This window comes from Trichosurus vulpecula, chromosome 3 (genome assembly GCF_011100635.1).
Source record: "Trichosurus vulpecula isolate mTriVul1 chromosome 3, mTriVul1.pri, whole genome shotgun sequence".
NCBI lineage: Eukaryota > Metazoa > Chordata > Mammalia > Diprotodontia > Phalangeridae > Trichosurus > Trichosurus vulpecula.
The window spans coordinates 109,619,396-109,837,161 of record NC_050575.1 but is presented as its reverse complement, the minus strand read 5'-3'; the positions used below and the strand labels follow the sequence as shown (position 1 = coordinate 109,837,161).

General features: G+C 41.7%; 1 protein-coding gene across 1 annotated transcript; it reads left to right on the top strand.

Annotated features, from left to right (window-relative positions):
* Window positions 1–39,612: 39,612 nt before the first annotated feature.
* On the top strand, window positions 39,613–153,219 carry ARHGAP40 (Rho GTPase activating protein 40). The gene is made up of 16 exons (XM_036748254.1): window positions 39,613–39,708; window positions 106,426–106,631; window positions 118,836–119,056; window positions 123,784–123,859; window positions 125,366–125,529; window positions 126,967–127,132; window positions 129,204–129,295; window positions 129,493–129,570; window positions 132,021–132,180; window positions 135,156–135,238; window positions 137,133–137,339; window positions 138,318–138,458; window positions 143,330–143,490; window positions 145,998–146,053; window positions 150,156–150,275; window positions 151,494–153,219. Exons 2-15 carry the CDS (start codon window positions 106,448–106,450, stop codon window positions 150,260–150,262), a joined length of 1,896 nt encoding a protein of 631 aa, XP_036604149.1. The 5' UTR covers window positions 39,613–39,708; window positions 106,426–106,447; the 3' UTR covers window positions 150,263–150,275; window positions 151,494–153,219.
* The last annotated feature ends 64,547 nt before the right edge of the window (window positions 153,220–217,766 follow it).

Genomic DNA, 217,766 nt, shown 5'->3' with positions numbered 1-217,766 from the left:
GGGAGACAGAAAATGCATTGCAGAGTTAAAGATGGAGTGACTTGGTCATGTTTTATAGGTAACTTTGTTTTTACATTGTATTTGTTTCTCAATATATCTAGTGAGCTGTCTTGTAACATTCTTTAAAAAAAAATTCAGCAAAACCAACTTATCCACTACCAGTTGTCCCCTAACTCTAAGGAAAAGAGAGAGGTGCATTTTTTCATTTCCTTTTTTAGTCATTATAATTGTTTTAATGTTCTTTGTGACTATACATTCATGTTTCATTGTGAGTGTTGTTTTTCTTGGTTTTGTTAACTTAACTTTGCATCAGTTAATTTAAATCTTCTCATGTTTCCTTCAGTCAGTCAATAAATATTTATTAAGTGCCTAAAGCATTCCAATCTTTCAGCTAAACCCTGGAGATACAAGGAAAGCCAAAAGATAGCCCCTGTTCTCCAGGAGCTCACAGCCTAGTGCAAACAGCTACGAATTCATGTTTGTTATTTTGGAGGGCATGATAATATTCCATCATAATAGTATACCACAATTTGTTTAGTTCCCCCACCCCTCACAGTAAATGAACAACCCTTATATTTCCTGTTCTTTGATACCACAAAAAGGCATTCCTTTTCTTATATTTGCCTAGCTTCTTCAGTAGGGTCATTTCAGGCCAGGGGATAACTTAGCTAGCTCTAGAGAAGGTTTTGGTATTGGACATATGCTTTGCTTACTTTTGGTTTTGCCTCAGCCAGGGATTATTAATCCTGGATTTTAGTTTGATAATTTTATTTTAACATAATTCATTTCCTTTGTAATTTTACACATTTAAGAACACTATTTGAGAAGGGATTCATGATACGAACCCTTGTCCTAATACCAACCCAGCCCTCTTAACCTTTCTCTTTCTTTAATAGTTTTGAGAATATTAAATAAACCAATCAACAAACAATTCCAGGCTCTGTGTTTAGGAACTGGGGATGCAAAGACAAAAGGGTAGAATTCCACTGTGTTTTTTGCTCTCACTTTACTTGGACTCACCACATTGTGCTCCTGCAGAATGGTATAACTAGTTCCACAGTCACTAGCAACCCTCAGCAAACAATTTCCACTTAGTAGGGAAAGAATGACTCCATAGCTCCAGTGGTAAAGACTAGTTGTTAAGCTCCCTTGTGTTAATGCAGTCAATCAAAAAACTTTTATTAAGTTCCTACTCTGTTCCAGGTACTGTGCTACTTCTTGGGGTAGGGTGACAATACATTTGCTGTTTTGACATGACTCCATTTTTCTGAAGCCACCATCTTGTGGCTAGGTAGTTGTTATACGGGAGGCAGCTAAGTGGCTCAGTGGATAGAACCTGAAGCTTGGCTCTGGCTCAGCCTGGAGTCAGGAAGACTTGAGTTCAAATCTAGTTTCAGACACTTATTAGCTGTGTGACCCTGGGCAAGTTATTTAATCTCTGTTTGCCTTAATCTACTGGAGAAGGAAATGGCAAACCACTCCAGTATCTTTGCCAAGAAAACCTCCTGGACAGTATAGTCCACAGGGTCACAAAGAGTTGGACATGATTAAACAACAAAGTTGTTATGAAAATTGTTTTTTTGTAATAATGACTTGAATGGTTTGGTTTGGAAATGCTAAGTACCCCCCACACTTGGTAAACATCTCCTAATGAAGTATGTTCCCCAGATTTGGCCAACAACTTCTAATGACAAGTGTTATCCAAATCTGGTTAACAACTAATAAACACTTGATAATAACATTTGTTTTATAAATAGTTCCTTTCATCATAATCTTAGGTAATCAATTACTAATCAGAACTTGGATGTAACCAGCTAAGGCCTATAGCTATAACTACAAGAAATCCATCTGGAACCCCACCCCAACTCCCACCCCAGTCTTCCAAATGATCTTAGGTCTCAACTGAGGGTAATGTCTGTGCCTGCCCGCCAACACACACACACACACACACACACACACACACACACACACACAAGCTACCCAAACTTGAGATTCAAGCATCCCCATGTTCACTTGAGGGCAATGCTAATTGACTGACTTGTAAGGCCATCTGCTTAGAGGGAGATACATGGCCTCTCACTTGGAAGAGAGGGATCCTTGTCACTAAATTCCAATGTGACAGGCTTATTGGGAAGCCTGGGAAATCAGGTGGGTTAATTTTTGTATTGTCTAATAGATAATATAAACTAATGCTTGCATGCATTTGATTAATAAAGTTTGATTACTAGAATTGAATAATGTAAGTCTAATTAATGTTTCTTTCATACTAGTTAGCATAAATAACGCTAAGTTGATTTTGCAAGTGCTTTACAGGAAGATACAAAGGCAAAAAAAAAAAAAACACAAAACCTAGTCCCTATTCTCAAGGAATTCATAGTCATATGGGGAAGACAATATGTGAACAATTTTATAAAACAAGATTTACACACAATAAATTGGAGATAATCCACAGAAATAAGGCACTAGCTTTAAGGGTTATTGTTGTAGAAGGTAGGAGGTGAAGATGAGGAGATACAGAATTATAGGTATAGGGTGGAAACTAGTGAAAATGCATGTAGAGTTTAAGATAGAATGACTAGTTAGAGATATAGCAGGGAGGCCAGTTTTGCTGAATAGCAGAGTATGTCAGAGGGAGTAAAGTATAAGACCAGAAAGATAGGAAGCAGCCAGCTTTTGAAAGTCATTGAATGCCAAAGGATTTTACATTTGTCCCTATAGGACAGATGATAGAAAGCCACGAGAGTTTGTTAAGTAGGAGGTGAAATGGTCAGACCTCAGCACTAAAAGGATCACTCTTATAGCTGAGGTTAGGATAGAGTAGGGAAAGACTTGTGGTGGGCAGAACAACCCAGCAGGTTATTGCAGTAATCCAGGTGTGAGATTATGAGGACCTACATCAGGGTGATGGCAGTGTCAGAGAAGAAAAAGTAAGCACTGTTGCTTGAAGATAGGATTGACAGGATTTGGCAACAGATTGGATTTGGGAGGATGAAAAAAAGTAAGAAGATGAGGGTGTAAGTCAGGGTGTCTGGGAGGATAATGATGCCTCTGACTGTAGTGGGAAGGTTAGGAAGAAGGAAGGGATTGGGGAAAAGATAATGAGTTCAGTTTTGGACATGTTGAGTTTAAGATGCCTCTGGGACATACAGTTGGAGAAGTCAAATAGCCAATTGAAGATTTGAGTCTGGAGGTTAAGTGAGAGGTTAGGGCAGGATAAGTAGATCTGAGAATCATCAACATTGAGATGATAATTGAATTTATTCAAACTGATGAGATGACCAAGTGAAAAAAGATAGAGGGAAAAGAGAAGAGGGCCCAGGAGAGAGCCTTAAGTATGGGGGACACCCACACTTAATGGTGTGACTCGGAAGAAGATTCAGCAAAGGAGATTGAGGAGTGGTCAGATAGGTAGGAGAAGATAGTGTCATGAAAATCTAGAATGAAGAGAATAGGAAACAGAAGAGGGTGATCAGCAGTGTCAGAGGCTGCAGAAAGGACGAAAAGGATAAAGACTGAGAAAAGGTTTTGGCAATTAAGTGATCATTGGTAACTCTGGAGAGAACAATTTCAGTTGAATTGATGAGGTGGGAAACTGGACTAGAGAAAGTTAAGTAGAGAGTAAGAGAAAACTAAGTGGAAGCTACAATAGTAGACTTTTTTTGGTCCCTTCCAGCTTTAAACCTATAAGTCTATGAAATGGAACCTGCCTTCTAAGTGCTTTTACTCTGTTTGGAGAGATTTAGTGTCCTATATCAACTATAGCTACCAGGTATCCCACAATACAATTCTCACATATTAGTACTTCATACTGATTCTATCTGGGTAAGTCTAACCAACATTTTCTTGCTGCATATTTTTTCCCAGTTTCCTACTTCACCGCATTGGTTTTATTTATACAAAAACTTTTTAATTTTATGTAATCAAAATTATCCACTTTACTTTCTATGAACCTCTCTATCTCTTGTTTGGTCATGAACTCACCCTCCTATCCAAAGATCTGACAGGTAATTTCTCCCATGCTCCATTAAATCTGCATATGATATCACCTTTAATGTCTAAATCTTGTATCCATTTTGAACTTATCTTGATATACAGCATGAGATGTTGGTCTAAGCCAAGTTTCTGCCAAACTACTTTCCATTCTTCCCAAAAATTTTGGTCAAATAGTTAATTCTTGCCTCAATAATTGAGATCTTTATTTAGTTTTATCAAACACTAGGATATTGTGCTCATTTGCTTCTGCATATTGTGTGCCTAATCTGTTCTGCTGATCAACCTCTCTATTTCTTACTCAGTACCAAATTGTTTTGATGATTATAGCTTTATAATAAAGTTTGAGATTTGATACTATTAGTTCCCCTTCCTTCCTGGTTGTTTTTTTTCCATTGATTTCCTTTATATTCTTGACCTTTTGTCCTGACAGATGAATTTTGTTATGATTTTTATAGCTTTATAAAATAATTCTTTGGTAATTTAATTGGAATGGCAATGAATAAGTAAATTAATTTAGGTAGTATTGCCATTTCTATTATATTGGCTTAGCTTATCCATGAGCAATTAATATTTCTCCAGTTATTTAAATCTGACTTTATTTGTGTGAAGGAATTGTGTCCATATAGTTCCTATGTGTCTTGACTGACAAGCAGACTCCCAAGAATTTTATACTATCTGTAGTTACTTTAAATGGAATTTCTTTCTGTCTCTTCCTGCTGGGTTTTGTTCATAATATTCAGAAATACTGTTGATTTCTGTGGGCTTATTTTGTATACTGCAATTCTGCTGAAATTGTTAATTGTTTTGATTAGTTTTTGAGTTGACTCTCTAGTGTTCTCTAAACCGTCTTATCATCTTCAAAGAGTGGTTATTTTGTTTCCTCATTGCCTATGCTTTTCCTTCAATATCTTTTTCTTATCTTATTGCCATAGTTAGCATTTCTAGTACAATATTGAATATGGAATCTAACTCTGTTATAGGAAATTCTTGTTCTTGATTTTAGATAGATACTACTTATCATTTTAAGGAAAGCTCCATTTTTTCTTATGCTTTCTAGTGTTTTTAATAGGAATGGGTGTCATATTTTGTCAAAAGCTTTTTTCTGAACCTATTGAAATAATCATAAGATTTTTCTTATTTTTTTTGCTAATATTATCAATTGTAATTATAGTTTTCTGAATACTGAACCAGCCCTACGTTCTGATCTTTGTGATATATTCCTGTAATCTCCTTGCTAGTATTTTATTCAATTTGTTTTGCATCAATATTTATTTTTATATTTATTTATATTTAATATTTTTAGTTTTCAACATTGATTTCCACAAGATTTTGAGTTACAAATTTTCTCCCCATTTATCCCCTCCCCCCACCCTAAAATGGCATAAATTCTGATTGCCCCTTTCCCTAGATTTCCTTTCCTTCTATCACCTCCCCCCCCATCCCCTTACCCCTTATTTTCTTGTAGGGCAAGATAGATTTCTATACCTCATTGCCTGTATGTCTTATTTCCCAGTTGCATGTAAAAACAACTTTAAAAAAATATTTTAGATTTTTTATTTTTAGTTTACAACACTCAGTTCCACAAGTTTTTGAGTTCCAAATTTTCTTCCCCTTCCTCCCCTCCTCCCGCCCCCCAAGATAGCATGGAATCTGATATGTGTTCTACGTATATCTTCACATTAAAATTATTTACACAATAGTCAAGTTGTAAAGAAGAATTATGACCAATGGAATGAATCATGAGAAAGAAGAAATAAAACCAAAAAAGAAGAGAAAAAAAAAGAGAGAGCAAACAGTTTGCCTCAATCTGCATTCAGACTCCGTAATTCTTTCTCTGGATGTAGAGGGCTCTATCCATCATGAGTCCTTTGGAGCTGTCTTTGAACCTTGTACTGCTGAAAAGAACCAAGTCTTTAAAGTTAGTCATCACAGAGGCAGTATGTCTGTGGTTGTGTACAGTGTTCTCCTGGTTCTGCTCCCCTCACTCAGCATCATATAATGTAGGTGTTTCTAGGTTATTATGAAGTACAAATGTTCCCCATTTCTTATAGCAACAACTTTTTTGTAAACATTTGGTTTTAGAACTTTGAGTTTCAAATTCTCTCCCTTCTTCCCTCCCCACTCACCCTCCTTGAGAAGGCAAACAATTCAACATAGGCCACACATGTATCATTATGCAAAACACTTCCATAATAATCATGTTGTGAAAGACTAGCTATATTTCCCTCCATCCTATCCTGTCCCCTTTTATTCACTTTTCTCCCTTGACCTTGTCCCTTTTCAAAAGTGTTTGCTTTTGACTCCCTCCTCCCCCAATCTGTCCTCCCTTATATCATTCCCCGCCCTTATCCCCTTCCCCCCTACTTTCCTGTAGAGTAAGATACCCAATTGAGTGTGTATGTTGGGTTTTTTTTTTGAATGAGGGAAGGCAGGGCAATTGGGGTTAAGTGACTTGCCCAAGGTCACACAGCTAGTAAATGTGTCAAGTGTCTGAGGCCTGATTTGAATTCAGGTACTCCTGACTCCAGGGCAGTGTTCTACTCACTGCACCACCTAGTTGCCCTCTTGAGTGTGTATGTTACTCCCTCCTTAAGCTAAATCTGATGAGAGCAATATTCACTCATTCCTTTCACCTACCCCCTCTTCCCTTCCATTACAACAGCTTTTTCCTGACACTTTTGTGTGAGATAATTTATCCCATTCTATCTCTCCCTTTCTCCTTCCCTCAATAAATTCCTCTCTCACCCCTTAATTTTATTTTTTAGATATCATCCTTTCATATTCAACTCACCCTGTGCCCTCTGTCTATATATACCTATATTCCCTTCAACTATCCCAATATTGAGAAAGGTCTCATGACTTACAAATATCATCTTTCCATGTAGGAATGTAAACAAAACAGCTCAACTTAATAAGTCCCTTATGATTTCTCTTTCCTGTTTAACTTTTTATGCTTCTCTTGATTCTTGTATTTGAAAGTCAAATTTTTTATTCAGCTCTGGTCTTTTCACTGAGAGAGCTTGAAAGTCCTCTATTTTATTGAAAATCCATATTTTACCCTGGAGTACTATACTCAGTTTTGTTGAGTAGGTAATTCTTGATTTTAATCCAAGCTCCTTTGACCTCCAAATATTATATTCCAAGCCCTTCAATCTCTTAACGTAGAAGCTGCCAGATCTTGTATTATCCTGATTGTGTTTCTACAATACTCAAATTGTTTCTTTCTGGCTGCTTGCAATATTTTCTCCTTGACCTGAGAACTCTAGAAATTGGCTATAATATTCCTAGGAGTTTTCTTTTTAGGATCTTTTTCAAGAAGCAATTGGTGGATTCTTTCTATTTCTATTTTACCCTCAGGTTCTAGAATATGAGGGCAGTTTTCCTTAATAATTTCTTGAAAGATGATGTCTAGGCTCTTTTTTTGATCATGGCTTTCAGGTAGTCCAATAATTTTCAGATTATCTCTCCTGGATCTATTCTCCAGGTCAGTGGTTTTTCCAGTGAGATATTTCACATTGTCTTCCATTTTTTCATTCTGTCTTACAATTTCTTGATTTCTCATAAAGTCACTAGCTTCTACTTGTTCTAAACTAATTTTTAAGGCAATATTTTCTTCAGTGATCTTTTGGACCTCCTTTTCCAGTTGGCTAATTCTGCCTTTTAAGGCATTCTTCTCCTCATTGGCTTTTTGGAGCTCTTTTGCCATTTGGGTTAGTCTATTTTTTAAGGTGTTATTTTCCTCAGTATTTTTTGAGTCTCCTTTAGCAAGTTGTTGACTTGCTTTTCATGATTTACTTGCATCACTCTAATTTCTCTTCCCAGTTTTTCCTCTACTTCTCTTGATTTTCCCAGTCCTTTTTGAGCTCTTCCATGGCCTGAGATCAATTCATATTTTTCTTGGAGGCTTTTGATGTAGGATCTTTGATTTTGTTGACTTCTTCTGGCTGTAGGTTTTTTTTCCCCCCCACTGGCCTAATTTCTTTTTTTTTCTTTTTTTTATTAATTATTTATTTTTTCTTTTTAACTTACAACACTCGGTTCTACATAATTTTGAGTCCCAGATTTTCTTCCCTCCCTTCCCCCCTCCCTCCCCAAGATGGCATGGAATCCCATATAACTTCCATGTATAACTTCGCATTGAATTAATTTACACACTAGTCAAATTGTGGAGAAGAATTATGACCAATAGAATGAATCATGAGAAAGAAGAAACGGAACCAAAAAAAAACAAAACCCCAAAAACAAAAACACAAGAGAGGAAAAAAGGGTGGGGGGAAGGTGAGCATGAAGTGTACCTCAATCTGCATTCATACTTCATAGTTCTTTCTCTGGATGTAGATAGCATTCTCCATCGTGAGTGTTTTGGAGTTGTCTTTGCACCTTGTGTTGCTGAGAAGAACAAAGTCTATCAGGGTTAGTCCTCACAGGATCCATATATCTGTGGTTGTGTATAATGTTCTCCTGGCTCTGCTCCACTCACTCTGGCTGTATGTTTTGATCTTCTTTGTCACCAAAGAAAGATTTTATAGTCTGAGTCCTTTTACGCTGCTTGTTTATTTTACCAGCCGATTACTTGACTTTTGAGCTTTTGGTCAGGGTATGACTGCTTTCAGAGTGGAAAGTGCTCAGTGGTTTTGTGCTGCTGTTTTCAAGCTACTTCTATTCTGAGGTGGTATGATGCTCTGCTCTTGGCCTGTGCTCTGATCTGTGAATGGAAGCACTCCTTTCTGCCATGTAACTACCAGGAGGACTCCCTCTCCACAGCCACCATGAAGCTCTGCCACACCAGTCCTCCTCCTCCCCCAAGAACTGCCAACCAGGACCATGACCCAGATCCAAGCAGGGCAAAACACAGGATCCTTGCCACAGCACCAGCAAAGCAATCTCTGCTCTTCTGCTCTGATCATCCACTTGATTCTTCCCATGTGAACCAGGAGCTGGAAGCAGCCACTGCTGCTGCTACTGTTGCTGCTGCTGCTGCCCCAGGGCTGTGGGCCAGACTGTGCACTTCCCTCACCCAGATCCAGCAGTTTTCCCACTGACCTGCTCCATTGTCTTTGGTGTTTGTGGGTTGAGAAGTCTGGAAACTGCCACAACTCAGTGATTCAGGGCCCTGAGGCCTGCTCCCCCCAGTCTATTCTGGTCTGGTCTGTCCTTGTGAGGCCCCTGTTGGGCTGCCCTCTGCTCACAGCATGACGCGATAGACCCTTCCAGTGACCATCCAGGCTGTCTTGGGCTGGAGACTTGTTTCCCTCTGTTTTTTTTGTGGGTTCTGTATCTCTGGAATTGGTTGAGTCATTTTTTACAGGTGTTTGGAGAGATTTGTGGAAGAGCTTAAGTGAGTCCCTGTTTTTAGGCTGCCATATTGGCTCCACCCCCTTGCATCAATATTTATTAGGGAAATTGGCCTAGAACTTTCTTTTTCTGTTTTAACTCTCTCTGGTGTAGGTAACAAGACCATATTTGTGCCATAGAAGGGATTTAACAGGATTTTTTATTTACCCACTTTTTCCAAATAGTTTATGTAGTTTTGGAATTAATTGTTCTTTAAATTTTTGGTAGAATTCACTTGTAAATTTATCTAGTCCTGGGGTTTTTTCCCTTGAGTAGTTCATTTATGGTTTCCTCAATTTCTTTTTCAAAGCTAGGGTTATTCTAAAGTTCCGAGAGATTATCTTCTCACATAATAATACATATATCTCCATATATAATAATGTAAACAGTTTAATCTTTTTTAGTCTCTTATGATTTCTCATTCATAGTTATCTTTTTTTCCTACCATGTTTCTCTTGAATTCTGCATTCGAATATCAAATTTCCATTCAACTCTGGCCTTTTTTCATCAGGAATGCTCAAAAGTCTTCTATTTCATTATTCTTGGTTGTAATCCTAGACCTTTTGCGATCCAAAATATCATATTCTAAGCCCTCCATTCCTTTATAATGGTAGCTGCTAAATCTTGTGTGATCCTGACTGTGGCTCCATGGTACTTGAATTCTTTCTTTTTGGCTGCTTGCAGTATTTTCTCTTGGACCTGGGAGTTCTGGATTTAGGTTACAATATTCCTGAGAGTTTTCATCTTTGGTTTTCTTTCAGGAGGTGACCAGTGGATTCTTTCAATTTCTACTTTGCCCTCTGTTTCTAAGATATCTGGGAAGTTTTCTTTTATATTTTCTTAAAATATGATATCTAAGCTCTTTTTTTTTTCATGGCTGACAGGTAGACCAATGATTTTTAAATTATCTCCTTTGGTTTATTTTCCACTTTAAGCTGTACTTTTAGTAAAATCAACATTACCTTATTTGTGTTGTCTCCTCCATTACAATGTAGGATCCTAGAAGGTATAGACTTTGTTCTTATATTTTTATCCCTAGTACTTAGCACAGTTCTTGGCACATAGTAAGCACTTAAAAATGCTTTTTTAATCCATTCATTCTTTCTTCATTCATTCATTCTGCCACCTGTACTATCTTAAACAAGTCACTTAACTTCTTGGGGTCACAGTTATAGAAGAAAGAGGTTTGGACTAAATGATCTACATGGTCCCTTATAGCCTAAAATCTGTAATTCTATTATCTACAATAGTTTCAACAGTCAAATTAACATGTGAATTAGTTGTCATGGTTTACTCTAAGAAATAACTTTTGTAAAGGTTTACCCCACCCCCACCCCCAGCCCAATTAATCAAGCAACGGTTAAGTTAAGCTTGGGGCTGGGAAGATCATTTCATTCATAGAAAAGGTAAGGGCTAAAAATAAGTATAATATATAGCTTGTTGTTTGTCCTTCATTTATGAAAAGGACCAATGACCTCACACAGTGATGTCTTGATTAGAGTATGAATTGGATTTAAGTGAGGCGGAATTGCACAAAGTTGTCAACCTCACCCTTCCAGAGTCATCGAATTCCAGTGGCCATACAAATCATCAAGATGACCGTCAATAGCCAGGGTATAGTGGATGACTTTAGTGTGTTTGATGTCTGACCAAGCTCTAAGCCCTCCACATCTTTAGCTGCCTTCACGGCTGTTGGAACAAATTGTTCTCATCTGTCCATTCTTCATATGCTTGGTATCAACATCCTCCTAATTCACGGATGGATTTAAGGCCTGTCAATTATCCTCAACCTAGTTTAGTCCATCTGCCAAGATGGTTTTACAAGAGTGTGGCTGCTTTGCATGCTACAGGTGAGAGTTGAGTATCATGAGAACGCCAGCACTGGATGAGCAGCCCTGGAAAGGGCTTGGCAAACCCTCACATTCGAGTGCTAGTCCTCCCTGAACACTTAGTAGCAAATTCTACTGCTACTCTGCAGAATTGAAGGGTAGTTCAGCTTCTTAAAACTAATTCACCTGGGCTAATTCTCTTAAGTCAAGTCAACATGCATTTGTTAAATACTTACTATGTGTTAAGTTCTAGGGAAACAAAGAAGGCAAAAGTAATCCCTTTCCTCAGAGAGCTCACAATCTAGCAAGTCAGTTCAATTCACTTAAAGGCAATTTGCTTGGATTAAAGCTAGAATTACATTCATTCCTCAGTTATATTGACATATTCAATTCAACAAACATTTATTAAGCCCCACGATGTACAAGACGTTGTGCTAATTCTGGGCATATAAAGACAGAAAATGATCTAATTTGTGCCTTTAAGGAGCTTGAGGCAGCTAGATAGAGCAGTGCCTGGTGTCAGGAAGACCTGAATTCAAACTCGACCTCAGACGTTCACTAGCTGTGTAACCCTGGGCACTTAAATTATTTAATCTCTGCTTGCCTCAGTTTCCTCAACTGTAAAATGGGGATAATAATAGTACCAACCTCCTAAGGTTGTTGTGATAATCAAATGAGATAATATTTGTAAAAGCTTTAGAAAAGGGCCTAGCAGAAAGTAGGTGCTTAATAAATGTATGTTCCCTTTCCTTTCCCTTATATTCCATTCAGAGGATACAACATGCAAAAGCAGGGTGATTTAAAAAGCAAAGGAACTCCAGTAAAAGCGGTTCTCAGAGACATAAGAACTGACCTGAACCTGGAAGGAAGGTGAGGATTCTGAAAGGCAGAAACAAAGAGGGAGTACTTTAGGGCATGGGGTATCGCTTGTGCGAATGCAGAGTGGGGATATTAAGCTTAAGGAGTAGCTCGCAGTCCAGTTTGGCTGGAACCCAGATTACTTAAGGGAATAATATAAGATTGGAAAGATAGACAGGATCCTGATTGTGGAGGGCTAAGGTGTGTGTATTTTATCCTAGAAGCAACCAGGGAGCCACTGAAAAGTTTTTGAGGAAGGGAGGGACATAATCAGACGTGTCTGTACTTTAGAAGATGTATGCACCTTGTTAACTAGGGGAGGTAAGAAGGTAAGTGGTAAGGAGGACCTCATGGTGGCCATGTAAGTAAAGAAGGAAAGAGCCATAGACAAAATATTTTGTAGAGGTAGAATTGATAGGATTTGAACATTGATTGGGTATGGGAGACGAGAGAGAAGGAAGAATGAAAGATAATCTTGAGGTTACGTACCTGGGTGACCCACCAGGAGGGATGGTGGTGCCCAGAACAGAAACAAGGAAGTTTGGAAGAAAGATAATAGTATAGTGCAGTGGAAGAGCACTGGTCCTAGAGTGAAGGGATCTGAGTTCAGACCTTCATACATAATACCTGTGTGATCTATGGCAAGTTATTTAATCTCCTTGGGTTTCAGTTTCTTCATTCATAAAATAGAGGTGTTTGTACTAGATGATCTCTGTCATTCTGTCCAGATCTAGATTAATAGTTGGTTCTGTTTTGGACATTTTAAGTCCAAGATACTAATGGGAGCTCGAGGTAGAAACGTCCAACAGGCAGTTGGCGATATAGGACTAGAGTTCAGAAAATGGTGGCTGGCTATATAGATGTGGGCATCATCTCCATCTCTCAGAGGTTCCCAAACTTATTTGATCTATCATCCCCTTTAAAAAAATTACTCAGTGCCATCCTGGAAATCTACTTTCTTTAACCCTTTAATTTTTTTTGAAGCTTGCATCTTTTCAAAAATATATACAATTTTTTAAAAAGATGCATCTCAAATTTAATAATTTATTAATAATTAATAATTAATAATAATATAGCAATAATAATATAGCAAATATATATAATAAAATAAAAATAATATAGCAATAATAATATAGCAAAAATAATAATTAAAAATTAATAATAAATTATAAATTTATTATAAATTTTTTCCTGCATTGAAATTTTGATGACACAAGATTATGTCATGTAACCATGTAGTATGGTATTGTAAACATGTCATTACATATACATACTCCTGCTGATGCATGCTGGACTTCCCAACAACGCATGATATGCTTGCCTGCCAACACTTGCTTGTTAAGACCTGCTGGCAGACTTGACCACTGATCAGTTACAGCTTGTATTTGTGTGTTTACTTGGAAAATTCACTATGACTTTGACTCTGTTACAAAACAGTTGAAACTTGTACAATTTTTCAAAATTCTCTTCTTTCCTTATGCTTATACTGCCCCTTTATTTTCATTCAGTGCCTGCCCCAACTGCACCCAAGGCTGCTACTGTCCCCCTAGATTGTTCCAGTGCCCCCCAGGGGATAATATTGTCCACTTTAGGAACCTATGAAAGATGATTACTGGACCCATCTAGCAAATGAAGCCGCCAAGGGGGAGAGTTTAGAGAGAGAAGATGGCTGGGGATGCAGGCTTCTGAGCTAACTTCCAGGTTGATTTTGTAAGATCAGCCTTGCTCTTAGCCCCTGAGTAGAGAATTCATGGAGACCTAAGAGAAAGGGGAAAATTGAGAAGAGCCAATAGAGCATTTGGGAATGATTTGAACCCTCAGAAGGAGCAAAATGAAGTTAAAGCCCCCAATAGGAAACTGACCCTTCAGGTTGGTTCCTAATGTAGCTCCTTCAAAGCCTGATTATTAGGGAATGCATATGAGTCTTCCTGACTCCTATTCACTGTGCCACCTAGTTGCCCTTCCTAATAATTAGAGCTGTCCAAAATTAGTGAAAATGTCAACATAGGAACAAGGAGAATCAGTCCTCAGAGTCTCAGATTTCTCTCTCTGATCCATTTCCTTAATTCCTTGCTATTCCCTATATCCAAATTGTTCCCTAGGTTGTAATCCCTGGCAGCCCAAGGCTTCCATGACCCTTTGTTACATCACCACTTGAATCACAAGAGCCAGCTAGAGAGAAAAGCCACGTTTCAGTTTCACTGACCCAGCCAGGACCCATCTCCTGCTGGACATAAGAAATGAAGTACCCCCTGGTGCCACTGGTGAATGATCTCACATTTTCCTTCCTCTTTTTTTGGCTCTGCCTGCCGTTCGGTCTGCTGCTGTTGTTAATGATCGTCTGGTTTGGTTTCCTCCTCAGGAAAGGTAAGGGTGATCTCACCTGTCCTGAATGGGTGAGGGTGGGGAGTTACAAAGCATTAGGGCAAGAGGAAGAATGAGTTTCTTGAACATGCTGCTGAGAAAGTTAAGTTCATATATACATGCATAGATATGTGTGTGTGTGTGTGTGTGTGTGTGTGTGTGTGTGTATATATATATATATGTATACATATATTTTGCTGAATCGGCTGAAAAAGAAGTTTTTTTCAATAGAAGAAATGAAGCAGTCCGATTTTGATGTCTACAGAACTTTCTTACTCAAATGGACTTCCCGCCCCCCCTCAGGGAATGGGAGCACTCAGGCTTAATAAATAGGCAAACAATAGTAGCTTGTATTTTCATAGCCCTTTACAAAGTGCTTTTGTTACAAAAACCTGCGAGAGACAGGTAGTTTAAGTATTATAATCTCCATTTTACTCAGGTGGGTGAAATGATTTGGCTCAGGATCAACCCAGCTTAATAAGCGGCTGAATTGGGATCTGAACTCAGCTGGGCTGTAAGTGCTAGGCTTTTCCCACTTGCTGCTTCGCCCATAGATTGTTGTCAATGGTATATTGTTATTTTGAGGAAGAGAGGAAAAGAAGGTCATCTCTATGGGGAACTCTCTGTTTCCTCAATATGAAACTGCCTCAGATGTCATCTGAAAGAGGTTCTAGGTCTCAGGTTCTCAGAGCTTTAGGATGAGTTAGCATAGAATTCAGACTGGAAGGTACCTACCTGAGAGATCAATTCAATGCCTTCATCTTACAGATGAGGAAATTCATGTCTAAAGGAGTGACGTGATGTACCCAAGTAGTGAGAGCTAGGATTGGAACCCAGATTTTCTCACTTGAAATCTAGTCTTCTTTCACCAATAGCTAGGGGTGAGATGAAGGGATCCAGGGGGTAGGACAGTGATTAAAAAAAATATCCAGGAATTTCTGAGGCAATTCAATAGGCCTGAGAAAAAGGGAAATGACATGGGTATGTAACCCTCAAAGAGCCTGAACAGACAGAAGTTTGTACAATCCTTGCTTCCGTAGCTCTGATACTAGGAAAAAGCTTTCCTTGAAGCCTGAAATTTGCCTTGGGGTTCTCACATTCCTTTTTTCCCGGGACACTCCTCCCTCCTCCTGGCCCTTGCTCTACTTACACTCTGGCTATTAAACTTACCCTCTGGCCTAATGGGCAGCCATTTCCCCTGGGTTTACCAGTTTTCCCTGACCCTTCCATCCACACAGAGTAAAAGTCACTCAGGGAGGGGTTCTTGTGCTAAAAGACAGCAATGTATCAACAAGAACAATCAAATTAAATAATAATAATTTCCCGTGGACCTAGCGCCCCCTGTTTCTCTTTCACTTCAATGGGTATTCGAATGAAAATATCTTGTTCTGCTTTGTCTTGGAGGAAAGAACTAGAACATATTTCATCTAGGGAGAAAGAAAGCCTTCCCAACAATTTGTTGTCGTTCAGTTGTTTCAGTTGTGTTCGACTCTTCGGGACCCCGTTTGGGGTTTTCTTGGCAGAGATCCTGAAGTGCTTTGCCGTTTCCTTCTCCAGCTCATTTTACAGGTGAAGAAACTGCAGCAAACAGGGTTGAGTGACTTGCCCAGAGTCACACAGCTAGTGGAAATTTGAGGCCAGATTTGAACTCAGAAAAATGAGTGTTCCTGACTCCTGGTGTGGTACACTATTCACTGTGCCATCTAGCTGCCCTTCCTAACAATTAGAGCTGTCCAAAAGTAAAGTGAGCTGTCTCAGAAGGTAGTGGATTAATGTCCTCTCATTGGAGATCTTCAAGGGGAGGATAAAAGATCATCTATTGAGGATATTACAAGTGGAATGTCTGGTCAGAGAGGTGGGAGGGAATAAGCTTTTATATAGCATCTGCTATGTGCCAGATACTGTGCTTTATATTTGCTTCACACATATTTATCTCATTTGATCCTCACCTTCCCTGCAAAGTAGATGGTGTTATTATACCCCCATTTTTCAGATGATAAAACAGAGTCAAAGAGAGGTTAAATGACTGTGTTGGTAAGCAAAATGGGCTCTTAGCACTCAGTTCAACCAAGTGCCTTTGAAGAGTTTGGCTTTTGTTTCCTTTGACTAATTCAGTGTATTTCATTGAGACTTACTAGGTACTAAGTCCCAGGCCCAAACCCCTATTAGGTGCTAAGCCCATTTGGGTGTGAAGCTCCCAGGGTACTAAGGGGAGGTACTAACTCAAGAGCCAATCATAGGAGCCTAAGTTCTGGTCATTCAGGCAACAGTTGATGATGCCTGAAATGGTATAAGAAGAGAAGACAGAGCTATTTGCACAGGGCTCTCACTCTTGGTGGCGTGGAGACTCTAGGCAGCTGTAGCTAAGAGCCCTCCAGCTCATAAACCCAGATGCTGGGACTTTATTAAACTCTGGTAACTATGTATTGGGATTTGAATCAGACAAGGTCTGTCTGTCGATGTTTGTAAATTGTTTGTATTTGCTCCGAAGTTCAGGGTGCTAGCTTTTTCCCCTGAACTAAGTGAATGGTATTTGTATGCTGAATTAAAGTAAGCTTGTCAACCCCTTAACGTTGCTTTCCTTAGTAAAGCAGATCAAAAGAACCTGGGCTTTGGCAGCATGCTGGTAGCATTCTTGTTTTTGGGCTTGTGTTGGTTTTTCACCCTCACAACAGCTGCTAGCCGGATTGTTGAAACAATGACTTGACCAAGTTTTCACAGTTAGCAAGTGTCTAAAGTTAAATTTGGACTCAGGTCTTTCTAACTCCAGGCCTAGCACTTTCTTTACTGTGCCACGCAACTGCTTCATAGGATAGATAGGAGTGAGACTACTGGTCTCTTCCAACTCCAAGATTCTTGTTTTTATCACAATCATTTTGGTTTTCCTCAGCTCTGTCCCTTGTCCCATCTGTGAACTAAACTTGTCTTCCAGTGTGAGTCTGAATCTCTTCTGTTTTAGGCCTCAGGTTTCCCTTCTTCCAGAAATCTTGGACCTTTTTTCTAAAAGGGCCTTGGATCTGTATACCCATTACCTCTTTCTTAGCAGACAGTATCAGGCTACTCCTGCCTTATGACAGGACATTAGTGAAGGTTTTTTTTTTGTCAAGTCAAAAAGCAAATAATTTTTTCCACACTAAGTCCCAGGCATTATGCTAAGTGCAGAGGTTACAAAGGCAGGCAAAAACAGTCCCTGCTTTCAAGTGGTTCATATTCTAATGGGAGAGATAACATTGTAAACAACTATATGTATATGTGTGTACACACACACACACACACACACACACACACGTGTGTGTGTGTGTAAGATGTTTCCAGGGTAAATGGGAAGTAATCTCAGAGGGAAGGCATTGGCAGTGAGGTGGGACTGGTAAAAGCCTTTTGCAAAAGATTTGAAATAAGTCTTTAAGAAAGCCAGGGAGTAAAGATGAGGAAAGGGTACATTCAAGATATGGGGGACAGCCAGTGAAAAAGTGGAGTCAGGAGATATGGAAGGTCTTGTGCGAAGAACAGCAATGAGTCCACCAGTACCATTGGATTAAAGAATACATGTCACAGGAGTAAGGTCAAAGAATACTGGAAAGGGAAGAAGGGACTTTAAAAGCCAAAGGACTGGGAACCATATGATGGAGTAAAGGCAGAGACTTGCCTGAGTTTTCCTAAATTCCCCTCAAAACAACTTTAAAATAATTCCTGAAAATGAATTTTGGAGCAGTAGAACCAACAAAAAGACAGGGTGAAATAAATTTCCAGTTCAAGGCAACTTAGAAGGTCTGTCTCATTGGGGTGAGAGTGGAGTGCAGTCCATGTAGGTCTGGCCAGCACAGGGCACATCCTAGCAGCAGACCTTGGAGGCAACTGATTCCGGCAGGAGTAAATGAATCAGCAGCAGTGACTTCTGGAGTTCTCAGCCCACAGATGGTAAGGGGGTCAGACAACTGGTCAGAAAGAGATTACAAGGGACCCTTCTCTGGCACTAGGTACTACTAGTATTCTGTTGCGCTGCCCATATGTGGTTCTGGGTCACAGTCCCAGGGTGAGGAAGAGAAGGAGCACTAGCATACCAGAGCATGTAGCTGCAGGGGTACCAGGGCCCTGGTCACAGTTACAGGGCAGAAAAGAGTGCTTGCCATCACTCACAGACCAGAATACAGATGACTACAGACAGAATGCAGTGACTACACCTCTCCTTAGATCATACCACCTCAGAAGAACCAAAAACCTACAGCTCCCCAGAACCAACTCTGAAAAAAGCAACATGAAAATCCTGAAGTTTGTGACAGTTTCCTCTCCCCCAAACCCAGGAGCAGAACTCAACTTTAACATAAAGTTAAAAATCAAGAAATAGGCTGGAAAAATAAGCAAACAACAACAACAAAAAACCCCAACCATAGAAAGTTACTGTGGTGACAGGGAAGATCAAGACACAAAGTCAGAAATAAACAACCAAGTCAAAAATGCTATATTCCAAAGTCTCAAAGAAAAATGTGAATTGGTCTCAGGCTCCAAAAGAATTCCTGGAAGAGCTCAAAAACAACTTTAAAAATCAAATAAAAGAGGTAGAGGAAAAATTGGGAAAAGAAATTAGAATAGTGCAGGAAAACCATGAAAAAAAGAATCAACAGCTTAGTAAAAGAGACACAAAAAATACTGAAGAGAAGGACTCCTTGAAAAGCAGAATTGGCCAAATGGAATAAGAGGCACAAAAATCCATTGAAGAGAAAAACATTAAAAAGCAGAATTGGCCAAAAGGGAAAAAGATATACAAAATTCATTGAAGAAGTCTCTTTAAAAAATAGAATTGGCCAAATGTTAAAGGAGATACAAAAGCTCACTGAAGAAAATAATTTTTTAAAATTTAGAACTGGAAAGAGAGGTTTCTGGAAAGATGGCAGAGTAGAACCTGACCTGACCTCTGGGGATAGAGGTTAGGCCTGAGTAAAGTGCGAACATCTCCAGGCCAACTGGAGTCAACAAAGCACAAGCTCTGTGGGACAGCTGGGGTTGGGAGGCAGCCTCAGCTTTAGAAATTCTCATCTCATGAACAGTGTGGAGGTTATGATGGGTGAGCAGGAGAAGACTGAAGGAACTTCCACGGCTGAGGGATGCCACGCACAGCTGTGCTGACCAGATGCGGTCCTGAACTACCACTGTTGGGGAGAAGGATCTAGCACACACCTGGTGAGTGTGCAAAGTAGGAGAGGGGTGGGGACGCTGCTTGCTGTAGGCACTTGCAGGAGAGCAGAGTCCCTGGTTTCAGTTCCAGGGCAGAGAAGACAGGTATAGTTTGCAGCCACCAGAGGAACCACAGAGAGCAAGATCATTTGCAGGACAGTGTGACTGGGGGCCCTAGCCATGGCTTAGGAGTGGAGAGAGGAGAACCCAAGTTTGAGCACCAATAAAATAACAGTAAGAAGGACCTGAGGCTTGGAACATCATTCCCCATACATTGGGACAAGAACTTGATTACAGTAATAGCTGCTAAAAACAAAATAAAAGAAACAAAAAAAGAGTAAGCAAAGGCGAAAAAACCCAACCATAGATAGCTACTATGGAGATAGAGAAGATCAGGGTTTATATTCAGAGGAATATAGTGGAGCTAAAAAAAAAGCCACTCCTTTTTCAATGAGTAATGTCAAATGGACCCAAGCAGAAAAAGAGTTTTTGGAAGAACTTAAAAAGGACTTTAAAGATTAAATAAGAGAGGCCAAGGAAAGATTAGAAAAAAAAATAAGAGCAATCCAAAAAAATCAAGAAAATTATGAAAAGAAAGTCGAACAACTTGAAATAGAAAATTAAAAACAATAATTGCTTGAAAACTATATTTGGGCAAAGGGAAGCTAATGACATTCTAAGATACCAAGAAATAACAAAACAAAATCAAAAGAATGAAAAACTAGAGGAGAATGTAAAACATCAGAAAAACAACTGATCTGGAGAACAGATTGGGGAGAAATAATGTAAGAATAGTTGGACTACCTGAAAATTACTATGAAAAAAGAATCTCGACATAATATTACAAGAAATTATCAAAGAAAATTGACCTGAAGTTATAGAACAGGCCTGCATGACATACAGTCTGAGGGCCACTTGCAGCTCACCAAAGGATTTCAGGCAACTATCACGTGACCCAAGGCAACCAAACATTGTCTGTCGGTGTCTAGTCTAACCTATCTGTGGCCCGAAGAAATTTACAAGTTGTGCAGGTCTGCTTTATAACAAGAAGGCAAAGCAGAAATATAAAAAATCCACCAAGCACCACCCAAAAGAGATCCTAGGAGGAAAACTTATAGAAATATCATAGCTACGTTTCAAAGATCCCAGGTTAAGCAGAAAATATTGGAAGCAAAATGAAAAAAAAACAATTTAAATATCATGGAGCTATGATAAGGATTACACAAGATTTAGTAGCTACTACATTGAAAGACCGTAAGACTTAGAATACTATATTTCGTAGAGCAAAAGAGCTAGGTTTACAACCAAGGGTAACTTACCCAGCAAAGTTATGTATAATTCTGAACGAAAAAAAAGGATATTTAATGAACTGAAAGACTTTCATGTATTTGTGACAAAAACAGCAGAACTTAAGGGAAAATTCAAAATATCCAGGAAAAATGTAAACATTAAGAATTAATTATGAGGGACTCAACAAGGCTAAATTTTTTACTTCTTGTACATGAAAATATCATCAGTTCTTTTGTGACTATCATTTTTATTTGGGTAGTTTGAAAAAAAAGGCTTGAGCTGAGCTGTGTACAATGGGGTAATTCTAAAAAAAATGTGTAGGGAGAGATAAAAAGGAGGAATTATACAAATGAGGCATAAAAGGAAAAATTGATACAGAAGAAGCTAGTAAAGAGGAGGGCAGATAGTGCTGAAACCTTACTCTGATCAAAGAGGGAACAACACATATATTTAAAAAGGTATAAAAGTCTTCTAAATTCAGAAAGAAATAAGAGGACAAGGGGATAGGGTAGGGGAGAGGATAACAGGGGGCTCTTGGAAGGGTAAGTTAAAGAATAGGAGGGCAAGGTAGCAGGTAGAAGAAAAGCAGAGGAGTGAGGAGGGATAGGAATAGGGTGAGAAGGATAGTGAGGAAAAATAGGAAGGAGGAAAATATACAACAAGTAATCATAGCTTAGAATGTGAATGGAATGAATTTACCCATAAAATGGAAATTGATAGCAGATTAAAAATTTGAATTCAACAATATGTTGCTTTTAGGAAATGCTATAAAAATGAGAGATACACATAAACATAAAATAAAGGTCAGGAGTAGAATTTATTAAGTAAAAAAAAGCAGGGGGAGTAATCATGATCTCAGACAAAGTTAAAGTTAAAATAGATTTAATCAAAAGAGAAAAATAGGGAAACTATACTATGTTTCAGCCATATTATTCAATATTGCTTTAGACCATTTAAAATAACTAGACAGCATCAAATACCTGAGAGTATACATGCCAAAACAAACACAGGAACTATATAAACATAAACATAAAACACTTTTTATACAAATAAAGTCAGATCTAAATAATTGAAGCAATATCTGTTGTTCATGATTGGGCAAAGCCAATATAATAAAAAATTGACAGTTTTACCCAACTAATCTATTTATGTTATTATTATATGTTATTATATATATATAATATGTTATTATGTTATATTAAATTTCTAAAAAAACTTACTGATTTAGAAAAAATCATAACAAAGTTCATTTGGAAGAACAAAAGGTTAAGAACTTCAAAGAAACCAGGGGAAAAAAGATTTAAAGGAAGCAGATTCAGTAGTATCAGACCTTAAACTATGTTATAAGGTGAGAGCATTTTTGAAGTGTAAAATGGATAATTTTGATTATTTTAAATTAAAAATTTATTTTATAAATAAAACCTATGCAACGAAGAATAGATGAATAGACAGTCTCTCGGATAGGACGGGTTTGGGTTGGAATGTTGCTGTGGTGTAGGAGATGATGGGCTGGTTGATTTAGAAAAACATGGAAGGACTTGGACTTATGAAAGAAGATGCTTATCTACCTTCAGAGAAACAGATGATAAGTGGAAATGAGCATAGTATGGTCTTACATATATATGTATGAGTGTATATGTGTATGTATGTGAATGGACAACTTTATTCTCCTTGGAACTGGCTCAAAGATGGAATAGCATACACACTCAGTTGGGAGTTATGATAAAAAATTATATCCACTTCCAGAGAAAGAACTAAAGGACTCTGAATGCACATCGAAGCAAACTTTTTTCACTTTACTTTTCTTGTTTTTTTTTGTTTGTGTTTTCTTTCACAACCTGACTAATATGGAAATATGTTTTGCATGACTGTACATATATAATCTATATCAAACTGCCTGTCTTCTAAATAAAAGGGGAGAGGAGGGAGAGAATTTGGAACTCAAAATTTTAAAAAATGAATGTTAAAAATTATTTTTACGTGTAATTGGGAAAAAAATAAAATACTATAAAAACTTTTTTTAAAAGCCAAAAGATTTTATCCTGGCAGTAACAAGAGAGCCATTGGAGTTTATTGAGTAGGTTAGTAACACGATCAGCCTTGCACTTGAAGAAGATCACTTTGGCAGCTGAATTGATTGACCAGAGTGCAGAGAGACTTGAGGCAGGGAGAACAGAAAGCTATTGCACTAGTACATATGATGAGCCTGCACTAGGTGACAGCTATTTCAAAGGGGAGAATGGGTTGTATAGGAGCGATATTGCAAAAGTAGAAATGACAAGACTTAGTAACAGATCAGAGAGAGGTGAATAGAGCACAAAGTAGGTGTTCAATCACTCCTCGTTGGATAGTTAATTGCTAGAATCCAGTAGGAGCTGTGGATATTGGAGGATGGAGGTGTGCCATGAGTGCCCTCAGGGATGGGATTAGGAGGGAGAAGGAATGAGTGGTGGTATCATCAGGAACTTCAGAGATCAGTGTTACAGATTAGACCTCCTATCCTCCCTCCATGGGGCTTATAGTCTGATTGAGTTGATACTCATCATAGTGAAACTGTATGTGGCTTCTTAGCAATACTTTCCACAAGGTTGGTGTGAAAATGGCATGAGAAAGCTTTTGGGAAACTGTAAATTGAGAACATGACATGTTGATAATGTTGATGGTGGTAGAAGCTGTTAACATTTCCTGAAACAGGAAAGGATCACATTTGTGTAGGGAAACAGGAGCTGGACTTGGAGTTGGGAGAGACCTAAGTCCACATTTTGCCTCTAGCATTTACTATCTGTGTGATCCTGGGCAAGTCACTTCCACACTCAGACTGTTTCCTTCTGTGTAAAATAAAGATGATGCCTATCCCCCCCCCCCACCAAGGTTGTGAGGAGGATACAATTAAATATTGGATGTAATAAAAAACACTTTACAAATTTGAAAGTTCTCTATAAACATCAGTGACTTATTTTGTGTATCTGTGGCCATGAGTGATACTCCTGAAAAAAATATTACCCACTCAAGTTACTCTTCTTTACATGAATAGAGCGATGAAGAGGGAATATTGTGGTTACCATGGCTTCCAAAATGTAACATTCCTGCTTTTGTTGACCAGAGGGAAATGAGTCTGATGTGTCCTGTGATTGGGAAGCCTGGGGCAAGGAACAAAGCCCACCACATTGGGACTGTTTCATCCAAAGCAGGACAGTTGAACCACTCATCAGACGATCAGATTTTACCATGTAAGTAAAAACTAAGAAGGGTTCCTGAAAGGGGGTGTTATGGGATCTGATCTCTGAGGCTAAGAGTGAGAGTGAGGCCAAGGCCTATTGTCAGCGTGAGAAGAGTAGAGAAAAACCGAAGGAAGAGCTGGGGCAGAGCTATTGTGTAGGTATGAAAACAGGGCAAATGACCTGTTTCTTCTGTATTTCAGTTGTTATGGTAGGTAGCTTAGCATATCTCCCAGCTTTGACTTTTGAGAGTGCGGAGGTAGTGACAGAAAAAAAAGCATTGGATTGATTTAAGATCTCAGGGTTGCTACCTATTAACCATGTGACACTGAGATGTTACCTAAGTCTCAATTTTTCCTTTTTTGCAGAAATGGGAATGGGACAAAAATGGTTGGACTAAATAATCTCAAAGGTTTTCCTTCCAATGTGGCTCTCCCAGTCTCCAGATCATAGTCAGTGATGAGAGAGAACACTGATAAGGCTAATAATGATCAGCATTAGCTCAATCTTCTTGTGGACCAATTCCCTTTTTTTTGTCCCGTTTCATGGCCATATAGAGTACACTCCATGTCCCTACCATTGATTAAGTACTATGCCAGCAGACTGGAAAACAAAATTTTGAAATAACATTGTTTCAGCCCTTGTGGAGCTTGTCATATCATGCTGAGATATACACATTAATAATTATACTACAAGACAGAGACAACAGGACTAGGGCAAGTCACAGTGGCTGGAAAGATTCAAGGAGGGAACCATCTTGCAAACAAGAGCTGATAAGTCAGAACCAGGTATATCTCCCTTAATATCTGTGTGCTCCACATTTAGTATGTACGTAATAAGTGTTTGTTGAATGAACCAAGTGAGAGATCGTAGAGAGTTCAGTGTGGATCCATCTCAATGAGAAGTATCCCCGTGGCCCTCTCCATCAGGTTAGTGCATTGTCTTCATAATAGTGTGGGTTACTAGTAGACCAGGATCCCATTTTTCCCCCTAGGCTTAAAAGAAACCACCCAACTTCTTGCAGTGCTTTAATTCTTTAACATAAAAGAAGCTGAAGGAACTAACCTTCTGGTTTTTTTTAGCTTCGTTACCCAGCGTGACTTCTATATAGGTAGTCCTCAGAAATGGAATAGAATCAGAAGTGAGAGGCAGCCAAAGGAAGAAATTGGGCATGACACTGACAGGGAAGATAACAGTAGCGAGTACTCTTACCATAGCCAGGCTTGTGCCCATTCCTCTGATCCAGAGACTGAGGGCACAGAACTGTTTTTTTCCCCATTATTGCAGGTGACCTACCATGGAACGCTGGGAAGAAACCGAGTCTTAACCAGAAGAATGCCTTGTGGGATGCAGAAATGGCAAGTGGCATGGCCACTCAAGCTTCCTGGCTCATCAGGAGAAGTCACTCAGCGTGTATTTATTAAGTGCCCCCAGGATTCATGACTGTGTACTCAGAGAACTTGGTGGTACATATTAAAAAACTAAGGTGGTCCCTGGCATCAAAATGTTTGTAATTCAATATGGTCCTCACAAATAAGTCAAACACGAAATAATCTCATTCATTTGACAAATACTTATTAATGATTTCCTATGTGCTTGGGGAAGAGGGCATGATATGGTTCCTTCTCTTAAGGAGCTCACAATCCATGTACCTGCTAAGTGTACTGAGGTGAAAAGAGGGGACGAAAATTGTGTTGGAAAGTGGGGTGAGTTACTCTCACTCTGATAAGACTTCCTAGAAGAGATGGACTAGAGAGGAGAAGGGAAAGTAAGCAGTGTGGTGGGTAGGAGACTGTTCCATGAACAGAAAGTATGCCTTGGGAGAATACTCAGTGGTGGAAGAAGGCATTGTCAGAAAGCTGTTGTAGCTGGAAGAAGGGCTCCAGGTACAGAGGTACAGGGACAGAGAATAACGATCAGGGTTAAAGGAAGGAAATTGAAAACTCAATAGCCTGATATGGTATCCAAAAAGAGTATTTGATCTTAGGCTACATTAATCCTAGGGACAAAGTGTATAGGACTAGGGACACAATAGTCCGGATACCCTGTTTGTCAGATCATGTATCATTATTGTGCTCAGTTTTTGGTGCCACATTTTAAAAAAGATGTTAAGCTGAAGAGCATCCAGAAAAGAGCAACCTACACAGCAAAGAGACTCAAGATTGTGCCAGATGTGAATCACTTGAAGGGACTGCAGAACTTTACCCTGGAAAGTGAAAGGTTAAGAGACTGGACATGACAGCTGCCTTCAAGCATTTAAAGGGCCATCAGGGCAGGATTCGATTTGTTGTGTTTGGGCCTGGATGGCATGACCAGGAACAAAGGGTGAGAGCGGCAAAGAAGCAAAGCTGGCTTAATGAAATGAAAAAAAAGAGAGAGAAAAGAACTCTAGTGAGAAGAAAAACACTATGTCCTCAGACAGTCCAATACACTTTTGGTTTCAGTCTTCAAGTGATTTTTTTTACATTGATTTAAATTCTACCTCTGCAAATTCTGCCCATTCGTCCTGGTTCTGGAGCCAAACAGAATGAGTCTAATCCTGCCTTCAATTAAAAGTCTTTAAAATACTTGAAGGCAGCTGTCATGTGTCACTCTAAATTTTCTGTTCTCTTCCCTCTTCAAGTGATCCTCATATGACATCATCTCAAAGTGCTTTGCTGTCCTAATTACCCTTTTTGGGACATTCTCCAGCATTTTTGATATCCTCCCTTAAATGTGATGCTTGGAGCCAAACAGAGGACTTCAGAAGGCATTGTGATGCAATGCAAAGAGTGAGGAATTTGGAGTCATAGGATCTGAGTTTGAATTCCACATCTGCCACCTATTATTTGTGTGGCCTTGGACAAGACACACTAAACCTCCATTGGCCTCACCATCCTCATCTGTAAAATGAAAGGGTTGGATTTGATGGCCTCTAAGGTCCCTTCTAGGTCCAAGTCTATTATCAATCCTTTGAGGGATGACCTGACCAAAGTAGAGTACTGAGGAACCATCACCTCCCTTTTTCTGGACAATATGCCAATTTCTCTTCATGCAGCTTAAGATCCTGTTAGTTTTTCAGGTTTTGATTTATAATGAACATGTAGTCCACTAAGACCCCTAGATCTTTTTTTTTCGTATAAACTATTATCTAGCCATTTCTCACATGTCTTCTACATGGGAAATTTATTTTTTTTCTAACTGAAGTATAGTACCTTATGCACTAATCCCTATTAAATGTCATCTTATTCAAAAAAGTTAAGACTCAATGTACTACCATATTATTGGGATATTTTCGGATCCTGGCTCTGAAATTCAACATGTTAGCTATCCCTACTAACCTTATGTCCTCTAAAAATCTGAAAAGTACTTGAATCTATTCTTCAATCCAAATTGATGAAAATATCAAACAGTAGCACAGGGCCAAGAATAGATCCTAGAGGCACTCCATTGGAGACCTCTCTTCAAGCTGGCATTTAAATACTAAGGGTTACTTTTTGGGTCCAGTAATTTAGCCAGTTTTGAATCTAATCTAACCATACAATCATCTAACTCAAATTCTGTCCATACACACAGCATGAAATAATTGTACTGTAAATTGTGTGTTGACCAAATTAGATTTGTATTCTGTATGTGTTGTTCAAATGTGACTCAGAAGAAGCACTGATAGAAGTCCCTGGAATATTTCTCACTTGTCACCAAGGAACATTGATTCCTTCCTTCAGGGAACAGAAGAAGGGGGTTATGAGTCTGGCTGCTCTGCCTCTGAGGTGGTGGGGCACTGGACTAGAATTATATCTGTTTGCCTTCCTAGGTTCAAGCTACTTTCTTTCTTGGTCAAATTATCCCATGAAGGTAAAGGTTTAAATATCATGTTTATACCTGGAGGCTTGATTCACTCCCATCAAATGTACAAAAGGCCATCACAAAGGGTGGATAGTGAGTAAACCCATTTATCCAAGCAAACACTCAACATTCAACAGTTTGAGAATAGCATTAGAGAAGGCAGATGGCAGGGGTGGCCAGGGTTGAGGATTGATATGCCACTAACGTTGGCAGAACAAAAGGGCAAAAAATTCAAGGATGGAAGACAGGATGTTATAAAGTGGATTAGTTATAGGCTAACAAAGGTCAAGAAGATGAGTACAAAAGAGGGATGACGGACTGGGAGAACAGGCAGGATCAGTAAGATTAAAGGTTGTATTTGGGTTGAAGCCTAAGTTTGGGAGGAGTGAGCAAGTGCCAAATGGAAAGACAGGATATTATTGTTAATTTTCAGAAGATGAAATTGTGGGAAGTAGGATAGTTTTGGGTGATGGCATGATCTAAGGTGTGGTGTGTCTGTGTGGCTGAAGTAGGTCATGGGACGCAGAGCCATAACTAATAATTTTTGTACCTAGGATAAGCAATGAAAACTGGCCAGAAAGTAGTACCAGAGGTGGTTGTTGTTGTCTTTTGTTCTTGAAGAGGACCATGGCATCAGGAAGGTGATGCCATGACTTGCAAGTGAGTACTAGAGGCACTCACAGCTGGAAGAAGGGATATATATATCTATATATATCTATATCTATATCCATATAGATATAGATACACACACACACACACACACACACACACACCTTTTGTGAGGAGACGGAGAGATCTCATGATATCCAGAGGTCACTACTAGAGCTGCTGCCCAATCCCTAAGTCGTTAGAATAATTGAGCCATTTGGCAGCTTTGTGGAACACAGATCATATATTCATAACTGGAAGGGAACTTAGGGTTCATCTAGTCAACTCACTCATTTTACAGACGAGGAAACTAGAGAGAGAGGCCTAGAGAGATTAAGTGGTTTGTACAAAGTGACTTTAAGTGATAGAACCAAAAGTTGAACCCAGGTCTTCTCACAGGAATCCCAACCTTTTGTGGGTATTAATGAAAACAAACATCTTCGAGTGGAGTAGAGCTTAGAAGACAAGTGGAGCTAAACCAGGCAGGAGACACTGGACAAAACCCAGGATTATTGATTGTTCAGTCATTTTTCAGTCATGTCTAACTCTTCATGACCCCCATTTGGGGTTTTCTTGGCAAGAAGATACTGGAGTGGTTTGCCCTTTTCCTTCTCCAGCTTATTTTACAGATGAGGAAATTGAGGCAAACAGGGTTAAGTGACTTATCCAGGGTCTGGCCTCAGAGGCCAGATTTGAACTCAGGAAGATGAGTCTTCTTGACTCTAGGCCTGGTACTCTAGCAACCTAGCCGCCTGGACCAGCATTATGAGTAGGCAAGCGAAACAGCTGCCTAAGGTGCTGCCTACAGAGGTACTCAATGAAAGGCACAAATAGATTTTCAAATGTATGTAGTCTGAATGACAGAAAGGACTTGCAGGAATGTTTTCCAGCTCCTTGAATGCATAAGGTAAGTCCAGGAAGCATTTTCCAGTGTAGGACTGAAGGAACCTTAGCAATCATTTCTTTCTATTCCATGTTATCAATGCAGGTGAGAGAGGTTATATAACTTGCCCAAAGTCACAAAGTACCAGATCTAGGATTAAAACTCAATGTCTTCTAAATTCTATGTTCATTTCATTACATGGTGCTACCCATGTGTTCTCAGCTTGTTATAAAGGGGAGCAACTCCAACCCACCCCATAGAGAAGGCAAGTCATGCCAACAGGAATTGAGGTAGTGAATTTCCCATCTCTGAAGGTGTTTAAATGGAAGCTGAGTGAGGTGGGATAGAATACTGTACATGGAATCAGAAAATGAGTTCAAATTCTGCCTCAGATACTTATAAGCTTTGTGACCCTGGGCAAATCACTTAACCTTTGTTTGCCTCTGTTTACTCATCTGTAAAATGAGCTGGAGAAGGAAATGGCAAACCACTCTACTACCTCTGACAAGAAAACCCCAAATGGGGGTCACAAAGAGTTGGACAGGATTGAAAATGAATGAACAACAACAAGGGACCACTATATGCAGTGCACCATACTAAGCATTGAAGAAAATACAAATGTAGCCCTTTATAAACTCTTGAGTATTCTTATCCCAGTTCCCATTCTCACAGATAAGTCTCAGGTGCTTTAACAAGACTACGTCTCCTCAGTGTTCCAGGTGTATACTTGATATTTTTCCTCTCTCTCTCCTTCCCTTCCCCTCCCTTCCCCTCCCTTCCCCTCCCTTCCCCTCCCTTCCCCTCCCTTCCCCTCCCTTCCCCTCCCTTCCCCTCCCTTCCCCTCCCTTCCCCTCCCTTCCCTTCCCTTCCCCTCCCTTCCCCTCCCTTCCCCTCCCCTCCCTTCCCCTCCCTTCCCCTCCCTTCCCCTCCCTTCCCTTCCCTTCCCCTCCCTTCCCTTCCCCTCCCTTCCCTTCCCCTCCCTTCCCCTCCCTTCCCTTCCCTTCCCTTCCCTTCCCTTCCCTTCCCTTCCCTTCCCTTCCCTTCCCTTCCCTTCCCTTCCCTTCCCTTCCCTTCCCTTCCCTTCCCTTCCCTTCCCTTCCCTTCCCTTCCCTTCCCTTCCCTTCCCTTCCCTTCCTTCTTTCCTCTTCCTTCCTCCCTTCTTCCCCTCTTCCCCTCTTTCCTCCCTTCCCTCTCTTCCTTTCTTCCTCCCTCCCTGCCTCTTTCCATTCCTTCCTTCCTTCCATCCATCCTTCTCATTATTGTATGCATTGTTTTCTTCTCTCGTTTGGTTCACTCTGCATCCATTCATGTAGCTCTTTCCATGCTTCTCTGAATTCATCGTATTCTTCATTTCTCATGGCACAGTAAGGAAGTTTGTTTAGTTATTCCTCAACTGAATGACATCTACTTTGTTTCCAATTCTTTGCTATTACAGAAAGAGCTATAAATATTTTGATGTATATGGAGATTTTCTTATTATTAATGGTCTCTTTGAAGTATAAGCCTAGTAATGGATCTTTGAGTCAAAGTGTATGGACATTATCTGCTTCTTTGAAACTTCCATTGGTGTGACTACTCTCATATGGTCTGATCACTGAAATGCTTTTTCGTTTTTTCCGGTCTTCTCACCGCTCTCCATTGGCACCATCTATCCTACATGATCTGCCTTCCACTGGTACAGTCACTCCTACTGAGTCTGCTTTCTGTCCTTCAGGAGTGTGGTCTCCTCTTCTTGGTCTTCTTACCATTCTATTATGTTTACCTGTGTATAGTCACCAGTGTATAGCTTCCTGTTTCTCAAAATGAGACAGTGCACTAGAGTGGAAAAAGCACCAAACTTGGTATCTTAAGACTAGAGTTTGAATCCTAGATCTGCCACTCACTCACTACCTGTATATGACCATGGGCAAATTGTTTCACCTTGGGTCCCTCCTCTCTGGACCTCAATTTCCTCGTCTGTAAAATGAGCAAGTTGGACTAGATCATCTCTAAAGGCCTTTCTAATTCTAGCTCTATGATCTTATAAGCTTGGTTTGTTTTCATCAAGCTTTCCCTGAACACTCAATGTGTAAACAGAGTGTATTAGAAGGGACAGATGAGGGGGTTTCTTCTCGGGTTATAGCTCTCAACCATCTCTATGTGTCCACAGAGAAACTCCTAATATCTCCTCATGGAGGGTCATTCCCTCGCCTTTCCTCTACAGCTTTCCAGCTCCATAGGATGGGGCTGGATATCCTTTTCTCTAGGACATTATCATACATCCAAACTTTTCAGGAATTATCTGGCTAGCCAGCTTTCCCAGTTAATCCCCGTTAGGCACTGAAGCTCAATAAGAAAACTCCCTTGATCTATCATGGTATTTATACCTTTCCTCATGTTCAGGGAGATCTGCTTCTGAAGAAAATGATAGAGAAAATGTTAATAATGAAGATTGAAATTCAAAGTGTGTCCTGCGTGCATTTTTTCCCCTGGAGAACCAGTTGTCAAACATTTACCAGCATGCCACTGTATGATTTATGATCTAATATCTTATGGTGTTTCCTAGAGAAGTTTTAAAGTGGCTCTTTTGCTCCTATGGGAAAGAGGCCAGGCAAGAGGGACCCAGCCTTGTTCTCTGAGGCTGATGCTCTCTTTCTGACCTGCCTCTGACAGTGTCATGAGATATATGAATCCAATTATTCTAGGCTACTGGCAAAGGTTATTTTATCTCAAAGTTTGACTTAAAACTGAGATTTTAAATATAAAATGGGGTGGTAATTCTTAGTGGCTTTGCCAACAGCTTTGACTCACTTCTTAGGTAAAGTGTGACATACTTGGAACTCACGTAAAGGCCTGGATCTGAAAAGAGGAGAAAAGCCTGGATTTCCAAAGGAAGGAACATGTTAATATTTATCAGCCACTGTGAATAACTCCTGGAGATTGCTGGCCCTTTTCAACAATACAGAATGCACTGCATGTATTGTATTTTGACTTGCAAGGTCACCTAGGGTGAGGGATCCTCTAATACCCAGAATCCCCTGAGCTGGAGGGAGATGTGTCCTCTGTTGCTAGGATTCCCCAGTACTTGACCATGCATCCCCAAAAAACTGTCCCTCTGCGCAGACAACACAGGAACCGAACTTGCCTCTCTGCTGCCTCTTAGTGGCCACAACTAGCAGCAGCACCTCAACCATGCTGGAGAGGGTTGCTTGTGATATGTCGTATTAGGAATAGATCTGGAAACGGAGAAGACCTTTGATCATCGAATTTAGAGAGGGAAACACTTTGACAAATCATCTAGCTCAATCCTTTAATTTTATAGATGGAGAAACTGAGGCCTAGACAGGTAAAGTAACTTACCAAAGTCACACAGGTAATGGTAAGCTCTCTGCCTCTAAGTCTAGGACTCTTCACTACTCCACACCGCCTCCTTTTTGCTCCATGTATATATTTCATTTTGAAACATACTCTTCAGACTGTGCATCATCCCACTCTTGCTCTAATTTCAGCCAACTGAGTTCCTAACCAGCCCTAATGCAGACATCTCCAATAAACTACCCCTTGAATTCTCTCGAGTAGAAGTGATCTCTCCCTACTCTCTGCTCACAGAACCTTGATGTCCCTTATCACACTCTGCTTTGCATCTGCATTGTATCTCTCTAGATGGTGAGATTATTGAGGGCAGGGGCCAGTTTTGCTTTATTTTTATATTTCCCTCAGAGATCAACACTGAGCCTTAAACACTTTTTTTCCCCTTGTTACTTGTTTTCGGTTGTGTCTGACTCTTTGTAACTCCATTTGGCAAAGATACTGGAGTGGTTTGCCCTTTTCCTCTCCAGCTCATTTTACAGATGAGGAAACTGAGGCAAACAGGGTGAAGTAACTTGCCCAGGGTGGCACAGTAAGTTTCTGAGGATGGGTTTAAACTCAGGAAGACAACTCCAGGCCTTGCACTCTATCCACTGTGCTACCTAGCTGCCCCTTCCTTTGTTACACTTTCAATTTTATTGATACGTTTTTAACATTACAAACATTTATAGCTTATTCTAATTTTGTGAGAGGCTTCTTATAACAATGCAAAATGGTTATGTAAAACCAACAACACAGTGACTTCATCTGAAAGTTCATGCAACACTTCACATCTGTAACATCCTTGACTCTAATTTTTTTTTTTAATGAACAGAATCTATTTTCCCTCTCTCTCCTACCATTACTCCATTTTTAAAAAGAGAAAGAAAAGCAAATTTCTTATAATAAAAATGCAGTCAAGCAAAATAAATTCCCTTAACGGTTGCATACAAATATCTATTTCTATACATCTCATTCTGCTCCCCAAATCCTTCACTTTCCATAATGGATGGATGGCATTCTTGGTCACTGGGCCTTTGGAATCATGAATCGTCATGGCACAGATCGTAGTTCTTACCGTTTTCAAAGTTACTTGTTTTTAGAGTGTTGTTGTTACATAAATCAGGCCTGTACAACATATGGCCTGCCAGCCACTGGTGGCCCACAGGCCCATACAGGCCTGTTTTACATCCCCTATCTTTTCCAGGGCTGCCTGAAATCCTTTGGCAGGCTGTATGGCACGCAAGCCTGATGTAAATTGTTCTATTGGTTCCACTCATTTCATTCTTCACTAGTTTATAAGAGTCCTCAAAATGATTAATTTTTATAATATTGATATTATAATATAAATCATTATTATTTCTGCTTAGTCTACTTGGCTTAGGTTCATCTAAGCAGAAATGTCAAACTACCCTGCCCGGCCTCCCAGATTCCTAAGTGTGAACTGAATTAGTTTATCAAAATAAATAAAAATACAATACTACATAGACAATGTTAAAACATCATTTTCTAGGTTGATGAGGTCTGTAGGGATACTTATGAACAATTTGGGGCATCCTTCCTCAGTACTCCATTCCCACTTTTATTTGAGTTTGACTCCAACTGCTGTCTTAGAGCACAACAGTACTCCACATGAGTACTTACATTACAGACCATTACCCTTCATGGGTGTTTTGTGAATCCTAAGATGAAGTGACCTTAGAGATCCCTGAATTGGGTCCTCTCATTTCACAGATGAGGACATTAAGTCCCAGACAAAAGAAATGATTTATCCAAGGTCACAAAGAAAGTAAATAACAAGAATTAAAATCTACATCCTTAGATGACAATTCCATTGTCTTACACTATACTGGTGAATGAAACTTTCCTCAAGCAACTTTCCTCAAGAAACTTTCTTCAAGAAGCTAGGTGGTGCAGTGAGTAGAGCACCGGCCCTGACTACAAGTCAGGAGGACCTGAGTTCAAATCTGGCCTCAGACACTTGACACATGTTCTAGCTGTGTGACCTTGGGCAAGTCACTTAACCCCAATTGCCTTGCCCAAAAAAAAACAAAACAAAAAAAGTATTAAAAAATAAGAAACTTTCCTCAAACTACACAGAAGTGTAGTGTGCGCTCAGACCTCCTCCACATAAAGAAAGTTCTTAGGGACCCAGGAATTTGCAAAATGCATGCAATTTTTCCCACTTCCCCATACATAATCCATAATTGGAACCATAGCTTTGGACTATGTCAAGATCCGGGTTGGATCTTGAGTGATTCTCAAAATAACTCAATATGGCTCATTTTACCTTCAACTAGAGAGTCTCCTGGGAGGATCAGAATTTGGCTTATATCTTTCTTTTCTTTTCTTTTTTCTTTTTTTGGGGCTTATATCTTTCTAAGGTTCTCATCTCCTGTGCAGTCCTTCAGGCTGACAAAATGCCAATTACAGTACAACTTTAATTTCACCTAGCTGATAATACAAAGGACTAACACTGGAGTTCACAGTCAAGATAAATCTTTCATCTGGTGTACTCTGTCTTCCTCATGAACCTATACAATTGCTCTGACATATAGTACTACTCTGGGGGAGGGATGGGACTTAAGGAAGGAATCCAGAGTTGGAATGCTGGTCAATCTTCTAGACCAGCCCCCTTTAAAAAATTATTCAGTGCCCCTCTGGAAATCTACTCTCTTTAACCCTTTAACAGTGTTTTTTTTTCTAAATTTGCATCATTTAAAAAATAAAATGATGCATCTTTAATAACTTACTGTAAATTTGTGGGTTTTTTCCTGCATTGAAATTTTGATGATGCTATATTATGTCATGTAACTGTATAGTACTGTAGTGTAAATAAATCATTATACATAAAAATTCCTGCTGATGCATGCTGAACTTCCCAACAATGCAGGATGCGCTCTCCTGCCAACACTTGCTTGTTAAGACCTGTTGGCAGACTTTGACCACTGATCAGTTATAACTTGCATTTTCTGTGTTTATTTGGAAAATAATGTAATCACTATGATTTTAACTCTGTTATACAACAGATGAAATATATATGAACAGTTTTTCGAAATTTTCTTCTCTTCTTTCCTTATGCTTTTACCATTTATTCAATGCTCCCCCACCCCGAAATTGTGCCCAGGCTACTACTGCTTCTCACCTCCCCCCCTCCCATTGTTACACCACTCCCCAGGATTTGTATCTCTCACTTTGGAAACCTATGTTCTAGGCCAGGGGTAGGGAACCTGTGGCCTCGAGGTCATGTGTGGCCCTCTAGGCCCTTGAGTGCAGCCCTTTGACTTCACAGAACAAATCCCCTTAATAAAAGGATTTGTTTTATAAAACTTGGACTCAGTCAAAAGGTCAAACCCAGGCTGCAGGTCCTCTACCTCTGTTCTAGACTAATAGTACTTTCTTGGCGTTGAGCACTTTCTCCCCTGCTGTGCAGGGGAAGAACCCAAGAAGTGTGCCAGTATCTGGCCTAGAAAGGCTATAGAGCATACAGTAATTCGATGATTATGAGTGCCTTGAGAGGCTGGGATCAAGGCAATGTAGTCTATGGTATAGAGAATAAAAGGGAGACAAGCAGCTCTCCCCTGTGACAGGTCTCATCTTTCCTTGGAACCTATAGCATCCACATGTCAGATAATGGATAGGGTTAGGTTCCTTCCTTTTCCCCTCATGTCTCTGTCAGAGTCCTTTCTCTCTGCCCCATCTCTGGTAACTATTTCTTTTTGTTAGTTAATTTGTTAAAAAATTAACAAGGATTTATTTTTTCTGGTGACTCTTTTTTTTAGATTGATTAGTTTATTTGTTTTCAACATTCACTTTTATAAGATTTTGAGTTCTAAATTTTTCCCCTTCCTTCTCCTCTCCCCTTCTCAAGATGGCATGCAATCTGATATAGGCTATACATGTATAATCGTATTTTAAACATATTTCCACCTTAGTTATGTTGTGAAAGAAGAATCAGAGCGAAAAACCACGAGAAAGAAAAAAACAAAACCAAAAAAGAGAAAATAGTTTGCTTCAATCTGCACTCAGACTCCATAGCTCTTTCTCTGGATGTGGATAGCATTTTCCATCATGAGTCTTTTGGAATAGTCTTAGATCACTGCATTGCTAAGAAGAGCTAAGTCTATCAAAGGTGGTCATTATACAATGTTGCTGTTACTGTATATAATGTTCTCCTGGTTCTGCTCACTTCACTCAGCATCAGTTCATATAAATCTTTCCAGGTTTTTCTGACATGTGCCTGCTTATCATTTCTTATGGAACAATAGCATTCTATTACATTCATATACCAAAACTTGTTCAGCCATTCCCTAAATGATGGGCATCCCCTCAACTTCCAATTCTTTGCCACCACAAAAAGAGCTTCTATAAATACTTTTGTAAATGTGGGTCCTTTTCCCTTCTTTATGATCTCTTTGGGATACAGGCCTAGTAGTGGTGGGTATACACAGTTTTATAGCCCTTTGGGCATAGTTCCAAATTGCTCTCCAGAATGGTTGGATCAGTTCCTGGTGACTATTTCTTGATTATTTCTTGCATACTCTGCATGGGCTGTTCTAAGCTGCCTCAGTTGAACCTCTTCCTCCATCTGTCCCTCCCTCTGTGGTAGTTCCCTTTAAAAGTCCAAATTTTCAGGTATAGTTCAGGTGTGTGAGTTAGTTGTAACAGTGGTACAGAACAAAAGTAACAGGTGGAGCCATGAAGACTGACTCAAGACAAGGAAATTCAGGGGATACAAGGGATAAGAGGTTAGCCTTTCAGGAGAGCCTGGGCATACTCACTATATGTTTCCATCAAAACTTTGGCTCTAAAGTAGATCCATCAAACTTTTACCAAAGGCTTTTTCCATCTAAATATTGAGCAACAGAGCGGTCTCCTGCTGATTGATTGCTATATTTATTTGTTTCTTGGAAGTATGGAGGGGAGGCCTGGAAACCTGGAGATTATTTTGGACTCTTCTTTTTCTTTCATATTCTATATCCAATCAGTTGTCTAGTGCCATCACTTCCTCCCCTTCTGTCTCTAAAATTCATTGCTTTTTATTCCCACTGCTAACTCCCTAATACAGCCTCTCATTACCATCCATCTGAACTATTACAATAGCCTCCTAATAGGTTTTCCTGCCTCTCCAATCCAATCCATCCTTCACACAGCTACCAGTATAAATTTTCTATGCAATGATCTGATCATAAGATCATGGATAGATCTGGAAGGAACCTCAGAGGTCATCTAGTCCAACCACTTCATTTTACATTTGAGGAGACTGAGGCTGAGGGAGGTTAAGTGACTTGCCCAAGGTCATACTGGTAGTCTCAGAGGTGAGAACTCAGGTTCTTTCACTTCCTGTCCAGTTCTTCTCAATGTACCATGCTTACCTCCCTTGAGGCTCCTGACTCCTTTATGCTAAGAAATCTCCCTGTTGCCTATTGATTGGTGTTCAAAGAGCTTTTGTATATGAGAACTTCTGTGTTAGAGGCAGAATTTGAACTCAGGTCACCCTAACTCTAAGCTAGTCTTCTATTTGCAATGTCAAACTGCCTCTCAGTAACTTACTTTTTTTTTAAGTTTACAAAATGCTTTCCATACTTTATCTCCCATTTTACAGATGAGGAAACTGAAGTGTTAAGTAAAGTGACCAAGGTCATACAATTAATGGCAAAGCCTGGGAATAAAACCAGACTGTGAACTTCATGAGAGCAAGGAATCTTTTTTGTCTCCTGGACCCCCAACCCCTTAAAGCACTGGACTCTGCGCACAATAAGTTCTATTTAAACTATTCCTTTTAAGGTTTTGTTAACATTGTTTGCATCTTTTAAGTCTCCTAATATATTCCTCTCTCACCCTCTCCCACAAAGCTATCACTTGTAATAAAAAATAGCAATAAGAAAAAAGATTCAGCAACAGAGTCAGCAAAGGAGGGAGATACATTCCTTTATGTTTAATGTCCTACTCCTGGTGAGTGCCTTTCTTGGCAAAGATGCTGAAGTAGTTTGCCATTTTCTTCTCCAAGTCATTGTACAGATAAGGAAACTGAGGCAAACAAGGTTAAGTGACTTTCGAAAGGGTCGCATAGCTAGTAAGTGTCGGAGGCCAGATTTAAAACTCGGAAGATGAGTCTTCCTGATTCCAGGCCTAGTGCTCTATCCACTGCGCCGCCTAGTCGCCCAACGTACTTTTCTGTTTCCCATTTGGAGCCTACCTTGGGCATAATTCCACAGAATTCAGTATCTGTTGCTTTGTTGTTTTTTCCCCTTATGCTGTTGTAGTCATCATTCATAGCGTTTTCCTAGTTCTGTTTTTATCACTTGGCATCTGTTCCCACCCCGCCTCCCCGTGGTCTTCATATCCGTTGCTCCTTATGGAACACTCAAATACTACATGCTGTTTTAGCCAGTTCTAATCATTGGGCGACTGTTTCCAGTTCTCTGTTAACACAAGTGTTGCTATGAATATTTTGATGCACATAGCATCTTCTATCTTTGACCTCATTGGGGAATATTGCTCAGCTCTGGGTCAAAGGGTATGAGCATTTAAGTATCTTCTTTTTTTTAAAGGAAAATTCCAAAACACAATAGATTTTAGCTAATAATCTGTTGAATCGGGGGACATCGAACTGAGAGAGAGGCCCGCGGCTGGCCAGTGAGCAGAGAGCAGCTCATGGATTTGCTGATCCCAGGGATCTTTAGAGCTGTCCATCTTGGCTCGGGTCCAAGCAGCGCCTCCCCCGGCCCGCGGACCGCCCCGCCCTTCTGCTCCACGCCCCCGCTCCTAGCTCCAGCTTCATTGGGGAGACCGATTCCAGACCCCAGAGCCCAGCTCCTTAGGAACCTGCCGCTCTGTTTCTGCAGCTGGGCTCTGCTCTCTAGTTTCATCGCCCGTTTCGCGGGTAACGAGTGGAACCAGGACCAGAATTGCCCCAATCCCTACCCAGTCGTGCCTAGTCCATCCCTGTTTTAGCGCAGAGCAGGTAGGGCGCGTGGAAGGGTGTGTGGGCTCCGAGCTGACGGGGGAGTTATGGGAGGCATTACAGGAATTTCTGTGGGGAGGAGAAGGTCCGGTTCGGGGGCATCAGTGGCTCTTGGAGAAGGCGAGGGATCTAGGGGTTCTGGCAGGAGGGGAATTGGAGAACTCGATGAGAGGAAGGGACCTTTGGGGGCTCTGATGGGGTAGTAGTTGAGGGGTCTAGGGATTCTAGGGGAGAGTGGGCACTGAAAATAGTAACGATATCATTGGGGTCTCTAATGAGGGAGGGCAAAGGGCACTAATTGGAAAGGGGGTCCTGGCCAACTTGGGAGGCTCTATTGAGGGAGGGGGTCAAGGAGTACTCTGCCCGAGAGGGAAGCTTAGTTAAGTGGGGGGAAGTGTAGCTGCGGGCGGGGTGCCTTTGGCGACCTAAAAGGTAAGAGAAGGAAAAAAGCCCAATGAGCAGTCCTAAGGGAGAGGGCGAGAGGGGCGGAGTCCGTTGCCAGGGCACTTCGGCTTCTTCAGGCCAAGCGAGGTGAGGGCCGGCCCGGGCCTGCCGGGGATATTTAAAGGTACAAATGTTTAACTTCTTATTTTAACCTTCAAAGAGCGATTGTTGCAAACCTCTGGTTCTCTTTGCTCCGACGACTGTTTGCACATCTGTGGGGAGCCAAGCAGAGATGGGCAGAGAAGTCTCTGGTGGAGCCAAGGTGGGCAAGTTGCCCCGGGCTGGAGATCCCCTTTCCAGCCCGGAGTGGTTCTCAGAGAGGGTGTGTCTCTGTGAAGGCAGCACCCTGCTCCGAGCTTCCGGGGCTCTGTCTGGCCTTCGGCTGGCGCTCCCTGTGACCCTCGACTCGCCCAGATCAGACCTGGAGCTAATTATATTATTCACTGAGACGCTTGACTTAACTTTGAATATTTTTCTCTTTTGCTTAACCAGATTGTATCCGATAAATTGCTTTCCAGGCAGGGTTTTGAATTTACAACGTTAGTGTTAATTGTCACAATGCATTACCTTTGGTAAACTGGATACCTGAAAAGTGCAGGAGTTGGGTTTTCTGTTCTGGGTGTGAGGAACTGAGTGTGTTTGGAAGAGAAGGAGGTGTCTCTTTTCCCGCCCACTCATTTATGATACCCCTTTCACTCTGTCTCTTAGTCTCACTCTTATCTAATTTTTCATCCTCTTTACCTTTCTCTTTTTTTCTTTTACTCTTTCTTTCCATTCTCTCTTCTTCTTTTTAAATTCTTTTCCCTACTCTTAGACTTCCTCTTCCTCTCCCATAACATTTATTACAAACAGTAACTATTTCAGCAAAAACTAATAAATAATATTATACTTACAAACACAAATTCTAAACTAGTTTGATACATGTAAAACAATACTAGCATAGTATTTGCTCTGTGTTCATTTCAGGTCTCTTATGTCTATCATATTTTTCTTCTTACAGTCATAGATGTCATTCTGATCCTACTTTCTCTATTTGGCATCACTTTGAGTAAATCTTTGCATGTTTCTTTGTTTTCTTATTTGTTACTAGGTGCACAATAATCTGTTAAAAATGTCTCAGTGTTGTTGAGGTTCAGGAATGCTATGCAGTCTGAGCACAAGCTTTGGCAGGTACCATCAAGCTGGAAAAGCTTCAAGTAAGGGCTGGACTGAGGACGTTGTGTCCCTTTTCGAATGACCAGCCTAGCTAATTGCAGAGGAAGGCTCTTCACCAGAAAGGGGGACAGCCTGAGGCCATTTTCTTTACCCTACTTAGAGCTCTTGAAACTGCTTTTTCGGGCCGTGGTGTCAAACTCAGAAAGAAATGGGAGCCGCTGAGGGCTGCATAAGAAGAATACATATTAACATTATCTGTGTTTTATTGTATTTTTATTTTGTTCATTATTTTTGTCCCTCATATACCTTTTTGTTTTTCATATTTAAATGTTTCCCTTGGTTTCTGGTTTCATTTAATGTTATTTCTGCAGAATGTGGTATTTGCTACCTCTGTTCTAAGTCATCTGCTTCTCTAGGAGTACTTGAAGCTAGGTGACAGACACAGTGAGTGCATACAGTGATGGAAATCTGGAAGATCTTGGAGAGATATGTGACCCAGGGGAAGTCACTTTAATTTCTTGCAGCCTCACTTTTCCCATCTGTATAATGAGGACGGGCAGCTAGGCGGCAAAGTGAATAGAGTACCAGCCCTGGACTCAGGATAGAGCTGAGTTCAAAATCTGGTCTCAGACACTTAGCTGTATGACCTTGGCCAAGTCACTTAACCCTGTTTGCTTCAGCTTCCTCATCTGTAAAATGAGCTGGAGAAGGAAACCGCTTTAGTATCTTTGCACAGAAAACCCCAAGGGGGTTACCAAGAGTCAGACGTAACTGAAATGACTGAACCACAACGAAATAAAGATCATAATTATTATGAGGATCAAATGAGGTAACTCATGTAAAATGCTTTCCAAACTTACTATTATGTCATGGATCCTGGAAATATTATAGATTATAACAAATACACCATATTGAAATACCCCAATTTGTTCAACAATTGCTCCATTTTTGGTTTCAATATAGGTGACTTCCAGCTTTTTTCCTATTACAAAAAAGGCACCATGACTATTTTTAATACAAATACACTTCCTCCCCCCCCAACCTTTTTGAGAATATATTTAGGATATAGTACTAGAAGTGGGGTCATTGGGTCAACTTCTATATATCTGTATCTATATCTGTATCTGTATATATCATATATATAAAACATTGCCAAATTGCTCTGCAAAAATGTTGTGTCATTCATAACTCTACCAATAAATAACAGCTAGAATTTATATAGCCCTTGAAGGTTTGCAAAATACAAATATGATTACAAATATATAATCACTCTGGAAGGTGGGTGTTATTATTAGCCCTATTCTATAGATGAGTAAGCTGAGGCACAGAAAGGTTAAATGACTTGTCCAGGGTCAAACAGTTAGCAAGCCTCTGAAGCTATATTTGAACTCAGCATTTCCTGAGGTCAAGTCCAACAGAATACAAGCTATCTAACACCTTGCTACTCACCAATAGGTCTTAACAGTGTACATTTTCTCCCGTAGTCCAACTATCAGTGAATTTTATCTTTCTTTCATGATCTCTAGTTTAATGTAATCGATACCTCAAAATTGTTTTGATATGCATTTGTCTTGGGAGCTTAAAACAATTTTTCAAGTGATCATTAACCACTGATTGCCTCCTTACCCAATTAAATGTGGATATCCTTTGACTTTCAGAGTCTCGCATGTAGCAGGTTTTTATATAAATGTTGCTTGACTTGAATTGGACTATACATTGGGAAACATGTATTCCTCTTATAAATTTATATCAGTTTTAGGGACTTCTATTCATTGCAGTAATTCTTCTGAAGCCGAGCACTTTTTCATTTGCTTCTTTGATGTGGTGTAGAGGAAAGAACACTGGATTTGGGGTCAGAGGACCTTGCTTTTACCTTTCTTTTTTCGGAGGCAATCAGGGTTAAGTGACTTGCTCAGGGTCACACAGCTAGTTAGTGTCTGAGGACCTCACTTTTAAATTCATGTCTTTGACTTTCTATCTGTGTGACCGTGAGCAGGTAACTTCATTACTCCTGGGCCTTAGTTCTCTCATCTATGGAATGAGGGGATTGTACTAGATGTCCCCTAAGGTTCCTTCCAGCCCCAAATCAATGTTCTTAAAATGTGTAATCTTTAAAAAAAAAAAACCTCCTCACAAAATTGTCCTTTTCTCCTAGATGACTGGTTCTTTCCTTATCCGGTCACATGGAGGGTTTCTTCTGTGGATTCTCACCTGTGGGACGGTTATTGAACCCTGACCTTTCTGAAAATAAATGAATGATGAGTTCAGTTTGAGAGCTATCAGCCTAGGTAGCCAGGCTTTACTTACGGCATCAACTCAGCAGATTTGACCTTTGTTGTTTTTCAGTCATATCCAGTTCTTTGTGACCCTTTTTGGGGTTTTCTTGGCAAAGATACTGCTGTGGTTTGCTATTTCCTTCTGCTCATTTTACAGATGAGGAAACCAAAGCAAACAGGGTTGAGTGACTTGTCCATGGTCACATAGCTAGTAAGTGTCTTTGGCTGGATTGGAACTCAGGAAGATGAGTCTTCTTGACTGCAGGCCATGCACCCTATCCACTACACTACCTACCTGCCCATATTTGGGCTTAGTTCTCTTGAAAATAACTCTCCACTGTTTGGGCCATCAGTCTCTGATTTGGGATCCTAAATCTCTCTCTTCTAGTTCATTGGTGTCCATTAGCCTCAGGATACATCTGAGCATTTGTGGGCTATGGTGAGGTCTTGAAAATAGTAGCCCCATTTTTGATTGTCTACCTAAGCTTTTATTGTCCTGATTTTATAGTAATAGCTGGCATTTATATAACACCTGAAGGTTTACAAAGAGCTTTGCGTGTATTATCTCATTTGGCCCTGGGAGGTGGCTGCTGTTATCATCCCCATTTTACAGATGAGGAAACTGAGGCAGACAGGTTTAGTGACTTGCCTGGGGTAAGTAAGTGAGGCAAGATGTAAATTCGGATCTTCCTGCTGGACTCTGGGGAGCAGGATTTTCTAGCCTTAGAAATTTTGATCATTAAAATTGATGTTTATTTAGCACTTCAGAGTTTGTAAAGTACTTTACAAACATTTCAATGGATTCTGGCAACAGCCCTCTGAGGTGGGTATTTTAGATGTTATCTCCATTTTACAGTTGAGGAGACTGAGGCTCAGAAAGGTTTGGTCACTAGACCATGGTCAGTCGGCTAAATGGTAAAGTAAAGGGAGCGCTGGATGTGGAATCAAAGAATTGGAGTTCAAATTCCAGCTCTGCCAATTATGATGGATGACCTTAGGTGGGTTAACAAAGATGTGCTGGCAAATGTTTAACAACAGGCTCTTCAGAAAAATGCATACACGATATACTTTTAATCTGCATTATTCACATTTTCTCTACCACTGCCTGGACGATCAACAAAATAACATACCCGCTCTGATACATAACTTTTGCCAATTTCTGAGGTGTAGATGCTCACACTGAAAATTTAACATTCAGCTCTCTGATGCAAGCTGACTCCAGTAGATCCCTGAGTTAGATATGGTTCTTTCAGCTTTAATTGTAAACGTAAGTGCCAAAGGTGAGAAATTAATGCATTTATGTAAAGCATATATATTTAAAAGGTGGGTACATGCCACACCTCTCCATTTTTTTTCACTTACCTGCTAAGACAAGTAGGTGAAAGGAAGGGTGTGACTGACCCATTGCCTAGAGAGGTCCATTAGTGCAATGGGGCAAGTGGAAGGTCTGATTGTGGTGGTACACCTGTCAAACCATAAGGCAAGAATAAAGAGGATTTGGGAAGGACATAGTACAGAAGGGAAGAAGCTTTCTTGATCTAAATTTTCAGTAGGCAGACAGACTGTAAAAGTGGGGCTTCGGTGTTTTGATCAGGAGCCACTAGAAAAGTTGGCACAAGAATTCTGCCTGTTTCACCTTTACATCAGTTCTGCCTGAAAGTCACGTTGGAGGTTCCTGACAAATAGTTCAGGTTACAGCTTTGGACTGTGGGTCCAAGGGGAGGGCAGAGGGATGAATTGAGAAGGGGTGGTTAAGATGAAGAGATCTTGGATTGTTTTGCTGGGAGAGAGTTGTAAAAGGAGAGGATCATAAGAAAGCGTGGAGAGGATTCATGCCCAGGTACATACAGGTTGGTTGACTCTGTAGGATTTGGAATCAGAGGCCTTAAATGTAAATCTTAGATCTGTGACATAAATAAAGGTGGGGAATCTCTGTGATCTCAGGCTTCCTTAACCTCTCTGGGCTTTTGTTTCCTCCTCTGTTTTTAGTAAAATGAGGGCTTTAGGCTAGCTGACCTCTGAGGCCCCTTCCCACTCAGTGAATTTGCTAGCACGAATTTGGGAAGAGGGAGGGAGGGAGAAAGAGAGAGAGAAGGAAAAGAAGAGAGATAGAAAGAAAAAGGGGGAGAGAGAAATTTGGCTCCCCTGCATGTCTTTCTACAATTCTGATTATTGAGAATTGATGGACATGTTCTTTTGAGGCTCTTTAGGGCAGTTAGGTGTTGCAGAGTGCCCAGCCTGGAGTTAGGAGGACCTGAGTTCAAATCTAGCCTCAGACACTTAACTCTTACTAGCTGTGTGACCCTGGGCAAGTCACTTAACCACAACTGCCTTACCAAAAAAAATTTATAGTTTAATAGTGATTTGTCAGTCAGGGAAGAGGTTCTAATGAGAAGTTTTGGAGCAGATGCTAAGATTTCTTACATGATGTGGGACTGTGGCCAAGAAATGAGGGAAGAAGAAAACTGAGACCTATATTCATTGAGAGTACAACAAACTTGGTTACCATGACTTGTCTACTCTTACTCAGAACCAAAGGATTCAAATTCATCCTTTCCAGTTTTAGGGAGTCTTAGTGAAAAAAAAATAAAGCCCTTTTTTGATCACACGACAGATTCAGGTCTCTCAGCCACAAGTGCACAACCACACAACACAAACTATTTTTGACCAGTAAAAATGAAGTTAACAGGACATTACAACCAGAATGTCAACATCGGTCTGCTAAAGATGCATAGTGGTTGAGAACTATGTTTACCTGTCTAATAGCAGCATACTTTGTAGTCACAGTATGGACATAGCTTGTTTTATGCAAAAAGTATGTTCCTGAAAAGCTGTGTGTGCAAATCAGCTTGGGGGGCAAATTGACCCTGTTTTCAACATTCTATGTAAATCGGCAATGCTCTTTTAAAATGATAAATCACATTGTGGTTCAGGGGAATGGGTACTAAATTTGGAGTCAGAGAATCTGGGTTTGAATCTAAGGTCTGTCACTTGTCTAGCTCAGATGTAGGTCAAATACTTACTAGCAGGGCAACCTCAGGAAAGTCACTTAACCTCTGTTTGCCTCATTTTCCTCTTCTATACCATGGAGATAATAAAGCACCTGCTATTGCTGTGAGGCTCTAATGGGATAATAATTGTAAAGTGCTTAGTACAGTGCTAGGCTTATAATAAGCACTATGTAAATGTTATTACCACCTGTATGACTTTAGGCAATTTACTTTAATCTCTCTGTGGTCTCAGTTTCTTTCCCATTAAATGGTCAAGGTAGCCTAGATATCCCTGAAGTTCTTGCCCTCTGTTTTATTCTATATCATTTGCATATTTAGTTGTCTCCCCCTGTGTTAGGGCATTGACTGTGTTAGGACTGCTAGGTGGTGCAGTGGATAGAGTGCCAGGCCTGAAGTCAGGAAGACTCATCTTACTGAGCTCGAATCTGTCCTTAGTCGCTTGTTAACTGACCTTGGGCAAGTCACTTCACCCTGTTTGCCTCAGTTTCCTCATCTGTAAAATAAGCTGGAGAAGGAAACGGCAAACCACTCCAGCATCTTTGCCAAGAAAACCCCAAATGGGGTTAGAAAGAGTCAGACACAACTGAAACAACTCAGTAAAAATTGGATTGTGGACTCCTTGAGAGTAGGCCTTTTTTTTGGCCTTTTTTCATATCCCCAGCACTCAGCACAGTGTCTGACACATATTAGTCATTTAATAAATGCTTGTTGGTCATTGATTAAATCTATCTGATTGATTAAATCTATTCTGTCAATAATTGCACATAACTAATCTTTTAAGTTTGCATTTTCACATTAAAAAAGTGTTCCAAAAGTTTTAGTGCATTTCTAAATTATAAAAACTTTTCCCCCCCATAACTTAAAACTGCATCAAGATGTATGGGACACCCAATATTTTTGAAGTGTGGCCTACTTCTACCATATTGTACTTTATATCTCATGGGGTTATTGGGAAAGAAAACATTTTGCAAACCTTAGTATCATAGTTCTAGAAGGGACCTTGGAGATCGTTTAGTCTAGTCTCCTCAATTTAGAAATGAGGAACTGAGACCCCAAGAAGCTGTGCCTTGCCCAGGGCCACACAACTAGTGGGAGTCTGAAGTGGGATTGTCATTGTTATCATACTTCTGTCCTCCAATAGGAATTGTCGTTTAAACGGCTACTTTGTGGGTTGGGAGACAGAGAGGTCAAACCTATTTTCCTTATTTAGTTGCCAAGAGTTGTCTGAAGGACATCAGCTTATAGGATCATAAGATTTCAGAGCTGGAAGGGACTTTAGAGACGAATGCTTTCATTTTACAAATGGAGAAACTGAGGTATAGAGGAGAGGAAGTGATTTGCCCAAGGTCACACAGCCAGCAAGTGGTACAAGAGGCATCTTAACTCAGGTTTTATGACAGGGATCTTCACAGCTCCTTTCACTATATGTGCTGGTGTTAACATTGGTCCCCCACCTCTAAGACTGTCAGCTCTTTGAGAAAAGGAGCCTTGTCTTGCACATTTTCTCCCTTCTCATCACTTTCTATCACACATGCGCGCACACACACACACTCTCACAAAACTTTCTCATCTCCTTTCTATCACTTAGCAAGGAACTTTTGTTGTTCAGTCTTTTTCAGTCATATCTGACTCTTCGTGACCCCTTTGGGGGTTTTCTTGGCAAAGATATCCGAGCGGTTTGCCATTTCCTTCTCCAGTTCATTTTACCCATGAGAAAATTGAGGCAAACGTGGTTAAGTGATTTGCCCAGGGTCATACAGATACCAAAGAGCTAAGCTGGTAATATATACATAAACAGTCCTTTACAACATCTACATAGGATTATAGTGTTGCAAGATGCCTTCACATGCCCTCATAATTGGTGGCGGGGGGGGGGGGGGGGGAAGGGGTAGGCAAAGGCACAGACTAGTGTCTCTATCTTAGAGAAAAGGAAAGAGGGGCTTGGATACAATGGAGTGGGGTCATACAATTTAGAGCTGGAGGGGACTCCAAACCCAGCGTTCTTTCTACTACATGATAGTGCAGCTGGCACACATATGTAACCTTGGCTTGCAGCTCTTCCAGAAGACAGTGCTGGGCTCACCCCTTCTTGCTCCTGTTGCAGATTGCTGTCTAGTTGTATGCTAGTTGTTAAGCTCTGTACCCTCAGAGAGCCTTGTGGATTCTGTAGCTTTTTGGGGGACGGGGATAATGGCCTTCATCTCTCTGTTCTGCTTCTTATTTTTTGTGGGGAAGTTGATCTCATCAAGGTCTCCAGGCAGTGCAGCATATGGTAGTAAGGGCTGAGCTGTTGGCTCAGCAGCAGCTGCTGGGCAGCCAGTGGCATGAGGGCATATCCTTTGGAGGCTGCCTGAAGGATGTTCCAAGTTGTTTTCTCCAGCCAAGGTAAAGCTGGGACAATACTGGAGGACAAAACCCCCAAGGCTTAAAGGCGGGGAAAGGAAATGCTCAATGGACTTGCCTATGCAGGAAACCAGCTGCCCTCCATCCTCCCCCTCCCAAGCCTCCCACTTGGCAGATGATAGGAGTTACAGCTGCACGGCCTACACGTGTGGGAATCTCTGCTATGTAGTCAAGTGAGTTCTAAGGATGGGATGGTTCCATTCCCAGGCACAGTTGATTCTTCGTGAAGAAAGAAAGCAGAGACACCACATGTCTTTTCACGCTAAAGCTCTCGCTCCATTCTGCTCTCTGCTGGGGCCACTGTCCTCTCTGACAGGGTACTTCCCAGTCTTATTTAGCAGTGGTTCTGTCTGGTACTTTCAGCAGGTTCTGTCCTTTATCCACTAGGAGGAGGGTTTTATATGGCAGCCAAGTCTGTTCCATGTTCTATGCATCATATCATAGATTTAGAACTGAAAGAAACTCTAGAGATTCCAGAATCCTATCTCCTCAATCAATCAACATTTATTAAGCTTCTACTACGTGCCAGGAACTGTGCTAAACATTGACATCCCAATGCTGCACATTGGAACTGCTAAACATTGACGATGCAAAAAGAGGCACCAGGGTCTCTGTTCTGAACGATTCAGATCTAACCTTTTTAAAATCTAATCTTTTAAAAATGTATTTTGAACATTCATTTCTTTTATTTTGAGTTCCAAATTCTCTTCCTCCCTACAGCCCCTCCCCCCCCACTTTGAGAAGGCAAGTAATATGATAAAATGTGAAATCACATAAAATGTATTTCCATATCCACCAAGTTGCAGAAAAAAATAAGAACAAAGACAAAAAGCAAGAAAAATAAACCAAAAAAGTGTGCTTCAATCTGTGCTCAGAATCCCTTGATTGTTTCTCTGGAGGTAGATGGCAGTTTTCATCACGGGTCCTTTGGCTTCATAATCTCATCTTCCTTCTTTTTCTGGATGCGGAAACTGAGCCCCAGAGGGGGGATATGATTTTCCCAAAGCTATTAAGTAGCAGAGTTGGGGTGAGGGAATTTGGGGTGATTATATATGTAGCCTAACAGAAAGTTGGGAAGCGGTGTGCTGTGATGGAAAGAGCAGTGGCTTTGGCCCAAAGGGTGCCTGGGTCTCAGGGCAAAGTGAGTGAGCAGCTGGGTGAGGGGAAGAGCCTGGGTCTTCTGATCGGATGTTGTGCTCTTCACAGGCACCATGACTTGCCCATGGTAACAGGATAGTGAGTCCCAAGGACAAGATTTCAATCCAGACCAAGATGAGCATATTTTCCCACTGTACCACATCATCTCTGGTGTCCTATGTTCATTTGGACAGCTTGCAAAAAAATCGCCCACCATGAGCTGCATTCCATACAAAGCTGAAACAATGTGCAGCATCTGGATGGCCTCTGACCAATTTTCCTGACTGGTTTTAAAAGTGTTTTGTATTCAGAAATTTTTTGGCTCCTCTTCAGCTTTGCTCATTGGATAGAAAAGGGTCAAGGCTGGAGATATTCTAATGTTAACTTACTGTAGATCCTGTGTCCTGAGACATCCTTTTAAAACAATGAGTTTGTTCATAGTTATTTCTGTAGCTTATCTTTTGTACTGAAGGCCTCAAAACACTTGCTTTTGGATAGAAGAGCTCAGGAGAATATTAACTTCTCGAGGACTGAGATCCTTCTCTTTCCTCCCCCTCAGGGTGCCTGATTTCTTGCTTCCTAGAATAGCTCCTTGTGAAGAACAGAATTTGCTTTCTGCATTGTTGACTTTCTGCATGCTTGTTGGTAGGTTTATAATCTTTGCTAAATCTGGGCCAGTTTAGGAAAATAAAATAAAACATGAAGGTAATGTTTAAAATGGAATGAATTGTTGATGCTAAGCCTCATAAGCTCCTTAGTCACTAACTCACTCATGAATGACTGTTCCTGCTGATACTGTACTGAATTCTTCCCACCACATGCATAAATTTCAGTCTATCCACACATCATCAAGTACCATTTGGATCTTGCCAACTTGGACTGGAAAACTTCCTTTGTCTTTTATTTCATGGATGCCAGGTCAGTGCTTGGTACATTTCTCTTGCCATGTGACCAATTCACCTTTCCAATCCTTCATATGAGTCTTTGAAGATGTCTTCTGAGTTGCTGTCTTGTAGAGGCTGTTGTAGTGGTGAGAAGAGATTAGACTTCTGCTTGGCACTAGCAAGCAGATGTAGGATCAATAGGTAAGTTACAGAAAGACAGATTTCAGTGGAATATAAGGAAAAACTTATTAATGAATGAAAAAAATTTAATAAGCACTTACTATATGCCAAGTACTGAGCTAATGGCAGATGCAAACAGAAGAGCAAAACTGTCCTTGCTCTCAAGGGGCTCACATTATAATAGGGAGAGACAACACACATAGGAGAGTTTAGCTGCAAGTTAGATGAGAAACAACCTATGGACTTTAAGGTGCAGTAGCAAAGTGGATGGTAATTATATTTCCTTGGTGACGCTTCTGTTGAGGTCAGATCTGGGAGAGTGGTTCGGGTGTGAAAGAATTCACTTAGACTTCTCTTTTAGCCATTGGGAGCTTTATTAAAGTGAAAGCACATGGACCTTTACATTAGCAATGTGGCTGAGTAAAAAGTAAAGGTATTTAGGGGAGGATTTAGGTTTATATGGAGGTGTTCAGGATGATGATGTAGCTTTAGAGTTTTATGGTGGTTAAAGATTAAGGACAGGATGGGGGGGACAAGGGAAATTTTATGACACAGGATGAGGGAGACAAGGAATTTTATGGTACAGCATAGGGAGAGGGGGGACACAGGTTAAGGATTAAGGACAGGACAGGGGGGGGACACAGGTCAAAGATTAAGGACAAGGGGAACCCAGGATAAGGAAGACAAAGGCAATTCTCTTGGTACAAGTTAAGGAAAAGTTTTATGGTATTTTAAGATAAGGGAAAAGAACTCTAGGATGCTCTTAAGTTACAGAATGAGCTATAGAATGAGCCCGGCCTCAGGAGGGAACTCACAAAGTACTGGATAAGCAACCCTCAATAGTCTTCTTAATCCCTAGGGTCCTGTTTCTCACATCACATCCATTGATAAAATCATTTTTGTTTCTGATGTTGAACCATCTGGAAATGCCAAGGATTTTAGTGTCAAGAACTTTCTCTTCCAGATCTCCAGTAGTTAGCATTTCTGTGGCAGGCGCTGTAGCTACTGCAGAAGCAGTTGCTAGTCCCAGTTCTACAAGGTTTGCTTTCCTAATTGATGACTGTGGGGGCTGAGCTGGAAGGTGAGCTGGGCAGGGGCGTGTGATGCTATTCTTCAGCAGAAATCCTGAATTACTAGTACCAGGGCCCGAGGGGAGGGAATGGTCAAGGTGGTGGTAGTGGTGGTTTCACCTACCTGGCATATTCATGGCACTTCCTACTTTATTTAGCATCAGGGCCCCTTGCTGCTATAGCTGGGCTAGTTTGTCTGCCTATGCAGTGGCAGTTGGTGGTGGTGGTGCTGGGTCCCTTTTCCCACAGTGCCATTTGTTCCCCCAAGATGATATTTGCAGGGCTGGTGGTCTGTAGAACACTATTTATTCCTGGGGTTCTCAGGCTCACCTATCCTTCTGTGGCACTTGGTCATTAGTTGGTGTTGATAGTGACCAGAACGGCCCCTTCTCCATAAAGATTTCTTTTCTTAATGATCGCTTTGGGGGATGGGCTACAGATAGGCTAGTGGTCTGGGATATGTTGCTATCCCTGAGACTCTTGGGCTTACCTGCCTCTCAGTGGTAATTGGTGTTGGGTGCCTGAAAGTAGAATTGGCTGCTTCTGAAGGCTGTGAGCTTCCTGTTACTTGAGGAGGTTAGATGACCAATATGGACATGTTGTCAAGGAGATTTTGTCAAGTAGTTTGCCAGTCAGTAAACATTTATTGTCTGTTATATCCCAGGCATTGTTCCAAGTGCTGGGAATCCTAATGTAAAAAAGAAAGGCAGTCTGCTCTCAAAGAATTTACGGTCTAATGAGGGAAGGCTACTAAGGAAGCTGAAAAGGTGGGAGCGGGGGATAGGGAGAGGAAAGGTATCAGCCCTAGGGCATGATGGAGTAGTTCCCAGGTCTCTGCTGTGTGGGAAATTAAGCGGTGGCTGCCCTGGGGTCTTCCTTAAATGGAGGCTTCGGGAGGAGACTCTTCTGCCCTCCTGTCAGAGGGACTGGGGGGTCAAATGAGGTACCTGAAAAATATTTGCATTGAAATGACTATTGCTACTACCACCACCTATAGTAGCTGTCACCTGTATGTCAGCATACATTTTTACATAATTTTTACAGAACATTTTTCTTCAAATCAACCCTGTGAAGTAGTTAATGCAAATATCATCCTTCCCATTTTACAGTTTAGGAAAGAAGATCTTAGTAGCAATGCAACTTGCATGAGGTCAAATAGCCACTAGGCAGTGCATCCAAAATCCCTATCTCTGGACTCCAAAGTTAAGATTTTGGCCCACTACACTTCTCTCAGAAAAAAGGACGGGATTTTCCAGGGGAGAAGAGGTAGTGTTTTTTTTCCCCTGACATTTGTGGACTGTGACTTTACTTTAGCTTTCTACAGTGAAAGATGACTGCCAGTGTGATATATTTCTTGGGATCAAGAGCTGGAAGGGAGCTTAGACACCATTTGGTCCAATCCCCTCATTTTACAGGGAACACTGAGGTGCAGAGAGGTTGAGGGGCTTTGTTGAAGGTTGTAACAGCTAGTGATTTTGCTGGTACTAATTGTGTAAAGGCTAGAGACATGCTTTAAATAGAGTCATTTGTAGTTATTTTGGGAACTTAACTTTTAGATGAAAATCTGGGATCCAAACTGAGATCTTCTAATTCATTGCTCTCCCTGCTACTCAGCAGCTAGACAGTATGCTTCATCTAATGTCTGCCATGGGAGAAAATCATTAAAATGTTTTTTGTTCTAAGAAAGTAGGCTAAAGCATCCGTCCCTCTGGCCCATTCATCCTGCTATTAGGCATAAACACTGAGAAGGTCACAAAGCAGAAAGGTCCTATATATACAAAAAATATTTCTAGTATCACTTTTTGTAGGTGAAAAAACTTGACCCGAAGTAGATACTTATCAATTAGGGAGTGGATAATCAAATTGTGGTACATGAATGTAGTGGGATGTTAGTAAGAAAAGATACATATGAAGAATACAGAGAAGCAGGTAAAGATGGATGAATTGGTACAAAGTGAAGAAAGCAGAACCAGGAAGACAACAACAATATAAATGGAAAAAGCAACAACCACAAAATGTTATACACGATACTGTAATAATAATGACCAGTCTTGGACCTGAAAAAGAAAGGAGGAAATGTACTTCTCTTTTGTATAAGTTAATCAGTAAGCATTTATTAAGTGCCTACTATGGCCAGGCACTATGCTAAGCACTGTGGATACAGAGGGAGCTTACAATCTAGAAAGGGAAACAACATGCAAACAAATATATACAAAACAAGCTATATAGAGGATAAATAAGAGAAAATTAACAGAGGTGGAAGACTACGGATGCAGTTCACGGCCTATACTGTCAGACTCTGGTGATGTGTAGATTAGTTTGCCGAAGTGTTTTTTCCCCATCCTCTTTCCTTCCTTCCTTCCTTCTCTCCCTCTCTCCCTCCCTCCCTCCTTCCTTCCTTCCTTCCTTTCTTTTTATTATTATTTGTTATAAAGGATGACTCAGGAAGGAGGGGGAAGAAATATATCTGAAATAGAGGTGATATAATATTAATAGCTAGGATTTATATCGAGGTTTACAATGTGCTTTACCTATGTTATCTTATTTGATCCTCACAATAGTTTAGGGAGATAGGTGCCATTACTATTCCTTTTTTTAATACAGATCCCAAACTGAGGCTGAGAGAAGTTAAATGACTTGCTCAGGGTCACTGTTAATAGGTGTCTGAGTTAGGATTTGACCTCTGGTCTTCCTGTCTCTTAAGTCCAACACTTATCTGCCATACTACCCGGATAATGATTTTTTTAAAAAGGAAAGAACATTCATAAATTGTACTCCTACTTAAGCTCAAGAACTGTTGAAGGGAATTTGCTGGAGCCAATGAAAATGATTGTGCATTTTATTAGTATATTTTGAATTTCACATCAGGAAGCAGCTTAGCCAATACTCTACGTTTAAGCCTAAGGAAGAATTGCTTACTTAAACAACTGGCCTTGGGAGTAGGAGGCAATGAGGGAAATGGGATAATTTGGAACCATTATTTGGCTCTGAGACATTGATATCTATATTTATATTTATATTTACCTATATCTGCATTTGAATGTGATATCTTTGGTGTCCTGGAAACTCAGTGTAAAGGATACAAGGAGTTGTCAATATGTTATTCTCCCACCCCACCCCCCTCCATATGAGCTCTTTGGATCTTCAGGTATAATATACTTTTTTTGGTACTGAACTGCTATTTCATTTATGCTGGCGTAGAAGAGAAACCACTAGTACTCTATACATTTGTCAAGAGTCTGTCAGAAAGATTTATTAATTAAATCCTAAGCATTTCTCCTTAAAGAAGACAGTCCAAAGAAATAGAGATCCATCTTAACTTTTGAAAATTTCTCTGGTCCAAATTACTTAAAATTTTACAGAATTCAAGATCAAAGACAAAATTCCATAGCCAAGATTAAGAAAGAGTAGAAAGTTTAAGTAATAGCTTTTGATCTTTGATTTTTGTCAAACAGAATGAGAGCAACAATTTTTTGGTGCACCCTGGAGAATCATTTGCCTAAAACCACTCCATACTTCTTTAAAGATTCTCCTTTCAACCTAGTCAAAGGTAAACCCGAGATACTTCTATTATATTAATCAAAAGACATTCTTGCCCTTAGTTTGATAATTGTTGTTTCTGTTCAGTCCTGTCCTACTCTTCGTGACCCCATTTGGGGTTTTCTTGGCAAAGATACTGGACTGCTTTGCCATGTCTTCCTCCAGCTCATTTTATAGAGGAGGAACTGAGGCAAACAGGGTTAAGTGACTGGCTCAGGGTCACACAGCTAGTAAGTTCTGAGGCCAGACTTGAACTCAGGTTTTCCTGACTCCAGGCCCAGCTCTCTATCCACTGAACCATCTAACTGCCCCAGTTTGATAGGAACCCTAATCAATTTCAGAGATGATTCCTTCTTTAACTGATCAGGCCTCTTCCTTGTTAGGCATTCAATAAGAATGATATAAAAAGATTTTAGTGCAGGCCATGGATTGTTAAAAAAAGACTAATAAGGTTTTTCAGTCAGATTATACCAAGTAGTTCAGACTAAAGTACTGTCCTAATATTTTTTCTTAATATGTAGCCTAAAGAGAGAGGATAGGGGTAGGGCTTAGTATGTTTCCATAATGGGTGAGGAACTCCCTCTACCTGTGTAATATACAATCTTAGAGAGCTGCCTAGTGGTGTCAAGAGATATGGTGATTCCCCGGAGTCACGCCACGAGTATTCATGAGAGTCAAGACTTGAATCCAGGTCTTCTCAACTGAGGCAAACTCTATCTACTGCACTATGATGCTTCTCGTGGTAGTTTGATAATATAGTGGGCACTGAATGATCTCTGAATGAAAGAACATGGAACCCTGTTGCCCAAACTGCTTAATTATGTTAATAATTTGAGCAGATTTACCATCTGCAAATGTAGATACTTGAAATTTTATTCCATATGTGTACATACAATATGTATATGTACATGAAGGCGTTTGTTGGTCAATGTTTAACAGCTGGCTCCCCCCGCCCCCGCCCACCCATGTTCCCACTATAAGCTTTTAAATTTAATCTGTTATTAACATCACTTAAGTCTAGACTATCAACAGAATAATAAACCAAGTCCTGTTTTATAGTGTTTGCCAATTTTCAAGGTGTAATTGCTCATGCTGAAAATTTAACAATCAGCTGCCAGTTTGAGCTGGCTCCAGCACTCTTGTAATACAGATATACACATGCACATTCTTTCTCCTTGGAAGGCAGTAGTGGAAGTAATGAAAAAAATTTGGAGTGAGAGGACCTGAGTTTATATCCTGACTTTGCCTTTTATTACCTGTGTGACCTTAGGCAAATCATTTCACCTCTTTTGGACTCAGTTTCCTCATCTGTAAGGTGAGAGACTCGGAGTAGATGATCTCTCAGGTCCCTTCCATCTCTACATCCTATGAACCTAATATTTTTCAAAGTCTGTTGTTGTTTTTTCAAGTTGACCAAGAAACCATGTCATAATAACATTCTGTTGTAAAAATAGATACCGAAGTGGAAACTTCCTTCCATTGTCATGGCTCTTCCTCTGCTTAATCTTCAGAAGTTGCTTAATTACTGTACTTAACTTGACCAGACTTTAACCGCAGCATCTTATTGCTGTGAAGGCTGAAGTCCTTCTCTAGTGTCTCCGATAGAGTTCTCCTTTGATGGCTCATCCTGGCATGGAGAATACTCTGGGTTCTGGAAGGCTACATCTACACAGATAAGACTCTGATTGGACCTTTCAAGTTGGAAAGGCTTCAAGTACAAGTCTAGTGATACATGTCTGTCATCCAAGGAAATGACTCTAGGATGATGATGTTTTTGACCAAGGCAACTCTGGAAGACCATCTACCTAGTCACAGAAGGGGCTGTGATCCCATCATTAACAGATGGGAGTACCCACACCTACAAAGTCACAGATCCCCAAGTTGTTTGAACAAAGAAAACAAAATCCACTTGAGATCTCTAACCACTGACCAGTATGGATTGCAGCTTGTAATGGACTCAGGCTGATACAAAATGCTATGGGAAATACCGAAAATGTCACCCTCCCTTCAGAAAGCTCACAGTCTGGTTGAGGGTGACAAGACTACCTACCACATGTGAAACAACTGGAAGTAATATGAGATGGTGTCAGGTTGTAGCCAAATTTTGGTAGGCAGCATGGAATAATGCAAAGAGCGCTGAACTTGGAATCTGTAAAATCAGTGTTCAGCTCCTGGCTTCTCCACTTGCTAGCTGTGTCACCCTGCGCTTGGCCCTTTCCTTTTTAGGCTTTGGGTTCCTCATTTGAAAAGGGGTCTTTCCCAATATTCCACCCTCCAATCAAACTAGAATATTTCCTTTCCCTCACATGTAAGCTGCATTCTAATACTTCTTGGACTTTGCTGACATCTGGAATGAGCGCCCTTCCCTTCTTTACTTGACAAATTTCTATTCATCCTTTGTTGTTTTTGTTGTTTGTCTTCCATTCCTGAAGAGGACCATGACATCAGGAAGATGAGGCCATGACTTGCCAATGAATTGATTTAAGTGAGGGTGGGTCATGCCCAAACTCAAATGCCACCTTCTCCAGTAAGCCTCTTTGGCCCCCAGGGTTAGTAATGCTCTCTTTGTAGTCTCTTTGTACCTCTCTAATGGATTTATTGAGTATCTGGTGGTGAAGTAGATAGAGTATTGGGCCTGGAGTCAGGAAGACTCATCTTCCTGAGTCCAAATCTGGCCCCAGACACTTGCTATTTGTGTGACCCTGGGCAGAACTGTGCATGCCTCAGTTTCCTCATCTGTAAAATGAGCTGGAGGAAGACATGGCAAACCACTCTAGCACCTTTGCCAAGAAAACCCCAAATGAGGTTATGAAGAGTTAGACGCACTGAAAACTTAACAACAGCGACATTGGATATACTAGTAAGCTGTGTTTGTGTCTCATCTCACTGTTAGTCTGTAAGCTCCACATGAGGGCAGAGACATATCATGTTTATCTAAAAATCTTGTACCTCGCATGGGGCTCTGCATATGATGGGTGATTAATACATATCTGTTGTTGTTATTGCTAAGAAGTGCCAGGAAAGGGGAGCTTGGGGAAGTCAGGCCGGAGCCACCAATGGTGAGACATGGAAATAGGGAGAAAGACTCGGCTGTGTTCGGGCAATTCTGTGCAAGAACAGCAGGATTTAATGAACAGGTTTAAGGGAGTAATGGTTAGGCCCTACATCCTGCTGGGTCCTTTGGTTTCCTATTTTCTACCAGTGGCCAGAGTTTGTGTAGTAATAAATAGTGTTGCCTGGGCAACACATTTCATATTTGTGTCTGTATTCTTTCCCTGATGAATCTCTCCTCTGCCCTCCAGGGTCCTCTCCACAGTTCCCAAATACTGTGGTTTAAAGGGGGAAATGGTTTTTCTTTTAGTTTTTTCAATTGTCAACTGACTCAGGAGCCTCATTCATGACTTAAAGCAAATGAAGAGGTAAGAATGGTGCTGAGCGAAAGGGTGCTTATCCACACCTTTCTAGCCTTTCCTAAGCTTTAGAAAAGTAATGATAGTTACAGAAACACAATAGCTTGTGTTTCTGTAACCGTAAAAAGTGTGGTGTGCCGAGCACTTTAGATATGTTATCTCATTCCATCCTCACTACCACCCCACGAAATAAATAAGTGCCTTTATCATCCCCATTTTATAGAAGAGGAAAATGAGACAAGGGCGTCCAGTAGAGAGCACACTGGCTCCAGTCAGAAGACCTGGGTTCAAATCTGAATTCTGATGCTTACAGCCTGTGCTATGTTAGCCAGTTTGCTTAACTTTCCTGGGCCTCAATTTCTGCGTATGTAAAATGAGAGCGGTTGAACTAGATGGTCCACAGAGGTCCCTTCCTACTCTCAATGTGTGTTCCTATGAAGTGATTTGTCCAGGCTAACATTAATAGTGAATATCAGAGGCTGAATTTTAAACCAGGTTTTCTGACTCCAAGTCTAGTGCTCTTAGGTGTGTGGGTGTAGGATATTGGGATTTATTTAAGATCTGGATTCAAGACCTAGCTCTCCCACTGATCCACTGTGACTTTGGGCTTTGTACTAAAATTAAGATCACTTAATTTGATCTAAAAGTAAGAGGTCATATTTATATAATGCTTTAAGGCTTGCAAAGTGCTTTGTAAGTGAATTGCTCATCACTACACACAGTCGGTAAGTATCTGAGGCAAGATTTGAACTCAGGTCTTTCCAACTCCAGCACCTTATTCACTGTAGCACATCACTGCCTCTAACTTTTGTTTTTTTTTTTTATGTAAAATGAGGTGTTTAGGTTAGGTAATCTCTAGTACCCTTTCCAGAATGAATAATTTATGAATCAGTGAACACGCACAAATCTGAATCTGCCCCTGTCCACAGCATCACCCACAGAATGCCCTCTACCCCATTTTAGTGGCAAAATACCTATTCAAAAGGGTGGAAATGATTCCAGGAAGTATTTCCTAGTGGCTGTTGTAGTAAGGACTCTGGCAGGGAGAGAGGAAGGAAGACCTTGGGGTGCTGGAGAAGTGCCAGTCAATCCTCCCCTGGATTGAGTTCTGCCTGAAGCAGACCATGCAAATCTGCAGCTTCCAAGAGGTCAACCAGGATGTGTGTCTGTCAGTCTGCCAGGGGATGTTTTTGGTTCATTTGCTAGAGACCCACTTCCTGTTTCTGGCTGTTCTTTGATGCTGATTTGAGGAGGGTGCAGGTGAATCCTGTGTTTCATTCTGGACTCCAGAAGAGGAGGAAATGGTCTGTCTCTTAATGAGCAACTTCCCTTGCCATCCCTTGGTAAGGAACCAAAGAGGACAGGAGGCTGCCTTTATCAGGTCATGTGCTGCCTATAGGTAAATTTGAGAAGGGAGAAGACCCTTTCTGCTGGAGAAATCAGAGAGGGTTTGTGGTGAAGGTGTAGGAAGACAAAGATTTCTGCAGGCACAAGCGAAGAAGGAATGAATACATTCCAGGCATGGGTCTTCTGATAGTGAGCGTGTCTATACTGCAGGGAGAGAGGGGTAGTGTGGCCCAGTGGAGTGTTGAGCTTGGGAATCAGGGTCCTCGGGTTTCAATCTCAGGTCTGGTCCTTGTTAGCTGTGGGGCACTGGGTAAGTGACTTAACCCCTGTGAGCTTCAGCTCCTCATCTGCAGTATAGGGATAATAACAACACTTGCCTCCCAGAGTTGAGGAGGAATGAGATGAGGAAACTCAGTCCAAGAGAGATTAAGTGACTTGCTCAGGACGGGCCAACAATTCAAGTGGACTCTCTGGTGATGTTTCCTATCACTGGGAAGTTTTTGAGCAGAGGCTAAATGATCTTCCCAGGGTGAGGTGTTTGATTAGATAATCTCCAAAATCCAGTCTATTAAAGACAGAAACAAAGGCCCAAATATAACAAAAATGAGAATAAAATGAGAAAGTATTTGTGAAATGCTTTGCAAACCTTGAAGTGTTGTATAAAATAATAGCTATTATTATTATTGTTAATTAACCCAGGACATTGGATTCCCAAGTCCATCACTAATTTTTAAAAATAAGATTGATTTTTTTCCAAATAAAAATATTTTCTCTCCCTCTTACATCTCATCACTCTATAGGAGAGAAAAAGGAAATAAAGAAAAAACAAAACCATTATAAGAAATATGCATAGCAAAACAAATTCCCATACCAGACATGTCCAAAAATATGCATGTCTCCCCCTGTACCCTGGAGTCCATGGCTTCTATTTCAGGAGGTTGGGAGAATGTTCAGCATTATGTCCACTCCAACTCACCTCCTCACCTCCTCCCTTTGTGGGCCCAGAGGTGAAAGCTCATAGCAGACCAGGATGGCAAGAACTCTGGAAACCAGAGTAATTCAGCAAACATTGACTACGTTTCTACTTTGTCTAGCGCATTATGATTGACATTGGGGTGGGGGTGGAGGGAGAGGGGACAGGGAAAGAGGAACACAGAGATAAGACTTGGTCCCTGCCCTCAGGGAATTTATGATCTACTAGGGGAATATGGCACATGCAGAAATCTAATAATAAGTGGCATATGTTAAGTACATCAGGGAGATACAAAATACTTTTTGAGGTCTAAAGAGGGAAAGAAATGGGGCATATGAAGTTCAGTTGAAGGAATTGGGGTTGCTTAAAGCTGAGAAGAAAAGACAAGGTGGAGCGGGAAAGAGGGAAGAGAGATGGTAATTATCTTCAGACATCAAAACTCACTGGGTTATGAAGAACTTTTTAGAGATCATCTAATATGGAAAGCTGACATAGAAGAGGAAGGGGATTTATTCTCTGTGATTGAAAAGGGCAAAACAAGGAACAATGGGTGGAAGTTACAAGGTGGCTACATTTCTCACATGTTTTGTTTGGGGGAAGAGTGCTGGGCCTGAAGTCAGGAAGACCTGAAAGCTGTGTGGCCCTGGGCAAGTCATTTAACTCCATTTGCCTCAGTTTCCTCATCTGTAAAATGAGGCAGAAAAGGAAATGGCAAACAACCCCTGTATCTCTGCCAAGAAAATGCCAAATATGGTCACAATGAGTTGGACACGACCAAAATGCCTGAACAATCACAATGCTATAGGCGTTTCAGTTCCTGAGGCTGTAGAGGTATTTTTTGTTGATTGGCTGGGACTGACTGTGAATGACTGCTCTGAGCCTGTGCTCAAGACTTAATAAAGCTAGAACCCTGATGTGAGCCCAGAGGAGATTGGAGTGAAAACCTAAATGCCATGGGGGAAAAGAGTAGAAGGTGGCAGCTTGTAGGATAACAATAATAATGATAATAACAAGAATAAGTAGCCCTTCTATAGCACTCTAAGATTTCCAAAGGGCTGTCTACGTGTTCTACCATTTGATCTCCACAACAACCTTGGGAGGGATCATAACATAAGTGATATGATCCCCATTTTACACATGAGAAAACGGAGGCTGAGAGAGATTAAATGACTTGCCCAGTGCTGTCCAACAATTCCAGTAGATTCTAATGATAGCGAGTTCTCCATCACTGGAAGTATTTGAGCAGAGGCTAGCTTACTAATTGTCAGGAACCTTATCTCCGGGCAAGGTTCTGGTTAGATGATCTTCAAAATCCAGTCTATCGAAGATAGAAATAATATACAGAATATAGAATAATAGACAGAAATCTATACCAAAATATCTGTTGCAGTCCTCTTTGTGCTAGAAATAAAGGGGATGCCCATCGATCGGGGCATGGCTGAACAAATTTTACTACATGAATGCGGTGGAACCCTATTGCATGGTAAGAAATGATGGTTATGAGAAATTTAGAGAAATGTGAGAAGATTTGTATGAGGCAAGAGTATAAAATATGACAACGATGTAAGTGAGCGTGAAATTAACTAAAAGAAAATTGAACTCTCTATAATGGAAAAAAACACTGAAAGTTCTAGATGAGAGACAGAGAAACGTAACTCCTTCACAGTCAGGAGGCAGACGTCTACCTGACCAGAATATCATATACATTTTTAGATGATGTTCCTGTATTAAATATTTTTGCTGAATTGTTTTCTTTGTCACAAGGGAGGAATCAATCTGGAGGAGGTGGAAAATAGCTAATAGAATTACTGAGTTAGAATAAACCCTTTTCCCCCTTTTGGCTATCAATATCATTTTTAAATGAAAAGAAAAAAAAATTGTAGCAACAATTCTACCTAGGAGGCCAAAGAAAAAAAAGTTTATTCTAACTCAGTAATTCTCTGAGCTGAAAGTACATTCCTTTCTTTTATATTTGTTCCTCATCTTCCTCCTTTTCTGAAGCATGATACAGTAGAACACTGACTAGAGTAAGAGGATGTGGGTTCAAATGCTACTTCTGACTTTTAGTAGCAATGTGGCCTTGGGTTAGTCACTTCCCTCTGCCACTCAGTTTCCTCTTTAAAATGAGGGGGTTAGATTAGATGGACTTCAGAGGGAAGTCCAATTCCACACCTATGATCCCTAAATGGAAGTATTTCCTTTACCTTGTCCTCCACCCATTTATCTCCACAGTCTGTCCCTTAGTGATCTCATCCACACCCACAGCTGCCATAATTACCTCTGTTCAGATGACTTCTTAGTCTGCATCGCCGTTCCCCAACTGTTCTGAGCCTTAGTCCTGCATTCCCCCATTGCCTGTGGGACATCTCCATCTGGATGCCAACCTGGGCTAAGCCCCAAACCTGGTGTGTCTGAAGCCCTGCCTGTCTTGGTTACCTCAGCTGTAAATCTTGGGATCGTGTGTGGAGGAAGATTCCTTCTCTGACCTTTCCTAGCTCTGGGACCTACAAGAGGCTGGGTGGTGTAATGGAAAGAGAGCTAGATTTGGAATCCTTGAGAATCATTGCTTAAATCCCACATCTTCTGTCTGATGCATGGGTGTCCTTGGACAAGTCTCCTCTCCAGGCCTCAGTGTCCTGCTATGTGGCCCTCTAGGCCCTCAAGTGAGGCCCGTTGCCCGAATCTAAACTTCACAGAACAAATCCCCTTAATAAAAGGATTTGTTCTGTAAAGCCTGGACTTGGTCAAAAGGCCACACCCAAGGACCTAGAAGGCTACATGTGGCCCTCTAGGTCCTTAAGTGCAGCCCTTTGACCAAATCCAAACTTCACAGAACAAATCCCCTTAATGAAAGGATTTGTTCTGTAAAGCTTGAATTCGGTCAAAAGGCTGCACCCAAGGACCTAGAGCACTGCATGTGGCCTCAAGGATGTAGGTTCCCCCTCGCCACTAGATTATCTCTAGGGTTCCTTTCAGCTCTATAGGCAATGACTCTAAGTCACTTTCTTTGAGTTTCAACTTCTCTGTAAAATCGTGATGCCTATACTTCAGTTATCTACCTGACAGGGCTATTGTAAGGAAATCACTTAGTAAGCTGCAAAGCTATCATCATCATCATCATCATCATCATCACCATAAATTGTTATCTGCATGCCTGAGTGTTTAGTGGGGCAGCCTCAAGAGTACCCCACAGGAAGGCTCAGAGATGCAGTGATGATTTGCCATGGGGCAATCCTAGAGTGTGTCATCAATGCCCATGGAGCCATAGAGCCCTTGGCCCCCACCTTTCTGGTCCACTCCTGCCGTGGTTCTGGTAGCTCCAGTACTGCCCCAGATAGTGAGTCAGGCTTCTCTGAGGTTGGTCCAGGTCCCCTTGATCAGACTTTGCCCCACCCGTAGGGATGTAATGGAGGATTATCCAGTGATGAATGGTACCCTCATCAGGCGACACTTAATGGGTCAGAAGACCAATGAGGCTGAAGATGTACAATTTGGGGGATTATGGGGAAGAAGATGGCAGAAGATGAAGTTAGGAGTGAATGGGTGTAAAGGTCAAGTAGTGACCTTGGGTGCTCAGTGGTAGTTAAAGCATGATGACGTAAGAGTCAGACCCACATTTTAGTTTCACTTGAGTGATTTATGGTGTCAGAAGGAATGTATGTTGACAGAAAGGAGATGCTTCGATTTCAGGACTGCATGACGTGGCCTTGGAGCCGTGCCAGGCTGTTGAGCAAAATCTCTAGCTATTTCTAAACCTGTAGGACAGATACTAGGAGGCCTTGGGGTTGAGTTAGGTGGCATATTTGTGTGTTTGGAATTGTTGCTTGGTGCAAGTGGATTTCTTTAGGACAGCTACAAGCAGTTCTCTGGGGGAGTGGCTCATCTCAGAGATGCAGGTGACTTAGGGACACACAAGCATAGATTTAGGGCTGGAAACTACCTTAGATGCCATGCAGTCTATTTGTTTCCCCTCCCCCATCACCATTTTACAAATGAGGAAATTTAGCCCAGGAGAAATTAGGCGACTTGCTCAAGATCACACAACTAGTAAGGAATTGAGCCCAGGGTCTCTGTTTTTACATCCAATATCCGTACTTAAAGAAGCTGAAAAAGTAATTCACCATATATTCAGTATCTCATTGTGTATCTTGTCTTTTTTTTTTTTGCTTTGTTTAGAGCAGGGACTATTAACCTGGGGTCTATGAACTTGTTTTAAAAATATTTCAATAACTGTATTTTCAAAATAATTTATTTCATTTGTAAATCTATGTATTTTGTTTTATGCGTTTAAAAATGATGTTGAGAAAGAGTCCATAGGCTTCATCAGGCCACAAAAGGGCTCCAGAACACAGGGAGGGTTAAGAAACTCTGGTTGAGCGGGTGTCCCTGTGCTTCTGAAAGGTGTAGGGGTTCTATTTGGAGGAGAAGCTGCATTCAGTTTTTCAACCAGCATTTACTAAACATCTTCTTAAATGTAAGGCCCTATGTTGAGCCACCAGAGTTCTGTAGAAATGAGCAAGACATGTTCCCCGCCCTCATGGATCTTACAGCAAGCCTAAGAGGGATAAGACAAGAGTGACAGAAGCTTCAGGATCAGGCAGAGTGTGACGAGGGTGCAGTCCAAGCATTGTAGGCATTCTGGGGCATAGCCAAGTCAGCATTCTCCTATTGGCTGAGCTATGAAAACTTCCAGGAACTCTCTCTATATTGCTGATCTGCGCATCAGAGGACAACACAACTCATAGTTTGCGTGAGTGCATGATTAAAAGGCAAAATGAAGTTATAATTCACATTTATCTAGAAGGTTTATCAAATACAAATATTATTATCCCCATTTTATGGATGGAAATTGAGGCTCTGAGATTAAGTGACTTGCCCATGGTCACACAGCTAGTAAATCAGTCAGTCAACTAGCATTTATTAAGTGCCTACTATGACCCAGGAGCTGGAGATATAATAAAAGGCAATTAAAATAGTCCCTGCTCTCGAGAAGATCACAGTCTAATGGAGACAACATACAAATAACTGCGCAAGCAAAGCTGTGTACCGGATAAATTAAGGCTAATCTCTAAGGCACCAGCATTGGGAAAGTTTTCTTGCAGAAGGTGGGATTTTAGCTCAGACTTGAAGGAAATAAAGGAAGCCAGGAGATAGATGAGGAGAATCTTCCAGGCATGGGAGACAGACAGTAAAAATGCCTGGAGCTGGGAGGTGGTACATTGGGTGTAAGGCATAGCAAGGACGCCAGTATCCCTAAATTACAGAGTATATGGAGGAGGGAGTAAGTTGTAAGGAGACTAGAAAGGGAAGAAGGGGTCAGGTTATGAAAGGCTTTGAAAGCCAAACAGAAGATTTTACATTTGGTCTTGGAGTATATTGAATAAAGGGGCGATATGGATAGCCTTGTGCCTTAGGCGTGTCAACTTGACAGCTAAGTGGAAGGTAGACTGGTGTGGGGAGAGAATTGGGGCAGGAAGACTGACTAGTAGGCTATTGCGATAGTGCCAGAATGAAGTGATAAGGACCTTCACCAATCCAAGTATACTAATTCCACATCTGTCCACCATTTCTCTTGGAATCCTAACAGCTGCCCACTGTCCACCCAAGTTCAAGACCCTCCTGCTTCCACACAGATTGGCTGCTCTATTCCATGACAGGATGAGGCAGCCGCAGCTGTCCTAAAGAAAACACAATCCCCTAACAGCTCAGCTGTGGGGAAGACAAACCCAGCTGGAGCAGATGTGAAAGGTCCCATTGCTCAGACCCTGTGAGGCAAACACTTCCCCAGGGTGGTGGCAACATCAGAAGAGAGAAAGGTGGGGGGGGGGGAGCAGTGTAGGTATACTAAAAATGTTGACAAGATAGAATCAGTAAAACGATAACCGATCGGATTGGGATAGGAATGAGAGCATTATCAGTGGAGTTGCAAGCCTAGGTGAATGGGAAGGTGGAGGTGCCCTTTACAGTAATAGGGAAGTTAGAAAGGAGAGGGTTTTTTGAGGAAAGGTAATGAGTTCAGTTTTGGACATGAGTTTAGAAATCTCTACATGACATCTGGTTTGAATTGTATAAAAGGCATTTGGGCTGTGAGACAAGAGGTCAGCAGAGAGGTTTGGTCTTGATAAGTAGATCTGAAAGTCATCTGCGTGGAGATGATAATCGAAACCATGGGAGCTGATGAGATCACCAGGCGAAATAGCGTAGAGAGAGAGGTGTCCACGACAAAGCCTCGGAGGACACCACGGTTAGCAATTTTGATGGGAAGAGCCAGCAAAAGAGAAAAAGAAGGAGTAGTCAAGACAGATAGAAGGAGAATCTGGAGAGAACATTGTCAGAAAGCAGTTTAAGAGGCTGGATTCAGATCCAGGTGCCCTAACTGTGAGTCTGTCTCCTACTGTTTCTCCATATGGTCCCACATTAAAGCTACAACCACCCTGTGGAGGAGAAAAGGGCTTTTTGAATGGAAAAACAACAAGAGGCTGGAGAAGGGCCAGATGATAACTCTGTGGGAATTAGAAAGAGATGCTGCTTAAAATAAAGCTCAGAGAAGGGCACTGTGGAACCCTATTCATTTAGGTTCTAATTTATTTAGTTCCCAGCTAGTAGATTGAGATCTATGAAGAGATCTCAAAGCTTTGCTTAGTTGGCCTCCAAACCTATTATTTCTACCAGATGCTCTCAGAAGCCCCTGTAGTAATCGGTGCAAGTATTATTAATTTCCATTTTACAAACGAGGAAACTGAGACTCACAAAGGAGGAGGAGTTATTTGTCTAAGATTACTCTCATAGTATCAAAAGCCAGATTTCAATCCAAGTATCCTAATTCCACATCCGTCCATCATTTCTCTTGGAATCCTAACAGCTGCCCACTGTCCACCCAAGTTGAAGACCCTCCTGCTTCCACACAGATTGGCTGCTCCATTCCATGACAGGATGAGGCAGCCGCAGCTGTCCTAAAGAAAACACAATCCCCTAACAGCTCAGCTGTGGGGAAGACAAACCCAGCTGGAGCAGATGTGAAAGGTCCCATTGCTCAGACCCTGTGAGGCAAACACTCTGAAATCCATTAATGCCAGTGAGAGGCTCCCATGTCTTGGAAGTGAATGCCAAAAACACCCTAGCAACCTACTCTTACTTTAGGAGAAAGAGAAGAGTCAATCCAAGTCAACAAACATCTATTAAACACCAACCATGTGCCAAGCACTGTGTTAGGCACTAGAAACAAAGACAAAAATGAGATAATTCTGTTGTGATTGAAAGAGAAAGCATTTCTTCCCAAACATTTTTCCCCCGCTAGATTGCAAGAATATCATTAAAAACATCTTTGAATTGATAAAGAATATGTCCAGAAGGCTTTTTTAAGAATACAAATAATTACCTGGGAGGGTAATACAATAGGATTCATTTGTACCATCATCCTTTTATCAAACACCTATTATATATAAGACACTGTTGCATTAATTTCTCAAATTCAATGTTAGTAGACAGTAAAGCCCTGAGAGAATGAGCTGTAGGACACACATCCTTTTGGGGGATTGGGTAGGTGGTGAGAAGGCACAGACCCCTGAGGCAGACTGGGATGAAGTCCTTCCTGCAAAAATAATAATGGTGAGGATGGTGATGATAATGACTTACATTTCCATAATGCTTTAGGGTGTACATAGCATTTCCTTCTGGTCTTGTGAGGCATGCATTATTACATAGGTTTTATAGTTGAGGAAATTGCGTCTCATAAAGGGGAAGAAACTTGCCTAGGCTCCCATACCTAGTAAATAGTTTAGCCTGGATTCGAACCCACAGCTTACCTGACTCCAAACCCAATTGCAGTGGGGGTCCTGAGCAGCTGGAGGGTATTGGGCCAGAAACAGGCTTCTAAAAGAGGGAAATGGACCCATATGTACAAAAATATTTATAGCAGCTCTTTTTTGTGGTGGCAAAGAATTGGAAATCAAGGGGATGCCCATCAATTGGGGAATGGCTAAACAAATTGTGGTATATGAATGTAATGGAATACTATTGTGCAATAAGAAATGAGGAGCAGACGGACTTCATAAGAACCTGGAGAAACTTATATGATCTGATGACAAGTGAAGGGAGCAGAACCAGGAGAACATTGTACACAACCACAGACTTATTGCTTCTCTGATGACTAACTTTGATAGACTTGGCTCTTCTCAGCAATACAAGGTTCTAAGGCAGCTTCAAAAGACTCATGATGGAAAAGGCTATCCACATCCAGAGAAAGAATTACAGAGTCTGAATGCAGATTGAAGCAAACTATTTACTCTCTCTTTTTATTTTATTTTATTTTGGGTTTTGTTTCACCTTTCTCATGGTTCATTTCATGGGTTATAATTCTTCTTTACAACTTGATTATTGGGAAAATAAGTTTGATGCGAAGGTATATGTAGAACCTATATCAGATCACATGATGTCTTGGGGGGAGGAGGGGAGAGGAGATAGATAGAGGGAAGAAAATTTGGAACTCAAAAACTTGTGGAACTGAACGTTGTAAACTAAAAAAAAAATTAAGTAATTTAAAAAAATAAAAGGGGGAAATGAGTAGGCTCCCAAGGTCAGATACACCTATTGTCTAGAATTGACTGGGCCAGCTGAGGGGAGAAAAATGTATCACTTGGGTTGTCTTGGACATTTCTTGATTGTTATCAGGGCTCTCCAATGTGTAACATGAAATGTAACTTGGTGGGGAGTGGAGGTGAGGAAACATTTCTTCAGACGTTTAAGGTCTCCTGTAAGTTTTTACTACCCGAGAAGCATTGACAAGTTTTCTTCTTTAGAATGATGATCACACATTCCCAAGATGTCATAAACATATGATTGATCTAGCATCCATACACATCATCATGCTAGCTATTACATAATGAAACAAATTATCACACATCAAGATGTTAAGTTGCAGAGCTCAAAAGGTATGCAAAATATACAGTGACCTATTCAAATCACAGCAGAACACAAATTTTTAGGGAAGCTGAGACAAGGAAAGAATTTTTCCTTTTTCTCCATCTCCCCTTCCCTAAAATATTCTCTCTCTAATGAAAGCAATAGTTAGTTGTGAAAAAATCCACATTAAATAAAGACTGTCAAATATTTCAGTAATGTTGGAAGGATCTATGATTTTGGTTAGCCTGGTTTGGTTAGCCTTTAATTCCCAGTATGGGAACTCCTTGTACTTATATAGAGTTGGGAATTTGCTGAATTATAGAGAGAGATAGAGGTTCTTAACCTGAAGTCTAAGAACTTATTTTAAAAAAAATTTTGATCTTTCTGTTTGGATACAAGGTGTCCCAAAAGTTTTAGTGCAGTTGTATGCTAGTAAAGCTTTAAAGCTCTTTAATCTCTTTAAAACTTAAAACTGTAGTAAGGCTTTGAGATGCTCTGTATAATTGATTTTTTTACAATCCTATGTTTTTTATTTTATTCATTTAAGAGCATTTTTCTGAGAAGGCATAGGTTTCACCACATTTCCAGAGGGATCCATGACCAAGAAAAAAGGCTCAGAACCTTTGAAGAAAGGTTAAGAGACTTGCACAGGGTGATGGTATTTGAGGTGGAATTGGAACCCAGGCCTTCTTGGTTCCAAGCATGGCACGCTCTCCACTGTCTTGTGATAGCTCTCAAGTCAAGGAAAGTATAGGCTCTTCAGAAACTTGGTGAGCGAGAATCACTTTAGCTACAATAACAAAGTGTTTTTACCCTTTAAAAAAATTTACTAGGAAAGCCACTTTTATATGTAGAGACATTTACATGAGACAGACGAAACAAGAAATATGTGATTGTCCCTCCCATTCTTTGTTGGTTCCCTCCTTGCCAAGCTTAATTGTAAAGGTTTACTGTGTGTGTGTGTGTGTAGTCTGGCTATGCCTGCATTGAGTCGGCTACACCCAGGCGAGGACAAGGAGGAGGAGGAGGAGAACGAGGTGGAGGTGGAGGTAGAGGTAAGAGAGACTGACACCCAGTCAGTGTGCGTGTATGTGTGCATGTGTGTGTCACTCTCGGTCTCTCAATCTCCTGTTCAACCTCTCAATCTCTTGTTCTCTCTCTCCCTCTCTCTCCCTCCCTCCCTCTCTCTCTCTCTCTCTCTCTCTCTCTCTCTCTCTCTCTCTCTCGTTCTGTGTCTGTCTCTCTGTCTCTCTGTCTCTGTCTGTCTCTGTCTGTCTCTGTCTGTCTCTCTCTGTCTCTCTCTCTCTCTCTCTCTCTCTCTCTCTCTCTCTCTCTCTCTCTCCCTGCCTCTCTAACAGAGATGAAGCAGGATCAGGGCAGCAGCTCTCCTGCTCTGGGACTTTCCAGGGGGAGAAGTTTAAGTGATTTGGAAAAAAGGCAACTCCTGTTCCGTCTCAGAACTGAGAAGATGGAAGAGGTGGGGCAGCCATGGCCCGGCTTCACCCACACCCGGATCCCCAGGCCCCAGCTTGTGTGGCAGCCAGTTCAGTACCGCAGGCACTGGCCGGGCTCGAGCCTGGTATTCAGGTACCAAGGGCTGTTTCTCTGTGTTGCGTTCCTTGGGTGACAGTGGTAGGGACCTGGGGAGAGGGCGAGGAATAGTCTAGGTCTCATTCCTGCAGCAGACCTTTAGAAGAAAGGTCATCTCACCAATGGGCACAAGAGCCTGAGGAACACATTTGCGTGGTTTCTCAAGGATGGACAAGAGCACCTAAAGAAAGCAATAGAGAAATATTTTTCTAGGTATTTTTTGATGTGCCTTTTATGTACAGTGTAAAAAGTATTTTTTCCCTGCCAGTCATTTGTTGCACCTTTGAGTCCTTATCTATTTTATTTAGGATTTAGAGCTGAAAAGATCTTAACCTAGGGTCAACAAACTTTTTTTAAAAAAATTGATAACTATACTTCAGTATAATTAGTTTCCTTTGTCATCCTATACATTTTATTCTTATACACTTAAAATCATTATTCTGAGAATGGGGTCCAAGAGCTTCACCTCATTGCTGAAGGAATCCATGGTACAAAAATGGTTAAGAACACCTGACCTCATCCAGCTCTCTCATTTTATAGTGGGAAAACTGAGGACCCGCAAGGGAATGTGACTTGTCCAAGGACATACCGCTAGTAAATAACATATGTGGATTTGAAATACGGAGGACAGAATATATAATCCCTGTGTGTGGATGGGGCCCAGCTGAAGGAACTAGGGATGTTTGATTCAGGGAATAGTATTACTATGTTCAAGTATGTTTACTCTGCTTAGCCCCAGAGGGCAGAACTCAGCATTTGGGGAAACTTGTAGAGAAATAGGTATTGAAGAATCCTTGCTCTCTAAAAATGGAACGGGCTGATTTGGAATGAATTCCTCATTGCTAATGTTCCCCCAGAAGTGATTGAATGGCTGATTATCAGGGATCTAGAGGCAACTCCTGGCCAGCTAAGGGTAGGCTTGAACAAAAGACCCCCAAGGTCCTCAGAAGTGGACATCCTGTGATTGTTATAAGCCTTCTATGAGAACTTGTCCAGGATCTGGGCAGGGGGTGTTGACTCTGAAGAGTGCACCCAAGTGCATTGATTTCTGTGATGCTGGTTGGGTGGTTTTAGGAATAGAGTGATGAAAGTCTGGGTAAAGACAGAAATGTCCATGTGGCCTGCTCAGAGCTTAGCTGAAAGGTAATACAAGTAGAAAGAACTTGAGAACTAGAGGAGCTGAATTCGAATCTAGCTTCTGTAATTTACAACTCTGAGCTGGGCCAAGTCACTTGACCACCATGGGTTTCCGTTTCTTCCACTGTAAAATAAGGATGTTGAACTATTCAAGTCTGTGGTTTAATTCTACTCCCTCCCACTCCCTTTTATCTTTTTTTAAGCAATTGGTTTGCTATTTAGGAGCTGAAGTTTTAGTAGCTGAAGTTATTTTGTTCCTGCTAAGTTGTCCAGAGCAGCACCAGGTGATCGTGTTAGGCTTCCGTTTATTTGGTGGATCTTCCACGAGTTTCCCTCTCCAGACAAGAGATCTCGTTGTCCCCTCTAAGTCTGTGCTTCCAGCTCCGACAGTTCAAAAAAAGACAGATGGTGTGGGCCCAGGCTCTGCACATCGGGGCATGTGCAGAAGCTCTCTCCCAAACCCCAGAACCTGTTGAGTAACATTCCATGAAACAGCAACAGTACCGACTGTAGCTGTCTGACGATCATAGACAGGCCTGAGGGGGACCCACCCTTCCTCCCCGGTGGGCTAGCGTGGAGGACTCCGAGGGAGCATGCCGCTTTCCTGCACCAGGTGTGCCCTCATCCTATCTCTCTCCTGTTCCCTTTCTGCGCTCTCTCTTGGGGACTAATGTCCGTATGATTGATATCCCGGAATGGTTCTTTGCACCAAACCTTGTCTCTGAGAGGAGGGTTCTTAGCGGCAGGTAGAACAAGAGTATGGGAGCCGCTGGACTGGTCTGTGGGGGCAGCCGTCCTTAGTATCTGCTATGTGTTTGCCCCCTGGGCAGTAGATTATCTGGCTTTCAATGTTCCTTGTCATCACACTGGTCACTGTGGTCATCTGTGGCTCATTTTGTTGCAGGTGCATCTGAAATGTTCCTCAAATGTCATTCTGCTTCGCCCACTTAATAACAGGGTTACCGTGTGCAGACCATTTAACTTTCCAGCCTCAGTTTCCTTATCGGTAAGACGGGTATTATAATAGCATCTGCCTCGCAATGTTGTGATGACAGTCCTATGTGAAGTGTTTTGCAAAGCTTAAAGAGCTCTCTGAAGGCTGGCTATTTTTTAGTTAATCGCACAAACATTTAAGTAGCAGTGTCCGTGTGCTAGGCACTAAGGATGTAAAGCTGAAAGATACAGCAAAGGATGGTAAACATTTATTAAGCACCTACTCTGTGCCAGTCACTATACTAAAAATGACAGTACTGAGAAGTGGGGGAATAAGAAGAGACAATGATGCTCAGGTCCCTGGGAGAAGACAAAAAGCCTGGCTATTCTGAGGTTGCCTTTGGGGAGGAGAACAGCCTCAGGGAGAGGAGACACCATCTGGAACAGCTGCAGATTTAAGGCCCTCCCCTCTCTACTGGCAACACCAGGGCAGGGAGGAGCTTGCATCCTTCCTGACAGAGCTCCCTTAAATTTTTCAACATTGTGACATCTGACAGCAACCCACAGAGACTGATCCAACCTGAATAGAGATTACTGTTGTAGTCAAATAAGATTTATCCTCCCCCCCACTCCCAAGTTAATCTGACGCACAAGATATCCACGATTGTGTTGAGTGGGTTTACCAGTCTCTGCCTCTGGGCTCAGGCCCAGCTGCTTCTAGGCCCTAACTCCAATCAGCCATCTCCAAGGAATGTGCCTACTGGCCAGGTGTCTATGTATAATTAACTAAAAAATAGCCAGCCTTCAGAGAGCTCTTTAAGCTTTGTAAAACACTTCACAGACGATTGTCACCAAAATGTTGTGAGGGAGGTGCTATATTATAACCATCTTACAGATAAGAAAACTGAGGCTGAAAAGTGAAATGGTTTGCCCACAGTCACATAGCATTGGATTCTTATGTCTTTCCCAGAGTTCTAAGTTTGATATCCCTCACCAGACTTCCCAGGGCAAAGATCCTGGCTCTTTGTTTACTTGGTATAGGTAGGTTCTCTGCCTTGATTAGTGAGGGAGGAGCTTTCATCGAAATTATGAACTGAACGCAACATGATTTGAGAAGTTGTTTGTTTATTGTTATATTAATAATATATTATAAACATTACATATTCTATAATATGTGATATAAAATTAATTACATCAATTACTAAAACTAATTGTTAATTAAATAATTGTTATTGTTGGTAAGGAAACAATTATTTGTTACTACTACTACTACTTCTAATGTTAGAGATAGGACCTATGGATTTCATTGATATAGGGACTTCCCAGATGAGGAAATTTCCTTTACCAAAGCTGGTTGTCAATTTCCCTACAACTTGGATGCCTGGGGCACTCAGAGGTTAAATGACTTTACTAGAATCACCCCATCAGTATGTATTAGAGTTAATACTTAAACCCAGGTCTTCCTCATTCTTAGGCTAGCTCTCTGTCTGCTATACCATATTGCCTCTGTCTTACTATTATTATAGTTTCAAGGGTCTGTAATTTCTTTGGTGTGGATACTCCTTATACCAATCACCTTCAGCTTGCTACATGCCATAATGGGTGTTAGTCAGGAGTTTTTGTGGTCAAAAAGTCATCACCTGGTAAACAACTTTAGGGACCAGCCTTTCCAACCTTAGCTAAGTTGTTCCTTGGATAATAGACTCATAGTAGTGTTCAAAGCCTTTCCAGCCTGATAGGGCCTGCTAGAGCTTGGGTGCCACTGCGTTGACATTTAAGGACCCTAGGGTCAACTTCCTATCACTACCATATCTGAGGGAGACTTTTTGGAAGATCGCTATTGGTAAGCATTATCATAATACTTTAGGGTTATAAAGCACTTGTTTTCATTTTCATTGTTTTATAGAATGGGAGGGAAAGGTCATTAGTTCTGTAATTCAAAGAATGGATACCCTAAAGCAGACCTGTACAACTTTTGGCCAAGCCATTTGCACGCCAGAGGATTTCCTCTACATACAAAGGATGTTTTCCTCTACATTTTTCTGGGCCACCCAAAATCCTTTGGCCTGCTGCAAGTGTAAGCAGTTCGGGCTGCAGCTCATGAAGGCCTGCCCAGAAAGCATTTCACCAGTCTCCTTTTCCTTAGGGAAGATGAGCCATTTGGGAAAAGGTCTTTCCTCGAGAGAGATTTCTAGAATCAAGTTGAGAAAATGCAGTTACGCCTTCCACATCGTGGGGGTAAGGGTGCCCTGCAATCTGGAAAATTCACATAAAATTTTTTGACCCTCCCTTCATACCAGAGAAGAAGTCTGAATTGTTGTGGTTTTAAAAGATAAAATGTGTTGATATTATGCAATACTATGCATATATTTTATGCATTTCTGATTTTCTAAACCTTTTCTGTGTCATCTGCTGGCCTTTGCGTATCATCCGCAGCTTCTGCAAAAGCCCCCCAAAATTTTCATTTAATTTCTTATGTTGACCTGTGATATATTGAAATTGTGATGGGGAAAGTTGCGATGTGGAAGGGATAATTGCACTCAGCTAGAAACATGGTATTTGCCTTATATGTAGAGCATAGGTTCTTAACATTTTTGGTGTTATAAATTCCTTTGGCAATCTACTGAAGCCAATGGACCCCTTCTCAGAATAATGCTTTTTTTTTAACTAAAGAGCATTTATTGTATTCTCTACTAAGCCTTTGAATTTTGAGGACCTAACTAAATTCTGGAAAATCCTCACACAGAAGAGTACAATGAACGTTATAAGCAGATATGAACAGCTGGAAGAACTGTAACCAAGTGCTAACTGACCAAAGAGAAATTTTCAGCTACTTCTTAGTTAAAAAAGAAAAAGAAAGTAGGGAGGGACAGGGGCTTCAGATTGAACGAGACAAAAATCTTCTAATACATTTGACCTTGGCTAGATTGTAACAAAATGGAAACAGGACTTCTATAATACAAAGCTCCCACTACAGCACGCTGTACACACCTGTTTTCCAAGCCCTCCCTCCGTTCCCACAAGGCTGCCACTTGAATTATTTGCTGGCTTGTTGGGTCTGCCAGGGAGAAGCACATAGATCTTCTCTTTGATCCAATCTTTGTTGTAGGGCTGGTATGTCTGAGTGTCTGCTCGGTACGCAAGGCAGCTAAGATCTGCCAGATCATCAATGAAATCAAACAACTGAATGATGTCATATGTGATGGAGAGACTGTTGGGATTCATTCTCTTCAGATGCTCTTCATACATTTTACAAACTCCTTCCATGCATTCATTCACTGATTCATAATCAGCATAAGCTTGGCCTTCTGGTCTCTTGGCAGGTTGTACCAACAAAGTGGTATGAGACTTCATTTCCAAATGTAAATCGCTCCCTCCATTACTCAACAAGTCATCCCTTGTAACATCGTGCTGAGCTCTGCCGCTGCCGTCGCCACAGCCTCAGAATAATGTTTTAAAATGCATAAAGTATAGAGGATTATGAAGAAAACCAGTTATATTGAAATACAGTTTTTGTATATATATGTACATGCATACATATATGTATATTTTTAAGTTCATGGACCATAGGTTAAGAACCTTGGAATACCAATAGTCCCTGACATGGAGATTCTTAAATATATTTGGCTGGAAGGGTCAGCTCAAATGTTGACCTATTTCAGCCAGAGCACCATTCCTCTAAGGCTCTGGAAATGCTCCACAGATGAGACTATGCAACTCATTCCTTGCTGTCAGTGTTGCTAAAATGTTTTTGTCAATGATTAAAGACCAAGGCTCCCTTTTTTTTTGAACAAGAGAGAGATGGAAATACATTTAATATACTGGGTACAGAAAATGGAGCTTCAGGCATCAGGTAAAGCTCAGACCTCGGCAGTCCTAAGAAGGCCTGTTTGGATTCGAACCAGTATAGGTCCCTTGAGCAAAGTTAAAGGGTGTGTCTTTGACTCTTAAACTTCTAATGACCTTTCCAGCCGTAAGTTTCACATTTACCAAGTTAGGAACTATTGGTCCTCTTGGCACTGTTACTTCCTGACAATGCAGGTGAGGGAACTCAATCTTTCTGGAAGGAAGGTGACCCTTGGAGAAAATCCTGAAATTGGAGATAGAAAGGAAGAACTATCACTATTTCTCTAAATGCACTCTGCACTTCAGCCAGCCCAATGTGCTTGCTAAGCTGCAGATGCACCTGGCTCATTCCTACTTCCATGCTCATGTCTTTCTCCTACTTGTCTGGAATACCTTTCCTTGTCCCCACTCCCTGCCTTTAGACCATCCACATCCTACCATCCTTCTAGGCCCAGTTCTATTCCCATCTCTCTGGAGCCTTTCCTAACCACCCCACAGCATAGTAACCTTTCCTTCCTCCCAGATCCTCCAGCACTTTTTTTGGTGGGGGGAGGGGGGAGGCAATGGGGTTAAGTCACTTGCCCAGCATCACACAATTAGTAAGTGTCTGAGGCCAGATTTGAACTCAGGTCCCCCTGACTCCAAGGCTGGTTCTCTACCCACCGCCTCACCTAGCTGGCCCCCACCCCAGCACTTGTTTTATGTAGCAATCACTGGGAATTGATAACGTGCTTATAATGGGGTGGGTAGATACATAGCTATATAGATAGGCAGGTAGGTAGATATGTAGATAGATAGATAGATAGATGCATTTATTATGTACCTGTGAGGAGGAGGGGAATTAGGAGTGTTAACTGTTTTATGTTCATTCATTCAATTAAATTACAAGTGTTTTATTGAGTACCTGTGATGTATAGGATGCTACGGGAGATACAAAGAATCTCTCTTTGGAGAATGTAGGCAGTCTCAAGATTTTTGGGTAGAAGATGCTTGGGATATAGTAGGGAAAATACTTGGTGATGACAACCAGTGGTGTCAAACTCAAATAGAAATGGAAGCCACTAAACTGTATGTAAGGATTCCTTACATATTGCCTTATTTTATTTATCTTGTTAGATATTTCCCAATTACATTTTAACCTAGTTAGAGCTATATACCTGGGACTGTTGTGGGTCCCATGCACACCTTTGATGTGGAAGATGGATGGAGAGGTAACAGACTGGAAGAAAGGGAGATTAATGTATTCCACCTTTCTTTTTATAATAAGGTAGCATATATGTGTAACAAGGATCTGCACTAAAGTCCATTGAGTGAGTGGGCTACTCTTACTGGCCCAATACTGGTCTTTTTTGATGTATCCCTCAGTTATTGGAACACATAGGGACAACCAGGAGCATCGATCATATCTGTTCTTTAATAGGGGGCTAGCCCCATAGAACCAGAGCATATATCCCATGGGTTTGTCCTGGTTGTGTAATTACCATCATATGAGTGATAGAAACAAAATGACACAGCAAGTCCTAGGATTTAGAGTTCCAGAAGGGAATATGAGGGTCATTATATAGATGATGAAACTGAGTCAGGCCCACAGAAGAAATGGGACTTATCCAAGGTAAGAGGCAGAGGTGGAATGTGAACCCAGGTTTTGACTACAAGTCGGGTGTTCTTGTCACTATGGCATGTAACTATGTGGTGATGACAGTGCTGCTGGTTTTTGGATGACTAAGGACACAGGGTGATTCAGTGGTTAGAGCACTGGACTGGGAATCAGAAGGCCCCAGTTTGGAATCCTGTCTCAGACACAAAGAGCTGGATATGGCTGCTATCTTTCCAGGAGTGTTTAGTTTTATGCGCCACATTTTAAGAATCAATCTATGAGCATTTATCAAGTGCTTCCTATGTGCCAGGACTTTATGTCGGGGATAGAAAGCCAAAAAGGGAGCTTCTCTTCCATCTCAAGAGTTGGGTGGCACAGTAGATAGAGCACCGGGTCTGAAATTAAGGAAGACTCATCTTTCTGCATTCAAATTTGGCCTCAGACTTTTACTAGCTATGTGACCCTGGGCAAGTCACTTCACCCTGTTTGCTTCAGTTCCTTTAAAATGAGAAGGCTGGACTCAGTAGCCTCTAATGTCTCTTTCACAACCATAAATCTATGATCCACAGTCATCATCCTTAGGATAATACTGGGAATGTACCTACAACCTTGGGGAAAACAAAATGTTGCCCGGGGGTGGAATCAGAAATTGAGCAGCATTGAGGTCTGGAGTAGAGAACACTCTGGAATCAGAGGACCTGAATTCCAATCCCGTCTCTGTCACTGCCTATGTGACCTTGGGCAACTCTGGGCCTCTTTCCTCATCAGTAAAATGAAGGAGTTGGTGGAGATGAACTCTGAGGTATCTTCTAGCTCTCTGTCTATGGGTGATCCTGTGAGTGCAGTTGGGGGTTTGGGCATGCCCTTCCCTCCAGCTCACCTGAGTGAGTCCTTTGGCTCACAGCCTCTGCCTTTTCTTGTTTCTCATCTCCTTTTAGGATCCTTGGCTCTTTCTAGGATTTGGGTAGGATGCTGAAATGCTTTGCTTTTGGTGACCCTCTCTGCATCACTGTCATGCTGAGAGTAGCAAACTCTGAACTTTTTAAGGGACCCTTACACAGCCATCAGGATGGCTGGCAGGGGAGGAGAATAAGGAATGAGATGTTCTACCCAATGCATGCTGTTTTCTGGGCCCCTACTCTGCCTGTGTCTTACTTTCCCTACAAGGATCCCAGAATCTCAAGAGATTCTAGGATCCTAGACCTAGACCTAAAAAGGGACTTCAGAGGCCAACCCCTTCACTTTTACAGATGAAGAAATCACCAAGATTGTGACTTGCCTAAGGTCACAGAAGGAATGAATTTCTGAGGCAGGATTTGAACTTGGGTCTTCTGGCTCCAGACTTTACACTTCAGAAACACCACTGAGACCGTATAGTCTGATGCATCCCTCAGCACGAATCATTTTCCCGTATAAAGTGACCTCCTGGCCTTTGCTTAAGGACCTTCTGGTGAAGGAGAAGCCACTACATCCTGAGGCTGCTGTTTCCACTTTTGGAGAGGGATGATGCTTGAGGGGCCATGAAGAAATAGTGCTGGAGGTGGAGTCAGGAGAGACTGGAGCGGATTCCATTGCATGATAGATACCTGTAGCCCCAGCTCCTTTGGGCGGCGGCGGGGGGCGGTTTATTGTAAAAATCAAATGAGAAGAAGTTATGGTGCTTTGCAAACCTTAAAATGCTGTAAGAATGTCAGCTGTTATCCTTAGGAAGGTTTCCCTTATGCCAAGCGAAGCTCTGCTGTCTTTCTTTGTAACATTTCCCTCCTCCCCCTCTTATTTCTGTCCTCTGGGGCCAAGCAGAACAAATCTAATTCCTCTTCCACAGGACAATCCTAGAGATACCTGAAGACGGCTAACATCCCCTGACCCACCCACTGATTTTCTCTTTCGAAGGCACCTAGGAGACTCAGTGGATAGAGCTCTGGGCCTGGAGTCAGGAAGACCTGAGTTCATATCCATCCTCAGACACTTAACTAGCTGTATGACCGTGGGCAAGTCATTTCACCCCTGTCTGCCTTGGAGGCAGCTCAGTGGCTCAGTGGGGTCTGGAATCAAGAACTCAGCCCTTTACCATCCTCCTTGTTCTCCTCCAGTACCGTCAAATGTTTACTAGCTATGGGACCCTGGATAAGTCACGTTAAAACAAAACTCTTGTTGCCTCAGTTTCCTTATCTGTAAAGAAACAGAGAGAGAGAGAGAGAGAGAGAGAGAGAGAGAGAGAGAGAGAGTGAGTGTGTTGGACTTAATGGTCTCTAAGGTCCTTCCAACTCTAGATCAATCAATGATCTTGGCAATGTCCTTCCTCCCTCCACCCTGAAAAATTACCTTGTTTTTATTTTTATATATAGAGTGTCCCAAAAGTCTTCATGCAGCTTTAGGCTGTAACCGCTCAAAGCTGCACTAAGATGTCCCCAAAGTCTTAGCTATTACAGCTTAAAGCTGCACAAAGACTTTTGGCACAGCCTTTATTTTGCATATGCTTATATACGGCCATGTTGTCTCCTTTTCCAGTCACATCTGACTCTTTGTGACCCCATTTGGGGTTTTCTTGGCAAAGATACCAGAGCCTTCTCCAGTTCATTTTACAGATGAGGAAACTGAGTCAAACAGGGTTAAGTGACTTGCCCAGGGTCAAATAGCTAGTAAATGTCTGAGGCCGGATTTGAACTCAGGAAGATGAGCCTTCCTTGACTTCAGAGCTGGCACTCTGTCCACTGAGCTGCTCCTGGAAAGGTAGCACCTATATCTAACTCTTTGTGTCCGACACAGAGAGAGCTCAAAACAGCTCAGTAAATTCTCGTGGATTGGGTGGGTACAATCACATAGTGGATAGAATTTTGGACTTGAGTCAGGAAAACGTGGGTTCAAATTCCACCACTAATATTTACTAGCTGTAAGTTATAATTTATTTCATCTTCCTCATACGTAAAGGTAGGATAAACAGAGCTTCTAGTATCTGCCTCACAGGATAGCTGAGGCTCAAATTAGGTCACGGATGTCAAGTGATTTGCAAGCCTTAAAATGTTGGTGTAAACGTCAATATTATTATTAGGTGGTTTTTGACTTAGGGAATGGTATTTCTAACTGGATCTCAGTAGGGCCTTTTTGTTTTTCCTTCTCTCCCAGATATGGACAAAAGATAAACAAATCCAAAGTCTCTGAATTTTCTGTTCTAATGATGATGATAAATAGTTGAAAAATACTGTAGCTTTTTACTGTTTACAAAGTGCTTTGCGTATGTTTATGTCCATGACGTCGCTGTAAGGAAGGCAAGGGAATTACTGTTTCCATTTTTCATATGAGAGCATTTAGTTTCAGAGAGCATTATATAGTGACTTAGGAGGCAGCTAGGGGACTCAGTGGATAGAGCACTGGGCCTGGGGTCAGGACGACCTGAGTTCAAATCCAGCTTCAGCACTTACTAGCTGGGTGACCCTGGGCAAGTCACTTAGCCTGTGTTTGCCTTGGAGGCAGCCAAGTGGCTCAGTGGATGGCACTGGGCCTGGAATCAGGAAGACCTAAATTCATATTTAGCCTCAGACACTTATTAGCTGTATGACCCTGAGCAAGTCACTTAACCTCTGTTTGCCTTAATCCGCTGGAGAAGGAAATGGCAAACCACTCCAGTATCTTTGCCAAGAAAACCCTATGAACAGTATGGACCAAGGGGTCACAAAGAGTGGGACACAAGTGAACAAATATAGTTACTTGTCCAAGGTCACACAAGTAGCAATGGCCAGAGCTGAGACTGGGACTTAGGGCTTCTGACTTGACGTCCACTGCTCTTCCCATGGCCTCGTAGCTGCCCACATCAAATCAAAGGCAACAAGCAGGGAACTTTCATGAAGGTTTACCTGGGCCAGGTGTGTTGGTGGCCTCCTGTAATCCCTGCTGCTGGATAGGTTGAGCCTAGTGGATCACTTGAGCTACAGAGTTCTGAGCTGTGGTAGGGCTTAAGGTGTCCGGGCTAAGGCCTGAACCAACATGGCGGGTCTTTAGGAGGGGGGGAGAGAGAGAGAGACAGAGAGAGACAGAGAGAGAGAGAGAGAGAGAGAGAGAGAGAGAGAGAGAGAGACAGAGACAGAGACAGAGAGAGACAGAGAGAGAGACAGAGAGAGAGAGACAGAGAGAGAGAGAGAGAGAGAGAGAGAGAGAGAGAGAGAGAGAGAAGAGAGAGAGAAAGAGAGAGAGAGAGAGAGGTGTAGGAGCACCAAATTGCCTAAGAAGGAGCAAAAGCCTCCCTGTTGATCAGCAGTGGGATTGGGCGCTTCTATTCTTCATGAGATAAGGAAACCCGGTTGAAAGAAAGTTAATTTATTTGGGTCTGTGAAGAATGTGGACATTCTTGGTTGTATTTGTCTAGTCAGAAAATGTTTATTGAGCATGTTGCTGGGAAGGAGAAGACAAAGGAAGAAGCAAAGTCCCTGACCCCTGGGACCTCACAATCTAGTGATGGGAACAACAAAGCTGTAACTAAGAATCCTGGAGAAGTGCCATAAACATGCCTGTGTAACCTTAGTGGTGGGGGAGCAGGGCAGGGCAGAAGTTTACCACAGCCTGCCATCTGGTAGCTTCCTATTTTTAATTAATTAGTCTTGCTAACTAGGTGCTAACCAATGGCATTTTTACACAGCTTTAGGATTCCAAGTGCTGAAGATCTCTAAAGTTGGCACCTTGATGCAAACCTAGTTTTGACTCTAGGAAACAAGATTCACTTGATGTAATTACAGAGTGACAGTGTAGACTAGGGGTGGGGAACCTGTGGCCCTGAGGCCACATGTGGCCTTCTAGGTCCTTAAGTGTGGCCCTTTGATGGAATCCATTCAGTCAAAGGGCGACATATGGTCTCAAGGCTGCAGGTTCCCCGCCCCTGGTGTAGACCAAAGGGCTAAATTGTGTGCTTCTGACTCTAGATACAGAAGGGGTTCAGAGAAAAGAGAAATCGATGTGGGCTCAAGTGTGAGGGAAGATTTCATGGAAGAAGTCAGCCTTTATCTGAGCCTTGAAGGGAACAAAGGAATGAGCGCTTATTAAGGGCCTACTGTGTGTCAAGCACTTTAATATCTTATTGAATTCTCACAACAACCATGGGAGGTAGGTGATGTTGTTATCCCCATCATACATTTGAGGAAATTGAAGCAGGAAGAGGTTAAACGACAGCTAATAAGTGTCTAAGGCCAGATGTAAAGTCAGGTCTTTCTTGCTCCAGGCCCAGTACTCTGGGTTCTGTGTTGCCTAGCTGAGGGGTGGGGAACCTGGGGCCTTGAGGTCATATGTGGCCCTCTAGGTCCTTGAGTGAGGCCCTTAGGACCTAGAGGGTCTTGTGTGGCCTCAAGGCACTAGGTTCCCCACCCATGATCCTAGCCCCTTAGAGAATAGGTAAGATTAAGGGAAATGGTGAAGATGGGTGAGGGTGTCCTAGGTGGGAGGAAGGGCATGGACAAAGCTAAGGTGGTCAGAATGCATCTGGCATGTTGGAGGAGACAGACCGCCTGCAGTGTTTGTGTTGGGAAAGAGCAGGAGATAAGGAAGGTTATATACACTGCCTATTTATAGACAACCTTGCCTCTTGCCTCTAATCTCTCTCTTCTCCATAGGGATAGAATCTGTGATTCACTGATACAGGCAGCTCCCTCTATCAATGCAGGTCAACAACATAGTCTTTGAGCTGACTAGAGCATTGACAGGTTAAGAGAAATATTGAGTATATGTCGGAGATGGAACCTGAACCCATGTCATCCCTGCTCTGAGGCCCACGATTTAGTCACTTTATCACACTCCTCTGCTCTTTTCTATAGCTACTCAAAAAATCTTCCTGAGGCACAGACTCAACTATCCCACTCCCCTCTCAGAAATCCTTCATGGCTCCCACTTGGCTATAAGATAAAAAAACCAGCTATATAGCCTGATGATGATGGTTTTCCTCCGTCTGGCACCAAGCTACCTTTCTTCCCTTCTTATACATTATTCCCCATTTAGAGCTCTCTGTTCCAGTCAGACCTGACTACTTATTGCTCCTGGAACTCTACATTCCAGCTCCTGCCCCTGTGAATTTGCTCAAGCTACCCCCAGATCAGGAATTCTTCTTTAGCCTCTGCCTTCCTTCCAGGCTTAGCTCAGATGCTGCCTTTTGCTATTTGACCCTTGATCTATCCTTCCCAGTCATAAGTAGTCTCTCCCTCCTCAAATAATCTTGGGTTTATTTATCTTGTGTGTATTCTATAGCCCTTCAGGAGAATTAAACTCCTTGGGGTCAGGGACTGTTCTAGCTTGGTGTTTCATACATAGTCGATTCTCAGTATAAATGTTGAGATGAATTAATTTATCTTGAATGCCAGTTTAAACAGAGTTGTAATCTGATAAGCAGTGGGGAGAGATTGCAGGTTTTTAGCCTTTAATATAATATATAAAAGAATAGGAGTAGCTAGGTGGTGAAGTGGATAGAGCCCCCAGCTTGGAATCAGGAAGACTCATCTTCCTCAGTTCAAATCTGGCCTCAGACACTTCCTAGCTGTGTGACTCTAGGCAAGTCACTTAACCCTGTTTGCTTCAGTTTCCCCATCTGTAAAATGAGCTGGAGAAGGAAATGCCAAACCACTCCTGTGTCTTGAACAAGAAAACTCCAAATGGAATCACGGAGAATTAGACATGACTGAACAATATAATATATATTATATAAGAAGTGAAAATACAAAAGAATATAAATATATACATAAAATAAAAAGAAATATAAAAATATGGGCTTTTATTATTGTAGGCAATAGTGGTGGTGGGAGGAGGCATTGCAGGTTTAAAGGCTCCAATAATTGTAATTGTATCTTACTTTTATATAAGGTGAGCTGTAAGTTCCTTGAGGTCAGCCCCACCCCCCACCCCCCACCTTGTCTTTGTATCGCCAGTACCTACCACAGTGCTTTGCATGGAACTGGCACTTGGTGAATGCCGGTTGAATTGGATTGAAATAGATTTCATTACTCTCTGTCAAGGAGGAAGGCAGTGTCTTTTTTTTTTTGCTTCCGTTTTATTTAATCCCTGTTTTCTGGGGTGGGGTGGGTGGGTCAAGGAATTTAACAGGTAATCAATACTTTTAAAAAACAGCTGACATTTATATAGTGCTTACTGCGTGCTTGGCACTATGGTAAGTGCTTTACAATTCTCTCATTTAGTCTTCACAACAACCTGGAAGGTAGGTAATATTATTATCCCCAATTTTACAGATGAAGAAATTGAGGCAGACAGAGGCTAAATGACTTGGTCAGGGTCACACAGCTAGTCAGTATCTGAGGCTGAATTTGAATTCAGGCCTTCAACCCCCACATTTCGAAGATGAAGAACCAGAGAGGTCCTGGCCAGATGCTGTCTGGAGCATTGTTTATTTCTGGGTGCCACATTTTAAGAAGAACATCAACAAAGTTGTAGCATCCAGAATAAGGCACACAGGATGGTGAGAGGACTAGAAAAATGTGTGAGGATAGAATGGGAGAAAGGGAGGATTTTAGGAAGGAGAAGGAAAGACTTAGTGAGGGCATGATTGCTGCTTTCAAGTATTTGAAGGAGCTATTGCATGGAAGGCAGAGGCAGCGTGGTTTAGTGGCCAAAGAGCCAGCCAGGAAGGAAGGAGGGAAGAAAGAAAAGACAGACAGGAAGGAGAAAGGGAGGAAGGAAGGAAGGAGAGAGGGAGGAGGGAAGGAAAGAGGGGAAGAGAGAAGGCAGGAAGGAGGAAAAGAAGGAAGGAGGGGAAGAAGAAGGAAGGAAGGAGCAGAGGAAGAAAGGAAGGGAAGAGAGAGTGAGGAAGGAAGGAAAGAAAAAAGAAAGCAGGCAGGAGGGAAGGGAGAAAAGGAGGAAGGATGGCAGGGAGGAAGAAAAGAAGGAATGCAAGAAGGAGGGGAGGAAAGAAGGAAGGAAGGAAGGATTGATTTATTAAAGTGCTTGCTATGAGCCAGGAACTAGAAGATGTTGGTTTAAATCCAGCCTCTCCTGCCTACTAACTGTTTGACCCTGGGCAGGTCACTTAATGTTGTGGAGAAGGTGGAGACAAGCCACTGTAGAGGGAATTTCCTCATGGTGGAGCACCCTATGACAGTGAAATCATAGATTGAGTCCCTATCCCTACCACATGAAAGAATGGACAGAGAACTGGGCTTCATGTTGGGAGGACCTGGACTCAAAGCCCTGCTCTGGCATATACCATGGGAAAATTGGGAAAATCATTTAACCTGGATCTGTGTTGGTTAAAGGTGTTTCCTCACTAGAAGTTTCCGACACCAATGAAATCACCAGTCAAGACCCTTCCCTTCCAAAATAGAAGAGAGAAAAGGCTTGTTTTGATTGACCCCAAAGAGCAAAACTTGAAGAAGGGGTGGGGGGAAATTGTAAATAATTGGATTTTAGTTCAATATAAGAACAAATCTGCCAATGGTAAGAGCTGCCACAAAATGGAATGGATTACTTTGGTAGGTGATGAGTTCCCTATTACTGGAGCTGTTCAAGCAGAAGTTGACATGTCACAGCCATTGTAGAGGGTGTGCTCAGGTGCTGCTCGGCCCAAAAGCTATCTGAGGTTCCTTTCAACTCCAAGATTGTGTGCAGCGGCTTGTCTAAGACCACACAAGCTGTTAGTGGCAGAAGGAGCCCTTCTGGCCCTTTCTCCTAACCCGCACTGCTATTCCCTTTCACGTATATCCAGATCAACAGTTGATGGTCTCTCTCATTTGTGACCTTAGGCCATGTCCACTCTCTGCACCCATGGAAACTAGGAACTGACCTGTGGACCAAAGGCTCAGACTTGAGGTGGTCTCTGATGGACACCTTCAGGAGTCCTCCAAAGGGAATGGGGGTGTTTGAGTCTTTCAAGGCCAGTATCATGCTGGTGTGCTAGGCATCAGTGGGCATTGGAACTAACTGCAATGGCTGTAGTAGAGACATCAGCTCTTCATAGCTCAAGATGACTTTGGAACAACTGTGTATTTAAAATGTTATTGGTTCCCCTCCTTCCCCCCTACCTTCTTATCTTTTCTGTTGGGCCTTCATTTTCCTTAAAAACTTCACACAAAGTAGTCATTGTTTACCTTCCAGTCAAAATGGTGGCACAGCTGAGGTTTTTTATTTTTGGTTTAGTCATGCACATGGTCAAATGTTTGTTTGTTTATTTTCAAACAAATGATGATCATTTTGATGAAGCAGCTCATGCCTTTTTTGCCAGCATGTGGTGCAATCTCAGTCTGTAGGTGGCTCAGGGACTGGCTGTTTTCTGGGAGAGGGCCAAGAGAGGGAAAGGCAAACCCTACAATTTATGCAGAATTGGTATCTGCTTGAAGCTTCTTATCTCAAAATGGCCACTGAACCACCTAGAAAGGATCCTTCAAAGACTGAATGAAAGCCATTTGCTCTAACAACTCCTTTTTAAAAAAAATTTATTACAAAAGGATAGATTTCATCCTATCATGAATTTTCTCAATTAAATATTTCATATTTTTTATTTTTCTTTTTAAAAAATTATTTTATAATTTTCAACATTCAGTTTTATAAGATTTTGAGTTATAAATTTTCCATCTTCCCTCCACCCTCCCCTCCCCGAGACAGCATGCAATCTGATAGAGGCTATCCATGTATGATCATATTAGACATATTTCCAAATTAGTCATGTTGTGAAAAAAGAATCAGAAAAAAGGAAAAAAACCACGAGGAAGAAAAAACAAAAAATAACACCAACAAAAAAGAAAACAGTCTGCTTCGATCTGTATTCAGACTCCATAGTTCTTTCTCTGGATGTGAATAGCATTTTCCATCATAAGTCTTTTTGACTCAAGCATTTCCATATACAAATAAGATCAGAAAAGATTGTATATGAAACTAACAAAACTGACCTGAGTGTCTGTGTCCCAATCTGAACTCCTTCTGTTCTCTTCTCTGTATTTTTAAATGTTTCATTGATACTTTTTTCTTTCTTTCATTTTTTTGCTTCTCTACATCACTGCCTACCAACTGCCTCCTTCAAAAGAAGCCTTTCCTTTTATTTAAAACTTTTCTTTAATTGATCTATTCCTCCCACTATCTTCCTACCCCATTGAGCAAATTAAACCACAAAACCCCTAAAAATAAAGCCTTTAATGTAGACATGCATAATTCAGCAAAACAATCAAACAGAAAACCAAGTCATCTGGTTCAACCTCATCCTTTTAGATGAGAAAAACCAAGGCTTGGGGAGGGGAAATGACTTGGTGAGCATCAGGTGGGGAGTAACAGTCAGGAGTAAATCCAAGGGCACCCAGCTCTAGAGCTGGTGTTCCTGCCACTGTACCCTACTGCCTCTCAGATCTACAGTATTTGTTTTCCAGTACAAAGAAACACACACACATATAATATACACACAAATATAATTTATATTTTTATTCATTCTCTTCAGTTGTTTCCAACTCTCTATGACCCCATAAGGGGTTTTCTTGGCAAAGATACTGGAGTGGTTTGCCATTTCCTTTTCCAGCTCATTTTACAGATGAGGAAACTGAGGCAAACAGAGTGAAATGACTTGCCCAGGGTCACGCAGCTAGTAAGTATCTGAGGTCAGATTTGAACTCAGGGCTTTCTGACATGAGTCCCAGCACTCTATCCTTTGAGCCACTTGATAGGCACAGGCATATACACTTACATATACAGACACACATACATATATATATATATACATATATATATATATACACACACACATACATATATGTATAATAAATATAGCCGTGAAGTAATAATAAGTTTTCCTTACACTCTATCTCTTCTGTCTTCTTATGCATTAGGTTAGTATCACATTGTGTCTTTACTGTTGTAGTCAGTATATGTGATCTGATCCTGTTTTCTTGGCTCAGCATCACTTTATAGGTCTTCCCAGGTTTATTTCCATTCCATTTCTATCAGTTTCTGTGGCACAGCATTTTTTGTGGCCTCTGGCTCAGCTCATTGGGTAAATCTCTTACAGAGGAGGTAAGGGAGGACATAGACGAAAGTCAAGTCCAGACATTAACAAGCGTTTATTAAGCTCCTACTATGTGCCATGCACGGTGCTAGGAGCTGCAGCTATGAAGAAAGACAAAAAAAAAACTATTCCTTTTAAGGAGCTCATATTCTAATGGGTGCAAGAGTATGCCCAGTGATACGTACATACAAGATGTATGCAGGGTAAATTGGAGGTAAGCTTAGAGGAAAGTACCAGCAGTAAGGGGGACCAAGAAAGGCCTCTTGCAGATGGTGGGATTTTATCTGTGACTTGAAGGAAGCCAGGAGAGGTGGAGATGAGGAGGGAGAGCGATCCAGGAGTGAGGGACAGCCAGTGAAAAGTCATGTGTATGAGATAGTGTCTTGTGTGAAGAACAGTGAGAAAACCAGTATGACTGGATTGTAGTGTATGCAGAGAGGAATAAAATGTAAGAAGACTGGAAAGGTAGGAAGGGGCCAGGTTGTAAAAGAGCTTTTAAAGCCAAACAGGATTTTATATTTGATTGTGGAAGTAATAGGAAGTCAGTAGAGTTTATTTGATAGGGAGGTGATATGGTAGGACTTGAGCTTTATAAAGATCACTTTGGCAGTTGAGTTTGGGGAGACACTTGAGGCAAGGACATCAACCATCAAGCTACTACAATAGTCCAGGGGTAAGATGATGAGGGCCTGCTATCAGAGGAGAGAAGAAGGCATTTATGAGAGATGCTACTTGAAGGTAGAATCAACAGACCTTGGCTACCGTGTGAAGAAGGGAAGATAATACCTGAATTGCAAGCCCATGGAATTGGAAGAATGGTCTACACTTGACAATAATAGGGAAGTTTGGAAGAGAGGAATCCTTGGTAGGCAGAGATAGTGAGCTCAGTTTTAGACATGTTGCATTTAAAATATCTACAGGGCATCCAGTTTGAGATATCCGGTGGGCAACTGGAAATAGGAAACTGGAGGTGGGTAGAGGGTTGTAGGGCTGGGTAAATAGATTTGAGAATCATCAACAGATGCAGGAGCTGATGAAATCATAAAGTGAGATAGTATAGAGGGAGAAGAGAAGAGGGTCCAGGACAGAGTCCTGAGATATATCCCATAGTATGCCATAGTCATCAGGCATGGCCAGGTAGGAAGAGAAGCAGGAGAGTAGTGTCACAAAAACCTAGAGAGAAGAGAGTATTAAAGAAAAGAGGTTGATTAACAGTGTCAAAGGTCAAAGAGAAGTCAAGAAAAGTCAAGATTGAGAAAAATTCATTAGCTTTGGCAATTAAGAGATCACTGGTAACTTTGGAAAAAGTGGTTTCAGTTAAATGATGAGGTCAGGAGCCAGACTATAGAGAAATAAGAAGAAAGTGAGAGGAAAGGAATTGGCGGCACAGATCATAGAAGGGCTTCTTAAGGAGTTTAGGCACTAAAAGGAGGAGAGACACAGGACAGTAGCTAGTTGGGATGGATGGAGCAGACTTTTTTAAGGATAGAAGTGACATGGGAGTATTTGTAGACAGCACGGAAGCAGCTAGTAGACAGAAACAGAAGATCAATGAGAGAGCAGGGATGATAGGGCATTCTGCTGGAGAAGGTGGAATACAATGGGTGCGCTTGTGCATGGGGAGGACTTTGCCTTGGCAAGAAGGGCCACCTCATCATGTGATACAGGGGTGAAGGCTGACATAGTGACAGAGGCATCTGGGTGATAGGAGATGAGGAGGAGGGGAGAAGAGGGACCTCTTGACCAATGGCTTCATTTTTTTAGTGAAATATGAACCAAGGTTCTCAGCTGAGGGGGTGCTGGGAGGGCAAGTTATGCAGGTTTGAGGAGAGATGAAAAGGTTTGGAAAAGCCTGTGGTGAGTGGCATACTTAGGCATTGAGGGAGGTGTGAAAGGATTGCCTCACTGCAGAATGTACTTCGTGAAGAAGTATGAATGAGCTGTGAACTGCACAAGAATACTCTACCCTCAGACCCACCAATGACATCACAGAATAATCAAATCAATCAAATATTTGTACATATGGTTCAATAATAGTCCAAATAGAGCAGGGATTACTGCTGGAGGCAAGCTCTTCCTGATGTTCCATTTTGCAAGGACATTGTAATCACAAAATTTGAGGGTTAGCTGTATGGAACCTTAAAGGCCATCTAGTCCAATCCATACCCAACAAGAATCCCTGTCATAACATGAAAGACCAACGGGAATCAATTTTCTTCTTGAAGACTTCTAAGATGTTCACCACCTCTTGAACCATCTCATTCGACTTTTGGACAGCTCTCATCAGTGGTAAATTTTTCCTCATGTAAAGTCTAAATTTATCTCTTAGCAATTTCTACCCATTCTTCCTGGTTCTGCCCTTTTGAGACAAACAGAACAATAATAGCTACCATTTACATACACTTTGAGGCTTGCAACACTTTGCATATGTTATCTCATTAACAAGTCTCTGCCACGTTGGAACCCTTCTGATCCTTGAATATGGCTCTCATGTTCTGTGTCCCTCCCCCGCCCCCACACCATGCTGTCTCCTCTCAGCTAAACATTCCCAGCTCCCTCATCTGATCCTCATTATGATATGAACTCAAGACCCTTCATCATCACTGTTGCCCTCTGGACATTGTCTATCTTCTTAAACAGTGATGTTTGCATCAAGCCCCCAAACACCACAAGGCCTTCTCAATAAGGTCGTAGACTCATGATCTCAGAAGCTATCCACTTGTCCAGTCCTTGATTTTTTTGTGCCCCTCCCCCTTTGGCTCCCTTTTTTTGGGGGAGGGGGGATTATTTCTATTGATGTTTTTAGAATTTAATTCTTTAGAATACCCTCTTCCTCCTACACTGATTTTGCTTATAAAATTGTAGGCCACTGACTCCCATTTATCCTTCCTTTAAGGTTGATTTTGCCTCTACTTCTGAATCATAAACCAAGGCAATGTGGCGCAGTGGAAGAATAACTAGATTTGAGTCAGAGGACCTGGTCCAGATCCCATCTCTGCCACTAATGAGTGGCAGGTTTGTATGTCCTTGGCCACATCATTTCACCTCTTGGGGCCTAAGTTTCCTCTCTTGTAAAATGAAGGGGTCAGAGCAGATAACCCCTAAGTTCTCTTCCAGGTCTAAATCTAGGATCCTATTCATTCTGAGATGGAGTGGTTGATTGATCCCAAGGTTCTCACCACAGTTCTATTTCTATACCTAGTTTCTCCTTGTTGGTCAGAGTCAGATCTAGAATAGGAATTTTCCTGTCACTTCCTCTTCTTTTAAAAAATTATTACTAATGGCTGTCAGGGATGAATCAGCTGCTTTGCTTTTGGCAAAGAGGGAAGGAGCAATCAGATAGCTTCAGCTCCCTGTCCCTACAACCTCCCTATCATGTTTGTAGTCTCTTTCCTGAACTCCTTATCTAAATCTTCCTTCAGTCCTGGTGGTCTATAGTGGACTTCATCAACAATGGGGGAAGGCTAAATGTCCCAGTTTTTAAAAAAAGGATAAAGCCTGTATTAGACTGTCTAGGCTAATCTTTTCCTGGAAAAATTCTATTAAAGGGTTGGTTCTTGAGTGTTTAGAAAAGAAAACAGTGATTGCTAACAAGCGTGACTTTATCAAGGAGGGTTTGTATCAAACTAACCTCTTTTCTTTTTCAAATGGGGCTACAACTAGACTGGTAGCTCAAAAGTGCTATGGACATAATATGCTTGAAGTTCAGCAAAACATTTGAAACTCATTCTCTTCTTGTGGAAAAGATGGAGAGACATGTACTAGCTGGTTGTACGTTTTGGTGGATTAAGAATTGATTGAATGAATGTCCTAAAGAGTAGTTATTAATATTTTGATAGCAATTTGGAGGGAGTTCTTCAGTGGAGTACCTCAGGGATCTCTTCTTGACCTTGTACTGTTTAACATTTTTTATCAGTAAAATGGATGAAGTCATAGATTGCATGCTTATCAAATTTTCATATGGAAGAAAACTAGAAAGGGTCTCTAATATGTTGGATGACAAATACAAAGAGATCTTGACAAGTTGAACCACCAGACTATAACTAATTAGATTTAAGTTTAATAGTAATACATGTAAAGTCCTAGCTTGGGTGCAAAAATTTAACTTTGTAAATAAAAGATGAGGAAATTGTGGCTATACAACAGTTAACTATGAAAAAGCTTGGACAATTTTAGTGAACTATGTGCTTAATATATATTAATCCATGTGATATGGATTAAAGAAAAATAACAAAAACCAACCCAATGCTGCTATCTAAGACTGCAGTGAGTGAGGCCTGGCATCCAGAAAGAATTCTGTTTTGTTCTTTCTACACTGTCCGGGCCATATCTGCAGTATTGTATTCAGCTCTAGATGTCACATTTTAGGAATGATCTTGACAAATTGAAGTAGGTCTAGATGAAGATGACTGTGGTGGTGAGGGAACTTGGAATAAAAGCATGTGACATAATTACCATATTTGCAGATGGAACAAAGCTGGGAGGATAATCAATGTGTCCGATGGTAGTCAAAATCCAAAATTATCTTCATAGGCTACAATAGTAGTTTGTGTGCTTGTGTGTATGTGTTGTCTAGACTTGTGACTTCATTGGTACACTCCAAGTCAGGAAATCTCCTCTACCAATGTAGATTGGTAGCTGTTCAGTAACTCACAGTGTTAGAGGATTATTTTGAGGCACTAAGAAGTTAAGTGACTTGCCCAGGGTCACAGGGAGAGTATGTCAGAGTCAGGACTTGAATTTATTTAGGTATTCCAGATTCTCTAGCCATCATGCTAAACTGCTACTTTTAATGAATTAATACACTTTTATTAAGTACCCATTGTATGCTAGACACTGTGCTAAGCACTGGAATTTAATGAAATGAAATTAATTATTAATGAAATATAGTGGATAAATGTAAAGTCTTATACTTGGGTTCAAAAAATCAACTTCATAAAATATAAGATATGTGTGTATGTGGCCAGACAGCAGTTTGTCTAAAATGATGTGTGGGTTTTGGTGTATTGTAAGTTTGATATAAATGTGATGTGACCACCAAAAAAAAGTTAATGCAATCTTAGGCAACATTTAAAAAGACAGTGACCAGACCAGGTTGTTGATTGTTCTGCTATATACTTTCTTGGTCAGATGACATCTGGTGCATTGTATTCAGGTCTGGGTGATACATTTTAGGATGGACATTGATAAATTGGAGAGTGTCCAGTGAAAGATTACCGTGATGTGAAAGGACCTCACAATCATGCCATATATATGAGTACTAGTTGAAGGAACTGGATTTGTTCATCATGGAGAAAAGAAGACTTTCTGGGGTGGGTTATGGCAGCAAAGTGATATGAGCTGTCTTCAAGTATTTAAAGGGTTGTGTTTCCATGTGATAACTTTGTTCTGCTTGGTCCCAGGAGAAAGAGAAGGTGCAAAGAAGAAAGTTTAGGTTTGAAGCAAGAAAAAATATCCTTATAATTTGTTGTTTGTTTCCTTATCAGGATAATGTGTTTATGTATGTGAGGGGGTGGCGGAAAGGTGAGGGAACAAGGAGAGGTTGTTGAACTAAATGATCTCTAGGATTCCTTCCTGCTCTTAATTCCTTCAGTCCTTTGAACAATGTATATGATAAGGGGGGAAAGGGAAGAGAATAAGCATTTGTTGTTGTTCTGTCATGTTTCAGTCATGTTGGACTCAACCACCATTTGGGGTTTTCTTGCTAGAGATACTAGAGTGGTTTGCCATTGACTTCTCCACTTCATTTTACAGATGAGGCTTCCTACCACTTTTCTTCTTGTCTAGTTCACTTTGGATGTGAGATTTGAAGGTAAAATTAATACAATCAGTCCTGGCCACCAAAGTTGGATTCACCACATGGGGAGGTGTGAACCTAGATATTGTCAATTTTAGGCTGAGGGCTGTGAGCCTCATGTAGTTGGTCACTCCCCATTCTGTATAGGCAGTTTGAGGCTTGAGCACTGTCCTATCCCCAAGAAATGGGTGGAAGCTCTTTAGATTAAATAATTCTGCTCTCTGTTCTCAGAGCTAGATTTTTTTTTTAAAAAAAGAGGCAAGGCATCAATCTAATGCTTACTAAATGCCAACCACTGTCCTAGGCACTAGGAATAAAAATAGAACAAGCAAGAGAGACCCTGCCTTCAAGGAATTTACATTCTAACTGGGAGAAGAAAACACAGAGAGGGAGGGTAGACTCATGGAGTGGCATGGAACTGTTTGGGGTCAAGATAAGGGAAAAGGTTGACTCTCAGAGCTAGGCATCTCCGGGATAGATTCCAAAGTTGTGCTGTAGAGGGAGAAGGAAAAAGAAGATGAAGACGATAACTGGAGTACAGTCAGCATGATGGGGAGATGGAAGGGAAGAGGGTTAATGAGGCTCTTGGCAACATTTATTTGACTCTGACATTGGGATTGGAAAAGGGAAATAGGAATCTTTATGGGGAGAGGACTCAAAGTCATGTGGGAACAGGATCAGTTAAAGGAACTGGGGATGTTTCACCTGAAGAAATGATGTACCTTTGGAGGGAAATGATTCCAGCCTCCTAGTATTTGATGAACTGTCAGGTGGAAGAGGGATTGACTGCTTAGCTCCTTCCCAAACATAGAACTGTGGACACCGGATGGGAGTGACCAAGAGGCAGATTGCAGTTTAATGTTTTAAAAAAGGCAAACAATGCTTCCTAATAATCAAAGCATTCTAAAAGTCAAATGGGCTTCATTAGGAGGTTCTTTAGGAGTTCTGCCTCCCTGGAGGAAGCAGAGATCCCCTTGTTGGCCTCCCCTCAGACACCTCATGTAGGATATCAGGAACTTGAGGGCAGGGACTACTTTTCATTTAGTCTTTGTCATCCTAGCATCAAATACAATGCCTGACACATAATATATATTTTAAGAAATGCTTGTTGGATTTTATTGAGTGCTGTAATGGGTAGGTCTAGGCTGAATGCAGCCATGACCTTTAATTTCACACTAGGGCTGGAAGTATGGCTAGATTCTTGCATGGACAGAAAGCATAAAGTTTTGTGATTCTATTATATGAAAGTAAATTGGAAATCTTATTCTTGTTGTATCTTGTTATATGTCTTTTGTAGTCTTAGTTTCATATCTTATTCAATTTCTTTTATAAAAGAGTTGTTTCCTAGTGAAGGTATGAGATTGATTATTAACCCGGAGACAGGGCTAGCAACAAACACCCAATGCCTGCTTATGAATTATTCCTTGGGCACACAAGGAGGGTTTCTGAATGGGGAAAGATGCCTTGTTGCTGATCCTTCCTTCTCTCTCCCTCCTGCTATTTTTGCTTCCTCCTCTCACACACCCACTTGCTCAATCCAGTGCCACAGAGCTTCATGTTCTCAAAGGGACACTCTAGAAGTCATGCACTTCAGCTCAACAAAAAATCTATTGGGTTCCTACTGTGTGCAAAGCACTGATGTGTGACTCCATGGCTCACAGAGCCCCTGAAGCTAAACCGGGCCTTCTGAAGGCTAGAAAATAGACTTGGCCAGGACACACTGCGCCGGTGCTTGGCTCATTGATTTTCATGTGTACTGATTCTTCTTTAGGCATGACGTGATAAATCAAAGGAAAACAGCATAGGTTGGGAGAGGGCCAGGGCAGAGACACAAGTATAGAAATGCCAAAGCTTATGGACCACATTGGATTTGAAGAGGGGATTTGAGTTGGTTACCTATCTGTGGCTTATTTTTTTAAAAAAGGCCATAGTCTCCCACTGTATCTGGGGCCATCTCCAGTCGTCCTGATCTACATCTCGCCGCTGGACCCAGATGGCTCTGGAAGAGAAAGTGAGGTTGGTGACTTTGCACAGCACTCCCTCACTTAAATCCAATTCACTTGCATGGCATGGCATCATCTCTCTGATTTTATAGTCCTCTTCAAGGACAAAGGACAAACAACAACCTGTTAGGCATTATAATCTCAAGCTAGGTGGCACAGTGAATGTAGCACTGGACTAGGAGTCAGGAAGACCTGAGTTCAAATCCAGTCTCAGACACTTACTAGTTGTGTGACCTTGGATAAGTCATTTAACCTCTGCCTACCTAGGTTTCCTCTACTATAAAATGGGGATAATAATAGCACTTCACAGGGTTGTTGTGAGGATCAAATGAGACAATATTTATAAAGCACTTAGCACAGAGCCTGACACATAGCAGGTACTTAATAAATGCTTGTTTCCTTCTTTCCTTCCTCTTCCAGATGTGTATGTGGTGGTACACCCATTATGTGTCCATGTACTTGCACCCTTCTAGACTTAACAAAAATTCAAATCTTCTACCTTGAGACACAGTTGAATATAATTTTGCACCTCCATTACACAGGAGTCAGGAATCTGATATAAAGCCAGTGGAACCTCAGTTATGGAAATGCTATTGTAATGATACTTTGATTAGTAAATCTACTGGGACCAAGGCTCTTGTAAAAACTCCCATTTCTACAGAATTTTATAGTTTACAAAAGTACTTTCCTCATAACAATCCTGAGAGGGTAGAATATTTGTCTCCCCATTTTAACCAACAAATGAATGAAAAGCTTTTATTGATCAACACCCCCTTTCCAGGAGCAGTGTTATTATTGATACCTATGGATGAGGAGGGAGGGTGTTAGCTCACTGGCCAAGAGGTAGGAGAGACACTGGGATGGTCCAAGGGGAATGTTGGATGGAATTTGAATCAGTCTGGAGTATGGGGGTCACAAAATACAGGGATTGTGTGTTAGTATTGACTGGCTCACTAAGTAGGTCAGTACTTCCTCAGGGTGGTGGCTCCCAATCTGAGTGAATTAAATCACTAAGATGAGGAAACTGAGTCTCAGGGAGATCAAGTGACTTCTTTAAGGTCACATAATTAATAAACCAAACTTAGGTCTTAAGATTCTAATCCCTGTTGCCTCTGAAATAACTCAACTTATTTCATATACCTGGGTAAGTCACAGACAAAATATATTATTGTGGGTCAGTTTTGTGATCAGAAAGTGGCGCTGTGGAATGTAGATTATGGACTTAAGACAAAATGGCAGCCATCAAGAATTTGCAAATTGTTATTTACACTTCATGCTTTGATGGATCCATACTCTCAATGGCATGGATATTCCATTCAGCAGTATAGGTCAGATCCCTTCCAAATTCTCTCATCTTGTTATGTTTTCATTCATGTTATTTTATAAAATCTTTCATAGAAGAGCCAAGCACTTATTACAGCAGACAACCTCCAATTTTTTTATGTGATCCAGTTCTCCCAGTAGTGTATCAACTTGGTTATGATTAAATGTTGGAAGTACCAGTGGTTAAATTCATGTGTGTGGATGGTCTAAGAACTGGAATTCCTAGAACCCTCTGTTCCATTTCCTCCCATTCCTCTGCCATCACTGTGGAAATGAAAGAGGACTACACAGGACTGAAGGTCATCTTGTATTTTCTGTTTCATGGGTCATTATGGCCAAAGAATTCATCACTTGGTAACTAAACTTATATTGATTTGCCTCTTGAGAGAAATTGTTATGTTAATAACTAATTATTAATTTGTGATTCATCCTTTTCCTCCTATTTCTTTAAGACCCAACTTCTGAAAAGGTCAGATAGTTTTAGAAGGGTGTAACAGTAAGGTAAACTCCCAGCCCTGCCCAGGTAGGTGCCTTAGTTATTAATATAATACTTACTAATATATTAATGTAATACTATGTATTAATATGATAATTTCTCTCATTCTCTATACTTACCTAGTCTGGTCTTCAGACAGCAGTCACATTATCTGTCCTCAAAATCATTTCCTAACTAGAGTTGGGAAAGGGGATGGTCCTGTGGTTTCATTGGTCTAGAGCAGGGGTGGGGAACCTGCATCCTTGAGGCCACATGTGGCCCTCTAGGGTCCTCAAGTGTGGCTCTTTGATGGAATCCAAACTTCACATTCTGTCAAAGAGCTGCACTTGAGGACCTAGAAGGCCACATGTGGCCTCGAAGCCACAGGTTCCCCATCCCTAGAGGATTATCAGGTAAGGAAACACCCTCTACCCATGCCGGTGGGTGCACTCTCTGCAACTTATAGATTTAAAGAGATGCCAAGAATGTGAAGAGGTTGAGTGATTTGCCAAGAGTCACAAAGTGGGACCTGAACAAAGTCTGCCTGGATTTGGGTCTGACTTGCTATCTACTTCACCACTTTGCTTCTTTATAAGTGTGTCTCTGGAACTTAAGAGTCCAGTCACAGAATTCAAGTGCATAAGGGTTAAAGGAACCTTAGAGGCTATCTAGTCCAGCTTTTCTCTGGTTAAATATTCCAATTGTAACATACAACAAATTGTCATTCAGCCTTTGCTTAAAGACCTCTAGTGAGAGGGAACTTACTACTTCTGGGGCAGCTCACTTGACTTGAATTTTGTTGTTTAGTTGTTTTCAGTCATGTGTAAGTCTTCTTGACCCCATTTGGGGTTTTCTTGGCAGAGATACTGATTTGCCATTTCCTTCTCCAGCTCATTTTATAGATGAGTAAACTGAGGCAGACAGGGTTAAGTGACTTACTCAGGGTCACCCAGCTAGTAAGTGTCTGGGGTAAGATTTGAACTTGAGTTTTCCTGATTCCAGGCTCAGCACTTTATCCCCTGCACCACTAGCTGACCTCTTACCTTGAATAGCACTAATCATTTCAGAAAGTTTTTCTTGCCTCAAGCACAAGTCTGTCTCTGTGCAACTTCTCCCTATTGCTTCTTATTCTAGGAGGTAGCAAAACAATTATGATCCCTCTCTTATGTTGTTAGCCTCTTAGATATCTGAAGAAAACTGCCCTGTCCTCCTATGGCTTCTTTTCTCCAAGTTAAAAATCCCTTGTTTCCTTAACTGAAGAGGCTGCTGAAGTAGTTGTCTACACAAGAGCTGGCCTCAGAACGATGAAGACCTGAGTTCAACACATTATGGCTGTGTGACCATGATCAAATCACTTGACCTCTTAGTGCCTAGACCAGTGGTCTCCAAAATAGGGGTTGTAGCCCTATTTCTTTAACTTCTCAATTTCTCATCACACATGGCCAATCAAGTCCCAAATCTTGTTTCTACCTATACAACCTTACTATTCCAAGCATATTGGCCTAATTGGTCTCCCTGAATCAAGTATCCTCTCCCCACTGAAATCTATCCTCTGCTCAGCTGTGATTTTCCTCCCCCAAAATGATTTTCCTAAACCTCAGATCTGGCCGTGTCACTTCTCTACTCAGTAAACTCCAGTAGCTCCCTATTGACTCTGGTCTAGGATCAAATCTTATTTAAAATATTTATCTTATCCCCTTTTAATTTCTATTTTGTTTCATAATGTATATCATTATTTATACTTTAGCCATGTACATAATTTATGGAAAGGCGAACATACACCTATTAGGGATAGGGCTCAAACATTTTTTACTAAGAAAGGTGTATGATCAATAAAGCTCAGTGCTCCTCTAGACAACTCTGTAAGACTGTAAGCTGCAAAGAAGTGGTGAGCTGCATTGGTAGAGGGAGCTTCCTAACCTGGGAGCTCCCTTTGCCAATGATACCAGAGGTCCAGGCCCTAACCTGACCTTGATCCTTCAACCACGCCTTGAATGTTATGGTTTCTGTTTACTCAACATTCTTTTTAGTACCTTGCCCCAAAATGTTGCTGCTTGACTTTTATAAAAAGCAGCAATAACAAATATGCAGAAGTCAAATGACAAATATGAGAACTTCAGAGAATCATGGCATTATTTGTATGAACTGACACAGTATGAGGGAAGCAGAATCAAGAAAACAACATAAAAAAGATTATAGCAATGTAAATGTTAAAAATCACTAAAAGAAGATGAAATCTGAGAAGCTTAAAAACCAATGAAAGTTTTAGAGATGAAAAAAATGAAGCATATCTCCTTGCTCATGGCAGAAAGGGCAGGAACTACTGAGACAGAACAATGTATATGTTGTCAGCTATGGGTTTTGTTCTGGGGTGGAGGGTTCAATCTGGAGAGAGGTGGGAAATGACTTTCATGCAAAGACAAAAAAAGGTAGAATTTATTAAGATAATATGGGATAGAAATGAAAATGAAATAAAATGTGAATAGAACTTAGTTAAATTATCCTGATGTGATCAGTCCTCTGACCGTGGCTTAATGCTATGGGACTGTTACCTCCCTTATTCTGGATATTATACCTTTCAATGTAGCCTGAGAGCATATTAGCACCTTTGGCTACTGTTACATTATTCATTGATATTGACCTGGAAATCTAAAAATCCCAAACCTTGTCCCATATGAACCCTGTTTCACCATGCCTCCATCATCTTGTATTATGGTACAGTCTTTTGTTCCATTGGGTCAAGATCTTTTTATACTCCAACCCCTTTCATCCACCATATCCCTCCCAGCTTCATGTCATCAGAAACTTTGATAAACATACCATCTATGCCTTTATCTAAATCAGTGGTGAAAAAAGTGGTCAACAGGGTCAAATACTGATCCCTGAAGCAGTCCACTAAAGACCTCTCTCCAAATTGACATCAAGCTTTTTTATTAATGATGGCTCTTTGGGTTTAGTTCTGAATTCACCTAGGTATACTGTTGTTTAGCCCATGCTACTCCATCTTGTCCACAAAGATAGCATGAGAAACTCTGTGTAGTGCTTGACTGAAATCTTAGTAAACTATGTCTATGGCAGTATCCTGATTTACCAGTCTTGTAATCCTGTCAAAAAAGGAATTGAGGTTAGTCTGGCACAACCTGTTTTTGGAAGTCATGTTGGCTTTCAATGATCAGAGTTTCTCTTTCTAGATGTTCACAAGGCATACCTTAATTATATGCTACAGAATCACGCCAGGAATTGAAGTCAAGTTCACTGACCTGTCTATAACCAGCAGACTCAGTTTTCTTTTTCGAAAATCAGCACAGCATTTGACTTTTTCCAATCCCATGGAACAATTATTCCTATTCGTGATGATCTCTCAGAAGTGACGAACAGTAGCTCAATCTGAATCACATGCTCTGGTTCTTTCATTACCCTAGGATATAGTTTATCCTGCCCTGGGGATTGGAATTCATAAAAGGCAGCTAGATGCTTTCTTACTATCTACTTGCTTATCTTGAGTTTCAAATCTTGCTTACTATTTTTTTTTCCTCAGCCTTCCAATTGTAATGGCAAGTAAAGTGGGACTTTTTGTTGTCTTTTGTTTTGGAGTGCTTCTCAGCACTAAGGCAGTCAAGTACCTTTGAGTCTTGCCTTTGTTTGTAGGACGGCTCACACCCTTTTGCTAATTAGGTCATGAGAGGTGTGAAGCCCTCAAGAAGTATGAAACCCTTGGGCTCTGAAAAAGGGCACATATGCCCAGAGTATCCCAGTGAACTCAGAAGAGAATTGAAAATTGAGAACCCTCAGAATTGTAGGAGGAGAGATTTTGTTTGAGGGCTCACTCTTTGGAAGAGTGTTGGTGTAGAGACTCTGGGTAGCTGTTAAGGAGCCCCCCAACTTTGAAAACCCAGATGTTGGTGCCTCTCTGGTAACTATGTATGTATAGCTTTGGTCAGACAGCTAGAAGCCTGTCTGTTGATTTGTGTTATTTGCCCTGTTTATATTTTCTCTGTTTGTAATTTCTGTTTGTATTTTATCTGAAATTCAGGATGCTGACTTTTCCCCCCGATCTAAGTGAATGATATATGTATATTTAATTAAAGTGAGATTGTTAATCCCTTAAAGTTGCTTTCCTTAGAAAGGCAGATCAAAGAACCTGTGCTAGCAGCCCTCCTGTGTGCTGGTGTTATTGATCTTATGCTGCCATGGTAGCAGCAAGTAGCATTGTTATTACACCAATTCAAAGATTATTCACTTTGACAGAAAGAGAAAAAACAATGAGAATTGAGAAGGTCCCCAAAGTAGTCCTATCCTTGCTCTGATGCTCCCCTTTCCCACAACATAGCTAAAAATGTTCTTTCTGGTTGTCCTCAGTCATTGAGCTCCTGACACTATTCTTTAATGGCCATTGTGCTTAAGTATTCATCTTCCGTTCCCTGACCTTGAGTCCACCTTCTATGCACTTCCTTTTAAAATCTCCAATGGTCAGTGAGCTCTCTTTGCATCATCTTTTGTCATTGTTTAGTTGATTAGTCACGTCTGACTCTTTGTAACCCCATTTAGCGTTTTCTTGGCAAAGATACTGAATGGTTTGCCATTTCCTTCTCCAGCTCATTTTACAGAGGAAGAAACCAAGGCAAACAGAATTAAGTGACTTGCCCATAGTCACACATCTAGTGTGTATCTGAGGTCAGATTTGAACTCAGGAAGATGAGTCTTCTTGACTCCAGGCCCAAGCACTCTATCCGCTGTACCCCCTAGTTGTACCTAGATACCCCTTGCGTCATTCTCCCTTTCTCCTCCTCACTGGAATTGTTTCTCTTTGGGTTTTCAAAATTTTCATTCTTGAGAGCTTCCTGTTTTTCTTGTGCTGATTTCCCTGTAGAATTTGAATTCATGGGATCCTATATGTTCTTTTTCTGAAGGTTTTGAAATCTGCATTCTCAAAACCCAGGGTGCATGTCAGGCAGTGTTCAGCTTTCCTCTCCTCCATCCTGAACTCTTAAGTTGAGCAGCAAAGTCAATAAACATGAGCAATGCTCAGGGTAAAAAGGGAATCATAAGAGGTTGCAGTGGAGGGAAGGGAGGCATAAAAAAAGAAGATAGTATTGGTGTTACAAATTTTTTTAAAATTAAAATTCTTCATATTGTTTAGTTTGACACCCTGGCAAGTCTTGATTTCTCTCAAATCTTGGACTTTTAAAATAACACTTCATTTTTTCTTCATTTTTTGGAGGGGGGAAGGCAGGGCATTTGGGGTTAAGTGACTTGCCCAAGGTCGTATAACTAGTAAGTGTGTCAAGTGTCTGAGGCTGGATTTGAACTCAGGTCCTCCTGACTCCAGGGACTGTGCTCTACTCACTGCGCCACCTAGCTGCCCCAAAATAATACTTTATTATAGTTGACAAAAGTGGTTGTTCAGTTGTTTCAGTTGTGTCTGACTCTTCGTGACCCCATTTGGGGTTTTCTTGGCAAAGATACTCGAGTGGTTTGTCATTTCCTCATCCAGCTCCTTTTGCAGATGAGGAACTGAAGCAAACAGAGTTTAGTGAGTTGCCCAGGGTCGCACAGCTACACAGTGTCTGAGGTCAGATTTGCATTTGGGTCTTCCTGACTCCAGATGCGGTACTCTATCCACTCTGCCACCTAACTGCCCTTAGGTTATTATTATTATTAATTATACCACATTTTAAAGATGAGGAAACTGCGGCTGAGGGAGATTAAGTCACTTGTCCAGGGTCACACAGCTAGTGAATGTCAGAGGTAGATTTAACTGAGATCTTTAAGTCCAACATTATCCATTGTGCCACCTAGCTAGTCCTTCTCTTCACTTGGTGGCCGTGGAAGGCAGTGTTCTGGCAAATGGATACATCGTTGGTGATCTTGCTTTTTTCCCCTCGGTTTACTTTGGAGGTATCAGAGTTGGATAGGCAGGAGAGAATTAAACTTGGAGTCAGATCCTGCCTATGATACATTCTGTGTGACCCTGGGTAAGTCACTTCTCCCCTTGGAGCTACACTGTCTTCATTTATTTAAAAAAATGCCTGAAGTACCTACCTCATAGGGTTGATGTAAGGCTTAAATAAGAAAATGTATGTAAAGCATTTTACAAATTTAACAGCAATTTATATGCGGTAGTTATTGTTGTGATCTGATAAAACAGAATCTTTAACATTTAAAAATTTTTGAATGCTAAATGTAAACAAAAATTTAAAAAAGAACAATAATGCCCTGTTTGTATTAGTGTACCTTTCTGATTGATCTTCTCAGCATTAAAAACATTTTTTGTTGTAAAACTGTATCTTTCTTGACTGGTTTTTACTTTTCTTTGCAGAAATCCCACTTTCCCATGCAGCATGAACCAGTTTCCAGTAAAGAGTTCTTCCAGGTGTCAGCCCCTGGAAGAGTCAAACTCCTCCTGGCTCCCCTCCATAGAGAGCCTCTCATTGGATGACTTCTGGATGGAGGTGGAGAGCATGAAGCAGAGCGGTGAGCTGAAGCAGGAGGATGGTAGTGCCACTGAAGCCCAGATCCCAGAGGGTGAGTAACTCTGCTGCTGCTAAGCACGGGAGGGGAAAACCGAAAGGAGGGTGGTGTGGTGGCAGGTTCCACAGAGAAAACATTTCATTTTGAAATATTAAATGTGAAAGAATGAGTGCATTGGCTCAGGGCAGACAGCTAGGGTGGCACAGTGAATAGAGCTCTAGGCTTGGATTCAGGAAGACCTGAGTTCAAATGTGACCTCAGACTTGTACTAGCTGTGTAACCCCAGACTCGTACTAGCTGTGTGACCGTGGGCAAGTCACTCCCCCCTGTTTCCCTCAGTTTCCTCATCTGTAAAATGAGTTGGAGAAGGGAATGGCAAACCACACCAGGATCTTTGCCAAGAAAAACCCAAATGGGGTCATGAAGAGTCAGACAGACACACTGAAATGACTGAACAACACCAATGAGGTTTTGATTGAGTTGTATGGCAGAGAGAGAGGGGCAGGGGGAGAGAGAGGGAGAGAGACAGAGAGAAAGAGAGACTGATTCAGTTCAGCTAACATTTGTTAGCATCTATTTAGTGTAGAGCAATGGAGGAGGTACAAAGCACAGATAATTGTTTCCTAGCCTCTGGGAGCTTGCAGTCTAATAAGTTAAGATTCAAACACAGACAACTTACACCAAATAGGAGATGAGTATAGACATGAGGTGAAGAGCCAAGTACATTACGGGGTCCTGGAAGGAAAAGGTCCTTACCAACACAGTGCTTCTTGTAGGAGCTGGCATCTGAGCTCTAATTGCATTATATTTATCTCTGTAAATCAGGTGTCCAATAACTCGTTTTTAAAAGATTTTTTTGGTAGCTGTATTTCAGCGTAGTTTTCCTCCATAATCCTGTGTATTGGTTTATTATGCCTTTAAAAACTTTCTGCAAAGGGGTCCATAGACTTTACCAGACTGCAAAAGAAGTCTATGACACCCAAGAGTTTAGGAACTGCTGGTGTGAATGTTTATTCCCTCCTTACCCCACTCCCCAACCCCCTCAGAATAATGAAGACTCCCTGAGGACACTGTGCCCCTCTCAGAGCTCTAGAGGACCCAGAGGAGATAAGGGAGTAGTTTTCTAGTTCATGAACCCCCTCACCAGTGTGCTTCCTCCTGTGACTATCGGTTGATATCTATTAGTCTGACAGACAATAAGCTTTTAGAAGGGGGTATTTACTAATGTGCTATATAGGACAGTTGGTATAAAATTCCTCCCCCCCCCAAAAAAAAGAGTCTGTAACACACTTTCTCACAAGTACATACTGAGTCCAAGGGAAAGAGGGCTTGAGATTAGAGCGTATGTGGCAAAGGGCAGTAGGGAGTAACTCAGCTTGCTGGAGTACTCATGGTGTTCTCTTATGGTAAGCTGTAGCTGTCTTCTGGGTTCTTTGCAGGTTCCTGAAGCTATCTTTCTTCAGGTTATCTAGCTTGTCCTCACATCCTGATAATGGTGCTGCCATCAGTCATTGCTATCTCTGCCACCATTCACTGCTGTCCCAGGAGATGCTGCTGGGATGCCAATGAGCAGTCCCAATTCCCAGAACCCTCTGAAGTTCGCAAGGTCATGCTTTGGTGAAGGGGGAAGGAGGAAAGACAAAGGTGCTCTTCCCCAAATGATTTCCTTACAGAGGCTTGACTATGACTGCTTCCACCGCTTGAGAGCCAGACCCTAGCATGGGAATCCAGAGTGACCAGCTATTTTATGCAAAACCTATAGATCTGTGACTTTTTTTTTTCTGTCAATCCTAATACACTTCTTGCTGTATCTAATTGAAAAACCTTTAGTTGGTTGATCGGCTTGATTGATTCAGTGGAGATGGCTAGGCTTGATTTACACCTGGTTCACACCTCTGATTGATTAAAATTCTGTTGAGAGCTCTGGATGACTTCAATCCTTATGTAAGGAAGAGCCTGCCACAACTGCTGTCTAGCATTAGAATAATTGAGGGAACGGGATGCTCATCACTAGGCAGCTGGTGGTGCAGTGGACAGAGTGATGGTCCAGGCTTCAGGAAGGCCCGAATTCTAGTCCTACTTCAGACATTTAGTTACCGTGTGACCCTGGACGAGTCATTTAACCTCAGTTTCCTCACCTGTGAAATGAGAATAATGATAGCGCCTACTTCACAGCATTGCTGTGAGGGTTTAATGAGCTAATGTTTATTTGTTTTTAAAAGGGAGGTGTGTGTCTAAGCACAAAAAGTACCCAGCATATATATTTATATATAGGCACTATATAAATGTTTATTCTCTCCTTCCCTAGTCTATGGGGAATGTTGTAAAAAAACTAATCTTGCATTGTCTGGGAGGTCTTCCAAGTCCCTTCCAACTCAGAGCCTATTATTCTGTGACTCTATCAGCTTAATACTAATAATGTCCCATTTTTTAAAAGTTTTACAATTTACCAAGCTTTTTTATATACATTCTGATTTGGCCTTCACAATATCCTTCAAGGTGCACAGGGTAGGAAACTCCACTAATGTTCTTTCTTTTAGGGAGGCCGTGTGGTTCAGTGGAAGGAGCAGTGGCTTTGGTGTTAGAAGACTTGGGTTCAAAACTTGGCCCCTATAGTTATTACTTGGGCAAATATCTTAGCCTCTGGGGCTGTTTCCTAAAGGATGAAAAGAACGGCTTGGCCCGTTAGGCCTCTGAGGTCTCTTCAAAACGACAGCGTGCAAGGCTCTGGGGGACACAGATATAAAAATGAATTTTTCTTTCCCTCAGAGAGCTTATCTCCTTGGCTTGTTTGTGTGTAGTGTATGTATTTGTGTGTGGAGTGTATGTGTTTATGTGTATGGTAGGTATGGCATTTGTATGTGTGGTATGTGTATAGTATGTATATGTGGTATGTGTGTAGTATGTATATGTGTGGTATATACTGTGTGTGTAGTGTGTATGTGTGTTGTGTTGTGGTATATATATGTGTATGGTCTATGTGTTTATGTGTGGTAGGTGTGAGGTCTGTATCTGTGTGTGTAGTGTAGTATGTGTATTTAATGTCTGTGGTTTTTGTATGTGTGGTGTGTGCATGCCTCCTATTTACCTAAGATAGAAAGCGTACGCAAATGAGAGAGAGACACAGAGACAGAGACAGAGAGAGAGAGACTGAGAGATCCACCATAGTTGATAGGAAGGGCATCATTGAAGGTCTTGTATAAGAGGTAGCACCTGGACTATGCTTTGAAGGAAGCAAGGAAGACATTTTTGCAGGGCAGATTCTGCCTGGCTATGGGCCATTTGCAAATTTCAGAAGTACATCTCCTTTCCTTCAGGTCATTAATAAAAGTGTTGAACGAAACAGGTAGGGTCAATGGTAGAACTCAGAGGCACTTCATTGGAGACATCACTCCTGGTACATACAATCATTCATCAACCAGCTGTGAATCCACTTAATCATACAATCATCTAGCTTGTATTTCTCCATCTTGCCTATAAGGATATTATGAGAGACTTTATAGGATCCTAAGGTTTGGAGCTAGAAGAAACTTTCAAGGATAAAGACCATGTCAGAGAGAGTTGTCTCCCAAGGCATCAACTCCTCAAAGAATAAACTCATCATGAGATTCCCATCTCCCATCCCTGGCATGTGTGTTATAGATGTATATATACACTCCATGGGGATATTGTCATTTGGACCCCCTCTATTCTATTGGGTTGAGATCCCCCTTTCATTCCTCTGGGTTTAATCCCTCATTTTACAGATGTGGAAACCAAGGCCCAGAGCGATGTAGCAAGGAGCAGAACCAGGATTCAAGCTCCGGTCTCTGACTCCAAAGCCAGTACCCTTGCCAGTATACTATGGTGAACTTGACAGGTATTTAATTGACATCAAGATCCAGTGTGTCTGATATTCTTCTGATTAGCCAGCCTGATAAGAGATAGCATTCTTACTTATGTGGTATAACAAGTCCTTGTCTAAAAGATTTCTCTATTTGTCAATCCTTGTCAATATAATTCTTTAAATATGTCAAATAACTGCAGATATTCTTCTCACCCTGTTCTCCAAATAGTCCCCAAACAATACCCAGACCCAAAGGAGTAGATGCTCTTCTGGCTCTTTTGCCTTTTTGTCTTATCTCTACCCCTCCCCCCATCTCCTCCTCCCCAAATCCAAAGTAGATGAAACATTCCCTTCCAGGTCTTGCTGGTTGTAACCAGCAGAGACCGGCATGGTGAGATGGGGATGTGAACTTCCATAATGAGTGGAACTGTGCTTTCGGCTTTTTTTACCCTGCCCTTGTGATTGTTTATGTCCTTTCTCCCTCCCCTGCCCCAAGTAAATTTGTGTCTGACACCCACAGACTACACTTTTGGTAGTCTTAGCTTTAGAGACAATCTTTGCAGAGTAGAACTTAAGAGGAGCTCAACATTCTTTCTAGTTTCCTTTATCTGGGACTTTCAGGAACATTAGTACATAATCCATTCCCTTGCTTATGTAACAGGTAAAATTAAGGTAGACTGAGGCACAAAGTTCTAAGCACAATCAATTTATTAATAAAGGGCAAATTTACCAATAAATAAGACTTCAGCTTCCCTAGCAAAGCTAAGACCCCACATGAGGGGGACAGCTCTCTTTTATAGTTTTTAGGAGTATGGAAAATAGGAAGGCTGGCATCATAGATGGAAGAAAATATGATTGGATGGAAATTAGGAATGAAGGCTAGCGACAACTCTCTTTTTTCCCTCCTGTGACTAAGAAATGTTTATTGTTTGAGTCCACCTGCATCTGCAAGGGCAGAGATAGCAAATAAGACATTCATGAAGGATAATTTGTTGGTGTAAAGATACTAGACCAGACTCCTTGGTGCCTGCTTGCATCCTTTAAAGGTAACAGATTTCCTTTGCACAAGAATAGAAGAATGATTAACAGAACTGGATTTCTAAACCTAACTCATTACAGGCCTGTTAAATTTCTTAATTAAGTTCAGAGACAAAGAATCATGACTTAGGCAGTTACAGGACAGAAATCAATTAACTGTAAATAGGATCAATTAAAAAAAGACATAGAATCAATCTGATTATTTCACTCAAGAAGATTCAGTGGCTCCCTATGGCCTTTAGGATAAAATACATACTCCTCTGTCTGGCATATAAAGCTATAAAAGCCACCATTTTGGGGTGGGAGAATTTTCTTACACCAGAGCTCTCAGATCGTTCAGGCCAGGTTCAGACCTGAAGGAGACTAACACCAAAGAGAGAGAATCAAGCTTTTTTTCATACTCTTTGGCTCATTATACCCCATCCTGGAGCCCTAGGAAAAATCTCTAAAAGCTTAGGAATGGCTCGTGGCTAGCGTCTCCTCCAAAGGAATTAACAGGATTGTTTACACATAGGTACAAAGAAGACGAGGTATAGGACAACTTTTTCTTTCTTCCACTAAAGAAGAAATGCTTAAAACACAAAAGGACCCATAACAGTATGTTGACATTTAAAGTATGTAACAGTAAGCTATACCCCCCCCCCATCATACTCTCATGAATATGATAATTCCTGACCTATTGAACTCACAAAGTTGTTATCAAGGTTGGAACCACCCATCTCAGGATTGCTGTTTGGTCACCTGTGCTCAGGGAAAGAAACAGAAGAGACAGCCAGAGACTTGAGGTCCAGTCTCAGGTTTATCCAGGCTGTCCGGTGTTCACTGTCACGTGCCATGGACCTTCCATAACTTCGAGGGATGGAAGAGGTGGAAGATTCTCCTTCCCACTCCCCTTGCTGGAAATCTGGGGAGGGCTTGAAGAGTCCTGACATGTTTGACAAACGGGAAGAGAGAATGCTCACTGAAGTTGTCTTTCCTTTTAACGTCTATTGAGTTAGGCAGCTTTTCCTGCTTAGCGGCCAGTCCTGTTAGGTTTGGCTCCTTTCCTCCCCCCGCCGCCATCCCAACTTCCCTATCACAGGGACCAAGAGACCAACCACAAGTTTCTGTTTACACTTTTGCTTTAGCAAATATCCAGGGCAAATGTGTTCATCAGAAACAGTCCAGTGACGGGGCCACTGGAAGGGACGAGGGTGTGGGCTGAGCTCCACAGGAAGGGCTCCAGACAAAATAGATAAAGGGGTTTTCCCCTTTACAAAGTCTCTTACAATCTGGCTCCAGTCCCCCCTCCCCCAGTTCCCTTCCAGGCTTATTACGTATTATTCCCCTTCATAGACTTTATTTCAGCCAAACTCTCCTACTTGCTGTTGCCTATACAAGGCCTTCTGTCTCCTGTCTTCATTCCTCTGCTCTAAGCTCTACTGCCTAGAATGCATTCCCACCTCTTAGAATCTGTAGCTTCTTTCAAAGCTCAACTCATGTTGACTTTGACTCATGTACGACTGTTCCTGATTCCCCCATCTATTTCTTTCCCCATCCAGTATTAGTTTTTATTTTCTTTGTATGTAATTTGGATTTTCTTATCTGTGTACTCATTGTTTTGAGCTCCTTGAGGGCAGGGGCTTTAAAAAAATTTTTGTCTTTGTATTCCCAGCACCTAGGACCCCAAAGCACATAGTAGGTGCTTTACAAATGCTTGCTAATTAAGGGAAATAACGAGTAATGTACAGTCCCAATCCACTGGATCATAGGATTAGAGATTTTTATCTGGAAGGGATCTGAAAAGCCATGTAATTCAACCTCTTTATTTTTAAACACATGAGAAAACTGAGGTCTAGAGAAATTAAGTAATTGGTTTCAGGTCACACAGGAAGTGGCAGAGCTAAACTTGGAACACAAGGTCTCCAATTCCACATCCAGGTTTCTTTTTGCCGCATTAGACTGTCTCTAGGTCATTTAGTTCCTGGGTGAAACTGGAAGATCAGAGGGCAAAGCAATTTGCATTTACTATATGAATGTCAGTGATTCTGTAGTAGAGCTGTTACCAACTGCCTTCTGGATAAATGGTAGAGGACACTGGTGGGCATGCCTGTATCTCCTCATTCTTTGTTTTCTAGTGGCCAGTATGCCTTATAATGCTGGGGAGTCTCTGGAGGAACCCCGTGGGCTCCAATTTACACTTCCATGTTTTGCCAGGTTTTAAAATGGCTCCTAAGTATGTGGAGAGGAGGAAATTTTATCCACAACATAGGGAGTCCATGAAGGGACAGATGACTTTTTAGATAATTGAGCTCAGATGGATGTGGCCTCTATCACAGAAGAGCTGCTCTTACTAAAGGACCAAGTATATGGGATATTTTTCCCATTTTAGTTTGCCATTTAGCTCTTTCTTTCTTTCCTTCTTTCTTTCTTTCCTTCCTTCTTTCTTTCGTTCTTTCTATGGTGACAATGGATCTTCTAACTTGTAAAAACTGTTTTTAGTGAGAAGAAATTGAACATTTTGGGGCTAAAAGGAGTTTTGCGATTGGACAGATAAAGCTTCAGGTAGAAAATGATAATGATGATAAACATTTGTATAGTGCTTAGTGGTTTATAAATGAATATGGCAGCTGTAAAGGACCAGGCTTCCTCTGAGCTTAGACCCGGCCCTTCAGTTTATCACTAGGTTCTGTTTATTAAAGAAGTGGGTCATTACAGACAGTCTCTGACATCAGTTGGGGAAAGTTAATTTTCTGAGAACAAGGATGATTTTTCTAGGTTAAGCTTCATTATAGACCAGCAGGATCTCTAATTAAATTGTGTGCTCAACATCCCGACCAAATCCAATTTTATTTTGAAAATTTGTGATTATTTTGAATAAGAAGCTAAGCTGCCCATGGAACATGGACAGCGAATTCCAGAGTCCTGGAACTTGATAGGCTCAGTTGGAGACCCCTTAGCTAGACTTTACTGTCAGAACATGCCCCCCCCCAGCCTATAACTCAGTTGATGAGCTGGTGAGAAAAAGGCAAAGAGCCACAGAGCACTCGGTAATTTCTCCTTTCTTTTCCCTTCCACTCCTTCCCTTTCCCTTTTTTTGTTCTTGCTTTTACTTATCTTCTCTCTCTCTCTCTCTCTCTCTCTCTCTCTCTCTCCCCCCCTCCGTCTCTCCTTCCTTCTCTCCTTCCTTCTTCCTTCCCTCCCTCCCTCCTTCCCTCTCTCCCTCCTTCCGTCCCTTCATCCTTCCCCTCCCTCCCTCCCTTCCTTCTTCCTCCTTTCCTTCCTTCTATCCTTCCTTCCTTCCTTCCTTCTTTCCTTCTCTCCCTTCCTCCCACCCTGGAGGTTCACTCTACCCCTTTAGCCTCTTAACCTGGAAAGCTCACTATGATCCAGTCTTCTCACCCTGGAAATACATTCTGCCTGTGCAGCCCCTTTCTCTGTCTGATCAGTTCCTCCCTGAACCTCCATTTCAAGGAAAGTGTCCAAGTCAGCTACATCTTCATTTTCTTTTGGGCTCATCTCCTAACTCTCCTGATTCCCCCCTCCCTCCACTATTCCTCTCCTCTTTCCTTCCCCTCCCCCCAACTTTTTTGTTATTTTCCCCCTTTAGAGCTGGGGCTTTCTTTTTGATTGTATTTGTATTCCCAGTGCTTAGCACCATGCCTAGCACAGGGGTGGGGAACCTGTGGCCTTCTAGGTCCTTGGCTGTGGCCTTTTGACTGAGTCCAAGTTTTACAGAACAAATCCTTCTATTAAGGATTTTTGTTCTGTGAATTTTGAATTCAGTGCTAGGCCCTAGCCCATAATAAGTGCTTAATAAATGCTTGTTTACTGCTTCCTTCCTTCCTTCCTTCCTTTCTCTCCCTCTTTCTGTCTCTCTCTTCCTCTCTTCCTTCCTTCCTTCCTTCCTTCCTTCCTTTAATTCATTTCCTTCTTTCTTTTCCTTTTCTTCTTTCCCTTCCTTTCCTTCCTTCCCTTTCTTTCTGACTTTCTTTTGGGAAGGAATATGGCCTCAGATAAAAATGCTGTACGGTGCCATTTACCATTAAGGATACTTCAAGAACCCATGATTTAATCAGTGTATGTCCTCTACCACTAACGACAGTTACAGGCCCTACCATGTCAGTTGTTGGTTTTATGGGTTGCTGCAGTTGAGACATTCCAAACCTTAGTGGCCAGCTTTCTGGTGATGAACTTCTTTCTGGACCAGGCCTATACTCAAAGTCTTTCCAGTTTGGTAGGATCTATCAGAGCTTAACTTGGTTAAGATGATCTTAAAGAACTCCAGGTCACCTCCATGCCCATGTGAGTCATCAGAGAATGTCAGTGGAGGCTCTGGTTTGAAACCTTTAATAAAATAGCATCAGTTGCTATTTCTGGTGCCTGGGGCCTTTGAATGCCTGGCAATTTTCCCTTGACACACACCCATTAGGGTTGTTCCATAATGTTTATTTCTTAAAAATGATCAAGGGCTGACAAGTGAACAATAAGATGAGGAGAACCTGAAATATTGGGGTGGAGGAGGGAGGGAGGTAAATTAACTGAAACAAGAGCAGGGGAATTCAGTTTGTCTTAACAAATATCTGTAGTATAGGTGGGGGGGAGGGCAACATGATAAAGTGAAAAGAGTACTGGATTTGGGGTCAGAGGACCTGGGTTCAATTCCCAACTCTGATACTCATTGTGTGACCTTTGGCAAATCTCTTCCCTCTCTTCTTCATATATGGAAAGTGGCAGTTGTATGAGATGAACCCTAAAGTCCTTTCTGGTTCCTTAGCTTATGATCCTGTAACCTCCAAACTTAGTGTGCACTCATACCTCCCTGTCCTCTCTCAGAGAGTCAGGTGACTACCCTTGGGGCAAAGTTCCATGATGCCAAGGCTCTAGGTGGTGCTTCTTGGATTGGTTCTAAACTGGCACCTTTGAAGAGGATATTAGTTTATTCTGTCACTTTTTAATGAGAATGTGACCATTCTTTTAATTTTACTACCATATTTGTTTTGAGATTCTAGCGAATCTCCTTTTAAAAATATTTTAGTAATGTATATTTTTAAATAATATAATCATTTCTAATGATTCCTCCTTTTCCCCTGTTGCTTCCCTCACTTATGACAACAATGAAAAAACAGTTAAGCAAAACTGTCTAATACAGCATATTTGTCTGAGAATGAAACATTTTGTACCCATAGTCCACCACTTCTCTATTAAGAAGAAGGAGGAATTTCTGTCATCGGGAAACAGTGTATATTTTTGCATTTATTCTGAGCTATCTTCTCCTTTATATAGTGTCTTATATTGTATTATAATCATTAGTGTCCTGTCCTTTCTTTGTATGACCTTCGTTCTTGACCAGGCCTATACTCAAAATCTTCCTAGTTTGGTAGGACCTGTAGGATCAGGTAGGATCATCGGTTCATATAAGACCTTTCACGTTTCTTTGAATTCTTCATAATTGGTGCTCCACAAAACAAAGTAAAACTTCATTACATTCATTTACAATGGTTTGTTTAGCCTGTACCCAATCAATGCGTAGCTGCTTCTGGTACTACAGTAAAGTGCTGTTATCAATATCCTATTATATGTATATATATACACATATGTATATGTATGTATACACATACACACATACATATACAATCTTCCTTTCTGTCATAGACCTTCTTTATATCCAGTGGTGGTTTCTCTGAGTCATAGGGTATAAACAACATAGCAACTTTGCTTACATAGTTCCAAATTGTAATACTACATCTGTGTTGACAAAGCCCTTCCAACATTCTATTCAAATCACTGAGTATTTGCATCTTTTGTCATCTTTGCCAATTTGATGAGAAGCTATTTTGATTTGCAATTCTCTTAGTGAGTTGGAACATTTTTTCATGTTTGTTGCTAGAGTGTATTTTGACTTTTAAAAACTCTTCATATCCTTTGACCACTAAACTTTTGTTTTAAAATAAAACTTTTAGTTTGATTAATTTATGTCAATTTCCTATATAAGCTATAGGTCAGACTCTTATCAAAAACCTTGATATAATTTTTTCCTCATTAGTTTTTCTTAGTTTAGCTGCATTGATTTTATTTGTGTAGAAGCTTTAAAATGTTTTATCATTGAAATTGTCTCTTTTCTCTTTCGTAATCTCCTCTCTTCCCTTTCTGATTTATGATTCTTCTCATAACATGACTTTAGGATTTAGATCAGTTATACCAGGTACCACAATAAGCTCCAACTGGAGAAGATGCTGGCTTAAACCTCTTTTCTGCCTAATTCCTTTCCAGTTTTCCCAGAACTTCAATAAGGGTTCCTTCCTCCAGTAGTTTGTTCTTGGATCTATCAAACACTGATCCCCCATGTTGTTTGCTTCTCAGACTTGCTCATCTAGTCAGTTAATTGAATTACTCTTCTATTTTTAAACAGTATGAAATAATTTAATGATTACAGCTTTATAATATAATTTGAGAACTGGGCTACTTGTTCTATTAATTTGACATTCTCTGGTTCCCCTCTATTAGCTTTATTATTATTTTGTCTAGTTCTATGAGTAATCTGTTGGTAGTTTGCTTAGTGTAGCACCAACGTCTAATTTTTTAGAGACTATTGAATAAAATTTAAATGGGTTTAAGCCAGAGCATAAGGAGAGATGGTGATCAGACACAAAGGAAAACTTATTGGTCAGCATGAGGATAAAATCCTTGAAGGAGTGACTAAGGATGGTTGTGGCACCTCTGACCTTGAAGGGAAAGAAAAGGCTGGATTGTTTAGACATTTATTTGCCTTTATTCAGGGGCCAATGACCTCTTAAGGTGCATTAACTCTGGCAGCTGTGGTACATTATGCTTGGTATAAAGCACAACTTCCATTGATAATGTGTTGAGCCCATCTGTACATCATAAGTAAAATATTTACTGAGTGTTAAATACTTCTGAAATGCTAATCCAGCCCCCTCATTCTACACAGCAAGAAACTAAGTCTTGTTAACCACTGTGCTAAAAGTTCTGGTATACACAGGAGGCCCTTGGTTAATACTAAAAGTTCATTGTGTTTAGTTCTTACATGAAAACATCTGGCAAGAATAGATATATTTCAAGCCAAGTTTTACCCATGGCCGTTGTGCTCTTGTGATTGTATCTGTAAGTGTGAATATTGATCTCTGAGAATTATAAAATGAAGGTTTGGAAGGGACTTCAAAGGTCATGTAACCTGGCACCCTCTCAAACCATAAGCATCCTCTCTACCCAACATACCTGACAAGTGGCTATTTATTGTGAGCATAAATACCTTGGTTGACAAGAAACTCGTTACCATAAACATCTGTCTGTTTGTTTGGTATTATCTGTGTGAGTATGACCCTATCTGCTGTCCCTCTTGCCTCTGGAATCATGGTAATGTGTTTACTGCATCCAATTCCATTTGTTGACAGAGGGTGAGGCAGAAGCCCAGTGGCTTCAGGACACAGGTTTGGCCGACCTCATTGGGGCCTCTGCGCCAGACAGTGATAACAGAGTACTCCTGTCCACGCTCACAAAGACCCAGGCGGCTGCTGTGCAACGGAGACTAGACACATACACGCGCTCAATCCGTAAGAAAAACAAGCCACCAGTGCGAGACGTCAGAGACATTTTTGGCACCTTTGATTCTGGGGTCAGTTAAATCTTGTCTTTTCTAACCTTTGGTCCTCTCTTCACTCCCCTCTCCTTATTGCTCCATTTCTAGCATTCCTAGCAGTCCTACTGACAGTAGCAGCTTTCTCCCAAATAATTAATTTTCCACAAACAAAATTAACCCTTAACACTCTGGTGACCATAAACTCATACACACAAAAGAAATACATTAGGAGGTAGGATTTTCAACTGAACAGGTGATGTATTTGCTTTGGTAAGAGAAGAAGCATCAAGCCTCTAAGGTAAATTCAATTTAATTCAACAAACATTTATTAAGCACCTACTATATATATTATACCAGTTAATAGGACTACTGTGCAGTATCATAGAAAGTGTGGTTGCCTATGGAGTTAGAGGATCGTGGTACAAAATTTGTCTCTAAACTACCTGTACTACCTTGGACATGGGCAGCTAGGGGACACAGTGGTTAGAGTTCTGGTCTTAGAATCAGGAAGACTCCTCTTCCTGAGTTCAAATACAGCCTCACTTACTAGCTGTGTGACTTTAGGTAAGTCACTTAACCCTGTTTACCTTACTTTCCTCATCTGTAAAAATGAGCTGGAGAAGGAAATGTCAAACCACCCCGGTATCTTTGCCAAGAAAACCCCCCAAAATGGGGTCATGAAGAGTCAGACATGACTGAAATGACCAGACAGCAAAAATTACCTTAGATAAGTCATTTAAATTCTCTGTGCCTTGGTTTACCCCTCTGCAAAATGAGGGGATTGGACCAGATGACCTCTGTGGCCCCTTCTTGCTTACAGCAAGATGTCTCACCCTATAATAAAGGTCAAAATCCTTGCTCCTGACCACCAGGGGTTTATCTAACAATGATTTTAGGATCACAGATTTAGAGTTAGAAAAGATTTGGGGGCCCATTGAGTCCAACCCCCTCATTTTACAGAGAAGGATACTGAGGTCCAAAGAGTTTAAGTGACTTGCCCATCCACCGTCACAGAGGTGCGGTGAGTAGCAGAGCTGGGATTGAAATCTATCACTTTTCATTGTATGACACTGATGTTAACTAAATCCATGCCAGACCTCTAGCCTCTTTGCTGGCTCTAATCAATAAAATGTCATTCCGAAGTCCCTGCTTCCATAACCACTTTAGAGAATAAAAATGATAATAGCAACTCACACTTTAGAGGGCTTAAAGCTTTATAAAGTGCTTTCCTTATAATAACGCTGAGATTGGCAGTATAACATTATTTCCATTTGTAGATGAGGTAACTGAGGTCCTCAGAGAGAGAAAATGACCTAAACTCACACAACTAGAGTGTAACAGAGCCAAGATTCGCAAAGCCAACTCCTCTGACTCCAAGACTGCATCCTTGGGCCAGAGAAAGACCCTTGTTTCCAGATGATGGCACCTGAAACATCTTTGCATGCTGGCAGGGGTAGGGAAAGAGATTAGAAAAATGAACAGTTCAATAACAGAGCAATTCCTCAGAGAGGCATACCTGTACTTTTTGACTTGAGAAACACTTCTGCCTAGTGGCTACATTTTAAAGAAAACACAGTTACTTAAAGATACAGGAATTAAGCTTTTCAACATTTTTTCTTGCGATATTACACTCACTCCTTTCTCTGCTCTCCTCAACCCTGTTCTTGTCCCTCTCACTCTTTGTAGTCACCTTTCTTCCTAAGTTCATTGAAAAGATTGAAGCCATCAGGTGGGAGTCCCTCTAAGCTCTCTCCTTTACATGGCAAAAATCTCTTGATTTTTCCTGCTTCAAGGGAAGAAGTAACCCTCCTTTTTGAGGAATACCCTCTGCTCCCTGGGATTCAGTTACTGCATCTATGAAAATGTCTCCCAGAGCTTTCTCTCAGCATCTCTGAATGCTTCTGGGAGATCTCATTCTCCAGTTCCCCCTATCTACATGGTATCTTCAGCTAAAAGTCCTACTGATCTCTCAAAATCTATGGGATATCAGAGACATCTATGGGTCCCAAACTGAACTCATCATCTTCTTTCTAAAATCTTCTCCTTCCCCTAACTTCTCAGGGTCACACAGTTAGTGAGTGTCTGAGGCCAGAATCAAAGTCAGGTCTTCCTGACCCCAGGTCCAGGGCTCTAAACACTCTGCCACTTAGCTGTCTCAGAGGAATATCCTTATCCTCAGTGTGAGACTCAAGATGATAAATGTATGTAAATGCAATTTGTAAACATTAAAGCACTATGTAAATGCTAGTTATAATTAGCAGACTGACTCTCATTTCATTTATTCCTTTAAAGTTTTATTGATGCGCTTCATTTTTGTATCATAGTCATTTTTTAATATAATCCCCTTGTCTCTCGTTTCATCTCCCCGCCCCGCTCCCCTCCAGGTCTTCAAGGCAGCCTTTCTTGTAACAAAAAAAAAAAAACCTAAACAAACAGTTAAGTGAAACCAAGTGACCCACTATGTCTGACAAGAAAACATGATCAGTGTCTCCTACCCATTTAAGTTCCTATATTTGGGAACAAAAATCTCTCCTTGGGGGATTATCTGTTTAATATCATGCAAAGTCTTATGTGTCCAAGTAATTTTTTTTTGTAAATAGCATTTTATTTTTTCCAATTACATGTAAAGATAGTTTTCAATGTTCATTTTTTTATAAGATTTTGAGTTTCACATTTTTCTCCCTCGCTTTCCCCCTCCCCAAGATGACAAGCAATATGATGTAGGTTATCCAAGTCATATTTATTAAAAGATATTCTGTACAGCTGACTAGGGCCTCAGGGGGATTGGAGATGGAAGTGGAATGCTGCAGTCTCCCAAATCTGTGCCTAGGTTGGGACAGTAATATGGTAGCTTCCTCAAAGATGGATTCCCAGATTTCCCTCTCTGTACTTTCCATAATGGAAAGTTTCCATTTCTGAGGTAGGTTAATGGATGAGCAAGGTATTATTTGCTATCTCTGTTTCCAGATCTACTCTCTGGAACCTTTGATTATGATAACTGGCTGAGGGAGATGAGACTACGGATTGGGATATTTCCCAGTTGACTCGAGATTGGCCAGCAAAGGGGTGTGGAGGATTTTATCTCTGAGCCCAGATTTTATGGGGCCATTTGCACATATATCTATAAAGTTGTAAATGGGACAACGGGAGGAATTCTGGTTTGGTTTCATGGATAAAAGCAAAAGGAAGTGAGAAGCAATTAAAATTATGTAGATAAATAGGATAGTATATAAGATGGATGGGATTCTCTCCAGCAAGATTTTCTTTTAAATTCCCTCATCAGTGTGAGGAAGTCTTGGATTGTTGTCTCAAACGAGGATTAGAGGCCCTCTGATGGAAGTGCTTATAGCTTTCTCCCTTGGGAGTCTTCATCTAAGAGTACTAACTCATTTTATATGGGAAGGGGAAATAAACTTCAATACACAATGATCCTAACAAGGAGAGGGAAAAGTCTCGTATTTTAATATCTATCTCTACATGTGACTATATACATATACATATTCTCTGATAAGTAATAACCATTCATTTTTCAGTCCCCAAAGGATGGATGTTATTTGCAGAAACACAATTCTAAGAAGCAAACCTATTCTTACATACGTTAAAAGAGAAGTCACACATAACACAAACCAGATCCTTAGGAATGAGTCACAGTAGTCATAGTTTAAAGGCCTTTAGAATGAGTACTCTGTACATCAGATGGCAGGTGCCTAAAGTACAGGTCTGACCATGTTATTTCCCTACTCCCTGCTCTCAGAAAGTTCCATTAGCTTCCTGTTTTTTCCAGGAACAAATGTCAACTTTTCTTTCTGTTTGGCATTTATAGACCTTTACAACCTGATTTCAGCCTGCCTCCAGGCTTATTATTCATTATAGTTATCACTTCCACATTGTGACTTTTCCCATTGTGGTTTCGATATATTGTGGGTCAGCATAAGAAATTAAATGGAGATTTTTTTTTGGAATTTTGTGGAAGCTGCCCATGACACGCCAAGGCCGGCCGATGGCCCAGAAAAAAGTTTAGAAACTCAGGAATGGCTAAAACATATGTATATTATTTTATAATATCAACATATTTTATCTTTTAATACCATAATAATTCTGATTTCTTCTCTCATTCCATGGGAGGGCCAAAACATTTTATGTGGATTTTTCAGATCATGGGGGTTCTACTCCCCTAACCCCTGAGGTGTGGAAGGGATAACCAGATTTCCCTTCATATATATTATGGTCCAGCCAAACTGGCCTTCCGAACTTCTTTCAGCCTCAGTTTTCTTCTCTGCAAAATGTGGATAATAACACCTACTTCATAGAGTTATGGTGAGCATCAGATAAGCTGACATGTAAAGCACTTTGTAAACCTTAAATGCTAGCTGCAAAGTCATTCCATCACCCATCCCTCTCCCTCTACATAGATTGTTCCCCCTTCCCCCCCACCATGCCTGGAATTTACTCCTTCTTTACCTCTTCTGCCTTTTAGAATCTCCAGCTTCTTTCAAAGCTTACCTCATGCCTTTCCTGTATGATGCCTATCCTGACCGGCTATTATTATCTCTCCCCTCAAAAGTACTTTGCATTAACTTTGGATTTGTAGTAGATATCCATTTTGTATATACTTCTGTTATACACGTTGTTTTCTCCTGTAGCCTCTAAGCTTCTTGAAGAAAGGGACTTTCATTTTTGTCATTGTGTCCCCAGTACCTGGCACACAGTAGGTGCTTAATGAATGTTTATTGATCGATATAATTTGTAACATTCTTATGCAGGAGGTGTTAGCAGAAAGAGTGGATGCTGAAGGGAAATGGACACAGCTCAAATCCAGACCCTCAGAAGCCCCACCAGGTAAGAAGTACTTTTTAAATAAAAATCTAAAAGTTCATCTAGGTTCCTCTTCAAGAACATTCTCTATGACAGTATTTCCTAGCTATTGTTCTTTGAACCAATATCAGTCTCTGGGAGATGTTTATGAGCCAAAATAAGCTTTTTACTACCAAAGCCCTCACTTGTTAAAACTTTAAAAGCTAACTTTTCCTGTCTCTCCTTCTCCCTATATCCTGCTCATTCCTTCTTCTTGACTCCCAGCCTCTGCTCCCTAAGCTGTCAAGAGCTGACCAGGACCTTGGTGTCTTTTGTGAAACCGTCACTGGGTTTGAAAGCCGGCATAGAGTGGCTGGTAGACTCTTAGACCCCTGTGCCAATGTAGAAATGACCTTAAGCAGGATCAACGGGGGTCAAGTTTCTTGGCAAACTGGGCTGTCTGAGTGCTTGGAGTCTGGGGATAGATCCCTAATGGTGGTGAATCTTTCATCCTCATAGAGTTGTGTGCCCAAGACCTGTCATTAACATGACCCAGATAAAATGTTTTCTTTTCCATGTACTAGAGTACTTGAGAAATGCCAGTCCCAGGCACTGGGAGTCCTGGTGGACTTTGGGACCTTCCATCAGAGGGGAAAAAAGGCACATTGTGGTTATAAGACTTTTAGATACCATTCAACAAACATTTATTAATTGTGTTCTGTGATCAGAACCCTGGATTAGGCCCTGAGAAAGATACAAAGTTTAAATAAGTCTTGGCCCCTGTCCTCATAAACTTAGGTTTAGGAATGTGCTAGTAACACAGCTACCTACAGTATCCAGTATTACATGCTGAGTACATTAGGAAGGTACAAGTAAAGTGTTGTAGACAAGCTGAGGGGGAAAGGCTATTGCCAACCAGTGGGATCAGGGAAGACTCCTTTGAAGAGGTGGAACTTAAGTTGGAAAAGAATGGGAAGGAATTCAGCAGGCAAAGGTGAAGGTAGGGGGATAGAAGGTCATGCAAGGGATTGGGAATAGGCTGAGTAAAGACAAGGAAGAATGAGAGCACAGTGGCTATTCTGCAGCCTTAGAGATGCCCAGTTTGGCTGGTTTATAGAATATATGTCAGATAAGACAGCAAAGGTAGAGAAGCATCAAACTGAAGAAACCTTAAATAGAAGTCAAAGAAGTATGAACCTTACTCTGCAGGCTATAGGGAACCACTAAAAATTCTTTAGCAGATAAATGACATCACTGGATTTATGCATAAGGAAGAATATTCTGGGTATGAAGGACAGATTGGATGGATAAGAAAGTAGAAGTGAGGAAAACTTTGGATGGGATCTCTATAGTTAGTTATTCTGCAAGCAAGATCCCTTTGATCATGAGAACTAAGAATTTGGTCTGAGTCTGGGGTCCAGAGAGGAAGAAGCACATCTGTAGTAGATAAATCCCTGAGCAGCCTTTCCCCTCAGAACTGCAGTCACCAACATCTGAAGGACATCTGCCCTGTGGCTTCTGTTGAAGAGCTCTGTTTTTGTTCCTTGGCAGTGGCAGATTATCCAGGATGTGTGGAATATCCTTGCCCAGTTCCCAGTTCTGGGAAGGAGGAAATATTCAGCACTGATTCTGCATATTCGGAGCAAGCAGCTCTTCTGCAGAAAGGAACACTGCCCCCAGAAACCAAGTGGATAAAGGGCAAGGGCTCACTGCCGGTAAGGGATTGGGAACACATTTGGATGGTTGGTTCCATATGCTATTGGATTCAATTTCATAAACATTTCCTGGGCACCTATAATGAGTAAGGCCCTATGGAGGACATGTAGATGAATAATGCCTGGTCCTTGACTTCAAGGAACTTCCAGTTTCATATGTGAGATAAGGCATCTATACACAGCATTGTAAAACAAGGTTCATTAGGATCATTCAAGAAGTCCAAAGTACTGAAAGGTATACAGATTAAATAATATTTTGTTTGTGTGTGGGGGTGGGGTGGGGTGGGGGTGATATGACTAATGTGGGAATTTTTTTTTTGCTTGACTATACATATTTGTAATGGGGGTTTTCGTTTTTGTTTTTTTGCCTTTTCAATGAGTGTGGAGGATGAGATGAGGGAGATAAATTGGAATGGAAAATAAATTGAATTTTTAGATTCAGTGGAAGGGATTCAGAGGAAGAAGAGCAATGGATAGAAATTACCAAGTGGCAAATTTAAGCTTGATGCAGGAAAAACTTCCTAGCAATAAATTGGAGCTTTGTAAAGTTAAATATCTGCCCGAGAGGTTGTGGGTTTTTCATTCTTGGAGGTTTCAAAGAAGAGTCTGGATGATCATTTGTGTGTTATTATGGGGATTCCTTTCATGTATGGGTTGGACTAAATGCTTGCTGAGGAATGTCCTAAGGGGTCAACAAGAGATGAATAGAAAAAGCAAAACTGTGAAGGAACTTTGGCTCCACTGTAAATTTCTGCCATTTAACCTCGATGAGGCCTTCAGTCAATTTTGTGACTTTCAGTTTGTGACTTCTCTGTCAGAGATCAGCCATTTGGGATTCACCCTAGATGGGATGTTAGTAAGGATGGCTTGGCAGTAGGCACAGGAGTGGTAAAAGAATCAAGGATTTAAGCAGAGAATTGTTGAACAACTTTGCCAGAGTTTCTGAGCTAAGTAGGGTGGGAGGAAAAACTAGGGAGACCTTGAGGGACTGGAGTTTCCCATGAGAGCAAAGGACAGGTTCACTAAGAGTGGGGATACGAGAAGCAGAGGGACTTATGTTTGTAGTCAGAGACAGTGTTTCAAAGGGCAAGTTCTTAATAACCATCTATTGTTATAGATGCCTAGGCTATCGGAGTCAAAAGGAACCTTAGAGATGATGTAAGACCTAGATCATCTCTAAGACTCCTAGCTTCTAGGCCAACCCTCTCATACAAATGACAAAACTTAGGCCCAGAGAATAGAGAGTTGTTGGTCCAAGGTTACACAGAGTGTTAATATCAGACCCAGGACTAGAATCGGGACATTATGGTTTCTAGACCAGTGATCTTTCCGAATGACATTAAAAATGACTGAATTTCCTAGAATTATCTGCAATTTCAAATACCTTAGTCCCTACTAAAAGTTTTGAACATTGGAAATTTTCTTCTGTTTCTCTAGAAGTTTAGAATTCCCAAGGGAAGACTTGGAGTGACAAGAATAGGAGACTTATCCCCACAAGATATGAAGAAGATCCCCACATTGGCCCTGATTGAGCTGACAGCCCTCTGTGACATTTTGGGACTGGACTTGAGGAGGAGCAAGGCAGGAAAATGGAAAGCAACAGGTTAACCATCCTCTAGTCTATTTAAGAGTCTTTACAGAAATCAGGTTTGATTGAGAACAAATTCATATTCTCCTGAATTTTTTTTTATTTGGGGGTAGAAGGCATGGGGAATTCTTATCATCTGTAGAGGTGTTGGATAATGTGGAAATAGGGGAGTCCTAGATGAGGTTTGGAAGAGACTCTCATTGGCCCATAGTTACTGAGAACAAAGGGTTCCAGCTTCATGGGTGAGTCTATTCATCAAAGGAAGGAAACAAGTATTTATTAAGCACCTACTATGTGCAAAACACTGTGCTAGGCACTTTACAAATATTATCTCATTTGATCCCTGCAACAACCCTGGGAGTTAGGTGCTGTTATGATCCGCAGTTTATAGATGAAGAAACTGAGGCAGATAGCAGTCAAGTGAATTGTCCAGGGTCACACATCTAGTAATTGTGTGAGGCTGGATTTGAACTCAGGCCTTCCTGATTCCAGGCCCAGCCAGTACCTGATAGCCTGGGTTCTATCCACTCTGCTATCTAACTGCCTCTAGTGCCTCATGGCCAGTAACAGAGCCCAACTTTCCCCAACCTCAAGTCTCCCCCACCTCCAATTGTGGGGTTGCATTAAAATTTTTGCTATGCATGCTTGTCCACAAGCATGTTTGTATCTCTTCTGTGGCACATACATATTTTTCTCATACCCTCAGAGTTTCATGCCTTCTGCTGATTTGCTGGCTTGACAGACATGGAGAAGGCTGAGACTCAGTGTTGTTATTTCAAGCACCTGTGATCCCATCAGTGGGAGTGCTCCCACTGATACAGACTGCAACCTCTTCATGTCTTAGATGGTTTAATAAGTTGTTTTCAGCAAAGAGATCATGGCCCAGTGGCCACGCTCTGGGGATTAGTGCTTCTGAATGTAGCAGATCTAATGCAGTGTGCTATAGCAGATAGAGTACAGGACTTAGAATCAGGGAGGTGTGGGTTCATAGCCCATCTCAGATGCTTACTACTTGTGTGACCTTAGGCAAGTCAAACTCTCTAGGCCTCAGTTTCCTCATAAGAAAAACAAAATGGTTGGACTTAGTGGCCTCTAACGTCCTTTCCACCTCTGAATTTCTAAGTCCCTTACATGATGAACACTCAGTCTGACCCTGGTCCTATACTCAAAGCCTTTTCAGCTCATGGGGTGTAACAGCAATGCTACTTGCTGCTACTGTGGCTGTGTAAGGCCAATAACACCAGCACACAGGAGGGCTACTAGCACAGGTTCTTTGATCTGCTTTTCTAAGGAAAGCAACTTTAAGGAGTTTGCAATCTCACTTTAATTAAACATACATATATCATTCACTTAGTTCAGGGGAAAAAGTCAGCACCCTGAACTTCAGAGAAAACACAGACAAAAATTACAAGCAAAAATTATATTAACAGAGCAAAATAACACAAATCAGCAGACAGGCTTCTAGCTGTCTGTCCAAGACATTACATACATAGTTACCAGAGAGAGAAGCACCAACATCTGGGTGTTTCAAAGCTGGGGGGCTCCTCAATGGCTACCTAGAGTCTCATCTGGTCAAATCACATGACACTCTTCCAGTGAGTGAGCCCCCAAAGCAAAACCTCTCCTCCCCTTAGTTCTGAGAGTTCTAGCTTAATGGCTACCCTCAGAGTATATATATACCCTTTCTCAGGGCCCCAGGGCTTCACACCTCCCATGACCTAATTAGCAAAAGGGTGTGGGCCTTCTTACAAACAAAGGCAAGACTCAATCAAAGGCACTTGCTTGCCTTAGTGCTGAAAAGCACTCCAAAACAAAAGACAAAAAAAGTCCCACTTTGCTTGCCTTTAGATAGGGCCTGCAAGAACTTATGTTCCATGATAGTCACCCTGAGAAATGAGCTGAATGTCCATGTCTTGGGCTGGCATTAGAGGAGAACTTTTGTGGAGATCAGCCATTCTCTTTAAACTTTGTCCCTTAATTCTGTTTGAATGGATGGTCCAATGCATGCTGCTCCTGGAGAAACTAAGGAAGGAAACTCAATTTTAATTAAAAAGACATGAAATACTTTTTTTGTCTCTTTCTTTAGAGAACCGGCTTTTTGGAGTCCCTCTTAGTACTTTGCTGGAGACTGATCAGAAAGTTGTCCCCAACACACAAGTCCCATTGATTCTACAAGCTGTAAGTTGGCTTCAGATGTCATGTGCATGTAGCTCCAAGTCAGCTTCTGGCCATCTGTCTGAGTACATTACTGTTCCCAAACCTCTCAGACTCTGGATTATGTACAGAAACCAGCTCCCACGTTGGGATCTTCTTAGGTGGATTTTCAAAGCTCCTGTCACCTGCTGTTTCACTCATTGGCTCCAACTCTCTCCTAGCTGCTGTCCTGTTTGGAGAAGAGAGGGTTAGATACTGAAGGGATCCTGAGAGTATCTGGCTCCCAGACCAGGATTAAGGTAATTAGGGTTTTGTTTTGATTTGGTTTTTTACTGATAATTGGAGTTAGGTCTTCCAGCTTCTATATTCACCTGTGCATATGGTGGTCTCTGTTCCTGGCATTTTACTTGGTAATGTGCACCTATGGCCAGTAGAAATGCTCTCTTACTGACCTATGTATTTTATGAATCGATGTGGGTAATTAAACATGAATGTTTGTTGAATCAGTAAAATGTAAATTCAATTCATGGATATTGACATTCATTTGGGGTGGTTCTATTTAATTTCATTTGGCTTTTTAGGCACCTGCCTTCACTATCCTGTCCTCCACCTTCCTTTTCCTACCCCCATTTCCTTTTCCTGGTTCTCTTCTTGTTTGGCACTATTTTTACCCAGTTCTCTTAAAGACTAAGAATCACCTGATTTTTCCAGCTGGCAAATACACTGATTCATAGGGTTGAAAGGATGAATGAAAAATCATTTATTAAACACTTCCCATATGCCAAGTTCTCTGCTAAGCACTGAAGAGTCAAATAGAAAAGCAAGACAGCCCCTGCTCTCAAAGACCTTGCAGTCGAATGAGGGAAACAACAGATACAAGAGAAATCTATGGGCCCAGGCAGAGGGAAAGGAAAGGAAGAACTAACAGTGTACAGGAGAACATAGGGCAAGACCCCGGGGTACTTCATTAGGTCAAATTAGAGTGCCCAGGGTTCTGCAGGGCACAGAGGCAGAGCAGTTGATGAAGCCTGGTGGACTTCTATGTCACCACAGGGGTTATAGTCTCATCCAGACTGTGTAAGCAGCCACGTATTCTTCTGCCCCTTGGATTGTAGAGGGCCAGGAGGTTGGAGGAAGAGGAGAAGGGTAGTCAAGAGGGTAGGTGTTCTTGGTGGTGGGTCTTTTGTCATGCCCAGACTCTCAGTGGGGTTGGGGTGGCCAAGAGGAAGGAGCAAATGGAAGGAAGGGAGAGAGCAATCCCACCACTCTGTTTTCCTTGATGGTTAATAGGGTTATAGGATTTAGAGCAGGACGGGCCTCAGGGATCTGTAGATTCTGACCCTAGTGTCTCTCCTGCTGTGGCCTGCTCAGCTACCCTGATTTAGGCCACTCCCATTGTTTTACCAGGGAAACAATTGAGGCCTGGAGAGAGGGTGAGGGACTTCCTATGGTCCCAAAGGTACTAAGCAGAGGTCCACCTCAGAGTTTCTGACCTTCTTTAATACTCTCCCCCACGTTGTGATGCCCCTTGATTACCTAGCAGAGAAATTGTGTTATCAGGAACAAGCGTATGCTCCTATGGCATTGGGCTCCTAGATACAGGGTCAACTCCTTTGATTCAACACACTTATCAATACTTTCTTTGTGTACCATGTAAAGCACTGGGGATACAAAGACAAATCTAAACAACCTCAAAGAGCCATAATCCTTTTTTGTCTTTCTGAAAAACAGTACCTGCTCTCTAGGAATTATCACCTCTTTTCCTGGAATTCCCGTGGATTTCTGGGCTTAGTGGGTAATTTGGACAATAAGTGTACTGTGGGTAGCTTGATTCCCCACCGCAGGTCATCTAAATTCAGTTATAATACCTTCCTAGCAAATCGAAATAAAGAATATGTATTTTAAATTAAAATATTTCATTAGGATGAAAATAATTAGCAAAGGAACAGACAAAATAAATTCACACACATTTCTGGAGGGTTGTCATCTAGTATGCCCAGTCATACACAAATGATGGTGGGGCAGGGGGGCAGGGATGGTGGGGAGGAGACCTGGGAAGCATTATCCTTTGAAAGGCTTGTGTGCCAGGGTGAGGGCGTTGTTGGTCAGGTCATGGTCATGGTCAGGTCGGGTAAAGAAGATGTAATCCTCCATCTCTTTTCATCTTAGTCTTTGTAGCTGGTTGGAAAACCATACAGCAGTGGGACTTCTTGTACCATTTTCTGCTTCCTTGTTTCACATGGAGTTAGGCTTATGGGTTTTCCTTCTCTTTTTCCTTCTCTCATGAATTTGTTCATGTCACCTTCAGCTGCTTTGTGGAAATAGAATGTGGCTAATGTGACTTGTATTGGAGTCATCTCCACTGAGCAGACCAAGTCTCATGTTGTTTTAATTTGATTCCCTACTTTTAATGGCTCAAGAACTGCTTCCCTTGTTCTGGGGCTTAGAAAGATGTTGGGACTCCTGAGCCCCTGGTTTGTACTATTACAGCCTCGTTGAAGTTCGCCTTATTCTTCCTCTTTTATGTTTTAGTCCTGGAATAAAGCCACCCCAACAGGTGCTTAGGCACATAGGTCACAGGATGTCAGGTGTGGAACTCTAATTAAGCTAATCTTGGCAGCCTAGAGGCTCATGGGAAATATTATCTTCTATATTCTCTTCAGGGGATTGGAAGAGGTGGGAATTGTTAGAAAATACAATATGCACCCAAATAAATGTGAGATCTAGCTTATGTTCTTCTTGCTTTCAGAGTTTGGAGCAGAAACTGGAGAAAGAGTTCTATGCAGGCCTCTTCAACTGGGATGAGGTCCATCAAAACGACGCATCAGGTTTGCTGAAGAGATTTATCCGAGAACTGCCTACTCCACTGCTCACAGCTGAGTACCTGCCTGCCTTCACCATGGTACAGAGTGAGTGGCTTCATCCTTGGGAGTCTGGGGTGCAGAGGGAATGTGGATGGGGGAGTGCCAAGAGCTCAGGGAATCCTTGTGCTTTATGAACACGATTCTCCTTTCCAAAAGCAGAACGTGCCACCTCTGGTGGGCTGTCCCCTTACCAGAGGTCTTCCAGTACAGGGCAGCTGGATGACCACCACTCATCATGAATATTACAGAGGAAATTCCTAGTCAGCTATTGGTTGGCCTAGTAGTGCCAAACTAAAATAGAAATAGTTCCCAGTCGGCTCATATTGACCTCAAAAATCACAAACTAATGATCTCTGTTACTGTATTTTTATTTAGTTAAACATTGCCAATCACAATTTAATCTGGTTCAGCTGAAAAACAAACAAATAAATAAGGTTCTCCCACCACAAAAGTGTAGAAGTTCAATTCTCCAACCTCTTTTGAAAAAAGAAAACTTTCTCCTCTCCCAAGGAAGAGCCATGTATCAACTACTTTAAATGTTCTCCAACAGAGCTCTGGTCTCATCGATGTGGGTATTGATTTCAAATCCTAGCTCTGCCATTTCATACCTGCCTGCCCTTGGTTGGATCACTGAACTTCTGTGGGCCTCCACACATCTTTCCCCATCTGTAAAATGAGGAGGTTGGACTAGACTCCTGAGGTTCCTTCTGGCTCCAGGTCACACCCCATTGATTCTTTCCCATACTTATGTGACTCTTGTTCATGCTCTCCTGAGGAGATAACAGTCACAGTGCTGGGAGCCTTCTTTACATTGTCTTGTCATTGCAAGGTTATCAGTGAAGCCAGTGGTCTGCTCATCAGCTGTCCCTGACTCTTGCCACGGGACCAGCCTGTTTCTTTTGCTTATCTATTTGTTTGATGACATCTTTTACTCCACTCTGTTTCCTAATTTTGTCCTTACTGAGTCTCAAGCTGCTCACACACCCTACATGGCTTGGTGATGCTCATTTTCAATTCTGTAGAGACTTTCAATGCACAAAAGATGAACCAAATGGCAGGACCTTGCTGAGTCTTTCTGGGGAAGAGGAAACAATGTCTGGGGTGGGTCTTTGTGTTGGAGATTGTCGCAGCTCTCCGATAAGATGCCTCTTGGTGTGTGTGTGTGTGTGTGTGTGTGTGTGTGTGTTTGTGTATGTTTTCTATTTACCTAGAAGACACTAGAAAAGATTAGGGAGTTTCCTTTGGGGGCCAGTGCAAGCTCCTTCAGTACTTCCTTCTATGTGTATGTGGAAATTTCCGTTACTTCCCTGGGAAGTAACTTCTTGTCTGGCCTTGTTGATAAGAGCCATCCTTCTGTTAATCAATCAATGTACATTTTTTTTAAACACCTACTATGTGTTGGCTGCTACACTAGACATTGGGGATACAAGGACAAAAATGAAATGGTTCCTGCCCTCAAGGAGCTGGCCTTCTTACATAAACACATATAAATACATACAAAATATAGAAAGGGATAGGGTCTGGATCTGTGATTTCATTGGTCTTGGGAACTCCCAAGTGAGGAAACTCCTTCTCCTAGTGCAGGTCGGCACCTTCTCTCATACTTTATAGTCCTACTTCATCTATAGAATGGCTATCATTTTTTTTTGCCTTTTCAGAGGGTGGGGGGAAAGGTGCAGGGAGAGAGAAAATTTAGAACTGAAAGTAAAAATTTAAAAATTAAAGAAGAAATACTTGTAGACTTAGGGAATTGCCTAGAGCCCTAAGAAGTGAAGTGACTAGCTCAAGGTGATACAGACAGTTTGTGTTAGAGGTAAGGCTTGAACTCTGGTCTTTCTTCCTTTGGGGACATCATTCTAGCTACTATGCCCCTTTGCCTCTTATTCTCTATTCATGTCTCTATTCATTACTGACTATAATATTTGTAATTGGTTATGCTTTTCTTGCCTTTTCAAAGGTGGGAGAGAATTTGGAACTGAAATCAAATTTTAAAATTATATTATTCATTATATAAAGTATATGTAAAATAAATACAAAGTAATTTTGGGGGGCTGGGAGGAGTCACTAATACCTGTGGAAATTAAGAAAGGCCCCATGTTGAAGACAGCATTTGAGTTGAGCTTTGAAGGAAATTAAGAATTCTAAGTGACAAAGGTTAAGAAGAAGTACATTTCATTATACACACTGACTCCTCCTGGAGTTGAGATTGTTGCTGATAAATGTGTTGACAGCTCTAGAGGAAAAGGTATCCTGAGATTAACAACAACAAGAATAACAAGAATTTATTAAGCACCTACTATGTGCCAGGCACTGTGCTAGGTGCTTTACATACATTATCTCATTTGATCATCACAACAACTCTGGGAAGTAGGTGCTATTATTATCCCTGTTTTACAGATGAGAAAACTGAGGCAAAAAGAGTTGTTTTGCCCACGGTCACATAGTAAGTCTCTGAAGCCAGATTTTAATTCAAGTCTTCCTGACTCCAACTCCAGGGCTCTATCCACCCAGCTTCCTCCTAATTAAATTCAAAATAGGATAAGAGATCTCCAGAAGAGAGTTGGGTGTCGAGTACTCTGATGCTCTATAGAAAGTGGTGCGGTTGTTCATTCAATTTAACTGAATTCTACAAGCATTTATTAAATGCCTACTATGTGCTAGGCACTATGCTAGTGGCTGAGGATACAATAACAAATTAAAGTGGTCCTTCTCCTTTAGGACCATACAGGACCATAGGTTCAAAGCTGGAAGGAACCTTAGAGGCCATAGAATTCAACCCTTTCATTTTACAGTTGAGGAAACCAAGGCATAGATAGGTTAAGTGACTTGTTCAATGTCACATAGTAAGTGTCTTAAGTGAGATTTGAACCCAGGTCTTTCTAATTCCAAGTCTAGTACCCTGTCTTTTACCTTTCATAAAACACATCCTTGCATGGGCTTGGACCACCAGCCTTCTGGTCACAACTGAATGTACTGACCAGTTGCACCACAGAGATTTCTACTGCTTTTCTTCCAAACAGATATTCCAGACCTGAAGCAGCGATTACAGGCTCTGAATCTGCTCATCTTAATTCTTCCTGAAGCTAACAGAAACACTTTAAAGGTAAGGCCACTAATCTCACTCCACTCTCCCCCTAGGACTTAGCATGTCCTCCACACCCCTACCCTGAGCATCCTCAAATATATGATTTTTTCCTTTCCCCACTATCATTCTAGAAGTCCTGGATCTGGCCCCAAATCTGTTAGCACACATGCACTAAAGGTCAGGCTTTGTCCTTGGGCAGGATTTACAAAGGCACCATTGGTTACATCAGGTTTCACTCATGGAGGTATTACAGGAGATATGATTCAATCTGTAGTGTACCCAAGTCACATAATATGCTGTGTGATAATGGGATTTTACTCTGATTCCCCAGGTGATCCTGGGTCCACAGAGGCTAAGCCAGTGGGGCCCAATCCCTGATAGGCCTTCTCTAGTTGGAAACTATCAGTTACTGGACCAGGGCCAGGCTATGGGAGCCTCCTTCAAGGACCAGCTTAGCTAAGGTCAGAAAGATTCATCATCACAAGATTAATCACTACAAAAACTGCTGGGAAAACTGAAAAACAGTACTGCAGAAACTAGGTGTAGACAACCCCTTACACTCTATACCAAGATAAGGTCAGAATGGGTACATGATTTAGCCAGAAAGGGTGATGCCATAAGCCAATTAGGAGAACATGGAAGAGTTTACCTGTCAGATCTATGGAGAATGGAAGAATTTATGACCAAACGAGAGAGAGAGAGAACATTACGAGATGTAAAATGGATAATTTTGATTATATTAAATTAAAAAGTTTTTGTACAAACAAGATTAGTCATTAGGTGATGATTTTTTTTTGGCTGAAGCAATTCATGAAACTGTCTGTAAAAGTTTAGAGAAGTTATCCTCTGTACTAGTAAAGGGGACAGGGATGTCACGCCAATGAAAGGACAGAACTTTACAAGCATGGAAATCAGTGTTATCATCACAATATTTTAGCTACCCTTTTCTCCTTTATTTAGAAGTAACTAAGTGATATTAGAGGTATTCTCTTGCTCATCTCATGTATGGACTGTTAAGTGTGGCCCTTTGATTGAATCCAAACTTCACAGAACAAATCCCCTTAATAAAAGGATTTGTTCTCTAAAACTTGGATTTAGTCAAAAGGCTGCACCTGAGGACCTAGAAAGCCACATGTGGCCTCGAGGCTGCAGGTTCCCCACCCCTGTGCTAGTGTGATACAATGGAAATGAACATTGGATCTGAGGTTAGATGACATGGGTTCAAATGTTCCCTCTACTACTTACTTCTTTAATAATTATGCATAATCTCTTAAGGACCTTAGTTTTTTCATCCGTAAAATGAAGAAGTTGAGGGGAGGAATCAAGGCTTAGCATAGTGCCTGACCCATAATAGATGTTTAATAAATGTCTATTGATTATTTATCGAGATGGCATTTAAGGCCCCTTCTAGTTCTAAAGCTACAACATCCCTAAGGAATAGAGAGTGATTGTGAGAGGAAAGAGATTCATTCCATTTTACAGAGGGGCACACAGACCCAGAGAAGTCTAAGCAACTTGCCAAACATCACACTGGAAGTTGGTGGCAGAAATGACCCTGGAACCCAGGACTCCATAGTCCCATCCAGGACTCTTTTCATTCCCATAGCCTTTGCTGCTTTGGGTTCCTCTCAAGATTAGGACTAGAATACTTAATAGGGAGAGGTAGAAGGTTCAGTGCTGGGAGCTGGCTTTTCCAATTGTCTTCTGTCAGACATAGGATTTAGAACTAGAAGGCCTTGTAGTATGACACCATGATTTTACAGAAGAAGAAACTGAAGCCCAGAAAAGGGCAGTGGCTAGCCTAAGGTTATCCAGCTAGTAAGTGGCAGAGCTGGCATTTGAATCCAGGTCCTCTGAGTTCAAATCCATGGTGCTTCCTGTTACTCTATATTGTTCCTCCTTCCTCTTCTAGGCCCTGCTGGAATTTCTCAGGAAGGTAGTTGCCCGAGAGAAGAACAACAAAATGACTTTATGGAATGTTTCCATGGTGATGGCACCAAATCTCTTCATGCATAAAGGGCAGCCTCACAGAATCCCAGAGGGAAAGGGGAAGCAGCTGGCCGAGGGTGCTGCCGATGTCGTCCGGGCCATGATCCATTACCAGGACCTTCTGTGGACTGTAAGTATATGGTGATGAACATGGAGAAGGAGCTGGCTCTGTACTGATTCAAATGGTGACAGACCTCAGGAAGTGGTTTTATGAAATGAAAAAAAAAGCCCCTTTTCTATCACCTTGTTTTCCTTTTTGATATGTTACCAAATGAGATAATACCAGTAAAGTATAAAATCATAAAGTACTGAATAAATGTATAAATGTTATTATTGTGATTCAGAAAGCTGAATGAAAAAAATTCAAGTTAAAGAGGGTTATTTTTACTTGGCTTATGTTAATCAGGGTTTAGAAAATGGACTCTTCATGGGTGAGTATTCCTTTTATGAAACAATCCTGTGCTTTTCAAAAGGATTCACCATAGGAACACAGTCCTAGGAACCTGGTGGCTGTTCAGTGTGCACTTATTGATTTGAACATTCCAAATATAATTCTGTCTATGCGCATTACATTATGTTACTGTTGTGATAAGTGAAGGGCGCCTACAGTTTATACGTTTCGCCCTTCAGAACACGAGAGGTGCTACTTGGGAATCAGCCTGATGCATTTTACTGCCATAATGGAAGAACTGGCATGGTTGAGTAAGAAGAGTGTTAGATTTGGAGCCAGAGGTCCTGGGTTCAAATTCTGACTCTGTCACTTAATATCTATGTGACCTCGGGCAAGTCAGTCAAGCTTTCAAAGCCTCAGTTTCCTTATATATAAGATGAGGGAAATGGGTTAGGGGGATATGGGGAATGGGATAGGAGCCCTCATATCTCTTCCAACTTTCAATGTATGGTCTTGGGACACCTCCCTCCCCCAAAGGAATGATAAGCTCTGGAACAGTCCTAATTCAGTTACCCAGGTAACCATATTCCCCGAGGTACTTGGGGGTCACTTTGTTAGAAGTGTATTTGCTCCTGCCTTTCCATGTCTGCCTCATTTCCCTCCCTTCAGAGATAACCCACTTTGGCTTGAACTGCATTTGGCTTTGTCTGGTGTTAGGTCTCCTCCTTCTTGGTTGCCCAAGTCCGGAAACTGAATGAGAACAGCAGCTGGAGGCATCAGTTCTATGACAGACGGATCAAGAACTTCCTTAGGAAGATTCACACGGACAAGGACAAGGTGAACAAGACCCCTGAAGAGGTGAGTATGGAGCCGTCACCCATTCTCACTTTAATTTGGCACACATTGAAATGCCTGCCATATACACTGTATTCCCTGCTGTAGGCAGAGGCGAAGTTCATCCTATCAGACATGGTACCTGCCCCTGGCTGGGTACCTGGTATGTAGTCTCATTGCTAGGAATGCTTGTCAGATCCCGCGAATCGGAGTGGAGTTTGGGAGTTTAAACACCACCAGATACCAAAAGGACAAGGTTCAAAACTGGACCTGGATTAGGAGTCAGAGGATTTGAGTTTGAATTCTGACTCTGCCGCTAACCACCGGGCAACCTTGGGCAAATCAGCTCACTTTTCTGGACTTCAGTTTCCTCATCTGTAAAAAAAAGGGGTTGGACTAGATGGCTTCTCATGTCCCTTCCAACCTTTTAAATCTGTGGTCTCCCCTCCATAGACTGACCCAGCAATACCCGTGTACTGATCTGTGACTGTAAGGTGAAGGTATTTCTAGTGGCCATAGACAGTGGGATCTGATCCTGGAGACAGAAACAATTCCTGCCCTTTGTGAGGTCTTTTCCATCTCTCACTCCTGGGATACTTTGTTTCCCTCGCTCTCAGTCATAGAATCCCAGAGTTGGAAGGGAGAGAAGGGAATAGTGTTTATTATAGCACCTACTATGTGCCGGGCACTGTGCTAAGCACTTTTTGCCAATATTATCTTTTTGCTCCTCACAGCTACCCCTGTGAGGTAGGTGCTACTGTTATCCCCTTTTCTTAGTTGAGGAAACTGAGGCATACAGAGGTTGCCCCGGGTCACACAGCTAGCATGGGTCTGAGGCTGGATTTGAACTCAGGTCTTCCTAACTCTAGGCACATGGCTCTATCTGATGAGTCACCAGCTGCCTTTAGAGAAGGGAGCTCAGAAACAGCTCTAACTCAACCCACAGCTAAGCAGAAATCCCCTGTATGGGATCCTAGAGAAGTGACCATCCAAACCCTTTTGAAGATCCCCAAAGACAGTTGTTTTCTTGACTGACTGACTAAACCTGCCTCTCTACAATTCCCATTCATTGCTCCTCATTCTAACTCCTGGGACCAAGAAGAAAACACAATCTACACCCTTTCCCATATGACAGCTCTTCAAATATCTGAAAACAGTTCTCATTTCCCCCCTAAGACTTCGCTTACTTATTGTGTGACCTTAGGTAAGTCACTCTCCTTTCTCTGGGTCTCAGTTTATTCATATGCAAAATAAGGGGTTTGGATTAGATGGTCTCTGACATCCCTTCCAGCTTTAAAACCTGTGACCTTATCCTTTTCCCCGAACCGATTCCTCCTGGAAAAGGACCAAGCTGCTGTGGGTAGCCCTGTGATGAAGGGCAGGAAGAGGAGGGAGTGAACACAGTGGTTCACTATAGTGCTTTTCTGGGTTTAGCTGGCAGTTTTTCTCGAGCCTAGTGCAGGGAATGAAAGGGAATCCATTGGATTGGATGGCCTGCCTTTCTCAATCGTTCAGCCTCAGACTAGTCATTTTAAACAGAAACCTATACCACCTATGAACACCTGGGGGCGCTCCAACTTTATTCCCAAATACTAACCGGGCTGGTGATTCAATTTGGCAGGGAGGTTGTTTTTATGTGTTTATTTATGTCGACAGCTCTTAGTGCTGTGAAAAGACAGAGGCTGGCTGGCTGAATGTGAGCCATTGTTTTCAACCTGGCTTCCTTGGCACCTAACCCTGGGCCTCCTCTGGGAGCTTTTCCCAGGTGTCCCGCCCTCCCCGCTCTGCAGAATGGCTTGGATCCGGGCTGGAGACCCCAGGGGCTGGGTGCTGAGAGGCAGAAGGAGGTGTAGTTTCTGCCCAAAAACAAAGGGAATCAAAGCTTCAACAGTCTTTAAACTATCAAGACGTTAGTCACCTCTTTGTTGAGTACGTTAGGTGCCCTTTAGAAGGACTACACACCACCGATAAGCGCACCCTCACTTTGGATTCTTGAATGCACCAGTGACACTATTTCTCGGCTAAAGCCCAGCACAGAGAAGTGAACCATTCCCATGTGAGAAGGTGTCTATGTGTCCATGCTCCTCTCTTCTTAGCCTTCCAAAGTCCTTTTGTGTGCAAGCCTTCTCCATTCAGGCACTTGTGTGGGGAAGTGGATGGAATGCTGGGCCTGGAGTCAGCAAGTCTCATCTTCCTGAGTTCAAATTTGGCCTCAAACGCTTACCAGCTGTGTAACCCTGAGCAAGTCACTTAACTGTGTGTGCCTCAGTTTCCTCATCTGTAAAATGAGCTGGAGAAGGAAATGACAAAAAGAAAACCCCAAGTGGGATCACAAAAAGCCAGACATGACTAAACACCAAAAAAGGCCATTCACTGTGCTCACATGCTGTTCTATTAAACCTCCTGCATCCATCCAATGTGCGTGTACACCTATAGTGGTTCTCTACTGCCTTTAGAACAGTGTATGACCTCCCAAGCCTAGCTTTCTTTCAAGGTCTTCCCTTGCCTGGCCCAACCTACCTTTCCAGCCTCGTTTCACACTATTTATTTCCCTTTCACCCATTCTCTCGATGTTCAATCAGACTGTGCTGCTAAATCTTCTCTAGTCTTGTCCTGGATTTTTGCAGCCTGTCCCCCGTGCCTGGAACACACTCGTTCTCTCCTCCTCTGTGCCTTTTGAAGCTGTTCTCATCCTTCAAAGGAAGATGTCACTTCCCCCAGGAGTGACTGAATATGTGAAAAAGCATTTGCTGAGCACATACTATGTGTTAAACCCTGAACATACGAAGGGAAAGTGAGATGCTTTCTCCTTTCGTGAAGTTTGCATTTTAACATATACAAGAATTCACCTGCAGACAGAATGGATGGAAAAACCCTAGAAGTCCTAAGGGTGCCGGAACAATTCTCTTCCTCCTTAAATTTTCTTAGTGTACTTCATATCTTTCCTTTCACTCTATGCTGGTAAATGTTTAACAACCGACTCTTTTGTCGGAGGTGGGGAGGGGGAAGGGGGAACACCTCTTCGTATGACATACGCTAAATTTCAATCTGCATCATTAACATTTTCTCCCTCACTTTCTTAAGTCTAGACAATCAACAAGACAATAAATCAAGCTCTGAGCTGTAGCATTTGCCAAGGGGTAAACGCTCACACTGAAAATCTAGCAATTGCCTAATCATATCCAACTCTTCGTGACCCCGTTTGAGGTTTTCTTGCCAGAGATACTGGTATAGTTTGTTATTTCCTTCTCCAGCTCATTTTACAGATGAGAAAACTGAGGCACTTAACTGAGGGTGACTTGCCCTGGGTCACACAGCAAGTCAGATTTGAACTCAGGAAGATGAGTCTTCCTGACTCCAGACCCAGCATTCTGTGTACTATGGCGTCACCTAGTTGCCCAAGCTAGCACACCCTTGCTTATATCTTATAAGTACACAAATTGAATCCCCACAGTGGATCGTAAGTTCCTTGAGAATAGGGACTATTCTCATCTTTATGCTTCTCTCCTCCCCGACTCTGACTTGCATATAAATCAACACTTCAATAGATCTGTGATCTCGTCAGCAGGGCTGCTCCCTCCACAGGTGCCTGTAGCAACTCACCCAAGCCTTCTAATCTTGTTTGTAGCTTTCTGTGAATCCCCCATAAAGGACCACCCGGTATACTTACAGGCTTCCTCTGGTTTTATTTACCCGCTCAGCTTTTAAATCCCGTCTCCTGCAAGGAGGTTGCTCTATTCTCTGTTGCTAACCTAAAGGGGTTCAGGCTTCACTTGGACTTTGTGAGTCTGTTATCCTTCAATCTTGCTAATCCATAACCCCATCTAACTTATCATTAGTGCTGTCTTTGAGGCCATTTCTCCTGTGTTATCCCCTCACAAGATATTATTGGTAATGTACACACACCCAGTGGGCAGAGTCCCATTGACCTCGGGATTGTCCCAAATTGTGATTCTTCTGAGATTGTGGTGTCCCGTGATTCACAGCCTTAAGGCATGTCCAGGAGAATACAAAAAGAAATAAATAATAATCAAAAGGATGGGCTTTGTGGCAGTGACCAGCTTGAGATCATTGGAAATATATAGTAGGTACTTATTGAATTGTGCACATCTTCTCTGTTTGACCTTCCAGAGTCTGTATCATTCATTTATTCAATAAGCATTTATTAAACACCTACTATATGCGAGGCACTATACAAAAACAAAGCACTCCTTAGTAAAGCAGATCTAAGAACATGCAGTAGCAGCCATCCTGGGTGTGCCGGTGTGGTAGCCATTACGATAACCTAAAAGGAAGCTGGAAAGGAGGTTGGAGGATGATGAAGGTACCTGGTCAGGTGACATTGTGAAGCAAGTCTGGAGAGTCCAAAGCACAGCCCACAGAGGAATGAAGACATGGTCGGGCTTGTTGTTGTTCAGTTGGTTAGTCATGTCCACTTCTTCCTGACCACATGAACCATACTGTCCAAAGGGCTTTCTTGGCAAAGATACTGGGGTGATTGGCCATTTCCTCCTCTAGTAGAATAAGGTAAACATAGGTTAAGTGATTTGCCCAGGATCACACAGCTAATAAGTGTCTGAGGCTACATTTGAACTCAGGTCTTCTTGACTCCAGGTCCCTTGAGCCCTCTAGCTGGTTTGGGTATCTCCTTAAAAAAGGGGGATCTGGGAAGAATCAACCAATCAGAGGGAGAGAGGTCACAGAGGTGGAGGGTGCTTCCAATGTGAGAAATCCTGAAGTGGAATGACCTTGGAGGGTGAAGGGGTTTCTAAGGCATTGTTAGAGAAAGTCCAGGAGAGTCAGGGGTGCAGCCTAGAGAGTAATGAGAAGAACTCTGTTCTCCTTTAGGGTCTCTTCGTGTTTGTGTATGCACTTATGTATTCTTTGTTCCTCAGCCGTCCAAAGTGGTGAAAATCCAGGCCGCTCTGCTCCTGAAGGACTGTTTAGAGGTGCATCTACACAACAGCACCAAAGCCGCTGATGTGCTGAAGCAGTTCCAGAGACACCTCTGCTCCAACAGCTGGAATGTCATGAAGACCGTCAACCTAATCCAATGGTAACTCCTGCCTGGAAACCCCAGGGGCCTGAACTCGTGAGCAAAAGAAAGATTGTTGAGTTCAGAGTCAGTGGACCCTAGTCTGAATATCACCTCTGCCTTTTAGCTTGCCCCTACAAAAAGTAGGTCCACAGCCTTGGCCCCTCTTAAGCTCTTTTGTTCTAACTCCAATAGCTTTTTGACCTTGGGCAAGTCACTTCCCTTCTCTCAGTTTCCACTTCTGTAAAATGAAATGGTTACACGAGGTCATCTCTAAGACCCCTTCCTGCTCTAAATGCTGTAGGGAGATTGTATATGTATAGCCTATATTGGATTACATGCTATTTTGGGAAGGGGGAAAAATTTAGAACTCAAAATCTCATAAAAGGGAATGTTTAAAACTAAAAATAAATAAATAAATAAAATCTAATAAATAAATAAATGCTGTAGCCAACAGAAAGAGTGGAGCCGGAGGACCTAATGTCAGATCCCTAGATTCAAATCCCAGAGTTGCTTAACTATCTATGTGACCTTATACAAGTCACTTCTCCTCTATGGGCCTCAGTTTCCTTCCCTGTAAAATGTGAATGTTGGACTAGATGACCTCTAAGTTTCCTTTCAACTCTTGAGCTTCTGATGATATCATAGCATAAGCTTTAATGTTAAATACTAGCCCACATGCCTCCACACACTCGAAGAGGCACATAGCTGCCTAGGGTGACCAGAGAGAGCTACTATGGGCTAGTGGGAGAGAATACCTCTCACCTCAGATTAAAAAAAGCCAGTTCGAGCAGTGTATGAGTAATGTTTTGAAGGGCAGCTGATCTGTCAGTTGTTTAATATCCTTTGCTCTAAATTTACTCATGCCTTGGCCTTGGAGGGGAAAGGCATGGTGACTTCTGTGGAAGGACAGGATAATAATAATTTCCAGTTCTATGGTGCTTCTATGTTCTAAATAGTCTACATTTACAAAGTGCTTCTCCTCTACCCACTTCGCTCAGAGCCAGCAGGATCCTAGCAGAAAGTAAGCCCCAAGACCCAGTGCCTTTGAGGGCTCATCCCATCATTGCTGCCTGCCCTATTGGGAGCAGAGGAAGCAGGGGTTCAAGTTCAGTCCATCGGGTGACTTTGTGATGCTACTAAGAGGCTTTGCCCCCTGCCAGTGCCAGCCTGGTTGACAGGATGCATGAGACCTACTCACACAAAAAGGAAACAGGATTCCAGAATCTCAGTGCGGAAGAGGACCTTCATGGTCTCGGAGTCCCATTCCTTCATTTTATACATGTGGAAGTAAAATCTCAAAAAAGGGAAGAGACTTTCCCAAGGTCATACAAGTAGTAATGTGCAGCACCAGGTTTAGAATTTAGTTCTCCCAACTCCCAAGACTAATGTTCTTGCTTACATATCCCTGATGTAAATTTAAACTTAGTCACTGTTCACTGTAGATAATAACTATTAGGGATTTTCCTTCTCATCAATAAGATTAGGTTCATATATTACAGGATTTAGAACTGGAAGGTGCCTTATAATTAATTTAGTCCAACCACTTCATTTTAGAGATGCAGAATGCAGCCTGAGAGGGAAAATTATTTGTTCAAGGTTACAAAAATAGTCAATATCAGAGTTCAGATTCAAACTCAGTTAAGATAACACAGGACTCAAATTCTCCTGTAACAAGTATCATCTCAAGGAAAAATGTCTGCCAGTGAATGGAGCAGACTTCGGTCCCAGTTCTCTCTATATTACCACATCTGTGCCCACCCCTACCCAGAAGGAAGGGAAGTGGCTTAAAGTTGGACCCTGCTTTCCTATTCCTTACCCTGGGACTTTGACCAGCCTGTTCTTGTGGTTGTTGACCTGAGTTAGTTTTCTGTAGGCCTTTATACGTTGTGCATGAGTCAAATCTGTTTAGTTACATTCTTTGTAATTAAACCTGTCACCATTCCTGGTACGTTCCTTTGTGCCTTTCCCTGACCAGACCATGATAGCTAGAGCTAGAAAGGAGCTTAGAGATCACCTGTTCCCATCTCTTCATTTTACAAAGGAGAAAACTAAAGCTGAGAATGGGTAAGGGACTTGTCCAAGATTACACCTAAGAGATCAGTGGGGCCTGCGCTTCTGGGTGTGGGGTCTTTAAAGAGCCCCCCATTCATGCTGAAGAAGTATTTTGGAGTTAGTAGAAAGAACACTGAATTTCAAGTCAAAAAACCTGACTTCCAGTCCCAGCTTACTAGTTAGGTACATAACCAAAGGCAAGTCACTTAATGGGGCTGAGCCTCAACTGACATCTATAAAATGAAGAGTGTGGACTAAATGGTCTCTGAGGTTCCTTTTGGGTCTCTCTGCTCTTATGATCCTTTAATCTTCTGTGAAATGGAGGCAATAATCATTCCCCTACTCTTCTTATAGGGTGGTTGATTGAAAAGTCCCGTGCAAACCTTAATGGCCCATTGGAATGAGAGTTTGTCTCATTATGAATGCCTTGGCCATCCTTACTGACATATGTATCTTTTTTCTGTGTCCTGCAGTAATGGGCCTATTGAATCATCAAACCTACTCCTCTATGAAGTCGGTGGGAACATAAGTAAGTCTGCCCTTGGGCCTTTTAGACAATCACTTTGGCAGTGATACTCATCTACCAGTCATTCCTCTTTGAGTGGGACACATCTATGTGGGATTTCATTCATTCGTCAGCTCAGTATTTAAACACCCACTATCTAGGCCTTGTGCTCAAGACTGTGGGGAAAACCAAATATGGCTCAATGAAAAAAGTGCTGGATTTGAAGTTAAATGACCTAGGTTCTGTCAAAGAAAAAAATAATATTAATACTATTACTGTACTCTATGTTTAGGCTTAACCCTTCCAGAAACAATTTTATTCAATATTTTTCAATTCACTAAACATTAAGTGCCTGCTATGTGCCAGGCACTGTGCTAGGTGCTGAGGCTATAATTAAGAAAAAGAAAGACAGTCCCTGCCTTCAAGGAACTTACAATCTAATGGGAGAAGGCAACACACAAAAGGAGGCAGGAAAATGGGGGTGGGGAGAGGCAGGGAAACCAGGGGGTACCTGATGAGGGGGCATCAATTTCCATGTACTTGAAACCAGGCAGAGCAGCAGAGGCAAAGTGTAGGGAGCTGAGAGCCCAACTTCTGCCATCTATAAAGAAAGGCATAGTCCCCCTTGCCCTCTGGCACAACTCTCTACCTCAAGATCATTATAGGGAGCATTATAGGAATCCCAAGGAAGTAAATCATAACACAATTTGAGTTATCCTTCCAGAGTAGTTAAGTAAACAATCCCATTCCCTCATGGACCACTTCTCTCAGTCCAGGAATAAGCAGAGGCCTCCCTGGATAGATATCAGTAACCTTTCTCTAGAGGAAAGGGTAGGTCTTGACACTAGTCACTTCACTTCTGTTGGGTGGGAAAACAATGATATAAACTAGATAAGAGTTACTCTTGGTTAAAAGATTGGGTACCACCCTTACTCCATTTCCCAATGAAGAATCTTTTTTGTCTTTGATCTATCTACCTTTCTAAGGGGCTTTTCCAAGGTTTTTTTTTTTTTAAAAGACTTTAGACAAAAACATTATTTCTTAATACTTTTAGTTTTGCCAAAAAAAAGTTTTAAAGTTTGCTTCCACAGGTCAAAGCCAGATTCTCTTACTTAACTAACCTGTTTGACTTTAGGCAAGTCACTTAACCACTATGGGCCTGTTTCTTCGTCTGTAAAACAAAGGATTGGACTTAATGACCTCTCAAGTCCCTTTTAGCTCTGAAGTCTGTGATCACATAAATAAAACACCTGCTGCTGCCCTTTTGGAGCTCACAGTCTAATAGGGAAGATACTGTAGATGCCCAGAAAACTTTAACATGAAACAGTCATCTTTAAATGCCTTCACGGAGCTGAAAAGCGTTCTGAGGGTTCAGGGGTGGAAGCAATTTTTTCTGGTTGGAGGGGAGGACAGATGGCATCTGATCTAGGCATAGGGGTCACTGTGAAGTTGGGGATCTGGTATCAGGCTTTGGCTGGGTTTAGAAAGGTCAGGCATAGACCTGGCTTGGCATTTCAGCCTTCTGCTCAATAGTCTTCAGTGACTCCCTGTTGTTCTGTGTAAAGCTCAGATTCCTCTGCCTGGTTTTCAAGGCCTTCCACAATTTACCATTACATTTTTCTAACCCTATTTCATTTTACTTCCCTTTGAACACCCAAAACTTAAGGGAAACCGCACAATTCTCAGCTGTCTCTGAATTTATCATGGGCTCTCCCACCTGATGGCTTTGCCCACACTGTTCCCTTTGCCAGGACCACCCTTCTTTTATTGCTCTTTGCCTGTGAAATTTCTGTGCAGCCTTTGAAGTACAGCCCATATTCTACCTCCTCCAAGAAACCTTCCTAGATATGTTCTGTTTGTTGTCTGAAGGGACTCAGACTTTACTTGGCATTTTTGTTTCACGTGTCTCTGATGCACTTATCAATTAATATTGTGTTTTACGTTATTTATATTTGTGTCATATCCATCTCCTATGCTATATGCTCTCTGTGACCAGTCAATAAACATTAATTAAGCCCTGACTGTATACCAAGCTAAGTGGTGGGGATACAAAGAAAGGCTAAAGACAGTCCCTAGCCTCAAGGAGGCTAGCATTTGTAATGGCAAGCAAGGTGGAAATGTTTGCTATTTTTTCTTTTGGAGTGTTTCTCAGCACTAAGGCAATCAAGTGCCTTTGATTGAAACTTGCCTTTGTTTGAATCAAGAGCCTTTGATTGAATCAAGAGCCTTTGATTGAATCAAGAGTCTTTGATGACCTGCTTAAGTCACAAGAAAGCCTAAAGTCACATGAGTTTGAGTCACATGGTTGTGGAACCCTCTGACCCTGAAGAAGAGTATATATATACTCTGAGGTTAGCACTTTGCTTGGGAGCTCACTCATTGGAAGAGCGTTTGTATGACTTGGCCAGGAGAGATTCTAGGTAGCGTTAAGGAGACCCCCTGGCTTTGAAAGCCCAGATGTTGGTGCTTCTCTCTCTCTCTCTCTGGTAACTATATGTGTATTGCTATGGACAGACAGTCAGAAGCCCTGTCTGCTGATAGGTGTTATTTGCTCTCTTTATATAATTTCTGCTTGTGTTTTCTCTGAAGTTCTGGGTGCTAACTTTTCCCCCTGAACTAAGTGAATGATACCTGTATGTTTAATTAAAGTGAGATTATAAATCCCTTAAAGTTGCTTTTCTTAGAAAAGCAGATCAAAGAACCTGTGCTAGCAGCCCTTCTGTGTGCTGGTATTATTGGTCTTACACAGTCACAGCAGCTGCCAGTAGCATTGGTGTTGCAGCTTTGTAATAAGAGGGGTCCTTATTTAAACTTTGTATCTCTCCCGGTACCTGGCTCTGCATAGTTTGGCCAGGGTCACACAACTAGTAAGTGAGGCTGAATTTGAACTCAGGTCCTCCTGACTCTAGAGCCAGTGCTCTATCCGCTGCACCACCTAGCTGCCCTTGTGATAGATTTTAATAAATGTTGAATGAATAAATGGCCTGGGATTTAGGGACTCAGAATGAGGACAGAGTTAGGGGTGAGGCTGGAAATGGAATTAAGAGTCACTTAGTCTGTGGCTATGGGATATAGAATATTTTTCTATGGGAAGCTAGCCAGCCCCTACGCAGATGCAGTCCATAGCCTTGGCCTCATAAGTTCTGTGTTCTAATCAGTGGAAGCCAAATACTTCTCTCCAGAATTTTTTAGAGCATAGCCTTGGATGTTTCATAGTCTGCTTGACCACAAGGCAATTCAATAAATATCTGATAAAGTCCATGGAATACTCCCAACCCAAATGAGTTCAACAAATGAACTTTGTTCATCAGAAACATTTGTTATGAGAGGCAGTATGGGCTGGTGGAAACAGCATTGGACCTGGAGTCAGACCATGTGGATTGAATCTCAACTCGGATACTTAGTAGCCGGATGAGCTGGGAAAAATCATTCTGCTTCTCTGGCTCACAGCTTCTTCACCTATACAATGAATACTTAGATTACATGGGGAAGGACCTTTGGAAGCTCTAAAACCCTGCAGAAATATGGTCCTCTTTCTCTTTTTCCTTTTCCTCTTCTTCCTGTTCCTCTTTCTCTCCCTTCTAATTCTTCCTCTTCTTTCTCCTGCTCTTCCCAACTCTGATGCTTATTAGTGGTGTGACCTTGACCAAGGTATTCCCTTCTCTGGCCCTCACTCTTCACCTATACAATAAAAACTTTAATTACATGGGGAAAGGTCTTTGGAAACTTTAAAACTGTGTAAATGTGGTTTTTCTCTGCCTTCTCTTCCTGTTATTTTTCCTCTCCACTGCCTCTTCCTTTTTGTCTTCTCTATCCTTCTCTTCCTCCTTCTCCTTTTCTTTTTCCTTCTGTTCCTCCTCCTCTCTGCTATTCTCAGGTCTGATACATACTAGTTGTATGACCTTGGAGAAGTCATTTTACCTAATCTGGCCCTCAACTTCTTCACCGGTACGATAAAATCTTGCATCGACTAAGGGCATTGTCTTTGAAAACTTTAACACCCTACAGATATGTAGTTATCTTCTTTCTTTTCCTCTTCTTCCTCTTCCTGTTGTTGATTTTCCTCTGTCTCCTGCATTTCTACCAGCACTGATGGCTATTTTTCAATTGTCCCTTTGCCCCACAGGTGAGCATTGCCTGGATCCAGACACCTACCTCTTAGACCTGTACCACATCAACCCCCATGGGGAGTGGGTCATCAAACAGAGCCCCACCTTACCCCGGACACTTTAGGAGAGTTACCAAGGTAGGTGATATCTTTGGTACTTTGGTTTTGGAAAAGATAAGCAGCCACAACTCCTGCTGAGAGCTGCCTTTACTCCCTTGATGGGGAGCTGTCAACATGATATTGTTAAGGAGGGATGAGATCCTGTCTAAGATCCTTCCCAACTTGCAATGCTTCTGAAGTTTTGATTTCTTAGGACCCAGCTTAGACCTAAAAATAGAAGTGTTAAGGGCCAGAACACTGCTGTCTTTAAGCATCTCAAAGGCTGTCACCAAGAAGGGGAATTAGATTTGTTCTACCTGGTCCCAGGGGAGGACTAGAACCATAGTCTCCTAGCAGGAAGGAGCTTCATTTGGCATCATTCTAATTCAAGTCTAATTTGTAAGAGCAAAAATCTCCTTTACAGCAGTGATATGAAACTCTGACTTAGAAAACTACAAATTAACATTACCTATGCTATATTGCATTTTTCTTTATTTTGTTAAATATTTTCCCAATTATAGTTTAATCTGCCTCCCTCTTGGGGGTTTATGGACTGTGAGTTTAACACCTCTCCTCTACAGCATCCCTGAGAAGTGGTTATGCAGCCATTTGCTTAATGACTTCCAGTGATGGGGAACTCACTACCTACTGGGGAATTCTTTACACTTTGGGCTAGCTTAAACTGTCAGGAAGCCATCCCTTATAAGAAGCAGTACCCTACCTCTTGGGAACGTCTCCCCATGTCTCCAAGTTATGTCCTCTAGAACCAAATAGAATAAGCCTAATCCTTCTTCCTCACTATTATTTTTCAAATCTAGTGTTTTCCACTAAGTGTTTTCTCTAAGTTAGACATACCATATTATTCAAGTGATACATGTATGTCCTGGCATTCATTCAGTACCCATCGCTTTACATGCTCAGTGCCCTTCTTAAAATGTAGTACCTAGAATGGAATGTAATATTCTAGCTGTGGTCAGAGGGTCTGCCATGGTGGAAACTGCAGAGAAAGCCTAAAAATTTAGGCTTGATAGGAAGAAAAACTTCCTAACAATCAAAAGTATCCAAAAATGGAATGGACTCCCTTGGTAGGGGAGGCATGTTTCCCTATTACTGGAGGTCTTTAAGAATATCCTGGCTGGTCACTTGTCAGAGCTGCAATCCAGGGGATTCTTCCTTAGATCCCAATTGGGCTGGCTGACTTCTGGGGTCCCTTTTGAATCTGAGATTGCTTAGGTTTGCTTTGTATTTATACCCTAGGGTCAGAATGAAAGAGGAGCAGCAAGAAGAACATTTTTTTTTCCTTTTGAGCACCTCTGTGCCATTTCCCCCATCCAGTGCCTTTAGCTGGAAGATGTACAGAATTCAACCTGAAGGTGGGTGGAGACGTGGAAGCCACAGATCACTTCATGTTCCAAAGAACCCAGCTGATCAGCAGCACAGTGCCTGCCACTAATGATGTGTGAATAACCCATCTAGGTGGGCAGACATCCTTCCATACAGCATTCCAGCCAATGGTTGCCCAGAAACCAACCTGACAGTGAAATCTTTGCCCATTCTTGGGCAGTGACTCATAGTAGAGAGAGAGAAAAACAGCGTCCCAGAAACTGCGATTCTGAAAGAAAAGTACGCAGCTGAGAAAGGCATTCTCATTTTGGGAAGCTTTGTGGCTACTGGTGATGAGAGCAACTCCCTCATGTTTTCTTTAAGTTCTCTGCTCTGCGTAGAGAAGAAATACTACTTCTCAGGGATGCGGTAGAATCTTTCTTAGGCAAGAGAGCTCAATCCATCCATCCATCCATTCTGCCCTCAGGGAACTTACATTCTACTGGAATACTCTCCCCAAGATGGCAGATGTGGGCTGCTACCCTAGTCACTCACTTCCTTAGCTGCCTACTCTGACTTTCCAAAGTGAATTTGTCCTTTTCATTCATGAGACTTTGGAGTCACTTCCCTCAGCGCCACCATTGGTCATTGCCCAGAAAGCAAGCTGAGTATTGGGGGGTCTTTGAAGATATATTTTGACTCTTTCTTGCCAGTGCAATGACCCAGTATTACTTATTGCTTAAGGAGCATCCAGTGTCTTAACTTTTAAAAATGTGTTTGGTATGAAGTCTGACCCCTCTTTTGGAAATCCCTTCTCCGTATCTAAGATTTGCTGATAGAAGAGTGCCTAGGGAATCTTTCCTACTCTGATCCCACTGATGTCACTTGGAGATGTCCAATACCCTGAGCCATAGTGTTATTCCCCTCCCTTGGGTCTTATCATTGTCTTGGAGACAATGTCTTTGGTCTTTGTCTCAGAACTGTGTACATATTGATAGTTAAATGCATCTTTTAGAATGTAGTGAATGAAACAAAGCCAGGCAGTTGCATTGCCCAGGAAATGTCATCTTCACACCTTTCTGATGTGGCTAAAAACGTCAAAGTGGCCACATTACAGTCCTGACTCTGGCTATCTCCCAGGTAGAGGTGGAGACCTTGTCCATGGCCAGGGACAATAGAGCAACAGCCCATCCTCCAGGCACAGTTTGGGGGGCAGGACCCTACTGCCCCCCTCCATTGTCCTCAGACGTGACTGGGGCTGCATCTTTCCCTGACTACCCTGGCCTCTAGCCATGACCAAGGAGCCAAAGAGGACACATTGTTCTCTGACCTCAGTGTATATAGTTGCAAAAGCCCACACTGTTGTGAAAGGCAAGAAATAGCAGATTGGCCTGAAACCAAAACAACAAGAATGGGTAGGATGCAGTCCTGTATCCTAAGATTTCCTCCTGAATGGCCCCATTAATCAGAACAGAATGTGCTGACTTTTGAGTTTTCCTCTTGGCTCTTTGAGCATCTCCAATGCCTACTAACCCCTCTGCCTCCTCCCCCATATGGATCAGAGCTGCTTGCTCCAGAAAATCAAGTGTCCATGTGCTGTGATCTTGCCATACTGAGAATCTCTTTGGTACTTCTGGGCCTCCACGACTTCTATCACCATCCTTAGGATTGTGGCCAAGAGAGATGGGAACATAGAACCTCAGTGGCTCAGTAAAGAGGCCAAGTGTTTTCAGGGAAGTTGCTGTGCATTTGAAACGTGATAGTGGTGCAGTAGATGGCCTGGGCTTCAAGGCCCACGCAACCTTTGGTAGGTCTCAACTTCTCTGGGTCTCAATTCTTCCTTTGTAAATGGGTTTGGGTGGGGTGGAGGTGGTGCTAGATGATCTCTGAGGTCTCTGGCCATCATCCCTTGACTTTAAATCATGGAGCACAGATAGAGCCTATCCTTGGGACTGAATTTAGACTCAAGGAAAGGTGGTGCCAGCAATGTCAGCACTGATAGTGGTCAAAGGACTATAGGATTTGATGCTGAAAGGGACATCATTCTATCAAAAGTCTTTATTTTTTATAAATGAAGAAACAGAAGCCCAGAAAAGTGAGGTGACTCGCCCAGGCTTGCAGAGCCAAGATTCACATCCAGGTCTTGTGATTCCAGACTCTAGGGGCTCTTTCCATGACCTCACACAGGTGTTCCCGCCATCTTTTATTTCCTTGCTTGGCAGAGAAGAAAATGAAGAGGTTAAAACACCACAAGTTCTTGGTTTTAAGTATTGAATTTATTATCTTTTCATTTTTTAAAGTTATATTTAAAATTAATTTCAATAATAAAGATATGGAAAAGTTTAAATCTTTTCAGTTTTATGTCTTTCAAGGTTTTTCCTTCCCCCTTCCCCATTCCAATTTTCAATGAGTAACACATGTCCTAGGACAGGGGTAGGGAACCTGCAGCCTCAAGGCCACGTGTGGCCCTCTAGGTCCTCAAGGGTAGCCCTTTGACTAAATGAGTGTGTATTCTGTGAAATTTGGATTCAAAGGACTGCCCTTGAGGACCTAGAGGGCCACATGTGGCCTCAAGGTTGCAGGTCCCCACCTCTGTCCTAGGAGGCAGCAAAATAGGTTTAAATGAAAGCTGTTTTTTGATGCTATTCAACTGATTTATACTAAAGCATTTAAGTAACCCATTTCACCTAAGATAACTGAATAACCGTGTAATGAATTCAGAAAAGAGAGATCATAGTCTTTTCCTATCCATGCTGTTTAAGATTTATGAAGCATTGTGTGTAGTGGCAGGAACACTGAGCTAGACTTCAGGAGACCTGAGTTCTAGTCCTCATTCTGCCTCTGCCTTGCTGTGTGAATCTGGCCAGATCATTCAGCCTCAAATGAGATAATATTTGTAAAGTACTTACCATAGTGCCTGGCACATAGTAGGCACTTAATAAATGCTTACTCTCTTCCCTCTTTGGGTATCTGTTTCTTGGAATTGGGTCAGATTCAGTTGAATTCAGCAAGCATTTATTTAGTACTTATAAGGTATGAGGCAGCTAGGTGACTTGGTGGATAGAGCACTAGGTCTGGAGTCAGGAAGATCTGAGTTCAAATGTGACTTCAGGCACTTACCAGCTGTGTAACCCTGGGCAAGTAACTTAATCCCTATTTGCCTCAGTTTCTCATCTATAAAATGGAGATACTTGGGGAGTGGCAAACCACTCTGTTGTATCTTTGCGAAGACAAAGTCCATGGAGTCATGTAGATTCAGACAGCCCTGAGCAACAGCAAAGGTGCAAGGCATTGTATCAGGCACTGGAGATACAAAAATTTTAAAACAAAGCAAGAGCATGAGTCACTACTTTAAGGAGTTTGTTTACATTTTACTAGGGGCTGGGTGGTGTGAACATGTACAGAGCTAAAGGTAAAATATGCTCTGGTCCCCCTCTCTCAGAGCCAGACCTGTTTATTTGACTCTCTCCAAGGTCCTCAGGAGCCCTGAAGGCATCGGAGAGTCTCTCTTCTCTGCCATCTGCTCTAACCTCACTGGCTGTGTCCCTCTCATTTGTAGGAGTCCAGTGCCTAGCACCCAAGTTCCATTCAACCACTTAAAATTGTATTAGCTTTTACAAAGGGACATTTACATCAAAGATATACTAAGAACAAATGTACAAACATTTGCTCCAACATCTTGGGGTGTCACACACACACACACACACACACACACACACACACACACACACACACATGAGTCTCAGGTTGGGGGTGGGTGGGATTAGGCTTAGAGTTAGCTCAGTTGCTCCATAACATTAATCCTACCAACTTCGTGTTGGTATCTCCCCCATCCTTTGCCATTGTGCTCTGTACACAAGGAGATACTTAGTAAATATTTGTTGAATAAATGAAACACCATAAATAGTTAAGTGGTGCACAAATGTAGAAGTGACTATGGAGACAGAAGACTTCCAGATGGGACTTATGCCCCAGGTGTCCCAATGTGACTGTGGTCTTGTCAAACTATCTTTCACACAGACACAGTAGTAACTTCTATTTCTCTAGTAATTTAAGGGTCATCAAGGATTTTCCTCATGACATGCCTGTGAGGCTGGTACCGTGAATATTATTCCCATTCTATAGAAGAGAAAACTGAAAGGCTCAGAGAGGTTAAGTGACTTCCCCATAGATATATAGCTAGTTAGTGTCAGAACCAGGTGGTGCACTAGATAGGATGGAGTCAGAAAGACTCATCTTCTTGAGTTCAAATCTGACCTCAGACACTAGCTGGGTGACCCAGGGCAGGTCACTTAACCCTGTTTGCCTCAGTTTCCTCATCTTTAAAATGATCTGGAGAAGGAAATGGCAAACTACTCCAGTATCTCTGCCAAGAAAATCCCAAATAGGGTCATAAAGAGTCGGACATGACTGAAAACAACTGAACAACAGCTGTTAGAATCAGAATTTGAACACAGACTCTTGACTCTTCAGGCCAACACTCCACCCTGCCACAGTTTCATATGGATACATCAGTTCTATTTGACTCTTCCTTAGAGCTAAACAACTTCTCAGGCTCCTAGGGTTTCTTGGGTGCTGTCCAATGTATCCTGGTTTACCCTTCCTGGGCTTGCCAGCTATTAATGCTATAATGGCTGAAGGCTTTATAGTTTCAAGGTTGCTGGTCCAGGTGATGAGTTAAGAGGAGCATGTAAGTAAGACAAGAGTTGGGCTGGATGGGTTATTAGGTAGCCAGATGGAGGCAAAGAAGGGGGAAGGATATACTCCTTAGTCTCAGGGTAGCATCCTGCTCTCTAGTTGAGCTCTAGGGATTGGTCCCTAAGAGTTAATGATGTGGAACTTAATAGTGATACCTGTGATTGTAGGGTCTGGAGAGCTCCCTGGTAATAAGCCACTTTGACAGGGCCACTGTCTTTAGTATGATAACTCTGAACTGAGCCAGGCTCCTACTGAGTGCTGACTAAACCCTGCAATATCAGCATCCTCTGGCAGGGACAGGGAAGGGGATTCAAGCATCCCCTAGGATCAGGAGCTAAGACCCTGGATGTCTCCTCACAGTGGGAAATAGTAGTAATAGCTAACATTTATATAGAACCTACTACAGGCCAGGCATTGTATTAAGCACTTTGCAAATATCTTATTTGATCCTCAAAACAACCCTGGGAAGTAGGTACTATTATTTATCCCCATTTTACAGATGAGGAAACTAAGGCAAATGAGTTCAGTGACTTGCCTAGGGTCACACAGCTAATAAGTGTCTGGATTTGAAGTACAGCAAAAATCTAATTTTTTAAGCAGATACCAGATGCAACTCTCTCTAAGTGATGTGTGCATCCTCACATCACATTTAGTACCATACAATGACTAAGTGAAGGTAGCAATCTTCTAACTCACAGCTCAACAGTGGTGGCTGAGTTAGAAGGAAGTTTTGTGAATGCTGACACATCCACTTTGGGCAGGGGTGGGAACAAATATAGTTCAATAAAAAGACAGGAGCTTTGGAGGGTCAAACAAATGAGCAGCCCCTGGCACTCCCGGTATCTTAGCTTCCTAATCTGATCCTAGCTTCTTAGTTCTGAATCCTTAAATCAGTAATGAGTTTCTCATTTCTCTCAGTCCCTTGGATCTTGGTGCTTTGTAGATACCCTGCTACCAACCAGCCTAGCTTTTTGGTCTATATTTGCCCTTCCCTCAACTATGACCTCCCTTCCTAACCTCACTCTTAGGTGTTTACCTAAATGATGGCGCTTGTTGACCCAATGGAATTCCTTGGGAAGTCTCTCTCTGGTCTCTCCTAAAAAAGGGGAAGAAGCATTTTTAAAAAAGCATCTGTAATTAAAGAGCCATTGACTGGACAGCTACTAACACCACTCTTCAGGGATTTGGGAAGGGATCCTAGAATTAGGTCCTAGATGGGAGCCCTGACAGCAGCCCTATGTATTGGCTTCCATTTAAATCCCCTGTCAAATTGGCCCTTGAATTAGTCCAGACTAGGTCCCTTCCTGTCTTTTTTTTAACCTATGCATCATTTCTCTGTTACATAATCCTTGGACTTCCCAGCCATCCTTTTCCCTCTTTCATTCATCCTGCTCTCAGTTGTGGCTTAGGTATCTTTGCCACTTTATGCTGCTAATCCAGTCATCTTCAAGATAATGCCTGTGAAGTGGTAGTGTTTGGTCCCAAACATCACCATTGTCCCAAATTGTGATATTCATGGCACAGCCATGCATGTAATCATATGTATATTTTTAAAAATATATTTCTAAGAACATCCATATGTTTGTTTCTCTGTGTGTATCAATTAATCAACAGCAATTGTTAAGTGCCTTCTATTTGCCAGGCACAGTGCTGGGCACTGGGATTACAAATACAAGGAATAAAAAACTACTATCAAGGAAGCTATATATCATGTATCTATCTTGGCTTCGTATATATGTAATATATGCACCCTACATATATGTCTGGTGGGGAAGATTGCCCTGAGGTGTCTTTGAGAATCTTGGTTCCTCATCTTCATGGAGTTTCCCAACAGCAGCAAGAACATGAGAAGTGGAGGATGGAGCCAAGATGGTGGAGCAAAGGCAGGGACTTGCCTGAGCTCTCCCCCAAACCCTTCCAAATACCTTTAAAAATGACTCTAAACAAATTCTAGAGCAGCAGAACCCACAAAAAGGTGGAGTAAACAAATTTTCAGCCCAAGACAACTTGGAAGGTCAGCAGGAAAGGTCTGTTGCACCAGGGCTAGAGAAGAGTGCAGTCTGCACCAGTGTAGACCAAGCCCCAGCAAACCAAGAGCAGGCCTCGTGGTGACTGAATCAGTGGCAACAGTGGAGGTTTCCAGACCTCTCAACCCACAGATGCCAAAGAACATGAGAAGTGTTTTCAATGCAGAGAAATCCTTTAATGTGATGTTGGGTCCTTGGAGTACTCAGGAGAGTGAAGTCATCAGTGTTGCTTGTCATCAGCAATTGGTTATTTATACTAATGACTGCCATTTATATAACCCTGGGAGGTAGATACTGCAGAAATAATTATCTCCATTACACAAATGTGGAAACTGAGGCTGAAAGCCTCAGTTAAGTGACTTGACTGTGGTAATATATCCAATAAGCATTACAGGTGAGATTTGAACCTAGATCTTTCAGACTCCAAGTCCAGAATACTACTGTGGCCGTGTGGACTATTCAAGTGTTAACCATCCAGGTTGTGGGTTATCCAAGCCCGGAGGAGCTGCCTATCTTTGGGGCATATCCCTGTTCACCAAAACCTTTTCCATTTGGGAGAAAAGAGAAATGTAGAGAGATGAATTTGTATCTGTTTAATTTTCTGCTCCTAAATGTCTGAGGAAAGGTGCTATAAGGAGGAAAACCGAGCTAAAAGCTGAAAAGCTGAATATCATTTGAATGATTCCAACCTGTCACTCCTCCCCTGAGCAGAGACCCCTTCTGGAGTCAGCCAGCTCATCTTTGTGGTAGAGCCAAATTCTCTGGAAGACATTGGAATAGGACAATATCTGACAAATATCCCCCCTTTGAGAGAGGGAAACTGAGGCATGAGGACATCTTTCTACTCCGAAATTTAGTGTTTCTCACACATTAAGGGGTGGGGGGCTGGAAGGGAATAAGCATTTATTAAGCACCTACTATGTGCCAGCCACTGTGCTAAGTGCTTTACAAATATTAGCTCACATGACGCCACATCTCTGTGCCTTTGCATCATCTGTCCCCATGACTGGAATGCCTTCTCTCTTTTGTTTGTTGTCATTCAGTTGTTTCGGTCACGTCCAACTTTTGTGACCCTATTCAGGGTTTTCTAGGCAAAGATACTGGAGTGGTTTCCCACTTCCTTCAGCTCATTTATAGATGAGGAACTGAGGGTTAGGTGACTTGCTCAGGATCACCCAGCTAGTAAGTGTCTAAGGCCAGATTTGAACTCAGGAAGAATCATTTTCCTGACTCCAGGCCTGCACCACCTAGCTGCCCAGAAGCTGCCCTTCTCTCCTTACCTCCACCTTATAGAATTCCTCTCTTCCTTCAAATCAGTGGTGTACTGGATGGAGCTGGTTTGTGGGCCTCACCACCCCCACCCTCACCCCTCAGCTGATTGTCATCTTTCCAATATGAGCTTATATACCTCAGAAATCAGCAAATGTTACACAATCAGGGATTTATTTTTTGTTTATTTAAGAAAGTGACAGAGAAAATGTTAATAACGAGATTAAATTTGAAAGTGCACTGGGCATTTTTGTAGAGAGCCTGTTGTTAAATAGCTACCAGCTTGGCCCTGTTCAAGATGCAGCTCAAGCACCAATTTCTATATGAAATCTTTCCCTCTCACCCTAATTTCTCCCTCCTGAACTACCTGTTATTTAACTACTTTGTACTTATTTGTGCATATTCTCCTTATATTTTTTTCTGTACATATTTTTACATGTCCTTGTCTCCTCTGTTCTAACGTAAGCCCCTTCTGAGTAGAAATTGTTTCATTCTTTGTGTTTTTATCTCTATCACCTAGCACAGTGTCTGGCACATAGTAAGCCATTAATAAATGCATATTGATTGTTTGATCGGTTGACCAACTGACTGAGAAGTTAAACAACTTTCCTGAAGTCACAGTCACTGGTGGAACTGGGCTTCTGTCCAGGGTCCTGACTCAGCCTAGGTGAAGGAGCCTCAAGACAGAGGAAAATCATCTTAACATAGAAGAGAGATGGTGTTGCTGCCTCTGAGGCTTCTTTTGGGAGAAAAGCCTTTTGCTAAGGCTTTGGCTCTATGTCTCTGCCACAGACAAGGAATTTCCTGGAAGTTCTGTCTTTTCAGCTTTTCTCAGAGATCATCTGAGGGAAGATACCAGTTTAATCAAATTTCAGTCCCTCCATTTATCTTCTGCATTATCAGAGTACTCATCTCTCTCAGTCCCTTTGGACGTCTTGGTGATTGATCATCACACCATCAGCTTGTCTGCAGGGAGCCAGGCAAGTTTCCAGTCAGCAGTCAGAACGGGTAGGCTTTGGATCTTCCCCCAGCTCTTTTGGTCCCTGGTCCTTCCTTCAGTTTCCTTGGGGCAGCTATGCTGCCTATTTGAGTTTGGGTTTGGGTTTTTTTTGGTCTGTTTGTTTTGAAAAACATTTGAGGTAACACAACACAAAGGGAAGAGCACTGGATTTGAAGTCAGGATTCAAGTCACAGCTTTGATATTTTATGACCTTGGGCAAGTCATTCAACCTCTCTGAGGATCAGTTTTCTCACCTGTAAGGTGAAGAGGTTGGATGAGATGGCTCCTGAGATCCTTTTCTGCTCTAAATCTATGGTCCTGTGATCTCATTGCTTCAAGATTCAAAGCTAAAATGAAAATGGCTAATCTGAGATCCAGGAGAGCATTTCCTGAGGTGAGAGGCACACAGGCTTTAGAGCTGGAAGGGACCTTACAGAATCCAACTCCTTCATCTTATAGAAGAGGAAACTGAAGCTCAGAGAGAAGTCACAGTAAGTGGCAGAGCAAGAATTCAAACCCAAATACTTTACAAGGAAGATAATCACTGGAGGGCAAAAGGTAAATTCCAGAGGACAAAAAAAAACCACTACAGGCAGCCACGTGGGGAAGCAACCATGGAAAAATTCAAATCATGTCTTGCTCTTCCATGAGGAAAGTTTTTGTCTGGGAGTCACAACCTCATCTCCATTCCCACATCCTCACTTTGTCAACTCAACCAGTGTTTACTAAGAACGTGCTCTGTACCAGGCACTAGGAAAGTAAAGAAAGGCAAAAGTGATTCCTGCCCTCAAGGAGATCACAGTCCAATGGGGGTGGGTGGGAATACCACATGTCAAAAATTATGTACAAACCAGGCACATAGAGAATAAATTGGACATAATCTCACAAGGAAGGCACTAACACTCAGGACCCAGAAAGACTTTTTGTAAGAGGTAGAAATTTTATCTGAGACCCTAAGGAAGCCAGGAGGTGGAGGTGAGGAGGGAGAAAGTTCCAGGCAGGAGGACAGCCTGTGAAAATGCATTGAGTTGGAGTGTTGAGTATGAGAAGCAGCAAGGAGACCAGTGAGAATGGATTGCAGAGTCCTTAGAGGGGAGTGAAGTGCAAAAAGACTGGAGAGGAAGAGGCTGGGTTATGAAGAGCTTTAAAAGCCAAGCAGAAGATTCGATATTTGATTCTGGAGGCTATAGGAAGTCACAGGAGTTTATTGAATTGGGAGTAGAGGGGGCAACATGGTTGGACTGTGCTTTTGGAAGATCACTTTGACAATTGAGCAGAGGATGTACTAGAATTGGGAGAGATTTGAATCAGGGAAACCAATCAGCAGGCTAATAAGTAGTCTATTAGTTGGGTGATGAGAGAAGAGACTATACACAAGATGTGGTACAAAGGTAGAATAAACAGGTTTGGTGACAGATTGCATATAGGGTGGGAAGGAGGGAAATGAGAAAGGAAGGAGTGAAGGATGAGTAAATTTATTGCCCTGTTGCTCCACTCACCATCCCTGGGACTTCCTAAACCAAGATATCCTTCCTTGGCCACCACTCCTCTACATGTATTTTCTTCCCCATTAGACTATAAGCTCTTTGAGGTCAAGAGCTAGTTCACTTTTATATATGTATTCTCAGCACTTGGCAGTGTCTGGAACATAGTAAATACTTAATAGCTGCCTTCCTCCCTCCCTCTCTCCTTCCTTTCCTCCCTCCCCCCTTCTTCCCTTCCTTCCTTCCTTCTTCCCTCCCTCTCTCCCTTCCTTCCTCCCTCCCTCTCTCCCTCCTTTCCTCCCTCCCCCCTTCTTCCCTTCCTTCCTTCCATCTTCCCTCCCTCTCTCCCTGCCTTCCTCCCTCCCTCCTTCTCTTCCTTCCTTCCTTCCTCCTTCCTTCCTCCCTCCCTTCCTCTCTCCCTTCTTTCCTTTCTTCATTCCTTCCTTCCTTCTGCATAACTTTTTCCTGTATTTTCTATTAACTATTTTCTATATTTTTGTGCCTCAATTTCTCTATCTTTGAAATGGGAATAATATCTGACACCCTGTTCCATCTTGAGTGTGTATGAGAATGAAATAGAATAATATTCCACAATGCCAGACTGCTGCTGGGTGAAGGGAGCTGGGGTACTTGCCCTCTCCCTTTTCCATTAAGGGGTCCTTCTCAGCTCTGATATCATCCACATAGAGCGAGCTCAGTACTAGCGGAAGTTGGCCCCCTAAAGAGACGGATCAGGCTCTTTTTGAAATGCTCTGATTCTTTACATCCTCACCCCGGAACACCAGGAAAAATCATTGAGTTTAGATTTGGCCCATGTCTAGGGTCTCCCCCAAGTGAAAGTTACTCATTCTACAATGTAGAACATTTGGAGAACAAATATTTATTTCCTCCACACACACAAAAAAAACACTAAACAATAACATTCCTGAGTGCATGTTGACAAAGACTTAAAAACCCATCAGTAACTCATAACTACTATATTCTCCTAGGAGGCTGATACTGAAAATATAAAAACAAGACTGCTAAATTGGCTTTTCACCTTCACCTTGGCTCTGCTCAGTCCAAACAACTCCTGCAAGGTCTGTATGTCTTCTGACAAGGCAGACAAGGGCTTGGGGCTCTTACTCCTTTCTACAGTCAACTTCTCCAAGAAGAGGGTAATTGCAGAATACTCCTACTTCAGTCAGCTGTGCTGGACAGATCCAGGAGTTCTCAACCTCTCATACTCAAGAGGCTGCTTCCATGGCTGGATTATGTCTGTCTCAGGATCAATGTTTGGTCACCAGTGCTCAGGCAGGGAACACAAAAAGGAAGAGGCAGCTGGAGGCCCAAGACCTAGGTTCAGACTCTCCTACACAGGGCAGGTACATGCTGCCATGTGCTAAGCTACCATTCTGCCAGGGAGGGGAATGATACCTTCTTCCTTCCTTCAATCTACCCAATAGGAAGTCTTGAAATTACACAATGTCACACATTCCAGAAAGAGGAAGGAAGAGAGGGAGAAAGTTGAACATTTATCCCAAGGACACCCTTGGGAAACCAAGGGAGCACACAATGTTTGCTCTATTATCCCAAAGTGCCAAGCCCTTCAGAGCTGACTGAATATGCTTCCTCAGAAGTGGCCAGGGAGCAAGCTTAGCACTCCATGGTCTCTAACAAGAGTGAACTAGATGGTCTACTGTTATTGCCATCAGAAATACAAATAATAATAAAGATAATAACCATAATAGTACATATGTCTATAGTGTTTTAAGGTTTACAAAGTGTTTTCCCTACTTTATAACATAAGTATTATCCCATTATAGACATGGGGACACTGGCATGTGATAATAAATGTTTAACAACTGGCTTGGGGATACACTTTTAAGCTTAATCTTCATTATTAACATTTTCTCTGTCACTTTCTTAATTCTTGTTGTTTATTCATTTCAGGTGTCTGACTTTGTGACCCCGTTTGGGGCTTTCTTGGCAAAGACATTGGAGTGGTTTGCCATTTACTTCTCCAACACAGTTTACAGATGAGGAAACTGAGGAAAACAGAGTCAAGTGACTTGCCCAGAGTCACACAGCTAATAAATGTCTGAGGCCAAATTTGAACTCAGGAAGATGAGTTCTCCTGACTCCAGGTCTGACAGTCTGTGCACTATGGTGCCACTTAGCTGCCCCTTCTTAAGTCCAGCCATCATTAAAGCAATAATTTGGAGCTTTTGTGACTTTTGAGCTGTAAGTGCTCACTCAGAAAATTTAACAAGCAGATCTCCAAGAATTGGCTCCTGCACACCCCTCACACTGACCCTCACAAGGTTAAATGGCTTGTGTGGGATCATACATATAATGATATGCTTTGATTTTTAAGAGGAAAAGGAATAGATGAGTGTCCATTTAATGGGATTCCTTGAAACAGGATGTATTTAGGGAAGAGGCAGCTAGGTGGCATAGTGGATAGAGTACTGGATCTGGAGCCAGGAACACCTGAATTCAAACATGGTCTGAGACACTTACTGGCTGGGTAATGTCCCCCAAGCAATTTAACTACTGTCTGCCTCTGTTTCCTCATCTGTAAAATGGGGATAATAGTAGCCCCTACCTCCTGGGGTTGTGAGGATATGAGATAATATTGGTACAATGTCTTGCAAACCTTAAAGCACTACATAAGTGCTAGCTATTATTTAGAGTATTTATATTTTCTGGTAATTGTCTGAAAAAATCTCAGGACAAGCATCCCCTTGTCTCCGCCCTTCCCCCACTCCAACCTTTTTTTATTTCTTGTTGAAGATCTGAGCATCTTTCTAAAATGTTGGAATCCCTTTCATGCCTCAGTCCAGTCTAATGACCAGGTCTGAATCTTTCTTCAACTAGTTCTCATTGAGGAGATAAGAGGTCCCTCATGCCGCTCTCCACCAACTCTGGAACAACGGACCCCATTTCCCCTGCCTAGGCCTAGTGAGGATGATGGTCAAGCTTGAGCTAGCTCTGGGAAAGAGATGAAACCTAAGCCAGCACAAGTCTATCATGGACCTGCCACTGAGGCCAATCCTGCCCTGGCAAGAGTGGGGGCAGCCTGAGAATTGAGGGGGCCTGGAGGGATGGGGATAATAAGGCTGCCTTTGCAAGACTCAGAGCATGGGGCAAGGGTAGTTCTTGGGACAGAGGCAGGGGTAGGAGGGTAGGGCATCCTCTGGGACCTGCAGACCTAAAACTTCCATCCTGATGATGGGTGCTATGGCCTGAGGAAGGGAAATATCTCTGGGATTCAGCAGCAGAATGGGCTGCCTCAAGTGGTAGTGAGTTCCCCATTATTAGAGATAGTCAGGCAGAGGCTGGTTGACCATTCACTCAGAGATTCTATAGAGGGATTCCTGTCCAGGTATAAATTGGAAGAGATGATCCATGGGTAAGAGGGGATGGATAGATCAGGGTTCTTTTATCTCCAGGCCAGTGGACTCCCCACCCAATTCCTAAGGGACAGACGACCTCTGAAAAGAGTCATTAGATTTCGTGACAAACCTGGAGAGCTGGTTGACAAACATCTCTGCAACTTCACTGCAGGACAAATACAGAGCAGACGTTGCCAGAGGGGTTCCCTAATTGTCCTCCTCCCTCTTCAGCACACCCTTGGTAACCGTGGTGGGTGGAGGATATTATGAGACACTTGTTATTATCCTTGTCATTTAGCTGGCAAGAGGCCAACGGCAAGAAGCCTTTACCCTATGGTGTATTTGCAGCCTGATGAGCACCCAGCTGCCTGTTTTTAAGGTAAAATTACCATAATTAACAAATCAATCACTCTTGGAGATGCTCCGGTTGCCTCTGAGGACGAATGGACAATGTGGAAAGCACTAAAGAGCTTGTGTGCGGTGGGGTGAGGAATGCCACAGACTGGCAGCGAGAGGGGGGCACGTTGGCCCACCTGGTGTGAGAGAGCCCTCAGTTTACAAATTAGCATTCTTCTTTGTTCACTGCCCTCTTCTCAAAAACCTTCAATGGTTCCCTAGTGCTGAGAGGCTAAAATCTAAATGACTGTTCCTTACATTCAAGGCCTTCTACAACCTGACACTATAATGACAATAATGATGGCTCACATTTACAAAGCACTTTAAAGTTTACCAAACACTTTCCATATTTTATCTCAGTCACACAAGAATCTTGAGAAGTAGGTGAAATTATTGTCAGCATTTTACCGATGACAAAAGTGAGGTTGAGGGAGTTTAAATGGCTTGCCTGTAGTCACTCAGGTAGAAAGTGGTCAGATTTGAACTCAGGTCTTCCTGGTGCCAAGTCTGGTACTCTATTCAATATACCACATACAATAATACACTAGTAATTACCTAATCTCCTATGGCCAGCTAGGTGGAGCAAAGGATAGAATGTGGAGCCTGGAGTCCGGAAAACTCATTTTCCTGAATTCAAATCTGGCCTCAGACACTTCCAGCTGTGTTTCCCTGGGCAAGTCACTTAACCCTGTTTGCCTTAGTTTCCTCATCTGTAAAATGAACTGGAGGTACACTCCAATACCTTTGCCAACAAAACCTCAAATGGGGTCACGAAGAGTCAGACACGACCGAAAGGACTGAACACCAGTAATTATCCACCTCCTCATCCTTCCAGCCTTCTCTCATATTGCTCACCATTATTTCTACCATCTCTTCCTCTTTCTTGTTCTTCTGTTCTTATCTCCTTGTTCCTGTCTCTGGGCCTTTGCTCATCCCATCCTCTGCCATTGGAAGAGACAACAGGACCAAAGGTCTGGAGGTGGGAGAGGGCAGCTTGAAAGCTCCTTTTGTGACCTTAAGCAGGGAAGTCATTCAGCATTTCTGGGCCTCAGTTTCCTCACCTTTTAGAGGGAGGGAGGGATTGGCTCCCAGGTCATAGATTTAGAGCTGGAAGAGGCCTCAGAGACCATGTAGTACAACCCCTTGATTTTACGGTTGAGGAAACTGAGGCTGGGAAACAGTAAGCAATTTATCCAAAGTTACACAAAAGGCAAGGTAGAACCAGGATTCAAAACCTTGATGTTAGACTCCAAATCTGATGGCTTTTCCACTGTGCCCCAAATGCCTAATTGGGATGCAGAGTGGTCCAGTCCAGCTGGCATGTAGCATGTGTGGAGGGAGCTAGTGTGAGGTCACTCAAGGCAATTCAGTGATGGCCAGATCCCTCCCATTACTATGGTCATTCATACTGGTACAGTCACACTTACTCCCTCTTTGGATCCTCTCAGAGCCCCTGGGAGGTGGGCAGGGCAGCCATCATCAATGCCATCTTGTGGATGGAAAGATCCCAGAGTGAGATAGCCCAAACAGAACACAGATCTCCAGTCTCTGTGTCCTGTGCTTTCTCCACCATACCCTGTCACATATGCCCTGTCTACCTCAGTGGCCGTCAGTCTGTTAGTCTGGACACCTAAGGGATCTGTGGAGAGATTTCAGGCAATCTGTGAACTTGGACAGGAAAAAAAGTACGTCTTTATTTTCACTAACCTCTAACTGAAATTTTGCAAACCATGAAGTGTTATATAAATGCCGGCTATTGTTTTTATTTGAAGTTTCCTTTAATTATGAGTGTAGGCAGCAAAATGAGATTCTGAGAAGGGGTCCATAGGCTTCATCAGACTGCCCAAGGGGTTCATGATGCAAAAGAGATCCCTGTATTTGTTTAAGCCAGCACTCTATTAAGAGCAGGTGATCGGAGGATTTATAACTAGCAAAAACCTTCAAGATTATATTTTCCATCCTCTTAAGAGGGGCAGTGACTGGCCCATGGGTTTGGATTTCAAATCTAGTGATTTTTCTACTACAGAACTCTTCCAACCCATCCCTGCCTGTTCCAGATCATACGTTCGTCCTGCCCACACCACAGACCAGATTCAGCAGCTTCCCTGGAGCTGAGAGCAGGGTCCCTGAGTTCCTGGAACCCTTTCCCTCTCTCTGCCAGGGCTCTGGGGACTGGGTATGAGTTTGATAAGCTGACAGCATGGTCAGACATGCAGGCGGCACTCTGATGATTCTGCTTGTCTGTCACTTCCTATTGGATTTCCTGGTCCAGTGTGGCATAGAATCCTTGGCCAGAATGGGGTAGAGAATGGGGAGGGGGTGTCACATCCTCATCCATCCCCGCCAGGCAGGGGTGACCCGGAGGAGCTGTCGGAGGCCAAGCCTCAATGGCTGAAAGCTTCATTAGCCCTGTTTCAGCCTGAGCCTGTGCAGTGATGTGGACAAATAATGCCTCCAGTGTTATCAGCTGGGCACAGGCGCCGGTTGCATAGCAACCCAGATTGGTCTCCAGTTCCAGCTTCCAAAAAAAAAAAAAAACAACCCAACCACATCATTTCTTCAATTTAGCGCCAATGAAATGGAAAGGGACCCTTGGCAGCCCAACATCTCCAGGCTCCTATCCTGATTGTGAGGAGTGGGGGCCATCTAGGCAAACCCGGACTGTTATTTTTAGCCTGTCCCAGCCTCTGTCTCTCTTTCAGAATCACAGAGGAGCAGAGATGAAGGCACCTCGGAACATCATCTAGTTCAAGGCATATGCGAAGAGGAATCCCCTCTACAAAATCCCCACAAGTAATATTCTAGGCTCTGCTCTAAAACCTTCACTATGGGGAACTCACTACCTCCCACATTTGGACAGCTCTCGTTGTGAGGAAATTTTTTCTCAAGTCTGTCTCTCTCTGCCTTCCACCCGTTATGCCCAATTCTGTCCTCTGGGGCCAAACAGGACAAGTCTAATCCTTCTCTTGACAAGGCATGGGTGATAATAATAATAGCTGACATTTATATAGCACTTTAAGGTTTACAGAGTGCTTTACATATATTATTGAATTTGACCCACAGAGAAGGAAGAAAAGAAAAGAGAATCCAGATTAAACTACTCTCTTGAAACTCTAATTGACTTACCCTGGACCAAGGATGGAGCACAACCTCCATTAATTCTTGGAAGGCCTGGGAAGGGACTGGGGACCTAGAAAGCATCATTTTTTTCTTTCTTGGAGGAGCAGGAGTCAATTGTTCAATAATTATTTACTTATCATTTAATTTAATTTTTCAATGAACAAAAGTGTGTTTTCTTCCCCCACATGCATATTAGAAAAGAAAAAGAAAAACAGAAGCCTTGTAATAAATATGCAAAGTCAAGCAAAATAAATTCCCACATTGGCGGTATCCAAAAATGTATATGTCATTCTGCATCTTGAGTCTATCACTTCTCTGTCAGTAGGTGGGTATCATGCTTCAGCATTGGTCCTTTGGAATCTTGGTTGTTCATTGCTCAATAAATGTTTATTAATACTTACTATGTGCCAGGCAGGGCAGCTAGGCAGTGCAATGGATAGAGCACCAGCCCTGGAATCAGGAGGGACCTGAGTTCAAATCTGATCTCAGACACTTACCAGCTGTGTGGCCCTGGGCAAATCGCTTAACTCTGTTTGCCTCAGTGTCCTCATCTGTAAAATGAGCTGGAGAAGGAAATGGCAAACCACTCCAGGATCCTTGCCATGAAAACCCCCAATGGGGTCACAGAGAGTAGGACACAACTGAAATGACTCAACAACGACGACATGTGCCATGAGCTGTGCCAGACTCTGGGGACGTAAGTACAAAGAAAGATATATTTCCCTTTCAGAGAATTTGGAACTCAGTTTTAAAAACATATTAAAAATTGTTTTTACAGGCAAATGGGAAATAAAATATACAGGCAATGGGCTATAGAAATCTATCTTGCCCTACAAGAAAGTAAGGAGGAAGAGGATAAGAGAGGTGGGGGGTGATAGAAGAGAGCAAAGATTGGAGGAAGGGGTGATCAGAATGCATGCCATCTTGGGGTGGAGGGGAGAGGAGAGATGGGGAGAAAATTTGGAACTTAAAATCTTGTGGAAATGAATGTTGAAAACTAAAAATAAACAAATTTTTAAAAAGAAATATTTCCCTTTCAATAGGAACTTATATTCTGATGTGTCAGTGTCAGGAGCCTCCCCTTCCCGGAAGTGAAGGTATCTTCCAGACATGGACTACAAACCTTCCAGAGACCAGAAACCAGACACTCCAAGACTTAAGCCACTCAGTTTTGGAACTTCTGCCCTGGGGCCAAGCTGCCCTCTTAGTAGGTGGATGTAAACTCTCATGGCCCATTATATCTGGTTATCCTTAGACCAGACCAGGCTTCACATTTCTTTCTTTCTTTTTTTTTTGAGATTGGGTCTTTCTATCATGTCCAAGCTAGAAGTGATGATCAACTTAGGAGATTAAGCCTTCTCTGCCTCCAACTTTATCTGGCTTTCCCCTTCACACGTAGCCTTGTGCCTGCCCCCTCCCTGAGCTTACCATACTGGTATTAGATTTACTACAGACACCCTATCAGCTCTAGCTCACTATAGTCACTCACTATCAAGTTCAACTGATCCACCAGTCTCTGTCTCCCTGATATAAGGGATTATAGGTGCATACTACCAGGCAGGAAACTATGCTTTACATTCTGTTCACATACCAGACTACCTGGAACAAATTCTGACCATCAACCATTCCTTCTGCCTCCATGCTGCCCCCATTCCCTCCTGCTTTCCTATTTCTACCTCATGCTCCATGAGTCTTAATTAAATCAATACTATCATGACTTCTAGGAAAGGTGTGCCAATTGTCTCCCTTATATCTCCATGCCTATGACTTCCCAGACCAAAATATTATCCTTCTTTGGCCTCCACTCCCTAATATGTATTTTCTTCTTCTATTAAAATGTAAGTTCCTTGAAGACAGAAGCTGTCTCATTTTTTATATTTGTATACCCAGCTTTTAGGACAGCGCTTGGTAAGTAATAGATGTTTTTCGTTCAATGACAAGGACTGTTCTTAGTCAGTGAGGTACCTTTTTGAACATGGCCCAAGCCCAGGTCCTTGGACCCCAAGCCTCTGGTCACCTATGAAGCTTCCTCTCCTGACTATCTGAACCATAACAACTACTGTGAAGATAGTCTCTGCCCCTGGCCCTGCTAGTTTGGAAGAGAGATTTGGGAAATCACGGATCCTGAACTTGAGAGAGGAAGATTGAGGGTTTGATGATGCCTTAAAAGAGAGTTTATGATCTAGGGTGAGGTGTTGAGCAGGTGGGCCAAGAGTTGCATCTGGCAATACCCTGGAGTAGGCCTGAACCAGATTAAAATGTAATAGAGAATTATTTAATTAAATAAATAAAAACACAATACACCATAACTAATGTCAATTTGTGGTTATCTAAGTCAATATACTGCCCAAATGGATCTTCCTGCATGGTTTAGTGGCTCCCATTTTCATTTGAGTTGCTCTAGAGAAATGATGGTGGAGCATGCTACTCCATCCTGGCAGAGAAGTGATGCACTTTTTGGACATGGCAAATGTGTGGATTTGTTTGCTTGACTATGCTCATTTGTTACAAGAATTGCTTTTTTTAAAGGGGGGAAACAGATTTGGGGCAGAGGGGAGCTAGTGATTTGTTGTTGTTCGGTCGTGTCCTATTCTTTTGTGACCCTATTTGGGGTTTTTGTGGCAAAAGTGCTGGAGGGGTTTCCCATTTCCTTCTCCAGCTCATTTTACAGATGAGGAAACTGAAGCAAACAGGGTTAAATGACTTGCCCAGGGTCACACAGCTAGTAAATATCTAAGGCCAGATTTGAATTTAGGTCCTCTTGACTCCAGGGCCAGTGCTATATCCCTTGTGCCACATAGCTGTCTGTGTAGCTAGTAATAATGGTGATAAAAAAGAGGAAAAGAAGGAAAAGTGGGATATTGAAGTAACTTTTTAATTGTACATGTAAGGAATATGTTTGGGTGCTGTTGTGGTTTTTAGCCATGTAGGTTGTATATATCCACGTAAGTGACCTGAAGGGAGGAAAGGATAAATAGATCACAAACCGCCCCCCATACCTTCTCCCAGAAAGACAGATTTCTGCCAGGAAGGGAAGCAGGAGGTTGGGGCCAGAGGCTGGCCCCTCTACTCTCCTCAGAGATGGAGGGTACTGGGATTGAATTATATCTATCTGCTCCCTTAAATATTATTAGTTGAAAGGAAGACAATTTTAGGTTTAATGTATACTCCTAGTCATTATTTCTTAATGGGAAAGGAGGGCCCCAAATTATATATCCTAGGCTTGATTCCCTTCCCACCAAATGCCAGTTCCACAGTGAACATACATAGCAAATAAACCCATTTATCAAAAGAGAGAGCCAAGAGAAATCAGAGAAAGCATGCATATGAAACTATGTAGCAGACAATACACAAGTGAATAAACTCTCTCTTTGGGAGTATAGCAACTCAGCTCAACCAAGAGAGTACCAGATCTCACCCAAAGGGAAAATTCCATGATGTCTCTAGTGTAGCAAGCTATTATTAGGGACATCATGGGGATTGCCAGTTCCTCTACATGTCAGCTTCTTCCCAGAGTTTTCCCTCTTCAGTGACCTGAAGAGAGAGGTTGGAATGGCACATCTTCTCTTTTGAAGCAGGAAGCCAGAAGACCAGATTTCCCTTCTCTCAAGCACCCATTGACTATGCCTCTATTGGAGCACTGATCTCCTCCTCCAGTTAGGAGAGAGTCCCATACCAATGGGCTTTGAGGCCTGGGTTACATACAGAAGGGAACAGAATGAAATTTGGAAGGTAACACAGAGAAACAGGATAGCTTTGAAAGCACTATGTTGAATTTATTACCTTTTGAAAAAGCAAGCAGTATATACTAGAGACTAGCTGTTTCCCATAAAACATTTTTTTGTGTTCTGCTTTGTATACGGAACATGATCTCTTTTTTTGGTGTTCACTAAATTTAGAATAAAAAATAACATTTGAAAAAGAGGGAGTCTATAGTCCAAGGAAGGACAGAGAAATCAAGTGAATTATGTTTCTGAATGGTTCTAGGCTAGGACTCACTGTTCCCAAATACTAGCCCAACAGCTGAATCCAGGGCTTTTGTATCTTGTGCCCAATCAGCTAAAAAGCTGAAGGAGTGAGAAGGCTCAGAAGTCCACTCATCAAGGGGAGGGGAAGGCCTCAAAGGTGGAAGGATTTTCATCTATTCAACAAGTATTGACATAAGACCTACTATGTGCCAGATAGTGTGCTGTTTGGAGGGGACAGAAGTTATCTTTAGTATTAGATCCAACATGAACACAGGGTTTTACACACACACACACACACACACACACACACACACACCCCTGTGATGTAAGCAAGGTAATTATAATCCCACTTGACAGGAAAATGAGGCTTAAACAGAGTTCAAATAAATGACCTGTTCAAGCGGTCATCATTTAGACCCAGTTACATATTTTTTTCATCAATTGATGCTCTTCGAAATGAGAGGGTTGGTCTAGAGGCCCTAAATACCCCTTTTAGCTCCAAATCGGTGATCACAGGATCTTGATCACTTGTGCCCTTTAGGTTCCAGGGAAAACAGTCAGTGAGCCTGTCTGTCTGTCAGTCAGATGGTGAGAATGGATCTGCAGAAAGGAGAGTACTCAGAGGAAAACCTCCAAGCTTGCAACTGTCTCCACAGGAATGAAACTCCTCTACAACCCATCACCAGCCCTATTCCAGTCTTTTGGTGTTCCCCCTTAGTGTTTGAAGCTGCCTCTCCCTCTTCACCCCTGCATGATAGGGATCAGATGCTACTTTCTTCTGAAAGTCACCAAAGAAAACATTTGGGGGCCAAACTCGCTTTCTAACATTAGAGAGTGAGCTCTCAGCCAGACCCCAGACAGGCTCTCTGAGGACCCAGACAGTGATTGGTTCTTTTTCGTTTTTGTCCCCTTCCCTCCCTCCCTCTGTCTCTTTTTTCAAAGACTGAGGACCCTCCAGGGATGGGGAACTTTCATTTCACCACCCAGGCTTCTGACAGCAGCCCACTGGCTCCTCTGTACACATTAACACAGCAAATTAGCATTGTAATTGCCTTTTAACTATTCATCAGTATGAAAAAAGACCAGCCCCCACCCCAGCCCTGGCAGTGCTCCCAGCCTGCTTCCAGCCTCCCAGGAGAACTGCCAGCTAATCAGACCCACACACCTCTAGGGCTCTCCTCCAAACTATTCCCCTCCCATTTCAGTGGTGTGTAAGGCCTGGAAGATGTTAGACGTAGCCACCAAGGTAAACCACACCCAGCCTCCAAATCTGCCTCTGAGGGGAAAGTGTGAGAGATTGGCTCCTGTGCCAGAGGGGCGGAATGAGTTCTTGGAGGGTACATTGGCCTCAACACACCATACATATACTGATCAGTCTTAAATATGAGCCCCAAACACTTCAAAACCTCACAGGAGTGTCTCTCACTGGGAAAGGGTGGGGGGGACTCCAGTCCTTTCTCTCTTCACAGGAATGTCTCCCCCTTCCCACTTTTATAGGAGACACTTACACTCTTCCAAAATTCTCAGGAGAGCCTCATACCCTTTCCATCCACACATGAGAAGCACAATATTCCAGATGTCACAAGAGGGACTCAAATCCTTTCTAAAGTCACCAGAGAGACTCACACCCTTCACAGAAGAGACTCATACTCCTGTCAACCCCATAGTGGAGACAGGGGGCTCTGTGTGACAAGGAGGTGGACCCACACTCATCCCTCATTCCTAGCCCAGCAACCAAAAAGAGAGATTCTGGGCTGCTCAGTCTGTGACTCACATTCTCTCCTCCCCTCCTTGCTTTCTTTAAACTAGGCCCAGCCTCCACAGTATGAAAGGGGGGCATTTTGTAGGCATTGGCATTTCACTTTATTTTTAAATTGGACACTGTCATTTCAACAGCTTCTGAGGGAATCTGGGGATAGGAAATGGGGAAGAGGCTTACTGGAGGACTGGAAGGCGGGAGGAGGATTGAGAAGCTGAAGGTAAGCAGCCAGGGTTGGGGCTGGCTCTGGGCCCAACATGCTTCCAAGTGAATGGCCCAGATTTCAGCTGCTCCCTCCAGCCAATGACCTCAGCTGACCAATGTTGGGGCTGAGGGAGAGCATGTAGAATTTCTACCCTCCTATGGCGCACAGACATGGATGAAGTAGTGGCAGAGGGGAGAGGGAATGGAAACTCTCATTCCCAAAATACACTGTTGGTTTTGGCCGGTGAGGCCCGTGTCCGGGGCACCCCATGGCTTTTGTTTATCACATGAGGTGCTTGCCTTTCATCCCATGGACCCCTCCAGATTATTCCTTCTTGCTGGGGTCTTTCTAGGATAACCCAACTGTGAATCTCATTAGAGCTAGGAAAGGAGCCAGAGAAAGGCAGCCAGTGGCTGGCCACTGGCATGGGCCTTGTCCTGGTTTCTCTGCCACCCACTCTGGGTGGGCACAGGCTGGAAGCAGAAGGCCTCAGTGCTTAGCGTGTGTGTGGGTGAGTGAATGAACACTTCCTTCCTGTTCTAAAATACCCATGTGAGGGCTCTGTGGAGCAGATAGGTTCCCAGGGAATCTCTGTAGACTATGCTTTTCTTCTCCACATACACTGTCATCTAGCCAAAGTGGTATAGTGCTGCCATCCTTGCAGGGACATGAAGCACTCCACCTCTTATCTCAGTGTCCACCATTCCTGGAATATCCAACCTCCTTACTTCTGTCTCTCAGAATCCCTGGCTTCTTTCAAGGCTCAGCTCAAGTACCACCTTCTACTGGAGGCCTTTCCTGATCCTCCCAGTTGCTAATGCCTTCCCCCATACTCCCAGTTACCTTATCTCTATTGGGTAACGGGACATAGTAGAAAGAGAGTGGGCCTTGCAGCCAGGAAGCCTGGGGTTCAAGTCTTGGCACCAACCCATACTGGCCATATGACCCTAAGAAAAAGAAGAGCAAAAAAAAACCAAAAAGAAAAAGAAAAAAAAATAGAAAAGCAGAGGGAGTTTCCTTCCTGGGGATTGCCTTATTCCAGTTGAAACCATAGATCCAGTCCTTATCCTTGTGCTTATTCCTATTTAGAAATCTATACAGGCAACTAGGTGGTACAATAATAGAGAATGAGAGTCTTGGAGTTAGGAAGACCTGAATTCAAATCCTGTGTCAGACACTATCTATGTGACCCTGGGCAAGTCACTTAACCTCTTGTGCTTCAGTTTGCTTATCTGTAAAATGGGAATAATGATAGTACTTATCTCAGGGGGGTTTTGTGAGGATCAGCTGAGTTACCCTGTAAGAAGAGCTATGTAAACTTTAAAGTGGTATATAAAATAAATATATTAATTTTATAAAATCTAAACACTAAATCATCATCTCCCCAGCTAGACTGGATTCTCCTTGAGGGCAGGAACTATTTTCACTTTTGTCTCTTTATTCCCAGTGCCTAGCAGAATGCTTTCTTTGCACACAAGTAGATACTTGCTTGTTGATTCATACAAAATGTGAAACATTCCAAAATACACAGCATCCTGATGGAGCAAAAAGAGAACTGTTTGGGGAATCAGAAGACACAGATGATCTGTGACTTAATAGCTGAGTGCCTTTGAGCACATCCCTTCGCTTCTTGGAGCCTCAATTTCCTTGTCTGTAGATTGAGAGGGTAAGACTAAAGTTTCCTCTAGCTCCAAATCTCATAATTCCATGAATGTTGACTTCAGCCAATAAGCTGAGACCATCCATCCAGGGGAGAAGACCCTGACTATCTGGTGAATTTATTTTAGAAAAAATTTTATTTTTTCCATGATTACATGTAAAAATAATTTTTAACATTCATTTTTTTTAAAGTTTTGAGTTCCAAATTCTATCCCTCCCTTCCTCCCCTCCCCCTCCCTGTGGCATTAAGCAATCTGGTATAGGGTATACATGGTCTATCATATAAAATGTATTTCCATACTAGTCATTTTGTAGAGCAAAACTGGAACAAAAAGAAAGAAAGGAAGTGAAAAATAGTATTATGCTTCAGTCTGTTTTTTCTCTGGCATTTTCTATCATGAGTCTTTCAGGACTGTCTTGGATCATTGTATTACTGAGAATAGCTAAGTCATTCACAGTTATTCACCATCCAATATTGCTATTACTATGTACAATGTGCTCTTGGTTCTGCTCAGTTCACTCTGTATCAGTTCATGTAAGTCTTTCCAGGTTTTTCTGAAATTTGTCTGCTCATCATTTCTTAAAGCACGGTAATATTCCATTACATTCATGTACCACAACTTGTTCAGCCATTTCCCAATTGATGGGCATACCCCCAGCTTCCAACTCTTTGCCACCACAAAAAGAGCTGATATAAATATTTTTTGTACAAATAGGTCTTTCTCTACCTTTTTAAAAAATCTCTTTGGGATACAGACCTAGCAGTAGTATGGCTGGATCAAAGGGTATGCATAGTTTGATAGCCTTTTGATAGTTCCAAATTGCTCTCTACTGTCTGGTGAAATTTGAGGCAATAGGAAGACAAATGCCCCCAGCTACGGCAAGATCCTTAGGGAAGTTTAGTGGTCTCAGCTAGGCTCTATTAAAATGCAAACACTTCTGGAAGGAGAAACACATTAACTACTCCATTTCACTCATTAATTCCCTTTGTGGCTTGTGTCACTTTGGGAGGCTTTGGAAGGCGGAGGAGGAGTGGAAGGGACTGAACATGGGCTTTTTTGAGGAATAAGGGGAAGGTTTGCAAGATGATGAGAGTGATCCTGAAGATGTTATTGGTCCTTCTCCTCATGCCTTTGTTGCCAGCAGGAACAGGATCACCCCCTCCCCTTTGCCAACATCAAGACCACCTTTGGAAGGAGAGCTGCCTGTGGAGGGGCGGGGGGCGGGTGGAGAGAAAGAAAAACAAAGCAATGAGGTACAGAGCTCCTCGGGAGAGGAACAAACCTCAGAATTATGGACCCCAACTAATAGTACAGCAAGTCAGTACCTGGGAGAGCTGTCCCACTTCCTTCCACTCCTGTTCCCCATTGTTTCGCTTCTTTCTGAAACGTGGTGCTCATTCATGAGAAGCTGGACCATGGAAGAATTACATTAGAGTCCCATTTTTTTCATGTCCAGAGGCAGAGTGCTGCCAGGCAATCTAGAACTTCTGTTGTTTTATGCCCAGGTCCCACGGTCCCATCTGTCATACTGAGAATCTCCTTAGGCAGCTACTGGATTCATACTTCTTTGGATTACTCCAATGAGCCCCTTGTTTGCTCTGGATCAACTCACTGTGAGACCATCTTGCTGAGCTTGACCCTTTCCCATCACCAGCCAGTGTACCTCTTGCTCTGTTGGTACCTCCCACTAAGTCTTTCAGGGCTCATAAAGGCTCTCTTACCTTTTTCAGTTTGCCTTTCTGCCTCCCATTATCCTCTGGAGCAGCTAGAATAGGACACCCAAGTGATGCTGGACTGATTTTCCCAAACTTCTCTTCATAGCCCCAAATGATCTCAGTGGCTTCTTCCAGCATTCATACTCATGACTTTGAGGGGAAAGGGGCCCACCAATCAATCAGTCAACATTTTTGTTGTTCAGTTGTTCAGTCGTGCCTCACTCTTTGTGACCCTGTGGACCATGGTACACCAAAACTGTCATGGGGTTTTCTTGGTGAAAATAATGGAGTGGTTTGCCTTTTCCTTCTCCAGTGGATTGAGGCAAACCGAGGTTAAATGACTTGCCTGGGTTCACATATCTAGGAAGTGTCTGAGACCAGATTTAAACTCAGGTCTTCCTGACTCCTGGCCTAGTGCTCTCTCTATCCACTGAGCCACCTAACTACCTCCAAACGTTTATCAAGCCTCTCCTACATAAAGAGGCTAAAGACAATCCCTACCCTCAAGGAGCTTACAGCTGTCTATTACAAGGTGAATACATTGGAGAGGTACAAAACACTATTCCTGGTCAGAGGGATAATCTACTATGGAGAATTTACAGTTAGATGAGGGCAAAAATTGAGTAAGACGAGGGGATATGGGTAGGTTGCAATCTATGCCAGTGGAAGGAGGGAATATCCACACTGGGGAGATCTATTGAAGTACGGAAAAGAGAAGAACATTAGCTCTTCCACAGAACAGGACCCTCAGCCTGAGGTGACAAACTACAAGGACACTGCTGTAGAATGGACAGGGAGAGAGAGAAGGGGCTGGTTAAAGTAGTTAAATTGGGAAAAGAGTTCCCCAACCTGTGAGCTTTAATGGACTGGAAGGAAGTCTCCCTCTAGGAAAAGGAGATATAATTGCACAGGTAGGAATAGGTCCTGCTATCCCCAAGGTAAGAGTTACCCTTTACAAGAAAGTAAGGGGAAAGGGGATGGGGGGGAGTGGGGTGACAGAAGGGAGGACAGACTGGGGAAAGGGGCAATCAGAATACATGCCATCTTGGAGTGTAGAAGGTAAAAAAGGGGAGGAAATTTCTAACTCAAAATCTTGTGGAAATCAATGTTGAGGAATCTTATTCAGGTATGGGTTGGGATTAGAAAATCTTTGAAATCTCTTCCAACTTTTGTGATTTTGCAGAGTCTCATTCAAAATATTTCTGTGTTATGTATTTTAAAGATTCAGTAACGCAATAAATGAAAAAGTATCCTGTTAAAAAAAAGTTACCCTTTAGCCAAATTATCCATATAGAAATAGACTGAGAGGTTCAGCGGTGCTCCAGGAAGGCGCAGGATTCAGAGCCCAAAAGATAACCTAGTTTAATCCTCTTATTTTCTGGCGTGATCTCTGTCCCTCAGTAAAATAAGGAGTTGAACTAGATGATCTCTAATGTCATTTTTTGGCCCTAAATCTTAAGCCTTTCTGGACCTTGGTTTTCTCATCTGTAAAATGGGGTATAGTGTGTATGACTGATGAGCTTTAAGTTTCCAGCTCTACATTTACACTCTTATGAAACTGAGGCAGAGTCTAGAATACAATCCAAGTCCTCTGGCTCCAAATCCATGCATTTGAACCTCGGCTGATTTCCCAAGCAAGCGGTCACTATTGACTCAAGGACGTCAGGCCAACAGCTAAGGCTGGAGCTAAACAGGCTCCAATTCAGTTTCCTTCAGGAACCTTCATTGTGCAGCTACGATGTGCAAGTCACTCCACACAACCAGAGTCCTGGGGGGAAATAGACTAAAACCAAATGAAAAGTCTTCTCCTTTGTGGCCACTGTACCTGGATGGAATACACGAGCAGGTCTCAGCATTACGTCAGGGACACATAACACAGAGCTGGAGATGGCCAATGAAAAAGACTTGGAGATCCTGGGGTGCAAGAGAAGAGCTGGAGGGGATCTGGCAGGTCAGGTAGTCCAAACTTTTCATCTTATAGGGGAAGATGAATCCCAGAGACGTAAAGTTGCTCAAGGTCATACAAGTATTAAGCAGCAAAGCTGGGATTCGAACCGAGGTCCTCTGACTCCAAATCTAGCAATCCTATCATTGCACCATGAGAATGAATAAAGATGCATTCACTTAAGAGACCCCATAGAGAGCCTGGGAGGCTACTCCCAGGGAGACTACTACCAGGGGAGGGAACAGCATCTGTTCCAGGTGATGCTCAACTATGGTCTAATAAGACCTCAAGATCATTAGATTGTAAACTCCTTGAGGGCAAGGACTGTCTTTTGCCCCTTCTTGTATCCCCAGTGTTTAGCACAATGCTTGGCACATAGTAGATACTTAATAAATGTTTATTAAATGAACTGAATCCTACCTCAGCTGGTTCCCAACCCTTAATCTTAATTCCACCATGAATGCTATCCATGGGAGGCACTGCCTCAGAAATGCATTAGTCTCCTTGATCTGAGTTTCAAGATGGGTCTTGGAGTCCTGTCCTGTCTCCCAAAGAATGACTCAGTAGAGGTCAATGGCTGCTGACCTCTGAATACCCCTTTAACCTTGTAGGAGAAGGCAGTGGTGTGGTGCTTGAAGGGCAACAGACAAGGGTCATGGGCCTGTTTTTTTAACCGGAAACTTTTCCTTGCAAGTTTTCCTTAGACCCTAGGATATAATGAGAACATTCCAACATAGGCTTTAGCATCCTAAGGCTGGGTGAGGGAGACAGAGGGATCAAGTGATCACAGGGAACCAAGGTAAAGAGCGGGTGAGGGACCATGCAGAAAGGGAAGAAGACCGTCCAGAGAATATTAGCGACCTACCTAAACTGTCAATTATCTCCATCTGCTGAAGGAGGACCTTCTAAATTTTGGTTCCTTTGGTTCCTAAAGTTTTGGTCATTTTACTCCAGTTATGGCTCTGGCTGCCCAGTCCCCAACATACCAGTATGATCCTGTCTTTCCTTTTATTAAAAGCAAACAAACAAACTTACACTGATTCTCAGTTGCCTGTTGAATTAGGTAGAAATCTTTGTCTTTGGCATTCAAGGTTTTCTACAACTTGTCTCCAATCTACCTATCCAATCTTAGGTCACACAATTCTCCTAGGGCAGCTAGGTGGCACAGAGGGTAGAGCGCTGGGCCTGGAATCAGGAAGACTCATCTTCCTGAGCTCAAATCTGGCCTCAGACATTTACTAGCCATGTGAGCCTAGGCAAGTCACTTAACCCCGGTTGCTTCCGTTTCCTCATCTATAAAATGAGCTGGAGAAGGAGATGGCAAATCACTCCAGGATCTTTGCCAAGAAAACTCCAAATGGGGTCACAAAGAGTTAGATGGGACTGAAAAATGACTCAACGAGAAAATATTCCCCTTATGTCTTCTATGCTTCAGCCAAACTGGATTACTCTCCACTCTCCCCCATATCCATCCTGTTAGCCATCCTGTTAACTCTAGTTTCATACTCACACTGCTCATATCGTTCTCCACATCTATAGTGGATTCTTGCCCTCCCCACCTTCCATCTGCTGAAGTCCCTTCTTTCTTTCAAGGTCCTATGCAAATTCCCCCTCAGTCTTCCCAAATCAACCCCTCCCCACAAATACATCCCCCTCCCCTTCCTCAAATTTCTCAGAGCAGTTGCTGGAATCTCTTCTTTGCACATACCGCACTCTCCCTACCCAACTTCACATTAGGTCGGACAGACCCTCCTTTCGAGTGGGGCCTATGTCCCCTCTCTCTTTGCATCTCTAGCACTCAGCACTGGACCTTGCACAGAAATAGAAATCTTTGTTGAGTTGATTTGAATTGATCTGAGCTGAGGGTGGGCCAAGGGCCAGAAACTCAGGGCTTCAGCCTTTTACAGTGAGACTCTCAGGCCCCAATCAACAGACTCCAGCTCGGAGTCTTCCAGCCTCAGGCTACAGCCCTTTGTCCAATTTCACACCTGACTGAGCGAGCGTAGAAACAATCATTGCCTGATGGTGAGCTCAGGCTGGGAGGTCATGGTATCAGCTGTTTGTTTATATTCTGCGCAGAAACACCTCCCCCCAGGTGTCAACCAGGGATGGGAAGAGGAACCAAATCCAGTATCCACAAGCCCTGGCTATTTCTCTGAAAAGAAGCTTTTCAGATCTGGGCCTTGTGGGAAGGGAGGAGCAAACCGCTCCTTCTCTTTTCCCCAAACCAGAGTCTTCCTATGGGAGAGAAGCATGGTCCTTTCAGGATACGGTAATAGGAATATTCTATTAAGTTAATTTGGTGTTGTAAATGTGCAGCGATAGAATGAGGTGCAGGGTGGTGCAGCAGGGGCTATTCTCATTGAGGAGAACCTGAGGAAATCACCACTGAGAGCTTAGGGGGAGTGGGCACAGCTTCATGGCTTGAGCCTGCTTACTCACCGAACTCAGGGCTGTCAATCTCCTCTGCACCACACATCAGCTGGAAAAGCTGAGGCTTCTCTCAGGCCAGAAATAGCAGCTGAGTGGGAGGCCTAAGGTGGGTGGAGGAGTATGCATTAGGCTTTAGAAATAAGGAAAGATGGTTATCTGAGTCAGAGGATTTGGGTTCAAATCCCAGCCCTGCTACTTAATATGTGTGTGACCTTAACCACTCAGGACTGACTCAGTTTCCTCCTTTGTAAAATGAGAAGGTTGGACTAGATTCTCTCTAAGGACATTTCCAGCTCTAAATCCCATGTCAGTATAAAATATGAGTTGCAATAGTAAAATGTGAGTAATTCCCTTGGCATTTTTATTGTTCTTCAAAGCTGGCCTGTGAGATAGGAACTACAAATATTATCTCCAGTTTACAGAAACAGAAACTGAGAGGTGAAGGACTTACCCAATATTATACACACAGAAATGAAATTTGAGTCCTGGTCTTTCTTACACAGAAACACAGACTTTGAGAGTTGAATGGGACCTCAGCTGCCATCTAGTCCAACCCACACACAAAAGGATGCTTTCTAACTCAAACCTAGTGCATTTTTTACAACATTGGAGATGCCAGGGATAATGCCATCTGCCTCTGAGGTCTCACGGCTATGAATGAGAGTAGAGCCAAGATCTCATCGTTACTAGTAAGAACAGACACAGAAACAAGAGGAGAAAGAAAAGGACACTAGAATCCAAGCTACACTAAAGGGTAGATAGAGCCAGGCTTAACTAGTAGCCAGTGGACGAGCCTGTCGAACATGGGAAGAAGTTTATACATATAACATAGGATGAATAGTAGAAGAAAATACTAGTAATTTATAGGATATAATAACCAAGAAGAAAGCATAACAGGGCTACAGAGCATGCCTAGCTTGTATAACGTAGAGGTACCCTAAATCCTGCATTCTCCTACTATGTAGGTGGGAGTGACCTGTTTTGATTCTTTATCTAGCCATAACAGGCTACATCTAGCTCTGTCTAGACTGAGACCACCTTTTTCTTTCCTGCTCCTTCCAGAAGGTGAAGATTACAGTCCACTCACAGAGCAGAAGCCATGAACTGGACCAGGAGAGGAGGAATACCTTCTCCGATTCTCTTTTACTGCATCTCTCAGAAACTGGCCTGATGGCATTTGTTTCTGTTTTCTATCTTTGCTTCTTCTCAGTTTTAGGTGCCAGAGATGATCAATGGAGGTGGATAAACAGTGGAAAATCACTGGACCCTACGTTCCCAGCAAGTACAGTCCTATTTCCCTTCTGCCCAGAGTAGTTCTAGCCTCAAATTTCTCCAAAGACTCGTTTCCAATAGGGAATATTTAGGGAACAGGGAGGATTTGGCCACATGTATCTCCAGAGTGGGTTTGGAGCTATAGCAAAAGCAGTGTCACCATCTCTGCTTGGGTCTCTAGCTAGTCTCTGCAGCTCTACAATAGTCAGGATGTCTCTTCAGTTTACTCCATCAAATAGCAGCAGCTACTTCCCAGTTTAAGGATATCTCTATTATTCCCACATCACCACCACCCCCTCCCTCACTTGGCTTTCTCCTTCCCAGCAGCTGGCTTCTTTCTACAACCAGCATCAGTCCCTAGGCTGGATTGCATCTTGGGAAAATGAATCCTTGCTCACCTCCAATCAGTTCTACTATGCCTTGGACCCACAGCCTCATGGGAAATGTAGTCTTCTTGCTTCATTGCAATGTACTCTACTCACTCCCAGGTGGAAACGTGAGTTTTCTTTGCTCCCTATTTAAAAAAAAATTAAGAAACCATATTTTTCAGTGTTTTCATATAAAATCCTTGGTTTATGAATGAATGAAGCATCTAAATAGGTTCCTCTTGAATAGAAGACATGATTGCCCGAAGATACAATGTCTTGGTCCAAAGTCTTTATTTTTTTATTTCCTTCTTATTAAAAACTTAACCAGTTTTTAAAGGAAAAAAAAGCCTAGAAACTCTACTCTGTAATGATCAGACTAAGAGGAAGAACATCTTTGCTCAATTAAATTAGTAGAAGTACTTCTTCGGCTCTTCTTTGAACAGATTGAAAGGAAAATCCATAGAGGGATTGAATAGTTTTAGGGAAATGACTCTCCAGGGTGTGCTAAAAGTTAAATTACTGTTGTCCTGTTTTATAAATCAGGATTTTGTCCTCCTGTTTATTCTGGATTTTGGAATTTTGTCTTTTGTTTGGGAATACTATAAGTTGTGTGTGGAAATGACCTATATCAGAGAGATTTTCAAAGACAGAATGAATCTGTTTCCTTGGGTTTCTCTCTCATTAAGCAGAGATACCTAGAATTAGAATGTAATTAATAAATTTATCTCTGACATATTTGTTCAAAAAAATGCAAAATACTGAATATTTCTTCTCTATCTATTTCTTTGGGAAAGGATGAGAGAAAAAAGAGAGGTAGGACTATTTCTGAGTCTAGAGAATGAAAGAATTGGAAGATGTGCTGCTGGGACATTGTTAATGAACTTAGAGAGATCATGACTAATGGAAGATTTATCACAGGGCTAGAGTAGGACAAATAGTATCATTATTTTCAAAAAGGGAAAGAGAGCTTCTCCAAACTCTAGGCTGATGAGCTAGACTTTGGTTTCCAGGAGAATTCTAAAATATTTTATTAAAAGCATGGTCTGTGAGCACTTAGAAAGGAAACAGAAGAAAGGAGAACTGGGAAAACTATATATAATACATATGCATATATACATACATATATGTATATATGTATATGTGTGTTTATGTACATACATACATATACACATACACATACACACACACACATACACATACATATACATATACATATACATATACATATACATATACATATACATATACATATACATATGATAGCAACAATGTAAACAGAAGAAAGGAAAAGGGTGAAACTGAATATTATGTATTTGTAATGACCAAGCTTGGCCATGGAGAAGAACTGAGAAAATCTACTTCCTTTCTCCTCTTTGCCGTGGTGGTAGACTACGGGGGAAGCATATTTAGATAGCAGTTTTTTCTGAAAAAGCCCTGGAGATTTTGGTGAACTGCAAATTCAATGTGAGTCAACAGTGTCATGGAAACCAAACACGTTAAAGCAATTGCCGGCTTCTTAAAGAGTGTTATGAGATCTCAAAAAAGGGAGATGCTAGTCTCTCTGGACCCTGCCCTGGTCAGACCCCATCTGGAGTACTAAGTTCAGTTCTAGGTGAATTTTTGGAAAGACATTAATAAGCCAGTGTACAAAGTTGGCCACTGTAGCCAAGTCAGTTTGAGTGACCTTATGTTTTAACCTTGCTTGACCTTTGGGTACATGGGCAGCTAGTCTTCAGGAGAGGGTGGTCTGCACGTGAACTAATGGCATGTGCTTGATGCCTTGGTGTGCTAATAAACTCCTTTTGTCTTATTTCTAGAGTTTGCCTTAATTGACCAGGGTGAGGCCTGAACCAAGGTTTCCTTTAAAGCCAGAGTACATCCAGAAGAGGACAATCAGGACAGCAAAACGACCAAGGATGATGTCATATGAAGGCTGAAGAGAATGGGATGTTTATCTAAGAGAGAGGGAGAGTGTGTGTGTGTGTGTGTGTGTGTGTGTGTGTGTGTGTGTGTGTGATGGGAGTTAGGGAGCAAATATGATTACTGACTGAGTACTTGAAGGATTATCCTGAGAAAGACAGGTTAGAGTCTTCTACTTTGCCTCAGAGGGCAGAATCAGGAACAACAAGCTGAAGTTTCAGGAGCAGATTTAGGCCTGATTTAAGGAAATACTTCCTGATAATTAGAGCTGTCCCAAAGTGAAAAGGACTGCCTAGTGAAATGCTGCCTTCCCCCTTAAGCACAAGCTGATTCTGAGGTAAAGATGAATTGGGCTACAAGACATTTGAGATCCCTTACAATTTCTGAGAGTCTGTGAAACTGAAAATGCCAAGCTCCAGGGAAAGGTTTCCAAGAGCCAGAGCTTTAGAGACCTCTAAGAGAGGGGGGGGAAGGAAGCAACTCCAAGTCAGTGAATAAATAAATAAAGGGAATGAATCTTTTCCAGGCTGGAGAGAGTCTTCCACAAGCAGAGGTGAACAATTAAATGATTTCATTGTTGGCAGGAGTCTCAGAAGTCCAATGAGTACCTGACTTAACAAAGTCTTTTCCAAGTCCCCTCCTTCATCCTGCTCTGAACCTATCCAAGACTTCATTTTGTCCAAATCCTAAGGAAAGGAGAACTAGGTTGGGGCTGGTGGGAGAGGGGCATGAGAAGTTTACTTTTTTTCTTGCTCAAAAATGCTTCAATATGTTAGTTAAGCCTTAGGGAGAAGAAAACAAAGAGTAAGTAGTCTTTGGGAGCATTTTCCAACTCCTCTCTCGCAGCAAAATGAAGAGGGCACAACGTGGCTTCATTCTCTGTTAGGGAGTGAGATTACTTAGATGCAATTAATCCGTGGGTTTCATTATCTATCAAATGGATTTCAGTGGCAGCAGGAACAGCCTGATATCTCTGCTGTCTAATGTTGTATAAGGAGCTTTCTCTTTTGTTATCTTATTTGTTCTGCCCAGACCCTTGGTTTTAATTACAAAAAAGTATTGACATGTAGCTTTCTTTTGACTGTTCCCTAACCTTTTACTTAACAAACCAGAAATATTCCTCCAAAAGCACTTGAACATATCACAGGCTCCCTACAAACTTAAAATATCATTCCCTTTTTTTCCTCCTATTTTTCTAGTCTTCCCTCAGAAGGAAGTTGCATTTTCTTACTTCAAGTTGTGTTTTCTCTGTATTTTCATAGGTTTAAAAGTAACCCCTTCATCTTACAGCTAAGCATGTATTCCAAAGAGGTCAAAGAGAGGAAGAAAAGTTCCGTACACACAAAAATGTCCACTTTTTGTCATAGGAAAGAATTAGAAACAAAACAGGTGCTCATCTATGGATAAACTAACTGTGGCACATGAATGTAATGGAATAACATTGTACCATAAGAAAGGATGAATATGAAGAATTCAGAGAAGCACAGCAGGCTTATATGAACTGATGCTAAGTGAAATAAATAGGATCAGAAAAAAATATACACAATGACTATAGTAGTATAAATGGAGAAAATAAAAAATCCAAATTAAAGACTGTATAATTAGAGATGAAAAGGTTGGCCCTGGCAAAGGGTTGAGAAAATGTACCTACTTCCGTTCATTGCAGAAGTGGGAGATAATGAATAACACAGATGATCTGTTGGTTAGTTTTATTGAAATGCTTTTTTTTCCTCATTCTTTTTAAATCTCTGTTATAAGGAATTAGGGAAATATTCAGAAATGAAGCTGATGTAATAACAAAAAGGCATCAAGAAAAATAAGATAAAGTTCTGAAATAGTGGTTCCTTCCAACTCTCCCTTTAATTCTTTCTGCTTTTTTGCTCATCTCAGGTTCTGTATCTCTCCCTTCCTGGATTTCAACTTATGGGATCATAGGATTTAGAGCTAGAAGGAGCTTTAGAGGTCTTCTCCAGGGTTTCTTAACCTGAGGGTCTGTGAATTTTCTTTGTTTTGGTTTTACATTATGAGAAGTGTGTTTCAAGGGGCAGCTAGATGCCTCAGTAAAAAGAGTGCTGGGTCTGGAGTCAGGAAGACCTGAATTCAAATCCAGCCTCAGACTCTGACTAGCTGTGTGACCCTGGGTAAGTCACTTAATCTCTGTTGCCTCAGTTTTCTCATCTGTAAAATGAGCTGGAGAAGGAAATGGCAAAGCACTCCAGTATCTTTGCCAAGAAGACCCCAAATAGATTCATGAAAAGTCAGACATGACTGAAAAACGACTCAACAACAAGAAGTGCATTTCAATATAATTGATTTCCTTTTTAATCCTCTGTATTTTATGCACTTAAAAACATGATGCAGAATCCATAGTCTCCACCACACTGCTAAAGGCATCCATGGCACTCTATCTTTGACCCCAGTTCCTGACTGCTCTGGAATAACCAGATAGTTATCTTCCCTCACACTAAGTTACAACCCTTCTCTATCCTTAAATGAAAAACACCTAGCAGGTGGTAACCCTGGTCGTCTTTTGCTATATTTCTATTTACCAGGCCAGATTCCAAATTGTTCTATATTTTTTACTTGGGGGTGTTAATATATCACAAAAATCTCTTCAGCAGGGTCACAATAACTCTTAGATCATAGTATCATAGAACTAGAGCTGAATAGACACTCAAAGATCATCTAACCTAGATATGTCAAACATGCTGCAATACCCATGGCACTCCTGAGTGCAGCCCAAACCAGATTAAAATGTAATTGGCAAATATTTAACAAAAGAAATAAAAATACTATAAAACATAGATAATATTACATTTTAAAATGAAGTCAATATGCAGCCCACAGGGAACCTTATGTATTGATTTGTGACCCCTGTTTCCATTTGAGTTTGACATCAGTGATCTAGCCCAACTCCTGCATTTTATAGATGTAATACCCTTCCCACCCTATCTTTCCCCACAGACTCTCTCTCACAGGTTGGGGCTTCCTAAAGGGATGGCTGCCACCTCTGATTCCAGAAATAACTATTACAGACAGCTACGCTCCTAACATTATAGTTCCTAAGCCCCCACTGGTGTGCTTCCCATTAACATTCAGCTAGTGGACTCAACTCTAAACAAAAGTACTTACTCAAATGGCATAGTTATGTGGTACTGGAAAAATCAGTTACTGTTAGGAACCCCTGAGAAACCCCCTAGCTACTGACAAGCACCCCCAGAAAGAATGGACTTAGAGGCATTTAGCAGATGTCCCTGGGGCTCCATGACTCCACCAAGGAATGTCAATAGATAGGACCATCCCACTGAAGCATAACCTGGCAGACCCTTTCTGTCTAGTAGATATCCCTGGGGCTCCATGACTCCACCAAGGAATGTCAATAAGATTATCCCACTTAACGATAACCTGTCAGAATCTTTTGATCAGTCAGGGCCCTTTGTTCCTGTTCCCCCCACCCTGTGACCTGGCCTGTAAGTTCCAGGAGATAATTAACCTCTGTACCCCATATGTCCTACACCTTCACCCCAACACGGGGCCATTGATTTGGGTAGCAACCCCGATGGCTGCCGGCTAATAAATTCTCCATTTAAAACTTATACTCTGTGGTGTGTCTCACTCGCTTCTGGTACAACAGTTAGAACAATAATTACAAAACATTCCTCCCATCAACCCAGGGCACATTCTTTTTCCAAAACACAGCCTCTGTGGGGGACACTGTGTGTACTGGTGGAAGAGTAAGCAAAATGTTATAACACAATGATACAGAGAACATGTGACCAAGGCAATCTGTAACTCTAGAACTTGTAGGGTTCCATTATCTCTATATTGCCCCAATGTATTTACTCTTTCTTAAACTGTCTCCACCCCATCCCCCCAAAAAGCCACTGCTAGACAAAGGGTTCTGCTACTTGCTGAATTGCTATAATGCTGGATTGAGCTAACTCCCTGAAAGGTCGATGCCTCTCTCTTTTGCTAGGCTCTGCTGTCTTTCCATGCATCTGGGCTTGCTCCTTGATCATAGCTATAGTCTCTGCCATTTCTTACTTCAGATATAGCTGAAGCCCTCAGCTGAGTGTTGCATGGTTTTGTATTCTTTTAGAAAGGGCAGAGACCTAAGCACAGGACTCAGAGAAGTCTCTGATTCAGCTCTCTTGACTGGCTCTTAGGTTTTGGTGGGTTTTTTTCATCTTCTAGTTAGCAGGCTACAATACTAATATATTCCCTCTCCTCTTCTTTTCTTTAATTACCCTTCCTGCATCAGACCCAGACCCCCTCAGTGAGAGACTTTACTCTAACTTCATAGTGACAACCCAGTACATTTTCTGAGTCTTCAGGCTTTCTGCAGGCTGTGGTCATTTGCCGCATAATCACCAAACAACTTGGGTTTCAAGATTCTCTATTTGTAAAACTCTCCATGCAAATAAGTGGCTGAAAAGTAAGGTACTGAGGCAGTCAATGTCCTGGGAATAAGTCCATAGTCTTAGCTGCTCCCTTTATTTGCAAGCTGCTCCTCAAAGCTTAAGCTAGGATGCTCAATGCCTCTTAACTTGTCAGAGTCTGAAAGAGGTATAGCCTATACACATGTGACACCTCCCACGGAGGGAGTGAGAATGGTCTGGAATCACACAGACACATGGGTTTTGGAAGGTTTTTTGCTTATCTCCCGAGGCAAGGAAATAACCCATGGTTTGAGACTGGAGGAGGACTAAAAAGAAAGAGAAAGAGAGAGAACACAGAGATAGGAGGGAAGAAGTGGGGCTTTCTCAACACATGGAGCAGGAAAAATAGCAAGTTATAAAACTGTGTGGCTTTTTTTTTTAAATAGAGAGTTCTCGTTCCTTTAGTTTCTACCTCTCCAGACTACCTAGGGGCATGGGTTTGAAGAAGGCAACTACTACTGTCCATAGTCCAATTGCTGCTCTATGATTTAGGAGGAGCCTAGCATCTCCCTCCTCTCTTTGATGGGCTCTCCTTTCAGTTCCTCCCCAAGTCCCAATTCAATTCAATCCAATAAACACTCATTAAGCACCCACTAGCCAGGCAGTCTACTAAGTGCTGGAAATACAATGAATCAAAAGACAGTTCTTGCCTTCAAGGAGCCTACAATCTAAAGGAGGAGACAACACAAAAGGAGGCAAGAAAGATGGGGGATGTCAAAGGGTAATTGATGGGAATGGTACATCTTGCTCCATTGTAAAGGAAGGCATTGGGAGGATTTGGTACTCTTCCCTCGAGCCCTCTGGTCAGAAGAGAGAGGAGGCTAAGGATGGTGGCATCAGTCAAGGTTGGAATTGCCCACCTGGTGGTAAGTTTAGAAGTGATGAGCTTATCCTGGGAGGGTCATCTTCATCAATGAAATTGAGATGAGGCAGAGCAGTAGAAAGAATTGCAAAAGGCAAAGGAGAAATGAAAAGATATACCCAATTGAATGTGAAATTTCAAAAAATAGCAAGGATAAATAAGAAGGTTTTCTTAAAAATAGGAAAAAAGACAATAGAATGGGAAAGATGAGATCTCTTCAAGAAAATTAGAGATATCAAAGATATGTTTCATTTAAAAATGGGCATGATAAAAGACGAAAATGATAGAGCCTTAACAGAAGTGGAAGAGATTAAGAAGAGGCGGCAAGAATATATAGAAGCTATATACAAGAAAGATCTTAATGTCACTGATAACCACAATGGTGTAGTTGCTGATCTAGAGCCGTAGAAGTCAAGTGGGTCTGAGGAAGCACTGCTAATAATCAGGTTAGTGGAGGTAATGGAATTCCAGCTGCCCTATTTAAAATCCTAAAAGATGATGCTATTTAAGTGCTGTACTCAATATGTCAGCAAATTTGGAAACTCAACAGTAGCCACAGGATTGGGAAAGATCAATGTATGTCCCAATGTTAAAGAAAGGCAATGCCAAAGAATGTTCAAATGACTGAACAACTGAACCCATTTCACATACCATCTAGGTTATGCATAAGGTTCTGCAAGCTAGGCTTCAGCAATATGTGAACTGAGAATTACCAGAAGAATAAGCTGGTTTTTTGAAGAGACAGAGGAACTAGTGACCAAATTGTCAACATTCACTGGATTATGGAGAAAGCAAGGGTATTCCAGAAAAACATCTACTTCTGCTTCATTGACTACACTAAAGCCTTTAACTGTGTGGACCACAACAAAATGTGGCAAGTTCTCAAAGGAAGGGAGTATCAGATCATATTCCTAAGGAGCCTTATGCAAGTCAAGAAGCAACACTTAGAACTAAACATGGAACAACTAGTTGTTCTAAGACTGGGAAAGGAGTACAATAAGGCTGTATATTGTCACCTTATTTATTTAACTTATATGCAGAGTGTATCATGAGAAATGCCAGACTGGACAAATCAAAAGCCAGAATTAAGGGTTGCTGGGAGAAATGTCAACAATCTCAGAGGTGCACATGATACCACTCTGATAAAGAAGAAAGCAAAAAAGAATTAAGAGGCCTTTTGATGAGGGTGAAAGAGGAGAGAGTGATAGCTGGCTTTAAGCTTAACATAAAAAAATCAACTAAGATCATGGCAAGTGGTTCTATCACTTCCTGGCAAATAGAGGGAGAAGAAATGGAAGCTGTGTCAGATTTTGTGTTCTTGGGCTCAAAGATCACTGTATTTGGTAACTGCAGCAATGAAATTCAAAGACACTTGCTCCTTGGAAGGAAAGCTATAGCAAATCTCAACAGAATACTAAAAAGCGGAGACATCACTTTGCTGACAAATGCTCATATAGTCAAAGCTATGATTTTCCAGTAGTAATATGTCGCTGTGGGAGTTGGATTATAAAGAAAACTGAGGACTGCAGAATTCATGTGTTCAAATTGTGGTGCTGGACAAGATTTTTGAGAGTCTTTTGGATAGCAAGGAGATCAAATCAGTCAATATTTAAAGAAATTAATTCAGACTACTCATTGGAATGGCAAATACTGAAGCTTAAATACTTTTGTCGCATCATGAGAAGACAAGACTCACTGGAAAAGACGATGATGTTGGGAAAGATTGAAGGCAAAGAAAAAGGGGACGGCAGAGGATGAAATGGATAGATGATGTCAAGGAAACAATGAACATGAGCTTGGACAGAGTTCAGGAGATGGTGAAGGATGGAAGGGCCTTGTGTGCTGTGGTCTATGGGGTCACAAAGAATCAGACAGGACTGAACAACTGAACAACAACAACAAAAGCAGTAGTTGCAAAGTAGAGAGATAACTTTGTTTTCCAAACTATGATATTTCTTTGCCTCTAAAGATGAATAAAAAAACTTCCCAAATCCCATAAGTCCATGTAAGTCTGGGGCATCCTTCCTCCCTCCAGGGGAAGTGTTACATACAGATGAGAAAAGTGAGGCCCAAGAAGGTTAAGGGGTTTTCCCAAGGTCACACACCATTTTAACCTTGAAGAGAATGAACAGAATCTTTTTAGTCTTAGGCTTTTCAGTGATATCACCACAAAGTGTGTTTATCTTCACTTGATAGATGAAAAAATTGGGTCCAGAAAAGTTAAGAGACTTCACTTGGTTAATTAACATAGAGGCAGAGTTAAGAATAAAATTCAGGTTTCCGGGCTCCAAGCTCACAGCTTGTTTTCTGCCCTCCTTTGTTGCATGTAAATCTTCATTTTCTTGGATCCACATAGCCTACGTGAGAATATGATGGAAACATGGATGTCTTGAGGACACGGAGGTCAGCAGATGAGGGAAAGCTAAGGAATCATGGACAAGAGTCTACCAGAACTAGTTCTGGCTCAAAGCTGAGCAAAAAGATTTCAAGAAATTTAAACATAAATAAACAGGAAAGAGTTGGAAGGGGCTATGTGACTCTCATAGCTTGGCAGAAGATATGGGATCCTTAGAAGTGGAAGAATAAGACAATGAGACCCTTAGAGCTAAGAAAGGGAGACTCTCAAAGACTTGGGGGAGGGAGAAAATGAAGTGTCCTTAGTGTTGGGAGGGAAATATGGGATCCTCAGAGCTAAAGAGATGAGAGGAGTGTAGGGGACCTTCAGGATTGGGAAAGGTGCCATGGAACCTTTAGAGGTCAGCAGGGAGTAGCTGGAGGATCCTCAAACCTTGGGCGTGGGTGGGCAGGGATACTCAATTCAATTCAGCAAACACGTATTGAGTCCTTACTATTTGCTAGATGCTGTGCTAAGTGACAAGGATACAAAAATTACCAAAGAAAAAAGAAATCAGATTTGGGAAAAGCTTATGGGATTCTTAGAAGTGACTCAGTGGGAGTGCTAGGAACCCTCAGGACTGGAAGACAGGAGATTGTGATACCCTCAGAATTGGCGAGGAGGTGCTACAGAACCCTCAGAGATAGATGGGTGATGCTGGGGTATCATCAGAGCCAGGGAGCTAACAAAGACTTCAGTCTGTGGTAGGGAGATAAGCTTGGAAACACAGCTTGTGGGCTGCTGATAACCTTAAAGCCCAAAGCAGGAGATTCCCGCTACCCCAGAGTGCGGAAGAAAGAAGGGGAAAGGGAGGGAGGGGAAAGAGGGAACTCAGTGTTCATCCTGGAGTAGAAACTTCTTTGTTCAGTTCAGCTCTGCCTAGACAGGGATGTCCCCTTCCAACTCAGAGGAAACCTAAGGTAAGGTGCTTAGTGTTGTTGCGGGAGGAACTATTTTTTTTAAATTAGGTCTGTATTTGGCATGAGAACCAGGCCAACTCCATACTTAGTCATAGAATACATTTATTTATGTGTCTGTTGAATTGTGGTAAGTTTTTTTTAAGATCCTTACTTGATAAATATCATCAAGAACAAACTCCTCCAAATAAATAAACAAAAATTTTAACGAGCTCAAACATAAAATTATAAACTATAAATTATTTATAATTTTTAAAGTTTCTGTTTCTTTTTAAAAGGAAGCAAACTTTAACAAAATAATCAGAAATTATTTGCTTGCTTTCCTATCTCTTTTTCTCATATGTGTGTTTTTTTCTCCAGATTTTGCTGTCACCCATATATCTACCTTTTCATTTCTACAAGATTTTTATAAAAACAATTGACAAATCTGTTGAGAAGATCCTTGATTTAAATATGAGAAGCGGATGGGTAGGCAGTAGGAGACCATGCCTTTAGATCCCCAGAGCTAGCTAAAAGATGTAGGGATTACAAGATCCTGATTACTTTTTGTTTTCAGTTGCTGTTTAGTCGTTTTTCATTCGTGTCCAACTGACTCCTCATGACCCCATTTGGGATTTTCTTGGCAGAGATCCTTAAGTGGTTTGCCATTTCCTTTTCTGGGCTCACTTTACAGACGAGGAGACTGGGACAAACGGGGTTAAGTGACTTGCCCAGGGTCACACAGCTAGTAAGAGTCTGAGGCTAGATTTGAACTCAGGAAGATGAATCTTTCTGATTTCAGACTCAGCCTTCTATCCACTGTGCCACCTTTGTTGACTGTAAAAAAAAAACAAAAACGTTTGTTTCAGTTGAGCACAATACTCCAAAGTTCTCCTCTAGCCAGGCATTTTTCCTTTTCTTTTTTTAGCCAGGCATTTTTCGTGCATGTCTTAAAAAATCATATAAGATCCCTTGATAGACTTAACAACAGAGATTACTTTGTTCCATGAATCCTAAAAAAATTACCATATGAGGCGTAAAATAGGGAGACTTTAGATCACCAAAGGTGTTTCCCACCCTCATGGAGATCCAGTGCAAAATTCACATCGAGAGAAGTTCTTGATAGATGGCAAGGTCCCTCAGATACTTCTATTTGCAAATGACATTGTACTGATTGCATTGAGCTCCTTAAACATTGCAGAACCTCCTCAGTGAGGCTTGGAGCCCGAGAGAATTCAACCTAAACAGCCACACCACAAGATGAAGAATGCTCATTGTCCAGACTATGATATATAGTTGGATAGACAGTTCATAACGCTGTTCTATCAGTTCATATATCTCAGACAGGCACTGCATGTAGATGATGAATTCTGGGCCCAGAATTGTGGGCTGAGTTGCATTTGGAAAACTGCATGGTCCAAGCTCTTTGCCAAAGCAAAAACTTAATCTTTTTAATGATGAATGAATGAAAAACCATTTATTAAGTACTTATTATTTGCCAAGTGCTATGCTAAGTACTGGGGATCCAATTGGAAAAGTAAGGCAGTTTGTTCTCAGGGAGCTCTGCTCTTACGTTCTTGAAAACACACATAAGGAGGTTTTTAGCTGAAGGGTCCATGGAAAGGCCCAGTAGTCCTTTGTTCAGTTGGGTCTGACTCTTTGTGACTCCGTGGACCATAGCAGTCAATACTGTCCATGGGGTTTTCTTGACAGAGGTACTGAAGTTGTTGGCCATTTCCTTCTTCAGTGAAATAAGGCAGAGGTTAAGTGACTTGCCCAGGGTCACATAGTAAATATCTAAAGCTGGATTTGAACTCAGGTCTTCCTAACTCAAGGCCCAGTGCTCTAACCATTGACCCACCTAGATGCCTTCTTTCAGTGATATGTGGCAGCAAATCATAGAATACCACATTCTCTAAAGAATTAGAATTGCGAGGAACCCAAAGAGCAGTGGAAAGATATGAGGTGGGCATATTAGCAACAATAAATTATGATCAAGAAATGGTACAAAGGATGCCATCAAAGAAATAGATGACAAGAAAAGGAAGGGCCCTGGTCATGTAGTAGAAATAGCTAGTTGGTGCAGTGGACAGAGTGCCAGGCCTTGAATCAGGAAGACCTCAGTTCAAATCCAGCCTTAGATACTTACTAGCTATTTGACCCTGGACAAGTCACTAACGCTCTGTTTTCCTCAGTTTCTTTATTTGTAAAATGGGGATAATAATAGCACCTACCTCCCAGGGTTGTTGTGAGGGTCAAATAAGATAATGATTACAAAGTGTTTAGCACAGAGCCTGGCACACTGTTGCTGTTTAGTCATTTTTCAGTGACTTGTTGTGACCCCATTTTGGGTGGGGGAGGGTTTCTTGGCAAAGATGCTGGGATGATTTGCTATTTTCTTTTCCAGCTCATTTTACAGATGAGGAACTGAGGCAAACAGGGTGAAGTGACTTACCCAGGGTCACACAGCTTATAAGTGTCTGAGGTCAGATTTGAACCCAGGAAGCTGAGTCTTCCTCATTTTGAGTCCAATGCTCGATCCACTGTGCCACCTACCTGCTCTCTCTTATTATTAAGAGCAAGGGATGGACAACCCACATATAATACTCATGTAATGCTAAGAGACCTAGAGAAAGGCCCTGGGCATTTTGGGTGGATCCTCTATGGAGGACTAAAAAAGTATGAGAAAGTGTAAGAAAATATGAATAAGTTGTGACTTGTGGAGAGAGTAAATGCGCACTCCAGTGAGATTATAGATACACTGAAGTATTTGCTGCTGCTCTTATTATCATCCCATGTTTGAAGTGCTTTATGGGTCATCATCCACTCAGAATGATAGCTCATGGGTCCCCACCAGTGTGTTCTTTTTACTAGCCAAATTAGAGGACTTATTAATTCAAAGCAAAAGACATTTAATCAAGAAAAAAAAACAAAAGAAGTGACAGGATCCCTCCATACCCTTAGGGGCATGTTACTGTCTTTAGACAGTACTTTAGACAGGTTACTGTCTAAACATTACTATATTAATACTGAAAAGATGCATGTAGGGGGACATGCATAGAGAACAGAGGTAGCTGGGAGCCACTCATGCCTCTTGTGTTATATTCCTGTCAAAGTCTTCTGGTGATATCATCATACTGTGTTTTGATGGGCATCTCTCTGCTGGTTTTCAGCTGTGATGTGTCTTTGCTGAGTTGCAATAGCAGCAGTTAAGGACCTGAAGTTCAAAAAACTCATAGACTTAAGTTATTTTAACTTTTTTTAAATGCAGACTCCAGAGAGCCACACCAGGCCATTTAACTAGAAAACCTCTCAGGCATTTAATTCTGTTTAAAACAACACTTCTCTTCTACTTCCTTTTAGTCTCTCATCTTAGTGATGATCAGAAAATTCCTTTTCATTCTCATTGTTATAATAAGAATTAAAAGGAACTTTCTGAGCAAATCATTCCCAGGGCTTCTACCTAGCAAATATGGAAGGATCTTAGGGAAAGCTGAAGTTAAAAGACTTCTCAATTTTCTGTCATATCCCTCTTGTTCCACATAAATCATGGGGAATGGGCTAGGTGGAGATGAGCAGAAAGGGCTGGAGACATTTGCCCAACTCCTCCTACCCAGTAGGCACAAAGAAAAAAATTACTGCCAATATCTTTGCCAAGAAAACCCCAAAATGGAATCACAAAGAGTCAGACATGACTCAAACAACAACAAAACACTTCATGTCTCCTTCTGGCTCCCTGACCTCTTCAGCTTTGTTCTAAATGTCCCTTGCTCCCTCAGACTGTTTCATCACTCATATGGACTGAAACTATATTTCTAGCAATCCCTTTTCACAAGATCCAAGGTTGCTGGAAGGGACCTTAAAGATCATCCAACCCAGTGCCCTCACTATGAAGTAAGCAAAATGGGGTCAAGTAAAATGAAGTGACTTGCCCAAGGTCACTCTGGTGGTGCTCAACTAAATCTGATGTCTTCTGAATCCCAGTCCAATGCTCTCCACTGGCACACCCACACTGACTCCACTTTCCTTTTTGACATGAGAAAACCAAGGACTACAGAAGTTTAGTGACTTCCCCAAGGTCACACAGATGGGAAGTGGCAGAGCTCAGTTTCATACCAAAGCCTTCAGACTCTACATGTAGGGTGTTTATACTGTCACAGTTTTTGTTTTAATTTATTGATATCTTTTGCTTTTACATCACTTCTAATTCCGAATGTTTCCCTCCCAGCTCCCTTACCCAACAAGGCATCACTTTTTCCATTTTATTTTTCAGTTAAGAAGCATTTGTTCTCTCTCTCCCCTCATCATTTAAAAGAAAAAGAAGAAGAAAATCATTGTAACAAATATGCATGGTCAAGCAAAACAAATTCCCAGTTTGACAAGATTAACCCACAAGTTGACTATGCCCAGTAAATGCAATATATCACAACTATAGACCTCTACCCCTGCAAAAAAAGGGGATTTGTTTGTCACAATTTCACAGCATTTGATTTCCTTTTGTTATTCTTTCCCTTTACGAAGTTATAGTCATTGTATATAATTTTCCTAATTCTAGTTATTCATTCTGTATCAGGTCATATAAGTTTTCCCATATTTTGCATCCATTTTTTCTTACAGAGCAGTAATATTATATTACTTTTATGTACCACAACTTATTTATCCTTTTTTCATGGATGGTTACCTACTTTGTTTCCAGTTCTTTGTTACCACAAAATGACAACAATTGAATTTTGACTCTCTAATAATCCTGTGTGGTCTTGCTCCTCCCTCCTGGTCACCCCAAGGGTATTGCTATTCTACAACCATCTATTTTTCCCTATGTCCTACATCAAATACAGTCATCAGACTTTCTAGGGGCAGCTAAGTGGCACAGTGAGTAAAGCACCGGCCCTGGAGTCAGGAGGACCTGAGTTCAAATCCAGCTTCAGACACTAGCTGTGTGACCTTGGGCAAGTCACTTAACTCCAATTGCCCTGCCTTCCCCCCTCCGAAAAAAAGAATTTCTAGAGAAAAGTCCTCCTATTTCAGCCTATTGCCTTATAAGTGACCAGTCTTCACAGGCTGTTGTGCCATTGTTATCCGCTAATACTTAAATTAAAAAAAAAGAAATCTCTGTTCAGATAACCACAGCTCACTTTTTTAAAATATATTTTGTTTAATATATTTTGTTAAATGTTTCCCAATTGCATGTAAAAATTTTATCATTCATTAAAACTTTTTTGAGTTCTAAATTCTCTCCTTCCCTATGGCTCCTCCCTCATTCTTAAGAAGGCAAGCAATTTGATGTCAATTATACATGTAAAGTCATGCAAAACTCTGTATTAGCCAGGTTCCAAAGGAAAACAGACCGTCCCCCCCACAAAAGTAATAAGTATGCTTCAATCTGCATTCAGAGTTCATCAGTTCTTTATCTGAAAGTGGATAGCATTTTTCATCATGCATCCTTCAGAATTGCCTTGGATCATCACGTTGCAGAGAATAGCTAAATCATTCACAGTTGTTCATTGTATAATATTGCTATTGCTGAGTTCTAAACTTTCTCCATACCTTCCTTTCTCCATCTCTAAGACTGTAAGCAATTTGATACGTTATATGTTTGCAATCATGTAAAACACATTTCCACATCACTCATACTGTGAAGGAAGAAATAGATCAAGAGAAAAAACACACACAAAAACCAAAATGAAAATAGTCTGCTTTGATCTGAATTCAGACTTCATCAGTTCTTTCTTTGGAGGTGAATAGCATTTTTCCTCATAAGTTCTTTGGAACTGTCTTGGATCATTGTATTGCTGAGAATAACTAAGTCATTGATAGTTGATCATCACACAATGTTACTGTTGCTGTGTACAATGTTCTCCTGGTTCTGCTCACTTCACTTTGCCTCAGTTGATGTCTTTTTGGGTTTTTCTGAAATCCACCTGCTCATTATTTCTTATAGCAAAATAGTATTCCATTACATTCATATACTACAACTAGTTTAGCCATTTCTCAATGGATGAGCATTCCCTCAGTTTCCAAATCTTTGCCACCACAAGAGACCAGCTTAATTTTCTATAGCATTTTACCGTTTACAAAGCACTTTCCTAACAACAGTTCTAGGAAGTTGACAAGGCAACATTCTTTTTCAGCTCTCTTTTATGTCTTGTCTTCTTCCCATTAGAATGAAAGCTCCTTGGGAGAGTCTTGCTTTTTGCTTGTATTTGTATTCCCAGTGCTTAGCATGGTGACTGGTACACAGTAGTGACTTGATGAACACTTTACCTATTTATCCATCTATCCATTTGTCCATCTAGCCAATTGTTCCCATTTTTACTTATGAGGAAACTGAGGACCATAGAGATTAGGTGACTTGCTCAAGAACACATAGCTAACTTTTTGTGGTGGTAAAGAATTGGAAATTGAGAAGACTCCCATCAATTGGAGAATGGCTGAACAAGTTGTGGTATATGAATGTAATGGAATACTGTTGTTCCATAAGAAGTGATGAGCAGGCAGAGTTCAGAAAAATCTGGAAAGACTTGAATAAACTGATGTTGAGTGAGCAGAACCAGGAGAACATTGTACACAGTAACAGCCACAATGTGTGATGACTAACTTTGATAGACTTATCTCTTCTTAGCAATGCAAGGATCCAAGACAACTCCAAAGGACTCATGATAGAAAATGCACATCCAGAAAAAGAACTTGGGAATCTGGGTGCAGGTTGAAGCATATTATTTGCTCTCTCTCTCTTTTTTTCTTTTTTTGTTTGTATTTTCTTTCTTGTGATTTCTACCATGGGTTCCAATTCTTCTTTACAACATCACTGATGTGAAAATATGTTTAATATGAATGTATATGTAGAGCTTATATCAAATTATACGCTATCTTGGGGTGGGGGAGGGGAGAGATGGGGAGAAAATTTGGAACTCAAAATATTATGGAAATGAATGTTGAAAACTAAAAATAAATTAATTTTTAAAATACATAGCTAATAAATAGTAGAGACCAGGCTCTCTGATTTTGAATCCAGGGCTCTACCATACTGCACTGCATCCCACGTAACACAGTGAGGAGACAGGTATGGTTGATGTGTAAACTGGGGGAAGAGTGGTGGATGAGGACTGTCATGTCTCTAGGAGGTGGTGATAAGAGAATTCAGGAGTGAACACCACAAAGTTGCAGCTGCCTGACCTTGGGACAGCAGGTAGCTCTCCTATGGCTCATGGGTGCCATCTCTCTAACACTTAGGTTCTGGAACAGTGAAAAATTCAATCCTAGTGCCTTCCTTCTTTATTCACCAAATAGGGCAGTGGTATGTAGAACCAGCTCAAGAGAGCTATTATTAAATTTTCAGTGTGAGCATTTACACCTCAGAAGACAGCAAATATTTGATCAGAACTGGATTTATTGTTTTGTTGATTGCCTAGACTTAAGAAAGTGAAGGAGAAAATATTAATAAAATGGATTAAATTTAAATATGAGCCTTATGTATATTCATACCCCCCCAAGCTGGTTGTTAAACATTTACTAGCATACTCCTGAAACAGAACATAGGATTCAGAGTTTAGAGATCATCTAATCATATGGATCATAATTTAGAGCTGGGTGGGACTTCCTAAATTATCTAGCCCAACCCCCACATTTTTGAGATAAGGAAACTGGGGCCCAGAGAGGTTAAATAATTTGCCCAAGGTCACATAGGTAGAAAACGTCAGAGATGGGATTTGAACTGGTGTCCTCTGACTTCAAATTTGCTACTCTTTATGCTGCACCATACACTGCCTCTCCAGAGACTCCCATTGAATCTGCAGAGACTCATCCTGAGCTTCTCCTGGGACCATTATGAATTCCATAGAATTCCCTCCCCTCATCACTCTGTTGTATAGCAACAAACATTTTCCTTATCCCTGTGGAGTCTGGGATGACCTATGGAGAATGGTGATGAGACTCAGTCTGTGCTCAGGAGATATCCCAGTGTGCCCCGACCCAAGCTGTTAGGGAAAGAGGTATCTCCTGCCTGAGGACTTGGGGCACTGTGACTCATTCTCCATACTTATCTACAGCCCAGAAAAACTCACCCCAGTAATCCAGAGCCTATGAGCAGGTGCCCTCCTCATCTTAGCTGTGCACCTCCCCCTCTGCAATTCACTGGCTCACATTATCTGTAATCATGGCCATAATGGAGGTTCAATTTGAGTCCTCAGCCCCAATTTCTTCCCCATTATCCACAGCGCTGTAATTTTCTCTGAAATAAACAATTTTCCTGCCCTTCCCTGCATTGATCAAGCCGGGAAAATCAAAGAGAAGCTTTTACTAGGGGCTTGCATGATTATGCCTGGTAATGAAGAGGAAACCTTGGGCTCTTACCCAGAGCATTAGATGGCACTGCTTCTTTGTTCCCCCTCAGACACAGTCGGGGAGAATGATTACTGTCATTTGAGGGTGGGCCCCTCTTCCCCCAGCAGCATCCCCGTTGACAGGCTCCAGTTCTCCCTCCAAGGAGGGGACCTTCACCCTGCACATGCTCAGTCAGGTGTTTCCTCCCCATCACGAGCAGTGGCTGGCCAGCTCAGGGGGGAGGGGAGCCACTCATTACCCTGCAGCTGCTTTTGATTACTCCTAGCCGCTCTTTTGTTCTTTCTAATATTTTCTAGAGGAGCCACTTTCCTCTCCCTTACAGCCAGAGCTGCAGTCAATGTAAATCATTCCTGATTATGTAGCTTCCTCCACCTCCCTTCTAATCTTCACCAAGGTGATGGCTTGGGGGGTTTCTGATGGGAACAGGGGCCCTGCAGAGCTGGACACCACAACATCTGGATGAACCAGAGCCAGATGGTTCATCTGGCTTAGAAACTATCCAACTCAGCCCCCTCATTTTACATAGGAGAAACTGAGGACCACTGAGGGGGGAGTCACAGCATTCCAGAATGTTGGAGCTGGAAATGGTCCCCCCATTTCTGGAATGTACTCCTTCCTCACCTGTGACAGATAGAATCTTGAACTTCCTTCAAAGCATGGCTCAGATGCCATCTCTTGCATAAAGTCTTTCTGGATCCATCTCTAGATTGTCTGCCTGTCTCTCCCCATCCCATGACTTTGCATTAAATTATATATATTTGGTATTTACTTATTTATGTACATATTACATCCTGGCAGCTCCTCAAGAGGAGGAATGGCTTCCTTTTTGTCTTTTTATCCCTATATAGATAACCTAGTGGTTTGTAGTAGGCATCTAATAAATGTTTGCTGAATGAAATTGAATCGAAGGGAACTCAGTCATGACTGCTAGCCTAGGCCCTTGACTAGTTCTCCAGATGAAGTTCTTTGAACAGAGGTTCTCAATCTGGGAGCCTCAGATATGGGTTAGGAAGTTCCACTTCAGATTCATAAAATTTCTGCACTGAAAGGGAACTTGGAGGGCCAGTAGTCTGATCTCTACTTGGAGCATGAATCTCCTCTAAACATCCTCCAACAACTGGCTCCACTTGAATACCTCCAATGGTGAGGAATTCACCACTCTCATAGATAGCCCATTCTATGTTGGGACAGCTCACATTTTTAGGAAGTTTTTTAAAAATTATTTTTACTTTTAGTTTACAACATTCAGTTTCATAGGTTTTTGGTTTCCAAAATTTCTCTCCTTCCCTCTCCTCCCTCCTCCCAACTCCCGCCAAGATGGCACGTAATCCAATGTAGGTTTTATATTTACCTTTACATTGAATTTATTTACATAATAGTCCAGTTGTAAAGAAGAATTATAACCAATGGAATGAATCATGGGAACGGAGAAATGAAACCAAAAAAAGAAGGAAAAAAAAGGGAGAGCAAATAGTTTGCCTCCATTTGCATTCAGACTCCATAATTCTTTCTCTGGATGTGCATAGCTTTTTCTATCATGAGTCTTTGGGGCTGTCTTTGAACCTTGCACTGATGAGAGGAGTCAAGTCTATCAAAGTTAGTCCTTATAGATACTGTGTGTCTGTCTTGTATATTGATCTCCTTGTTCTGCTCCCCTCACTGAGTATCAGTTCATATAAGTCATTCCAGGTTGTAATGAAGTCCATCTGCTCCTCATTTCTTATAACGTAATAGTATTCCATTACATTCATATACCACAACTTGTTCAGCCATTCCCCAATTGATGGGCATCCCCTTGATTTCTGGTTCTTTGCCACCATGAAAAGAGCTGCTACAAATATTTTTGTACATACAGGTCCCTTTCCCACTTATCTGATCTCTTTGGGATATAGCCCTAGAAGGGGTATTGCTGGGTCAAAGGGTATGCACATTTTTATAGCCCTTTGGGCATAGTTCCAAATTGCTCTTCAGAATGGATTAGTTCGCAACTCCACCAACAATGTAGCAATGTTCCAATTTTCCCACATCCTCTCCAACATTTATCATTTTCCTGTTTTGTCATGTTAGCCAATCTGACAGGAGAGATGTGATACCTAAGAGATGTTTTGATTTGCATTTCTCTAATCAGTAGTGATTTAGAGCATTTTTTCATATGACTATAGATATCTTTAATTTCTCCCTCTGCAAACTGCCTATTCATATTCTTTGACTATTTCTCAATTGGGGAATGACTTGTATTCCTATAAATTTGGTTTAGTTTCCTGTATATTTTAAATATGAGGCCTATATCAGAGACATTGGTTGTAAAGATTTTTTCCCAATTTTCTGCTTCCCTCCTAATGGAAGTTTTTAATTACATTGAACATCTTTGCCTCCCCATTACTATTGATTCTTCTGTCTTGGGCCTAGAAGAATAAGTGTAATCTATCATATACATTACAATCTTTTAAATATTTGAAGACAGCTATCCTGTCCTCCCTCCATCTTATCTTTCTTCAGTCCTGTCTGACTCTTCATGACCCCATTTGGGATTTTCTTGGCAAAGTTTCCTTCTCTAGCTCATTTTACAGATAAGGAAACTGAGGCAAACAGGGGTAAGTGATTTGCCCAGGGTCACATGCTAGTAAGTGCCTGAGGCCAGATTTTAGCTCAGGAAAATGAGTCTTCCTGACTCTAGGCCCAGCACTCTGTGCACTATGGCACCACCTAGCTGCCCTACTCTCCAGGCTAAATATTCCCAGTTCCTTTATCTGATCTATGCTTCAATCAATTGATCAATAAGCATTTATTAAGCACTTACTGTATGTCAGTCACTATGCTAAGTACTAGGGATACAAAGTCAAAATTGAAACAATCCCTGCCCTCAAAGAACTTCCGTCTACAGGAGGAGACAGCAGTGTAATGCCCAGTGAGAGCAGAGTCCTCAGAGCAAATACAATAATCTCTTCTTGGTAATGGCCTACTTGGAGATGTGGTGAGCCTGCTTGATGTGATGGAGGGCAACCTCCATCTGATTTGGAGGATGCATAGGTATCCTTTGACTATTTCTTCATTATTTACATTTTTCCATCACTTTATTAAGCTTAGACAATCAATAAAACAATAAATCAAGCCCTGATATGTAGCATTTGCTGATTTTTGAGGTGGGTACCCCCAACAGAGACAGGGAAGTTAAGAAGAGGGGTATGGTTTTGGGGAAAGATAATGTGCGGAGTTAGTATCCCAGAGCTGGAAATAGCACCTTACTCTCTTGATCAGCAGCTTGAGGCTTTTTCTACTCCCACAGGCTGATGGATTTCTGCATTTTGTAGGTATTTGTCTGACTCAAATATTCTTGCAGGTTTTCTCCACTTAAAAGGACTAGGAACTCTGTGAAGGCAGACATGTGAGCTTTGTGTGTTTTTCTAGCCCCCTGGAGTCTGGCAGTTTGTGAATACTTGATAAATATTTTTGAATGAATGAGTAGAAACTGGCTCAGAAAGGAGTCTTTTAAAATTTTTTTTGTTTTTTATTTATTTATTTTTAGTTTTCCACATTCACTTTTATAAGATTTTGAGTACCAAATTCCTCCCCTTTCCTCCTCCCCAAGACAGCATGCAATCTAATATAGGCTATACATATACAATCATATTAAAAATATTTCCACATTAGTCATGTTGTGAAAGAAGAATCAGAACAAAAGGGGAAAACCATGAGAAAGAAAAAAGAGAAAATAGTCTGCTTCGATCTACATTTAGACTCCATAGATCTTTCTCTGGATGGGGATAGCATTTTCCATCATGAGTCTTTTGGAATTGTCTCAGATCATTGTATTGCTGAGAAGGGCTAAGCCTATCAAAGTTAAGTCATTGCACAAGGTTGCTATTACTATGTACAATGTTCTCCAGGTTCTACTCACTTCACACTCAGCAACAGTTCATGTCTTTCCAGGTTTTTCTGAAATCTGCCTGCTCATCATTTCTTATGGAACAATAGTATTCCATTACTTTTGTATACCACAACTTATTCAGCCATTCCCCAATTGATGGGCATCCTCTCAATTTCCAATTCTTGGCCACCACAAAAAGAGATGCTATAGATATTTTTGCATGTTGGTCCTTTCCTCTTTTTTATGATCTCTTTGGGATACAGACCTAGTAGTGCTATTACTGGATCAAAGGGTATCCATAGTTTTGTAGTCCTTTGGGTATAGTTCCAAATTGCTCTCCAGAATGGTTGGATCAGTTCAAAACTCTACCAACAATGCATTGTTATTCAATTTTCCTACATTTTCTCCAACATTTATCATTTTCCTTTTTTTGTCATATTAGCCAATCTGATAGGTATAATATGGTACCTCAGAGTTGTTTTAATTTGCATTTCTCTAATCAGTAGTGATTTAGAGCATTTTTTCATATGACTATAGATATCTTTAATTTCTTCCTCTGAAAACTACCTGTTCATATCAAAAGGAGTCATTTTTAAAGAAAGGTAAAAAAGTAGTCTCTAAAAATACTCAAACTAGAAAACAGAATCAGATAGATAGTATTAGCTCATGATCATTGGCCTACAGAAGGAGTACATAGGCTTTGCAATAGAATTTGCCAAGCAATTAATTTGAACAGCCAATGCTCTCGATGCATTTAAAATGGGATGAAATTTATGCTTATTCACCTTATACTTGCTTTTTCAGATACATTTTCATTGTGAATGTGAGGCTTAACTGCCCTTAAATAATGTAGCTCCCCAGCACTGTGCTGGGCATTGAAGTTTAAAATGTGACCAATGAACTGAAAAAGTTCACAGATCACTGGAGAGTGAAAGAAAACAGTCAGTCAGTCAGTCAACAAGCATTTATTAAGTGCCTACTAGGTACCAGGTACTGTACTAAGCTCTGGGAATACAACGAAAGGCAAAAGACAGTCTCTACTCCAGAGGAGCTCACAGTCCACTTGGGAAGACAACGTACAAACAACTATGTACAAACAGATGTATACAAGATAAATCAACACAGGGAAGGCATCTAGGGGATATTCCACACTAGCATTAAGGGGCATTAGGAAAGGTTTCTTGCAGTTAGTGGGTGTATCAGTAAGGCAAGATTCATGATATCAATGGTGACCATGAATATGCCTGTATAGTTCGGAGTCGCAACATATAAGACACTCTCTGTATAGAAAGCGGAAGAAGTAAAACATTTATTCAGACACCAGAGGATCAAATCCCAAAACCAATAACCCCAATTCAACATAGTAGTAATTATATTCTAAAACCAGTAAGTCTACCTCAATGTAACAGCAAGGAGATTATCACAGTATCACAGCAAAGTGCCAAGCCATCCTATAACCTTCCCTTCTGCTAGGGCCTTCCTGTAAACTCTCAAGAATACTAACTGTCTGCTTGCCTGTGTCCTCTCCTCCTGAAGTTCTAAAAGCCCTTGCAGTTCTCAGAGCCCTTCCAGTTCTCTCTCTTGAAATTCTCTCTCTTGAAGTTCTCTCTCTTGAAGTTCTCTCTTCTTTGCAGCCCTCTCAATTCTGCAGCTCCCTAGTCTGAGCTTAATGGCTACCCACGGGGTATATATACCCTTCCTGGGACTTAGCACCTAGTAGCAAATGGGTGTAGGCCTGGGGCTTAGCACCTAATAGCAAAAGGGTGTGGGCCTGCCTACAAGCAAGCCTCTCCTAATCAAATTTCCCTTAACTAGCTCCACCTGAGGCCTATTGAATGGGCGGGGAAGATCTTTGATCATATTAGCACTACAGTGGGATGTTAGCTGGGGTTTGAAGGAAGCCAGGAGACAGAGATGAGGAGGGAGACCATTCTAGGCATGAGGGAAAATTCAAAACATCAGAGATAACTGGAATAGGCTGCTGACATCAGCTGTTCATATTCTTCACCATTTCACAGGGCTATAGGAGGACCTAGTAGAAGGGAACTCGTCTTGGAGAGCCTGGTGTTCTACCACCTACTTCCTGTGTGACCTGGCACAACTCATTAACCTCAGTTTCCTCATCTATAAAATAAATGCATTGGACTAAATACCCTCTGAGGTCCTTTCCTGCTCTAAATCTATGAGGTGGGTCAGTTTACTTATCTGTACAATCATCCATAATAAGATGACCTATAAGTCCTCTTTCCTTTCTAAATCCTGTGATCCTATGAGTTCCTTAGGGTACCTCATATGGGGAAGAGAACAACTTCTTATTCCCCATCTGCCTCTTTCCTCAACCTTGGCTGTCTGTACTTCCTCTACTATACTGAGGCTCTTCTCCATTCTGATGACTCCCCTCCAGATAGAAATATCAATTTAGGACTGAAAAAGATGATAGAGATCATCTAGTTTAGCTTCTTCATTTTACACAAAAGGAAACTGAGGCACAGAGAAGTCTAGTGACTTGCCCAAGGTCACAGAGATTGTTTCAGCTTGTCACTATCCCTCTTCACACAGGCCACTCAGAAGAGGACACACTTCAGGTGTGGTCTGAACAGTGTGGGGGGCTCAATAAGACCACCCCTAAAAATTGCAGCTCTGCCTCTAGGCTCCCCAGCCCACCCGAATGATACATGACTTCTATTCATCAGGCGCATTAGCATATGTGGATGCCTCCCCCAAAATCTCCATGAGAGAAACCTCAATCTAGAGATATAATTCACTAACTGTAAGGACCAGTCTTGGTCCTGGAGAAGATGAGGGACATTTCATTGCTTTTGATAAGTAGGCAGGGAAGTACAGGTACAGAATGTTGCATACGCTGTCAGGTGTGGTCATATCAATTGTTTTTGCTTAACTCTTTCTCTTTGCTACAAATGAAAGCTCATTATATAGTTTTCAACTGTGAATATCCAGAAATAACCGATGTAAAAAACAAGTGGCTTCCATAAAACTTAGTTTAAAAATTTTAAGTAGAACTATAACTCAGGAGAGATTAGCTAAAATCTTAGGAGCTCTAACATGCTTTGTGAAACAAAAGTAACATTTTCTTCAGAAAACCCCTGTGAGTGAGCATCATTCACCTTTTTCCAGTAGTCCAAGTATTTATTATACATAAACATACATATTTATTATACATATACAAATTTACATTATACCTATGCAGATTAAGAAACCAGAACTTCAGAGAGGTTAATTTGCTTTGCCAGGGTCAACATAGCTAGTCAAAGTTAAGACCAGGATTCAAATTCAGATCTTCTGGCTACAAGATTAATCATATTCTTTTCTGCTATATTGGGCCATCTATCTAAGGTTGCAATGACAGAAGCTTTTGGTGACTAGAACTGAAAAAGAGAGTTGGCATTTCTCCAGAATACCTATAATGAGGCATATTTCTCACTTCCTGAGAGAGATGAAGGACTCAAGGTAAAGAAAGAGACATGCATTTTTGGGTCATTGGCCACTATGTTGATTTATTGTAGAGGATTTTTTCTTTATCTTGGTTTTTAATTGGGGGTAAGGAAGTAAAATTAGTGATGAGTATATTCCACCCCAAAAAAAGAGGGCCATCAAGATATTTTAAAAATGCACTGCAGAAAAGAGTTCAAAAGGAAGAAGAGATAAGCAGGAAACTTCTGAAAGTAACACATCGAATTTATTATATTTTTTAAAAGTGACTAAGAAATGGAGATTAGTGGTTTCATGCATAGTCCTCCTTTTGAGTTCTGCAGTGTTTATGGAAACAACCTTTTATTTGGTGTTTAAATTCAGAATAAAATAAATTTGAAAGAAAAAGAAGGTAGAAAAGTGAGATTATATTTCTTCAGCACAAGATAGTCAAGAAGGGAAGTTGACCAACAGGATGATTCCTGTCTGTTGAGCAGGCCCAACTCTGTCGAGGAGGTGTTCTTTACCTGGGATCAGTGACCTTGCTTTCTAAATATTCTGGTAAGTATATTTCAATATAATTGATTCCATTTGTAGTCCTATGTATTTATTTTATTCATTTAAAAACATTACTCTGAGAATGGGTGTGTAGGCTTCCCCAGGCTGCCAGAGGGGTCCAAGACACAAGAGGTTAAAAATTCCCAAGGTAAAGACTGTGGTTGCTATATAGCATGGTGATACTATCTCTGAAGATCATTCAGTTCCCTGTGTTCTGACTTTGTTCACCAAGCTCCTTTTGCTTCTCGTTGGGTTTACTTCTGACTAGGAGGAGAATTTCCTGAGTTGGGAATAAAAAAGGCATGTATAGGTCCACGGATTCTTGTTGGAAAGAACACTGATTTCAGATTATAACGCAGGACCTCAAGCATTGATTTGTTGTTGTTCAGTCATTTCAGTTGTGTCTGTCTCTTTGTGGGCCTCTTGCATAATCCAGGTCCAGGTGTTTCTGGAAAATATGGCGACTCAAAAAGATAAGTTCAGGGGACCCCTTAACAACTCCATTTAGGATTTTCTTGGCAAAGATACTGGAATGGTTTGCCATTTCCTTCTCCAGTTCATTTTACACATGAGGAAACTGAGGCAAACAGGGTTCAGTGATTTGGCCAGGGTCACACAGCTAGTAAGTATCTGAGGTCGAATTTGAACTCAGGTCTTCCTGACTCTGGGCCAAGAAATCTATCCACTCTGCCACCTACCTTCCTGGTGGATCAATACTGCTTAATAAATGCCTTTTGATTGATAAAATCATAAGCTATAGAGCTGGAAAGGACCTTGGGAATCATCTAGTCCTACTCTCTGTCTCTGTCTCTGTGTCTCTGTCCCTATGTCTGTTTCTCTCTGTGTGTGTCTCTGTCTCTGTCTCTGTCTCCTTTCCCCTTTTATTAGAACTATGATTTCATGGGCTAGGTGTATTCCTGGTGAGGAAACTCCCTTTGCCAGTGAAGATCTTCCCCTATTCAGCAATTTATAACTTGGGACAGTGAGAGGTTAATTGATTTGTCCTGAGTCACACAGGGAGTACTGTCTGAGGTGATAATTGAATGCAGGTCTTCCTGATTCAGGCCAGCTTTCTATCTACTACACCAGTGCTGTCAAACTCAAATAGAAATGGGGGCCCCCTGTATATTATACATAAGGATCCCTGCAGCTGCATATTGACTCAGTGTTAAAATATAATGCTATTTGTGTTTTATTGTAATTTATTTTGTGAAATATTTCCCAATTATATTTTAATCAGGTTGGGGTCACACTTGAGAGTGTAGGGTTTGATACCTCTGCACTATATCACACTGCCTTTTATAAAGAAAAGTATCTGTCTGCCTGTCTGTCTGTCTATCTACCTATCTATATCTAGACATATCTAAATATATAAATGATTCCCAAGTTGGTTACTGCTCTTTCTCTCTATATGTAAACATATATGTAATAACATATACATATATCTGTATATAAAGAGATATAATATCTCTTGCTGAAGATACAGATATAGACATATAGCCACTTTAGCTGTGGAATCAGCACACCTTGCACTTCTAGGCATGAACTGGTGCCACCACTGGGTAAGGCTAGTAGAGGGACCTTTGTCCCAGTAGCTTCTGATGGGGGCAGCAGTAAGGGATTGGTGTTGCACTGGCAGTTTCAATATATTCCTCCTTGACCCTGGCCGTTGGCATCACGGCAACATGCAAATTGTCAGGGTCACAGAGGCAGCAAGTAGCAGTTGAGATTTGTGCCCAGGTCCATTGTTCTCTCCATCATGGCGCCTACTGGTTTGGACATGAATTTGAATCCTGCCTCTATTCTTTACTAAGTGTGTGACTGTAGGCAAGTCACTACCCTTCTCTGGGTCTTAGTTTTCTATAAAATGAAATGTTAAGACCATATGCTAAGATTCCTTTTAGCCTTAAATTCTACAATCCTGTAAATTTACACCTGGTTTACCAATCAGCCTTATGTGAGTTTAGTCATCATTGAGCAGGCTCCTAGAGCCCAATCATCCCCCAGTGAGCAGACAAAATTGAATCTCTAAACAGACAAAGTTGAAAACTAATCCCTGGACCCAGAATGTCCTCACTCAGGGATAGAGACAAGAATTCGCTGGTAAACATTTAACAACCAGCTCCCAAAAAAGTATCCCTGACACACTTTGAAGTTTAACATTATTAACATTTTCTCCAACACTTTTTGAAGTATAATCAGCAAAACAATAAACTAAGCACTGATTGTAGCACTAACTAATGTCCAAGGAGTAAATGCTCACACTGAAAATTTGCAATCTACTCTTAAGGGCCAGCATACCTGGATAGAGGTCTCATGAAAGCTAGTCAGAAATAACCAGCTGAAATGCAATGATCTAATACAAGTCCAAAAGATTCATGATAGAAAATGTTATCCACATTCAGAGAAAAAACTATGGAGTCTGAATGCAGATCGAAGCATACTATTTTCTCTTTTTTCTTTCTCACGCTTTTTCTCTTTTGTTCTGATGTTTCTTTCACAACACAACTAATGTGGAGATATGTTTAATACGATTATACATGTATCAGATTGCATGCCATCTAGGGGAAAGGGAGGGAGGGGAAAAAATTTTGAACTCAAAATCTTATAAAAGTGAATGTTGAAAACTAAAAATAAAAAGTAACTATTATTTTTACACTATCTCCCAATATTCTGAAAAAAAAATGAACTCAGTCACTTTAGAACCCCTTCTAGTAAAGCTAATCATAGAACTGTAATTGGATAGTGATGGTACTACCTGAGACAGCATGGAGCAGTAGTAACAAGAGTACGAGACTTGGTGTCAACAAATAGATGATTCCAAATTCAACCAATGACTTTAACTGTGTGACCCCACACGTGTATGAATGAACAATCCCGGAAAGCAATTTGGAATTATATAAAGAAAGTAGCTAAAATGTCCATATCCTTTGACCAAGATATAACATTGCTGGCCATGTACCCCAAGATGGTCAGTGACAAAATTAAAGGCCCCATATGCAACAAAATATTTACAACAGAATGTTTTTGTGGTAGCAAAGAACTACAAACAAAACAGATGCTCATAGATTGGGGAATGGCTAAACAAATTATGTACACGAATGAAATGGAATATTACCCAGCACTTAGCACAGAACTATCATATTGTAGGCACTTAATAAAAGTTTATTGATTGACATTACTGTAAGAAAAAATAAATATAATAAAAATTTAAAAGTATGGCAATACATAAATTGACACAAAGTGAAATAAGTCAAACTAAGAAAAGAATATATGTGATGAATGCAACACTGTAAGTGAAAATAACAAAACAAAATGGAATGCTATGAAATAATAATGCCTGAGGTTAGCCTTAAAGAAAAAATGTGAGAAGGCATCTCCTTCCACTTCCTTGCAGAGGTGGAAGACTATAGATGTGGAATATAATGCCATATTTTTATTATGTTTGTTAGTTTTGCTGAACTTTTTTTTCTTCATTATAAGGGATGGCTCTCTGGGAAGGTTTGGGAAGAGGTACGCGTAGGTTATGTAAAAACAAAAGATGCCAATTTCTTTTTAAAAACTGGAAGAAGTTCCACAACGATTCTGACTGTGTAAATTACAAATTCATGTTAGTCTCCCTCCATTGGGCCCTCATTGCAGCAAGGCAGTCCTCTTATTCCTCCCTAATTGATTCCCTCACACACACACACACCCCAGAACCTTAAGCTCCTCAAACCTCCTCTTCTCCTCCCTCCTCTCTGATTCTCTTCCAATTCAAAACCCCTTGGCATCATCTCCCACTTTCTCCTTTTCTCCAATTTCTGACAAAGATATTTCCTTCTTTTTACCAAGGCCGCGTCCTCCAAATGTGTACTTGTTTTCATCCCCTCCCATCTTTTCCAGCAGTCTGCATCTTCAATCATCCTCCCACTCTTTGGATCTTCAGCTTCTCCTCTTCAACTGGTTTGTTTCCTAATGTCCTCAAACACGCCTCACTCTCTCCCAGCCTTACAAGGCCCTTCCATCTCCTCAAGCTGTCATCCGACATCTTTCTTCCCTTTCTCAGCCAAACTTCTTGAAAAACTTGATCTCTCCATCTCACTCTCGCCTCTCACTCACTCCTCAAAACTTTGCAGTCTAGCTTATTGCCCAACTGAAACTCCTCTCTCTGGTTACCAAAAATTTCTTAATTAATAAATCCGATGGTCTTTTCCCAGTTCTAATCCTTCTTGGTCTATCTGCTTCATTTGAAACTCATGACCACCCTCTCTTTGTTTTTCTTAATTCAAGCAACATCTTCTACATGATTATTTCTGATCACTCCAACTGTGAGTGCCCTCTTTCCCAAAATACCTTGAATTTAACTAATTTACATAAATATATGCAAAATATATGTATATATGCTTTATATATACTTATTCTCTCCCCATTACTTTGTAAGTAGTGGTTATTTCCTTTTTTGTACTTGGACATCCAGCACCTTGCATAGTGCCTGGCCCACAGTAGGCATTTAAAAAGTGCTTGTTGATTGCTTGATATTTAAATGTTTTAAACAGAGTACTTTCCTCCCAGAACCATTCTGAGGATCAGATGAGATCATGTATATAAAGTGCTTTCTCAACATTAATGCACAATATGTGTCAGCCGTTATTAGCCTTCCCTAGCACTGAGGGGAGGGACAGAAGACGCCTGAGCATCATAGTCACGTGATGCAGGCGTTCATCAGGAGCCGAGCACAGTGTCACTATTTGTTTCCAGCAGCATTTTGTTCTTTGGCCAATGAAGAATTTTTTCCTCTTCCCCCTCCTCCTCCTCTCCCATCATGAATGCAGCCCATCATCTCAGGAGCGATAGTGATCACTGGTCGATATCCCCCAATCAGTGTATATCCTGTATTCAATCATCCACATATTCATTTCTTCTGATCGGCTATTCTTAGCTAGGATAACGTTGTTTTTATAGCCTAGTGAACGTGCATTTCATTTGAATTAAGCTTGTTTGAATCAATCATCTCAGGCTCAGAAAATAAGGCAGTTAAAGGAACACAATTTTCATCTTTTTCCCTCCCTCTAACCACCCTACCAACCCAGAATAAAATGATGAGATTTCATTCATCAACACTCCATATTTATATGATACAATAAATATATGCAAAACAATAGCATTGTAAGGTAGGTAGTGCTTTTTTCTTTCTTTTTTGGGGTGGTGGTGGTGGTGTGTAAGACTGTATCTCCCGATTTTGCCCAGGTTAAAAATGTAGCATATAGGGGGCAGAGCCAAGATGGCAGCTGGAAAGCAGGGACTCGCTTAAGCTCTCCCCCAAATCCCTCCAAACACCTGTAAAAAATGGCTCTGAACAAATTCTAGAGCTGCAGAACCCATGAAATAGCAGAAGGAAGCAGGTCTCCAGCCCAGGACAGCCTGGATGGTTGCTGGGAAGGGTCTATCACATGGTGCTGGGAGCGGAGCACAGCCCAGCATGGGCCACATCAGGACAGACTAGACTGAGAGTCAGGTGGGTGGAGCAGGCCTTAGGGCCAGGAATCACTGAGCTGTACCAGTTACCAGACTTCTCAACCCACAAATGCCAAAAGACCATGGAGCAGGTTACTGGGAAAATTGCTGGATCAGGTGATAGAGCGGTCTGGACCCAGGCCTGGGGGTGGCAGAGGTAGTGTGGCGGTGGCAGCAGCAGCTCCTGCAGCTGCTTCCAGACCTCCAGCTGTGGCTGCTTCCTGAGTCCCTGGCTCACACAGTGGGAGGAATCAAGCCACGGATCAGAGCAGGAGTGCAAGAAGGGCTTTGCTGGTGCAGAGGCAGGTTCTCTTGCTGTGCCCTGCTTGGATCTGGACTGTGGCCCTAGTTGGTGGTTCTTGGGGGAGGAGGAGTGCTGTTGTGGCAGAGCTTGCAGTGACAGTGGAGTAAAAGTAGTTCTGAAAACAGCAGCATAGCCCCTAAAGCTTGGGACAAAGTACTCTCTACTCTGCAAAGAGTCACACCCTGACAAAAAGCTCAAAGGTCAATGAGTTGGCTGGGAACATGACCAGGCAGCACAAAAGGACTCAGATTCAGACTTCAGAATCTTTTTTGGTAACAACGAAGATCAAAACATACAGCCAGAACAAGTCAACAAAGTCATAGAGCCTACATCAAAAGCCTCCAAGAAAAATATGAATTGGTCTTAGGCCATCAAAGAGCTCAAAAATGATTTGGAAAAACAAGTAAGAGAAGTAGAGGAAAAATTGGGAAGACAAATGAGAGTGGTGCAAGAATATCATGAAAAACAAGTCAATGACTTGCTAAAGAAGACCCAAAAAAATACTAAAGAAAATAATACCTTAAAAAAATAGACTAACCCAAATGGCAAAAGAGCTCCAAAAAGCCAATGAGGAGAAGAATGCCTTGAAAGGCAGAATTAGCTGAATGGAAAAGGATGTCCAAAAGACCACTGAAAAAAATACCACCTTAAAAATCAGATTGGAGCAAGTGGAAGCTAGTGACTTTATGAGAAATCAAGAAATTATAAAACAGCACCAAAGGAATGAAAAAAAATGGAAGACAATGTGAAATATCTCATTGGAAAAACCACTGACCTGGAAAATAGATCCAGGAGAGATAATTTAAAAATTATTGGACTACCTGAAAGCCATGATCAAAAAAGAACCTAGACATCATCTTTCAAGAAATTATCCAGGAAAACTGCCCTGATATTCTAGAACCAGATGGTAAAACATAAATTGAAAGAATCCACCAATCACCTCTTGAAAAAGATCCCCAAAAGAAAACTCCTAGGAATATTGTTGCCAAATTCCAGAGTT

Excerpts from the sequence above, each read along its gene's own strand:
- ARHGAP40 (XM_036748254.1), top strand. The coding sequence starts at position 106,448 with ATGAACCAGTTTCCAGTAAAGAGTTCTTCCAGGTGTCAGCCCCTGGAA. Across the intron at positions 119,057-123,783 it reads TTGGCACCTTTGATTCTGGG|GAGGTGTTAGCAGAAAGAGT; the intron begins GTCAGTTAAATC and ends ATTCTTATGCAG. Across the intron at positions 123,860-125,365 it reads ACCCTCAGAAGCCCCACCAG|TGGCAGATTATCCAGGATGT; the intron begins GTAAGAAGTACT and ends GTTCCTTGGCAG.